Below are 283,952 nucleotides of genomic sequence, written 5' to 3'. Positions count from 1 at the left end.
TTTTCACACCTTTTCATGCTCCTGGTCTTTTTTTTTTTTGCTCCTCGAATTTTTCACACCTTTTCATGCTCCTGGTCTTTTTTTTTTTTTTTTTGCTCCTCGAATTTTTCACACCTTTTCATGCTCCTCGCATTTTTCACACCTCTTCATGCTCCTCGCATTTTTCACAACTTTTCATGCTCGTCGCATTTTTCACACCTTTTCATGCTCCTGGTCTTTCTTTTTTTTTTTTTGCTCCTCGCATTTTTCACACCTTTTCATGCTAATGATCTTTCTTTTTTTTTTTTTGCTCCTCGCATTTTTCACACCTTTTCATGCTCCTGGTCTTTCTTTCTTTCTTTTTTTTTTTTTTTTTTGCTCCTCGTATTTTTCACACATTTTCATGCTCCTGGTCTTTTTTTTTTTTTTTTTTGCTCCTCGAATTTTTCACACCTTTTCATGCTCCTCGCATTTTTCACACCTCTTCATGCTCCTCGCATTTTTCACACCTTTTCATGCTCCTGGTCTTTTTTTTTTTTTTTTTTGCTCCTCGCATTTTTCACACCTTTTCATGCTCCTGGTCTTTTTTTTTTTTGCTCCTCGAATTTTTCACACCTTTTCATGCTCCTGGTCTTTTTTTTTTTTTTTTTTTTTGCTGCTCGAATTTTTCACACCTTTTCATGCTCCTCGCATTTTTCACACCTTTTCATGCTCCTGGTCTTTCTTTTTTTTTTTTTTGCTCCTCGCATTTTTCACACCTTTTCATGCTCCTGGTTTTTTTTTTTTTTTTGCTTCTCAAATTTTTCACACCGTTTCATGCTCCTCACATTTTTCACAACTTTTCATGCTCGTCGCATTTTCACACCTTTTCATGCTCCTGGTCTTTCTTTTTTTTCTTTTGCTCCTCGCATTTTTCACACCTTTTCATGCTCCTGGTCTTTCTTTCTTTCTTTTTTTTTGCTCCTCGAATTTTTCAAACCTTTTCATGCTCCTCGCATTTTTCACACCTCTTCATGCTCCTCGCATTTTTCACACCTTTTCATGCTCCTTGCATTTTTCACACCTTTTCATGCTCCTGGTCTTTTTTTTTTTTTTTTTTTGCTCCTCGCATTTTTCACACATTTTCATGCTCCTGGTCTTTTTTTTTTCTTTTGCTCCTGAAATTTTTCACACCTTTTCATGCTCCTCGCATTTTTCACACCTTTTCATGCTCCTGGTCTTTTTTTTTTCTTTTGCTCCTCGAATTTTTCACACCTTTTCATGCTCCTCGCATTTTTCACACCTCTTCATGCTCCTCGCATTTTTCACACCTTTTCATGCTCCTGGTCTTTCTTTTTTTTTTTTTTGCTCCTCGCATTTTTCACACCTTTTCATGCTCCTGGTTTTTTTTTTTTTTTGCTTCTCAAATTTTTCACACCGTTTCATGCTCCTCGCATTTTTCACAACTTTTCATGCTCGTCGCATTTTCACACCTTTTCATGCTCCTGGTCTTTCTTTTTTTTCTTTTGCTCCTCGCATTTTTCACACCTTTTCATGCTCCTGGTCTTTCTTTCTTTCTTTTTTTTTGCTCCTCGAATTTTTCAAACCTTTTCATGCTCCTCGCATTTTTCACACCTCTTCATGCTCCTCGCATTTTTCACACCTTTTCATGCTCCTGGTCTTTCTTTTTTTTTTTTTGCTCCTCGCATTTTTCACACCTTTTCATGCTCCTGGTCTTTCTTTCTTTCTTTCTTTTTTTTCTTTTGCTCCTCGCATTTTTCACACCTTTTCATGCTCCTGGTCTTTCTTTTTTTTTTTTTTGCTCCTCGCATTTTTCACACCTTTTCATGCTCCTGGTTTTTTTTTTTTTTTTGCTCCTCGCATTTTTCACACCTTTTCATGCTCCTTGCATTTTTCACACCTTTTCATGCTCCTGGTCTTTTTTTTTTTTTTTTTTTGCTCCTCGCATTTTTCACACATTTTCATGCTCCTGGTCTTTTTTTTTTTTTTGCTCCTCGAATTTTTCACACCTTTTCATGCTTCTCGCATTTTTCACACCTCTTCATGCTCCTCGCATTTTTCACAACTTTTCATGCTCGTCGCATTTTTTACACCTTTTCTTGCTCCTGGTCTTTCTTTTTTTTTTTTTTGCTCCCCGCATTTTTCACACCTTTTCATGCTCCTGGTCTTTCTTTTTTTATTTTTTTTTTTTGCTCCTCGAATTTTTCACACCTTTTCATGCTCCTGGTCTTTTTTTTTTTTTGCTCCTCGCATTTTTCACACCTTTTCATGCTCCTGGTCTTTTTTTTTTTTTTTTTGCTCCTCGCTTTTTTCTCCCTTTTTCTTGCTCCTGGTCTCTCTTTTTTTTTTTTTTTTTTTGCTCCTCGCATTTTTCACTCCTTTTCATGCTCCTGGTCTTTTTTTTTTTTTTTTTTGCTCCTCGCATTTTTCACACCTTTTCATGCTCCTGGTCTCTCTTTTTTTTTTTTTTTTTGCTCCTCGCATTTTTCACACCTTTTCATGCTCCTGGTCTTTTTTTTTTTTTTGCTCCTCGCATTTTTCACACCTTTTCATGCTCCTTGCATTTTTCACACCTTTTCATGCTCCTGGTCTTTTTTTTTTTTTTTTTTTGCTCCTCGCATTTTTCACACATTTTCATGCTCCTGGTCTTTTTTTTTTCTTTTGCTCCTGAAATTTTTCACACCTTTTCATGCTCCTCGCATTTTTCACACCTTTTCATGCTCCTGGTCTTTTTTTTTTTTTTTTTTTTTGCTCCTCGAATTTTTCACACCTTTTCATGCTCCTGGTCTTTCTTTCTTTCTTTTTTTTTTTTTTTGCTCCTCGCATTTTTCACACCTTTTCATGCTCCTTGCATTTTTCACACCTTTTCATGCTCCTGGTCTTTCTTTTTTTTTTTTTTTTTTTTTTGCTCCTCGCATTTTTCACACCTTTTCATGCTCCTGGTCTTTCTTTCTTTCTTTTTTTTTTTTTTTTGCTCCTCGCATTTTTCACACCTTTTCATGCTCCTGGTTTTTTTTTTTTTTTTGCTCCTCGCATTTTTCACACCTTTTCATGCTCCTTGCATTTTTCACACCTTTTCATGCTCCTGGTCTTTTTTTTTTTTTTTTTTTTGCTCCTCGCATTTTTCACACATTTTCATGCTCCTGGTCTTTTTTTTTTCTTTTGCTCCTGAAATTTTTCACACCTTTTCATGCTCCTCGCATTTTTCACACCTTTTCATGCTCCTGGTCTTTTTTTTTTCTTTTGCTCCTCGAATTTTTCACACCTTTTCATGCTCCTCGCATTTTTCACACCTCTTCATGCTCCTCGCATTTTTCACACCTTTTCATGCTCCTGGTCTTTCTTTTTTTTTTTTTGATCCTCGCATTTTTCACACCTTTTCGTGCTAATGGTCTTTCTTTTTTTTTTTTTTTTTTTTGCTCCTCGCATTTTTCACACCTTTTCATGCTCCTGGTCTTTCTTTCATCCTTTTTTTTTTTTTTTTGCTCCTCGCATTTTTCACACCTTTTCATGTTCCTGGTCTTTTTTTTTTTTTTTTTTTCCTCCTCGCATTTTTCACACCTTTTCATGCTCCTGGTCTTTTTTTTTTTTGCTCCTCGAATTTTTCACACCTTTTCATGCTCCTGGTCTTTTTTTTTTTTTTTTTTTGCTCCTCGAATTTTTCACACCTTTTCATGCTCCTCGCATTTTTCACACCTCTTCATGCTCCTCGCATTTTTCACAACTTTTCATGCTCGTCGCATTTTTCACACCTTTTCATGCTCCTGGTCTTTCTTTTTTTTTTTTTGGTCCTCGCATTTTTCACACCTTTTCATGCTAATGATCTTTCTTTTTTTTTTTTTGCTCCTCGCATTTTTCACACCTTTTCATGCTCCTGGTCTTTCTTTCTTTCTTTTTTTTTTTTTTTTTTGCTCCTCGTATTTTTCACACATTTTCATGCTCCTGGTCTTTTTTTTTTTTTTTTTTTGCTCCTCGAATTTTTCACACCTTTTCATGCTCCTCGCATTTTTCACACCTCTTCATGCTCCTCGCATTTTTCACAACTTTTCATGCTCGTCGCATTTTTCACACCTTTTCATGCTCCTGGTCTTTCTTTTTTTTTTTTTGCTCCTCGCATTTTTCACACCTTTTCATGCTCCTGGTCTTTTTTTTTTTTTTTTGCTCCTCGCATTTTTCACACCTTTTCATGCTCCTGGTCTTTTTTTTTTTTTTTTTTGCTCCTCGAATTTTTCACACCTTTTCATGCTCCTCGCATTTTTCACACCTCTTCATGCTCCTCGCATTTTTCACAACTTTTCATGCTCGTCGCATTTTTCACACCTTTTCATGCTCCTGCTCTTTCTTTTTTTTTTTTTGCTCCTCGCATTTTTCACACCTTTTCATGCTCCTTGCATTTTTCACACCTTTTCATGCTCCTGGTCTTTCTTTTTTTTTTTTTTTTTTTTTGCTCCTCGCATTTTTCACACCTTTTCATGCTCCTGGTCTTTCTTTCTTTCTTTTTTTTTTTTTTTTGCTCCTCGCATTTTTCACACCTTTTCATGCTCCTGGTCTTTTTTTTTTTTTTTTGCTCCTCGCATTTTTCACACCTTTTCATGCTCCTGGTCTTTTTTTTTTTTTTTTTTTTTTTTGCTCCTCGCATTTTTCACACCTTTTCATATTCCTGGTCTTTTTTTTTTTTTTTTTCTCCTCGCATTTTTCACACCTTTTCATGCTACTGGTCTTTTTTTTTTTTGCTCCTCGAATTTTTCACACCTTTTCATGCTCCTCGCATTTTTCACACCTCTTCATGCTCCTCGCATTTTTCACACCTTTTCATGCTGCTGGTCTTTCTTTTTTTTTTTTTGATCCTCGCATTTTTCACACCTTTTCGTGCTAATGGTCTTTCTTTTTTTTTTTTTTTTTTTGCTCGTCGCATTTTTCACACCTTTTCATGCTCCTGGTCTTTCTTTCTTTCTTTTTTTTTTTTTTTTTGCTCCTCGCATTTTTCACACCTTTTCATGTTCCTGGTCTTTTTTTTTTTTTTTTTTTTTCCTCCTCGCATTTTTCACACCTTTTCATGCTCCTGGTCTTTTTTTTTTTTGCTCCTCGCATTTTTCACACCTTTTCATATTTCTGGTCTTTTTTTTTTTTTTTTTTTTCCTCGCATTTTTCCCACCTTTTCATGCTCCTGGTCTTTTTTTTTTTTTTTGCTCCTCGAATTTTTCACACCTTTTCATGCTCCTCGCATTTTTCACACCTCTTCATGCTCCTCGCATTTTTCACAACTTTTCATGCTCGTCGCATTTTTCACACCTTTTCATGCTCCTGGTCTTTCTTTTTTTTTTTTTGCTCCTCGCATTTTTCACACCTTTTCATGCTCCTGGTCTTTTTTTTTTTTTTTTGCTCCTCGCATTTTTCACACCTTTTCATGCTCCTGGTCTTTTTTTTTTTTTTTTTTGCTCCTCGAATTTTTCACACCTTTTCATGCTCCTCGCATTTTTCACACCTCTTCATGCTCCTCGCATTTTTCACAACTTTTCATGCTCGTCGCATTTTTCACACCTTTTCATGCTCCTGCTCTTTCTTTTTTTTTTTTTGCTCCTCGCATTTTTCACACCTTTTCATGCTCCTGGTCTTTCTTTTTTTTTTTTTTTTTTTTTTTGCTCCTCGCATTTTTCACACCTTTTCATGCTCCTGGTCTTTCTTTCTTTCTTTTTTTTTTTTTTTTGCTCCTCGCATTTTTCACACCTTTTCATATTCCTGGTCTTTTTTTTTTTTTTTTTTCTCCTCGCATTTTTCACACCTTTTCATGCTACTGGTCTTTTTTTTTTTTGCTCCTCGAATTTTTCACACCTTTTCATGCTCCTGGTCTTTTTTTTTTTTTTCTTTTGCTCCTCGAATTTTTCACACCTTTTCATGCTCCTCGCATTTTTCACACCTCTTCATGCTCCTCGCATTTTTCACACCTTTTCATGCTCCTGGTCTTTCTTTTTTTTTTTTTGATCCTCGCATTTTTCACACCTTTTCGTGCTAATGGTCTTTCTTTTTTTTTTTTTTTTTTTTGCTCCTCGCATTTTTCACACCTTTTCATGCTCCTGGTCTTTCTTTCATTCTTTTTTTTTTTTTTTTGCTCCTCGCATTTTTCACACCTTTTCATGTTCCTAGTCTTTTTTTTTTTTTTTTTTTCCTCCTCGCATTTTTCACACCTTTTCATGCTCCTGGTCTTTTTTTTTTTTGCTCCTCGAATTTTTCACACCTTTTCATGCTCCTGGTCTTTTTTTTTTTTTTTTTTGCTCCTCGAATTTTTCACACCTTTTCATGCTCCTCGCATTTTTCACACCTCTTCATGCTCCTCGCATTTTTCACAACTTTTCATGCTCGTCGCATTTTTCACACCTTTTCATGCTCCTGGTCTTTCTTTTTTTTTTTTTGCTCCTCGCATTTTTCACACCTTTTCATGCTAATGATCTTTCTTTTTTTTTTTTTGCTCCTCGCATTTTTCACACCTTTTCATGCTCCTGGTCTTTCTTTCTTTCTTTTTTTTTTTTTTTTTTGCTCCTCGTATTTTTCACACATTTTCATGCTCCTGGTCTTTTTTTTTTTTTTTTTTGCTCCTCGAATTTTTCACACCTTTTCATGCTCCTCGCATTTTTCACACCTCTTCATGCTCCTCGCATTTTTCACACCTTTTCATGCTCCTGGTCTTTTTTTTTTTTTTTTTTTGCTCCTCGCATTTTTCACACCTTTTCATGCTCCTGGTCTTTTTTTTTTTTGCTCCTCGAATTTTTCACACCTTTTCATGCTCCTGGTCTTTTTTTTTTTTTTTTTTTTTTGCTGCTCGAATTTTTCACACCTTTTCATGCTCCTCGCATTTTTCACACCTTTTCATGCTCCTGGTCTTTCTTTTTTTTTTTTTTGCTCCTCGCATTTTTCACACCTTTTCATGCTCCTGGTTTTTTTTTTTTTTTGCTTCTCAAATTTTTCACACCGTTTCATGCTCCTCACATTTTTCACAACTTTTCATGCTCGTCGCATTTTCACACCTTTTCATGCTCCTGGTCTTTCTTTTTTTTCTTTTGCTCCTCGCATTTTTCACACCTTTTCATGCTCCTGGTCTTTCTTTCTTTCTTTTTTTTTGCTCCTCGAATTTTTCAAACCTTTTCATGCTCCTCGCATTTTTCACACCTCTTCATGCTCCTCGCATTTTTCACACCTTTTCATGCTCCTTGCATTTTTCACACCTTTTCATGCTCCTGGTCTTTTTTTTTTTTTTTTTTTGCTCCTCGCATTTTTCACACATTTTCATGCTCCTGGTCTTTTTTTTTTCTTTTGCTCCTGAAATTTTTCACACCTTTTCATGCTCCTCGCATTTTTCACACCTTTTCATGCTCCTGGTCTTTTTTTTTTCTTTTGCTCCTCGAATTTTTCACACCTTTTCATGCTCCTCGCATTTTTCACACCTCTTCATGCTCCTCGCATTTTTCACACCTTTTCATGCTCCTGGTCTTTCTTTTTTTTTTTTTTGCTCCTCGCATTTTTCACACCTTTTCATGCTCCTGGTTTTTTTTTTTTTTTGCTTCTCAAATTTTTCACACCGTTTCATGCTCCTCGCATTTTTCACAACTTTTCATGCTCGTCGCATTTTCACACCTTTTCATGCTCCTGGTCTTTCTTTTTTTTCTTTTGCTCCTCGCATTTTTCACACCTTTTCATGCTCCTGGTCTTTCTTTCTTTCTTTTTTTTTGCTCCTCGAATTTTTCAAACCTTTTCATGCTCCTCGCATTTTTCACACCTCTTCATGCTCCTCGCATTTTTCACACCTTTTCATGCTCCTGGTCTTTCTTTTTTTTTTTTTGCTCCTCGCATTTTTCACACCTTTTCATGCTCCTGGTCTTTCTTTCTTTCTTTCTTTTTTTTCTTTTGCTCCTCGCATTTTTCACACCTTTTCATGCTCCTGGTCTTTCTTTTTTTTTTTTTTGCTCCTCGCATTTTTCACACCTTTTCATGCTCCTGGTTTTTTTTTTTTTTTTGCTCCTCGCATTTTTCACACCTTTTCATGCTCCTTGCATTTTTCACACCTTTTCATGCTCCTGGTCTTTTTTTTTTTTTTTTTTTGCTCCTCGCATTTTTCACACATTTTCATGCTCCTGGTCTTTTTTTTTTTTTTGCTCCTCGAATTTTTCACACCTTTTCATGCTTCTCGCATTTTTCACACCTCTTCATGCTCCTCGCATTTTTCACAACTTTTCATGCTCGTCGCATTTTTTACACCTTTTCTTGCTCCTGGTCTTTCTTTTTTTTTTTTTTGCTCCCCGCATTTTTCACACCTTTTCATGCTCCTGGTCTTTCTTTTTTTATTTTTTTTTTTTGCTCCTCGAATTTTTCACACCTTTTCATGCTCCTGGTCTTTTTTTTTTTTTGCTCCTCGCATTTTTCACACCTTTTCATGCTCCTGGTCTTTTTTTTTTTTTTTTTGCTCCTCGCTTTTTTCTCTCCTTTTCTTGCTCCTGGTCTCTCTTTTTTTTTTTTTTTTTTTGCTCCTCGCATTTTTCACACCTTTTCATGCTCCTGGTCTTTTTTTTTTTTTTTTTTGCTCCTCGCATTTTTCACACCTTTTCATGCTCCTGGTCTCTCTTTTTTTTTTTTTTTTTGCTCCTCGCATTTTTCACACCTTTTCATGCTCCTGGTCTTTTTTTTTTTTTTGCTCCTCGCATTTTTCACACCTTTTCATGCTCCTTGCATTTTTCACCCCTTTTCATGCTCCTGGTCTTTTTTTTTTTTTTTTTTTTGCTCCTCGCATTTTTCACACATTTTCATGCTCCTGGTCTTTTTTTTTTCTTTTGCTCCTGAAATTTTTCACACCTTTTCATGCTCCTCGCATTTTTCACACCTTTTCATGCTCCTGGTCTTTTTTTTTTTTTTTTTTTTTGCTCCTCGAATTTTTCACACCTTTTCATGCTCCTGGTCTTTCTTTCTTTCTTTTTTTTTTTTTTTGCTCCTCGCATTTTTCACACCTTTTCATGCTCCTTGCATTTTTCACACCTTTTCATGCTCCTGGTCTTTCTTTTTTTTTTTTTTTTTTTTTGCTCCTCGCATTTTTCACACCTTTTCATGCTCCTGGTCTTTCTTTCTTTCTTTTTTTTTTTTTTTTTGCTCCTCGCATTTTTCACACCTTTTCATGCTCCTGGTCTTTTTTTTTTTTTTTTGCTCCTCGCATTTTTCACACCTTTTCATGCTCCTGGTCTTTTTTTTTTTTTTTTTTTTTTTTTGCTCCTCGCATTTTTCACACCTTTTCATGCTCCTGGTCTTTTTTTTTTTTTTTTGCTCCTCGCATTTTTCACACCTTTTCATGCTCCTGGTCTTTTTTTTTTTTTTTTGCTCCTCGCATTTTTCACACCTTTTCATATTCCTGGTCTTTTTTTTTTTTTTTTTCTCCTCGCATTTTTCACACCTTTTCATGCTACTGGTCTTTTTTTTTTTTGCTCCTCGAATTTTTCACACCTTTTCATGCTCCTGGTCTTTTTTTTTTTTTTTCTTTTGCTCCTCGAATTTTTCACACCTTTTCATGCTCCTCGCATTTTTCACACCTCTTCATGCTCCTCGCATTTTTCACACCTTTTCATGCTGCTGGTCTTTCTTTTTTTTTTTTTGATCCTCGCATTTTTCACACCTTTTCGTGCTAATGGTCTTTCTTTTTTTTTTTTTTTTTTTTGCTCCTCGCATTTTTCACACCTTTTCATGCTCCTGGTCTTTCTTTCTTTCTTTTTTTTTTTTTTTTGCTCCTCGCATTTTTCACACCTTTTCATGTTCCTGGTCTTTTTTTTTTTTTTTTTTTTCCTCCTCGCATTTTTCACACCTTTTCATGCTCCTGGTCTTTTTTTTTTTTGCTCCTCGCATTTTTCACACCTTTTCATATTTCTGGTCTTTTTTTTTTTTTTTTTTTTCCTCGCATTTTTCACACCTTTTCATGCTCCTGGTCTTTTTTTTTTTTTTTGCTCCTCGAATTTTTCACACCTTTTCATGCTCCTCGCATTTTTCACACCTCTTCATGCTCCTCGCATTTTTCACAACTTTTCATGCTCGTCGCATTTTTCACACCTTTTCATGCTCCTGGTCTTTCTTTTTTTTTTTTTGCTCCTCGCATTTTTCACACCTTTTCATGCTCCTGGTCTTTTTTTTTTTTTTTTGCTCCTCGCATTTTTCACACCTTTTCATGCTCCTGGTCTTTTTTTTTTTTTTTTTTGCTCCTCGAATTTTTCACACCTTTTCATGCTCCTCGCATTTTTCACACCTCTTCATGCTCCTCGCATTTTTCACAACTTTTCATGCTCGTCGCATTTTTCACACCTTTTCATGCTCCTGCTCTTTCTTTTTTTTTTTTTGCTCCTCGCATTTTTCACACCTTTTCATGCTCCTGGTCTTTTTTTTTTTTTTTTTTTGCTCCTCGCATTTTTCACACCTTTTCATGCTAATGGTCTTTCTTTTTTTTTTTTTTTTTTTGCTCCTCGCATTTTTCACACCTTTTCATGCTCCTGGTCTTTCTTTCTTTCTTTTTTTTTTTTTTTTGCTCCTCGCATTTTTCACACCTTTTCATATTCCTGGTCTTTTTTTTTTTTTTTTTCTCCTCGCATTTTTCACACCTTTTCATGCTACTGGTCTTTTTTTTTTTTGCTCCTCGAATTTTTCACACCTTTTCATGCTCCTGGTCTTTTTTTTTTTTTTTCTTTTGCTCCTCGAATTTTTCACACCTTTTCATGCTCCTCGCATTTTTCACACCTCTTCATGCTCCTCGCATTTTTCACACCTTTTCATGCTCCTGGTCTTTCTTTTTTTTTTTTTTGATCCTCGCATTTTTCACACCTTTTCGTGCTAATGGTCTTTCTTTTTTTTTTTTTTTTTTTTGCTCCTCGCATTTTTCACACCTTTTCATGCTCCTGGTCTTTCTTTCATTCTTTTTTTTTTTTTTTTTGCTCCTCGCATTTTTCACACCTTTTCATGTTCCTGGTCTTTTTTTTTTTTTTTTTCCTCCTCGCATTTTTCACACCTTTTCATGCTCCTGGTCTTTTTTTTTTTTGCTCCTCGAATTTTTCACACCTTTTCATGCTCCTGGTCTTTTTTTTTTTTTTTTTTGCTCCTCGAATTTTTCACACCTTTTCATGCTCCTCGCATTTTTCACACCTCTTCATGCTCCTCGCATTTTTCACAACTTTTCATGCTCGTCGCATTTTTCACACCTTTTCATGCTCCTGGTCTTTCTTTTTTTTTTTTTGCTCCTCGCATTTTTCACACCTTTTCATGCTAATGATCTTTCTTTTTTTTTTTTTGCTCCTCGCATTTTTCACACCTTTTCATGCTCCTGGTCTTTCTTTCTTTCTTTTTTTTTTTTTTTTTTGCTCCTCGTATTTTTCACACATTTTCATGCTCCTGGTCTTTTTTTTTTTTTTTTTTTGCTCCTCGAATTTTTCACACCTTTTCATGCTCCTCGCATTTTTCACACCTCTTCATGCTCCTCGCATTTTTCACACCTTTTCATGCTCCTGGTCTTTTTTTTTTTTTTTTTTTGCTCCTCGCATTTTTCACACCTTTTCATGCTCCTGGTCTTTTTTTTTTTTGCTCCTCGAATTTTTCACACCTTTTCATGCTCCTGGTCTTTTTTTTTTTTTTTTTTTTTGCTCCTCGAATTTTTCACACCTTTTCATGCTCCTCGCATTTTTCACACCTTTTCATGCTCCTGGTCTTTCTTTTTTTTTTTTTTGCTCCTCGCATTTTTCACACCTTTTCATGCTCCTGGTTTTTTTTTTTTTTTTGCTTCTCAAATTTTTCACACCGTTTCATGCTCCTCGCATTTTTCACACCTTTTCATGCTCCTCGCATTTTTCACACCTCTTCATGCTCCTCGCATTTTTCACAACTTTTCATGCTCGTCGCATTTTTCACACCTTTTCATGCTCCTGCTCTTTCTTTTTTTTTTTTTTGCTCCTCGCATTTTTCACACCTTTTCATGCTCCTGGTCTTTTTTTTTTTTTTTTTTTGCTCCTCGCATTTTTCACACCTTTTCATGCTAATGGTCTTTCTTTTTTTTTTTTTTTTTTTGCTCCTCGCATTTTTCACACCTTTTCATGCTCCTGGTCTTTCTTTCTTTCTTTTTTTTTTTTTTTTGCTCCTCGCATTTTTCACACCTTTTCATGCTCCTGGTCTTTCTTTCTTTCTTTTTTTTTTTTTTTTTGCTCCTCGCATTTTTCACACCTTTTCATGTTCCTGGTCTTTTTTTTTTTTTTCCTCCTCGCATTTTTCACACCTTTTCATGCTCCTGGTCTTTTTTTTTTTTGCTCCTCGCATTTTTCACACCTTTTCATATTTCTGGTCTTTTTTTTTTTTTTTTTTTTTCCTCGCATTTTTCACACCTTTTCATGCTCCTGGTCTTTTTTTTTTTTTTTGCTCCTCGAATTTTTCACACCTTTTCATGCTCCTCGCATTTTTCACACCTCTTCATGCTCCTCGCATTTTTCACAACTTTTCATGCTCGTCGCATTTTTCACACCTTTTCATGCTCCTGGTCTTTCTTTTTTTTTTTTTGCTCCTCGCATTTTTCACACCTTTTCATGCTCCTGGTCTTTTTTTTTTTTTTTTGCTCCTCGCATTTTTCACACCTTTTCATGCTCCTGGTCTTTTTTTTTTTTTTTTTTGCTCCTCGAATTTTTCACACCTTTTCATGCTCCTCGCATTTTTCACACCTCTTCATGCTCCTCGCATTTTTCACAACTTTTCATGCTCGTCGCATTTTTCACACCTTTTCATGCTCCTGCTCTTTCTTTTTTTTTTTTTGCTCCTCGCATTTTTCACACCTTTTCATGCTCCTGGTCTTTTTTTTTTTTTTTTTTTTTTTTTGCTCCTCGCATTTTTCACACCTTTTCATGCTAATGGTCTTTCTTTTTTTTTTTTTTTTTTTGCTCCTCGCATTTTTCACACCTTTTCATGCTCCTGGTCTTTCTTTCTTTCTTTTTTTTTTTTTTTTGCTCCTCGCATTTTTCACACCTTTTCATATTCCTGGTCTTTTTTTTTTTTTTTTTTCTCCTCGCATTTTTCACACCTTTTCATGCTACTGGTCTTTTTTTTTTTTGCTCCTCGAATTTTTCACACCTTTTCATGCTCCTGGTCTTTTTTTTTTTTTTCTTTTGCTCCTCGAATTTTTCACACCTTTTCATGCTCCTCGCATTTTTCACACCTCTTCATGCTCCTCGCATTTTTCACACCTTTTCATGCTGCTGGTCTTTCTTTTTTTTTTTTTTGATCCTCGCATTTTTCACACCTTTTCGTGCTAATGGTCTTTCTTTTTTTTTTTTTTTTTTTTTGCTCCTCGCATTTTTCACACCTTTTCATGCTCCTGGTCTTTCTTTCATTCTTTTTTTTTTTTTTTTGCTCCTCGCATTTTTCACACCTTTTCATGTTCCTGGTCTTTTTTTTTTTTTTTTTTCCTCCTCGCATTTTTCATACCTTTTCATGCTCCTGGTCTTTTTTTTTTTTGCTCCTCGAATTTTTCACACCTTTTCATGCTCCTGGTCTTTTTTTTTTTTTTTTTTGCTCCTCGAATTTTTCACACCTTTTCATGCTCCTCGCATTTTTCACACCTCTTCATGCTCCTCGCATTTTTCACAACTTTTCATGCTCGTCGCATTTTTCACACCTTTTCATGCTCCTGGTCTTTCTTTTTTTTTTTTTGCTCCTCGCATTTTTCACACCTTTTCATGCTAATGATCTTTCTTTTTTTTTTTTTGCTCCTCGCATTTTTCACACCTTTTCATGCTCCTGGTCTTTCTTTCTTTCTTTTTTTTTTTTTTTTTTTGCTCCTCGTATTTTTCACACATTTTCATGCTCCTGGTCTTTTTTTTTTTTTTTTTTGCTCCTCGAATTTTTCACACCTTTTCATGCTCCTCGCATTTTTCACACCTCTTCATGCTCCTCGCATTTTTCACACCTTTTCATGCTCCTGGTCTTTTTTTTTTTTTTTTTTTCTCCTCGCATTTTTCACACCTTTTCATGCTCCTGGTCTTTTTTTTTTTTGCTCCTCGAATTTTTCACACCTTTTCATGCTCCTGGTCTTTTTTTTTTTTTTTTTTTTTGCTCCTCGAATTTTTCACACCTTTTCATGCTCCTCGCATTTTTCACACCTTTTCATGCTCCTGGTCTTTCTTTTTTTTTTTTTTGCTCCTCGCATTTTTCACACCTTTTCATGCTCCTGGTTTTTTTTTTTTTTTGCTTCTCAAATTTTTCACACCGTTTCATGCTCCTCGCATTTTTCACAACTTTTCATGCTCGTCGCATTTTCACACCTTTTCATGCTCCTGGTCTTTCTTTTTTTTCTTTTGCTCCTCGCATTTTTCACACCTTTTCATGCTCCTGGTCTTTCTTTCTTTCTTTTTTTTTGCTCCTCGAATTTTTCAAACCTTTTCATGCTCCTCGCATTTTTCACACCTCTTCATGCTCCTCGCATTTTTCACACCTTTTCATGCTCCTGGTCTTTCTTTTTTTTTTTTTTTTTGCTCCTCGCATTTTTCACACATTTTCATGCTCCTGGTCTTTTTTTTTTCTTTTGCTCCTGAAATTTTTCACACCTTTTCATGCTCCTGGTCTTTCTTTCTTTCTTTCTTTTTTTTCTTTTGCTCCTCGCATTTTTCACACCTTTTCATGCTCCTGGTCTTTCTTTTTTTTTTTTTTTGCTCCTCGCATTTTTCACACCTTTTCATGCTCCTGGTCTTTTTTTTTTTTTTGCTCCTCGCATTTTTCACACCTTTTCATGCTCCTTGCATTTTTCACACCTTTTCATGCTCCTGGTCTTTTTTTTTTTTTTTTTTTGCTCCTCGCATTTTTCACACATTTTCATGCTCCTGGTCTTTTTTTTTTCTTTTGCTCCTGAAATTTTTCACACCTTTTCATGCTCCTCGCATTTTTCACACCTTTTCATGCTCCTGGTTTTTTTTTTTTTTTTGCTCCTCGAATTTTTCACACCTTTTCATGCTTCTCGCATTTTTCACACCTCTTCATGCTCCTCGCATTTTTCACAACTTTTCATGCTCGTCGCATTTTTTACACCTTTTCTTGCTCCTGGTCTTTCTTTTTTTTTTTTTTTGCTCCCCGCATTTTTCACACCTTTTCATGCTCCTGGTCTTTCTTTTTTTATTTGTTTTTTTTGCTCCTCGAATTTTTCACACCTTTTCATGCTCCTGGTCTTTTTTTTTTTTTTGCTCCCCTCATTTTTCACTCCTTTTCATGCTCCTGGTCTTTTTTTTTTTTTTTTTGCTCCTCGCTTTTTTCACACCTTTTCATGCTCCTGGTCTCTCTTTTTTTTTTTTTTTTTTTGCTCCTCGCATTTTTCACACCTTTTCATGCTCCTGGTCTTTTTTTTTTTTTTTTTGCTCCTCGCATTTTTCACACCTTTTCATGCTCCTGGTCTCTCTCTTTTTTTTTTTTTTTGCTCCTCGCATTTTTCACACCTTTTCATGCTCCTGGTCTTTTTTTTTTTTTTGCTCCTCGCATTTTTCACACCTTTTCATGCTCCTTGCATTTTTCACACCTTTTCATGCTCCTGGTCTTTTTTTTTTTTTTTTTTTTGCTCCTCGCATTTTTCACACATTTTCATGCTCCTGGTCTTTTTTTTTTTCTTTTGCTCCTGAAATTTTTCACACCTTTTCATGCTCCTCGCATTTTTCACACCTTTTCATGCTCCTGGTCTTTTTTTTTTTTTTTTTTTTTTTGCTCCTCGAATTTTTCACACCTTTTCATTCTCCTGGTCTTTTTTTATTTTTGCTCCTCGAATTTTTCACACCTTTTCATGCTTCTCGCATTTTTCACACCTCTTCATGCTCCTCGCATTTTTCACAACTTTTCATGCTCGTCGCATTTTTCACACCTTTTCTTGCTCCTGGTCTTTCTTTTTTTTTTTTTGCTCCTCGAATTTTTCACACCTTTTCATGCTCCTGGTCTTTTTTTTTTTTTTGCTCCTCGCATTTTTCACACCTTTTCATGCTCCTGGTCTTTCTTTCATTCTTTTTTTTTTTTTTTTGCTCCTCGCATTTTTCACACCTTTTCATGTTCCTGGTCTTTTTTTTTTTTTTTTTCCTCCTCGCATTTTTCACACCTTTTCATGCTCCTGGTCTTTTTTTTTTTTGCTCCTCGAATTTTTCACACCTTTTCATGCTCCTGGTCTTTTTTTTTTTTTTTTTTTGCTCCTCGCATTTTTCACACCTTTTCATGCTCCTGGTCTTTTTTTATTTTTGCTCCTCGAATTTTTCACACCTTTTCATGCTTCTCGCATTTTTCACACCTCTTCATGCTCCTCGCATTTTTCACAACTTTTCATGCTCGTCGCATTTTTCACACCTTTTCTTGCTCCTGGTCTTTCTTTTTTTTTTTTTGCTCCTCGAATTTTTCACACCTTTTCATGCTCCTGGTCTTTTTTTTTTTTTTGCTCCTCGCATTTTTCACACCTTTTCATGCTCCTGGTCTTTCTTTCATTCTTTTTTTTTTTTTTTTGCTCCTCGCATTTTTCACACCTTTTCATGTTCCTGGTCTTTTTTTTTTTTTTTTTCCTCCTCGCATTTTTCACACCTTTTCATGCTCCTGGTCTTTTTTTTTTTTGCTCCTCGAATTTTTCACACCTTTTCATGCTCCTGGTCTTTTTTTTTTTTTTTTTTTGCTCCTCGAATTTTTCACACCTTTTCATGCTCCTCGCATTTTTCACACCTCTTCATGCTCCTCGCATTTTTCACAACTTTTCATGCTCGTCGCATTTTTCACACCTTTTCATGCTCCTGGTCTTTCTTTTTTTTTTTTTGCTCCTCGCATTTTTCACACCTTTTCATGCTAATGATCTTTCTTTTTTTTTTTTTGCTCCTCGCATTTTTCACACCTTTTCATGCTCCTGGTCTTTCTTTCTTTCTTTTTTTTTTTTTTTTTTGCTCCTCGTATTTTTCACACATTTTCATGCTCCTGGTCTTTTTTTTTTTTTTTTTTTCTCCTCGAATTTTTCACACCTTTTCATGCTCCTCGCATTTTTCACACCTCTTCATGCTCCTCGCATTTTTCACACCTTTTCATGCTCCTGGTCTTTTTTTTTTTTTTTTTTGCTCCTCGCATTTTTCACACCTTTTCATGCTCCTGGTCTTTTTTTTTTTTGCTCCTCGAATTTTTCACACCTTTTCATGCTCCTGGTCTTTTTTTTTTTTTTTTTTTTTGCTCCTCGAATTTTTCACACCTTTTCATGCTCCTCGCATTTTTCACACCTTTTCATGCTCCTGGTCTTTCTTTTTTTTTTTTTTGCTCCTCGCATTTTTCACACCTTTTCATGCTCCTGGTTTTTTTTTTTTTTTTGCTTCTCAAATTTTTCACACCGTTTCATGCTCCTCGCATTTTTCACACCTTTTCATGCTCCTCGCATTTTTCACACCTCTTCATGCTCCTCGCATTTTTCACAACTTTTCATGCTCGTCGCATTTTTCACACCTTTTCATGCTCCTGCTCTTTCTTTTTTTTTTTTTGCTCCTCGCATTTTTCACACCTTTTCATGCTCCTGGTCTTTTTTTTTTTTTTTTTTTGCTCCTCGCATTTTTCACACCTTTTCATGCTAATGGTCTTTCTTTTTTTTTTTTTTTTTTTGCTCCTCGCATTTTTCACACCTTTTCATGCTCCTGGTCTTTCTTTCTTTCTTTTTTTTTTTTTTTTTGCTCCTCGCATTTTTCACACCTTTTCATGCTCCTGGTCTTTCTTTCTTTCTTTTTTTTTTTTTTTTGCTCCTCGCATTTTTCACACCTTTTCATGTTCCTGGTCTTTTTTTTTTTTTCCTCCTCGCATTTTTCACACCTTTTCATGCTCCTGGTCTTTTTTTTTTTTGCTCCTCGCATTTTTCACACCTTTTCATATTTCTGGTCTTTTTTTTTTTTTTTTTTTTTCCTCGCATTTTTCACACCTTTTCATGCTCCTGGTCTTTTTTTTTTTTTTTGCTCCTCGAATTTTTCACACCTTTTCATGCTCCTCGCATTTTTCACACCTCTTCATGCTCCTCGCATTTTTCACAACTTTTCATGCTCGTCGCATTTTTCACACCTTTTCATGCTCCTGGTCTTTCTTTTTTTTTTTTTGCTCCTCGCATTTTTCACACCTTTTCATGCTCCTGGTCTTTTTTTTTTTTTTTTGCTCCTCGCATTTTTCACACCTTTTCATGCTCCTGGTCTTTTTTTTTTTTTTTTTTGCTCCTCGCATTTTTCACACCTTTTCATGCTCCTCGCATTTTTCACACCTCTTCATGCTCCTCGCATTTTTCACAACTTTTCATGCTCGTCGCATTTTTCACACCTTTTCATGCTCCTGCTCTTTCTTTTTTTTTTTTTGCTCCTCGCATTTTTCACACCTTTTCATGCTCCTGGTCTTTTTTTTTTTTTTTTTTTTTTTTTGCTCCTCGCATTTTTCACACCTTTTCATGCTAATGGTCTTTCTTTTTTTTTTTTTTTTTTTGCTCCTCGCATTTTTCACACCTTTTCATGCTCCTGGTCTTTCTTTCTTTCTTTTTTTTTTTTTTTTGCTCCTCGCATTTTTCACACCTTTTCATATTCCTGGTCTTTTTTTTTTTTTTTTTTCTCCTCGCATTTTTCACACCTTTTCATGCTACTGGTCTTTTTTTTTTTTGCTCCTCGAATTTTTCACACCTTTTCATGCTCCTGGTCTTTTTTTTTTTTTTCTTTTGCTCCTCGAATTTTTCACACCTTTTCATGCTCCTCGCATTTTTCACACCTCTTCATGCTCCTCGCATTTTTCACACCTTTTCATGCTCCTGGTCTTTCTTTTTTTTTTTTTGATCCTCGCATTTTTCACACCTTTTCGTGCTAATGGTCTTTCTTTTTTTTTTTTTTTTTTTTGCTCCTCGCATTTTTCACACCTTTTCATGCTCCTGGTCTTTCTTTCATTCTTTTTTTTTTTTTTTTGCTCCTCGCATTTTTCACACCTTTTCATGTTCCTGGTCTTTTTTTTTTTTTTTTTTCCTCCTCGCATTTTTCATACCTTTTCATGCTCCTGGTCTTTTTTTTTTTTGCTCCTCGAATTTTTCACACCTTTTCATGCTCCTGGTCTTTTTTTTTTTTTTTTTTGCTCCTCGAATTTTTCACACCTTTTCATGCTCCTCGCATTTTTCACACCTCTTCATGCTCCTCGCATTTTTCACAACTTTTCATGCTCGTCGCATTTTTCACACCTTTTCATGCTCCTGGTCTTTCTTTTTTTTTTTTTGCTCCTCGCATTTTTCACACCTTTTCATGCTAATGATCTTTCTTTTTTTTTTTTTGCTCCTCGCATTTTTCACACCTTTTCATGCTCCTGGTCTTTCTTTCTTTCTTTTTTTTTTTTTTTTTTGCTCCTCGTATTTTTCACACATTTTCATGCTCCTGGTCTTTTTTTTTTTTTTTTTTGCTCCTCGAATTTTTCACACCTTTTCATGCTCCTCGCATTTTTCACACCTCTTCATGCTCCTCGCATTTTTCACACCTTTTCATGCTCCTGGTCTTTTTTTTTTTTTTTTTTTCTCCTCGCATTTTTCACACCTTTTCATGCTCCTGGTCTTTTTTTTTTTTTGCTCCTCGAATTTTTCACACCTTTTCATGCTCCTGGTCTTTTTTTTTTTTTTTTTTTTTTGCTCCTCGAATTTTTCACACCTTTTCATGCTCCTCGCATTTTTCACACCTTTTCATGCTCCTGGTCTTTCTTTTTTTTTTTTTTGCTCCTCGCATTTTTCACACCTTTTCATGCTCCTGGTTTTTTTTTTTTTTTTGCTTCTCAAATTTTTCACACCGTTTCATGCTCCTCGCATTTTTCACAACTTTTCATGCTCGTCGCATTTTCACACCTTTTCATGCTCCTGGTCTTTCTTTTTTTTCTTTTGCTCCTCGCATTTTTCACACCTTTTCATGCTCCTGGTCTTTCTTTCTTTCTTTTTTTTTGCTCCTCGAATTTTTCAAACCTTTTCATGCTCCTCGCATTTTTCACACCTCTTCATGCTCCTCGCATTTTTCACACCTTTTCATGCTCCTGGTCTTTCTTTTTTTTTTTTTTTTGCTCCTCGCATTTTTCACACATTTTCATGCTCCTGGTCTTTTTTTTTTCTTTTGCTCCTGAAATTTTTCACACCTTTTCATGCTCCTGGTCTTTCTTTCTTTCTTTCTTTTTTTTCTTTTGCTCCTCGCATTTTTCACACCTTTTCATGCTCCTGGTCTTTCTTTTTTTTTTTTTTGCTCCTCGCATTTTTCACACCTTTTCATGCTCCTGGTCTTTTTTTTTTTTTTGCTCCTCGCATTTTTCACACCTTTTCATGCTCCTTGCATTTTTCACACCTTTTCATGCTCCTGGTCTTTTTTTTTTTTTTTTTTTGCTCCTCGCATTTTTCACACATTTTCATGCTCCTGGTCTTTTTTTTTTCTTTTGCTCCTGAAATTTTTCACACCTTTTCATGCTCCTCGCATTTTTCACACCTTTTCATGCTCCTGGTTTTTTTTTTTTTTTGCTCCTCGAATTTTTCACACCTTTTCATGCTTCTCGCATTTTTCACACCTCTTCATGCTCCTCGCATTTTTCACAACTTTTCATGCTCGTCGCATTTTTTACACCTTTTCTTGCTCCTGGTCTTTCTTTTTTTTTTTTTTTGCTCCCCGCATTTTTCACACCTTTTCATGCTCCTGGTCTTTCTTTTTTTATTTGTTTTTTTTGCTCCTCGAATTTTTCACACCTTTTCATGCTCCTGGTCTTTTTTTTTTTTTTGCTCCCCTCATTTTTCACACCTTTTCATGCTCCTGGTCTTTTTTTTTTTTTTTTTGCTCCTCCCTTTTTTCACCCCTTTTCATGCTCCTGGTCTCTCTTTTTTTTTTTTTTTTTTTGCTCCTCGCATTTTTCACACCTTTTCATGCTCCTGGTCTTTTTTTTTTTTTTTTTGCTCCTCGCATTTTTCACACCTTTTCATGCTCCTGGTCTCTCTCTTTTTTTTTTTTTTTGCTCCTCGCATTTTTCACACCTTTTCATGCTCCTGGTCTTTTTTTTTTTTTTGCTCCTCGCATTTTTCACACCTTTTCATGCTCCTTGCATTTTTCACACCTTTTCATGCTCCTGGTCTTTTTTTTTTTTTTTTTTTGCTCCTCGCATTTTTCACACATTTTCATGCTCCTGGTCTTTTTTTTTTCTTTTGCTCCTGAAATTTTTCACACCTTTTCATGCTCCTCGCATTTTTCACACCTTTTCATGCTCCTGGTCTTTTTTTTTTTTTTTTTTTTTTTGCTCCTCGAATTTTTCACACCTTTTCATGCTCCTGGTCTTTTTTTATTTTTGCTCCTCGAATTTTTCACACCTTTTCATGCTTCTCGCATTTTTCACACCTCTTCATGCTCCTCGCATTTTTCACAACTTTTCATGCTCGTCGCATTTTTCACACCTTTTCTTGCTCCTGGTCTTTCTTTTTTTTTTTTTGCTCCTCGCATTTTTCACACCTTTTCATGCTCCTGGTCTTTTTTTTTTTTTTGCTCCTCGCATTTTTCACACCTTTTCATGCTCCTGGTCTTTTTTTTTTTTTTTTTTGCTCCTCGCATTTTTCACAACTTTTCATACTCCTGGTCTTTCTTTTTTTTTTTTTGCTCCTCGCATTTTTCACACCTTTTCATGCTCCTGGTCTTTCTTTCTTTCTTTTTTTTATTTTTTTTGCTCCTCGCATTTTTCACACTTTTTCATGTTCCTAGTCTTTTTTTTTTTTTTGCTCCTCGCATTTTTCACACCTTTTCATGCACCTCGCATTTTTCACACCTCTTCATGCTCCTCGCATTTTTCACAACTTTTCATGCTCGTCGCCTTTTTCACACCTTTTCATGCTCCTGGTCTTTTTTTTTTTTTTTTTGCTCCTCGCATTTTTCACACCTTTTCATGTTCCTGGTCTTTTTTTTTTTTTTTTTTTGCTCGTCGCATTTTTCACACCTTTTCATGCTCCTGGTCTTTTTTTTTTTTTGCTCCTCCCATTTTTCACACCTTTTCATGCTCCTGGTCTTTTTTTTTTTTTTTGCTCCTCGCATTTTTCACACCTTTTCATGCTCCTGGTCTTTTTTTTTTTTTTGCTCCTCGCATTTTTCACACCTTTTCATGCTCCTGGTCTTTCTTTTTTTTTTTTTTGCTCCTCGCATTTTTCACACCTTTTCATGCTCCTGGTTTTTTTTTTTTTTTTGCTTCTCAAATTTTTCACACCGTTTCATGCTCCTCGCATTTTTCACAACTTTTCATGCTCGTCGCATTTTTCACACCTTTTCATGCTCCTGGTCTTTCTTTTTTTTTTTTGCTCCTCGCATTTTTCACACCTTTTCATGCTCCTGGTCTTTCTTTCTTTCTTTTTTTTTTTTTTTTGCTCCTCGAATTTTTCACACCTTTTCATGCTCCTCGCATTTTTCACACCTCTTCATGCTCCTCGCATTTTTCACACCTTTTCATGCTCCTGGTCTTTCTTTCTTTCTTTTTTTTTTTTCTTTTGCTCCTCGCATTTTTCACACCTTTTCATGCTCCTGGTCTTTTTTTTTTTTTTTTTTTGCTCCTCGCATTTTTCACACCTTTTCATGCTCCTGGTTTTTTTTTTTTTTTTGCTCCTCGCATTTTTCACCCCTTTTCATGCTCCTCGCTTTTTTCACACTTTTTCTTGCTCCTGGTCTTTTTTTTTTTTTTTTTTGCTCCTCGCATTTTTCACACCTTTTCATGCTCCTGGTCTTTTTTTTTTCTTTTGCTCCTGAAATTTTTCACACCTTTTCATGCTCCTCGCATTTTTCACACCTTTTCATGCTCCTGGTCTTTTTTCTTTTCTTTTTTTGCTCCTCGCATTTTTCACACCTTTTCATGCTCCTGGTCCCTTTTTTTTTTTTGCTCCTCGAATTTTTCACACCTTTTCATGCTTCTCGCATTTTTCACACCTCTTCATGCTCCTCGCATTTTTCACAACTTTTCATGCTCGTCGCATTTTTTACACCTTTTCTTGCTCCTGGTGTTTCTTTTTTTTTTTTTTGCTCCCCGCATTTTTCACACCTTTTCATGCTCCTGGTCTTTCTTTTTTTATTTTTTTTTTTTTGCTCCTCGAATTTTTCACACATTTTCATGCTCCTGGTCTTTTTTTTTTTTTTGCTCCTCGCATTTTTCACACCTTTTCATGCTCCTGGTCTTTTTTTTTTTTTTTGCTCCTCGCATTTTTCACACCTTTTCATGCTCCTGGTCTTTTTTTTTTTTTTTTTTTGCTCCTCGAATTTTTCACACCTTTTCATGCTCCTCGCATTTTTCACACCTCTTCATGCTCCTCGCATTTTTCACACCTTTTCATGCTCCTGGTCTTTTTTTCTTTTTTTTTGCTCCTCGCTTTTTTCACACCTTTTCATGCTCCTGGTCTCTCTTTTTTTTTTTTTTTTTTTTGCTCCTCGCATTTTTCACACCTTTTCATGCTCCTTGCATTTTTCACACCTTTTCATGCTCCTGGTCTTTTTTTTTTTTTTTTTTTTTTGCTCCTCGAATTTTTCACACCTTTTCATGCTCCTGATCTTTTTTTATTTTTGCTCCTCGAATTTTTCACACCTCTTCATGCTCCTCGCATTTTTCACAACTTTTCATGCTCGTTGCATTTTTCACACCTTTTCTTGCTCCTGGTCTTTCTTTTTTTTTTTTTGCTCCTCGAATTTTTCACACCTTTTCATGCTCCTGGTCTTTTTTTTTTTTTTGCTCCTCGCATTTTTCACACCTTTTCATGCTCCTGGTCTTTTTTTTTTTTTTTTTGCTCCTCGCATTTTTCACACCTTTTCATGCTCCTGGTTTTTTTTTTTTTTTGCTCCTCGCATTTTTCACACCTTTTCATGCTTCTCGCATTTTTTCACACCTCTTCATGCTCCTCGCATTTTTCACAACTTTTCATGCTCGTCGCATTTTTCACACCTTTTCATGCTCCTGGTCTTTCTTTTTTTATTTTTTTTTTTTTGCTCCTCGCATTTTTCACACCTTTTCATGCTCCTGGTCTTTCTTTTTTTTTTTTTGTTCCTCGCATTTTTCACACCTTTTCATGCTCCTGGTCTTTCTTTTTTTTTTTTTGCTCCTCGCATTTTTCACACCTTTTCATGCTCCTGGTCTTTCATTTTTTTTTTTTGCTCCTCGAATTTTTCACACCTTTTCATGCTCCTGGTCTTTTTTTTTTTTTTCTTTTGCTCCTCGAATTTTTCACACCTTTTCATGCTCCTCGCATTTTTCACACCTCTTCATGCTCCTCGCATTTTTCACACCTTTTCATGCTCCTGGTCTTTCTTTTTTTTTTTTTGATCCTCGCATTTTTCACACCTTTTCGTGCTAATGGTCTTTCTTTTTTTTTTTTTTTTTTTTTGCTCCTCGCATTTTTCACACCTTTTCATGCTCCTGGTCTTTCTTTCATTCTTTTTTTTTTTTTTTTGCTCCTCGCATTTTTCACACCTTTTCATGTTCCTAGTCTTTTTTTTTTTTTTTTTTTCCTCCTCGCATTTTTCACACCTTTTCATGCTCCTGGTCTTTTTTTTTTTTGCTCCTCGAATTTTTCACACCTTTTCATGCTCCTGGTCTTTTTTTTTTTTTTTTTTGCTCCTCGAATTTTTCACACCTTTTCATGCTCCTCGCATTTTTCACACCTCTTCATGCTCCTCGCATTTTTCACAACTTTTCATGCTCGTCGCATTTTTCACACCTTTTCATGCTCCTGGTCTTTCTTTTTTTTTTTTTGCTCCTCGCATTTTTCACACCTTTTCATGCTAATGATCTTTCTTTTTTTTTTTTTGCTCCTCGCATTTTTCACACCTTTTCATGCTCCTGGTCTTTCTTTCTTTCTTTTTTTTTTTTTTTTTTGCTCCTCGTATTTTTCACACATTTTCATGCTCCTGGTCTTTTTTTTTTTTTTTTTTGCTCCTCGAATTTTTCACACCTTTTCATGCTCCTCGCATTTTTCACACCTCTTCATGCTCCTCGCATTTTTCACACCTTTTCATGCTCCTGGTCTTTTTTTTTTTTTTTTTTTGCTCCTCGCATTTTTCACACCTTTTCATGCTCCTGGTCTTTTTTTTTTTTGCTCCTCCAATTTTTCACACCTTTTCATGCTCCTGGTCTTTTTTTTTTTTTTTTTTTTTTGCTGCTCGAATTTTTCACACCTTTTCATGCTCCTCGCATTTTTCACACCTTTTCATGCTCCTGGTCTTTCTTTTTTTTTTTTTTGCTCCTCGCATTTTTCACACCTTTTCATGCTCCTGGTTTTTTTTTTTTTTTGCTTCTCAAATTTTTCACACCGTTTCATGCTCCTCACATTTTTCACAACTTTTCATGCTCGTCGCATTTTCACACCTTTTCATGCTCCTGGTCTTTCTTTTTTTTCTTTTGCTCCTCGCATTTTTCACACCTTTTCATGCTCCTGGTCTTTCTTTCTTTCTTTTTTTTTGCTCCTCGAATTTTTCAAACCTTTTCATGCTCCTCGCATTTTTCACACCTCTTCATGCTCCTCGCATTTTTCACACCTTTTCATGCTCCTTGCATTTTTCACACCTTTTCATGCTCCTGGTCTTTTTTTTTTTTTTTTTTTGCTCCTCGCATTTTTCACACATTTTCATGCTCCTGGTCTTTTTTTTTTCTTTTGCTCCTGAAATTTTTCACACCTTTTCATGCTCCTCGCATTTTTCACACCTTTTCATGCTCCTGGTTTTTTTTTTTTTTTTGCTCCTCGCATTTTTCACACCTTTTCATGCTTCTCGCATTTTTCACACCTCTTCATGCTCCTCGCATTTTTCACAACTTTTCATGCTCGTCGCATTTTTCACACCTTTTCATGCTCCTGGTCTTTCTTTTTTTATTTTTTTTTTTTTTGCTCCTCGCATTTTTCACACCTTTTCATGCTCCTGGTCTTTCTTTTTTTTTTTTTGTTCCTCGCATTTTTCACACCTTTTCATGCTCCTGGTCTTTCTTTTTTTTTTTTTGCTCCTCGCATTTTTCACACCTTTTCATGCTACTGGTCTTTTTTTTTTTTGCTCCTCGAATTTTTCACACCTTTTCATGCTCCTGGTCTTTTTTTTTTTTTTCTTTTGCTCCTCGAATTTTTCACACCTTTTCATGCTCCTCGCATTTTTCACACCTCTTCATGCTCCTCGCATTTTTCACACCTTTTCATGCTCCTGGTCTTTCTTTTTTTTTTTTTGATCCTCGCATTTTTCACACCTTTTCGTGCTAATGGTCTTTCTTTTTTTTTTTTTTTTTTTTGCTCCTCGCATTTTTCACACCTTTTCATGCTCCTGGTCTTTCTTTCATTCTTTTTTTTTTTTTTTGCTCCTCGCATTTTTCACACCTTTTCATGTTCCTAGTCTTTTTTTTTTTTTTTTTTTCCTCCTCGCATTTTTCACACCTTTTCATGCTCCTGGTCTTTTTTTTTTTTGCTCCTCGAATTTTTCACACCTTTTCATGCTCCTGGTCTTTTTTTTTTTTTTTTTTGCTCCTCGAATTTTTCACACCTTTTCATGCTCCTCGCATTTTTCACACCTCTTCATGCTCCTCGCATTTTTCACAACTTTTCATGCTCGTCGCATTTTTCACACCTTTTCATGCTCCTGGTCTTTCTTTTTTTTTTTTTGCTCCTCGCATTTTTCACACCTTTTCATGCTAATGATCTTTCTTTTTTTTTTTTTGCTCCTCGCATTTTTCACACCTTTTCATGCTCCTGGTCTTTCTTTCTTTCTTTTTTTTTTTTTTTTTTGCTCCTCGTATTTTTCACACATTTTCATGCTCCTGGTCTTTTTTTTTTTTTTTTTTGCTCCTCGAATTTTTCACACCTTTTCATGCTCCTCGCATTTTTCACACCTCTTCATGCTCCTGGTCTTTCTTTCTTTCTTTTTTTTTTTTTTTTTTGCTCCTCGTATTTTTCACACATTTTCATGCTCCTGGTCTTTTTTTTTTTTTTTTTTGCTCCTCGAATTTTTCACACCTTTTCATGCTCCTCGCATTTTTCACACCTCTTCATGCTCCTCGCATTTTTCACACCTTTTCATGCTCCTGGTCTTTTTTTTTTTTTTTTTTGCTCCTCGCATTTTTCACACCTTTTCATGCTCCTGGTCTTTTTTTTTTTTGCTCCTCGAATTTTTCACACCTTTTCATGCTCCTGGTCTTTTTTTTTTTTTTTTTTTTTGCTGCTCGAATTTTTCACACCTTTTCATGCTCCTCGCATTTTTCACACCTTTTCATGCTCCTGGTCTTTCTTTTTTTTTTTTTTGCTCCTCGCATTTTTCACACCTTTTCATGCTCCTGGTTTTTTTTTTTTTTTTGCTTCTCAAATTTTTCACACCGTTTCATGCTCCTCACATTTTTCACAACTTTTCATGCTCGTCGCATTTTCACACCTTTTCATGCTCCTGGTCTTTCTTTTTTTTCTTTTGCTCCTCGCATTTTTCACACCTTTTCATGCTCCTGGTCTTTCTTTCTTTCTTTTTTTTTGCTCCTCGAATTTTTCAAACCTTTTCATGCTCCTCGCATTTTTCACACCTCTTCATGCTCCTCGCATTTTTCACACCTTTTCATGCTCCTTGCATTTTTCACACCTTTTCATGCTCCTGGTCTTTTTTTTTTTTTTTTTTTGCTCCTCGCATTTTTCACACATTTTCATGCTCCTGGTCTTTTTTTTTTCTTTTGCTCCTGAAATTTTTCACACCTTTTCATGCTCCTCGCATTTTTCACACCTTTTCATGCTCCTGGTCTTTTTTTTTTCTTTTGCTCCTCGAATTTTTCACACCTTTTCATGCTCCTCGCATTTTTCACACCTCTTCATGCTCCTCGCATTTTTCACACCTTTTCATGCTCCTGGTCTTTCTTTTTTTTTTTTTTGCTCCTCGCATTTTTCACACCTTTTCATGCTCCTGGTTTTTTTTTTTTTTTGCTTCTCAAATTTTTCACACCGTTTCATGCTCCTCGCATTTTTCACAACTTTTCATGCTCGTCGCATTTTCACACCTTTTCATGCTCCTGGTCTTTCTTTTTTTTCTTTTGCTCCTCGCATTTTTCACACCTTTTCATGCTCCTGGTCTTTCTTTCTTTCTTTTTTTTTGCTCCTCGAATTTTTCAAACCTTTTCATGCTCCTCGCATTTTTCACACCTCTTCATGCTCCTCGCATTTTTCACACCTTTTCATGCTCCTGGTCTTTCTTTTTTTTTTTTTGCTCCTCGCATTTTTCACACCTTTTCATGCTCCTGGTCTTTCTTTCTTTCTTTCTTTTTTTTCTTTTGCTCCTCGCATTTTTCACACCTTTTCATGCTCCTGGTCTTTCTTTTTTTTTTTTTTGCTCCTCGCATTTTTCACACCTTTTCATGCTCCTGGTTTTTTTTTTTTTTTTGCTCCTCGCATTTTTCACACCTTTTCATGCTCCTTGCATTTTTCACACCTTTTCATGCTCCTGGTCTTTTTTTTTTTTTTTTTTTGCTCCTCGCATTTTTCACACATTTTCATGCTCCTGGTCTTTTTTTTTTTTTTGCTCCTCGAATTTTTCACACCTTTTCATGCTTCTCGCATTTTTCACACCTCTTCATGCTCCTCGCATTTTTCACAACTTTTCATGCTCGTCGCATTTTTTACACCTTTTCTTGCTCCTGGTCTTTCTTTTTTTTTTTTTTGCTCCCCGCATTTTTCACACCTTTTCATGCTCCTGGTCTTTCTTTTTTTATTTTTTTTTTTTGCTCCTCGAATTTTTCACACCTTTTCATGCTCCTGGTCTTTTTTTTTTTTTGCTCCTCGCATTTTTCACACCTTTTCATGCTCCTGGTCTTTTTTTTTTTTTTTTTGCTCCTCGCTTTTTTCACACCTTTTCATGCTCCTGGTCTCTCTTTTTTTTTTTTTTTTTTTGCTCCTCGCATTTTTCACACCTTTTCATGCTCCTGGTCTTTTTTTTTTTTTTTTTGCTCCTCGCATTTTTCACACCTTTTCATGCTCCTGGTCTCTCTTTTTTTTTTTTTTTTTGCTCCTCGCATTTTTCACACCTTTTCATGCTCCTGGTCTTTTTTTTTTTTTTGCTCCTCGCATTTTTCACACCTTTTCATGCTCCTTGCATTTTTCACACCTTTTCATGCTCCTGGTCTTTTTTTTTTTTTTTTTTTGCTCCTCGCATTTTTCACACATTTTCATGCTCCTGGTCTTTTTTTTTTCTTTTGCTCCTGAAATTTTTCACACCTTTTCATGCTCCTCGCATTTTTCACACCTTTTCATGCTCCTGGTCTTTTTTTTTTTTTTTTTTTTTGCTCCTCGAATTTTTCACACCTTTTCATGCTCCTGGTCTTTCTTTCTTTCTTTTTTTTTTTTTTTGCTCCTCGCATTTTTCACACCTTTTCATGCTCCTTGCATTTTTCACACCTTTTCATGCTCCTGGTCTTTCTTTTTTTTTTTTTTTTTTTTTTGCTCCTCGCTTTTTTCACACCTTTTCATGCTCCTGGTCTTTCTTTCTTTCTTTTTTTTTTTTTTTTTTGCTCCTCGCATTTTTCACACCTTTTCATGCTCCTGGTCTTTTTTTTTTTTTTTTGCTCCTCGCATTTTTCACACCTTTTCATGCTCCTGGGCTTTTTTTTTTTTTTTTTTTTTTTTGCTCCTCGCATTTTTCACACCTTTTCATGCTCCTGGTCTTTTTTTTTTTTTTTTGCTCCTCGCATTTTTCACACCTTTTCTTGCTCCTGGTCTTTTTTTTTTTTTTTTTGCTCCTCGCATTTTTCACACCTTTTCATATTCCTGGTCTTTTTTTTTTTTTTTTTCTCCTCGCATTTTTCACACCTTTTCATGCTACTGGTCTTTTTTTTTTTTGCTCCTCGAATTTTTCACACCTTTTCATGCTCCTGGTCTTTTTTTTTTTTTTTCTTTTGCTCCTCGAATTTTTCACACCTTTTCATGCTCCTCGCATTTTTCACACCTCTTCATGCTCCTCGCATTTTTCACACCTTTTCATGCTGCTGGTCTTTCTTTTTTTTTTTTTGATCCTCGCATTTTTCACACCTTTTCGTGCTAATGGTCTTTCTTTTTTTTTTTTTTTTTTTTGCTCCTCGCATTTTTCACACCTTTTCATGCTCCTGGTCTTTCTTTCTTTCTTTTTTTTTTTTTTTTGCTCCTCGCATTTTTCACACCTTTTCATGTTCCTGGTCTTTTTTTTTTTTTTTTTTTTCCTCCTCGCATTTTTCACACCTTTTCATGCTCCTGGTCTTTTTTTTTTTTGCTCCTCGCATTTTTCACACCTTTTCATATTTCTGGTCTTTTTTTTTTTTTTTTTTTTCCTCGCATTTTTCACACCTTTTCATGCTCCTGGTCTTTTTTTTTTTTTTTGCTCCTCGAATTTTTCACACCTTTTCATGCTCCTGGTCTTTTTTTTTTTTTTTTGCTCCTCGCATTTTTCACACCTTTTCATGCTCCTGGTCTTTTTTTTTTTTTTTTTTGCTCCTCGAATTTTTCACACCTTTTCATGCTCCTCGCATTTTTCACACCTCTTCATGCTCCTCGCATTTTTCACAACTTTTCATGCTCGTCGCATTTTTCACACCTTTTCATGCTCCTGCTCTTTCTTTTTTTTTTTTTGCTCCTCGCATTTTTCACACCTTTTCATGCTCCTGGTCTTTTTTTTTTTTTTTTTTTGCTCCTCGCATTTTTCACACCTTTTCATGCTAATGGTCTTTCTTTTTTTTTTTTTTTTTTTGCTCCTCGCATTTTTCACACCTTTTCATGCTCCTGGTCTTTCTTTCTTTCTTTTTTTTTTTTTTTTGCTCCTCGCATTTTTCACACCTTTTCATATTCCTGGTCTTTTTTTTTTTTTTTTTCTCCTCGCATTTTTCACACCTTTTCATGCTACTGGTCTTTTTTTTTTTTGCTCCTCGAATTTTTCACACCTTTTCATGCTCCTGGTCTTTTTTTTTTTTTTCTTTTGCTCCTCGAATTTTTCACACCTTTTCATGCTCCTCGCATTTTTCACACCTCTTCATGCTCCTCGCATTTTTCACACCTTTTCATGCTCCTGGTCTTTCTTTTTTTTTTTTTTGATCCTCGCATTTTTCACACCTTTTCGTGCTAATGGTCTTTCTTTTTTTTTTTTTTTTTTTTGCTCCTCGCATTTTTCACACCTTTTCATGCTCCTGGTCTTTCTTTCATTCTTTTTTTTTTTTTTTTGCTCCTCGCATTTTTCACACCTTTTCATGTTCCTGGTCTTTTTTTTTTTTTTTTTCCTCCTCGCATTTTTCACACCTTTTCATGCTCCTGGTCTTTTTTTTTTTTGCTCCTCGAATTTTTCACACCTTTTCATGCTCCTGGTCTTTTTTTTTTTTTTTTTTGCTCCTCGAATTTTTCACACCTTTTCATGCTCCTCGCATTTTTCACACCTCTTCATGCTCCTCGCATTTTTCACAACTTTTCATGCTCGTCGCATTTTTCACACCTTTTCATGCTCCTGGTCTTTCTTTTTTTTTTTTTGCTCCTCGCATTTTTCACACCTTTTCATGCTAATGATCTTTCTTTTTTTTTTTTTGCTCCTCGCATTTTTCACACCTTTTCATGCTCCTGGTCTTTCTTTCTTTCTTTTTTTTTTTTTTTTTTGCTCCTCGTATTTTTCACACATTTTCATGCTCCTGGTCTTTTTTTTTTTTTTTTTTGCTCCTCGAATTTTTCACACCTTTTCATGCTCCTCGCATTTTTCACACCTCTTCATGCTCCTCGCATTTTTCACACCTTTTCATGCTCCTGGTCTTTTTTTTTTTTTTTTTTTGCTCCTCGCATTTTTCACACCTTTTCATGCTCCTGGTCTTTTTTTTTTTTGCTCCTCGAATTTTTCACACCTTTTCATGCTCCTGGTCTTTTTTTTTTTTTTTTTTTTTGCTCCTCGAATTTTTCACACCTTTTCATGCTCCTCGCATTTTTCACACCTTTTCATGCTCCTGGTCTTTCTTTTTTTTTTTTTTGCTCCTCGCATTTTTCACACCTTTTCATGCTCCTGGTTTTTTTTTTTTTTTGCTTCTCAAATTTTTCACACCGTTTCATGCTCCTCGCATTTTTCACAACTTTTCATGCTCGTCGCATTTTCACACCTTTTCATGCTCCTGGTCTTTCTTTTTTTTCTTTTGCTCCTCGCATTTTTCACACCTTTTCATGCTCCTGGTCTTTCTTTCTTTCTTTTTTTTTGCTCCTCGAATTTTTCAAACCTTTTCATGCTCCTCGCATTTTTCACACCTCTTCATGCTCCTCGCATTTTTCACACCTTTTCATGCTCCTGGTCTTTCTTTTTTTTTTTTTGCTCCTCGCATTTTTCACACCTTTTCATGCTCCTGGTCTTTCTTTCTTTCTTTCTTTTTTTTCTTTTGCTCCTCGCATTTTTCACACCTTTTCATGCTCCTGGTCTTTCTTTTTTTTTTTTTTGCTCCTCGCATTTTTCACACCTTTTCATGCTCCTGGTTTTTTTTTTTTTTTTGCTCCTCGCATTTTTCACACCTTTTCATGCTCCTTGCATTTTTCACACCTTTTCATGCTCCTGGTCTTTTTTTTTTTTTTTTTTTGGCTCCTCGCATTTTTCACACATTTTCATGCTCCTGGTCTTTTTTTTTTCTTTTGCTCCTGAAATTTTTCACACCTTTTCATGCTCCTCGCATTTTTCACACCTTTTCATGCTCCTGGTCTTTTTTTTTTCTTTTGCTCCTCGAATTTTTCACACCTTTTCATGCTCCTCGCATTTTTCACACCTCTTCATGCTCCTCGCATTTTTCACACCTTTTCATGCTCCTGGTCTTTCTTTTTTTTTTTTTGATCCTCGCATTTTTCACACCTTTTCGTGCTAATGGTCTTTCTTTTTTTTTTTTTTTTTTTTGCTCCTCGCATTTTTCACACCTTTTCATGCTCCTGGTCTTTCTTTCATTCTTTTTTTTTTTTTTTTGCTCCTCGCATTTTTCACACCTTTTCATGCTCCTGGTCTTTCTTTCTTTCTTTTTTTTTTTTTTTTTGCTCCTCGCATTTTTCACACCTTTTCATGCTCCTGGTCTTTCTTTCATTCTTTTTTTTTTTTTTTTGCTCCTCGCATTTTTCACACCTTTTCATGTTCCTGGTCTTTTTTTTTTTTTTTTTTTCCTCCTCGCATTTTTCACACCTTTTCATGCTCCTGGTCTTTTTTTTTTTTGCTCCTCGAATTTTTCACACCTTTTCATGCTCCTGGTCTTTTTTTTTTTTTTTTTGCTCCTCGAATTTTTCACACCTTTTCATGCTCCTCGCATTTTTCACACCTCTTCATGCTCCTCGCATTTTTCACAACTTTTCATGCTCGTCGCATTTTTCACACCTTTTCATGCTCCTGGTCTTTCTTTTTTTTTTTTTGCTCCTCGCATTTTTCACACCTTTTCATGCTAATGATCTTTCTTTTTTTTTTTTTGCTCCTCGCATTTTTCACACCTTTTCATGCTCCTGGTCTTTCTTTCTTTCTTTTTTTTTTTTTTTTTTTGCTCCTCGTATTTTTCACACATTTTCATGCTCCTGGTCTTTTTTTTTTTTTTTTTTGCTCCTCGAATTTTTCACACCTTTTCATGCTCCTCGCATTTTTCACACCTTTTCATGCTCCTGGTCTTTCTTTCTTTCTTTTTTTTTTTTTTTTTTTGCTCCTCGCATTTTTCACACCTTTTCATGCTCCTGGTCTTTTTTTTTTTTGCTCCTCGAATTTTTCACACCTTTTCATGCTCCTGGTCTTTTTTTTTTTTTTTTTTTTTGCTGCTCGAATTTTTCACACCTTTTCATGCTCCTCGCATTTTTCACACCTTTTCATGCTCCTGGTCTTTCTTTTTTTTTTTTTTGCTCCTCGCATTTTTCACACCTTTTCATGCTCCTGGTTTTTTTTTTTTTTTGCTTCTCAAATTTTTCACACCGTTTCATGCTCCTCACATTTTTCACAACTTTTCATGCTCGTCGCATTTTCACACCTTTTCATGCTCCTGGTCTTTCTTTTTTTTCTTTTGCTCCTCGCATTTTTCACACCTTTTCATGCTCCTGGTCTTTCTTTCTTTCTTTTTTTTTGCTCCTCGAATTTTTCAAACCTTTTCATGCTCCTCGCATTTTTCACACCTCTTCATGCTCCTCGCATTTTTCACACCTTTTCATGCTCCTTGCATTTTTCACACCTTTTCATGCTCCTGGTCTTTTTTTTTTTTTTTTTTTGCTCCTCGCATTTTTCACACATTTTCATGCTCCTGGTCTTTTTTTTTTCTTTTGCTCCTGAAATTTTTCACACCTTTTCATGCTCCTCGCATTTTTCACACCTTTTCATGCTCCTGGTCTTTTTTTTTTCTTTTGCTCCTCGAATTTTTCACACCTTTTCATGCTCCTCGCATTTTTCACACCTCTTCATGCTCCTCGCATTTTTCACACCTTTTCATGCTCCTGGTCTTTCTTTTTTTTTTTTTTGCTCCTCGCATTTTTCACACCTTTTCATGCTCCTGGTTTTTTTTTTTTTTTGCTTCTCAAATTTTTCACACCGTTTCATGCTCCTCGCATTTTTCACAACTTTTCATGCTCGTCGCATTTTCACACCTTTTCATGCTCCTGGTCTTTCTTTTTTTTCTTTTGCTCCTCGCATTTTTCACACCTTTTCATGCTCCTGGTCTTTCTTTCTTTCTTTTTTTTTGCTCCTCGAATTTTTCAAACCTTTTCATGCTCCTCGCATTTTTCACACCTCTTCATGCTCCTCGCATTTTTCACACCTTTTCATGCTCCTGGTCTTTCTTTTTTTTTTTTTTGCTCCTCGCATTTTTCACACCTTTTCATGCTCCTGGTCTTTCTTTCTTTCTTTCTTTTTTTTCTTTTGCTCCTCGCATTTTTCACACCTTTTCATGCTCCTGGTCTTTCTTTTTTTTTTTTTTTGCTCCTCGCATTTTTCACACCTTTTCATGCTCCTGGTTTTTTTTTTTTTTTTGCTCCTCGCATTTTTCACACCTTTTCATGCTCCTTGCATTTTTCACACCTTTTCATGCTCCTGGTCTTTTTTTTTTTTTTTTTTTGCTCCTCGCATTTTTCACACATTTTCATGCTCCTGGTCTTTTTTTTTTTTTTGCTCCTCGAATTTTTCACACCTTTTCATGCTTCTCGCATTTTTCACACCTCTTCATGCTCCTCGCATTTTTCACAACTTTTCATGCTCGTCGCATTTTTTACACCTTTTCTTGCTCCTGGTCTTTCTTTTTTTTTTTTTTGCTCCCCGCATTTTTCACACCTTTTCATGCTCCTGGTCTTTCTTTTTTTATTTTTTTTTTTTGCTCCTCGAATTTTTCACACCTTTTCATGCTCCTGGTCTTTTTTTTTTTTTGCTCCTCGCATTTTTCACACCTTTTCATGCTCCTGGTCTTTTTTTTTTTTTTTTTTCTTCTCGCTTTTTTCACACCTTTTCATGCTCCTGGTCTTTCTTTTTTTTTTTTTTTTTTTTGCTCCTCGCATTTTTCACACCTTTTCATGCTCCTGGTCTTTTTTTTTTTTTTTTTGCTCCTCGCATTTTTCACACCTTTTCATGCTCCTGGTCTCTCTTTTTTTTTTTTTTTTTGCTCCTCGCATTTTTCACACCTTTTCATGCTCCTGGTCTTTTTTTTTTTTTTGCTCCTCGCATTTTTCACACCTTTTCATGCTCCTTGCATTTTTCACACCTTTTCATGCTCCTGGTCTTTTTTTTTTTTTTTTTTTGCTCCTCGCATTTTTCACACATTTTCATGCTCCTGGTCTTTTTTTTTTCTTTTGCTCCTGAAATTTTTCACACCTTTTCATGCTCCTCGCATTTTTCACACCTTTTCATGCTCCTGGGCTTTTTTTTTTTTTTTTTTTTTTGCTCCTCGCTTTTTTCACACCTTTTCATGCTCCTGGTCTTTCTTTCTTTCTTTTTTTTTTTTTTTGCTCCTCGCATTTTTCACACCTTTTCATGCTCCTTGCATTTTTCACACCTTTTCATGCTCCTGGTCTTTCTTTTTTTTTTTTTTGCTCCTCGCATTTTTCACACCTTTTCATGCTCCTGGTCTTTCTTTCTTTCTTTTTTTTTTTTTTTTGCTCCTCGCATTTTTCACACCTTTTCATGCTCCTGGTCTTTTTTTTTTTTTTTTGCTCCTCGCATTTTTCACACCTTTTCATGCTCCTGGTCTTTTTTTTTTTTTTTTTTTTTTTTGCTCCTCGCATTTTTCACACCTTTTCATGCTCCTGGTCTTTTTTTTTTTTTTTTGCTCCTCGCATTTTTCACACCTTTTCATGCTCCTGGTCTTTTTTTTTTTTTTTTGCTCCTCGCATTTTTCACACCTTTTCATATTCCTGGTCTTTTTTTTTTTTTTTTTCTCCTCGCATTTTTCACACCTTTTCATGCTACTGGTCTTTTTTTTTTTTGCTCCTCGAATTTTTCACACCTTTTCATGCTCCTGGTCTTTTTTTTTTTTTTTCTTTTGCTCCTCGAATTTTTCACACCTTTTCATGCTCCTCGCATTTTTCACACCTCTTCATGCTCCTCGCATTTTTCACACCTTTTCATGCTGCTGGTCTTTCTTTTTTTTTTTTTGATCCTCGCATTTTTCACACCTTTTCGTGCTAATGGTCTTTCTTTTTTTTTTTTTTTTTTTTGCTCCTCGCATTTTTCACACCTTTTCATGCTCCTGGTCTTTCTTTCTTTCTTTTTTTTTTTTTTTTTGCTCCTCGCATTTTTCACACCTTTTCATGTTCCTGGTCTTTTTTTTTTTTTTTTTTTTCCTCCTCGCATTTTTCACACCTTTTCATGCTCCTGGTCTTTTTTTTTTTTGCTCCTCGCATTTTTCACACCTTTTCATATTTCTGGTCTTTTTTTTTTTTTTTTTTTCCTCGCATTTTTCACACCTTTTCATGCTCCTGGTCTTTTTTTTTTTTTTTGCTCCTCGAATTTTTCACACCTTTTCATGCTCCTCGCATTTTTCACACCTCTTCATGCTCCTCGCATTTTTCACAACTTTTCATGCTCGTCGCATTTTTCACACCTTTTCATGCTCCTGGTCTTTCTTTTTTTTTTTTTGCTCCTCGCATTTTTCACACCTTTTCATGCTCCTGGTCTTTTTTTTTTTTTTTTGCTCCTCGCATTTTTCACACCTTTTCATGCTCCTGGTCTTTTTTTTTTTTTTTTTTGCTCCTCGAATTTTTCACACCTTTTCATGCTCCTCGCATTTTTCACACCTCTTCATGCTCCTCGCATTTTTCACAACTTTTCATGCTCGTCGCATTTTTCACACCTTTTCATGCTCCTGCTCTTTCTTTTTTTTTTTTTGCTCCTCGCATTTTTCACACCTTTTCATGCTCCTGGTCTTTTTTTTTTTTTTTTTTTGCTCCTCGCATTTTTCACACCTTTTCATGCTAATGGTCTTTCTTTTTTTTTTTTTTTTTTTGCTCCTCGCATTTTTCACACCTTTTCATGCTCCTGGTCTTTCTTTCTTTCTTTTTTTTTTTTTTTTGCTCCTCGCATTTTTCACACCTTTTCATATTCCTGGTCTTTTTTTTTTTTTTTTTCTCCTCGCATTTTTCACACCTTTTCATGCTACTGGTCTTTTTTTTTTTTGCTCCTCGAATTTTTCACACCTTTTCATGCTCCTGGTCTTTTTTTTTTTTTTCTTTTGCTCCTCGAATTTTTCACACCTTTTCATGCTCCTCGCATTTTTCACACCTCTTCATGCTCCTCGCATTTTTCACACCTTTTCATGCTCCTGGTCTTTCTTTTTTTTTTTTTTGATCCTCGCATTTTTCACACCTTTTCGTGCTAATGGTCTTTCTTTTTTTTTTTTTTTTTTTTGCTCCTCGCATTTTTCACACCTTTTCATGCTCCTGGTCTTTCTTTCATTCTTTTTTTTTTTTTTTTGCTCCTCGCATTTTTCACACCTTTTCATGTTCCTGGTCTTTTTTTTTTTTTTTTTTTCCTCCTCGCATTTTTCACACCTTTTCATGCTCCTGGTCTTTTTTTTTTTTGCTCCTCGAATTTTTCACACCTTTTCATGCTCCTGGTCTTTTTTTTTTTTTTTTTTGCTCCTCGAATTTTTCACACCTTTTCATGCTCCTCGCATTTTTCACACCTCTTCATGCTCCTCGCATTTTTCACAACTTTTCATGCTCGTCGCATTTTTCACACCTTTTCATGCTCCTGGTCTTTCTTTTTTTTTTTTTGCTCCTCGCATTTTTCACACCTTTTCATGCTCCTGGTCTTTCTTTCTTTCTTTTTTTTTTTTTTTTTGCTCCTCGTATTTTTCACACATTTTCATGCTCCTGGGCTTTTTTTTTTTTTTTTTTGCTCCTCGAATTTTTCACACCTTTTCATGCTCCTCGCATTTTTCACACCTCTTCATGCTCCTCGCATTTTTCACACCTTTTCATGCTCCTGGTCTTTTTTTTTTTTTTTTTTGCTCCTCGCATTTTTCACACCTTTTCATGCTCCTGGTCTTTTTTTTTTTTGCTCCTCGAATTTTTCACACCTTTTCATGCTCCTGGTCTTTTTTTTTTTTTTTTTTTTTGCTGCTCGAATTTTTCACACCTTTTCATGCTCCTCGCATTTTTCACACCTTTTCATGCTCCTGGTCTTTCTTTTTTTTTTTTTTGCTCCTCGCATTTTTCACACCTTTTCATGCTCCTGGTTTTTTTTTTTTTTTGCTTCTCAAATTTTTCACACCGTTTCATGCTCCTCGCATTTTTCACAACTTTTCATGCTCGTCGCATTTTCACACCTTTTCATGCTCCTGGTCTTTCTTTTTTTTCTTTTGCTCCTCGCATTTTTCACACCTTTTCATGCTCCTGGTCTTTCTTTCTTTCTTTTTTTTTGCTCCTCGAATTTTTCAAACCTTTTCATGCTCCTCGCATTTTTCACACCTCTTCATGCTCCTCGCATTTTTCACACCTTTTCATGCTCCTTGCATTTTTCACACCTTTTCATGCTCCTGGTCTTTTTTTTTTTTTTTTTTTGCTCCTCGCATTTTTCACACATTTTCATGCTCCTGGTCTTTTTTTTTTCTTTTGCTCCTGAAATTTTTCACACCTTTTCATGCTCCTCGCATTTTTCACACCTTTTCATGCTCCTGGTCTTTTTTTTTTCTTTTGCTCCTCGAATTTTTCACACCTTTTCATGCTCCTCGCATTTTTCACACCTCTTCATGCTCCTCGCATTTTTCACACCTTTTCATGCTCCTGGTCTTTCTTTTTTTTTTTTTTGCTCCTCGCATTTTTCACACCTTTTCATGCTCCTGGTTTTTTTTTTTTTTTTGCTTCTCAAATTTTTCACACCGTTTCATGCTCCTCGCATTTTTCACAACTTTTCATGCTCGTCGCATTTTCACACCTTTTCATGCTCCTGGTCTTTCTTTTTTTTCTTTTGCTCCTCGCATTTTTCACACCTTTTCATGCTCCTGGTCTTTCTTTCTTTCTTTTTTTTTGCTCCTCGAATTTTTCAAACCTTTTCATGCTCCTCGCATTTTTCACACCTCTTCATGCTCCTCGCATTTTTCACACCTTTTCATGCTCCTGGTCTTTCTTTTTTTTTTTTTGCTCCTCGCATTTTTCACACCTTTTCATGCTCCTGGTCTTTCTTTCTTTCTTTCTTTTTTTTCTTTTGCTCCTCGCATTTTTCACACCTTTTCATGCTCCTGGTCTTTCTTTCTTTCTTTTTTTTGCTCCTCGCATTTTTCACACCTTTTCATGCTCCTGGTTTTTTTTTTTTTTTTGCTCCTCGCATTTTTCACACCTTTTCATGCTCCTTGCATTTTTCACACCTTTTCATGCTCCTGGTCTTTTTTTTTTTTTTTTTTTGCTCCTCGCATTTTTCACACATTTTCATGCTCCTGGTCTTTTTTTTTTCTTTTGCTCCTGAAATTTTTCAAACCTTTTCATGCTCCTCGCATTTTTCACACCTTTTCATGCTCCTGGTCTTTTTTTTTTTTTTGCTCCTCGAATTTTTCACACCTTTTCATGCTTCTCGCATTTTTCACACCTCTTCATGCTCCTCGCATTTTTCACAACTTTTCATGCTCGTCGCATTTTTTACACCTTTTCTTGCTCCTGGTCTTTCTTTTTTTTTTTTTTGCTCCCCGCATTTTTCACACCTTTTCATGCTCCTGGTCTTTCTTTTTTTATTTTTTTTTTTTGCTCCTCGAATTTTTCACACCTTTTCATGCTCCTGGTCTTTTTTTTTTTTTGCTCCTCGCATTTTTCACCCCTTTTCATGCTCCTGGTCTTTTTTTTTTTTTTTTTGCTCCTCGCTTTTTTCACACCTTTTCATGCTCCTGGTCTCTCTTTTTTTTTTTTTTTTTTTGCTCCTCGCATTTTTCACACCTTTTCATGCTCCTGGTCTTTTTTTTTTTTTTTTTGCTCCTCGCATTTTTCACACCTTTTCATGCTCCTGGTCTCTCTTTTTTTTTTTTTTTTTGCTCCTCGCATTTTTCACACCTTTTCATGCTCCTGGTCTTTTTTTTTTTTTTGCTCCTCGCATTTTTCACACCTTTTCATGCTCCTTGCATTTTTCACACCTTTTCATGCTCCTGGTCTTTTTTTTTTTTTTTTTTTGCTCCTCGCATTTTTCACACATTTTCATGCTCCTGGTCTTTTTTTTTTCTTTTGCTCCTGAAATTTTTCACACCTTTTCATGCTCCTCGCATTTTTCACACCTTTTCATGCTCCTGGTCTTTTTTTTTTTTTTTTTTTTTGCTCCTCGAATTTTTCACACCTTTTCATGCTCCTGGTCTTTCTTTCTTTCTTTTTTTTTTTTTTTGCTCCTCGCATTTTTCACACCTTTTCATGCTCCTTGCATTTTTCACACCTTTTCATGCTCCTGGTCTTTCTTTTTTTTTTTTTTTTGCTCCTCGCATTTTTCACACCTTTTCATGCTCCTGGTCTTTCTTTCTTTCTTTTTTTTTTTTTTTTGCTCCTCGCATTTTTCACACCTTTTCATGCTCCTGGTCTTTTTTTTTTTTTTTTGCTCCTCGCATTTTTCACACCTTTTCATGCTCCTGGTCTTTTTTTTTTTTTTTTTTTTTTTTGCTCCTCGCATTTTTCACACCTTTTCATGCTCCTGGTCTTTTTTTTTTTTTTTTGCTCCTCGCATTTTTCACACCTTTTCATGCTCCTGGTCTTTTTTTTTTTTTTTTGCTCCTCGCATTTTTCACACCTTTTCATATTCCTGGTCTTTTTTTTTTTTTTTTCTCCTCGCATTTTTCACACCTTTTCATGCTACTGGTCTTTTTTTTTTTTGCTCCTCGCATTTTTCACACCTTTTCATGCTCCTGGTCTTTTTTTTTTTTTTTTGCTCCTCGAATTTTTCACACCTTTTCATGCTCCTGGTCTTTTTTTTTTTTTTTTTTTTTGCTCCTCGAATTTTTCACACCTTTTCATGCTCCTCGCATTTTTCACACCTTTTCATGCTCCTGGTCTTTCTTTTTTTTTTTTTGATCCTCGCATTTTTCACACCTTTTCGTGCTAATGGTCTTTCTTTTTTTTTTTTTTTTTTTGCTCCTCGCATTTTTCACACCTTTTCATGCTCCTGGTCTTTCTTTCTTTCTTTTTTTTTTTTTTTTTGCTCCTCGCATTTTTCACACCTTTTCATGTTCCTGGTCTTTTTTTTTTTTTTTTTTTTTCCTCCTCGCATTTTTCACACCTTTTCATGCTCCTGGTCTTTTTTTTTTTTGCTCCTCGCATTTTTCACACCTTTTCATATTTCTGGTCTTTTTTTTTTTTTTTTTTTCCTCGCATTTTTCACACCTTTTCATGCTCCTGGTCTTTTTTTTTTTTTTTCTTTTGCTCCTCGAATTTTTCACACCTTTTCATGCTCCTCGCATTTTTCACACCTCTTCATGCTCCTCGCATTTTTCACACCTTTTCATGCTGCTGGTCTTTCTTTTTTTTTTTTTGATCCTCGCATTTTTCACACCTTTTCGTGCTAATGGTCTTTCTTTTTTTTTTTTTTTTTTTGCTCCTCGCATTTTTCACACCTTTTCATGCTCCTGGTCTTTCTTTCTTTCTTTTTTTTTTTTTTTTTTCTCCTCGCATTTTTCACACCTTTTCATGTTCCTGGTCTTTTTTTTTTTTTTTTTTTTTTCCTCCTCGCATTTTTCACACCTTTTCATGCTCCTGGTCTTTTTTTTTTTTGCTCCTCGCATTTTTCACACCTTTTCATATTTCTGGTCTTTTTTTTTTTTTTTTTTCCTCGCATTTTTCACACCTTTTCATGCTCCTGGTCTTTTTTTTTTTTTTTGCTCCTCGAATTTTTCACACCTTTTCATGCTCCTCGCATTTTTCACACCTCTTCATGCTCCTCGCATTTTTCACAACTTTTCATGCTCGTCGCATTTTTCACACCTTTTCATGCTCCTGGTCTTTCTTTTTTTTTTTTTGCTCCTCGCATTTTTCACACCTTTTCATATTCCTGGTCTTTTTTTTTTTTTTTTTCTCCTCGCATTTTTCACACCTTTTCATGCTACTGGTCTTTTTTTTTTTTGCTCCTCGAATTTTTCACACCTTTTCATGCTCCTGGTCTTTTTTTTTTTTTTCTTTTGCTCCTCGAATTTTTCACACCTTTTCATGCTCCTCGCATTTTTCACACCTCTTCATGCTCCTCGCATTTTTCACACCTTTTCATGCTCCTGGTCTTTCTTTTTTTTTTTTTGATCCTCGCATTTTTCACACCTTTTCGTGCTAATGGTCTTTCTTTTTTTTTTTTTTTTTTTTGCTCCTCGCATTTTTCACACCTTTTCATGCTCCTGGTCTTTCTTTCATTCTTTTTTTTTTTTTTTTGCTCCTCGCATTTTTCACACCTTTTCATGTTCCTGGTCTTTTTTTTTTTTTTTTTGCTCCTCGCATTTTTCACACCTTTTCATGCTCCTGGTCTTTCTTTCATTCTTTTTTTTTTTTTTTTGCTCCTCGCATTTTTCACACCTTTTCATGTTCCTGGTCTTTTTTTTTTTTTTTTTTCCTCCTCGCATTTTTCACACCTTTTCATGCTCCTGGTCTTTTTTTTTTTTGCTCCTCGAATTTTTCACACCTTTTCATGCTCCTGGTCTTTTTTTTTTTTTTTTTTGCTCCTCGAATTTTTCACACCTTTTCATGCTCCTCGCATTTTTCACACCTCTTCATGCTCCTCGCATTTTTCACAACTTTTCATGCTCGTCGCATTTTTCACACCTTTTCATGCTCCTGGTCTTTCTTTTTTTTTTTTTGCTCCTCGCATTTTTCACACCTTTTCATGCTAATGATCTTTCTTTTTTTTTTTTTGCTCCTCGCATTTTTCACACCTTTTCATGCTCCTGGTCTTTCTTTCTTTCTTTTTTTTTTTTTTTTTTTGCTCCTCGTATTTTTCACACATTTTCATGCTCCTGGTCTTTTTTTTTTTTTTTTTTGCTCCTCGAATTTTTCACACCTTTTCATGCTCCTCGCATTTTTCACACCTCTTCATGCTCCTCGCATTTTTCACACCTTTTCATGCTCCTGGTCTTTTTTTTTTTTTTTTTTGCTCCTCGCATTTTTCACACCTTTTCATGCTCCTGGTCTTTTTTTTTTTTGCTCCTCGAATTTTTCACACCTTTTCATGCTCCTGGTCTTTTTTTTTTTTTTTTTTTTTGCTCCTCGAATTTTTCACACCTTTTCATGCTCCTCGCATTTTTCACACCTTTTCATGCTCCTGGTCTTTCTTTTTTTTTTTTTTGCTCCTCGCATTTTTCACACCTTTTCATGCTCCTGGTTTTTTTTTTTTTTTGCTTCTCAAATTTTTCACACCGTTTCATGCTCCTCGCATTTTTCACAACTTTTCATGCTCGTCGCATTTTCACACCTTTTCATGCTCCTGGTCTTTCTTTTTTTTCTTTTGCTCCTCGCATTTTTCACACCTTTTCATGCTCCTGGTCTTTCTTTCTTTCTTTTTTTTTGCTCCTCGAATTTTTCAAACCTTTTCATGCTCCTCGCATTTTTCACACCTCTTCATGCTCCTCGCATTTTTCACACCTTTTCATGCTCCTGGTCTTTCTTTTTTTTTTTTTGCTCCTCGCATTTTTCACACCTTTTCATGCTCCTGGTCTTTCTTTCTTTCTTTCTTTTTTTTCTTTTGCTCCTCGCATTTTTCACACCTTTTCATGCTCCTGGTCTTTCTTTTTTTTTTTTTTGCTCCTCGCATTTTTCACACCTTTTCATGCTCCTGGTTTTTTTTTTTTTTTTGCTCCTCGCATTTTTCACACCTTTTCATGCTCCTTGCATTTTTCACACCTTTTCATGCTCCTGGTCTTTTTTTTTTTTTTTTTTGGCTCCTCGCATTTTTCACACATTTTCATGCTCCTGGTCTTTTTTTTTTCTTTTGCTCCTGAAATTTTTCACACCTTTTCATGCTCCTCGCATTTTTCACACCTTTTCATGCTCCTGGTCTTTTTTTTTTCTTTTGCTCCTCGAATTTTTCACACCTTTTCATGCTCCTCGCATTTTTCACACCTCTTCATGCTCCTCGCATTTTTCACACCTTTTCATGCTCCTGGTCTTTCTTTTTTTTTTTTTGATCCTCGCATTTTTCACACCTTTTCGTGCTAATGGTCTTTCTTTTTTTTTTTTTTTTTTTTGCTCCTCGCATTTTTCACACCTTTTCATGCTCCTGGTCTTTCTTTCATTCTTTTTTTTTTTTTTTTGCTCCTCGCATTTTTCACACCTTTTCATGCTCCTGGTCTTTCTTTCTTTCTTTTTTTTTTTTTTTTTGCTCCTCGCATTTTTCACACCTTTTCATGCTCCTGGTCTTTCTTTCATTCTTTTTTTTTTTTTTTTGCTCCTCGCATTTTTCACACCTTTTCATGTTCCTGGTCTTTTTTTTTTTTTTTTTTCCTCCTCGCATTTTTCACACCTTTTCATGCTCCTGGTCTTTTTTTTTTTTGCTCCTCGAATTTTTCACACCTTTTCATGCTCCTGGTCTTTTTTTTTTTTTTTTTGCTCCTCGAATTTTTCACACCTTTTCATGCTCCTCGCATTTTTCACACCTCTTCATGCTCCTCGCATTTTTCACAACTTTTCATGCTCGTCGCATTTTTCACACCTTTTCATGCTCCTGGTCTTTCTTTTTTTTTTTTTGCTCCTCGCATTTTTCACACCTTTTCATGCTAATGATCTTTTTTTTTTTTTTTTTGCTCCTCGCATTTTTCACACCTTTTCATGCTCCTGGTCTTTCTTTCTTTCTTTTTTTTTTTTTTTTTTTGCTCCTCGTATTTTTCACACATTTTCATGCTCCTGGTCTTTTTTTTTTTTTTTTTTGCTCCTCGAATTTTTCACACCTTTTCATGCTCCTCGCATTTTTCACACCTCTTCATGCTCCTCGCATTTTTCACAACTTTTCATGCTCGTCGCATTTTTCACACCTTTTCATGCTCCTGGTCTTTCTTTTTTTTTTTTTGCTCCTCGCATTTTTCACACCTTTTCATGCTCCTGGTCTTTTTTTTTTTTTTTTGCTCCTCGCATTTTTCACACCTTTTCATGCTCCTGGTCTTTTTTTTTTTTTTTTTTGCTCCTCGAATTTTTCACACCTTTTCATGCTCCTCGCATTTTTCACACCTCTTCATGCTCCTCGCATTTTTCACAACTTTTCATGCTCGTCGCATTTTTCACACCTTTTCATGCTCCTGCTCTTTCTTTTTTTTTTTTTGCTCCTCGCATTTTTCACACCTTTTCATGCTCCTTGCATTTTTCACACCTTTTCATGCTCCTGGTCTTTCTTTTTTTTTTTTTTTTTTTTTGCTCCTCGCATTTTTCACACCTTTTCATGCTCCTGGTCTTTCTTTCTTTCTTTTTTTTTTTTTTTTGCTCCTCGCATTTTTCACACCTTTTCATGCTCCTGGTTTTTTTTTTTTTTTTTTGTTCCTCGCTTTTTTCACACCTTTTCATGCTCCTGGTCTTTTTTTTTTTTTTTTTTTTTTTGCTCCTCGCATTTTTCACACCTTTTCATGCTCCTGGTCTTTTTTTTTTTTTTTTTTTTTTTGCTCCTCGCATTTTTCACACCTTTTCATATTCCTGGTCTTTTTTTTTTTTTTTTTCTCCTCGCATTTTTCACACCTTTTCATGCTACTGGTCTTTTTTTTTTTTGCTCCTCGAATTTTTCACACCTTTTCATGCTCCTCGCATTTTTCACACCTCTTCATGCTCCTCGCATTTTTCACACCTTTTCATGCTGCTGGTCTTTCTTTTTTTTTTTTTGATCCTCGCATTTTTCACACCTTTTCGTGCTAATGGTCTTTCTTTTTTTTTTTTTTTTTTTTGCTCCTCGCATTTTTCACACCTTTTCATGCTCCTGGTCTTTCTTTCTTTCTTTTTTTTTTTTTTTTGCTCCTCGCATTTTTCACACCTTTTCATGTTCCTGGTCTTTTTTTTTTTTTTTTTTTTTCCTCCTCGCATTTTTCACACCTTTTCATGCTCCTGTTCTTTTTTTTTTTTGCTCCTCGCATTTTTCACACCTTTTCATATTTCTGGTCTTTTTTTTTTTTTTTTTTTTTCCTCGCATTTTTCCCCCCTTTTCATGCTCCTGGTCTTTTTTTTTTTTTTTGCTCCTCGAATTTTTCACACCTTTTCATGCTCCTCGCATTTTTCACACCTCTTCATGCTCCTCGCATTTTTCACAACTTTTCATGCTCGTCGCATTTTTCACACCTTTTCATGCTCCTGGTCTTTCTTTTTTTTTTTTTGCTCCTCGCATTTTTCACACCTTTTCATGCTCCTGGTCTTTTTTTTTTTTTTTTTGCTCCTCGCATTTTTCACACCTTTTCATGCTCCTGGTCTTTTTTTTTTTTTTTTTTGCTCCTCGAATTTTTCACACCTTTTCATGCTCCTCGCATTTTTCACACCTCTTCATGCTCCTCGCATTTTTCACAACTTTTCATGCTCGTCGCATTTTTCACACCTTTTCATGCTCCTGCTCTTTCTTTTTTTTTTTTTGCTCCTCGCATTTTTCACACCTTTTCATGCTCCTGGTCTTTTTTTTTTTTTTTTTTTTTTTTTTGCTCCTCGCATTTTTCACACCTTTTCATGCTAATGGTCTTTCTTTTTTTTTTTTTTTTTTTGCTCCTCGCATTTTTCACACCTTTTCATGCTCCTGGTCTTTCTTTTTTTTTTTTTTTTTTTTTTTTGCTCCTCGCATTTTTCACACCTTTTCATATTCCTGGTCTTTTTTTTTTTTTTTTTTCTCCTCGCATTTTTCACACCTTTTCATGCTACTGGTCTTTTTTTTTTTTGCTCCTCGAATTTTTCACACCTTTTCATGCTCCTGGTCTTTTTTTTTTTTTTCTTTTGCTCCTCGAATTTTTCACACCTTTTCATGTTCCTCGCATTTTTCACACCTCTTCATGCTCCTCGCATTTTTCACACCTTTTCTTGCTCCTGGTCTTTCTTTTTTTTTTTTGCTCCTCGCTTTTTTCACACCTTTTCGTGCTAATGGTCTTTCTTTTTTTTTTTTTTTTTTTTGCTCCTCGCATTTTTCACACCTTTTCATGCTCCTGGTCTTTCTTTCATTCTTTTTTTTTTTTTTTTGCTCCTCGCATTTTTCACACCTTTTCATGTTCCTGGTCTTTTTTTTTTTTTTTTCCTCCTCGCATTTTTCACACCTTTTCATGCTCCTGGTCTTTTTTTTTTTGCTCCTCGAATTTTTCACACCTTTTCATGCTCCTGGTCTTTTTTTTTTTTTTTTTTGCTCCTCGAATTTTTCACACCTTTTCATGCTCCTCGCATTTTTCACACCTCTTCATGCTCCTCGCATTTTTCACAACTTTTCATGCTCGTCGCATTTTTCACACCTTTTCATGCTCCTGGTCTTTCTTTTTTTTTTTTTGCTCCTCGCATTTTTCACACCTTTTCATGCTCCTGGTCTTTCTTTCTTTTTTTTTTTTTTTTTTTTTTTGCTCCTCGTATTTTTCACACATTTTCATGCTCCTGGTCTTTTTTTTTTTTTTTTTTGCTCCTCGAATTTTTCACACCTTTTCATGCTCCTCGCATTTTTCACACCTCTTCATGCTCCTCGCATTTTTCACACCTTTTCATGCTCCTGGTCTTTTTTTTTTTTTTTTTTGCTCCTCGCATTTTTCACACCTTTTCATGCTCCTGGTCTTTTTTTTTTTTGCTCCTCGAATTTTTCACACCTTTTCATGCTCCTGGTCTTTTTTTTTTTTTTTTTTTTTGCTGCTCGAATTTTTCACACCTTTTCATGCTCCTCGCATTTTTCACACCTTTTCATGCTCCTGGTCTTTCTTTTTTTTTTTTTTGCTCCTCGCATTTTTCACACCTTTTCATGCTCCTGGTTTTTTTTTTTTTTTGCTTCTCAAATTTTTCACACCGTTTCATGCTCCTCGCATTTTTCACAACTTTTCATGCTCGTCGCATTTTCACACCTTTTCATGCTCCTGGTCTTTCTTTTTTTTTTTTTGCTCCTCGCATTTTTCACACCTTTTCATGCTCCTGGTCTTTCTTTCTTTCTTTTTTTTGCTCCTCGAATTTTTCAAACCTTTTCATGCTCCTCGCATTTTTCACACCTCTTCATGCTCCTCGCATTTTTCACACCTTTTCATGCTCCTGGTCTTTCTTTTTTTTTTTTTGCTCCTCGCATTTTTCACACCTTTTCATGCTCCTGGTCTTTCTTTCTTTCTTTCTTTTTTTTCTTTTGCTCCTCGCATTTTTCACACCTTTTCATGCTCCTGGTCTTTCTTTTTTTTTTTTTTGCTCCTCGCATTTTTCACACCTTTTCATGCTCCTGGTTTTTTTTTTTTTTTTGCTCCTCGCATTTTTCACACCTTTTCATGCTCCTTGCATTTTTCACACCTTTTCATGCTCCTGGTCTTTTTTTTTTTTTTTTTTGCTCCTCGCATTTTTCACACATTTTCATGCTCCTGGTCTTTTTTTTTTCTTTTGCTCCTGAAATTTTTCACACCTTTTCATGCTCCTCGCATTTTTCACACCTTTTCATGCTCCTGGTCTTTTTTTTTTCTTTTGCTCCTCGAATTTTTCACACCTTTTCATGCTCCTCGCATTTTTCACACCTCTTCATGCTCCTCGCATTTTTCACACCTTTTCATGCTCCTGGTCTTTCTTTTTTTTTTTTTTGCTCCTCGCATTTTTCACACCTTTTCATGCTCCTGGTTTTTTTTTTTTTTTGCTTCTCAAATTTTTCACACCGTTTCATGCTCCTCGCATTTTTCACAACTTTTCATGCTCGTCGCATTTTCACACCTTTTCATGCTCCTGGTCTTTCTTTTTTTTCTTTTGCTCCTCGCATTTTTCACACCTTTTCATGCTCCTGGTCTTTCTTTCTTTCTTTTTTTTTGCTCCTCGAATTTTTCAAACCTTTTCATGCTCCTCGCATTTTTCACACCTCTTCATGCTCCTCGCATTTTTCACACCTTTTCATGCTCCTGGTCTTTCTTTTTTTTTTTTTGCTCCTCGCATTTTTCACACCTTTTCATGCTCCTGGTCTTTCTTTCTTTCTTTCTTTTTTTTCTTTTGCTCCTCGCATTTTTCACACCTTTTCATGCTCCTGGTCTTTCTTTTTTTTTTTTTGCTCCTCGCATTTTTCACACCTTTTCATGCTCCTTGCATTTTTCACACCTTTTCATGCTCCTGGTCTTTTTTTTTTTTTTTTTTGCTCCTCGCATTTTTCACACATTTTCATGCTCCTGGTCTTTCTTTTTTTATTTTTTTTTTTTGCTCCTCGATTTTTTCACACCTTTTCATGCTCCTGGTCTTTTTTTTTTTTTTGCTCCTCGAATTTTTCACACCTTTTCATGCTTCTCGCATTTTTCACACCTCTTCATGCTCCTCGCATTTTTCACAACTTTTCATGCTCGTCGCATTTTTTACACCTTTTCTTGCTCCTGGTCTTTCTTTCTTTCTTTTTTTTTTTTTTTTGCTCCTCGCATTTTTCACACCTTTTCATGCTCCTGGTCTTTTTTTTTTTTTTTTTTTTTTTTGCTCTTCGCATTTTTCACACCTTTTCATATTCCTGGTCTTTTTTTTTTTTTTGCTCCTCGCATTTTTCACACCTTTTCATGCTCCTGGTTTTTTTTTTTTTTTTGCTCCTCGCATTTTTCACACCTTTTCATGCTCCTTGCATTTTTCACACCTTTTCATGCTCCTGGTCTTTTTTTTTTTTTTTTTTTGCTCCTCGCATTTTTCACACATTTTCATGCTCCTGGTCTTTTTTTTTTCTTTTGCTCCTGAAATTTTTCACACCTTTTCATGCTCCTCGCATTTTTCACACCTTTTCATGCTCCTGGTCTTTTTTTTCTCTTTTGCTCCTCGAATTTTTCACACCTTTTCATGCTCCTCGCATTTTTCACACCTCTTCATGCTCCTCGCATTTTTCACACCTTTTCATGCTCCTGGTCTTTCTTTTTTTTTTTTTTGCTCCTCGCATTTTTCACACCTTTTCATGCTCCTGGTTTTTTTTTTTTTTTGCTTCTCAAATTTTTCACACCGTTTCATGCTCCTCGCATTTTTCACAACTTTTCATGCTCGTCGCATTTTCACACCTTTTCATGCTCCTGGTCTTTCTTTTTTTTCTTTTGCTCCTCGCATTTTTCACACCTTTTCATGCTCCTGGTCTTTCTTTCTTTCTTTTTTTTTGCTCCTCGAATTTTTCAAACCTTTTCATGCTCCTCGCATTTTTCACACCTCTTCATGCTCCTCGCATTTTTCACACCTTTTCATGCTCCTGGTCTTTCTTTTTTTTTTTTTGCTCCTCGCATTTTTCACACCTTTTCATGCTCCTGGTCTTTCTTTCTTTCTTTCTTTTTTTTCTTTTGCTCCTCGCATTTTTCACACCTTTTCATGCTCCTGGTCTTTCTTTTTTTTTTTTTGCTCCTCGCATTTTTCACACCTTTTCATGCTCCTTGCATTTTTCACACCTTTTCATGCTCCTTGTCTTTTTTTTTTTTTTTTTTTGCTCCTCGCATTTTTCACACATTTTCATGCTCCTGGTCTTTTTTTTTTCTTTTGCTCCTGAAATTTTTCACACCTTTTCATGCTCCTCGCATTTTTCACACCTTTTCATGCTCCTGGTCTTTTTTTTTTTTTTGCTCCTCGAATTTTTCACACCTTTTCATGCTCCTCGCATTTTTCACACCTCTTCATGCTCCTCGCATTTTTCACAACTTTTCATGCTCGTCGCATTTTTTACACCTTTTCTTGCTCCTGGTCTTTCTTTTTTTTTTTTTTGCTCCCCGCATTTTTCACACCTTTTCATGCTCCTGGTCTTTCTTTTTTTATTTTTTTTTTTTGCTCCTCGAATTTTTCACACCTTTTCATGCTCCTGGTCTTTTTTTTTTTTTGCTCCTCGCATTTTTCACACCTTTTCATGCTCCTGGTCTTTTTTTTTTTTTTTTTGCTCCTCGCTTTTTTCACACCTTTTCTTGCTCCTGGTCTCTCTTTTTTTTTTTTTTTTTTTGCTCCTCGCATTTTTCACACCTTTTCATGCTCCTGGTCTTTTTTTTTTTTTTTTTGCTCCTCGCATTTTTCACACCTTTTCATGCTCCTGGTCTCTCTCTTTTTTTTTTTTTTTTGCTCCTCGCATTTTTCACACCTTTTCATGCTCCTGGTCTTTTTTTTTTTTTTGCTCCTCGCATTTTTCACACCTTTTCATGCTCCTTGCATTTTTCACACCTTTTCATGCTCCTGGTCTTTTTTTTTTTTTTTTTTTGCTCCTCGCATTTTTCACACATTTTCATGCTCCTGGTCTTTTTTTTTTCTTTTGCTCCTGAAATTTTTCACACCTTTTCATGCTCCTCGCATTTTTCACACCTTTTCATGCTCCTGGTCTTTTTTTTTTTTTTTTTTTTGCTCCTCGAATTTTTCACACCTTTTCATGCTCCTGGTCTTTCTTTCTTTCTTTTTTTTTTTTTTTGCTCCTCGCATTTTTCACACCTTTTCATGCTCCTTGCATTTTTCACACCTTTTCATGCTCCTGGTCTTTCTTTTTTTTTTTTTTTTTTTTTGCTCCTCGCATTTTTCACACCTTTTCATGCTCCTGGTCTTTCTTTCTTTCTTTTTTTTTTTTTTTTGCTCCTCGCATTTTTCACACCTTTTCATTCTCCTGGTCTTTTTTTTTTTTTTTTTTTTTTTTTGCTCTTCGCATTTTTCACACCTTTTCATATTCCTGGTCTTTTTTTTTTTTTTTTCTCCTCGCATTTTTCACACCTTTTCATGCTACTGGTCTTTTTTTTTTTTGCTCCTCGAATTTTTCACACCTTTTCATGCTCCTGGTCTTTTTTTTTTTTTTTCTTTTGCTCCTCGAATTTTTCACACCTTTTCATGCTCCTCGCATTTTTCACACCTCTTCATGCTCCTCGCATTTTTCACACCTTTTCATGCTGCTGGTCTTTCTTTTTTTTTTTTTGATCCTCGCATTTTTCACACCTTTTCGTGCTAATGGTCTTTCTTTTTTTTTTTTTTTTTTTTTGCTCCTCGCTTTTTTCACACCTTTTCTTGCTCCTGGTCTTTCTTTCTTTCTTTTTTTTTTTTTTTTTGCTCCTCGCTTTTTTCACACCTTTTCATGTTCCTGGTCTTTTTTTTTTTTTCCTCCTCGCATTTTTCACACCTTTTCATGCTCCTGGTCTTTTTTTTTTTTGCTCCTCGCATTTTTCACACCTTTTCATATTTCTGGTCTTTTTTTTTTTTTTTTTTTTTCCTCGCATTTTTCACACCTTTTCATGCTCCTGGTCTTTTTTTTTTTTTTTGCTCCTCGAATTTTTCACACCTTTTCATGCTCCTCGCATTTTTCACACCTCTTCATGCTCCTCGCATTTTTCACAACTTTTCATGCTCGTCGCATTTTTCACACCTTTTCATGCTCCTGGTCTTTCTTTTTTTTTTTTTGCTCCTCGCATTTTTCACACCTTTTCATGCTCCTGGTCTTTTTTTTTTTTTTTTGCTCCTCGCATTTTTCACACCTTTTCATGCTCCTGGTCTTTTTTTTTTTTTTTTTTGCTCCTCGAATTTTTCACACCTTTTCATGCTCCTCGCATTTTTCACACCTCTTCATGCTCCTCGCATTTTTCACAACTTTTCATGCTCGTCGCATTTTTCACACCTTTTCTTGCTCCTGCTCTTTCTTTTTTTTTTTTTGCTCCTCGCTTTTTTCACACCTTTTCTTGCTCCTGGTCTTTTTTTTTTTTTTTTTTTTTTTTTTGCTCCTCGCATTTTTCACACCTTTTCATGCTAATGGTCTTTCTTTTTTTTTTTTTTTTTTTGCTCCTCGCATTTTTCACACCTTTTCATGCTCCTGGTCTTTCTTTCTTTCTTTTTTTTTTTTTTTTTGCTCCTCGCTTTTTTCACACCTTTTCATATTCCTGGTCTTTTTTTTTTTTTTTTTTCTCCTCGCATTTTTCACACCTTTTCATGCTACTGGTCTTTTTTTTTTTTGCTCCTCGAATTTTTCACACCTTTTCATGCTCCTGGTCTTTTTTTTTTTTTTTCTTTTGCTCCTCGAATTTTTCACACCTTTTCATGCTCCTCGCATTTTTCACACCTCTTCATGCTCCTCGCATTTTTCACACCTTTTCATGCTCCTGGTCTTTCTTTTTTTTTTTTTGATCCTCGCATTTTTCACACCTTTTCGTGCTAATGGTCTTTCTTTTTTTTTTTTTTTTTTTTGCTCCTCGCATTTTTCACACCTTTTCATGCTCCTGGTCTTTCTTTCATTCTTTTTTTTTTTTTTTTTGCTCCTCGCATTTTTCACACCTTTTCATGTTCCTGGTCTTTTTTTTTTTTTTTTTTTCCTCCTCGCATTTTTCATACCTTTTCATGCTCCTGGTCTTTTTTTTTTTTGCTCCTCGAATTTTTCACACCTTTTCATGCTCCTGGTCTTTTTTTTTTTTTTTTTTGCTCCTCGAATTTTTCACACCTTTTCATGCTCCTCGCATTTTTCACACCTCTTCATGCTCCTCGCATTTTTCACAACTTTTCATGCTCGTCGCATTTTTCACACCTTTTCATGCTCCTGGTCTTTCTTTTTTTTTTTTTGCTCCTCGCATTTTTCACACCTTTTCATGCTAATGATCTTTCTTTTTTTTTTTTTGCTCCTCGCATTTTTCACACCTTTTCATGCTCCTGGTCTTTCTTTCTTTCTTTTTTTTTTTTTTTTTTGCTCCTCGTATTTTTCACACATTTTCATGCTCCTGGTCTTTTTTTTTTTTTTTTTTTGCTCCTCGAATTTTTCACACCTTTTCATGCTCCTCGCATTTTTCACACCTCTTCATGCTCCTCGCATTTTTCACACCTTTTCATGCTCCTGGTCTTTTTTTTTTTTTTTTTTTCTCCTCGCATTTTTCACACCTTTTCATGCTCCTGGTCTTTTTTTTTTTTGCTCCTCGAATTTTTCACACCTTTTCATGCTCCTGGTCTTTTTTTTTTTTTTTTTTTTTTGCTCCTCGAATTTTTCACACCTTTTCATGCTCCTCGCATTTTTCACACCTTTTCATGCTCCTGGTCTTTCTTTTTTTTTTTTTTGCTCCTCGCATTTTTCACACCTTTTCATGCTCCTGGTTTTTTTTTTTTTTTTGCTTCTCAAATTTTTCACACCGTTTCATGCTCCTCGCATTTTTCACAACTTTTCATGCTCGTCGCATTTTCACACCTTTTCATGCTCCTGGTCTTTCTTTTTTTTCTTTTGCTCCTCGCATTTTTCACACCTTTTCATGCTCCTGGTCTTTCTTTCTTTCTTTTTTTTTGCTCCTCGAATTTTTCAAACCTTTTCATGCTCCTCGCATTTTTCACACCTCTTCATGCTCCTCGCATTTTTCACACCTTTTCATGCTCCTGGTCTTTCTTTTTTTTTTTTTTTTCCTCCTCGCATTTTTCACACATTTTCATGCTCCTGGTCTTTTTTTTTTCTTTTGCTCCTGAAATTTTTCACACCTTTTCATGCTCCTGGTCTTTCTTTCTTTCTTTCTTTTTTTTCTTTTGCTCCTCGCATTTTTCACACCTTTTCATGCTCCTGGTCTTTCTTTTTTTTTTTTTTGCTCCTCGCATTTTTCACACCTTTTCATGCTCCTGGTTTTTTTTTTTTTTTTTGCTCCTCGCATTTTTCACACCTTTTCATGCTCCTTGCATTTTTCACACCTTTTCATTCTCCTTGTCTTTTTTTTTTTTTTTTTTTGCTCCTCGCATTTTTCACACATTTTCATGCTCCTGGTCTTTTTTTTTTCTTTTGCTCCTGAAATTTTTCACACCTTTTCATGCTCCTCGCATTTTTCACACCTTTTCATGCTCCTGGTTTTTTTTTTTTTTTTGCTCCTCGAATTTTTCACACCTTTTCATGCTTCTCGCATTTTTCACACCTCTTCATGCTCCTCGCATTTTTCACAACTTTTCATGCTCGTCGCATTTTTTACACCTTTTCTTGCTCCTGGTCTTTCTTTTTTTTTTTTTTTTGCTCCCCGCATTTTTCACACCTTTTCATGCTCCTGGTCTTTCTTTTTTTATTTGTTTTTTTTGCTCCTCGAATTTTTCACACCTTTTCATGCTCCTGGTCTTTTTTTTTTTTTTGCTCCCCTCATTTTTCACACCTTTTCATGCTCCTGGTCTTTTTTTTTTTTTTTTTTGCTCCTCGCTTTTTTCACACCTTTTCATGCTCCTGGTCTCTCTTTTTTTTTTTTTTTTTTTTGCTCCTCGCATTTTTCACACCTTTTCATGCTCCTGGTCTTTTTTTTTTTTTTTTTGCTCCTCGCATTTTTCACACCTTTTCATGCTCCTGGTCTCTCTCTTTTTTTTTTTTTTTTGCTCCTCGCATTTTTCACACCTTTTCATGCTCCTGGTCTTTTTTTTTTTTTTGCTCCTCGCATTTTTCACACCTTTTCATGCTCCTTGCATTTTTCACACCTTTTCATGCTCCTGGTCTTTTTTTTTTTTTTTTTTTGCTCCTCGCATTTTTCACACATTTTCATGCTCCTGGTCTTTTTTTTTTCTTTTGCTCCTGAAATTTTTCACACCTTTTCATGCTCCTCGCATTTTTCACACCTTTTCATGCTCCTGGTCTTTTTTTTTTTTTTTTTTTTTTTGCTCCTCGAATTTTTCACACCTTTTCATGCTCCTGGTCTTTTTTTATTTTTGCTCCTCGAATTTTTCACACCTTTTCATGCTTCTCGCATTTTTCACACCTCTTCATGCTCCTCGCATTTTTCACACCTTTTCATGCTCGTCGCATTTTTCACACCTTTTCTTGCTCCTGGTCTTTCTTTTTTTTTTTTTGCTCCTCGAATTTTTCACACCTTTTCATGCTTCTGGTCTTTTTTTTTTTTTTGCTCCTCGCATTTTTCACACCTTTTCATGCTCCTGGTCTTTTTTTTTTTTTTTTTGCTCCTCGCATTTTTCACAACTTTTCATACTCCTGGTCTTTCTTTTTTTTTTTTTGCTCCTCGCATTTTTCACACCTTTTCATGCTCCTGGTCTTTCTTTCTTTCTTTTTTTTATTTTTTTTGCTCCTCGCATTTTTCACACTTTTTCATGTTCCTAGTCTTTTTTTTTTTTTTGCTCCTCGCATTTTTCACACCTTTTCATGCTCCTCGCATTTTTCACACCTCTTCATGCTCCTCGCATTTTTCACAACTTTTCATGCTCGTCGCCTTTTTCACACCTTTTCCTGCTCCTGGTCTTTTTTTTTTTTTTTTTGCTCCTCGCATTTTTCACACCTTTTCATGTTCCTGGTCTTTTTTTTTTTTTTTTTTTGCTCCTCGCATTTTTCACACCTTTTCATGCTCCTGGTCTTTTTTTTTTTTTGCTCCTCCCATTTTTCACACCTTTTCATGCTCCTGGTCTTTTTTTTTTTTTTTGCTCCTCGCATTTTTCACACCTTTTCATGCTCCTGGTCTTTTTTTTTTTTTTGCTCCTCGCATTTTTCACACCTTTTCATGCTCCTGGTCTTTCTTTTTTTTTTTTTTGCTCCTCGCATTTTTCACACCTTTTCATGCTCCTGGTTTTTTTTTTTTTTTTGCTTCTCAAATTTTTCACACCGTTTCATGCTCCTCGCATTTTTCACAACTTTTCATGCTCGTCGCATTTTTCACACCTTTTCATGCTCCTGGTCTTTCTTTTTTTTTTTTTGCTCCTCGCATTTTTCACACCTTTTCATGCTCCTGGTCTTTCTTTCTTTCTTTTTTTTTTTTTTTTTGCTCCTCGAATTTTTCACACCTTTTCATGCTCCTCGCATTTTTCACACCTCTTCATGCTCCTCGCATTTTTCACACCTTTTCATGCTCCTGGTCTTTCTTTCTTTCTTTTTTTTTTTTCTTTTGCTCCTCGCATTTTTCACACCTTTTCATGCTCCTGGTCTTTCTTTTTTTTTTTTTTGCTCCTCGCATTTTTCACACCTTTTCATGCTCCTGGTTTTTTTTTTTTTTTTGCTCCTCGCATTTTTCACACCTTTTCATGCTCCTTGCATTTTTCACACCTTTTCATGCTCCTGGTCTTTTTTTTTTTTTTTTTTTGCTCCTCGCATTTTTCACACCTTTTCATGCTCCTGGTCTTTTTTTTTTCTTTTGCTCCTGAAATTTTTCACACCTTTTCATGCTCCTCGCATTTTTCACACCTTTTCATGCTCCTGGTCTTTTTTCTTTTCTTTTTTTGCTCCTCGCATTTTTCACACCTTTTCATGCTCCTGGTCCCTTTTTTTTTTTTGCTCCTCGAATTTTTCACACCTTTTCATGCTTCTCGCATTTTTCACACCTCTTCATGCTCCTCGCATTTTTCACAACTTTTCATGCTCGTCGCATTTTTTACACCTTTTCTTGCTCCTGGTGTTTCTTTTTTTTTTTTTTGCTCCCCGCATTTTTCACACCTTTTCATGCTCCTGGTCTTTCTTTTTTTATTTTTTTTTTTTTGCTCCTCGAATTTTTCACACATTTTCATGCTCCTGGTCTTTTTTTTTTTTTGCTCCTCGCATTTTTCACACCTTTTCATGCTCCTGGTCTTTTTTTTTTTTTTGCTCCTCGCATTTTTCACACCTTTTCATGCTCCTGGTCTTTTTTTTTTTTTTTTTTGCTCCTCGAATTTTTCACACCTTTTCATGCTCCTCGCATTTTTCACACCTCTTCATGCTCCTCGCATTTTTCACACCTTTTCATGCTCCTGGTCTTTTTTTCTGTTTTTTTGCTCCTCGCTTTTTTCACACCTTTTCATGCTCCTGGTCTCTCTTTTTTTTTTTTTTTTTTTTGCTCCTCCCATTTTTCACACCTTTTCATGCTCCTCGCATTTTTCACACCTTTTCATGCTCCTGGTCTTTTTTTTTTTTTTTTTTTTTGCTCCTCGAATTTTTCACACCTTTTCATGCTCCTGGTCTTTTTTTATTTTTGCTCCTCGAATTTTTCACACCTCTTCATGCTCCTCGCATTTTTCACAACTTTTCATGCTCGTTGCATTTTTCACACCTTTTCTTGCTCCTGGTCTTTCTTTTTTTTTTTTTGCTCCTCGAATTTTTCACACCTTTTCATGCTCCTGGTCTTTTTTTTTTTTTTGCTCCTCGCATTTTTCACACCTTTTCATGCTCCTGGTCTTTTTTTTTTTTTTTTTTGCTCCTCGCATTTTTCACTCCTTTTCATGCTCCTGGTTTTTTTTTTTTTTTTGCTCCTCGCATTTTTCACACCTTTTCATGCTTCTCGCATTTTTCACACCTCTTCATGCTCCTCGCATTTTTCACAACTTTTCATGCTCGTCGCATTTTTCACACCTTTTCATGCTCCTGGTCTTTCTTTTTTTATTTTTTTTTTTTTGCTCCTCGAATTTTTCACACCTTTTCATGCTCCTGGTCTTTTTTTTTTTTTTTGCTCCTCGCATTTTTCACACCTTTTCATGCTCCTGGTCTTTTTTTTTTTTTTTTTTGCTCCTCGCATTTTTCACACCTTTTCATGCTTCTGGTCTTTTTTTTTTTTTTGCTCCTCGCATTTTTCACACCTTTTCATGCTCCTGGTCTTTCTTTCTTTTTTTTTTTTTTTTGCTCCTCGCATTTTTCACACCTTTTCATGCTCCTGGTCTTTTTTTTTTTTTTTTTGCTCCTCGCATTTTTCACACCTTTTCATGCTCCTGGTCTTTTTTTTTTTTTTTGCTCCTCGCATTTTTCACACCTTTTCATGCTTCTGGTCTTTTTTTTTTTTTTGCTCCTCGCATTTTTCACACCTTTTCATGCTCCTGGTCTTTCTTTCTTTTTTTTTTTTTTTTGCTCCTCGCATTTTTGACACCTTTTCATGTTCCTGGTCTTTTTTTTTTTTTTCTCCTCGCATTTTTCACACCTTTTCATGCTCCTGGTCTTTTTTTTTTTTGCTCCTCGCATTTTTCACACCTTTTCATGCTCCTGGTCTTTTTTTTTTTTTTTTTTTGCTCCTCGAATTTTTCACACCTTTTCATGCTCCTCGCATTTTTCACAGCTCTTCATGCTCCTCGCATTTTTCACACCTTTTCATGCTCCTGGTCTTTTTTTTTTCTTTTACTCCTCGCATTTTTCACACCTTTTCATGCTCCTGGTCTTTTTTCTTTTCTTTTTTTTGCTCCTCGCATTTTTTCACACCTTTTCATGCTCCTTGCATTTTTCACACCTTTTCATGCTCCTGGTCTTTTTTTTTTTTTTTTTTTGCTCCTCGCATTTTTCACACCTTTTCATGTTCCTGGTCTTTTTTTTTTTTTTTTTTGCTCCTCGCATTTTTCACACCTTTTCATGCTCCTGGTCTTTCTTTCTTTCTTTTTTTTATTTTTTTTGCTCCTCGCATTTTTCACACTTTTTCATGTTCCTGGTCTTTTTTTTTTTTTTTGCTCCTCGCATTTTTCACACCTTTTCATGCACCTCGCATTTTTCACACCTCTTCATGCTCCTCGCATTTTTCACACCTTTTCATGCTCGTCGCCTTTTTCACACCTTTTCATGCTCCTGGTCTTTTTTTTTTTTGCTCCTCGAATTTTTCACACCTTTTCATGCTCCTGGTCTTTTTTTTTTTTTTTTTTTTTGCTCCTCGAATTTTTCACACCTTTTCATGCTCCTTGCATTTTTCACACCTCTTCATGCTCCTCGCATTTTTCACACCTTTTCATGCTCCTGGTCTTTTTGTTTTTTTTGCTCGTCGCATTTTTCACACCTTTTCATGCTCCTCGCATTTTTCACACCTCTTCATGCTCCTCGCATTTTTCACAACTTTTCATGCTCGTCGCATTTTTCACACCTTTTCATGCTCCTGGTCTTTCTTTTTTTTTTTTTGCTCCTCGCATTTTTCACACCTTTTCATGCTCCTGGTCTTTTTTTTTTTTTTTTTTTTTTTTGCTCCTCGCATTTTTCACACCTTTTCTTATTCCTGGTCTTTTTTTTTTTTTTTTTTCTCCTCGCATTTTTCACACCTTTTCATGCTACTGGTCTTTTTTTTTTGCTCCTCGAATTTTTCACACCTTTTCATGCTCCTGGTCTTTTTTTTTTTTTTTTTCTTTTGCTCCTCGAATTTTTCACACCTTTTCATGCTCCTCGCATTTTTCACACCTCTTCATGCTCCTCGCATTTTTCACACCTTTTCATGCTGCTGGTCTTTCTTTTTTTTTTTTTGATCCTCGCATTTTTCACACCTTTTCGTGCTAATGGTCTTTCTTTTTTTTTTTTTTTTTTTTGCTCCTCGCATTTTTCACACCTTTTCATGCTCCTGGTCTTTCTTTCTTTCTTTTTTTTTTTTTTTTGCTCCTCGCATTTTTCACACCTTTTCATGTTCCTGGTCTTTTTTTTTTTTTTTTTTTTTCCTCCTCGCATTTTTCACACCTTTTCATGCTCCTGGTCTTTTTTTTTTTTGCTCCTCGAATTTTTCACACCTTTTCATGCTCCTGGTCTTTTTTTTTTTTTTTTTTTTGCTCCTCGAATTTTTCACACCTTTTCATGCTCCTTGCATTTTTCACACCTCTTCATGCTCCTCGCATTTTTCACACCTTTTCATGCTCCTGGTCTTTCTTTTTTTTTTTTTTGTTCCTCGCATTTTTCTCACCTCTTCATGCTCCTCGCATTTTTCACAACTTTTCATGCTCGTCGCATTTTTCACACCTTTTCATGCTCCTGGTCTTTCTTTTTTTTTTTTTGCTCCTCGCATTTTTCACACCTTTTCATGCTCCTGGTCTTTTTTTTTTTTTTTTTGCTCCTCGAATTTTTCACACCTTTTCATGCTCCTGGTCTTTTTTTTTTTTTTTTTTTGCTCCTCGAATTTTTCACACCTTTTCATGCTCCTCGCATTTTTCACACCTTTTCATGCTCCTCGCATTTTTCACACCTTTTCATGCTCCTGGTCTTTCTTTTTTTTTTTTTTGTTCCTCGCATTTTTCACACCTTTTCATGCTCCTCGCATTTTTCACAACTTTTCATGCTCGTCGCATTTTTCACACCTTTTCATGCTCCTGGTCTTTTTTTTTTTTTGCTCCTCGAATTTTTCACACCTTTTCATGCTCCTGGTCTTTCTTTCTTTCTTTTTTTTTTTTTTTTGCTCCTCGCATTTTTCACACCTTTTCATGCTCCTTGCATTTTTCACACCTTTTCATGCTCCTGGTCTTTCTTTTTTTTTTTTGCTCCTCGCATTGTTCACACCTTTTCATGTTCCTGGTCTTTGCTCCTCGCATTTTTCACACTTTTTCATGCTCCTGGTATATCTTTTTTTTTTTTTTCTCCTCGCATTTTTCACACCTTTTCATGCTCCTGGTCTTTTTTTTTTTTTTTTTTTGCTCCTCGCATTTTTCACACATTTTCATGCTCCTGGTCTTTCTTTCTTTCTTTTTTTTTTTTTTTTGCTCCTCGCATTTTTCACACCTTTTCATGCTCCTGGTCTTTCTTTCTTTCTTTCTTTTTTTTTTTTGCTCCTCGCATTTTTCACACCTTTTCATATTCCTGGTCTTTTTTTTTTTTTTTTTTTTTCCTTGCATTTTTTCCCCCTTTTCTTGCTCCTGGTCTTTTTTTTTTTTTTTTGCTCCTCGAATTTTTCACACCTTTTCATGCTCCTCGCATTTTTCACACCTTTGCATGCTCCTGGTGTTTTTTTTTTTTTTTTGCTCCTCGCATTTTTCACACCTTTTCATGCTCCTGGTCTTTTTTTTTTTTTTTTTTTGCTCCTCGAATTTTTCACACCTTTTCATGCTCCTCGCATTTTTCACACCTCTTCATGCTCCTCGCATTTTTCACAACTTTTCATGCTCGTCGCATTTTTCACACCTTTGCATGCTCCTGGTCTTTTTTTTTTTTTTTTTTTTTTTTGCTCCTCGCATTTTTCACACCTTTTCATATTCCTGGTCTTTTTTTTTTTTTTTTTTTCTCCTCGCATTTTTCACACCTTTTCATGCTACTGGTCTTTTTTTTTTTTGCTCCTCGAATTTTTCACACCTTTTCATGCTCCTGGTCTTTTTTTTTTTTTTTCTTTTGCTCCTCGAATTTTTCACACCTTTTCATGCTCCTCGCATTTTTCACACCTCTTCATGCTCCTCGCATTTTTCACACCTTTTCATGCTGCTGGTCTTTCTTTTTTTTTTTTTGATCCTCGCATTTTTCACACCTTTTCGTGCTAATGGTCTTTCTTTTTTTTTTTTTTTTTTTTGCTCCTCGCATTTTTCACACCTTTTCATGCTCCTGGTCTTTCTTTCTTTCTTTTTTTTTTTTTTTTTGCTCCTCGCATTTTTCACACCTTTTCTTGTTCCTGGTCTTTTTTTTTTTTTTTTTTTTCCTCCTCGTTTTTTTCACACCTTTTCTTGCTCCTGGTTTTTTTTTTTTTTTTTTTTTTTGCTCCTCGAATTTTTCACACCTTTTCATGCTCCTTGCATTTTTCACACCTCTTCATGCTCCTCGCATTTTTCACACCTTTTCATGCTCCTGGTCTTTCTTTTTTTTTTTTTTGTTCCTCGCATTTTTCTCACCTCTTCATGCTCCTCGCATTTTTCACAACTTTTCATGCTCGTCGCATTTTTCACACCTTTTCATGCTCCTGGTCTTTCTTTTTTTTTTTTTGCTCCTCGCATTTTTCACACCTTTTCATGCTCCTGGTCTTTTTTTTTTTTTTTTTGCTCCTCGAATTTTTCACACCTTTTCATGCTCCTGGTCTTTTTTTTTTTTTTTTTTTGCTCCTCGAATTTTTCACACCTTTTCATGCTCCTCGCATTTTTCACACCTCTTCATGCTCCTCGCATTTTTCACACCTTTTCATGCTCCTGGTCTTTCTTTTTTTTTTTTTTGTTCCTCGCATTTTTCACACCTTTTCATGCTCCTCGCATTTTTCACAACTTTTCATGCTCGTCGCATTTTTCACACCTTTTCATGCTCCTGGTCTTTTTTTTTTTTTGCTCCTCGAATTTTTCACACCTTTTCATGCTCCTGGTCTTTCTTTCTTTCTTTTTTTTTTTTTTTTGCTCCTCGCATTTTTCACACCTTTTCATGCTCCTTGCATTTTTCACACCTTTTCATGCTCCTGGTCTTTCTTTTTTTTTTTTGCTCCTCGCATTGTTCACACCTTTTCATGTTCCTGGTCTTTGCTCCTCGCATTTTTCACACTTTTTCATGCTCCTGGTATATCTTTTTTTTTTTTTGCTCCTCGCATTTTTCACACCTTTTCATGTTCCTGGTCTTTTTTTTTTTTTTTTTTTTTCCTCGCATTTTTCACATCTTTTCATGCTCCAGGTCTTTTTTTTTTTTTTCTCCTCGCATTTTTCACACCTTTTCATGCTCCTGGTCTTTTTTTTTTTTTTTTTTGCTCCTCGCATTTTTCACACCTTTTCATGCTCCTGGTCTTTCTTTCTTTCTTTTTTTTTTTTTTTGCTCCTCGCATTTTTCACACCTTTTCATGCTCCTGGTCTTTCTTTCTTTCTTTCTTTTTTTTTTTTGCTCCTCGCATTTTTCACACCTTTTCATATTCCTGGTTTTTTTTTTTTTTTTTTTTTTTTCCTTGCATTTTTCACACCTTTTCATGCTCCTGGTCTTTTTTTTTTTTTTTGCTCCTCGAATTTTTCACACCTTTTCATGCTCCTCGCATTTTTCACACCTTTGCATGCTCCTGGTGTTTTTTTTTTTTTTTTGCTCCTCGCATTTTTCACACCTTTTCATGCTCCTGGTCTTTTTTTTTTTTTTTTTTTGCTCCTCGAATTTTTCACACCTTTTCATGCTCCTCGCATTTTTCACACCTCTTCAAGCTCCTCGCATTTTTCACAACTTTTCATGCTCGTCGCATTTTTCACACCTTTTCATGCTCCTGGTCTTTCTTTTTTTTTTTTTGCTCCTCGCATTTTTCACACCTTTTCATGCTCCTGGTCTTTTTTTTTTTTTTTTTTTTTTTTGCTCTTCGCATTTTTCACACCTTTTCATATTCCTGGTCTTTTTTTTTTTTTTTTTTTCTCCTCGCATTTTTCACACCTTTTCATGCTACTGGTCTTTTTTTTTTTTGCTCCTCGAATTTTTCACACCTTTTCATGCTCCTGGTCTTTTTTTTTTTTTTTCTTTTGCTCCTCGAATTTTTCACACCTTTTCATGCTCCTCGCATTTTTCACACCTCTTCATGCTCCTCGCATTTTTCACACCTTTTCATGCTGCTGGTCTTTCTTTTTTTTTTTTTGATCCTCGCATTTTTCACACCTTTTCGTGCTAATGGTCTTTCTTTTTTTTTTTTTTTTTTTTTGCTCCTCGCATTTTTTACACCTTTTCATGTTCCTGGTCTTTTTTTTTTTTTTTTTTTTTTCCTCCTCGCATTTTTCACACCTTTTCATGCTCCTGGTCTTTTTTTTTTTTGCTCCTCGAATTTTTCACACCTTTTCATGCTCCTGGTCTTTTTTTTTTTTTTTTTTTTGCTCCTCGAATTTTTCACACCTTTTCATGCTCCTTGCATTTTTCACACCTCTTCATGCTCCTCGCATTTTTCACACCTTTTCATGCTCCTGGTCTTTCTTTTTTTTTTTTTTGTTCCTCGCATTTTTCACACCTTTTCATGCTCCTCGCACTTTTCACAACTTTTCATGCTCGTCGCATTTTTCACACCTTTTCATGCTCCTGGTCTTTCTTTTTTTTTTTTTGCTCCTCGCATTTTTCAAACCTTTTCATGTTCCTGGTTTTTTTTTTTTTTTTTTTTTTTTGCTCCTCGCATTTTTCACACCTTTTCATGCTAATGGTCTTTCTTTTTTTTTTTTTGCTCCTCGCATTTTTCACACCTTTTCATGCTCCTGGTCTTTCTTTTTTTTTTTTTTTTCTCCTCGCATTTTTCACACCTTTTCATGCTCCTGGTCTTTCTTTCTTTCTTTTTTTTTTTTTTTTTGCTCCTCGTATTTTTCACACCTTTTCATGCTCCTGGTCTTTTTTTTTTTTTTTTTTGCTCCTCGAATTTTTCACACCTTTTCATGCTCCTCGCATTTTTCACACCTCTTCATGCTCCTCACATTTTTCACAAATTTTCATGCTCCTCGCATTTTTCACACCTTTTCATGCTCCTCGCATTTTTCACACCTTTTCATGCTCCTGGTCTTTCTTTCTTTCTTTCTTTTTTTTTTTTGCTCCTCGCATTTTTCACACCTTTTCATATTTCTGGTCTTTTTTTTTTTTTTTTTTTTTTCCTCGCTTTTTTCACCCCTTTTCATGCTCCTGGTCTTTTTTTTTTTTTTTTGCTCCTCGAATTTTTCACACCTTTTCATGCTCCTCGCATTTTTCACACCTCTTCATGCTCCTCGCATTTTTCACAACTTTTCATGCTCGTCGCATTTTTCACACCTTTTCATGCTCCTGGTCTTTCTTTTTTTTTTTTTGCTCCTCGCATTTTTCACACCTTTTCATGCTCCTGGTCTTTTTTTTTTTTTTTTTCTCCTCGCATTTTTCACACCTTTTCATGCTCCTGGTCTTTTTTTTTTTTTTTTTTGCTCCTCGAATTTTTCACACCTTTTCATGCTCCTCGCATTTTTCACACCTCTTCATGCTCCTCGCATTTTTCACAACTTTTCATGCTCGTCGCATTTTTCACACCTTTTCATGCTCCTGCTCTTTCTTTTTTTTTTTTTGCTCCTCGCATTTTTCACACCTTTTCATGCTCCTGGTCTTTTTTTTTTTTTTTTTTTTTTTTTGCTCCTCGCATTTTTCACACCTTTTCATGCTAATGGTCTTTCTTTTTTTTTTTTTTTTTTTTGCTCCTCGCATTTTTCACACCTTTTCATGCTCCTGGTCTTTCTTTCTTTCTTTTTTTTTTTTTTTTTGCTCCTCGCATTTTTCACACCTTTTCATATTCCTGGTCTTTTTTTTTTTTTTTTTCTCCTCGCATTTTTCACACCTTTTCATGCTACTGGTCTTTTTTTTTTTTGCTCCTCGAATTTTTCACACCTTTTCATGCTCCTGGTCTTTTTTTTTTTTTTCTTTTGCTAATCGAATTTTTCACACCTTTTCATGCTCCTCGCATTTTTCACACCTCTTCATGCTCCTCGCATTTTTCACACCTTTTCATGTTCCTGGTCTTTTTTTTTTTTCCTCCTCGCATTTTTCACACCTTTTCATGCTCCTGGTCTTTTTTTTTTTTGCTCCTCGAATTTTTCACACCTTTTCATGCTCCTGGTCTTTTTTTTTTTTTTTTGCTCCTCGAATTTTTCACACCTTTTCATGCTCCTGGTCTTTTTTTTTTTTTTTTTTTTGCTCCTCGAATTTTTCACACCTTTTCATGCTCCTCGCATTTTTCACACCTCTTCATGCTCCTCGCATTTTTCACACCTTTTCATGCTCCTGGTCTTTCTTTTTTTTTTTTTTGTTCCTCGCATTTTTCACACCTTTTCATGCTCCTCGCATTTTTCACAACTTTTCATGCTCGTCGCATTTTTCACACCTTTTCATGCTCCTGGTCTTTTTTTTTTTTTGCTCCTCGAATTTTTCACACCTTTTCATGCTCCTGGTCTTTCTTTCTTTCTTTTTTTTTTTTTTTTGCTCCTCGCATTTTTCACACCTTTTCATGCTCCTTGCATTTTTCACACCTTTTCATGCTCCTGGTCTTTCTTTTTTTTTTTTGCTCCTCGCATTGTTCACACCTTTTCATGTTCCTGGTCTTTGCTCCTCGCATTTTTCACACTTTTTCATGCTCCTGGTATATCTTTTTTTTTTTTTGCTCCTCGCATTTTTCCCCCCTTTTCTTGTTCCTGGTTTTTTTTTTTTTTTTTTTTTTCCTCGCATTTTTCACATCTTTTCATGCTCCAGGTCTTTTTTTTTTTTTTCTCCTCGCATTTTTCACACCTTTTCATGCTCCTTGTCTTTTTTTTTTTTTTTTTTGCTCCTCGCTTTTTTCACACCTTTTCATGCTCCTGGTCTTTCTTTCTTTCTTTTTTTTTTTTTTTGCTCCTCGCATTTTTCACACCTTTTCATGCTCCTGGTCTTTCTTTCTTTCTTTCTTTTTTTTTTTTGCTCCTCGCATTTTTCACACCTTTTCATATTCCTGGTCTTTTTTTTTTTTTTTTTTTTTTCCTTGCTTTTTTCACTCCTTTTCATGCTCCTGGTTTTTTTTTTTTTTTTTTGCTCCTCGCATTTTTCACACCTTTTCATGCTCCTCGCATTTTTCACACCTTTGCATGCTCCTGGTTTTTTTTTTTTTTTTTTGCTCCTCGCATTTTTCACACCTTTTCATGCTCCTGGTCTTTTTTTTTTTTTTTTTTTGCTCCTCGAATTTTTCACACCTTTTCATGCTCCTCGCATTTTTCACACCTCTTCATGCTCCTCGCATTTTTCACAACTTTTCATGCTCGTCGCATTTTTCACACCTTTTCATGCTCCTGGTCTTTCTTTTTTTTTTTTTGCTCCTCGCATTTTTCACACCTTTTCATGCTCCTGGTCTTTTTTTTTTTTTTTTTTTTTTTTGCTCCTCGCATTTTTCACACCTTTTCATATTCCTGGTCTTTTTTTTTTTTTTTTTTTCTCCTCGCATTTTTCACACCTTTTCATGCTACTGGTCTTTTTTTTTTTTGCTCCTCGAATTTTTCACACCTTTTCATGCTCCTGGTCTTTTTTTTTTTTTTTCTTTTGCTCCTCGAATTTTTCACACCTTTTCATGCTCCTCGCATTTTTCACACCTCTTCATGCTCCTCGCATTTTTCACACCTTTTCATGCTGCTGGTCTTTCTTTTTTTTTTTTTGATCCTCGCATTTTTCACACCTTTTCGTGCTAATGGTCTTTCTTTTTTTTTTTTTTTTTTTTGCTCCTCGCATTTTTCCCCCCTTTTCATTTTCCTGGTCTTTTTTTTTTTTTTTTTTTTTCCTCCTCGCATTTTTCACACCTTTTCATGCTCCTGGTCTTTTTTTTTTTTGCTCCTCGAATTTTTCACACCTTTTCATGCTCCTGGTCTTTTTTTTTTTTTTTTTTTTGCTCCTCGAATTTTTCACACCTTTTCATGCTCCTTGCATTTTTCACACCTCTTCATGCTCCTCGCATTTTTCACACCTTTTCATGCTCCTGGTCTTTCTTTTTTTTTTTTTTGTTCCTCGCATTTTTCACACCTTTTCATGCTCCTCGCACTTTTCACAACTTTTCATGCTCGTCGCATTTTTCACACCTTTTCATGCTCCTGGTCTTTCTTTTTTTTTTTTGCTCCTCGCATTTTTCAAACCTTTTCATGTTCCTGGTTTTTTTTTTTTTTTTTTTTTTTTGCTCCTCGCATTTTTCACACCTTTTCATGCTAATGGTCTTTCTTTTTTTTTTTTTGCTCCTCGCATTTTTCACACCTTTTCATGCTCCTGGTCTTTCTTTTTTTTTTTTTTTTCTCCTCGCATTTTTCACACCTTTTCATGCTCCTGGTCTTTCTTTCTTTCTTTTTTTTTTTTTTTTTGCTCCTCGTATTTTTCACACCTTTTCATGCTCCTGGTCTTTTTTTTTTTTTTTTTTGCTCCTCGAATTTTTCACACCTTTTCATGCTCCTCGCATTTTTCACACCTCTTCATGCTCCTCACATTTTTCACAAATTTTCATGCTCCTCGCATTTTTCACACCTTTTCATGCTCCTCGCATTTTTCACACCTTTTCATGCTCCTGGTCTTTCTTTCTTTCTTTCTTTTTTTTTTTTGCTCCTCGCATTTTTCACACCTTTTCATTTTTCTGGTCTTTTTTTTTTTTTTTTTTTTTCCTCGCATTTTTCACACCTTTTCATGCTCCTGGTCTTTTTTTTTTTTTTTGCTCCTCGAATTTTTCACACCTTTTCATGCTCCTCGCATTTTTCACACCTCTTCATGCTCCTCGCATTTTTCACAACTTTTCATGCTCGTCGCATTTTTCACACCTTTTCATGCTCCTGGTCTTTCTTTTTTTTTTTTTGCTCCTCGCATTTTTCACACCTTTTCATGCTCCTGGTCTTTTTTTTTTTTTTTTGCTCCTCGCATTTTTCACAACTTTTCATGCTCCTGGTCTTTTTTTTTTTTTTTTTTGCTCCTCGAATTTTTCACACCTTTTCATGCTCCTCGCATTTTTCACACCTCTTCATGCTCCTCGCATTTTTCACAACTTTTCATGCTCGTCGCATTTTTCACACCTTTTCATGCTCCTGCTCTTTCTTTTTTTTTTTTTGCTCCTCGCATTTTTCACACCTTTTCATGCTCCTGGTCTTTTTTTTTTTTTTTTTTTTTTTTGCTCCTCGCATTTTTCACACCTTTTCATGCTAATGGTCTTTCTTTTTTTTTTTTTTTTTTTTTGCTCCTCGCATTTTTCACACCTTTTCATGCTCCTGGTCTTTCTTTCTTTCTTTTTTTTTTTTTTTTTGCTCCTCGCATTTTTCACACCTTTTCATATTCCTGGTCTTTTTTTTTTTTTTTTTCTCCTCGCATTTTTCACACCTTTTCATGCTACTGGTTTTTTTTTTTTTTGCTCCTCGAATTTTTCACACCTTTTCATGCTCCTGGTCTTTTTTTTTTTTTTCTTTTGCTAATCGAATTTTTCACACCTTTTCATGCTCCTCGCATTTTTCACACCTCCTCATGCTCCTCGCATTTTTCACACCTTTTCATGCTCCTGGTCTTTCTTTTTTTTTTTTTGATCCTCGCATTTTTCACACCTTTTCGTGCTAATGGTCTTTCTTTTTTTTTTTCTTTTTTTGCTCCTCGCATTTTTCACACCTTTTCATGCTCCTGGTCTTTCTTTCTTTCTTTTTTTTTTTTTTTTGCTCCTCGCATTTTTCACACCTTTTCATGTTCCTGGTCTTTTTTTTTTTTCCTCCTCGCATTTTTCACACCTTTTCATGCTCCTGGTCTTTTTTTTTTTTGCTCCTCGAATTTTTCACACCTTTTCATGCTCCTGGTCTTTTTTTTTTTTTTTTTGCTCCTCGAATTTTTCACACCTTTTCATGCTCCTCGCATTTTTCACACCTCTTCATGCTCCTCGCATTTTTCACAACTTTTCATGCTCGTCGCATTTTTCACACCTTTTCATGCTCCTGGTCTTTCTTTTTTTTTTTTTGCTCCTCGCATTTTTCACAGCTTTTCATGCTCCTGGTCTTTTTTTTTTTTTTTTGCTCCTCGCATTTTTCACACCTTTTCATGCTAATGATCTTTCTTTTTTTTTTTTTGCTCCTCGCATTTTTCACACCTTTTCATGCTCCTGGTCTTTCTTTCTTTCTTTTTTTTTTTTTTTTTTGCTCCTCGTTTTTTTCACACATTTTCATGCTCCTGGTCTTTTTTTTTTTTTTTTTTTGCTCCTCGAATTTTTCACACCTTTTCATGCTCCTCGCATTTTTCACACCTCTTCATGCTCCTCGCATTTTTCACACCTTTTCATGCTCCTGGTCTTTTTTTTTTTTTTTTTTTGCTCCTCGCATTTTTCACACCTTTTCATGCTCCTGGTCTTTTTTTTTTTTTGCTCGTCGCATTTTTCACACCTTTTCATGCTCCTCGCATTTTTCTCACCTCTTCATGCTCCTCGCATTTTTCACAACTTTTCATGCTCGTCGCTTTTTTCCCCCCTTTTCTTGCTCCTGGTCTTTCTTTTTTTTTTTTTGCTCCTCGCATTTTTCACACCTTTTCATGCTCCTGGTCTTTTTTTTTTTTTTTTTGCTCCTCGAATTTTTCACACCTTTTCATGCTCCTGGTCTTTTTTTTTTTTTTTTTTTGCTCCTCGAATTTTTCACACCTTTTCATGCTCCTCGCATTTTTCACACCTCTTCATGCTCCTCGCATTTTTCACACCTTTTCATGCTCCTGGTCTTTCTTTTTTTTTTTTTTGTTCCTCGCATTTTTCACACCTTTTCATGCTCCTCGCATTTTTCACAACTTTTCATGCTCGTCGCATTTTTCACACCTTTTCATGCTCCTGGTCTTTCTTTTTTTTTTTTTTGCTCCTCGCATTTTTCACACCTTTTCATGCTCCTGGTCTTTTTTTTTTTTTTTTTTTGCTCCTCGAATTTTTCACACCTTTTCATGCTCCTGGTCTTTCTTTCTTTCTTTTTTTTTTTTTTTTGCTCCTCGCATTTTTCACACCTTTTCATGCTCCTTGCATTTTTCACACCTTTTCATGCTCCTGGTCTTTCTTTTTTTTTTTTTTTTTTTTTGCTCCTCGCATTTTTCACACCTTTTCATGCTCCTGGTCTTTCTTTCTTTCTTTTTTTTTTTTTTTTGCTCCTCGCATTTTTCACACCTTTTCATGCTCCTGGTCTTTTTTTTTTTTTTTTGCTCCTCGCATTTTTCACACCTTTTCATGCTCCTGGTCTTTTTTTTTTTTTTTTGCTCCTCGCATTTTTCACACCTTTTCATGCTCCTGGTCTTTTTTTTTTTTTTTTTTTTTTTTGCTCCTCGCATTTTTCACACCTTTTTTTATTCCTGGTTTTTTTTTTTTTTTTTTTTTCCTCGCATTTTTCACACCTTTTCATGCTACTGGTCTTTTTTTTTTTTGCTCCTCGAATTTTTCACACCTTTTCATGCTCCTGGTCTTTTTTTTTTTTTTTCTTTTGCTCCTCGAATTTTTCACACCTTTTCATGCTCCTCGCATTTTTCACACCTCTTCATGCTCCTCGCATTTTTCACACCTTTTCATGCTGCTGGTCTTTCTTTTTTTTTTTTTGATCCTCGCATTTTTCACACCTTTTCGTGCTAATGGTCTTTCTTTTTTTTTTTTTTTGCTCCTCGCATTTTTCACACCTTTTCATGCTCCTGGTCTTTCTTTCTTTCTTTTTTTTTTTTGCTCCTCCCTTTTTTCACACCTTTTCATGTTCCTGGTCTTTTTTTTTTTTTTTTTTTTCCTCCTCGCATTTTTCACACCTTTTCATTATCCTGGTCTTTTTTTTTTTTGCTCCTCGCATTTTTCACACCTTTTCATATTTCTGGTCTTTTTTTTTTTTTTTTTTTTCCTCGCATTTTTCACACCTTTTCATGCTCCTGGTCTTTTTTTTTTTTTTTTGCTCCTCGAATTTTTCACACCTTTTCATGCTCCTCGCATTTTTCACACCTCTTCATGCTCCTCGCATTTTTCACAACTTTTCATGCTCGTCGCATTTTTCACACCTTTTCATGCTCCTGGTCTTTCTTTTTTTTTTTTTGCTCCTCGCATTTTTCACACCTTTTCATGCTCCTGGTCTTTTTTTTTTTTTTTTGCTCCTCGCATTTTTCACACCTTTTCATGCTCCTGGTCTTTTTTTTTTTTTTTTTTTGCTCCTCGAATTTTTCACACCTTTTCATGCTCCTCGCATTTTTCACACCTCTTCATGCTCCTCGCATTTTTCACAACTTTTCATGCTCGTCGCATTTTTCACACCTTTTCATGCTCCTGGTCTTTCTTTTTTTTTTTTTGCTCCTCGCATTTTTCACACCTTTTCATGCTAATGATCTTTCTTTTTTTTTTTTTGCTCCTCGCATTTTTCACACCTTTTCATGCTCCTGGTCTTTCTTTCTTTCTTTTTTTTTTTTTTTTTTGCTCCTCGTATTTTTCACACATTTTCATGCTCCTGGTCTTTTTTTTTTTTTTTTTTGCTCCTCGAATTTTTCACACCTTTTCATGCTCCTCGCATTTTTCACACCTCTTCATGCTCCTCGCATTTTTCACACCTTTTCATGCTCCTGGTCTTTTTTTTTTTTTTTTTTTGCTCCTCGCATTTTTCACACCTTTTCATGCTCCTGGTCTTTTTTTTTTTTGCTCCTCGAATTTTTCACACCTTTTCATGCTCCTGGTCTTTTTTTTTTTTTTTTTTTTTGCTCCTCGAATTTTTCACACCTTTTCATGCTCCTCGCATTTTTCACACCTTTTCATGCTCCTGGTCTTTCTTTTTTTTTTTTTTGTTCCTCGCATTTTTCACACCTTTTCATGCTCCTCGCATTTTTCACAGCTTTTCATGCTCCTGGTCTTTTTTTTTTTTTTTTTTTTTTTTTTGCTCCTCGCATTTTTCACACCTTTTCATGCTCCTGGTCTTTCTTTCTTTCTTTTTTTTTTTTTTTGCTCCTCGCATTTTTCACACCTTTTCATGCTCCTGGTCTTTTTTTTTTTTTTTCCTCCTCGCATTTTTCACACCTTTTCATGCTCCTGGTCTTTTTTTTTTTTTTTTTTTTTGCTCCTCGAATTTTCACACCTTTTCATGCTCCTGGTCTTTCTTTTTTTTTTTTTTTTTTTGTTCCTCGAATTTTTCACACCTTTTCATGCTCCTCGCATTTTTCACACATCTTCATGCTCCTCGCATTTTTCACAACTTTTCATGCTCGTCGCATTTTTCACACCTTTTCATGCTCCTGGTCTTTCTTTTTTTTTTTTTGCTCCCCGCATTTTTCACACCTTATCATGCTCCTGGTCTTTCTTTTTTTTTTTTTTTTTTTTTGCTCCTCGCATTTTTCACACCTCTTCATGCTCCTTGCATTTTTCACAACTTTTCATGCTCGTCGCATTTTTCACACCTTTTCATGCTCCTGGTCTTTCTTTTTTTTTTTTTTGCTCCCCACATTTTTCACACCTTTTCATGCTCCTGGTCTTTCTTTTTTTTTTTTTTTTTTGCTCCTCGCATTTTTCACACCTTTTCATGCTCCTGGTCTTTTTTTTTTTTTTTGCTCCTCGCATTTTTCACACCTTTTCATGCTCCTGGTCTTTTTTTTCTCTTTTGCTCCTCGCATTTTTCACACCTTTTCATGCTCCTGGTCTTTCTTTTTATTTTTTTGCTCCTCGCATTTTTCACACCTTTTCATGCTCCTGGTCTTTTTTTTCTCTTTTGCTCCTCGCATTTTTCACACCTTTTCATGCTCCTGGTCTTTCTTTTTTTTTTTTTGCTCCTCGCATTTTTCACACCTTTTTCATGCTCCTGGTCTTTTTTTTTTTTTTTTTGCTCCTCGCTTTTTTCACACCTTTTCTTTTTCCTGGTCTTTTTTTTTTTTTTTTTCTCCTCGCATTTTTCACACCTTTTCATGCTCCTGGTCTTTTTTTTTTTTTGCTCCTCGAATTTTCACACCTTTTCATGCTCCTGGTCTTTTTTTTTTTTTTTTTCTTTTGCTCCTCGAATTTTCACACCTTTTCATGCTCCTCGCATTTTTCACACCTCTTCATGCTCCTCGCATTTTTCACACCTTTTCATGCTGCTGGTCTTTCTTTTTTTTTTTTTGATCCTCGCATTTTTCACACCTTTTCGTGCTAATGGTCTTTCTTTTTTTTTTTTTTTGCTCCTCGCATTTTTCACACCTTTTCATGCTCCTGGTCTTTCTTTCTTTCTTTTTTTTTTTTGCTCCTCGCATTTTTCACACCTTTTCATGTTCCTGGTCTTTTTTTTTTTTTTTTTTTTCCTCTTCGCCTTTTTCACACCTTTTCTTGCTCCTGGTTTTTTTTTTTTTTGCTCCTCGCATTTTTCACACCTTTTCATATTTCTGGTCTTTTTTTTTTTTTTTTTTTTTCCTCGCATTTTTCACACCTTTTCATGCTCCTGGTCTTTTTTTTTTTTTTTGCTCCTCGAATTTTTCACACCTTTTCATGCTCCTCGCATTTTTCACACCTCTTCATGCTCCTCGCATTTTTCACAACTTTTCATGCTCGTCGCATTTTTCACACCTTTTCATGCTCCTGGTCTTTCTTTTTTTTTTTTTGCTCCTCGCATTTTCACACCTTTTCATGCTCCTGGTCTTTTTTTTTTTTTTTTGCTCCTCGCATTTTTCACACCTTTTCATGCTCCTGGTCTTTTTTTTTTTTTTTTTTTGCTCCTCGAATTTTTCACACCTTTTCATGCTCCTCGCATTTTTCACACCTCTTCATGCTCCTCGCATTTTTCACAACTTTTCATGCTCGTCGCATTTTTCACACCTTTTCATGCTCCTGGTCTTTCTTTTTTTTTTTTTGCTCCTCGCATTTTTCACACCTTTTCATGCTCCTGGTCTTTTTTTTTTTTTTTTTTTTTTTTTTTGCTCCTCGCTTTTTTCACACCTTTTCTTGCTATTGGTCTTTCTTTTTTTTTTTTTTTTTTGCTCCTCGCATTTTTCACACCTTTTCGTGCTAATGGTCTTTCTTTTTTTTTTTTTTTTTTTTGCTCCTCGCATTTTTCACACCTTTTCCATGCTCCTGGTCTTTCTTTCATTCTTTTTTTTTTTTTTTTGCTCCTCGCATTTTTCACACCTTTTCATGTTCCTGGTCTTTTTTTTTTTTTTTTTTTTCCTCCTCGCATTTTTCACACCTTTTCATGCTCCTGGTCTTTTTTTTTTTTGCTCCTCGAATTTTTCACACCTCTTCATGCTCCTGGTCTTTTTTTTTTTTTTTTTTGCTCCTCGAATTTTTCACACCTTTTCATGCTCCTCGCATTTTTCACACCTCTTCATGCTCCTCGCATTTTTCACAACTTTTCATGCTCGTCGCATTTTTCACACCTTTTCATGCTCCTGGTCTTTCTTTTTTTTTTTTGCTCCTCGCATTTTTCACACCTTTTCATGCTAATGATCTTTCTTTTTTTTTTTTTGCTCCTCGCATTTTTCACACCTTTTCATGCTCCTGGTCTTTCTTTCTTTCTTTTTTTTTTTTTTTTTTGCTCCTCGTATTTTTCACACATTTTCATGCTCCTGGTCTTTTTTTTTTTTTTTTTGCTCCTCGAATTTTTCACACTCTTTCATGCTCCTCGCATTTTTCACACCTCTTCATGCTCCTCGCATTTTTCACACCTTTTCATGCTCCTGGTCTTTTTTTTTTTTTTTTTTGCTCCTCGCATTTTTCACACCTTTTCATGCTCCTGGTCTTTTTTTTTTTTTGCTCCTCGAATTTTTCACACCTTTTCATGCTCCTGGTCTTTTTTTTTTTTTTTTTTTTTTGCTCCTCGAATTTTTCACACCTTTTCATGCTCCTCGCATTTTTCACACCTTTTCATGCTCCTGTCTTTCTTTTTTTTTTTTTTGCTCCTCGCAATTTTCACACCTTTTCATGCTCCTGGTCTTTTTTTTTTTTTTTTTTGCTCCTCGAATTTTTCACACCTTTTCATGCTCCTGGTCTTTCTTTCTTTCTTTTTTTTTTTTTTTTGCTCCTCGCATTTTTCACACCTTTTCATGCTCCTCGTCTTTTTTTTTTTTTTTTTGCTCCTCCTATTTTTCACACCTTTTCATGCTCCTGTTCTTTCTTTTTTTTTTTTTGCTCCTCTCATTTTTCACACCTTTTCATGCTCCTCGCATTTTTCACACCTTTTCATGCACCTCGCATTTTTCACAGCTTTTCATGCTCCTGGTCTTTCTTTTTTTTTTTTTTTTTTTTTTTGCTCCTCGCATTTTTCACACCTTTTCATGCTCCTGGTCTTTCTTTCTTTCTTTTTTTTTTTTTTTTGCTCCTCGCATTTTTCACACCTTTTCATGCTCCTGGTCTTTTTTTTTTTTTTTTGCTCCTCGCATTTTTCACACCTTTTCATGCTCCTGGTCTTTTTTTTTTTTTTTTTTTTTTGCTCCTCGAATTTTCACACCTTTTCATGCTCCTGGTCTTTTTTTTTTTTTTTTTTTTTTTTTGTTCCTCGAATTTTTCACACCTTTTCATGCTCCTCGCATTTTTCACACATCTTCATGCTCCTCGCATTTTTCACAACTTTTCATGCTCGTCGCATTTTTCACACCTTTTCATGCTCCTGGTCTTTCTTTTTTTTTTTTTGCTCCCCGCATTTTTCACACCTTATCATGCTCCTGGTCTTTCTTTTTTTTTTTTTTGCTCCCCACATTTTTCACACCTTTTCATGCTCCTGGTCTTTCTTTTTTTTTTTTTTTTTTTGCTCCTCGCATTTTTCACACCTTTTCATGCTCCTGGTCTTTTTTTTTTTTTTTTGCTCCTCGCATTTTTCACACCTTTTCATGCTCCTGGTCTCTTTTTTTTTTTTTTTTTTTTTTTGCTCCTCGCATTTTTCACACATTTTCATGCTCCAGGTCTTTTTTTTTTTTTTTTGCTCCTCGCATTTTTCACACCTTTTCATGCTCCAGGTCTCTTTTTTTTTTTTTTTTTTTTTTTGCTCCTCGCATTTTTCACACCTTTTCATGCTCCTCGCATTTTTCACACCTCTTCATGCTCCTCGCATTTTTCACAACTTTTCATGCTCCTCGCATTTTTCACACCTTTTCATGCTCCTCGCATTTTTCACACCTCTTCATGCTCCTCGCATTTTTCACAACTTTTCATGCTCGTTGCATTTTTCACACCTTTTCATGCTCCTGGTCTTTCTTTTTTTTTTTTTGCTCCCCGCATTTTTCACACCTTTTCATGCTCCTGGTCTTTCTTTTTTTTTTTTTTTGCTCCTCGCATTTTTTACACCTTTTCATGCTCCTGGTCTTTTTTTTCTCTTTTGCTCCTCGCATTTTTCACACCTTTTCATGCTCCTGGTCTTTCTTTTTTTTTTTTTGCTCCTCGCATTTTTCACACCTTTTCATGCTCCTGGTCTTTCTTTTTTTTTTTTTTGCTCCTCGCATTTTTCACACCTTTTCATGCTCCTGGTCTTTCTTTTTTTTTTTTTGCTCCTCGCATTTTTCACACCTTTTCATGCTCCTGGTCTTTCTTTTTTTTTTTTTGCTCCTCGCATTTTTCACACCTTTTCATGCTCCTGGTCTTTTTTTTTTTTTTTTTGCTCCTCGCATTTTTCACACCTTTTCATGCTCCTGGTTTTTTTTTTTTTTTTGCTCCTCGCATTTTTCACACCTTTTCATGCTTCTCGCATTTTTCACACCTCTTCATGCTCCTCGCATTTTTCACAACTTTTCATGCTCGTCGCATTTTTCACACCTTTTCATGCTCCTGGTCTTTCTTTTTTTATTTTTTTTTTTTTGCTCCTCGAATTTTTCACACCTTTTCATGCTCCTGGTCTTTTTTTTTTTTTTTGCTCCTCGCATTTTTCACACCTTTTCATGCTCCTGGTCTTTTTTTTTTTTTTTTTGCTCCTCGCATTTTTCACACCTTTTCATGCTTCTGGTCTTTTTTTTTTTTTTGCTCCTCGCATTTTTCACACCTTTTCATGCTCCTGGTCTTTCTTTCTTTTTTTTTTTTTTTTGCTCCTCGCATTTTTCACACCTTTTCATGCTCCTGGTCTTTTTTTTTTTTTTTTTGCTCCTCGCATTTTTCACACCTTTTCATGCTCCTGGTCTTTTTTTTTTTTTGCTCCTCGCATTTTTCACACCTTTTCATGCTCCTGGTCTTTCTTTCTTTTTTTTTTTTTTTTGCTCCTCGCATTTTTGACACCTTTTCATGTTCCTGGTCTTTTTTTTTTTTTTCTCCTCGCATTTTTCACACCTTTTCATGCTCCTGGTCTTTTTTTTTTTTGCTCCTCGCATTTTTCACACCTTTTCATGCTCCTGGTCTTTTTTTTTTTTTTTTTTTGCTCCTCGAATTTTTCACACCTTTTCATGCTCCTCGCATTTTTCACAGCTCTTCATGCTCCTCGCATTTTTCACACCTTTTCATGCTCCTGGTCTTTTTTTTTTCTTTTACTCCTCGCATTTTTCACACCTTTTCATGCTCCTGGTCTTTTTTTTTTTTTTTTTTTGCTCCTCGCTTTTTTCACCCCTTTTCATGCTCCTTGCATTTTTCACACCTTTTCATGCTCCTGGTCTTTTTTTTTTTTTTTTTTTGCTCCTCGCATTTTTCACACCTTTTCATGTTCCTGGTCTTTTTTTTTTTTTTTTTGCTCCTCGCATTTTTCACACCTTTTCATGCTCCTGGTCTTTCTTTCTTTCTTTTTTTTATTTTTTTTGCTCCTCGCATTTTTCACACTTTTTCATGTTCCTGGTCTTTTTTTTTTTTTTGCTCCTCGCATTTTTCACACCTTTTCATGCACCTCGCATTTTTCACACCTCTTCATGCTCCTCGCATTTTTCACAACTTTTCATGCTCGTCGCCTTTTTCACACCTTTTCATGCTCCTGGTCTTTTTTTTTTTTGCTCCTCGAATTTTTCACACCTTTTCATGCTCCTGGTCTTTTTTTTTTTTTTTTTTTTGCTCCTCGAATTTTTCACACCTTTTCATGCTCCTTGCATTTTTCACTCCTCTTCATGCTCCTCGCATTTTTCACACCTTTTCATGCTCCTGGTCTTTTTGTTTTTTTTGCTCGTCGCATTTTTCACACCTTTTCATGCTCCTCGCATTTTTCACACCTCTTCATGCTCCTCGCATTTTTCACAACTTTTCATGCTCGTCGCATTTTTCACACCTTTTCATGCTCCTGGTCTTTCTTTTTTTTTTTTTGCTCCTCGCATTTTTCACACCTTTTCATGCTCCTGGTCTTTTTTTTTTTTTTTTTTTTTTTGCTCCTCGCATTTTTCACACCTTTTCATATTCCTGGTCTTTTTTTTTTTTTTTTTTTCTCCTCGCATTTTTCACACCTTTTCATGCTACTGGTCTTTTTTTTTTTTGCTCCTCGAATTTTTCACACCTTTTCATGCTCCTGGTCTTTTTTTTTTTTTTCTTTTGCTCCTCGAATTTTTCACACCTTTTCATGCTCCTCGCATTTTTCACACCTCTTCATGCTCCTCGCATTTTTCACACCTTTTCATGCTGCTGGTCTTTCTTTTTTTTTTTTTGATCCTCGCATTTTTCACACCTTTTCGTGCTAATGGTCTTTCTTTTTTTTTTTTTTTTTTTTTGCTCCTCGCATTTTTCACACCTTTTCATGCTCCTGGTCTTTCTTTCTTTCTTTTTTTTTTTTTTTTTGCTCCTCGCATTTTTCCCACCTTTTCATGTTCCTGGTCTTTTTTTTTTTTTTTTTTTTCCTCCTCGCATTTTTCACACCTTTTCATGCTCCTGGTCTTTTTTTTTTTTGCTCCTCGAATTTTTCACACCTTTTCATGCTCCTGGTCTTTTTTTTTTTTTTTTTTTTGCTCCTCGAATTTTTCACACCTTTTCATGCTCCTTGCATTTTTCACACCTCTTCATGCTCCTCGCATTTTTCACACCTTTTCATGCTCCTGGTCTTTCTTTTTTTTTTTTTTGTTCCTCGCATTTTTCTCACCTCTTCATGCTCCTCGCATTTTTCACAACTTTTCATGCTCGTCGCATTTTTCACACCTTTTCATGCTCCTGGTCTTTCTTTTTTTTTTTTTGCTCCTCGCATTTTTCACACCTTTTCATGCTCCTGGTCTTTTTTTTTTTTTTTTTGCTCCTCGAATTTTTCACACCTTTTCATGCTCCTGGTCTTTTTTTTTTTTTTTTTTTGCTCCTCGAATTTTTCACACCTTTTCATGCTCCTCGCATTTTTCACACCTTTTCATGCTCCTCGCATTTTTCACACCTTTTCATGCTCCTGGTCTTTCTTTTTTTTTTTTTTGTTCCTCGCATTTTTCACACCTTTTCATGCTCCTCGCATTTTTCACAACTTTTCATGCTCGTCGCATTTTTCACACCTTTTCATGCTCCTGGTCTTTTTTTTTTTTTGCTCCTCGAATTTTTCACACCTTTTCATGCTCCTGGTCTTTCTTTCTTTCTTTTTTTTTTTTTTTTGCTCCTCGCATTTTTCACACCTTTTCATGCTCCTTGCATTTTTCACACCTTTTCATGCTCCTGGTCTTTCTTTTTTTTTTTTGCTCCTCGCATTTTTCACACCTTTTCATGTTCCTGGTCTTTGCTCCTCGCATTTTTCACACTTTTTCATGCTCCTGGTATATCTTTTTTTTTTTTTTCTCCTCGCATTTTTCCCCCCTTTTCATGCTCCTGGTCTTTTTTTTTTTTTTTTTTTGCTCCTCGCATTTTTCACACCTTTTCATGCTCCTGGTCTTTCTTTCTTTCTTTTTTTTTTTTTTTGCTCCTCGCATTTTTCACACCTTTTCATGCTCCTGGTCTTTCTTTCTTTCTTTTTTTTTTTTTTTTGCTCCTCGCATTTTTCACACCTTTTCATATTCCTGGTCTTTTTTTTTTTTTTTTTTTTTCCTTGCATTTTTCACACCTTTTCATGCTCCTGGTCTTTTTTTTTTTTTTTTGCTCCTCGAATTTTTCACACCTTTTCATGCTCCTCGCATTTTTCACACCTTTGCATGCTCCTGGTGTTTTTTTTTTTTTTTTGCTCCTCGCATTTTTCACACCTTTTCATGCTCCTGGTCTTTTTTTTTTTTTTTTTTTGCTCCTCGAATTTTTCACACCTTTTCATGCTCCTCGCATTTTTCACACCTCTTCATGCTCCTCGCATTTTTCACAACTTTTCATGCTCGTCGCATTTTTCACACCTTTGCATGCTCCTGGTCTTTTTTTTTTTTTTTTTTTTTTTTGCTCCTCGCATTTTTCACACCTTTTCATATTCCTGGTCTTTTTTTTTTTTTTTTTTCTCCTCGCATTTTTCACACCTTTTCATGCTACTGTTCTTTTTTTTTTTTGCTCCTCGAATTTTTCACACCTTTTCATGCTCCTGGTCTTTTTTTTTTTTTTTTCTTTTGCTCCTCGAATTTTTCACACCTTTTCATGCTCCTCGCATTTTTCACACCTCTTCATGCTCCTCGCATTTTTCACACCTTTTCATGCTGCTGGTCTTTCTTTTTTTTTTTTTGATCCTCGCATTTTTCACACCTTTTCGTGCTAATGGTCTTTCTTTTTTTTTTTTTTTTTTTTGCTCCTCGCATTTTTCACACCTTTTCATGCTCCTGGTCTTTCTTTCTTTCTTTTTTTTTTTTTTTTTGCTCCTCGCATTTTTCACACCTTTTCATGTTCCTGGTCTTTTTTTTTTTTTTTTTTTTCCTCCTCGAATTTTTCACACCTTTTCATGCTCCTGGTCTTTTTTTTTTTTTTTTTTTTGCTCCTCGAATTTTTCACACCTTTTCATGCTCCTTGCATTTTTCACACCTTTTCATGCTCCTCGCATTTTTCACACCTTTTCATGCTCCTGGTCTTTCTTTTTTTTTTTTTTGTTCTTCGCATTTTTCTCACCTCTTCTTGCTCCTCGCATTTTTCTCAACTTTTCTTGCTCGTCGCATTTTTCACACCTTTTCATGCTCCTGGTCTTTCTTTTTTTTTTTTTGCTCCTCGCATTTTTCACACCTTTTCATGCTCCTGGTCTTTTTTTTTTTTTTTTTGCTCCTCGAATTTTTCACACCTTTTCATGCTCCTGGTCTTTTTTTTTTTTTTTTTTTGCTCCTCGAATTTTTCACACCTTTTCATGCTCCTCGCATTTTTCACACCTCTTCATGCTCCTCGCATTTTTCACACCTTTTCATGCTCCTGGTCTTTCTTTTTTTTTTTTTTGTTCCTCGCATTTTTCACACCTTTTCATGCTCCTCGCATTTTTCACAACTTTTCATGCTCGTCGCATTTTTCACACCTTTTCATGCTCCTGGTCTTTTTTTTTTTTTGCTCCTCGAATTTTTCACACCTTTTCATGCTCCTGGTCTTTCTTTCTTTCTTTTTTTTTTTTTTTTGCTCCTCGCATTTTTCACACCTTTTCATGCTCCTTGCATTTTTCACACCTTTTCATGCTCCTGGTCTTTCTTTTTTTTTTTTGCTCCTCGCATTGTTCACACCTTTTCATGTTCCTGGTCTTTGCTCCTCGCATTTTTCACACTTTTTCATGCTCCTGGTATATCTTTTTTTTTTTTTGCTCCTCGCATTTTTCACACCTTTTCATGTTCCTGGTCTTTTTTTTTTTTTTTTTTTTCCTCGCATTTTTCACATCTTTTCATGCTCCAGGTCTTTTTTTTTTTTTTCTCCTCGCATTTTTCACACCTTTTCATGCTCCTGGTCTTTTTTTTTTTTTTTTTTGCTCCTCGCATTTTTCACACCTTTTCATGCTCCTGGTCTTTCTTTCTTTCTTTTTTTTTTTTTTGCTCCTCGCATTTTTCACACCTTTTCATGCAACTGGTCTTTCTTTCTTTCTTTTTTTTTTTTTTTTGCTCCTCGCATTTTTCACACCTTTTCATTTTCCTGGTCTTTTTTTTTTTTTTTTTTTTTCCTTGCATTTTTCACACCTTTTCATGCTCCTGGTCTTTTTTTTTTTTTTTGCTCCTCGAATTTTTCACACCTTTTCATGCTCCTCGCTTTTTTCACACCTTTGCATGCTCCTGGTTTTTTTTTTTTTTTTGCTCCTCGCATTTTTCACACCTTTTCATGCTCCTGGTCTTTTTTTTTTTTTTTTTTTTGCTCCTCGAATTTTTCACACCTTTTCATGCTCCTCGCATTTTTCACACCTCTTCATGCTCCTCGCATTTTTCACAACTTTTCATGCTCGTCGCATTTTTCACACCTTTTCATGCTCCTGGTCTTTCTTTTTTTTTTTTTGCTCCTCGCATTTTTCACACCTTTTCATGCTCCTGGTCTTTTTTTTTTTTTTTTTTTTTTTTGCTCCTCGCATTTTTCACACCTTTTCATATTCCTGGTCTTTTTTTTTTTTTTTTTTTCTCCTCGCATTTTTCACACCTTTTCATGCTACTGGTCTTTTTTTTTTTTGCTCCTCGAATTTTTCACACCTTTTCATGCTCCTGGTCTTTTTTTTTTTTTTTCTTTTGCTCCTCGAATTTTTCACACCTTTTCATGCTCCTCGCATTTTTCACACCTCTTCATGCTCCTCGCATTTTTCACACCTTTTCATGCTGCTGGTCTTTCTTTTTTTTTTTTTGATCCTCGCATTTTTCACACCTTTTCGTGCTAATGGTCTTTCTTTTTTTTTTTTTTTTTTTTTCTCCTCGCCTTTTTTCCCCCTTTTTTTTTTCCTGGTCTTTTTTTTTTTTTTTTTTTTTCCTCCTCGCATTTTTCACACCTTTTCATGCTCCTGGTCTTTTTTTTTTTTGCTCCTCGAATTTTTCACACCTTTTCATGCTCCTGGTCTTTTTTTTTTTTTTTTTTTTGCTCCTCGAATTTTTCACACCTTTTCATGCTCCTTGCATTTTTCACACCTCTTCATGCTCCTCGCATTTTTCACACCTTTTCATGCTCCTGGTCTTTCTTTTTTTTTTTTTTGTTCCTCGCATTTTTCACACCTTTTCATGCTCCTCGCACTTTTCACAACTTTTCATGCTCGTCGCATTTTTCACACCTTTTCATGCTCCTGGTCTTTCTTTTTTTTTTTTTGCTCCTCGCATTTTTCAAACCTTTTCATGTTCCTGGTTTTTTTTTTTTTTTTTTTTTTTGCTCCTCGCATTTTTCACACCTTTTCATGCTAATGGTCTTTCTTTTTTTTTTTTTGCTCCTCGCATTTTTCACACCTTTTCATGCTCCTGGTCTTTCTTTTTTTTTTTTTTTTCTCCTCGCTTTTTTCACCCCTTTTTATGCTCCTGGTTTTTTTTTCTTTCTTTTTTTTTTTTTTTTTGCTCCTCGTATTTTTCACACCTTTTCATGCTCCTGGTCTTTTTTTTTTTTTTTTTTGCTCCTCGAATTTTTCACACCTTTTCATGCTCCTCGCATTTTTCACACCTCTTCATGCTCCTCACATTTTTCACAAATTTTCATGCTCCTCGCATTTTTCACACCTTTTCATGCTCCTCGCATTTTTCACACCTTTTCATGCTCCTGGTCTTTCTTTCTTTCTTTCTTTTTTTTTTTTGCTCCTCGCATTTTTCACACCTTTTCATTTTTCTGGTCTTTTTTTTTTTTTTTTTTTTCCTCGCATTTTTCACACCTTTTCATGCTCCTGGTCTTTTTTTTTTTTTTTGCTCCTCGAATTTTTCACACCTTTTCATGCTCCTCGCATTTTTCACACCTCTTCATGCTCCTCGCATTTTTCACAACTTTTCATGCTCGTCGCATTTTTCACACCTTTTCATGCTCCTGGTCTTTCTTTTTTTTTTTTTGCTCCTCGCATTTTTCACACCTTTTCATGCTCCTGGTCTTTTTTTTTTTTTTTTGCTCCTCGCATTTTTCACACCTTTTCATGCTCCTGGTCTTTTTTTTTTTTTTTTTTGCTCCTCGAATTTTTCACACCTTTTCATGCTCCTCGCATTTTTCACACCTCTTCATGCTCCTCGCATTTTTCACAACTTTTCATGCTCGTCGCATTTTTCACACCTTTTCATGCTCCTGCTCTTTCTTTTTTTTTTTTTGCTCCTCGCATTTTTCACACCTTTTCATGCTCCTGGTCTTTTTTTTTTTTTTTTTTTTTTTTGCTCCTCGCATTTTTCACACCTTTTCATGCTAATGGTCTTTCTTTTTTTTTTTTTTTTTTTTTGCTCCTCGCATTTTTCACACCTTTTCATGCTCCTGGTCTTTCTTTCTTTCTTTTTTTTTTTTTTTTTGCTCCTCGCATTTTTCACACCTTTTCATATTCCTGGTCTTTTTTTTTTTTTTTTTCTCCTCGCATTTTTCACACCTTTTCATGCTACTGGTCTTTTTTTTTTTTGCTCCTCGAATTTTTCACACCTTTTCATGCTCCTGGTCTTTTTTTTTTTTTTCTTTTGCTAATCGAATTTTTCACACCTTTTCATGCTCCTCGCATTTTTCACACCTCTTCATGCTCCTCGCATTTTTCACACCTTTTCATGCTCCTGGTCTTTCTTTTTTTTTTTTTGATCCTCGCATTTTTCACACCTTTTCGTGCTAATGGTCTTTCTTTTTTTTTTTCTTTTTTTGCTCCTCGCATTTTTCACACCTTTTCATGCTCCTGGTCTTTCTTTCTTTCTTTTTTTTTTTTTTTTGCTCCTCGCATTTTTCACACCTTTTCATGTTCCTGGTCTTTTTTTTTTTTCCTCCTCGCATTTTTCACACCTTTTCATGCTCCTGGTCTTTTTTTTTTTTGCTCCTCGAATTTTTCACACCTTTTCATGCTCCTGGTCTTTTTTTTTTTTTTTTTGCTCCTCGAATTTTTCACACCTTTTCATGCTCCTCGCATTTTTCACACCTCTTCATGCTCCTCGCATTTTTCACAACTTTTCATGCTCGTCGCATTTTTCACACCTTTTCATGCTCCTGGTCTTTCTTTTTTTTTTTTTGCTCCTCGCATTTTTCACAGCTTTTCATGCTCCTGGTCTTTTTTTTTTTTTTTTGCTCCTCGCATTTTTCACACCTTTTCATGCTAATGATCTTTCTTTTTTTTTTTTTGCTCCTCGCATTTTTCACACCTTTTCATGCTCCTGGTCTTTCTTTCTTTCTTTTTTTTTTTTTTTTTTGCTCCTCGTATTTTTCACACATTTTCATGCTCCTGGTCTTTTTTTTTTTTTTTTTTGCTCCTCGAATTTTTCACACCTTTTCATGCTCCTCGCATTTTTCACACCTCTTCATGCTCCTCGCATTTTTCACACCTTTTCATGCTCCTGGTCTTTTTTTTTTTTTTTTTTGCTCCTCGCATTTTTCACACCTTTTCATGCTCCTGGTCTTTTTTTTTTTTTGCTCGTCGCATTTTTCACACCTCTTCATGCTCCTCGCATTTTTCACACCTTTTCATGCTCCTGGTCTTTCTTTTTTTTTTTTTTGCTCCTCGAATTTTTCACACCTTTTCATGCTCCTCGCATTTTTCACACCTCTTCATGCTCCTCGCATTTTTCACAACTTTTCATGCTCGTCGCATTTTTCACACCTTTTCATGCTCCTGGTCTTTCTTTTTTTTTTTTTGCTCCTCGCATTTTTCACACCTTTTCATGCTCCTGGTCTTTTTTTTTTTTTTTTGCTCCTCGCATTTTTCACTCCTTTTCATGCTCCTGGTCTTTTTTTTTTTTTTTTTTGCTCCTCGAATTTTTCACACCTTTTCATGCTCCTCGCATTTTTCACACCTCTTCATGCTCCTCGCATTTTTCACAACTTTTCATGCTCGTCGCATTTTTCACACCTTTTCATGCTCCTGCTCTTTCTTTTTTTTTTTTTGCTCCTCGCATTTTTCACACCTTTTCATGCTCCTGGTCTTTTTTTTTTTTTTTTTTTTTTTTGCTCCTCGCTTTTTTCACACCTTTTCATGCTAATGGTCTTTCTTTTTTTTTTTTTTTTTTTTGCTCCTCGCATTTTTCACACCTTTTCATGCTCCTGGTCTTTCTTTCTTTCTTTTTTTTTTTTTTTTTTGCTCCTCGCATTTTTCACACCTTTTCATATTCCTGGTCTTTTTTTTTTTTTTTTTCTCCTCGCATTTTTCACACCTTTTCATGCTACTGGTCTTTTTTTTTTTTGCTCCTCGAATTTTTCACACCTTTTCATGCTCCTGGTCTTTTTTTTTTTTTTCTTTTGCTAATCGAATTTTTCACACCTTTTCATGCTCCTCGCATTTTTCACACCTCTTCATGCTCCTCGCATTTTTCACACCTTTTCATGCTCCTGGTCTTTCTTTTTTTTTTTTTTATCCTCGCATTTTTCACACCTTTTCGTGCTAATGGTCTTTCTTTTTTTTTTTCTTTTTTTGCTCCTCGCATTTTTCACACCTTTTCATGCTCCTGGTCTTTCTTTCTTTCTTTTTTTTTTTTTTTTGCTCCTCGCATTTTTCACACCTTTTCATGTTCCTGGTCTTTTTTTTTTTTCCTCCTCGCATTTTTCACACCTTTTCATGCTCCTGGTCTTTTTTTTTTTTTGCTCCTCGAATTTTTCACACCTTTTCATGCTCCTGGTCTTTTTTTTTTTTTTTTTGCTCCTCGAATTTTTCACACCTTTTCATGCTCCTCGCATTTTTCACACCTCTTCATGCTCCTCGCATTTTTCACAACTTTTCATGCTCGTCGCATTTTTCACACCTTTTCATGCTCCTGGTCTTTCTTTTTTTTTTTTTGCTCCTCGCATTTTTCACAGCTTTTCATGCTCCTGGTCTTTTTTTTTTTTTTTTGCTCCTCGCATTTTTCACACCTTTTCATGCTAATGATCTTTCTTTTTTTTTTTTTGCTCCTCGCATTTTTCACACCTTTTCATGCTCCTGGTCTTTCTTTCTTTCTTTTTTTTTTTTTTTTTTGCTCCTCGTATTTTTCACACATTTTCATGCTCCTGGTCTTTTTTTTTTTTTTTTTTGCTCCTCGAATTTTTCACACCTTTTCATGCTCCTCGCATTTTTCACACCTCTTCATGCTCCTCGCATTTTTCACACCTTTTCATGCTCCTGGTCTTTTTTTTTTTTTTTTTTGCTCCTCGCATTTTTCACACCTTTTCATGCTCCTGGTCTTTTTTTTTTTTTGCTCGTCGCATTTTTCTCACCTTTTCATGCTCCTCGCATTTTTCTCCCCTCTTCATGCTCCTCGCATTTTTCACAACTTTTCATGCTCGTCGCATTTTTCACACCTTTTCATGCTCCTGGTCTTTCTTTTTTTTTTTTTGCTCCTCGCATTTTTCACCCCTTTTCATGCTCCTGGTCTTTTTTTTTTTTTTTTTGCTCCTCGAATTTTTCACACCTTTTCATGCTCCTGGTCTTTTTTTTTTTTTTTTTTTGCTCCTCGAATTTTTCACACCTTTTCATGCTCCTCGCATTTTTCACACCTCTTCATGCTCCTCGCATTTTTCACACCTTTTCATGCTCCTGGTCTTTCTTTTTTTTTTTTTTGTTCCTCGCATTTTTCACACCTTTTCATGCTCCTCGCATTTTTCACAACTTTTCATGCTCGTCGCATTTTTCACACCTTTTCATGCTCCTGGTCTTTCTTTTTTTTTTTTTTTGCTCCTCGCATTTTTCACACCTTTTCATGCTCCTGGTCTTTTTTTTTTTTTTTTTTTGCTCCTCGAATTTTTCACACCTTTTCATGCTCCTGGTCTTTCTTTCTTTCTTTTTTTTTTTTTTTTGCTCCTCGCATTTTTCACACCTTTTCATGCTCCTTGCATTTTTCACACCTTTTCATGCTCCTGGTCTTTCTTTTTTTTTTTTTTTTTTTTTGCTCCTCGCATTTTTCACACCTTTTCATGCTCCTGGTCTTTCTTTCTTTCTTTTTTTTTTTTTTTTGCTCCTCGCATTTTTCACACCTTTTCATGCTCCTGGTCTTTTTTTTTTTTTTTTGCTCCTCGCATTTTTCACACCTTTTCTTGCTCCTGGTCTTTTTTTTTTTTTTTTTTTTTTTTTCTCCTCTCTTTTTTCACACCTTTTCTTGCTCCTGGTCTTTTTTTTTTTTTTTTTTTTTTTTGCTCCTCGCATTTTTCACACCTTTTCATATTCCTGGTCTTTTTTTTTTTTTTTTTTTCCTCGCATTTTTCACACCTTTTCATGCTACTGGTCTTTTTTTTTTTTGCTCCTCGAATTTTTCACACCTTTTCATGCTCCTGGTCTTTTTTTTTTTTTTTCTTTTGCTCCTCGAATTTTTCCACCTTTTCATGCTCCTCGCATTTTTCACACCTCTTCATGCTCCTCGCATTTTTCACACCTTTTCATGCTGCTGGTCTTTCTTTTTTTTTTTTTGATCCTCGCATTTTTCACACCTTTTCGTGCTAATGGTCTTTCTTTTTTTTTTTTTTTGCTCCTCGCATTTTTCACACCTTTTCATGCTCCTGGTCTTTCTTTCTTTCTTTTTTTTTTTTGCTCCTCGCATTTTTCACACCTTTTCTTGTTCCTGGTCTTTTTTTTTTTTTTTTTTTTCCTCCTCGCATTTTTCACACCTTTTCATTATCCTGGTCTTTTTTTTTTTTGCTCCTCGCATTTTTCACACCTTTTCATATTTCTGGTCTTTTTTTTTTTTTTTTTTTTCCTCGCATTTTTCACACCTTTTCATGCTCCTGGTCTTTTTTATTTTTTTTGCTCCTCGAATTTTTCACACCTTTTCATGCTCCTCGCATTTTTCACACCTCTTCATGCTCCTCGCATTTTTCACAACTTTTCATGCTCGTCGCATTTTTCACACCTTTTCATGCTCCTGGTCTTTCTTTTTTTTTTTTTGCTCCTCGCGTTTTTCACACCTTTTCATGCTCCTGGTCTTTTTTTTTTTTTTTTGCTCCTCGCATTTTTCACACCTTTTCATGCTCCTGGTCTTTTTTTTTTTTTTTTTTGCTCCTCGAATTTTTCACACCTTTTCATGCTCCTCGCATTTTTCACACCTCTTCATGCTCCTCGCATTTTTCACAACTTTTCATGCTCGTCGCATTTTTCACACCTTTTCATGCTCCTGGTCTTTCTTTTTTTTTTTTTGCTCCTCGCATTTTTCACACCTTTTCATGCTCCTGGTCTTTTTTTTTTTTTTTTTTTTTTTTTGCTCCTCGCATTTTTCACACCTTTTCATGCTCCTGGTCTTTCTTTCATTCTTTTTTTTTTTTTTTTGCTCCTCGCATTTTTCACACCTTTTCATGTTCCTGGTCTTTTTTTTTTTTTTTTTTCCCTCCTCGCATTTTTCACACCTTTTCATGCTCCTGGTCTTTTTTTTTTTTGCTCCTCGAATTTTTCACACCTTTTCATGCTCCTGGTCTTTTTTTTTTTTTTTTTTGCTCCTCGAATTTTTCACACCTTTTCATGCTCCTCGCATTTTTCACACCTCTTCATGCTCCTCGCATTTTTCACAACTTTTCATGCTCGTCGCATTTTTCACACCTTTTCATGCTCCTGGTCTTTCTTTTTTTTTTTTTGCTCCTCGCATTTTTCACACCTTTTCATGCTAATGATCTTTCTTTTTTTTTTTTTGCTCCTCGCATTTTTCACACCTTTTCATGCTCCTGGCCTTTCTTTCTTTCTTTTTTTTTTTTTTTTTTGCTCCTCGTATTTTTCACACATTTTCATGCTCCTGGTCTTTTTTTTTTTTTTTTTTGCTCCTCGAATTTTTCACACCTTTTCATGCTCCTCGCATTTTTCACACCTCTTCATGCTCCTCGCATTTTTCACACCTTTTCATGCTCCTGGTCTTTTTTTTTTTTTTTTTTGCTCCTCGCATTTTTCACACCTTTTCATGCTCCTGGTCTTTTTTTTTTTTTTGCTCCTCGCATTTTTCACACCTTTTCATGCTCCTCGCATTTTTCTCACCTCTTCATGCTCCTCGCATTTTTCACAACTTTTCATGCTCGTCGCATTTTTCACACCTTTTCATGCTCCTGGTCTTTCTTTTTTTTTTTTTGCTCCTCGCATTTTTCACACCTTTTCATGCTCCTGGTCTTTTTTTTTTTTTTTTTGCTCCTCGAATTTTTCACACCTTTTCATGCTCCTGGTCTTTTTTTTTTTTTTTTTTTGCTCCTCGAATTTTTCACACCTTTTCATGCTCCTCGCATTTTTCACACCTCTTCATGCTCCTCGCATTTTTCACACCTTTTCATGCTCCTGGTCTTTCTTTTTTTTTTTTTTGTTCCTCGCATTTTTCACACCTTTTCATGCTCCTCGCATTTTTCACAACTTTTCATGCTCGTCGCATTTTTCACACCTTTTCATGCTCCTGGTCTTTCTTTTTTTTTTTTTTGCTCCTCGCATTTTTCACACCTTTTCATGCTCCTGGTCTTTTTTTTTTTTTTTTTTTGCTCCTCGAATTTTTCACACCTTTTCATGCTCCTGGTCTTTCTTTCTTTCTTTTTTTTTTTTTTTTGCTCCTCGCATTTTTCACACCTTTTCATGCTCCTTGCATTTTTCACACCTTTTCATGCTCCTGGTCTTTCTTTTTTTTTTTTTTTTTTTTTTGCTCCTCGCATTTTTCACACCTTTTCATGCTCCTGGTCTTTCTTTCTTTCTTTTTTTTTTTTTTTTGCTCCTCGCATTTTTCACACCTTTTCATGCTCCTGGTCTTTTTTTTTTTTTTTTGCTCCTCGCATTTTTCACACCTTTTCATGCTCCTGGTTTTTTTTTTTTTTTTTTTTTTTTTTCTCCTCGCATTTTTCACACCTTTTCATGCTCCTGGTCTTTTTTTTTTTTTTTTTTTTTTTTGCTCCTCGCATTTTTCACACCTTTTCATATTCCTGGTCTTTTTTTTTTTTTTTTTTCCTCGCATTTTTCACACCTTTTCATGCTACTGGTCTTTTTTTTTTTTGCTCCTCGAATTTTTCACACCTTTTCATGCTCCTGGTCTTTTTTTTTTTTTTTTCTTTTGCCCCTCGAATTTTTCACACCTTTTCATGCTCCTCGCATTTTTCACACCTCTTCATGCTCCTCGCATTTTTCACACCTTTTCATGCTGCTGGTCTTTCTTTTTTTTTTTTTGATCCTCGCATTTTTCACACCTTTTCGTGCTAATGGTCTTTCTTTTTTTTTTTTTTTGCTCCTCGCATTTTTCACACCTTTTCATGCTCCTGGTCTTTCTTTCTTTCTTTTTTTTTTTTGCTCCTCGCATTTTTCACACCTTTTCATGTTCCTGTTCTTTTTTTTTTTTTTTTTTTTCCTCCTCGCATTTTTCACACCTTTTCATTATCCTGGTCTTTTTTTTTTTTGCTCCTCGCATTTTTCACACCTTTTCATATTTCTGGTCTTTTTTTTTTTTTTTTTTTTCCTCGCATTTTTCACACCTTTTCATGCTCCTGGTCTTTTTTATTTTTTTTGCTCCTCGAATTTTTCACACCTTTTCATGCTCCTCGCATTTTTCACACCTCTTCATGCTCCTCGCATTTTTCACAACTTTTCATGCTCGTCGCATTTTTCACACCTTTTCATGCTCCTGGTCTTTCTTTTTTTTTTTTTTGCTCCTCGCGTTTTTCACACCTTTTCATGCTCCTGGTCTTTTTTTTTTTTTTTTGCTCCTCGCATTTTTCACACCTTTTCATGCTCCTGGTCTTTTTTTTTTTTTTTTTTTGCTCCTCGAATTTTTCACACCTTTTCATGCTCCTCGCATTTTTCACACCTCTTCATGCTCCTCGCATTTTTCACAACTTTTCATGCTCGTCGCATTTTTCACACCTTTTCATGCTCCTGGTCTTTCTTTTTTTTTTTTTGCTCCTCGCATTTTTCACACCTTTTCATGCTCCTGGTCTTTTTTTTTTTTTTTTTTTTTTTTTTGCTCCTCTCTTTTTTCCCCCCTTTTCATGCTCCTGGTCTTTCTTTCTTTTTTTTTTTTTTTTTTTTGCTCCTCGCATTTTTCACACCTTTTCATGTTCCTGGTCTTTTTTTTTTTTTTTTTTCCCTCCTCGCATTTTTCACACCTTTTCATGCTCCTGGTCTTTTTTTTTTTTGCTCCTCGAATTTTTCACACCTTTTCATGCTCCTGGTCTTTTTTTTTTTTTTTTTTGCTCCTCGAATTTTTCACACCTTTTCATGCTCCTCGCATTTTTCACACCTCTTCATGCTCCTCGCATTTTTCACAACTTTTCATGCTCGTCGCATTTTTCACACCTTTTCATGCTCCTGGTCTTTCTTTTTTTTTTTTTGCTCCTCGCATTTTTCACACCTTTTCATGCTAATGATCTTTCTTTTTTTTTTTTTGCTCCTCGCATTTTTCACACCTTTTCATGCTCCTGGTCTTTCTTTCTTTCTTTTTTTTTTTTTTTTTTGCTCCTCGTATTTTTCACACATTTTCATGCTCCTGGTCTTTTTTTTTTTTTTTTTTGCTCCTCGAATTTTTCACACCTTTTCATGCTCCTCGCATTTTTCACACCTCTTCATGCTCCTCGCATTTTTCACACCTTTTCATGCTCCTGGTCTTTTTTTTTTTTTTTTTTTGCTCCTCGCATTTTTCACACCTTTTCATGCTCCTGGTCTTTTTTTTTTTTTGCTCCTCGAATTTTTCACACCTTTTCATGCTCCTGGTCTTTTTTTTTTTTTTTTTTTTTGCTCCTCGAATTTTTCACACCTTTTCATGCTCCTCGCATTTTTCACACCTTTTCATGCTCCTGGTCTTTCTTTTTTTTTTTTTTGCTCCTCGCATTTTTCACACCTTTTCATGCTCCTCGCATTTTTCACAGCTTTTCATGCTCCTGGTCTTTCTTTTTTTTTTTTTTTTTTTTTGCTCCTCGCATTTTTCACACCTTTTCATGCTCCTGGTCTTTCTTTCTTTCTTTTTTTTTTTTTTTGCTCCTCGCATTTTTCACACCTTTTCATGCTCCTGGTCTTTTTTTTTTTTTTTCCTCCTCGCATTTTCACACCTTTTCATGCTCCTGGTCTTTTTTTTTTTTTTTTTTTTTTGCTCCTCGAATTTTCACACCTTTTCATGCTCCTGGTCTTTCTTTTTTTTTTTTTTTTTTTGTTCCTCGAATTTTTCACACCTTTTCATGCTCCTCGCATTTTTCACACATCTTCATGCTCCTCGCATTTTTCACAACTTTTCATGCTCGTCGCATTTTTCACACCTTTTCATGCTCCTGGTCTTTCTTTTTTTTTTTTTGCTCCCCGCATTTTTCACACCTTATCATGCTCCTGGTCTTTCTTTTTTTTTTTTTTTTTTTTTGCTCCTCGCATTTTTCACACCTCTTCATGCTCCTTGCATTTTTCACAACTTTTCATGCTCGTCGCATTTTTCACACCTTTTCATGCTCCTGGTCTTTCTTTTTTTTTTTTTTGCTCCCCACATTTTTCACACCTTTTCATGCTCCTGGTCTTTCTTTTTTTTTTTTTTTTTTTGCTCCTCGCATTTTTCACTCCTTTTCATGCTCCTTTTTTTTTTTTTTTTTTTTTGCTCCTCGCATTTTTCACACCTTTTCATGCTCCTGGTCTTTTTTTTCTCTTTTGCTCCTCGCATTTTTCACACCTTTTCATGCTCCTGGTCTTTCTTTTTATTTTTTTGCTCCTCGCATTTTTCACACCTTTTCATGCTCCTGGTCTTTTTTTTCTCTTTTGCTCCTCGCATTTTTCACACCTTTTCATGCTCCTGGTCTTTCTTTTTTTTTTTTTTGCTCCTCGCATTTTTCACACCTTTTCATGCTCCTGGTCTTTTTTTTTTTTTTTTTGCTCCTCGCTTTTTTCACACCTTTTCCTATTCCTGGTCTTTTTTTTTTTTTTTTTTCTCCTCGCATTTTTCACACCTTTTCATGCTACTGGTCTTTTTTTTTTTTGCTCCTCGAATTTTTCACACCTTTTCATGCTCCTGGTCTTTTTTTTTTTTTTTCTTTTGCTCCTCGAATTTTTCACACCTTTTCTTGCTCCTCGCATTTTTCACACCTCTTCATGCTCCTCGCATTTTTCACACCTTTTCATGCTGCTGGTCTTTCTTTTTTTTTTTTTGATCCTCGCATTTTTCACACCTTTTCGTGCTAATGGTCTTTCTTTTTTTTTTTTTTTGCTCCTCGCATTTTTCACACCTTTTCATGCTCCTGGTCTTTCTTTCTTTCTTTTTTTTTTTTTGCTCCTCGCATTTTTCACACCTTTTCATGTTCCTGGTCTTTTTTTTTTTTTTTTTTTTTCCTCTTCGCATTTTTCACACCTTTTCATGCTCCTGGTCTTTTTTTTTTTTGCTCCTCGCATTTTTCACACCTTTTCATATTTCTGGTCTTTTTTTTTTTTTTTTTTTTTCCTCGCATTTTTCACACCTTTTCATGCTCCTGGTCTTTTTTTTTTTTTTTTGCTCCTCGAATTTTTCACACCTTTTCATGCTCCTCGCATTTTTCACACCTCTTCATGCTCCTCGCATTTTTCACAACTTTTCATGCTCGTCGCATTTTTCACACCTTTTCATGCTCCTGGTCTTTCTTTTTTTTTTTTTGCTCCTCGCATTTTTCACACCTTTTCATGCTCCTGGTCTTTTTTTTTTTTTTTTTGCTCCTCGCATTTTTCACACCTTTTCATGCTCCTGGTCTTTTTTTTTTTTTTTTTTTGCTCCTCGAATTTTTCACACCTTTTCATGCTCCTCGCATTTTTCACACCTCTTCATGCTCCTCGCATTTTTCACAACTTTTCATGCTCGTCGCATTTTTCACACCTTTTCATGCTCCTGGTCTTTCTTTTTTTTTTTTTGCTCCTCGCATTTTTCACACCTTTTCATGCTCCTGGTCTTTTTTTTTTTTTTTTTTTTTTTTTTTTGCTCCTCGCATTTTTCACACCTTTTCATGCTAATGGTCTTTCTTTTTTTTTTTTTTTTTTGCTCCTCGCATTTTTTCACACCTTTTCGTGCTAATGGTCTTTCTTTTTTTTTTTTTTTTTTTTGCTCCTCGCATTTTTCACACCTTTTCATGCTCCTGGTCTTTCTTTCATTCTTTTTTTTTTTTTTTTTGCTCCTCGCATTTTTCACACCTTTTCATGTTCCTGGTCTTTTTTTTTTTTTTTTTTTTCCTCCTCGCATTTTTCACACCTTTTCATGCTCCTGGTCTTTTTTTTTTTTGCTCCTCGAATTTTTCACACCTCTTCATGCTCCTGGTCTTTTTTTTTTTTTTTTTTGCTCCTCGAATTTTTCACACCTTTTCATGCTCCTCGCATTTTTCACACCTCTTCATGCTCCTCGCATTTTTCACAACTTTTCATGCTCGTCGCATTTTTCACACCTTTTCATGCTCCTGGTCTTTCTTTTTTTTTTTTTGCTCCTCGCATTTTTCACACCTTTTCATGCTAATGATCTTTCTTTTTTTTTTTTTGCTCCTCGCATTTTTCACACCTTTTCATGCTCCTGGTCTTTCTTTCTTTCTTTTTTTTTTTTTTTTTTGCTCCTCGTATTTTTCACACATTTTCATGCTCCTGGTCTTTTTTTTTTTTTTTTTTGCTCCTCGAATTTTTCACACCTTTTCATGCTCCTCGCATTTTTCACACCTCTTCATGCTCCTCGCATTTTTCACACCTTTTCATGCTCCTGGTCTTTTTTTTTTTTTTTTTTTGCTCCTCGCATTTTTCACACCTTTTCATGCTCCTGGTCTTTTTTTTTTTTTGCTCCTCGAATTTTTCACACCTTTTCATGCTCCTGGTCTTTTTTTTTTTTTTTTTTTTTTTGCTCCTCGAATTTTTCACACCTTTTCATGCTCCTCGCATTTTTCACACCTTTTCATGCTCCTGGTCTTTCTTTTTTTTTTTTTTGCTCCTCGCATTTTTCACACCTTTTCATGCTCCTGGTCTTTTTTTTTTTTTTTTTTGCTCCTCGAATTTTTCACACCTTTTCTTGCTCCTGGTCTTTCTTTCTTTCTTTTTTTTTTTTTTTTTGCTCCTCGCATTTTTCACACCTTTTCATGCTCCTCGTCTTTTTTTTTTTTTTTTGCTCCTCCTATTTTTCACACCTTTTCATGCTCCTGGTCTTTCTTTTTTTTTTTTTGCTCCTCTCATTTTTCACACCTTTTCATGCTCCTCGCATTTTTCACACCTTTTCATGCTCCTCGCATTTTTCACAGCTTTTCATGCTCCTGGTCTTTCTTTTTTTTTTTTTTTTTTTTTTGCTCCTCGCATTTTTCACACCTTTTCATGCTCCTGGTCTTTCTTTCTTTCTTTTTTTTTTTTTTTGCTCCTCGCATTTTTCACACCTTTTCATGCTCCTGGTCTTTTTTTTTTTTTTTTCCTCCTCGCATTTTTCACACCTTTTCATGCTCCTGGTCTTTTTTTTTTTTTTTTTTTTTTGCTCCTCGAATTTTCACACCTTTTCATGCTCCTGGTCTTTTTTTTTTTTTTTTTTTTTTTGTTCCTCGAATTTTTCACACCTTTTCATGCTCCTCGCATTTTTCACACATCTTCATGCTCCTCGCATTTTTCACAACTTTTCATGCTCGTCGCATTTTTCACACCTTTTCATGCTCCTGGTCTTTCTTTTTTTTTTTTTGCTCCCCGCATTTTTCACACCTTATCATGCTCCTGGTCTTTCTTTTTTTTTTTTTTTGCTCCCCACATTTTTCACACCTTTTCATGCTCCTGGTCTTTTTTTTTTTTTTTTTTTTTTGCTCCTCGCATTTTTCACACCTTTTCATGCTCCTGGTCTTTTTTTTTTTTTTTGCTCCTCGCATTTTTCACACCTTTTCATGCTCCTGGTCTTTTTTTTCTCTTTTGCTCCTCGCATTTTTCACACCTTTTCATGCTCCTGGTCTTTCTTTTTATTTTTTTGCTCCTCGCATTTTTCACACCTTTTCATGCTCCTGGTCTTTTTTTTCTCTTTTGCTCCTCGCATTTTTCACACCTTTTCATGCTCCTGGTCTTTCTTTTTTTTTTTTTGCTCCTCGCATTTTTCACACCTTTTCATGCTCCTGGTCTTTCTTTTTTTTTTTTTGCTCCTCGCATTTTTCACACCTTTTCATGCTCCTGGTCTTTTTTTTCTCTTTTGCTCCTCGCATTTGTCACACCTTTTCATGCTCCTGGTCTTTCTTTTTTTTTTTTTTTTTTGCTCCTCGCATTTTTCACACCTTTTCATGTTCCTGGTCTCTTTTTTTTTTTTTTTTTTTTTTTGCTCCTCGCATTTTTCACACATTTTCATGCTCCAGGTCTTTTTTTTTTTTTTTTGCTCCTCGCATTTTTCACACCTTTTCATGCTCCAGGTCTCTTTTTTTTTTTTTTTTTTTTTTTTGCTCCTCGCATTTTTCACACCTTTTCATGCTCCTCGCATTTTTCACACCTCTTCATGCTCCTCGCATTTTTCACAACTTTTCATGCTCCTCGCATTTTTCACACCTTTTCATGCTCCTCGCATTTTTCACACCTCTTCATGCTCCTCGCATTTTTCACAACTTTTCATGCTCGTTGCATTTTTCACACCTTTTCATGCTCCTGGTCTTTCTTTTTTTTTTTTTGCTCCCCGCATTTTTCACACCTTTTCATGCTCCTGGTCTTTCTTTTTTTTTTTTTTGCTCCTCGCATTTTTTACACCTTTTCATGCTCCTGGTCTTTTTTTTCTCTTTTGCTCCTCGCATTTTTCACACCTTTTCATGCTCCTGGTCTTTCTTTTTTTTTTTTTGCTCCTCGCATTTTTCACACCTTTTCATGCTCCTGGTCTTTCTTTTTTTTTTTTTGCTCCTCGCATTTTTCACACCTTTTCATGCTCCTGGTCTTTCTTTTTTTTTTTTTGCTCCCCGCATTTTTCACACCTTTTCATGCTCCTGGTCTTTCTTTTTTTTTTTTTTTTTTTGCTCCTCGCAATTTTCACACCTTTTCATGCTCCTGGTCTTTTTTTTTTTTTTGCTCCTCGCATTTTTCACACCTTTTCATTCTCCTGGTCTTTCTTTTTTTTTTTTTTGCTCCTCGCATTTTTCACACCTTTTCATGCTCCTGGTCTTTTTTTTTTTTTTGCTCCTCGCATTTTTCACACCTTTTCATGCTCCTCGCATTTTTCACACCTCTTCATGCTCCTCGCATTTTTCACAACTTTTCATGCTCGTCGCATTTTTCACACCTTTTCATGCTCCTGGTCTTTCTTTTTTTTTTTTTTGCTCCTCGCGTTTTTCACACCTTTTCATGCTCCTGGTCTTTCTTTCTTTCTTTCTTTCTTTTTTTTGCTCCTCGCATTTTTCACACCTTTTCATGCTCCTTGCATTTTTCACACCTTTTCATGCTCCTTGCATTTTTCACACCTTTTCATGCTCCTGGTCTTTTTTTTTTTTTTTTTTTGCTCCTCGCATTTTTCACACCTTTTCATGCTCCTGGTTTTTCTTTCTTTCTTTCTTTTTTTTTTTTGCTCCTCGCATTTTTTACACATTTTCATGCTCCTGGTCTTTCTTTCTTTCTTTCTTTTTTTTTTTTGCTCCTCGCATTTTTCACACCATTTCATGCTCCTTGCATTTTTCACACCTTTTCATGCTCCTTGCATTTTTCACAGCTTTTCATGCTCCTGGTCTTTCTTTCTTTCTTTCTTTTTTTTTTTTGCTCCTCCTATTTTTCACACCTTTTCATGCTCCTGGTCTTTCTTTTTTTTTTTTTGCTCCTCTCATTTTTCACACCTTTTCATGCTCCTCGCATTTTTCACACCTTTTCATGCTCCTCACATTTTTCACAGCTTTTCATGCTCCTGGTCTTTCTTTTTTTTTTTTTTTTTTTTTTGCTCCTCGCATTTTTCACACCTTTTCATGCTCCTGGTCTTTCTTTCTTTTTTTTTTTTTTTTTTTTGCTCCTCGCATTTTTCACACCTTTTCATGCTCCTGGTCTTTTTTTTTTTTTTTGCTCCTCGCATTTTTCACACCTTTTCATGCTCCTGGTCTCTTTTTTTTTTTTTTTTTTTTTGCTCCTCGCATTTTTCACACCTTTTCATGCTCCTCGCATTTTTCACACCTCTTCATGCTCCTCGCATTTTTCACAACTTTTCATGCTCCTCGCATTTTTCACACCTTTTCATGCTCCTCGCATTTTTCACACCTCTTCATGCTCCTCGCATTTTTCACAACTTTTCATGCTCGTTGCATTTTTCACACCTTTTCATGTTCCTCGTCTTTTTTTTTTTTTTTTTTTGCTCCTCGCATTTTTCACACCTTTTCATGCTCCTGGTCTTTCTTTCTTTCTTTTTTTTTTTTTTTTGCTCCTCGCATTTTTCACACCTTTTCATGCTCCTTGCATTTTTCACAGCTTTTCATGCTCCTGGTCTTTCTTTTTTTTTTTTTGCTCCCCGCATTTTTCACACCTTTTCATGCTCCTGGTCTTTTTTTTTTTTTTTGCTCCTCGAATTTTTCACACCTTTTCATGCTCCTCGCATTTTTCACACCTCTTCATGCTCCTCGCATTTTTCACAACTTTTCATGCTCGTCGCATTTTTCACACCTTTTCATGCTCCTGGTCTTTCTTTTTTTTTTTTTGCTCCCCGCATTTTTCACACCTTATCATGCTCCTGGTCTTTCTTTTTTTTTTTTTTTTTTTTTGCTCCTCGCATTTTTCACACCTTTTCATGCTCCTGGTCTTTTTTTTTTTTTTTTTTTTTTGCTCCTCGAATTTTCACACCTTTTCATGCTCCTGGTCTTTCTTTTTTTTTTTTTTTTTTTGTTCCTCGAATTTTTCACACCTTTTCATGCTCCTCGCATTTTTCACACATCTTCATGCTCCTCGCATTTTTCACAACTTTTCATGCTCGTCGCATTTTTCACACCTTTTCATGCTCCTGGTCTTTCTTTTTTTTTTTTTGCTCCCCGCATTTTTCACACCTTATCATGCTCCTGGTCTTTCTTTTTTTTTTTTTTTTTTTTGCTCCTCGCATTTTTCACACCTCTTCATGCTCCTTGCATTTTTCACAACTTTTCATGCTCGTCGCATTTTTCACACCTTTTCATTCTCCTGGTCTTTCTTTTTTTTTTTTTGCTCCTCGCATTTTTCACACCTTTTCATGCTCCTGGTCTTTTTTTTCTCTTTTGCTCCTCGCATTTTTCACACCTTTTCATGCTCCTGGTCTTTCTTTTTTTTTTTTTGCTCCTCGCATTTTTCACACCTTTTCATGCTCCTGGTCTTTCTTTTTTTTTTTTTGCTCCTCGCATTTTTCACACCTTTTCATGCTCCTGGTCTTTTTTTTCTCTTTTGTTCCTCGCATTTGTCACACCTTTTCATGCTCCTGGTCTTTCTTTTTTTTTTTTTTTTTTGCTCCTCGCATTTTTCACACCTTTTCATGTTCCTGGTCTCTTTTTTTTTTTTTTTTTTTTTTTTGCTCCTCGCATTTTTCACACATTTTCATGCTCCAGGTCTTTTTTTTTTTTTTTTGCTCCTCGCATTTTTCACACCTTTTCATGCTCCTGGTCTCTTTTTTTTTTTTTTTTTTTTTGCTCCTCGCATTTTTCACACCTTTTCATGCTCCTCGCATTTTTCACACCTCTTCATGCTCCTCGCATTTTTCACAACTTTTCATGCTCCTCGCATTTTTCACACCTTTTCATGCTCCTCGCATTTTTCACACCTCTTCATGCTCCTCGCATTTTTCACAACTTTTCATGCTCGTTGCATTTTTCACACCTTTTCATGTTCCTCGTCTTTTTTTTTTTTTTTTTTTTGCTCCTCGCATTTTTCACACCTTTTCATGCTCCTGGTCTTTCTTTTTTTTTTTTTGCTCCTCGCAGTTTTCACACCTTTTCATGCTCCTCGTCTTTTTTTTTTTTTTTGCTCCTCGCATTTTTCACACCTTTTCATGCTCCTGGTCTTTCTTTTTTTTTTTTTGCTCCTCTCATTTTTCACACCTTTTCATGCTCCTCGCATTTTTCACACCTTTTCATGCTCCTCGCATTTTTCACAGCTTTTCATGCTCCTGGTCTTTCTTTTTTTTTTTTTTTTTTTTTTGCTCCTCGCATTTTTCACACCTTTTCATGCTCCTGGTCTTTCTTTCTTTCTTTTTTTTTTTTTTTGCTCCTCGCATTTTTCACACCTTTTCATGCTCCTGGTCTTTTTTTTTTTTTTTCCTCCTCGCATTTTTCACACCTTTTCATGCTCCTGGTCTTTTTTTTTTTTTTTTTTTTGCTCCTCGCATTTTTCACACCTTTTCATGCTCCTCGCATTTTTCACACCTCTTCATGCTCCTCGCATTTTTCACAACTTTTCATGCTCGTCGCATTTTTCACACCTTTTCATGCTCCTGGTCTTTCTTTTTTTTTTTTTTGCTCCTCGCGTTTTTCACACCTTTTCATGCTCCTGGTCTTTCTTTCTTTCTTTCTTTCTTTTTTTTGCTCCTCGCATTTTTCACACCTTTTCATGCTCCTTGCATTTTTCACACCTTTTCATGCTCCTTGCATTTTTCACACCTTTTCATGCTCCTGGTCTTTTTTTTTTTTTTTTTTTTGCTCCTCGCATTTTTCACACCTTTTCATGCTCCTGGTTTTTCTTTCTTTCTTTCTTTTTTTTTTTTGCTCCTCGCATTTTTCACACATTTTCATGCTCCTGGTCTTTCTTTCTTTCTTTCTTTTTTTTTTTTGCTCCTCGCATTTTTCACACCATTTCATGCTCCTTGCATTTTTCACACCTTTTCATGCTCCTTGCATTTTTCACAGCTTTTCATGCTCCTGGTCTTTCTTTCTTTCTTTCTTTTTTTTTTTTGCTCCTCCTATTTTTCACACCTTTTCATGCTCCTGGTCTTTCTTTTTTTTTTTTTGCTCCTCTCATTTTTCACACCTTTTCATGCTCCTCGCATTTTTCACACCTTTTCATGCTCCTCACATTTTTCACAGCTTTTCATGCTCCTGGTCTTTCTTTCTTTCTTTTTTTTTTTTTTTTGCTCCTCGCATTTTTCACACCTTTTCATGCTCCTGGTCTTTCTTTCTTTCTTTTTTTTTTTTTTTTGCTCCTCGCATTTTTCACACCTTTTCATGCTCCTGGTCTTTTTTTTTTTTTTTCCTCCTCGCATTTTTCACACCTTTTCATGCTCCTGGTCTTTTTTTTTTTTTTTTTTTTTGCTCCTCGAATTTTCACACCTTTTCATGCTCCTGGTCTTTCTTTTTTTTTTTTTTTTTTTGTTCCTCGATTTTTTCACACCTTTTCATGCTCCTCGCATTTTTCACACATCTTCATGCTCCTCGCATTTTTCACAACTTTTCATGCTCGTCGCATTTTTCACACCTTTTCATGCTCCTGGTCTTTCTTTTTTTTTTTTTGCTCCCCGCATTTTTCACACCTTATCATGCTCCTGGTCTTTCTTTTTTTTTTTTTTTTTTTTGCTCCTCGCATTTTTCACACCTCTTCATGCTCCTTGCATTTTTCACAACTTTTCATGCTCGTCGCATTTTTCACACCTTTTCATTCTCCTGGTCTTTCTTTTTATTTTTTTGCTCCTCGCATTTTTCACACCTTTTCATGCTCCTGGTCTTTTTTTTCTCTTTTGCTCCTCGCATTTTTCACACCTTTTCATGCTCCTGGTCTTTCTTTTTTTTTTTTTTGCTCCTCGCATTTTTCACACCTTTTCATGCTCCTGGTCTTTCTTTTTTTTTTTTTTGCTCCTCGCATTTTTCACACCTTTTCATGCTCCTGGTCTTTTTTTTCTCTTTTGTTCCTCGCATTTGTCACACCTTTTCATGCTCCTGGTCTTTCTTTTTTTTTTTTTTTTTTTGCTCCTCGCATTTTTCACACCTTTTCATGTTCCTGGTCTCTTTTTTTTTTTTTTTTTTTTTTTGCTCCTCGCATTTTTCACACATTTTCATGCTCCAGGTCTTTTTTTTTTTTTTTTGCTCCTCGCATTTTTCACACCTTTTCATGCTCCTGGTCTCTTTTTTTTTTTTTTTTTTTTTGCTCCTCGCATTTTTCACACCTTTTCATGCTCCTCGCATTTTTCACACCTCTTCATGCTCCTCGCATTTTTCACAACTTTTCATGCTCCTCGCATTTTTCACACCTTTTCATGCTCCTCGCATTTTTCACACCTCTTCATGCTCCTCGCATTTTTCACAACTTTTCATGCTCGTTGCATTTTTCACACCTTTTCATGTTCCTCGTCTTTTTTTTTTTTTTTTTTTTGCTCCTCGCATTTTTCACACCTTTTCATGCTCCTGGTCTTTCTTTTTTTTTTTTCTCCTCGCAGTTTTCACACCTTTTCATGCTCCTGGTCTTTCTTTTTTTTTTTTTGCTCCTCGCATTTTTCACACCTTTTCATGCTCCTCGTCTTTTTTTTTTTTTTTGCTCCTCGCATTTTTCACACCTTTTCATGCTCCTGGTCTTTCTTTTTTTTTTTTTGCTCCTCTCATTTTTCACACCTTTTCATGCTCCTCGCATTTTTCACACCTTTTCATGCTCCTCGCATTTTTCACAGCTTTTCATGCTCCTGGTCTTTCTTTTTTTTTTTTTTTTTTTTTTGCTCCTCGCATTTTTCACACCTTTTCATGCTCCTGGTCTTTCTTTCTTTCTTTTTTTTTTTTTTTGCTCCTCGCATTTTTCACCCCTTTTCATGCTCCTGGTCTTTTTTTTTTTTTTTCCTCCTCGCATTTTTCACACCTTTTCATGCTCCTGGTCTTTTTTTTTTTTTTTTTTTTTTTGCTCCTCGAATTTTCACACCTTTTCATGCTCCTGGTCTTTCTTTTTTTTTTTTTTTTTTTGTTCCTCGAATTTTTCACACCTTTTCATGCTCCTCGCATTTTTCACACATCTTCATGCTCCTCGCATTTTTCACAACTTTTCATGCTCGTCGCATTTTTCACACCTTTTCATGCTCCTGGTCTTTCTTTTTTTTTTTTTGCTCCCCGCATTTTTCACACCTTATCATGCTCCTGGTCTTTCTTTTTTTTTTTTTTTTTTTTGCTCCTCGCATTTTTCACACCTCTTCATGCTCCTTGCATTTTTCACAACTTTTCATGCTCGTCGCATTTTTCACACCTTTTCATGCTCCTGGTCTTTCTTTTTTTTTTTTTTGCTCCCCACATTTTTCACACCTTTTCATGCTCCTGGTCTTTCTTTTTTTTTTTTTTTTTTGCTCCTCGCATTTTTCACACCTTTTCATGCTCCTGGTCTTTTTTTTTTTTTTTTGCTCCTCGCATTTTTCACACCTTTTCATGCTCCTGGTCTTTTTTTTCTCTTTTGCTCCTCGCATTTTTCACACCTTTTCATGCTCCTGGTCTTTCTTTTTATTTTTTTGCTCCTCGCATTTTTCACACCTTTTCATGCTCCTGGTCTTTCTTTCTTTCTTTTTTTTTTTTTTTTTGCTCCTCGCATTTTTCACACCTTTTCATGCTCCTTGCATTTTTCACAACTTTTCATGCTCCTCGCATTTTTCACACCTTTTCATGCTCCTTGCATTTTTCACAGCTTTTCATGCTCCTGGTCTTTCTTTTTTTTTTTTTGCTCCTCCCATTTTTCACACCTTTTCATGCTCCTGGTCTTTTTTTTTTTTTTTTTTTGCTCCTCGAATTTTTCACATCTTTTCATGCTCCTGGTCTTTTTTTTTTTTTTTTGCTCCTCGAATTTTTCACACCTTTTCATGCTCCTCGCATTTTTCACACCTCTTCATGCTCCTCGCATTTTTCACAACTTTTCATGCTCCTCGAATTTTTCAAACATTTTCATGCTCCTGGTCTTTTTTTTTTTTTTGCTCCTCGCATTTTTCACACCTTTTCATGCTCCTGGTCTTTTTTTTTTTTTTGCTCCTCACATTTTTCACACCTTTTCATGCTCCTGGTCTTTCTTTTTTTTTTTTTTTTTTTACTCCTCGCATTTTTCACACCTTTTCATGCTCCTGGTCTTTCTTTCTTTCTTTTTTTTTTTTTTTGCTCCTCGCATTTTTCACCCCTTTTCATGCTCCTGGTCTTTTTTTTTTTTTTTTTTTCCTCCTCGAATTTTTCACACCTTTTCACGCTCCTGGTCTTTTTTTTTTTTTTTGCTCCTCGAATTTTTCACACCTTATCATGCTCCTCGCATTTTTCACACCTCTTCATGCTCCTCGCATTTTTCACAACTTTTCATGCTCGTCGCATTTTTCACACCTTTTCATGCTCCTGGTCTTTCTTTTTTTTTTTTGCTCCTCGCATTTTTCACACCTTTTCATGTTCCTTGTCTTTTTTTTTTTTTTTTTTTGCTCCTCGCTTTTTTCACACCTTTTCATGCTCCTGGTCTTTCTTTCTTTCTTTTTTTTTTTTTTTTTGCTCCTCGCATTTTTCACACCTTTTCATGCTCCTTGCATTTTTCACAACTTTTCATGCTCCTCGCATTTTTCACACCTTTTCATGCTCCTTGCATTTTTCACAGCTTTTCATGCTCCTGGTCTTTCTTTTTTTTTTTTTGCTCCTCCCATTTTTCACATCTTTTCATGCTCCTGGTCTTTTTTTTTTTTTTTTTGCTCCTCGAATTTTTCACATCTTTTCATGATCCTGGTCTTTCTTTTTTTTTTTTGCTCCTCGCATTTTTCACACCTTTTCATGCTACTTGCATTTTTCACACCTTTTCATGCTCCTGGCCTTTTTTTTTTTTTTTCCCTCGCATTTTTCCCCCCTTTTCATGCTCCTGGTCTTTTTTTTTTTTTTTTGCTCCTCGCATTTTTCACACCTTTTCATGCTCCTCGCATTTTTCACACCTCTTCATGCTCCTCGCATTTTTCACAACTTTTCATGCTCGTCGCATTTTTCACACCTTTTCATGCTCCTGGTCTTTTTTTTTTTTTTCGCTCCTCGAATTTTTCACACCTTTTCATGCTCCTTGCATTTTTCACACTTCTTCATGCTCCTCGCATTTTTCACACCTTTTCATGCTCCTTGCATTTTTCACATCTTTTCATGCTACTGGTCTTTTTTTTTTTTTTTTTTTTTGCTCCTCGCATTTCTCACACCTTTTCATGCTCCTGGTCTTTTTTTTTTTTTTTTTGCTCCTCACATTTTTCACACCTTTTCATGCTCCTCGCATTTTTCACACCTTTTCATGCTCCTCGTCTTTTTTTTTTTTTTTTTTTTTTGCTCCTCGCATTTTTCACACCTTTTCATGCTCCTGGTCTTTCTTTTTTTTTGCTCCTCGCATTTTTCACACCTTTTCATGTTCCTCGTCTTTTTTTTTTTTTTTTTTTGCTCCTCGCATTTTTCACACCTTTTCATGCTCCTGGTCTTTCTTTCTTTCTTTTTTTTTTTTTTTTGCTCCTCGCATTTTTCACACCTTTTCATGCTCCTGGTCTTTTTTTTTTTTTTGCTCCCCGCATTTTTTACACCTTTTCATGCTCCTGGTCTTTTTTTTTTTTTGCTCCTCGCATTTTTCACACCTTTTCATGCTCCTGGTCTTTTTTTTTTTTTTTGCTCCTCGAATTTTTCACACCTTTTCATGCTCCTCGCATTTTTCACACCTCTTCATGCTCCTCGCATTTTTCACAACTTTTCATGCTCGTCGCATTTTTCACACCTTTTCATGCTCCTGGTCTTTTTTTTTTTTTTCGCTCCTCGAATTTTTCACACCTTTTCATGCTCCTCGCATTTTTCACACTTCTTCATGCTCCTCGCATTTTTCACAACTTTTCATGCTCCTCGCAATTTTCACACCTTTTCATGCTCCTGGTCTTTTTTTTTTTTTTGCTCCTCGCATTTTTCACACCTTTTCATGCTCCTGGTCTTTCTTTTTTTTTTTTTTGCTCCTCGCATTTTTCACACCTTTTCATGCTCCTGGTCTTTTTTTTTTTTTTTTTTTTTTGCTCCTCGCATTTTTCACACCTTTTCATGCTCCTCGCATTTTTCACACCTCTTCATGCTCCTCGCATTTTTCACAACTTTTCATGCTCGTCGCATTTTTCACACCTTTTCATGCTCCTGGTCTTTCTTTTTTTTTTTTTTGCTCCTCGCGTTTTTCACACCTTTTCATGCTCCTGGTCTTTCTTTCTTTCTTTCTTTCTTTTTTTTGCTCCTCGCATTTTTCACACCTTTTCATGCTCCTTGCATTTTTCACACCTTTTCATGCTCTTCGCATTTTTCACACCTTTTCATGCTCCTGGTCTTTTTTTTTTTTTTTTTTTTTTTGCTCCTCGCATTTTTCACACCTTTTCATGCTCCTGGTCTTTCTTTTTTTTTTTTTGCTCCTCGAATTTTTCACACCTTTTCATGCTCCTGGTCTTTTTTTTTTTTTTTTTTTTTGCTCCTCGCATTTTTCACACCTTTTCATGCTCCTGGTTTTTCTTTCTTTCTTTCTTTTTTTTTTTTGCTCCTCGCATTTTTCACACCTTTTCATGCTCCTGGTCTTTCTTTCTTTCTTTCTTTTTTTTTTTTGCTCCTCGCATTTTTCACACCTTTTCATGCTCCTTGCATTTTTCACACCTTTTCATGCTCCTTGCATTTTTCACAACTTTTCATGCTCCTCGCATTTTTCACACCTTTTCATGCTCCTGGTCTTTTTTTTTTTTTTTTTTTGCTCCTCGAATTTTTCACACCTTTTCATGCTCCTCGCATTTTTCACACCTCTTCATGCTCCTCGCATTTTTCACAACTTTTCATGCTCGTCGCATTTTTCACACCTTTTCATGCTTATGGTCTTTCTTTTTTTTTTTTTGCTCTTCGCATTTTTCACACCTTTTCATGCTCCTGGTCTTTTTTTTTTTTTTTTTGCTCCTCGCATTTTTCACACCTTTTCATGCTCCTGGTCTTTCTTTTTTATTTTTTGATCCTCGCATTTTTCACACCTTTTCATGCTAATGGTCTTTCTTTTTTTTTTTTTTTTTTTTGCTCCTCGCATTTTTCACACCTTTTCATGCTCCTGGTCTTTTTTTTTTTTTTTTTTTGCTCCTCGAATTTTTCACACCTTTTCATGCTCCTCGCATTTTTCACATATCTTCATGCTTCTCGCATTTTTCACAACTTTTCATGCTCGTCGCATTTTTCACACCTTTTCATGCTCCTGGTCTTTCTTTTTTTTTTTTTGCTCCCCGCATTTTTCACACCTTTTCATGCTCCTGGTCTTTCTTTTTTTTTTTTTTGCTCCTCGCATTTTTTACACCTTTTCATGCTCCTGGTCTTTTTTTTCTCTTTTGCTCCTCGCATTTTTCACACCTTTTCATGCTCCTGGTCTTTCTTTTTTTTTTTTTGCTCCTCGCATTTTTCACACCTTTTCATGCTCCTGGTCTTTCTTTTTTTTTTTTTGCTCCTCGCATTTTTCACACCTTTTCATGCTCCTGGTCTTTTTTTTCTCTTTTGCTCCTCGCATTTTTCACACCTTTTCATGCTCCTGGTCTTTCTTTTTTTTTTTTTGCTCCTCGCATTTTTCACACCTTTTCATGCTCCTGGTCTTTCTTTCTTTCTTTCTTTTTTTTTTTTGCTCCTCGCATTTTTCACACCTTTTCATGCTCCTTGCATTTTTCACACCTTTTCATGCTCCTTGCATTTTTCACACCTTTTCATGCTCCTGGTCTTTTTTTTTTTTTTTTTTTGCTCCTCGAATTTTTCACACCTTTTCATGCTCCTGGTCTTTTTTTTTTTTTTTTTTTTTGCTCCTCGCATTTTTCACACCTTTTCATGCTCCTGGTTTTTCTTTCTTTCTTTCTTTTTTTTTTTTGCTCCTCGCATTTTTCACACCTTTTCATGCTCCTGGTCTTTCTTTCTTTCTTTCTTTTTTTTTTTTGCTCCTCGCATTTTTCACACCTTTTCATGCTCCTTGCATTTTTCACACCTTTTCATGCTCCTTGCATTTTTCACAACTTTTCATGCTCCTCGCATTTTTCACACCTTTTCATGCTCCTTGCATTTTTCACATCTTTTCATGCTACTGGTCTTTTTTTTTTTTTTTTTTTTTGCTCCTCGCATTTCTCACACCTTTTCATGCTCCTGGTCTTTTTTTTTTTTTTTTGCTCCTCACATTTTTCACACCTTTTCATGCTCCTCGCATTTTTCACACCTTTTCATGCTCCTCGTCTTTTTTTTTTTTTTTTTTTTTGCTCCTCCCATTTTTCACACCTTTTCATGCTCCTGGTCTTTCTTTTTTTTTGCTCCTCGCATTTTTCACGCCTTTTCATGTTCCTCGTCTTTTTTTTTTTTTTTTTTTGCTCCTCGCATTTTTCACACCTTTTCATGCTCCTGGTCTTTCTTTCTTTCTTTTTTTTTTTTTTTTGCTCCTCGCATTTTTCACACCTTTTCATGCTCCTGGTCTTTTTTTTTTTTTTGCTCCCCGCATTTTTTACACCTTTTCATGCTCCTGGTCTTTTTTTTTTTTTGCTCCTCGCATTTTTCACACCTTTTCATGCTCCTGGTCTTTTTTTTTTTTTTTGCTCCTCGAATTTTTCACACCTTTTCATGCTCCTCGCATTTTTCACACTTCTTCATGCTCCTCGCATTTTTCACAACTTTTCATGCTCCTCGCAATTTTCACACCTTTTCATGCTCCTGGTCTTTTTTTTTTTTTTGCTCCTCGCATTTTTCACACCTTTTCATGCTCCTGGTCTTTCTTTTTTTTTTTTTTGCTCCTCGCATTTTTCACACCTCTTTTCATGCTCCTGGTCTTTTTTTTTTTTTTTTTTTTTTTGCTCCTCGCATTTTTCACACCTTTTCATGCTCCTCGCATTTTTCACACCTCTTCATGCTCCTCGCATTTTTCACAACTTTTCATGCTCGTCGCATTTTTCACACCTTTTCATGCTCCTGGTCTTTCTTTTTTTTTTTTTTGCTCCTCGCGTTTTTCACACCTTTTCATGCTCCTGGTCTTTCTTTCTTTCTTTCTTTCTTTTTTTTGCTCCTCGCATTTTTCACACCTTTTCATGCTCCTTGCATTTTTCACACCTTTTCATGCTCTTCGCATTTTTCACACCTTTTCATGCTCCTGGTCTTTTTTTTTTTTTTTTTTTTTTTTGCTCCTCGCATTTTTCACACCTTTTCATGCTCCTGGTCTTTCTTTTTTTTTTTTTGCTCCTCGAATTTTTCACACCTTTTCATGCTCCTGGTCTTTTTTTTTTTTTTTTTTTTTGCTCCTCGCATTTTTCACACCTTTTCATGCTCCTGGTTTTTCTTTCTTTCTTTCTTTTTTTTTTTTTGCTCCTCGCATTTTTCACACCTTTTCATGCTCCTGGTCTTTCTTTCTTTCTTTCTTTTTTTTTTTTGCTCCTCGCATTTTTCACACCTTTTCATGCTCCTTGCATTTTTCACACCTTTTCATGCTCCTTGCATTTTTCACAACTTTTCATGCTCCTCGCATTTTTCACACCTTTTCATGCTCCTCGCATTTTTCACACCTTTTCATGCTCCTGGTCTTTTTTTTTTTTTTTTCCTCCTCGTTTTTTTCACACCTTTTCTTGTTCCTGGTCTTTTTTTTTTTTTTTTTTTTGCTCCTCGAATTTTTCACACCTTTTCATGCTCCTCGCATTTTTCACACCTCTTCATGCTCCTCGCATTTTTCACAACTTTTCATGCTCGTCGCATTTTTCACACCTTTTCATGCTTATGGTCTTTCTTTTTTTTTTTTTGCTCTTCGCATTTTTCACACCTTTTCATGCTCCTGGTCTTTTTTTTTTTTTTTTTTTTTTTTGCTCCTCGCATTTTTCACACCTTTTCATGCTCCTGGTCTTTCTTTTTTATTTTTTGATCCTCGCATTTTTCACACCTTTTCATGCTAATGGTCTTTCTTTTTTTTTTTTTTTTTTTTTGCTCCTCGCATTTTTCACACCTTTTCATGCTCCTGGTCTTTTTTTTTTTTTTTTTTTGCTCCTCGAATTTTTCACACCTTTTCATGCTCCTCGCATTTTTCACATATCTTCATGCTTCTCGCATTTTTCACAACTTTTCATGCTCGTCGCATTTTTCACACCTTTTCATGCTCCTGGTCTTTCTTTTTTTTTTTTTGCTCCCCGCATTTTTCACACCTTTTCATGCTCCTGGTCTTTCTTTTTTTTTTTTTTGCTCCTCGCATTTTTTACACCTTTTCATGCTCCTGGTCTTTTTTTTCTCTTTTGCTCCTCGCATTTTTCACACCTTTTCATGCTCCTGGTCTTTCTTTTTTTTTTTTTGCTCCTCGCATTTTTCACACCTTTTCATGCTCCTGGTCTTTCTTTTTTTTTTTTTGCTCCTCGCATTTTTCACACCTTTTCATGCTCCTGGTCTTTTTTTTCTCTTTTGCTCCTCGCATTTTTCACACCTTTTCATGCTCCTGGTCTTTCTTTTTTTTTTTTTGCTCCTCGCATTTTTCACACCTTTTCATGCTCCTGGTCTTTCTTTTTTTTTTTTTGCTCCTCGCATTTTTCACACCTTTTCATGCTCCTGGTCTTTTTTTTCTCTTTTGCTCCTCGCATTTGTCACACCTTTTCATGCTCCTGGTCTTTCTTTTTTTTTTTTTTTTTTGCTCCTCGCATTTTTCACACCTTTTCATGTTCCTGGTCTCTTTTTTTTTTTTTTTTTTTTTTTGCTCCTCGCATTTTTCACACCTTTTCATGCTCCTGGTCTTTTTTTTTTTTTTTTGCTCCTCGCATTTTTCACACCTTTTCATGCTCCTGGTCTCTTTTTTTTTTTTTTTTTTTTGCTCCTCGCATTTTTCACTCCTTTTCATGTTCCTCGCCTTTTTTTTTTTTTTTTTTTTGGTCCTCGCATTTTTCACACCTTTTCATGCTCCTGGTCTTTCTTTCTTTCTTTTTTTTTTTTTTTTGCTCCTCGCATTTTTCACACCTTTTCATGCTCCTTGCATTTTTCACAACTTTTCATGCTCCTCGCATTTTTCTCACCTTTTCATGCTCCTTGCATTTTTCACAGCTTTTCATGCTCCTGGTCTTTCTTTTTTTTTTTTTGCTCCTCCCATTTTTCACACCTTTTCATGCTCCTGGTCTCTTTTTTTTTTTTTTTTTTTGCTCCTCGAATTTTTCACATCTTTTCATGCTCCTGGTCTTTTTTTTTTTTTTTTTGCTCCTCGAATTTTTCACACCTTTTCATGCTCCTCGCATTTTTCACACCTCTTCATGCTCCTCGCATTTTTCACAACTTTTCATGCTCGTCGCATTTTTCACACCTTTTCATGCTCCTGGTCTTTCTTTTTTTTTTTTTTGCTCCTCGCGTTTTTCACACCTTTTCATGCTCCTGGTCTTTCTTTCTTTCTTTCTTTCTTTTTTTTGCTCCTCGCATTTTTCACACCTTTTCATGCTCCTTGCATTTTTCACACCTTTTCATGCTCTTCGCATTTTTCACACCTTTTCATGCTCCTGGTCTTTTTTTTTTTTTTTTTTTTTTTGCTCCTCGCATTTTTCACACCTTTTCATGCTCCTGGTCTTTCTTTTTTTTTTTTTGCTCCTCGAATTTTTCACACCTTTTCATGCTCCTGGTCTTTTTTTTTTTTTTTTTTTTGCTCCTCGCATTTTTCACACCTTTTCATGCTCCTGGTTTTTCTTTCTTTCTTTCTTTTTTTTTTTTGCTCCTCGCATTTTTCACACCTTTTCATGCTCCTGGTCTTTCTTTCTTTCTTTCTTTTTTTTTTTTGCTCCTCGCATTTTTCACACCTTTTCATGCTCCTTGCATTTTTCACACCTTTTCATGCTCCTTGCATTTTTCACAACTTTTCATGCTCCTCGCATTTTTCACACCTTTTCATGCTCCTGGTCTTTTTTTTTTTTTTTTTTTGCTCCTCGAATTTTTCACACCTTTTCATGCTCCTCGCATTTTTCACACCTCTTCATGCTCCTCGCATTTTTCACAACTTTTCATGCTCCTCGCATTTTTCATAACTTTTCATGCTCGTCGCATTTTTCACACCTTTTCATGCTCCTGCTCTTTCTTTTTTTTTTTTTGCTCCTCGCATTTTTCACACCTTTTCATGCTCCTGGTTTTTTTTTTTTTTTGCTTCTCAAATTTTTCACACCGTTTCATGCTCCTCGCATTTTTCACAACTTTTCATGCTCGTCGCATTTTCACACCTTTTCATGCTCCTGGTCTTTCTTTTTTTTCTTTTGCTCCTCGCATTTTTCACACCTTTTCATGCTCCTGGTCTTTCTTTCTTTCTTTTTTTTTTTTTTTTTGCTCCTCGCATTTTTCACACCTTTTCATGCTCCTTGCATTTTTCACAACTTTTCATGCTCTTCGTAGTTTTCACACCTCTTCATGCTCCTTGCATTTTTCACACCTTTTCATGCTCCTGGTCTTTCTTTTTTTTTTTTTGCTCCTCCCATTTTTCACATCTTTTCATGCTCCTGGTCTTTTTTTTTTTTTTTTTTGCTCCTCGAATTTTTCACATCTTTTCATGATCCTGGTCTTTCTTTTTTTTTTTTGCTCCTCGCATTTTTCACACCTTTTCATGCTACTTGCATTTTTCACACCTTTTCATGCTCCTGGCCTTTTTTTTTTTTTTTCCCTCGCATTTTTCACACCTTTTCATGCTCCTGGTCTTTTTTTTTTTTTTTTGCTCCTCGCATTTTTAACACCTTTTCATGCTCCTCGCATTTTTCACACCTCTTCATGCTCCTCGCATTTTTCACAACTTTTCATGCTCGTCGCATTTTTCACACCTTTTCATGCTCCTGGTCTTTTTTTTTTTTTTTGCTCCTCGAATTTTTCACACCTTTTCATGCTCCTTGCATTTTTCACACTTCTTCATGCTCCTCGCATTTTTCACACCTTTTCATGCTCCTTGCATTTTTCACATCTTTTCATGCTACTGGTCTTTTTTTTTTTTTTTTTTTTTTGCTCCTCGCATTTCTCACACCTTTTCATGCTCCTGGTCTTTTTTTTTTTTTTTTTTCTCCTCACATTTTTCACACCTTTTCATGCTCCTCGCATTTTTCACACCTTTTCATGCTCCTCGTCTTTTTTTTTTTTTTTTTTTTTGCTCCTCGCATTTTTCACACCTTTTCATGCTCCTGGTCTTTCTTTTTTTTTGCTCCTCGCATTTTTCACACCTTTTCATGTTCCTCGTCTTTTTTTTTTTTTTTTTTTGCTCCTCGCATTTTTCACACCTTTTCATGCTCCTGGTCTTTCTTTCTTTCTTTTTTTTTTTTTTTTGCTCCTCGCATTTTTCACACCTTTTCATGCTCCTGGTCTTTTTTTTTTTTTTGCTCCCCGCATTTTTTACACCTTTTCATGCTCCTGGTCTTTTTTTTTTTTTGCTCCTCGCATTTTTCACACCTTTTCATGCTCTTGGTCTTTTTTTTTTTTTTTGCTCCTCGAATTTTTCACACCTTTTCATGCTCCTCGCATTTTTCACACCTCTTCATGCTCCTCGCATTTTTCACAACTTTTCATGCTCGTCGCATTTTTCACACCTTTTCATGCTCCTGGTCTTTTTTTTTTTTTTCGCTCCTCGAATTTTTCACACCTTTTCATGCTCCTCGCATTTTTCACACTTCTTCATGCTCCTCGCATTTTTCACAACTTTTCATGCTCCTCGCAATTTTCACACCTTTTCATGCTCCTGGTCTTTTTTTTTTTTTTGCTCCTCGCATTTTTCACACCTTTTCATGCTCCTGGTCTTTCTTTTTTTTTTTTTTGCTCCTCGCATTTTTCACACCTTTTCATGCTCCTGGTCTTTTTTTTTTTTTTTTTTTTTTGCTCCTCGCATTTTTCACACCTTTTCATGCTCCTCGCATTTTTCACATATCTTCATGCTTCTCGCATTTTTCACAACTTTTCATGCTCGTCGCATTTTTCACACCTTTTCATGCTCCTGGTCTTTCTTTTTTTTTTTTTTGCTCCTCGCGTTTTTCACACCTTTTCATGCTCCTGGTCTTTCTTTCTTTCTTTCTTTCTTTTTTTTGCTCCTCGCATTTTTCACACCTTTTCATGCTCCTTGCATTTTTCACACCTTTTCATGCTCTTCGCATTTTTCACACCTTTTCATGCTCCTGGTCTTTTTTTTTTTTTTTTTTTTTTTGCTCCTCGCATTTTTCACACCTTTTCATGCTCCTGGTCTTTCTTTTTTTTTTTTTGCTCCTCGAATTTTTCACACCTTTTCATGCTCCTGGTCTTTTTTTTTTTTTTTTTTTTTGCTCCTCGCATTTTTCACACCTTTTCATGCTCCTGGTTTTTCTTTCTTTCTTTCTTTTTTTTTTTTGCTCCTCGCATTTTTCACACCTTTTCATGCTCCTGGTCTTTCTTTCTTTCTTTCTTTTTTTTTTTTGCTCCTCGCATTTTTCACACCTTTTCATGCTCCTTGCATTTTTCACACCTTTTCATGCTCCTTGCATTTTTCACAACTTTTCATGCTCCTCGCATTTTTCACACCTTTTCATGCTCCTGGTCTTTTTTTTTTTTTTTTTTTGCTCCTCGAATTTTTCACACCTTTTCATGCTCCTCGCATTTTTCACACCTCTTCATGCTCCTCGCATTTTTCACAACTTTTCATGCTCGTCGCATTTTTCACACCTTTTCATGCTTATGGTCTTTCTTTTTTTTTTTTTGCTCTTCGCATTTTTCACACCTTTTCATGCTCCTGGTCTTTTTTTTTTTTTTTTGCTCCTCGCATTTTTCACACCTTTTCATGCTCCTGGTCTTTCTTTTTTATTTTTTGATCCTCGCATTTTTCACACCTTTTCATGCTAATGGTCTTTCTTTTTTTTTTTTTTTTTTTTGCTCCTCGCATTTTTCACACCTTTTCATGCTCCTGGTCTTTTTTTTTTTTTTTTTTTTGCTCCTCGAATTTTTCACACCTTTTCATGCTCCTCGCATTTTTCACATATCTTCATGCTTCTCGCATTTTTCACAACTTTTCATGCTCGTCGCATTTTTCACACCTTTTCATGCTCCTGGTCTTTCTTTTTTTTTTTTTGCTCCCCGCATTTTTCACACCTTTTCATGCTCCTGGTCTTTCTTTTTTTTTTTTTTGCTCCTCGCATTTTTTACACCTTTTCATGCTCCTGGTCTTTTTTTTCTCTTTTGCTCCTCGCATTTTTCACACCTTTTCATGCTCCTGGTCTTTCTTTTTTTTTTTTTGCTCCTCGCATTTTTCACACCTTTTCATGCTCCTGGTCTTTCTTTTTTTTTTTTTGCTCCTCGCATTTTTCACACCTTTTCATGCTCCTGGTCTTTTTTTTCTCTTTTGCTCCTCGCATTTTTCACACCTTTTCATGCTCCTGGTCTTTCTTTTTTTTTTTTTGCTCCTCGCATTTTTCACACCTTTTCATGCTCCTGGTCTTTCTTTCTTTCTTTCTTTTTTTTTTTTGCTCCTCGCATTTTTCACACCTTTTCATGCTCCTTGCATTTTTCACACCTTTTCATGCTCCTTGCATTTTTCACACCTTTTCATGCTCCTGGTCTTTTTTTTTTTTTTTTTTTGCTCCTCGAATTTTTCACACCTTTTCATGCTCCTGGTCTTTTTTTTTTTTTTTTTTTTGCTCCTCGCATTTTTCACACCTTTTCATGCTCCTGGTTTTTCTTTCTTTCTTTCTTTTTTTTTTTTTGCTCCTCGCATTTTTCACACCTTTTCATGCTCCTGGTCTTTCTTTCTTTCTTTCTTTTTTTTTTTTGCTCCTCGCATTTTTCACACCTTTTCATGCTCCTTGCATTTTTCACACCTTTTCATGCTCCTTGCATTTTTCACAACTTTTCATGCTCCTCGCATTTTTCACACCTTTTCATGCTCCTTGCATTTTTCACATCTTTTCATGCTACTGGTCTTTTTTTTTTTTTTTTTTTTTTGCTCCTCGCATTTCTCACACCTTTTCATGCTCCTGGTCTTTTTTTTTTTTTTTTGCTCCTCACATTTTTCACACCTTTTCATGCTCCTCGCATTTTTCACACCTTTTCATGCTCCTCGTCTTTTTTTTTTTTTTTTTTTTTTTCTCCTCCCATTTTTCACACCTTTTCATGCTCCTGGTCTTTCTTTTTTTTTGCTCCTCGCATTTTTCACGCCTTTTCATGTTCCTCGTCTTTTTTTTTTTTTTTTTTTGCTCCTCGCATTTTTCACACCTTTTCATGCTCCTGGTCTTTCTTTCTTTCTTTTTTTTTTTTTTTTGCTCCTCGCATTTTTCACACCTTTTCATGCTCCTGGTCTTTTTTTTTTTTTGCTCCCCGCATTTTTTACACCTTTTCATGCTCCTGGTCTTTTTTTTTTTTTGCTCCTCGCATTTTTCACACCTTTTCATGCTCCTGGTCTTTTTTTTTTTTTTTGCTCCTCGAATTTTTCACACCTTTTCATGCTCCTCGCATTTTTCACACTTCTTCATGCTCCTCGCATTTTTCACAACTTTTCATGCTCCTCGCAATTTTCACACCTTTTCATGCTCCTGGTCTTTTTTTTTTTTTTGCTCCTCGCATTTTTCACACCTTTTCATGCTCCTGGTCTTTCTTTTTTTTTTTTTTGCTCCTCGCATTTTTCACACCTTTTCATGCTCCTGGTCTTTTTTTTTTTTTTTTTTTTTTGCTCCTCGCATTTTTCACACCTTTTCATGCTCCTCGCATTTTTCACACCTCTTCATGCTCCTCGCATTTTTCACAACTTTTCATGCTCGTCGCATTTTTCACACCTTTTCATGCTCCTGGTCTTTCTTTTTTTTTTTTTTGCTCCTCGCGTTTTTCACACCTTTTCATGCTCCTGGTCTTTCTTTCTTTCTTTCTTTCTTTTTTTTGCTCCTCGCATTTTTCACACCTTTTCATGCTCCTTGCATTTTTCACACCTTTTCATGCTCTTCGCTTTTTTCACCCCTTTTCATGCTCCTGGTCTTTTTTTTTTTTTTTTTTTTTTTTGCTCCTCGCATTTTTCACACCTTTTCATGCTCCTGGTCTTTCTTTTTTTTTTTTTGCTCCTCGAATTTTTCACACCTTTTCATGCTCCTGGTCTTTTTTTTTTTTTTTTTTTTGCTCCTCGCATTTTTCACACCTTTTCATGCTCCTGGTTTTTCTTTCTTTCTTTCTTTTTTTTTTTTTGCTCCTCGCATTTTTCACACCTTTTCATGCTCCTGGTCTTTCTTTCTTTCTTTCTTTTTTTTTTTTGCTCCTCGCATTTTTCACACCTTTTCATGCTCCTTGCATTTTTCACACCTTTTCATGCTCCTTGCATTTTTCACAACTTTTCATGCTCCTCGCATTTTTCACACCTTTTCATGCTCCTCGCATTTTTCACACCTTTTCATGCTCCTGGTCTTTTTTTTTTTTTTTTTCCTCCTCGCATTTTTCACACCTTTTCATGCTCCTGGTCTTTTTTTTTTTTTTTTTTTTGCTCCTCGAATTTTTCACACCTTTTCATGCTCCTCGCATTTTTCACACCTCTTCATGCTCCTCGCATTTTTCACACCTTTTCATGTTCCTCGCCTTTTTTTTTTTTTTTTTTTTGCTCCTCGCATTTTTCACACCTTTTCATGCTCCTGGTCTCTTTTTTTTTTTTTTTTTTTTGCTCCTCGCATTTTTTACACCTTTTCATGTTCCTCGCCTTTTTTTTTTTTTTTTTTTGGTCCTCGCATTTTTCACACCTTTTCATGCTCCTGGTCTTTCTTTCTTTCTTTTTTTTTTTTTTTTGCTCCTCGCATTTTTCACACCTTTTCATGCTCCTTGCATTTTTCACAACTTTTCATGCTCCTCGCATTTTTCACACCTTTTCATGCTCCTTGCATTTTTCACAGCTTTTCATGCTCCTGGTCTTTCTTTTTTTTTTTTTGCTCCTCCCATTTTTCACACCTTTTCATGCTCCTGGTCTCTTTTTTTTTTTTTTTTTTGCTCCTCGAATTTTTCACATCTTTTCATGCTCCTGGTCTTTTTTTTTTTTTTTTTTGCTCCTCGAATTTTTCACACCTTTTCATGCTCCTCGCATTTTTCACACCTCTTCATGCTCCTCGCATTTTTCACAACTTTTCATGCTCGTCGCATTTTTCACACCTTTTCATGCTCCTGGTCTTTCTTTTTTTTTTTTTTGCTCCTCGCGTTTTTCACACCTTTTCATGCTCCTGGTCTTTCTTTCTTTCTTTCTTTCTTTTTTTTGCTCCTCGCATTTTTCACACCTTTTCATGCTCCTTGCATTTTTCACACCTTTTCATGCTCTTCGCATTTTTCACACCTTTTCATGCTCCTGGTCTTTTTTTTTTTTTTTTTTTTTTTGCTCCTCGCATTTTTCACACCTTTTCATGCTCCTGGTCTTTCTTTTTTTTTTTTTGCTCCTCGAATTTTTCACACCTTTTCATGCTCCTGGTCTTTTTTTTTTTTTTTTTTTTTGCTCCTCGCATTTTTCACACCTTTTCATGCTCCTGGTTTTTCTTTCTTTCTTTCTTTTTTTTTTTTGCTCCTCGCATTTTTCACACCTTTTCATGCTCCTGGTCTTTCTTTCTTTCTTTCTTTTTTTTTTTTGCTCCTCGCATTTTTCACACCTTTTCATGCTCCTTGCATTTTTCACACCTTTTCATGCTCCTTGCATTTTTCACAACTTTTCATGCTCCTCGCATTTTTCACACCTTTTCATGCTCCTGGTCTTTTTTTTTTTTTTTTTTGCTCCTCAAATTTTTCACACCTTTTCATGCTCCTCGCATTTTTCACACCTCTTCATGCTCCTCGCATTTTTCACAACTTTTCATGCTCGTCGCATTTTTCACACCTTTTCATGCTTATGGTCTTTCTTTTTTTTTTTTTGCTCTTCGCATTTTTCACACCTTTTCATGCTCCTGGTCTTTTTTTTTTTTTTTTGCTCCTCGCATTTTTCACACCTTTTCATGCTCCTGGTCTTTCTTTTTTATTTTTTGATCCTCGCATTTTTCACACCTTTTCATGCTAATGGTCTTTCTTTTTTTTTTTTTTTTTTTGCTCCTCGCATTTTTCACACCTTTTCATGCTCCTGGTCTTTTTTTTTTTTTTTTTTTGCTCCTCGAATTTTTCACACCTTTTCATGCTCCTCGCATTTTTCACATATCTTCATGCTTCTCGCATTTTTCACAACTTTTCATGCTCGTCGCATTTTTCACACCTTTTCATGCTCCTGGTCTTTCTTTTTTTTTTTTTGCTCCCCGCATTTTTCACACCTTTTCATGCTCCTGGTCTTTCTTTTTTTTTTTTTTGCTCCTCGCATTTTTTACACCTTTTCATGCTCCTGGTCTTTTTTTTCTCTTTTGCTCCTCGCATTTTTCAGACCTTTTCATGCTCCTGGTCTTTCTTTTTTTTTTTTTTGCTCCTCGCTTTTTTCACACCTTTTCATGCTCCTGGTCTTTCTTTTTTTTTTTTTGCTCCTCGCATTTTTCACACCTTTTCATGCTCCTGGTCTTTTTTTTCTCTTTTGCTCCTCGCATTTTTCACACCTTTTCATGCTCCGTGTCTTTCTTTTTTTTTTTTTGCTCCTCGCATTTTTCACACCTTTTCATGCTCCTGGTCTTTCTTTCTTTCTTTCTTTTTTTTTTTTTGCTCCTCGCATTTTTCACACCTTTTCATGCTCCTTGCATTTTTCACACCTTTTCATGCTCCTTGCATTTTTCACACCTTTTCATGCTCCTGGTCTTTTTTTTTTTTTTTTTTTGCTCCTCGAATTTTTCACACCTTTTCATGCTCCTGGTCTTTTTTTTTTTTTTTTTTTTGCTCCTCGCATTTTTCACACCTTTTCATGCTCCTGGTTTTTCTTTCTTTCTTTCTTTTTTTTTTTTGCTCCTCGCATTTTTCACACCTTTTCATGCTCCTGGTCTTTCTTTCTTTCTTTCTTTTTTTTTTTTGCTCCTCGCATTTTTCACACCTTTTCATGCTCCTTGCATTTTTCACACCTTTTCATGCTCGTTGCATTTTTCACAACTTTTCATGCTCCTCGCATTTTTCACACCTTTTCATGCTCCTTGCATTTTTCACATCTTTTCATGCTACTGGTCTTTTTTTTTTTTTTTTTTTTTGCTCCTCGCATTTCTCACACCTTTTCATGCTCCTGGTCTTTTTTTTTTTTTTTTGCTCCTCACATTTTTCACACCTTTTCATGCTCCTCGCATTTTTCACACCTTTTCATGCTCCTCGTCTTTTTTTTTTTTTTTTTTTTTGCTCCTCCCATTTTTCACACCTTTTCATGCTCCTGGTCTTTCTTTTTTTTTGCTCCTCGCATTTTTCACGCCTTTTCATGTTCCTCGTCTTTTTTTTTTTTTTTTTTTGCTCCTCGCATTTTTCACACCTTTTCATGCTCCTGGTCTTTCTTTCTTTCTTTTTTTTTTTTTTTTGCTCCTCGCATTTTTCACACCTTTTCATGCTCCTGGTCTTTTTTTTTTTTTTGCTCCCCGCATTTTTTACACCTTTTCATGCTCCTGGTCTTTTTTTTTTTTTGCTCCTCGCATTTTTCACACCTTTTCATGCTCCTGGTCTTTTTTTTTTTTTTTGCTCCTCGAATTTTTCACACCTTTTCATGCTCCTCGCATTTTTCACACTTCTTCATGCTCCTCGCATTTTTCACAACTTTTCATGCTCCTCGCAATTTTCACACCTTTTCATGCTCCTGGTCTTTTTTTTTTTTTTGCTCCTCGCATTTTTCACACCTTTTCATGCTCCTGGTCTTTCTTTTTTTTTTTTTTGCTCCTCGCATTTTTCACACCTTTTCATGCTCCTGGTCTTTTTTTTTTTTTTTTTTTTTTTGCTCCTCGCATTTTTCACACCTTTTCATGCTCCTCGCATTTTTCACACCTCTTCATGCTCCTCGCATTTTTCACAACTTTTCATGCTCGTCGCATTTTTCACACCTTTTCATGCTCCTGGTCTTTCTTTTTTTTTTTTTTGCTCCTCGCGTTTTTCACACCTTTTCATGCTCCTGGTCTTTCTTTCTTTCTTTCTTTCTTTTTTTTGCTCCTCGCATTTTTCACACCTTTTCATGCTCCTCGCATTTTTCACACCTTTTCATGCTCTTCGCATTTTTCACACCTTTTCATGCTCCTGGTCTTTTTTTTTTTTTTTTTGCTCCTCGCATTTTTCACACCTTTTCATGCTCCTGGTCTTTCTTTTTTTTTTTTTGCTCCTCGAATTTTTCACACCTTTTCATGCTCCTGGTCTTTTTTTTTTTTTTTTTTTTGCTCCTCGCATTTTTCACACCTTTTCATGCTCCTGGTTTTTCTTTCTTTCTTTCTTTTTTTTTTTTTGCTCCTCGCATTTTTCACACCTTTTCATTCTCCTGGTCTTTCTTTCTTTCTTTTTTTTTTTTTTTTGCTCCTCGCATTTTTCACACCTTTTCATGCTCCTGGTCTTTTTTTTTTTTTTTTTTGCTCCTCGAATTTTTCACACCTTTTCATGCTCCTTGCATTTTTCACACCTTTTCATGCTCCTTGCATTTTTCACAACTTTTCATGCTCCTCGCATTTTTCACACCTTTTCATGCTCCTCGCATTTTTCACACCTTTTCATGCTCCTGGTTTTTTTTTTTTTTTTTTCCTCCTCGCATTTTTCACCCCTTTTCATGCTCCTGGTCTTTTTTTTTTTTTTTTTTTGCTCCTCGAATTTTTCACACCTTTTCATGCTCCTCGCATTTTTCACACCTTTTCATGCTCCTCGCATTTTTCACACCTTTTCATGTTCCTCGCCTTTTTTTTTTTTTTTTTTTGCTCCTCGCATTTTTCACACCTTTTCATGCTCCTGGTCTCTTTTTTTTTTTTTTTTTTTTGCTCCTCGCATTTTTCACACCTTTTCATGTTCCTCGCCTTTTTTTTTTTTTTTTTTTGGTCCTCGCATTTTTCACACCTTTTCATGCTCCTGGTCTTTCTTTCTTTCTTTTTTTTTTTTTTTTGCTCCTCGCATTTTTCACACCTTTTCATGCTCCTTGCATTTTTCACAACTTTTCATGCTCCTCGCATTTTTCACACCTTTTCATGCTCCTTGCATTTTTCACAGCTTTTCATGCTCCTGGTCTTTCTTTTTTTTTTTTTGCTCCTCCCATTTTTCACACCTTTTCATGCTCCTGGTCTCTTTTTTTTTTTTTTTTTTGCTCCTCGAATTTTTCACATCTTTTCATGCTCCTGGTCTTTTTTTTTTTTTTTTTGCTCCTCGAATTTTTCACACCTTTTCATGCTCCTCGCATTTTTCACACCTCTTCATGCTCCTCGCATTTTTCACAACTTTTCATGCTCGTCGCATTTTTCACACCTTTTCATGCTCCTGGTCTTTCTTTTTTTTTTTTTTGCTCCTCGCGTTTTTCACACCTTTTCATGCTCCTGGTCTTTCTTTCTTTCTTTCTTTCTTTTTTTTGCTCCTCGCATTTTTCACACCTTTTCATGCTCCTTGCATTTTTCACACCTTTTCATGCTCTTCGCATTTTTCACACCTTTTCATGCTCCTGGTCTTTTTTTTTTTTTTTTTTTTTTTGCTCCTCGCATTTTTCACACCTTTTCATGCTCCTGGTCTTTCTTTTTTTTTTTTTGCTCCTCGAATTTTTCACACCTTTTCATGCTCCTGGTCTTTTTTTTTTTTTTTTTTTTGCTCCTCGCATTTTTCACACCTTTTCATGCTCCTGGTTTTTCTTTCTTTCTTTCTTTTTTTTTTTTGCTCCTCGCATTTTTCACACCTTTTCATGCTCCTGGTCTTTCTTTCTTTCTTTCTTTTTTTTTTTTGCTCCTCGCATTTTTCACACCTTTTCATGCTCCTTGCATTTTTCACACCTTTTCATGCTCCTTGCATTTTTCACAACTTTTCATGCTCCTCGCATTTTTCACACCTTTTCATGCTCCTGGTCTTTTTTTTTTTTTTTTTTGCTCCTCGAATTTTTCACACCTTTTCATGCTCCTCGCATTTTTCACACCTCTTCATGCTCCTCGCATTTTTCACAACTTTTCATGCTCGTCGCATTTTTCACACCTTTTCATGCTTATGGTCTTTCTTTTTTTTTTTTTGCTCTTCGCATTTTTCACACCTTTTCATGCTCCTGGTCTTTTTTTTTTTTTTTGCTCCTCGCATTTTTCACACCTTTTCATGCTCCTGGTCTTTCTTTTTTATTTTTTGATCCTCGCATTTTTCACACCTTTTCATGCTAATGGTCTTTCTTTTTTTTTTTTTTTTTTTTGCTCCTCGCTTTTTTCACACCTTTTCATGCTCCTGGTCTTTTTTTTTTTTTTTTTTTGCTCCTCGAATTTTTCACACCTTTTCATGCTCCTCGCATTTTTCACATATCTTCATGCTTCTCGCATTTTTCACAACTTTTCATGCTCGTCGCATTTTTCACACCTTTTCATGCTCCTGGTCTTTCTTTTTTTTTTTTTGCTCCCCGCATTTTTCACACCTTTTCATGCTCCTGGTCTTTCTTTTTTTTTTTTTTGCTCCTCGCATTTTTTACACCTTTTCATGCTCCTGGTCTTTTTTTTCTCTTTTGCTCCTCGCATTTTTCACACCTTTTCATGCTCCTGGTCTTTCTTTTTTTTTTTTTGCTCCTCGAATTTTTCACACCTTTTCATGCTCCTGGTCTTTCTTTTTTTTTTTTTGCTCCTCGCATTTTTCACACCTTTTCATGCTCCTGGTCTTTTTTTTCTCTTTTGCTCCTCGCATTTTTCACACCTTTTCATGCTCCTGGTCTTTCTTTTTTTTTTTTTGCTCCTCGCATTTTTCACACCTTTTCATGCTCCTGGTCTTTCTTTCTTTCTTTCTTTTTTTTTTTTGCTCCTCGCATTTTTCACACCTTTTCATTCTCCTTGCATTTTTCACACCTTTTCATGCTCCTTGCATTTTTCACACCTTTTCATGCTCCTGGTCTTTTTTTTTTTTTTTTTTTGCTCCTCGAATTTTTCACACCTTTTCATGCTCCTGGTCTTTTTTTTTTTTTTTTTTTTGCTCCTCGCATTTTTCACACCTTTTCATGCTCCTGGTTTTTCTTTCTTTCTTTCTTTTTTTTTTTTGCTCCTCGCATTTTTCACACCTTTTCATGCTCCTGGTCTTTCTTTCTTTCTTTCTTTTTTTTTTTTGCTCCTCGCATTTTTCACACCTTTTCATGCTCCTTGCATTTTTCACACCTTTTCATGCTCCTTGCATTTTTCACAACTTTTCATGCTCCTCGCATTTTTCACACCTTTTCATGCTCCTTGCATTTTTCACATCTTTTCATGCTACTGGTCTTTTTTTTTTTTTTTTTTTTTGCTCCTCGCATTTCTCACACCTTTTCATGCTCCTGGTCTTTTTTTTTTTTTTTTGCTCCTCACATTTTTCACACCTTTTCATGCTCCTCGCATTTTTCACACCTTTTCATGCTCCTCGTCTTTTTTTTTTTTTTTTTTTTGCTCCTCCCATTTTTCACACCTTTTCATGCTCCTGGTCTTTCTTTTTTTTTGCTCCTCGCATTTTTCACGCCTTTTCATGTTCCTCGTCTTTTTTTTTTTTTTTTTTTGCTCCTCGCATTTTTCACACCTTTTCATGCTCCTGGTCTTTCTTTCTTTCTTTTTTTTTTTTTTTTGCTCCTCGCATTTTTCACACCTTTTCATGCTCCTGGTCTTTTTTTTTTTTTTGCTCCCCGCATTTTTTACCCCTTTTCATGCTCCTGGTCTTTTTTTTTTTTTGCTCCTCGCATTTTTCACACCTTTTCATGCTCCTGGTCTTTTTTTTTTTTTTTGCTCCTCGAATTTTTCACACCTTTTCATGCTCCTCGCATTTTTCACACTTCTTCATGCTCCTCGCATTTTTCACAACTTTTCATGCTCCTCGCAATTTTCACACCTTTTCATGCTCCTGGTCTTTTTTTTTTTTTTGCTCCTCGCATTTTTCACACCTTTTCATGCTCCTGGTCTTTCTTTTTTTTTTTTTTGCTCCTCGCATTTTTCACACCTTTTCATGCTCCTGGTGTTTTTTTTTTTTTTTTTTTTTTGCTCCTCGCATTTTTCACACCTTTTCATGCTCCTCGCATTTTTCACACCTCTTCATGCTCCTCGCATTTTTCACAACTTTTCATGCTCGTCGCATTTTTCACACCTTTTCATGCTCCTGGTCTTTCTTTTTTTTTTTTTTGCTCCTCGCGTTTTTCACACCTTTTCATGCTCCTGGTCTTTCTTTCTTTCTTTCTTTCTTTTTTTTGCTCCTCGCATTTTTCACACCTTTTCATGCTCCTTGCTTTTTTCACACCTTTTCTTGCTCCTTGCTTTTTTCACCCCTTTTCTTGCTCCTGGTCTTTTTTTTTTTTTTTTTTTTTTTTGCTCCTCGCATTTTTCACACCTTTTCATGCTCCTGGTCTTTCTTTTTTTTTTTTTGCTCCTCGAATTTTTCACACCTTTTCATGCTCCTGGTCTTTTTTTTTTTTTTTTTTTTGCTCCTCGCATTTTTCACACCTTTTCATGCTCCTGGTTTTTCTTTCTTTCTTTCTTTTTTTTTTTTTGCTCCTCGCATTTTTCACACCTTTTCATGCTCCTGGTCTTTCTTTCTTTCTTTCTTTTTTTTTTTTGCTCCTCGCATTTTTCACACCTTTTCATGCTCCTTGCATTTTTCACACCTTTTCATGCTCCTTGCATTTTTCACAACTTTTCATGCTCCTCGCATTTTTCACACCTTTTCATGCTCCTCGCATTTTTCACACCTTTTCATGCTCCTGGTCTTTTTTTTTTTTTTTTCCTCCTCGCTTTTTTCACACCTTTTCATTCTCCTGGTCTTTTTTTTTTTTTTTTTTTGCTCCTCGAATTTTTCACACCTTTTCATGCTCCTCGCATTTTTCACACCTCTTCATGCTCCTCGCATTTTTCACAACTTTTCATGCTCGTCGCATTTTTCACACCTTTTCATGCTTATGGTCTTTCTTTTTTTTTTTTTGCTCTTCGCATTTTTCACACCTTTTCATGCTCCTGGTCTTTTTTTTTTTTTTTTTTTTTTGCTCCTCGCATTTTTCACACCTTTTCATGCTCCTGGTCTTTCTTTTTTATTTTTTGATCCTCGCATTTTTCACACCTTTTCATGCTAATGGTCTTTCTTTTTTTTTTTTTTTTTTTTGCTCCTCGCATTTTTCACACCTTTTCTTGCTCCTGGTCTTTTTTTTTTTTTTTTTTGCTCCTCGAATTTTTCACACCTTTTCATGCTCCTCGCATTTTTCACATATCTTCATGCTTCTCGCATTTTTCACAACTTTTCATGCTCGTCGCATTTTTCACACCTTTTCATGCTCCTGGTCTTTCTTTTTTTTTTTTTGCTCCCCGCATTTTTCACACCTTTTCATGCTCCTGGTCTTTCTTTTTTTTTTTTTTGCTCCTCGCATTTTTTACACCTTTTCATGCTCCTGGTCTTTTTTTTCTCTTTTGCTCCTCGCATTTTTCACACCTTTTCATGCTCCTGGTCTTTCTTTTTTTTTTTTTGCTCCTCGCATTTTTCACACCTTTTCATGCTCCTGGTCTTTCTTTTTTTTTTTTTGCTCCTCGCATTTTTCACACCTTTTCATGCTCCTGGTCTTTTTTTTCTCTTTTGCTCCTCGCATTTTTCACACCTTTTCATGCTCCTGGTCTTTCTTTTTTTTTTTTTGCTCCTCGCATTTTTCACACCTTTTCATGCTCCTGGTCTTTCTTTTTTTTTTTTTGCTCCTCGCATTTTTCACACCTTTTCATGCTCCTGGTCTTTTTTTTCTCTTTTGCTCCTCGCATTTGTCACACCTTTTCATGCTCCTGGTCTTTCTTTTTTTTTTTTTTTTTTGCTCCTCGCATTTTTCACACCTTTTCATGTTCCTGGTCTCTTTTTTTTTTTTTTTTTTTTTTGCTCCTCGCATTTTTCACACCTTTTCATGCTCCTGGTCTTTTTTTTTTTTTTTTGCTCCTCGCATTTTTCACACCTTTTCATGCTCCTGGTCTTTTTTTTTTTTTTTTTTTTTTTTGCTCCTCGCATTTTTCACCCCTTTTCATGTTCCTCGCCTTTTTTTTTTTTTTTTTTTGGTCCTCGCATTTTTCACACCTTTTCATGCTCCTGGTCTTTCTTTCTTTCTTTTTTTTTTTTTTTTGCTCCTCGCATTTTTCACACCTTTTCATGCTCCTTGCATTTTTCACAACTTTTCATGCTCCTCGCATTTTTCACACCTTTTCATGCTCCTTGCATTTTTCACAGCTTTTCATGCTCCTGGTCTTTCTTTTTTTTTTTTTGCTCCTCCCATTTTTCACCCCTTTTCATGCTCCTGGTCTCTTTTTTTTTTTTTTTTTTGCTCCTCGAATTTTTCACATCTTTTCATGCTCCTGGTCTTTTTTTTTTTTTTTTTGCTCCTCGAATTTTTCACACCTTTTCATGCTCCTCGCATTTTTCACACCTCTTCATGCTCCTCGCATTTTTCACAACTTTTCATGCTCCTCGAATTTTTCACACCTTTTCATGCTCCTGGTCTTTTTTTTTTTTTTGCTCCTCGCATTTTTCACACCTTTTCATGCTCCTGGTCTTTTTTTTTTTTTTTTTTTTGCTCCTCGAATTTTTCACACCTTTTCATGCTCCTGGTCTTTTTTTTTTTTTTTTTTTTGCTCCTCGAATTTTTCACACCTTTTCATGCTCCTCGCATTTTTCACACATCTTCATGCTTCTCGCATTTTTCACAACTTTTCATGCTCCTCGCATTTTTCACACCTTTTCATGCTCCTGGTCTTTTTTTTTTTTTTGCTTCTCGCATTTTTCACACCTTTTCATGCTCCTGGTCTTTCTTTTTTTTTTTTTTTTTTTTTTTGCTCCTCGCATTTTTCACACCTTTTCATGTTCCTGGTCTTTCTTTTTTTTTTTTTTCTCCTCGCATTTTTCACACCTTTTCATGCTCCTGGTCTTTCTTTTTTTTTTTTTGCTCCTCGCATTTTTCACACCTTTTCATGCTCCTCGTCTTTTTTTTTTTTTTTTTGCTCCTCGCATTTTTCACACCTTTTCATGCTCCTGGTTTTTTTTTTTTTTTTTTTGCTCCTCGAATTTTTCACACATTTTCATGCTCCTCGCATTTTTCACACCTCTTCATGCTCCACGCATTTTTCACAACGTTTCATGCTCGTCGCATTTTTCACACCTTTTCATGCTCCTGGTCTTTCTTTTTTTTTTTTTTGCTCCTCGCATTTTTCACACCTTTTCATGCTCCTCGTCTTTTTTTTTTTTTTCTCCTCGCATTTTTCACACCTTTTTATGCTCCTGGTCTTTCTTTTTTTTTTTTTTTTTTTTGCTCCTCGCATTTTTCACACCTTTTCATGTTCCTGGTCTTTCTTTTTTTTTTTTCTCCTCGCATTTTTCACACCTTTTCATGCTCCTGGTCTTTCTTTTTTTTTTTTTGCTCCTCGCATTTTTCACACCTTTTCATGCTCCTCGTCTTTTTTTTTTTTTTTGCTCCTCGCATTTTTCACACCTTTTCATGCTCCTGGTCTTCCTTTTTTTTTTTTTGCTCCTCTCATTTTTCACACCTTTTCATGCTCCTCGCATTTTTCACACCTTTTCATGCTCCTCGCATTTTTCACAGCTTTTCATGCTCCTGGTCTTTCTTTTTTTTTTTTTTTTTTTTTTTGCTCCTCGCATTTTTCACACCTTTTCATGCTCCTGGTCTCTCTTTTTTTTTTTTTTTTTGCTCCTCGCATTTTTCACACCTTTTCATGTTCCTCGCCTTTTTTTTTTTTTTTTTTGGTCCTCGCATTTTTCACACCTTTTCATGCTCCTGGTCTTTCTTTCTTTCTTTTTTTTTTTTTTTTGCTCCTCGCATTTTTCACACCTTTTCATGCTCCTTGCATTTTTCACAACTTTTCATGCTCCTCGCATTTTTCACACCTTTTCATGCTCCTTGCATTTTTCACAGCTTTTCATGCTCCTGGTCTTTCTTTTTTTTTTTTTGCTCCTCCCATTTTTCACACCTTTTCATGCTCCTGGTCTCTTTTTTTTTTTTTTTTTTGCTCCTCGAATTTTTCACATCTTTTCATGCTCCTGGTCTTTTTTTTTTTTTTTTGCTCCTCGAATTTTTCACACCTTTTCATGCTCCTCGCATTTTTCACACCTCTTCATGCTCCTCGCATTTTTCACAACTTTTCATGCTCCTCGAATTTTTCACACCTTTTCATGCTCCTGGTCTTTTTTTTTTTTTTGCTCCTCGCATTTTTCACCCCTTTTCATGCTCCTGGTCTTTTTTTTTTTTTTTTTTTGCTCCTCGAATTTTTCACCCCTTTTCATGCTCCTGGTCTTTTTTTTTTTTTTTTTTTTTGCTCCTCGAATTTTTCACACCTTTTCATGCTCCTCGCATTTTTCACACATCTTCATGCTTCTCGCATTTTTCACAACTTTTCATGCTCCTCGCATTTTTCACACCTTTTCATGCTCCTGGTCTTTTTTTTTTTTTTTCTTCTCCCATTTTTCACACCTTTTCATGCTCCTGGTCTTTCTTTTTTTTTTTTTTTTTTTTTTTGCTCCTCGCATTTTTCACACCTTTTCATGCTCCTTGCATTTTTCACACCTTTTCATGCTCCTTGCATTTTTCACAACTTTTCATGCTCCTCGCATTTTTCACACCTTTTCATGCTCCTCGCATTTTTCACACCTTTTCATGCTCCTGGTCTTTTTTTTTTTTTTTTCCTCCTCGCATTTTTCACCCCTTTTCATGCTCCTGGTCTTTTTTTTTTTTTTTTTTTGCTCCTCGAATTTTTCACACCTTTTCATGCTCGTCGCATTTTTCACACCTTTTCATGCTTATGGTCTTTCTTTTTTTTTTTTTGCTCTTCGCATTTTTCACCCCTTTTCATGCTCCTGGTCTTTCTTTTTTTTTTTTTTTTTTTTGCTCCTCGCATTTTTCACACCTTTTCATGCTCCTGGTCTTTCTTTTTTATTTTTTGATCCTCGCATTTTTCACACCTTTTCATGCTAATGGTCTTTCTTTTTTTTTTTTTTTTTTTTTGCTCCTCGCATTTTTCACACCTTTTCATGCTCCTGGTCTTTTTTTTTTTTTTTTTTTGCTCCTCGAATTTTTCACACCTTTTCATGCTCCTCGCATTTTTCACATATCTTCATGCTTCTCGCATTTTTCACAACTTTTCATGCTCGTCGCATTTTTCACACCTTTTCATGCTCCTGGTCTTTCTTTTTTTTTTTTTGCTCCCCGCATTTTTCACACCTTTTCATGCTCCTGGTCTTTCTTTTTTTTTTTTTTGCTCCTCGCATTTTTTACACCTTTTCATGCTCCTGGTCTTTTTTTTCTCTTTTGCTCCTCGCATTTTTCACACCTTTTCATGCTCCTGGTCTTTCTTTTTTTTTTTTTGCTCCTCGCATTTTTCACACCTTTTCATGCTCCTGGTCTTTCTTTTTTTTTTTTTGCTCCTCGCATTTTTCACACCTTTTCATGCTCCTGGACTTTTTTTTCTCTTTTGCTCCTCGCATTTTTCACACCTTTTCATGCTCCTGGTCTTTCTTTTTTTTTTTTTGCTCCTCGCATTTTTCACACCTTTTCATGCTCCTGGTCTTTCTTTTTTTTTTTTTGCTCCTCGCATTTTTCACACCTTTTCATGCTCCTGGTCTTTTTTTTCTCTTTTGCTCCTCGCATTTGTCACACCTTTTCATGCTCCTGGTCTTTCTTTTTTTTTTTTTTTTTTGCTCCTCGCATTTTTCACACCTTTTCATGTTCCTGGTCTCTTTTTTTTTTTTTTTTTTTTTTTTGCTCCTCGCATTTTTCACACCTTTTCATGTTCCTCGCCTTTTTTTTTTTTTTTTTTTTGGTCCTCGCATTTTTCACACCTTTTCATGCTCCTGGTCTTTCTTTCTTTCTTTTTTTTTTTTTTTTGCTCCTCGCATTTTTCACACCTTTTCATGCTCCTTGCATTTTTCACAACTTTTCATGCTCCTCGCATTTTTCACACCTTTTCATGCTCCTTGCATTTTTCACAGCTTTTCATGCTCCTGGTCTTTCTTTTTTTTTTTTTGCTCCTCCCATTTTTCACACCTTTTCATGCTCCTGGTCTCTTTTTTTTTTTTTTTTTTGCTCCTCGAATTTTTCACATCTTTTCATGCTCCTGGTCTTTTTTTTTTTTTTTTGCTCCTCGAATTTTTCACACCTTTTCATGCTCCTCGCATTTTTCACACCTCTTCATGCTCCTCGCATTTTTCACAACTTTTCATGCTCCTCGAATTTTTCACACCTTTTCATGCTCCTGGTCTTTTTTTTTTTTTTGCTCCTCGCATTTTTCACACCTTTTCATGCTCCTGGTCTTTTTTTTTTTTTTTTTTTGCTCCTCGAATTTTTCACACCTTTTCATGCTCCTGGTCTTTTTTTTTTTTTTTTTTTTGCTCCTCGAATTTTTCACACCTTTTCATGCTCCTCGCATTTTTCACACATCTTCATGCTTCTCGCATTTTTCACAACTTTTCATGCTCCTCGCATTTTTCACACCTTTTCATGCTCCTGGCCTTTTTTTTTTTTTTTCTTCTCGCATTTTTCACACCTTTTCATGCTCCTGGTCTTTCTTTTTTTTTTTTTTTTTTTTTTTGCTCCTCGCATTTTTCACACCTTTTCATGTTCCTGGTCTTTCTTTTTTTTTTTTTTCTCCTCGCATTTTTCACACCTTTTCATGCTCCTGGTCTTTCTTTTTTTTTTTTTGCTCCTCGCTTTTTTCACACCTTTTCATGCTCCTCGTCTTTTTTTTTTTTTTTTTGCTCCTCGCATTTTTCACACCTTTTCATGCTCCTGGTTTTTTTTTTTTTTTTTTTGCTCCTCGAATTTTTCACACATTTTCATGCTCCTCGCATTTTTCACACCTCTTCATGCTCCACGCATTTTTCACAACGTTTCATGCCTGTCGCATTTTTCACACCTTTTCATGCTCCTGGTCTTTCTTTTTTTTTTTTTTTGCTCCTCGCATTTTTCACACCTTTTCATGCTCCTCGTCTTTTTTTTTTTTTTCTCCTCGCATTTTTCACACCTTTTTATGCTCCTGGTCTTTCTTTTTTTTTTTTTTTTTTTGCTCCTCGCATTTTTCACACCTTTTCATGTTCCTGGTCTTTCTTTTTTTTTTTTTCTCCTCGCATTTTTCACACCTTTTCATGCTCCTGGTCTTTCTTTTTTTTTTTTTGCTCCTCGCATTTTTCACACCTTTTCATGCTCCTCGTCTTTTTTTTTTTTTTTGCTCCTCGCATTTTTCACACCTTTTCATGCTCCTGGTCTTCCTTTTTTTTTTTTTGCTCCTCTCATTTTTCACACCTTTTCATGCTCCTCGCATTTTTCACACCTTTTCATGCTCCTCGCATTTTTCACAGCTTTTCATGCTCCTGGTCTTTCTTTTTTTTTTTTTTTTTTTTTTGCTCCTCGCATTTTTCACACCTTTTCATGCTCCTGGTCTTTCTTTCTTTCTTTTTTTTTTTTTTTTGCTCCTCGCATTTTTCACACCTTTTCATGCTCCTGGTCTTTCTTTTTTTTTTTTGCTCCTCGCATTTTTCACACCTTTTCATGCTCCTGGTCTTTCTTTCTTTCTTTTTTTTTTTTTTTGCTCCTCGCATTTTTCACACCTTTTCATGCTCCTGGTCTTTCTTTTTTTTTTTTGCTCCTCGCATTTTTCACACCTTTTCATGCTCCTCGCATTTTTCACACATCTTCATGCTCCTCGCATTTTTCACAACTTTTCATGCTCGTCGCATTTTTCACACCTTTTCATGCTCCTGGTCTTTTTTTTTTTTTTTTTGCTCCTCGCATTTTTCACACCTTTTCATGCTCCTGGTTTTTTTTTTTTTTTTGCTCCTCAAATTTTTCACACCTTTTCATGTTCCTGGTCTTTTTTTTTTTTTTTTCTCCTCGCATTTTTCACACCTTTTCATGCTCCTGGTCTTTTTTTTTTTTTTGTGCTCCTCGAATTTTTCACACCTTTTCATGCTCCTCGCATTTTTCACACCTCTTCATGCTCCTCGCATTTTTCACACCTCTTCATGCTCCTCGCATTTTTCACACCTCTTCATGCTCCTCGCATTTTTCACAACTTTTCATGCTCGTCGCATTTTTCACACCTTTTCATGTTCCTGGTCTCTTTTTTTTTTTTTTTTTTTCCTCTCATTTTTCACACCTTTTCATGCTCCTGGTCTTTTTTTTTTTTTTTTTGCTCCTCGAATTTTTCACACCTTTTCATGCTCCTCGCATTTTTCACACCTCTTCATGCTCCTCGCATTTTTCACAACTTTTCATGCTCCTCGAATTTTTCACACCTTTTCATGCTCCTGGTTTTTTTTTTTTTTTTTTTTTTTGCTCCTCGCATTTTTCACACCTTTTCATGCTCCTGGTCTTTTTTTTTTTTTTTTTTTGCTCCTCGAATTTTTCACACCTTTTCATGCTCCTGGTCTTTTTTTGTTTTTTTTTTGCTCCTCGAATTTTTCACACCTTTTCATGCTCCTCGCATTTTTCACACATCTTCATGCTTCTCGCATTTTTCACAACTTTTCATGCTCCTCGCATTTTTCACACCTTTTCATGCTCCTGGTCTTTTTTTTTTTTTTGCTCCTCGCATTTTTCACACCTTTTCATGCTCCTGGTCTTTTTTTTTTTTTTTTTTTTTTTTTTGCTCCTCGCATTTTTCACACCTTTTCATGTTCCTGGTCTTTCTTTTTTTTTTTTTCTCCTCGCATTTTTCACACCTTTTCATGCTCCTGGTCTTTCTTTTTTTTTTTTTGCTCCTCGCATTTTTCACACCTTTTCATGCTCCTCGTCTTTTTTTTTTTTTTTTTTTGCTCCTCGAATTTTTCACACCTTTTCATGCTCCTCGCATTTTTCACACATCTTCATGCTTCTCGCATTTTTCACAACTTTTCATGCTCCTCGCATTTTTCACACCTTTTCATGCTCCTGGTCTTTTTTTTTTTTTTGCTCCTCGCATATTTCACACCTTTTCATGCTCCTGGTCTTTCTTTTTTTTTTTTTTTTTTTTTTTGCTCCTCGCATTTTTCACACCTTTTCATGTTCCTGGTCTTTCTTTTTTTTTTTTTCTCCTCGCATTTTTCACACCTTTTCATGCTCCTGGTCTTTCTTTTTTTTTTTTTGCTCCTCGCATTTTTCACACCTTTTCTTGCTCCTGTTTTTTTTTTTTTTTTTTGGCTCCTCGCATTTTTCACACCTTTTCATGCTCCTGGTCTTTCTTTTTTTTTTTTTGCTCCTCTCATTTTTCACACCTTTTCATGCTCCTCGCATTTTTCACACCTTTTCATGCTCCTCGCATTTTTCACAGCTTTTCATGCTCCTGGTCTTTCTTTTTTTTTTTTTTTTTTTTTTGCTCCTCGCATTTTTCACACCTTTTCATGCTCCTGGTCTTTCTTTCTTTCTTTTTTTTTTTTTTTGCTCCTCGCATTTTTCACACCTTTTCATGCTCCTCGCATTTTTCACACCTCTTCATGCTCCTCGCATTTTTCACAACTTTTCATGCTCGTCGCATTTTTCACACCTTTTCATGCTCCTGGTCTTTCTTTTTTTTTTTTTTGCTCCCCGCATTTTTCACACCTTTTCATGCTCCTGGTCTTTCTTTTTTTTTTTTTTGCTCCTCGCATTTTTCACACCTTTTCATGCTCCTGGTGTTTTTTTTTTTTTTTTTTTGCTCCTCGAATTTTTCACACCTTTTCATGCTCCTCGCATTTTTCACATATCTTCATGCTTCTCGCATTTTTCACAACTTTTCATGCTCGTCGCATTTTTCACACCTTTTCATGCTCCTGGTCTTTCTTTTTTTTTTTTTGCTCCCCGCATTTTTCACACCTTTTCATGCTCCTGGTCTTTCTTTTTTTTTTTTTTGCTCCTCGCATTTTTTACACCTTTTCATGCTCCTGGTCTTTTTTTTCTCTTTTGCTCCTCGCATTTTTCACACCTTTTCATGCTCCTGGTCTTTCTTTTTTTTTTTTTGCTCCTCGCATTTTTCACACCTTTTCATGCTCCTGGTCTTTCTTTTTTTTTTTTTGCTCCTCGCATTTTTCACACCTTTTCATGTTCCTGGTCTCTTTTTTTTTTTTTTTTTTTTTTTGCTCCTCGCATTTTTCACACCTTTTCATGCTCCTGGTCTTTTTTTTTTTTTTTTGCTCCTCGCATTTTTCACACCTTTTCATGCTCCTGGTCTCTTTTTTTTTTTTTTTTTTTTGCTCTTCGAATTTTTCACACCTTTTCATGTTCCTCGCCTTTTTTTTTTTTTTTTTTTGGTCCTCGCATTTTTCACACCTTTTCATGCTCCTGGTCTTTCTTTCTTTCTTTTTTTTTTTTTTTTGCTCCTCGCATTTTTCACACCTTTTCATGCTCCTTGCATTTTTCACAACTTTTCATGCTCCTCGCATTTTTCACACCTTTTCATGCTCCTTGCATTTTTCACAGCTTTTCATGCTCCTGGTCTTTCTTTTTTTTTTTTTGCTCCTCCCATTTTTCACATCTTTTCATGCTCCTGGTCTCTTTTTTTTTTTTTTTTTTGCTCCTCGAATTTTTCACATCTTTTCATGCTCCTGGTCTTTTTTTTTTTTTTTTGCTCCTCGAATTTTTCACACCTTTTCATGCTCCTCGCATTTTTCACACCTCTTCATGCTCCTCGCATTTTTCACAACTTTTCATGCTCCTCGAATTTTTCACACCTTTTCATGCTCCTGGTCTTTTTTTTTTTTTGCTCCTCGCATTTTTCACACCTTTTCATGCTCCTGGTCTTTTTTTTTTTTTTTTTTTTGCTCCTCGAATTTTTCACACCTTTTCATGCTCCTGGTCTTTTTTTTTTTTTTTTTTTTGCTCCTCGAATTTTTCACACCTTTTCATGCTCCTCGCATTTTTCACACATCTTCATGCTTCTCGCATTTTTCACAACTTTTCATGCTCCTCGCATTTTTCACACCTTTTCATGCTCCTGGTCTTTTTTTTTTTTTTTGCTTCTCGCATTTTTCACACCTTTTCATGCTCCTGGTCTTTCTTTTTTTTTTTTTTTTTTTTTTTTCTCCTCGCATTTTTCACACCTTTTCATGTTCCTGGTCTTTCTTTTTTTTTTTTTCTCCTCGCATTTTTCACACCTTTTCATGCTCCTGGTCTTTCTTTTTTTTTTTTTGCTCCTCGCATTTTTCACACCTTTTCATGCTCCTCGTCTTTTTTTTTTTTTTTTTGCTCCTCGCATTTTTCACACCTTTTCATGCTCCTGGTTTTTTTTTTTTTTTTTTTGCTCCCCGAATTTTTCACACATTTTCATGCTCCTCGCATTTTTCACACCTCTTCATGCTCCACGCATTTTTCACAACGTTTCATGCTCGTCGCATTTTTCACACCTTTTCATGCTCCTGGTCTTTCTTTTTTTTTTTTTTGCTCCTCGCATTTTTCACACCTTTTCATGCTCCTCGTCTTTTTTTTTTTTTTCTCCTCGCATTTTTCACACCTTTTTATGCTCCTGGTCTTTCTTTTTTTTTTTTTTTTTTTTGCTCCTCGCATTTTTCACACCTTTTCATGTTCCTGGTCTTTCTTTTTTTTTTTTTCTCCTCGCATTTTTCACACCTTTTCATGCTCCTGGTCTTTCTTTTTTTTTTTTTGCTCCTCGCATTTTTCACACCTTTTCATGCTCCTCGTCTTTTTTTTTTTTTTTTGCTCCTCGCATTTTTCACACCTTTTCATGCTCCTGGTCTTCCTTTTTTTTTTTTTGCTCCTCTCATTTTTCACACCTTTTCATGCTCCTCGCATTTTTCACACCTTTTCATGCTCCTCGCATTTTTCACAGCTTTTCATGCTCCTGGTCTTTCTTTTTTTTTTTTTTTTTTTTTTTGCTCCTCGCATTTTTCACACCTTTTCATGCTCCTGGTCTTTCTTTCTTTCTTTTTTTTTTTTTTTTGCTCCTCGCATTTTTCACACCTTTTCATGCTCCTGGTCTTTCTTTTTTTTTTTTGCTCCTCGCATTTTTCACACCTTTTCATGCTCCTGGTCTTTCTTTCTTTCTTTTTTTTTTTTTTTGCTCCTCGCATTTTTCACACCTTTTCATGCTCCTGGTCTTTCTTTTTTTTTTTTTCTCCTCGCATTTTTCACACCTTTTCATGCTCCTCGCATTTTTCACACATCTTCATGCTCCTCGCATTTTTCACAACTTTTCATGCTCGTCGCATTTTTCACACCTTTTCATGCTCCTGGTCTTTTTTTTTTTTTTTTTGCTCCTCGCATTTTTCACACCTTTTCATGCTCCTGGTTTTTTTTTTTTTTTTGCTCCTCAAATTTTTCACACCTTTTCATGTTCCTGGTCTTTTTTTTTTTTTTTTCTCCTCGCATTTTTCACACCTTTTCATGCTCCTGGTCTTTTTTTTTTTTTTGTGCTCCTCGAATTTTTCACACCTTTTCATGCTCCTCGCATTTTTCACACCTCTTCATGCTCCTCGCATTTTTCACACCTCTTCATGCTCCTCGCATTTTTCACACCTCTTCATGCTCCTCGCATTTTTCACAACTTTTCATGCTCGTCGCATTTTTCACACCTTTTCATGTTCCTGGTCTCTTTTTTTTTTTTTTTTTTTCCTCGCATTTTTCACACCTTTTCATGCTCCTGGTCTTTTTTTTTTTTTTTTGCTCCTCGAATTTTTCACACCTTTTCATGCTCCTCGCATTTTTCACACCTCTTCATGCTCCTCGCATTTTTCACAACTTTTCATGCTCCTCGAATTTTTCACACCTTTTCATGCTCCTGGTCTTTTTTTTTTTTTTTTTTTTGCTCCTCGCATTTTTCACACCTTTTCATGCTCCTGGTCTTTTTTTTTTTTTTTTTTTGCTCCTCGAATTTTTCACACCTTTTCATGCTCCTGGTCTTTTTTTGTTTTTTTTTTGCTCCTCGAATTTTTCACACCTTTTCATGCTCCTCGCATTTTTCACACATCTTCATGCTTCTCGCATTTTTCACAACTTTTCATGCTCCTCGCATTTTTCACACCTTTTCATGCTCCTGGTCTTTTTTTTTTTTTTGCTCCTCGCATTTTTCACACCTTTTCATGCTCCTGGTCTTTCTTTTTTTTTTTTTTTTTTTTTTGCTCCTCGCATTTTTCACACCTTTTCATGTTCCTGGTCTTTCTTTTTTTTTTTTTCTCCTCGCATTTTTCACACCTTTTCATGCTCCTGGTCTTTCTTTTTTTTTTTTTGCTCCTCGCATTTTTCACACCTTTTCATGCTCCTCGTCTTTTTTTTTTTTTTTTTTTTGCTCCTCGAATTTTTCACACCTTTTCATGCTCCTCGCATTTTTCACACATCTTCATGCTTCTCGCATTTTTCACAACTTTTCATGCTCCTCGCATTTTTCACACCTTTTCATGCTCCTGGTCTTTTTTTTTTTTTTGCTCCTCGCATTTTTCACACCTTTTCATGCTCCTGGTCTTTCTTTTTTTTTTTTTTTTTTTTTTTGCTCCTCGCATTTTTCACACCTTTTAATGTTCCTGGTCTTTTTTTTTTTTTTTTTCTCCTCGCATTTTTCACACCTTTTCATGCTCCTGGTCTTTCTTTTTTTTTTTTTGCTCCTCGCATTTTTCACACCTTTTCATGCTCCTCGTCTTTTTTTTTTTTTTTTGCTCCTCGCATTTTTCACACCTTTTCATGCTCCTGGTCTTTCTTTTTTTTTTTTTGCTCCTCTCATTTTTCACACCTTTTCATGCTCCTCGCATTTTTCACACCTTTTCATGCTCCTTGCATTTTTCACAGCTTTTCATGCTCCTGGTCTTTCTTTTTTTTTTTTTTTTTTTTTTGCTCCTCGCATTTTTCACACCTTTTCATGCTCCTCGCATTTTTCACACCTCTTCATGCTCCTCGCATTTTTCACAACTTTTCATGCTCGTCGCATTTTTCACACCTTTTCATGCTCCTGGTCTTTCTTTTTTTTTTTTTTGCTCCCCGCATTTTTCACACCTTTTCATGCTCCTGGTCTTTCTTTTTTTTTTTTTTGCTCCTCGCATTTTTCACACCTTTTCATGCTCCTGGTGTTTTTTTTTTTTTTTTTTTGCTCCTCGAATTTTTCACACCTTTTCATGCTCCTCGCATTTTTCACATATCTTCATGCTTCTCGCATTTTTCACAACTTTTCATGCTCGTCGCATTTTTCACACCTTTTCATGCTCCTGGTCTTTCTTTTTTTTTTTTTGCTCCCCGCATTTTTCACACCTTTTCATGCTCCTGGTCTTTCTTTTTTTTTTTTTTTGCTCCTCGCATTTTTTACACCTTTTCATGCTCCTGGTCTTTTTTTTCTCTTTTGCTCCTCGCATTTTTCACACCTTTTCATGCTCCTGGTCTTTCTTTTTTTTTTTTTGCTCCTCGCATTTTTCACACCTTTTCATGCTCCTGGTCTTTCTTTTTTTTTTTTTGCTCCTCGCATTTTTCACACCTTTTCATGTTCCTGGTCTCTTTTTTTTTTTTTTTTTTTTTGCTCCTCGCATTTTTCACACCTTTTCATGCTCCTGGTCTTTTTTTTTTTTTTTTGCTCCTCGCATTTTTCACACCTTTTCATGCTCCTGGTCTTTTTTTTTTTTTTTTTTTTTTTGCTCCTCGCATTTTTCCCACCTTTTCATCTTCCTCGCCTTTTTTTTTTTTTTTTTTTGGTCCTCGCATTTTTCACACCTTTTCATGCTCCTGGTCTTTCTTTCTTTCTTTTTTTTTTTTTTTTGCTCCTCGCATTTTTCACACCTTTTCATGCTCCTTGCATTTTTCACAACTTTTCATGCTCCTCGCATTTTTCACACCTTTTCATGCTCCTTGCATTTTTCACAGCTTTTCATGCTCCTGGTCTTTCTTTTTTTTTTTTTGCTCCTCCCATTTTTCACACCTTTTCATGCTCCTGGTCTCTTTTTTTTTTTTTTTTTTGCTCCTCGAATTTTTCACATCTTTTCATGCTCCTGGTCTTTTTTTTTTTTTTTTGCTCCTCGAATTTTTCACACCTTTTCATGCTCCTCGCATTTTTCACACCTCTTCATGCTCCTCGCATTTTTCACAACTTTTCATGCTCCTCGAATTTTTCACACCTTTTCATGCTCCTGGTCTTTTTTTTTTTTTTGCTCCTCGCATTTTTCACACCTTTTCATGCTCCTGGTCTTTTTTTTTTTTTTTTTTTGCTCCTCGAATTTTTCACACCTTTTCATGCTCCTGGTCTTTTTTTTTTTTTTTTTTTTGCTCCTCGAATTTTTCACACCTTTTCATGCTCCTCGCATTTTTCACACATCTTCATGCTTCTCGCATTTTTCACAACTTTTCATGCTCCTCGCATTTTTCACACCTTTTCATGCTCCTGGTCTTTTTTTTTTTTTTGCTTCTCGCATTTTTCACACCTTTTCATGCTCCTGGTCTTTTTTTTTTTTTTTTTTTTTTTTTTTTGCTCCTCGCATTTTTCACACCTTTTCATGTTCCTGGTCTTTCTTTTTTTTTTTTTTCTCCTCGCATTTTTCACACCTTTTCATGCTCCTGGTCTTTCTTTTTTTTTTTTTGCTCCTCGCATTTTTCACACCTTTTCATGCTCCTCGTCTTTTTTTTTTTTTTTTTTGCTCCTCGCATTTTTCACACCTTTTCATGCTCCTGGTTTTTTTTTTTTTTTTTTTTGCTCCTCGAATTTTTCACACATTTTCATGCTCCTCGCATTTTTCACACCTCTTCATGCTCCACGCATTTTTCACAACGTTTCATGCTCGTCGCATTTTTCACACCTTTTCATGCTCCTGGTCTTTCTTTTTTTTTTTTTTGCTCCTCGCATTTTTCACACCTTTTCATGCTCCTCGTCTTTTTTTTTTTTTTCTCCTCGCATTTTTCACACCTTTTTATGCTCCTGGTCTTTCTTTTTTTTTTTTTTTTTTTTCTCCTCGCTTTTTTCACACCTTTTCATGTTCCTGGTCTTTCTTTTTTTTTTTTTCTCCTCGCATTTTTCACACCTTTTCATGCTCCTGGTCTTTCTTTTTTTTTTTTTGCTCCTCGAATTTTTCACACCTTTTCATGCTCCTCGCATTTTTCACACCTCTTCATGCTCCTCGCATTTTTCACAACTTTTCATGCTCCTCGAATTTTTCACACCTTTTCATGCTCCTGGTCTTTTTTTTTTTTTTTTTTTTGCTCCTCGCATTTTTCACACCTTTTCATGCTCCTGGTCTTTTTTTTTTTTTTTTTTTGCTCCTCGAATTTTTCACACCTTTTCATGCTCCTGGTCTTTCTTTTTTTTTTTTTGCTCCTCGCATTTTTCACACCTTTTCATGCTCCTCGTCTTTTTTTTTTTTTTTTTGCTCCTCGCATTTTTCACACCTTTTCATGCTCCTGGTTTTTTTTTTTTTTTTTTTTGCTCCTCGAATTTTTCACACATTTTCATGCTCCTCGCATTTTTCACACCTCTTCATGATCCACGCATTTTTCACAACGTTTCATGCTCGTCGCATTTTTCACACCTTTTCATGCTCCTGGTCTTTCTTTTTTTTTTTTTTGCTCCTCGCATTTTTCACACCTTTTCATGCTCCTCGTCTTTTTTTTTTTTTTCTCCTCGCATTTTTCACACCTTTTTATGCTCCTGGTCTTTCTTTTTTTTTTTTTTTTTTTTGCTCCTCGCATTTTTCACACCTTTTCATGTTCCTGGTCTTTCTTTTTTTTTTTTTCTCCTCGCATTTTTCACACCTTTTCATGCTCCTGGTCTTTCTTTTTTTTTTTTTGCTCCTCGCATTTTTCACACCTTTTCATGCTCCTCGTCTTTTTTTTTTTTTTTGCTCCTCGCATTTTTCACACCTTTTCATGCTCCTGGTCTTCCTTTTTTTTTTTTTGCTCCTCTCATTTTTCACACCTTTTCATGCTCCTCGCATTTTTCACACCTTTTCATGCTCCTCGCATTTTTCACAGCTTTTCATGCTCCTGGTCTTTCTTTTTTTTTTTTTTTGCTCCTCGCATTTTTCACACCTTTTCATGCTCCTGGTCTTTCTTTCTTTCTTTTTTTTTTTTTTTGCTCCTCGCATTTTTCACACCTTTTCATGCTCCTGGTCTTTCTTTTTTTTTTTTGCTCCTCGCATTTTTCACACCTTTTCATGCTCCTGGTCTTTCTTTCTTTCTTTTTTTTTTTTTTTGCTCCTCGCATTTTTCACACCTTTTCATGCTCCTGGTCTTTCTTTTTTTTTTTTGCTCCTCGCATTTTTCACACCTTTTCATGCTCCTCGCATTTTTCACACATCTTCATGCTCCTCGCATTTTTCACAACTTTTCATGCTCGTCGCATTTTTCACACCTTTTCATGCTCCTGGTCTTTTTTTTTTTTTTTTTGCTCCTCGCATTTTTCACACCTTTTCATGCTCCTGGTTTTTTTTTTTTTTTGCTCCTCAAATTTTTCACACCTTTTCATGTTCCTGGTCTTTTTTTTTTTTTTTCTCCTCGCATTTTTCACACCTTTTCATGCTCCTGGTCTTTTTTTTTTTTTTTGTGCTCCTCGAATTTTTCACACCTTTTCATGCTCCTCGCATTTTTCACACCTCTTCATGCTCCTCGCATTTTTCACACCTCTTCATGCTCCTCGCATTTTTCACACCTCTTCATGCTCCTCGCATTTTTCACAACTTTTCATGCTCGTCGCATTTTTCACACCTTTTCATGTTCCTGGTCTCTTTTTTTTTTTTTTTTTTTTCCTCGCATTTTTCACACCTTTTCATGCTCCTGGTCTTTTTTTTTTTTTTTTGCTCCTCGAATTTTTCACACCTTTTCATGCTCCTCGCATTTTTCACACCTCTTCATGCTCCTCGCATTTTTCACAACTTTTCATGCTCCTCGAATTTTTCACACCTTTTCATGCTCCTGGTCTTTTTTTTTTTTTTTTTTTTTTTGCTCCTCGCATTTTTCACACCTTTTCATGCTCCTGGTCTTTTTTTTTTTTTTTTTTTGCTCCTCGAATTTTTCACACCTTTTCATGCTCCTGGTCTTTTTTTTTTTTTTTTTTTGCTCCTCGAATTTTTCACACCTTTTCATGCTCCTCGCATTTTTCACACATCTTCAGGCTTCTCGCATTTTTCACAACTTTTCATGCTCCTCGCATTTTTCACACCTTTTCATGCTCCTGGTCTTTTTTTTTTTTTGCTCCTCGCATTTTTCACACCTTTTCATGCTCCTGGTCTTTCTTTTTTTTTTTTTTTTTTTTTTGCTCCTCGCATTTTTCACACCTTTTCATGTTCCTGGTCTTTCTTTTTTTTTTTTTCTCCTCGCATTTTTCACACCTTTTCATGCTCCTGGTCTTTCTTTTTTTTTTTTTGCTCCTCGCATTTTTCACACCTTTTCATGCTCCTCGTCTTTTTTTTTTTTTTTTTTTGCTCCTCGAATTTTTCACACCTTTTCATGCTCCTCGCATTTTTCACACATCTTCATGCTTCTCGCATTTTTCACAACTTTTCATGCTCCTCGCATTTTTCACACCTTTTCATGCTCCTGGTCTTTTTTTTTTTTTTGCTCCTCGCATTTTTCACACCTTTTCATGCTCCTGGTCTTTCTTTTTTTTTTTTTTTTTTTTTTGCTCCTCGCATTTTTCACACCTTTTCATGTTCCTGGTCTTTCTTTTTTTTTTTTTCTCCTCGCATTTTTCACACCTTTTCATGCTCCTGGTCTTTCTTTTTTTTTTTTTGCTCCTCGCATTTTTCACACCTTTTCATGCTCCTCGTCTTTTTTTTTTTTTTTTGCTCCTCGCATTTTTCACACCTTTTCATGCTCCTGGTCTTTCTTTTTTTTTTTTTGCTCCTCTCATTTTTCACACCTTTTCATGCTCCTCGCATTTTTCACACCTTTTCATGCTCCTCGCATTTTTCACAGCTTTTCATGCTCCTGGTCTTTCTTTTTTTTTTTTTTTTTTTTTTGCTCCTCGCATTTTTCACACCTTTTCATGCTCCTGGTCTTTCTTTCTTTCTTTTTTTTTTTTTTTGCTCCTCGCATTTTTCACACCTTTTCATGCTCCTCGCATTTTTCACACCTCTTCATGCTCCTCGCATTTTTCACAACTTTTCATGCTCGTCGCATTTTTCACACCTTTTCATGCTCCTGGTCTTTCTTTTTTTTTTTTTTGCTCCCCGCATTTTTCACACCTTTTCATGCTCCTGGTCTTTCTTTTTTTTTTTTTTCCTCCCCGCATTTTTCACACCTTTTTATGCTCCTGGTGGTTTTTTTTTTTTTTTTTTGCTCCTCGAATTTTTCACACCTTTTCATGCTCCTCGCATTTTTCACATATCTTCATGCTTCTCGCATTTTTCACAACTTTTCATGCTCGTCGCATTTTTCACACCTTTTCATGCTCCTGGTCTTTCTTTTTTTTTTTTTGCTCCCCGCATTTTTCACACCTTTTCATGCTCCTGGTCTTTCTTTTTTTTTTTTTTGCTCCTCGCATTTTTTACACCTTTTCATGCTCCTGGTCTTTTTTTTCTCTTTTGCTCCTCGCATTTTTCACACCTTTTCATGCTCCTGGTCTTTCTTTTTTTTTTTTTGCTCCTCGCATTTTTCACACCTTTTCATGCTCCTGGTCTTTCTTTTTTTTTTTTTGCTCCTCGCATTTTTCACACCTTTTCATGCTCCTGGTCTTTTTTTTCTCTTTTGCTCCTCGCATTTTTCACACCTTTTCATGCTCCTGGTCTTTCTTTTTTTTTTTTTGCTCCTCGCATTTTTCACACCTTTTCATGCTCCTGGTCTTTCTTTTTTTTTTTTTGCTCCTCGCATTTTTCACACCTTTTCATGCTCCTGGTCTTTTTTTTCTCTTTTGCTCCTCGCATTTGTCACACCTTTTCATGCTCCTGGTCTTTCTTTTTTTTTTTTTTTTTTTGCTCCTCGCATTTTTCACACCTTTTCATGTTCCTGGTCTCTTTTTTTTTTTTTTTTTTTTTTTGCTCCTCGCATTTTTCACACCTTTTCATGCTCCTGGTCTTTTTTTTTTTTTTTGCTCCTCGCATTTTTCACACCTTTTCATGCTCCTGGTCTCTTTTTTTTTTTTTTTTTTTTTGCTCCTCGCATTTTTCACACCTTTTCATGCTCCTCGCATTTTTCACACCTCTTCATGCTCCTCGCATTTTTCACAACTTTTCATGCTCCTCGCATTTTTCACACCTTTTCATGCTCCTCGCATTTTTCACACCTCTTCATGCTCCTCGCATTTTTCACAACTTTTCATGCTCGTTGCATTTTTCACACCTTTTCATGTTCCTCGTCTTTTTTTTTTTTTTTTTTGCTCCTCGCATTTTTCACACCTTTTCATGCTCCTGGTCTTTCTTTCTTTCTTTTTTTTTTTTTTTTGCTCCTCGCATTTTTCACACCTTTTCATGCTCCTTGCATTTTTCACAGCTTTTCATGCTCCTGGTCTTTCTTTTTTTTTTTTTGCTCCCCGCATTTTTCACACCTTTTCATGCTCCTGGTCTTTTTTTTTTTTTTTGCTCCTCGAATTTTTCACACCTTTTCATGCTCCTCGCATTTTTCACACCTCTTCATGCTCCTCGCATTTTTCACAACTTTTCATGCTCGTCGCATTTTTCACACCTTTTCATGCTCCTGGTCTTTTTTTTTTTTTTCGCTCCTCGAATTTTTCACACCTTTTCATGCTCCTCGCATTTTTCACACTTCTTCATGCTCCTCGCATTTTTCACAACTTTTCATGCTCGTCGCTTTTTTCACACCTTTTCATGCTCCTGGTCTTTTTTTTTTTTTTTTTTGCTCCCCGCATTTTTCACACCTTTTCATGCTCCTGGTCTTTTTTTTTTTTTTTTTTTTTTTTTTGCTCCTCGCATTTTTCACACCTTTTCATGCTCGTCGCATTTTTCACACCTTTTATGCTTATGGTCTTTCTTTTTTTTTTTTTGCTCTTCGCATTTTTCACACCTTTTCATGCTCCTGGTCTTTTTTTTTTTTTTTTTTTTTTTGCTCCTCGCATTTTTCACACCTTTTCATGCTCCTGGTCTTTCTTTTTTATTTTTTGATCCTCGCATTTTTCACACCTTTTCATGCTAATGGTCTTTCTTTTTTTTTTTTTTTTTTTTTGCTCCTCGCATTTTTCACACCTTTTCATGCTCCTGGTCTTTTTTTTTTTTTTTTTTTGCTCCTCGAATTTTTCACACCTTTTCATGCTCCTCGCATTTTTCACATATCTTCATGCTTCTCGCATTTTTCACAACTTTTCATGCTCGTCGCATTTTTCACACCTTTTCATGCTCCTGGTCTTTCTTTTTTTTTTTTTGCTCCTCGCATTTTTCACACCTTTTCATGCTCCTGGTCTTTCTTTTTTTTTTTTTGCTCCTCGCATTTTTCACACCTTTTCATGCTCCTGGTCTTTTTTTTCTCTTTTGCTCCTCGCATTTTTCACACCTTTTCATGCTCCTGGTCTTTCTTTTTTTTTTTTTGCTCCTCGCATTTTTCACACCTTTTCTTTCTCCTGGTCTTTCTTTTTTTTTTTTTTTTTTTTTGCTCCTCGCATTTTTCACACCTTTTCATGCTCCTGGTCTTCCTTTTTTTTTTTTTTTGCTCCTCGCATTTTTCACACCTTTTCATGCTCCTGGTTTTTTTTTTTTTTTTTTTGCTCCTCGAATTTTTCACACATTTTCATGCTCCTCGCATTTTTCACACCTCTTCATGCTCCACGCATTTTTCACAACGTTTCATGCTCGTCGCATTTTTCACACCTTTTCATGCTCCTGGTCTTTCTTTTTTTTTTTTTTGCTCCTCGCATTTTTCACACCTTTTCATGCTCCTCGTCTTTTTTTTTTTTTTCTCCTCGCATTTTTCACACCTTTTTATGCTCCTGGTCTTTCTTTTTTTTTTTTTTTTTTTGCTCCTCGCATTTTTCACACCTTTTCATGTTCCTGGTCTTTCTTTTTTTTTTTTTTCTCCTCGCATTTTTCACACCTTTTCATGCTCCTGGTCTTTCTTTTTTTTTTTTTGCTCCTCGCATTTTTCACACCTTTTCATGCTCCTCGTCTTTTTTTTTTTTTTTGCTCCTCGCATTTTTCACACCTTTTCATGCTCCTGGTCTTCCTTTTTTTTTTTTTGCTCCTCTCATTTTTCACACCTTTTCATGCTCCTCGCATTTTTCACACCTTTTCATGCTCCTCGCATTTTTCACAGCTTTTCATGCTCCTGGTCTTTCTTTTTTTTTTTTTTTTTTTTTTGCTCCTCGCATTTTTCACACCTTTTCATGCTCCTGGTCTTTCTTTCTTTCTTTTTTTTTTTTTTTGCTCCTCGCATTTTTCACACCTTTTCATGCTCCTGGTCTTTCTTTTTTTTTTTTGCTCCTCGCATTTTTCACACCTTTTCATGCTCCTGGTCTTTCTTTCTTTCTTTTTTTTTTTTTTTGCTCCTCGCATTTTTCACACCTTTTCATGCTCCTGGTCTTTCTTTTTTTTTTTTGCTCCTCGCATTTTTCACACCTTTTCATGCTCCTCGCATTTTTCACACATCTTCATGCTCCTCGCATTTTTCACAACTTTTCATGCTCGTCGCATTTTTCACACCTTTTCATGCTCCTGGTCTTTTTTTTTTTTTTTTTTTCTCCTCGCATTTTTCACACCTTTTCATGCTCCTGGTTTTTTTTTTTTTTTGCTCCTCAAATTTTTCACACCTTTTCATGTTCCTGGTCTTTTTTTTTTTTTTTTCTCCTCGCATTTTTCACACCTTTTCATGCTCCTGGTCTTTTTTTTTTTTTTTGTGCTCCTCGAATTTTTCACACCTTTTCATGCTCCTCGCATTTTTCACACCTCTTCATGCTCCTCGCATTTTTCACACCTCTTCATGCTCCTCGCATTTTTCACACCTCTTCATGCTCCTCGCATTTTTCACAACTTTTCATGCTCGTCGCATTTTTCACACCTTTTCATGTTCCTGGTCTCTTTTTTTTTTTTTTTTTTTTTTCCTCGCATTTTTCACACCTTTTCATGCTCCTGGTCTTTTTTTTTTTTTTTTGCTCCTCGAATTTTTCACACCTTTTCATGCTCCTCGCATTTTTCACACCTCTTCATGCTCCTCGCATTTTTCACAACTTTTCATGCTCCTCGAATTTTTCACACCTTTTCATGCTCCTGGTATTTTTTTTTTTTTTTTTTTTTGCTCCTCGCATTTTTCACACCTTTTCATGCTCCTGGTTTTTTTTTTTTTTTTTTTTTGCTCCTCGAATTTTTCACACCTTTTCATGCTCCTGGTCTTTTTTTTTTTTTTTTTTTGCTCCTCGAATTTTTCACACCTTTTCATGCTCCTCGCATTTTTCACACATCTTCATGCTTCTCGCATTTTTCACAACTTTTCATGCTCCTCGCATTTTTCACACCTTTTCATGCTCCTGGTCTTTTTTTTTTTTTGCTCCTCGCATTTTTCCCACCTTTTCATGCTCCTGGTCTTTCTTTTTTTTTTTTTTTTTTTTTGCTCCTCGCATTTTTCACACCTTTTCATGTTCCTGGTCTTTCTTTTTTTTTTTTTCTCCTCGCATTTTTCACACCTTTTCATGCTCCTGGTCTTTCTTTTTTTTTTTTTGCTCCTCGCATTTTTCACACCTTTTCATGCTCCTCGTCTTTTTTTTTTTTTTTTTTTTGCTCCTCGAATTTTTCACACCTTTTCATGCTCCTCGCATTTTTCACACATCTTCATGCTTCTCGCATTTTTCACAACTTTTCATGCTCCTCGCATTTTTCACACCTTTTCATGCTCCTGGTCTTTTTTTTTTTTTTGCTCCTCGCATTTTTCACACCTTTTCATGCTCCTGGTCTTTCTTTTTTTTTTTTTTTTTTTTTTGCTCCTCGCATTTTTCACACCTTTTCATGTTCCTGGTCTTTCTTTTTTTTTTTTTCTCCTCGCATTTTTCACACCTTTTCATGCTCCTGGTCTTTCTTTTTTTTTTTTTGCTCCTCGCATTTTTCACACCTTTTCATGCTCCTCGTCTTTTTTTTTTTTTTTTGCTCCTCGCATTTTTCACACCTTTTCATGCTCCTGGTCTTTCTTTTTTTTTTTTTGCTCCTCTCATTTTTCACACCTTTTCATGCTCCTCGCATTTTTCACACCTTTTCATGCTCCTCGCATTTTTCACAGCTTTTCATGCTCCTGGTCTTTCTTTTTTTTTTTTTTTTTTTTTTGCTCCTCGCATTTTTCACACCTTTTCATGCTCCTGGTCTTTCTTTCTTTCTTTTTTTTTTTTTTTGCTCCTCGCATTTTTCACACCTTTTCATGCTCCTCGCATTTTTCACACCTCTTCATGCTCCTCGCATTTTTCACAACTTTTCATGCTCGTCGCATTTTTCACACCTTTTCATGCTCCTGGTCTTTCTTTTTTTTTTTTTTGCTCCCCGCATTTTTCACACCTTTTCATGCTCCTGGTCTTTCTTTTTTTTTTTTTTGCTCCTCGCATTTTTCACACCTTTTCATGCTCCTGGTGTTTTTTTTTTTTTTTTTTTGCTCCTCGAATTTTTCACACCTTTTCATGCTCCTCGCATTTTTCACATATCTTCATGCTTCTCGCATTTTTCACAACTTTTCATGCTCGTCGCATTTTTCACACCTTTTCATGCTCCTGGTCTTTCTTTTTTTTTTTTTGCTCCCCGCATTTTTCACACCTTTTCATGCTCCTGGTCTTTCTTTTTTTTTTTTTTGCTCCTCGCATTTTTTACACCTTTTCATGCTCCTGGTCTTTTTTTTCTCTTTTGCTCCTCGCATTTTTCACACCTTTTCATGCTCCTGGTCTTTCTTTTTTTTTTTTTGCTCCTCGCATTTTTCACACCTTTTCATGCTCCTGGTCTTTCTTTTTTTTTTTTTGCTCCTCGCATTTTTCACACCTTTTCATGCTCCTGGTCTTTTTTTTCTCTTTTGCTCCTCGCATTTTTCACACCTTTTCATGCTCCTGGTCTTTCTTTTTTTTTTTTTGCTCCTCGCATTTTTCACACCTTTTCATGCTCCTGGTCTTTCTTTTTTTTTTTTTGCTCCTCGCATTTTTCACACCTTTTCATGCTCCTGGTCTTTTTTTTCTCTTTTGCTCCTCGCATTTGTCACACCTTTTCATGCTCCTGGTCTTTCTTTTTTTTTTTTTTTTTTTTCTCCTCGCATTTTTCACACCTTTTCATTTTTCTGGTCTCTTTTTTTTTTTTTTTTTTTTTTTTGCTCCTCGCATTTTTCACCCCTTTTCATGCTCCTGGTCTTTTTTTTTTTTTTTTGCTCCTCGCATTTTTCACACCTTTTCATGCTCCTGGTCTCTTTTTTTTTTTTTTTTTTTTTTGCTCCTCGCATTTTTCACACCTTTTCATGCTCCTCGCATTTTTCACACCTCTTCATGCTCCTCGCATTTTTCACAACTTTTCATGCTCCTCGCATTTTTCACACCTTTTCATGCTCCTCGCATTTTTCACACCTCTTCATGCTCCTCGCATTTTTCACAACTTTTCATGCTCGTTGCATTTTTCACACCTTTTCATGTTCCTCGTCTTTTTTTTTTTTTTTTTTTGCTCCTCGCATTTTTCACACCTTTTCATGCTCCTGGTCTTTCTTTCTTTCTTTTTTTTTTTTTTTTGCTCCTCGCATTTTTCACACCTTTTCATGCTCCTTGCATTTTTCACAGCTTTTCATGCTCCTGGTCTTTCTTTTTTTTTTTTTGCTCCCCGCATTTTTCACACCTTTTCATGCTCCTGGTCTTTTTTTTTTTTTTTGCTCCTCGAATTTTTCACACCTTTTCATGCTCCTCGCATTTTTCACACCTCTTCATGCTCCTCGCATTTTTCACAACTTTTCATGCTCGTCGCATTTTTCACACCTTTTCATGCTCCTGGTCTTTTTTTTTTTTTTCGCTCCTCGAATTTTTCACACCTTTTCATGCTCCTCGCATTTTTCACACTTCTTCATGCTCCTCGCATTTTTCACAACTTTTCATGCTCGTCGCTTTTTTCCCCCCTTTTCCTGCTCCTGGTCTTTTTTTTTTTTTTTTTTTGCTCCCCGCATTTTTCACACCTTTTCATGCTCCTGGTCTTTCTTTTTTTTTTTTTTTTTTTTTGCTCCTCGCATTTTTCACACCTTTTCATGCTCGTCGCATTTTTCACACCTTTTATGCTTATGGTCTTTCTTTTTTTTTTTTTGCTCTTTGCATTTTTCACACCTTTTCATGCTCCTGGTCTTTTTTTTTTTTTTTTTTTTTTGCTCCTCGCATTTTTCACACCTTTTCATGCTCCTGGTCTTTCTTTTTTATTTTTTGATCCTCGCATTTTTCACACCTTTTCATGCTAATGGTCTTTCTTTTTTTTTTTTTTTTTTTTTGCTCCTCGCATTTTTCACACCTTTTCATGCTCCTGGTCTTTTTTTTTTTTTTTTTTTTGCTCCTCGAATTTTTCACACCTTTTCATGCTCCTCGCATTTTTCACATATCTTCATGCTTCTCGCATTTTTCACAACTTTTCATGCTCGTCGCATTTTTCACACCTTTTCATGCTCCTGGTCTTTCTTTTTTTTTTTTTGCTACCCGCATTTTTCACACCTTTTCATGCTCCTGGTCTTTCTTTTTTTTTTTTTTGCTCCTCGCATTTTTTACACCTTTTCATGCTCCTGGTCTTTTTTTTCTCTTTTGCTCCTCGCATTTTTCACACCTTTTCATGCTCCTGGTCTTTCTTTTTTTTTTTTTGCTCCTCGCATTTTTCACACCTTTTCATGCTCCTGGTCTTTCTTTTTTTTTTTTTGCTCCTCGCATTTTTCACACCTTTTCATGCTCCTGGTCTTTTTTTTCTCTTTTGCTCCTCGCATTTTTCACACCTTTTCATGCTCCTGGTCTTTCTTTTTTTTTTTTTGCTCCTCGCATTTTTCACACCTTTTCATGCTCCTGGTCTTTCTTTTTTTTTTTTTGCTCCTCGCATTTTTCACACCTTTTCATGCTCCTGGTCTTTTTTTTTTTTTTTTGCTCCTCGCATTTTTCACACCTTTTCATGCTCCTGGTCTTTTTTTTGTCTTTTGCTCCTCGCATTTGTCACACCTTTTCATGCTCCTGGTCTTTCTTTTTTTTTTTTTTTTTTGCTCCTCGCATTTTTCACACCTTTTCATGCTCCTGGTCTTTTTTTTTTTTTTTTGCTCCTCGCATTTTTCACACCTTTTCATGCTCCTGGTCTCTTTTTTTTTTTTTTTTTTTTTTTGCTCCTCGCATTTTTCACACCTTTTCATGCTCCTCGCATTTTTCACACCTCTTCATGCTCCTCGCATTTTTCACAACTTTTCATGCTCCTCGCATTTTTCACACCTTTTCATGCTCCTCGCATTTTTCACACCTCTTCATGCTCCTCGCATTTTTCACAACTTTTCATGCTCGTTGCATTTTTCACACCTTTTCATGTTCCTCGTCTTTTTTTTTTTTTTTTTTGGTCCTCGCATTTTTCACACCTTTTCATGCTCCTGGTCTTTCTTTCTTTCTTTTTTTTTTTTTTTTGCTCCTCGCATTTTTCACACCTTTTCATGCTCCTTGCATTTTTCACAACTTTTCATGCTCCTCGCATTTTTCACACCTTTTCATGCTCCTTGCATTTTTCACAGCTTTTCATGCTCCTGGTCTTTCTTTTTTTTTTTTTGCTCCTCCCATTTTTCACACCTTTTCATGCTCCTGGTCTCTTTTTTTTTTTTTTTTTGCTCCTCGAATTTTTCACATCTTTTCATGCTCCTGGTCTTTTTTTTTTTTTTTTGCTCCTCGAATTTTTCACACCTTTTCATGCTCCTCGCATTTTTCACACCTCTTCATGCTCCTCGCATTTTTCACAACTTTTCATGCTCCTCGAATTTTTCACACCTTTTCATGCTCCTGGTCTTTTTTTTTTTTTTGCTCCTCGCATTTTTCACACCTTTTCATGCTCCTGGTCTTTTTTTTTTTTTTTTTTTGCTCCTCGAATTTTTCACACCTTTTCATGCTCCTGGTCTTTTTTTTTTTTTTTTTTTTGCTCCTCGAATTTTTCACACCTTTTCATGCTCCTCGCATTTTTCACACCTCTTCATGCTTCTCGCATTTTTCACAATTTTTCATGCTCCTCGCATTTTTCACACCTTTTCATGCTCCTGGTCTTTTTTTTTTTTTTGCTCCTCGAATTTTTCACACCTTTTCATGCTCCTGGTCTTTTTTTTTTTTTTTTTTTTTGCTCCTCGAATTTTTCACACCTTTTCATGCTCCTCGCATTTTTCACACATCTTCATGCTTCTCGCATTTTTCACAACTTTTCATGCTCGTCGCATTTTTCACACCTTTTCATGCTCCTGGTCTTTCTTTTTTTTTTTTTGCTCCCCGCATTTTTCACACCTTTTCATGTTCCTGGTCTTTCTTTTTTTTTTTTTTCTCCTCGCATTTTTCACACCTTTTCATGCTCCTGGTCTTTCTTTTTTTTTTTTTGCTCCTCGCATTTTTCACACCTTTTCATGCTCCTCGTCTTTTTTTTTTTTTTTTTGCTCCTCGCATTTTTCACACCTTTTCATGCTCCTGGTTTTTTTTTTTTTTTTTTTGCTCCTCGAATTTTTCACACATTTTCATGCTCCTCGCATTTTTCACACCTCTTCATGCTCCACGCATTTTTCACAACGTTTCATGCTCGTCGCATTTTTCACACCTTTTCATGCTCCTGGTCTTTCTTTTTTTTTTTTTTGCTCCTCGCATTTTTCACACCTTTTCATGCTCCTCGTCTTTTTTTTTTTTTTTCTCCTCGCATTTTTCACACCTTTTTATGCTCCTGGTCTTTCTTTTTTTTTTTTTTTTTTTTGCTCCTCGCATTTTTCACACCTTTTCATGTTCCTGGTCTTTCTTTTTTTTTTTTTCTCCTCGCATTTTTCACACCTTTTCATGCTCCTGGTCTTTCTTTTTTTTTTTTTGCTCCTCGCATTTTTCACACCTTTTCATGCTCCTCGTCTTTTTTTTTTTTTTTGCTCCTCGCATTTTTCACACCTTTTCATGCTCCTGGTCTTCCTTTTTTTTTTTTTGCTCCTCTCATTTTTCACACCTTTTCATGCTCCTCGCATTTTTCACACCTTTTCATGCTCCTCGCATTTTTCACAGCTTTTCATGCTCCTGGTCTTTCTTTTTTTTTTTTTTTTTTTTTTGCTCCTCGCATTTTTCACACCTTTTCATGCTCCTGGTCTTTCTTTCTTTCTTTTTTTTTTTTTTTGCTCCTCGCATTTTTCACACCTTTTCATGCTCCTGGTCTTTCTTTTTTTTTTTTGCTCCTCGCATTTTTCACACCTTTTCATGCTCCTGGTCTTTCTTTCTTTCTTTTTTTTTTTTTTTTTGCTCCTCGCATTTTTCACACCTTTTCATGCTCCTGGTCTTTCTTTCTTTCTTTTTTTTTTTTTTTTGCTCCTCGCATTTTTCACACCTTTTCATGCTCCTGGTCTTTTTTTTTTTTTTTTTGCTCCTCGCATTTTTCACACCTTTTCATGGTCCTGGTTTTTTTTTTTTTTTGCTCCTCAAATTTTTCACACCTTTTCATGTTCCTGGTCTTTTTTTTTTTTTTTTTCTCCTCGCATTTTTCACACCTTTTCATGCTCCTGGTCTTTTTTTTTTTTTTTGTGCTCCTCGAATTTTTCACACCTTTTCATGCTCCTCGCATTTTTCACACCTCTTCATGCTCCTCGCATTTTTCACACCTCTTCATGCTCCTCGCATTTTTCACACCTCTTCATGCTCCTCGCATTTTTCACAACTTTTCATGCTCGTCGCATTTTTCACACCTTTTCATGTTCCTGGTCTCTTTTTTTTTTTTTTTTTTTCCTCGCATTTTTCACACCTTTTCATGCTCCTGGTCTTTTTTTTTTTTTTTTGCTCCTCGAATTTTTCACTCCTTTTCATGCTCCTCGCATTTTTCACACCTCTTCATGCTCCTCGCATTTTTCACAACTTTTCATGCTCCTCGAATTTTTCACACCTTTTCATGCTCCTGGTCTTTTTTTTTTTTTTTTTTTTGCTCCTCGCATTTTTCACACCTTTTCATGCTCCTGGTCTTTTTTTTTTTTTTTTTTTGCTCCTCGAATTTTTCACACCTTTTCATGCTCCTGGTCTTTTTTTTTTTTTTTTTTTGCTCCTGGAATTTTTCAAACCTTTTCATGCTCCTCGCATTTTTCACACATTTTCATGCTTCTCGCATTTTTCACAACTTTTCATGCTCCTCGCATTTTTCACACCTTTTCATGCTCCTGGTCTTTTTTTTTTTTTTGCTCCTCGCATTTTTCACACCTTTTCATGCTCCTGGTCTTTCTTTTTTTTTTTTTTTTTTTTTTGCTCCTCGCATTTTTCACACCTTTTCATGTTCCTGGTCTTTCTTTTTTTTTTTTTCTCCTCGCATTTTTCACACCTTTTCATGCTCCTGGTCTTTCTTTTTTTTTTTTTGCTCCTCGCATTTTTCACACCTTTACATGCTCCTCGTCTTTTTTTTTTTTTTTTTTTCTCCTCGCATTTTTCCCACCTTTTCTTCCTCCTGGTTTTTTTTTTTTTTTTTTTTTTTGCTCCTCGAATTTTTCACACATTTTCATGCTCCTCGCATTTTTCACACCTCTTCATGCTCCACGCATTTTTCACAACTTTTCATGCTCGTCGCATTTTTCACACCTTTTCATGCTCCTGGTCTTTCTTTTTTTTTTTTTTGCTCCTCGCATTTTTCACACCTTTTCATGCTCCTCGTCTTTTTTTTTTTTTTTCTCCTCGCATTTTTCACACCTTTTTATGCTCCTGGTCTTTCTTTTTTTTTTTTTTTTTTTTGCTCCTCGCTTTTTTCACACCTTTTCATGTTCCTGGTCTTTCTTTTTTTTTTTTTCTCCTCGCATTTTTCACACCTTTTCATGCTCCTGGTCTTTCTTTTTTTTTTTTGCTCCTCGCATTTTTCACACCTTTTCATGCTCCTGGTCTTTTTTTTTTTTTTTTTGCTCCTCGCATTTTTCACACCTTTTCATGCTCCTGGTCTCTTTTTTTTTTTTTTTTTTTTTGCTCCTCGCATTTTTCACACCTTTTCATGCTCCTCGCATTTTTCACACCTCTTCATGCTCCTCGCATTTTTCACAACTTTTCATGCTCCTCGCTTTTTTCACACCTTTTCATGCTCCTCGCATTTTTCACACCTCTTCATGCTCCTCGCATTTTTCACAACTTTTCATGCTCGTTGCATTTTTCACACCTTTTCATGTTCCTCGTCTTTTTTTTTTTTTTTTTTTTGCTCCTCGCATTTTTCACACCTTTTCATGCTCCTGTTCTTTCTTTCTTTCTTTTTTTTTTTTTTTGCTCCTCGCATTTTTCACACCTTTTCATGCTCCTGGTCTTTCTTTTTTTTTTTTTGCTCCCCGCATTTTTCACACCTTTTCATGCTCCTGGTCTTTTTTTTTTTTTTTTGCTCCTCGAATTTTTCACACCTTTTCATGCTCCTCGCATTTTTCACACCTCTTCATGCTCCTCGCATTTTTCACAACTTTTCATGCTCGTCGCATTTTTCACACCTTTTCATGCTCCTGGTCTTTTTTTTTTTTTTCGCTCCTCGAATTTTTCACACCTTTTCATGCTCCTCGCATTTTTCACATATCTTCATGCTTCTCGCATTTTTCACACCTTTTCATGCTCCTTGCATTTTTCACAGCTTTTCATGCTCCTGGTCTTTCTTTTTTTTTTTTTTGCTCCTCCCTTTTTTCACACCTTTTCTTGCTCCTGGTGTTTTTTTTTTTTTTTTTTTGCTCCTCGAATTTTTCACACCTTTTCATGCTCCTCGCATTTTTCACATATCTTCATGCTTCTCGCATTTTTCACAACTTTTCATGCTCGTCGCATTTTTCACACCTTTTCATGCTCCTGGTCTTTCTTTTTTTTTTTTTGCTCCCCGCATTTTTCACACCTTTTCATGCTCCTGGTCTTTCTTTTTTTTTTTTTTGCTCCTCGCATTTTTTACACCTTTTCATGCTCCTGGTCTTTTTTTTCTCTTTTGCTCCTCGCATTTTTCACACCTTTTCATGCTCCTGGTCTTTCTTTTTTTTTTTTTGCTCCTCGCATTTTTCACACCTTTTCATGCTCCTGGTCTTTCTTTTTTTTTTTTTGCTCCTCGCATTTTTCACACCTTTTCATGCTCCTGGTCTTTTTTTTCTCTTTTGCTCCTCGCATTTTTCACACCTTTTCATGCTCCTGGTCTTTCTTTTTTTTTTTTTGCTCCTCGCATTTTTCACACCTTTTCATGCTCCTGGTCTTTCTTTTTTTTTTTTTGCTCCTCGCATTTTTCACACCTTTTCATGCTCCTGGTCTTTTTTTTCTCTTTTGCTCCTCGCATTTGTCACACCTTTTCATGCTCCTGGTCTTTCTTTTTTTTTTTTTTTTTTTTTGCTCCTCGCATTTTTCACACCTTTTCATGTTCCTGGTCTCTTTTTTTTTTTTTTTTTTTTTTGCTCCTCGCATTTTTCACACCTTTTCATGCTCCTGGTCTTTTTTTTTTTTTTTGCTCCTCGCATTTTTCACACCTTTTCATGCTCCTGGTCTCTTTTTTTTTTTTTTTTTTTTTGCTCCTCGCATTTTTCACACCTTTTCATGCTCCTCGCATTTTTCACACCTCTTCATGCTCCTCGCATTTTTCACAACTTTTCATGCTCCTCGCATTTTTCACACCTTTTCATGCTCCTCGCATTTTTCACACCTCTTCATGCTCCTCGCATTTTTCACAACTTTTCATGCTCGTTGCATTTTTCACACCTTTTCATGTTCCTCGTCTTTTTTTTTTTTTTTTTTGCTCCTCGCATTTTTCACACCTTTTCATGCTCCTGGTCTTTCTTTCTTTCTTTTTTTTTTTTTTTTGCTCCTCGCATTTTTCACACCTTTTCATGCTCCTTGCATTTTTCACAGCTTTTCATGCTCCTGGTCTTTCTTTTTTTTTTTTTGCTCCCCGCATTTTTCACACCTTTTCATGCTCCTGGTCTTTTTTTTTTTTTTTGCTCCTCGAATTTTTCACACCTTTTCATGCTCCTCGCATTTTTCACACCTCTTCATGCTCCTCGCATTTTTCACAACTTTTCATGCTCGTCGCATTTTTCACACCTTTTCATGCTCCTGGTCTTTTTTTTTTTTTTCGCTCCTCGAATTTTTCACACCTTTTCATGCTCCTCGCATTTTTCACACTTCTTCATGCTCCTCGCATTTTTCACAACTTTTCATGCTCGTCGCATTTTTCACACCTTTTCATGCTCCTGGTCTTTTTTTTTTTTTTTTTTGCTCCCCGCATTTTTCACACCTTTTCATGCTCCTGGTCTTTCTTTTTTTTTTTTTTTTTTTTTTGCTCCTCGCATTTTTCACACCTTTTCATGCTCGTCGCATTTTTCACACCTTTTATGCTTATGGTCTTTCTTTTTTTTTTTTTGCTCTTCGCATTTTTCACACCTTTTCATGCTCCTGGTCTTTTTTTTTTTTTTTTTTTTTTTTGCTCCTCGCATTTTTCACACCTTTTCATGCTCCTGGTCTTTCTTTTTTATTTTTTGATCCTCGCATTTTTCACACCTTTTCATGCTAATGGTCTTTCTTTTTTTTTTTTTTTTTTTTTTGCTCCTCGCATTTTTCACACCTTTTCATGCTCCTGGTCTTTTTTTTTTTTTTTTTTTGCTCCTCGAATTTTTCACACCTTTTCATGCTCCTCGCATTTTTCACATATCTTCATGCTTCTCGCATTTTTCACAACTTTTCATGCTCGTCGCATTTTTCACACCTTTTCATGCTCCTGGTCTTTCTTTTTTTTTTTTTGCTACCCGCATTTTTCACACCTTTTCATGCTCCTGGTCTTTCTTTTTTTTTTTTTTGCTCCTCGCATTTTTTACACCTTTTCATGCTCCTGGTCTTTTTTTTCTCTTTTTCTCCTCGCATTTTTCACACCTTTTCATGCTCCTGGTCTTTCTTTTTTTTTTTTTGCTCCTCGCATTTTTCACACCTTTTCATGCTCCTGGTCTTTCTTTTTTTTTTTTTGCTCCTCGCATTTTTCACACCTTTTCATGCTCCTGGTCTTTTTTTTCTCTTTTGCTCCTCGCATTTTTCACACCTTTTCATGCTCCTGGTCTTTCTTTTTTTTTTTTTGCTCCTCGCATTTTTCACACCTTTTCATGCTCCTGGTCTTTCTTTTTTTTTTTTTTTTTTTTGCTCCTCGCATTTTTCACACCTTTTCATGCTCCTGGTCTTCCTTTTTTTTTTTTTTTTGCTCCTCGCATTTTTCACACCTTTTCTTGCTCCTGGTTTTTTTTTTTTTTTTTTTGCTCCTCGAATTTTTCACACATTTTCATGCTCCTCGCATTTTTCACACCTCTTCATGCTCCACGCATTTTTCACAACGTTTCATGCTCGTCGCATTTTTCACACCTTTTCATGCTCCTGGTCTTTCTTTTTTTTTTTTTTGCTCCTCGCATTTTTCACACCTTTTCATGCTCCTCGTCTTTTTTTTTTTTTTCTCCTCGCATTTTTCACACCTTTTTATGCTCCTGGTCTTTCTTTTTTTTTTTTTTTTTTTGCTCCTCGCATTTTTCACACCTTTTCATGTTCCTGGTCTTTCTTTTTTTTTTTTTTCTCCTCGCATTTTTCACACCTTTTCATGCTCCTGGTCTTTCTTTTTTTTTTTTTGCTCCTCGCATTTTTCACACCTTTTCATGCTCCTCGTCTTTTTTTTTTTTTTTGCTCCTCGCATTTTTCACACCTTTTCATGCTCCTGGTCTTCCTTTTTTTTTTTTTGCTCCTCTCATTTTTCACACCTTTTCATGCTCCTCGCATTTTTCACACCTTTTCATGCTCCTCGCATTTTTCACAGCTTTTCATGCTCCTGGTCTTTCTTTTTTTTTTTTTTTTTGCTCCTCGCATTTTTCACACCTTTTCATGCTCCTGGTCTTTCTTTCTTTCTTTTTTTTTTTTTTTGCTCCTCGCATTTTTCACACCTTTTCATGCTCCTGGTCTTTCTTTTTTTTTTTTGCTCCTCGCATTTTTCACACCTTTTCATGCTCCTGGTCTTTCTTTCTTTCTTTTTTTTTTTTTTTGCTCCTCGCATTTTTCACACCTTTTCATGCTCCTGGTCTTTCTTTTTTTTTTTTGCTCCTCGCATTTTTCACACCTTTTCATGCTCCTCGCATTTTTCACACATCTTCATGCTCCTCGCATTTTTCACAACTTTTCATGCTCGTCGCATTTTTCACACCTTTTCATGCTCCTGGTCTTTTTTTTTTTTTTTTTGCTCCTCGCATTTTTCACACCTTTTCATGCTCCTGGTTTTTTTTTTTTTTTGCTCCTCAAATTTTTCACACCTTTTCATGTTCCTGGTCTTTTTTTTTTTTTTTTCTCCTCGCATTTTTCACACCTTTTCATGCTCCTGGTCTTTTTTTTTTTTTTTGTGCTCCTCGAATTTTTCACACCTTTTCATGCTCCTCGCATTTTTCACACCTCTTCATGCTCCTCGCATTTTTCACACCTCTTCATGCTCCTCGCATTTTTCACACCTCTTCATGCTCCTCGCATTTTTCACAACTTTTCATGCTCGTCGCATTTTTCACACCTTTTCATGTTCCTGGTCTCTTTTTTTTTTTTTTTTTTTTCCTCGCATTTTTCACACCTTTTCATGCTCCTGGTCTTTTTTTTTTTTTTTTGCTCCTCGAATTTTTCACACCTTTTCATGCTCCTCGCATTTTTCACACCTCTTCATGCTCCTCGCATTTTTCACAACTTTTCATGCTCCTCGAATTTTTCACACCTTTTCATGCTCCTGGTCTTTTTTTTTTTTTTTTTTTTTGCTCCTCGCATTTTTCACACCTTTTCATGCTCCTGGTCTTTTTTTTTTTTTTTTTTTGCTCCTCGAATTTTTCACACCTTTTCATGCTCCTGGTCTTTTTTTTTTTTTTTTTTTGCTCCTCGAATTTTTCACACCTTTTCATGCTCCTCGCATTTTTCACACATCTTCATGCTTCTCGCATTTTTCACAACTTTTCATGCTCCTCGCATTTTTCACACCTTTTCATGCTCCTGGTCTTTTTTTTTTTTTGCTCCTCGCATTTTTCACCCCTTTTCTTGCTCCTGGTCTTTCTTTTTTTTTTTTTTTTTTTTTTGCTCCTCGCATTTTTCACACCTTTTCATGTTCCTGGTCTTTCTTTTTTTTTTTTTCTCCTCGCATTTTTCACACCTTTTCATGCTCCTGGTCTTTCTTTTTTTTTTTTTGCTCCTCGCATTTTTCACACCTTTTCATGCTCCTCGTCTTTTTTTTTTTTTTTTTTTGCTCCTCGAATTTTTCACACCTTTTCATGCTCCTCGCATTTTTCACACATCTTCATGCTTCTCGCATTTTTCACAACTTTTCATGCTCCTCGCATTTTTCACACCTTTTCATGCTCCTGGTCTTTTTTTTTTTTTTGCTCCTCGCATTTTTCACACCTTTTCATGCTCCTGGTCTTTCTTTTTTTTTTTTTTTTTTTTTTTGCTCCTCGCATTTTTCACACCTTTTCATGTTCCTGGTCTTTCTTTTTTTTTTTTTTCTCCTCGCATTTTTCACACCTTTTCATGCTCCTGGTCTTTCTTTTTTTTTTTTTGCTCCTCGCATTTTTCACACCTTTTCATGCTCCTCGTTTTTTTTTTTTTTTTTTGCTCCTCGCATTTTTCACACCTTTTCATGCTCCTGGTCTTTCTTTTTTTTTTTTTGCTCCTCTCATTTTTCACACCTTTTCATGCTCCTCGCATTTTTCACACCTTTTCATGCTCCTCGCATTTTTCACAGCTTTTCATGCTCCTGGTCTTTCTTTTTTTTTTTTTTTTTTTTTTGCTCCTCGCATTTTTCACACCTTTTCATGCTCCTGGTCTTTCTTTCTTTCTTTTTTTTTTTTTTTGCTCCTCGCATTTTTCACACCTTTTCATGCTCCTCGCATTTTTCACACCTCTTCATGCTCCTCGCATTTTTCACAACTTTTCATGCTCGTCGCATTTTTCACACCTTTTCATGCTCCTGGTCTTTCTTTTTTTTTTTTTTGCTCCCCGCATTTTTCACACCTTTTCATGCTCCTGGTCTTTCTTTTTTTTTTTTTTGCTCCTCGCATTTTTCACACCTTTTCATGCTCCTGGTGTTTTTTTTTTTTTTTTTTTGCTCCTCGAATTTTTCACACCTTTTCATGCTCCTCGCATTTTTCACATATCTTCATGCTTCTCGCATTTTTCACAACTTTTCATGCTCGTCGCATTTTTCACACCTTTTCATGCTCCTGGTCTTTCTTTTTTTTTTTTTGCTCCCCGCATTTTTCACACCTTTTCATGCTCCTGGTCTTTCTTTTTTTTTTTTTTGCTCCTCGCATTTTTTACACCTTTTCATGCTCCTGGTCTTTTTTTTCTCTTTTGCTCCTCGCATTTTTCACACCTTTTCATGCTCCTGGTCTTTCTTTTTTTTTTTTTGCTCCTCGCATTTTTCACACCTTTTCATGCTCCTGGTCTTTCTTTTTTTTTTTTTGCTCCTCGCATTTTTCACACCTTTTCATGCTCCTGGTCTTTTTTTTCTCTTTTGCTCCTCGCATTTTTCACACCTTTTCATGCTCCTGGTCTTTCTTTTTTTTTTTTTGCTCCTCGCATTTTTCACACCTTTTCATGCTCCTGGTCTTTCTTTTTTTTTTTTTGCTCCTCGCATTTTTCACACCTTTTCATGCTCCTGGTCTTTTTTTTCTCTTTTGCTCCTCGCATTTGTCACACCTTTTCATGCTCCTGGTCTTTCTTTTTTTTTTTTTTTTTTTGCTCCTCGCATTTTTCACACCTTTTCATGTTCCTGGTCTCTTTTTTTTTTTTTTTTTTTTTTGCTCCTCGCATTTTTCACACCTTTTCATGCTCCTGGTCTTTTTTTTTTTTTTTTGCTCCTCGCATTTTTCACACCTTTTCATGCTCCTGGTCTCTTTTTTTTTTTTTTTTTTTTTGCTCCTCGCATTTTTCACACCTTTTCATGCTCCTCGCATTTTTCACACCTCTTCATGCTCCTCGCATTTTTCACAACTTTTCATGCTCCTCGCATTTTTCACACCTTTTCATGCTCCTCGCATTTTTCACACCTCTTCATGCTCCTCGCATTTTTCACAACTTTTCATGCTCGTTGCATTTTTCACACCTTTTCATGTTCCTCGTCTTTTTTTTTTTTTTTTTTGCTCCTCGCATTTTTCACACCTTTTCATGCTCCTGGTCTTTCTTTCTTTCTTTTTTTTTTTTTTTTGCTCCTCGCATTTTTCACACCTTTTCATGCTCCTTGCATTTTTCACAGCTTTTCATGCTCCTGGTCTTTCTTTTTTTTTTTTTGCTCCCCGCATTTTTCACACCTTTTCATGCTCCTGGTCTTTTTTTTTTTTTTTGCTCCTCGAATTTTTCACACCTTTTCATGCTCCTCGCATTTTTCACACCTCTTCATGCTCCTCGCATTTTTCACAACTTTTCATGCTCGTCGCATTTTTCACACCTTTTCATGCTCCTGGTCTTTTTTTTTTTTTTCGCTCCTCGAATTGTTCACACCTTTTCATGCTCCTCGCATTTTTCACACTTCTTCATGCTCCTCGCATTTTTCACAACTTTTCATGCTCGTCGCATTTTTCTCCCCTTTTCTTGCTCCTGGTCTTTTTTTTTTTTTTTTTTGCTCCCCGCATTTTTCACACCTTTTCATGCTCCTGGTCTTTCTTTTTTTTTTTTTTTTTTTTGCTCCTCGCATTTTTCACACCTTTTCATGCTCGTCGCATTTTTCACACCTTTTATGCTTATGGTCTTTCTTTTTTTTTTTTTGCTCTTCGCATTTTTCACACCTTTTCATGCTCCTGGTCTTTTTTTTTTTTTTTTTTTTTTTGCTCCTCGCATTTTTCACACCTTTTCATGCTCCTGGTCTTTCTTTTTTATTTTTTGATCCTCGCATTTTTCACACCTTTTCATGCTAATGGTCTTTCTTTTTTTTTTTTTTTTTTTTTGCTCCTCGCATTTTTCACACCTTTTCATGCTCCTGGTCTTTTTTTTTTTTTTTTTTTGCTCCTCGAATTTTTCACACCTTTTCATGCTCCTCGCATTTTTCACATATCTTCATGCTTCTCGCATTTTTCACAACTTTTCATGCTCGTCGCATTTTTCACACCTTTTCATGCTCCTGGTCTTTCTTTTTTTTTTTTTGCTACCCGCATTTTTCACACCTTTTCATGCTCCTGGTCTTTCTTTTTTTTTTTTTTTCTCCTCGCATTTTTTACACCTTTTCATGCTCCTGGTCTTTTTTTTCTCTTTTGCTCCTCGCATTTTTCACACCTTTTCATGCTCCTGGTCTTTCTTTTTTTTTTTTTGCTCCTCGCATTTTTCACACCTTTTCATGCTCCTGGTCTTTCTTTTTTTTTTTTTGCTCCTCGCATTTTTCACACCTTTTCATGCTCCTGGTCTTTTTTTTCTCTTTTGCTCCTCGCATTTTTCACACCTTTTCATGCTCCTGGTCTTTCTTTTTTTTTTTTTGCTCCTCGCATTTTTCACACCTTTTCATGCTCCTGGTCTTTCTTTTTTTTTTTTTTTTTTTTGCTCCTCGCATTTTTCACACCTTTTCATGCTCCTGGTCTTCCTTTTTTTTTTTTTTTGCTCCTCGCATTTTTCACACCTTTTCATGCTCCTGGTTTTTTTTTTTTTTTTTTTGCTCCTCGAATTTTTCACACATTTTCATGCTCCTCGCATTTTTCACACCTCTTCATGCTCCACGCATTTTTCACAACGTTTCATGCTCGTCGCATTTTTCACACCTTTTCATGCTCCTGGTCTTTCTTTTTTTTTTTTTTGCTCCTCGCATTTTTCACACCTTTTCATGCTCCTCGTCTTTTTTTTTTTTTCTCCTCGCATTTTTCACACCTTTTTATGCTCCTGGTCTTTCTTTTTTTTTTTTTTTTTTTGCTCCTCGCATTTTTCACACCTTTTCATGTTCCTGGTCTTTCTTTTTTTTTTTTTCTCCTCGCATTTTTCACACCTTTTCATGCTCCTGGTCTTTCTTTTTTTTTTTTTGCTCCTCGCATTTTTCACACCTTTTCATGCTCCTCGTCTTTTTTTTTTTTTTTGCTCCTCGCATTTTTCACACCTTTTCATGCTCCTGGTCTTCCTTTTTTTTTTTTTGCTCCTCTCATTTTTCACACCTTTTCATGCTCCTCGCATTTTTCACACCTTTTCATGCTCCTCGCATTTTTCACAGCTTTTCATGCTCCTGGTCTTTCTTTTTTTTTTTTTTTTTTTTTTGCTCCTCGCATTTTTCACACCTTTTCATGCTCCTGGTCTTTCTTTCTTTCTTTTTTTTTTTTTTTGCTCCTCGCATTTTTCACACCTTTTCATGCTCCTGGTCTTTCTTTTTTTTTTTTGCTCCTCGCATTTTTCACACCTTTTCATGCTCCTGGTCTTTCTTTCTTTCTTTTTTTTTTTTTTTGCTCCTCGCATTTTTCACACCTTTTCATGCTCCTGGTCTTTCTTTTTTTTTTTTGCTCCTCGCATTTTTCACACCTTTTCATGCTCCTCGCATTTTTCACACATCTTCATGCTCCTCGCATTTTTCACAACTTTTCATGCTCGTCGCTTTTTTCACACCTTTTCATGCTCCTGGTCTTTTTTTTTTTTTTTTTTGCTCCTCGCATTTTTCACACCTTTTCATGCTCCTGGTTTTTTTTTTTTTTTGCTCCTCAAATTTTTCACACCTTTTCATGTTCCTGGTCTTTTTTTTTTTTTTTTCTCCTCGCATTTTTCACACCTTTTCATGCTCCTGGTCTTTTTTTTTTTTTTTGTGCTCCTCGAATTTTTCACACCTTTTCATGCTCCTCGCATTTTTCACACCTCTTCATGCTCCTCGCATTTTTCACACCTCTTCATGCTCCTCGCATTTTTCACACCTCTTCATGCTCCTCGCATTTTTCACAACTTTTCATGCTCGTCGCATTTTTCACACCTTTTCATGTTCCTGGTCTCTTTTTTTTTTTTTTTTTTTTCCTCGCATTTTTCACACCTTTTCATGCTCCTGGTCTTTTTTTTTTTTTTTTGCTCCTCGAATTTTTCACACCTTTTCATGCTCCTCGCATTTTTCACACCTCTTCATGCTCCTCGCATTTTTCACAACTTTTCATGCTCCTCGAATTTTTCACACCTTTTCATGCTCCTGGTCTTTTTTTTTTTTTTTTTTTTTTTCTCCTCGCATTTTTCACACCTTTTCATGCTCCTGGTCTTTTTTTTTTTTTTTTTTTGCTCCTCGAATTTTTCACACCTTTTCATGCTCCTGGTCTTTTTTTTTTTTTTTTTTTTGCTCCTCGAATTTTTCACACCTTTTCATGCTCCTCGCATTTTTCACACATCTTCATGCTTCTCGCATTTTTCACAACTTTTCATGCTCCTCGCATTTTTCACACCTTTTCATGCTCCTGGTCTTTTTTTTTTTTTGCTCCTCGCATTTTTCACACCTTTTCATGCTCCTGGTCTTTCTTTTTTTTTTTTTTTTTTTTTTGCTCCTCGCATTTTTCACACCTTTTCATGTTCCTGGTCTTTCTTTTTTTTTTTTTTCTCCTCGCATTTTTCACACCTTTTCATGCTCCTGGTCTTTCTTTTTTTTTTTTTGCTCCTCGCATTTTTCACACCTTTTCATGCTCCTCGTCTTTTTTTTTTTTTTTTTTTGCTCCTCGAATTTTTCACACCTTTTCATGCTCCTCGCATTTTTCACACATCTTCATGCTTCTCGCATTTTTCACAACTTTTCATGCTCCTCGCATTTTTCACACCTTTTCATGCTCCTGGTCTTTTTTTTTTTTTTGCTCCTCGCATTTTTCACACCTTTTCATGCTCCTGGTCTTTCTTTTTTTTTTTTTTTTTTTTTTGCTCCTCGCATTTTTCACACCTTTTCATGTTCCTGGTCTTTCTTTTTTTTTTTTTTCTCCTCGCATTTTTCACACCTTTTCATGCTCCTGGTCTTTCTTTTTTTTTTTTTGCTCCTCGCATTTTTCACACATTTTCATGCTCCTCGTCTTTTTTTTTTTTTTTTGCTCCTCGCATTTTTCACACCTTTTCATGCTCCTGGTCTTTCTTTTTTTTTTTTTGCTCCTCTCATTTTTCACACCTTTTCATGCTCCTCGCATTTTTCACACCTTTTCATGCTCCTCGCATTTTTCACAGCTTTTCATGCTCCTGGTCTTTCTTTTTTTTTTTTTTTTTTTTTTGCTCCTCGCATTTTTCACACCTTTTCATGCTCCTGGTCTTTCTTTCTTTCTTTTTTTTTTTTTTTGCTCCTCGCATTTTTCACACCTTTTCATGCTCCTCGCATTTTTCACACCTCTTCATGCTCCTCGCATTTTTCACAACTTTTCATGCTCGTCGCATTTTTCACACCTTTTCATGCTCCTGGTCTTTCTTTTTTTTTTTTTTGCTCCCCGCATTTTTCACACCTTTTCATGCTCCTGGTCTTTCTTTTTTTTTTTTTTGCTCCTCGCATTTTTCACACCTTTTCATGCTCCTGGTGTTTTTTTTTTTTTTTTTTTTGCTCCTCGAATTTTTCACACCTTTTCATGCTCCTCGCATTTTTCACATATCTTCATGCTTCTCGCATTTTTCACAACTTTTCATGCTCGTCGCATTTTTCACACCTTTTCATGCTCCTGGTCTTTCTTTTTTTTTTTTTGCTCCCCGCATTTTTCACACCTTTTCATGCTCCTGGTCTTTCTTTTTTTTTTTTTTGCTCCTCGCATTTTTTACACCTTTTCATGCTCCTGGTCTTTTTTTTCTCTTTTGCTCCTCGCATTTTTCACACCTTTTCATGCTCCTGGTCTTTCTTTTTTTTTTTTTGCTCCTCGCATTTTTCACACCTTTTCATGCTCCTGGTCTTTCTTTTTTTTTTTTTGCTCCTCGCATTTTTCACACCTTTTCATGCTCCTGGTCTTTTTTTTCTCTTTTGCTCCTCGCATTTTTCACACCTTTTCATGCTCCTGGTCTTTCTTTTTTTTTTTTTGCTCCTCGCATTTTTCACACCTTTTCATGCTCCTGGTCTTTCTTTTTTTTTTTTTGCTCCTCGCATTTTTCACACCTTTTCATGCTCCTGGTCTTTTTTTTCTCTTTTGCTCCTCGCATTTGTCACACCTTTTCATGCTCCTGGTCTTTCTTTTTTTTTTTTTTTTTTTGCTCCTCGCATTTTTCACACCTTTTCATGTTCCTGGTCTCTTTTTTTTTTTTTTTTTTTTTTGCTCCTCGCATTTTTCACACCTTTTCATGCTCCTGGTCTTTTTTTTTTTTTTTTGCTCCTCGCATTTTTCACACCTTTTCATGCTCCTGGTCTCTTTTTTTTTTTTTTTTTTTTTGCTCCTCGCATTTTTCACACCTTTTCATGCTCCTCGCATTTTTCACACCTCTTCATGCTCCTCGCATTTTTCACAACTTTTCATGCTCCTCGCATTTTTCACACCTTTTCATGCTCCTCGCATTTTTCACACCTCTTCATGCTCCTCGCATTTTTCACAACTTTTCATGCTCGTTGCATTTTTCACACCTTTTCATGTTCCTCGTCTTTTTTTTTTTTTTTTTTTGCTCCTCGCATTTTTCACACCTTTTCATGCTCCTGGTCTTTCTTTCTTTCTTTTTTTTTTTTTTTTTGCTCCTCGCATTTTTCACACATTTTCATGCTCCTTGCATTTTTCACAGCTTTTCATGCTCCTGGTCTTTCTTTTTTTTTTTTTGCTCCCCGCATTTTTCACACCTTTTCATGCTCCTGGTCTTTTTTTTCTTTTTTGCTCCTCGAATTTTTCACACCTTTTCATGCTCCTCGCATTTTTCACACCTCTTCATGCTCCTCGCATTTTTCACAACTTTTCATGCTCGTCGCATTTTTCACACCTTTTCATGCTCCTGGTCTTTTTTTTTTTTTTCGCTCCTCGAATTTTTCACACCTTTTCATGCTCCTCGCATTTTTCACACTTCTTCATGCTCCTCGCATTTTTCACAACTTTTCATGCTCGTCGCATTTTTCACACCTTTTCATGCTCCTGGTCTTTTTTTTTTTTTTTTTTTGCTCCCCGCATTTTTCACACCTTTTCATTCTCCTGGTCTTTTTTTTTTTTTTTTTTTTTTTTTGCTCCTCGCATTTTTCACACCTTTTCATGCTCGTCGCATTTTTCACACCTTTTATGCTTATGGTCTTTCTTTTTTTTTTTTTGCTCTTCGCATTTTTCACACCTTTTCATGCTCCTGGTCTTTTTTTTTTTTTTTTTTTTTTTTGCTCCTCGCATTTTTCACACCTTTTCATGCTCCTGGTCTTTCTTTTTTATTTTTTGATCCTCGCATTTTTCACACCTTTTCATGCTAATGGTCTTTCTTTTTTTTTTTTTTTTTTTTTGCTCCTCGCATTTTTCACACCTTTTCATGTTCCTGGTCTTTTTTTTTTTTTTTTTTTGCTCCTCGAATTTTTCACACCTTTTCATGCTCCTCGCATTTTTCACATATCTTCATGCTTCTCGCATTTTTCACAACTTTTCATGCTCGTCGCATTTTTCACACCTTTTCATGCTCCTGGTCTTTCTTTTTTTTTTTTTGCTACCCGCATTTTTCACACCTTTTCATGCTCCTGGTCTTTCTTTTTTTTTTTTTTGCTCCTCGCATTTTTTACACCTTTTCCTGCTCCTGGTCTTTTTTTTCTCTTTTGCTCCTCGCATTTTTCACACCTTTTCATGCTCCTGGTCTTTCTTTTTTTTTTTTTGCTCCTCGCATTTTTCACACCTTTTCATGCTCCTGGTCTTTCTTTTTTTTTTTTTGCTCCTCGCATTTTTCACACCTTTTCATGCTCCTGGTCTTTTTTTTCTCTTTTGCTCCTCGCATTTTTCACACCTTTTCATGCTCCTGGTCTTTCTTTTTTTTTTTTTGCTCCTCGCATTTTTCACACCTTTTCATGCTCCTGGTCTTTCTTTTTTTTTTTTTGCTCCTCGCATTTTTCACACCTTTTCATGCTCCTGGTCTTTTTTTTTTTTTTTGCTCCTCGCATTTTTCACACCTTTTCATGCTCCTGGTCTTTTTTTTGTCTTTTGCTCCTCGCATTTGTCACACCTTTTCATGCTCCTGGTCTTTCTTTTTTTTTTTTTTTTTTGCTCCTCGCATTTTTCACACCTTTTCATGCTCCTGGTCTTTTTTTTTTTTTTTTGCTCCTCGCATTTTTCACACCTTTTCATGCTCCTGGTCTCTTTTTTTTTTTTTTTGCTCCTCGCATTTTTCACACCTTTTCATGCTCCTCGCATTTTTCACACCTCTTCATGCTCCTCGCATTTTTCACAACTTTTCATGCTCCTCGCATTTTTCACACCTTTTCATGCTCCTCGCATTTTTCACACCTCTTCATGCTCCTCGCATTTTTCACAACTTTTCATGCTCGTTGCATTTTTCACACCTTTTCATGTTCCTCGTCTTTTTTTTTTTTTTTTTTTGGTCCTCGCATTTTTCACACCTTTTCATGCTCCTGGTCTTTCTTTCTTTCTTTTTTTTTTTTTTTTGCTCCTCGCATTTTTCACACCTTTTCATGCTCCTTGCATTTTTCACAACTTTTCATGCTCCTCGCATTTTTCACACCTTTTCATGCTCCTTGCATTTTTCACAGCTTTTCATGCTCCTGGTCTTTCTTTTTTTTTTTTTGCTCCTCCCATTTTTCACACCTTTTCATGCTCCTGGTCTCTTTTTTTTTTTTTTTTTTGCTCCTCGAATTTTTCACATCTTTTCATGCTCCTCGTCTTTTTTTTTTTTTTTCTCCTCGCATTTTTCACACCTTTTTATGCTCCTGGTCTTTCTTTTTTTTTTTTTTTTTTTTGCTCCTCGCATTTTTCACACCTTTTCATGTTCCTGGTCTTTCTTTTTTTTTTTTTCTCCTCGCATTTTTCACACCTTTTCATGCTCCTGGTCTTTCTTTTTTTTTTTTTGCTCCTCGCATTTTTCACACCTTTTCATGCTCCTCGTCTTTTTTTTTTTTTTTGCTCCTCGCATTTTTCACACCTTTTCATGCTCCTGGTCTTCCTTTTTTTTTTTTTGCTCCTCTCATTTTTCACACCTTTTCATGCTCCTCGCATTTTTCACACCTTTTCATGCTCCTCGCATTTTTCACAGCTTTTCATGCTCCTGGTCTTTCTTTTTTTTTTTTTTTTTTTTTTGCTCCTCGCATTTTTCACACCTTTTCATGCTCCTGGTCTTTCTTTCTTTCTTTTTTTTTTTTTTTGCTCCTCGCATTTTTCACACCTTTTCATGCTCCTGGTCTTTCTTTTTTTTTTTTGCTCCTCGCATTTTTCACACCTTTTCATGCTCCTGGTCTTTCTTTCTTTCTTTTTTTTTTTTTTTTGCTCCTCGCATTTTTCACACCTTTTCATGCTCCTGGTCTTTCTTTCTTTCTTTTTTTTTTTTTTTTGCTCCTCGCATTTTTCACACCTTTTCATGCTCCTGGTCTTTTTTTTTTTTTTTTTGCTCCTCGCATTTTTCACACCTTTTCATGCTCCTGGTTTTTTTTTTTTTTTGCTCCTCAAATTTTTCACACCTTTTCATGTTCCTGGTCTTTTTTTTTTTTTTTTCTCCTCGCATTTTTCACACCTTTTCATGCTCCTGGTCTTTTTTTTTTTTTTTGTGCTCCTCGAATTTTTCACACCTTTTCATGCTCCTCGCATTTTTCACACCTCTTCATGCTCCTCGCATTTTTCACACCTCTTCATGCTCCTCGCATTTTTCACACCTCTTCATGCTCCTCGCATTTTTCACAACTTTTCATGCTCGTCGCATTTTTCACACCTTTTCATGTTCCTGGTCTCTTTTTTTTTTTTTTTTTTTTCCTCGCATTTTTCACACCTTTTCATGCTCCTGGTCTTTTTTTTTTTTTTTTGCTCCTCGAATTTTTCACTCCTTTTCATGCTCCTCGCATTTTTCACACCTCTTCATGCTCCTCGCATTTTTCACAACTTTTCATGCTCCTCGAATTTTTCACACCTTTTCATGCTCCTGGTCTTTTTTTTTTTTTTTTTTTTGCTCCTCGCATTTTTCACACCTTTTCATGCTCCTGGTCTTTTTTTTTTTTTTTTTTTGCTCCTCGAATTTTTCACACCTTTTCATGCTCCTGGTCTTTTTTTTTTTTTTTTTTTGCTCCTGGAATTTTTCAAACCTTTTCATGCTCCTCGCATTTTTCACACATTTTCATGCTTCTCGCATTTTTCACAACTTTTCATGCTCCTCGCATTTTTCACACCTTTTCATGCTCCTGGTCTTTTTTTTTTTTTTGCTCCTCGCATTTTTCACACCTTTTCATGCTCCTGGTCTTTCTTTTTTTTTTTTTTTTTTTTTTGCTCCTCGCATTTTTCACACCTTTTCATGTTCCTGGTCTTTCTTTTTTTTTTTTTCTCCTCGCATTTTTCACACCTTTTCATGCTCCTGGTCTTTCTTTTTTTTTTTTTGCTCCTCGCATTTTTCACACCTTTACATGCTCCTCGTCTTTTTTTTTTTTTTTTTGCTCCTCGCATTTTTCACACCTTTTCATCCTCCTGGTTTTTTTTTTTTTTTTTTTTTTTTGCTCCTCGAATTTTTCACACATTTTCATGCTCCTCGCATTTTTCACACCTCTTCATGCTCCACGCATTTTTCACAACTTTTCATGCTCGTCGCATTTTTCACACCTTTTCATGCTCCTGGTCTTTCTTTTTTTTTTTTTGCTCCTCGCATTTTTCACACCTTTTCATGCTCCTCGTCTTTTTTTTTTTTTTCTCCTCGCATTTTTCACACCTTTTTATGCTCCTGGTCTTTCTTTTTTTTTTTTTTTTTTTTTTGCTCCTCGCATTTTTCACACCTTTTCATGTTCCTGGTCTTTCTTTTTTTTTTTTTCTCCTCGCATTTTTCACACCTTTTCATGCTCCTGGTCTTTCTTTTTTTTTTTTTGCTCCTCGCATTTTTCACACCTTTTCATGCTCCTGGTCTTTTTTTTTTTTTTTTGCTCCTCGCATTTTTCACACCTTTTCATGCTCCTGGTCTCTTTTTTTTTTTTTTTTTTTTTGCTCCTCGCATTTTTCACACCTTTTCATGCTCCTCGCATTTTTCACACCTCTTCATGCTCCTCGCATTTTTCACAACTTTTCATGCTCCTCGCATTTTTCACACCTTTTCATGCTCCTCGCATTTTTCACACCTCTTCATGCTCCTCGCATTTTTCACAACTTTTCATGCTCGTTGCATTTTTCACACCTTTTCATGTTCCTCGTCTTTTTTTTTTTTTTTTTTTGCTCCTCGCATTTTTCACACCTTTTCATGCTCCTGGTCTTTCTTTCTTTCTTTTTTTTTTTTTTTTGCTCCTCGCATTTTTCACACCTTTTCATGCTCCTTGCATTTTTCACAGCTTTTCATGCTCCTGGTCTTTCTTTTTTTTTTTTTGCTCCCCGCATTTTTCACACCTTTTCATGCTCCTGGTCTTTTTTTTTTTTTTTGCTCCTCGAATTTTTCACACCTTTTCATGCTCCTCGCATTTTTCACACCTCTTCATGCTCCTCGCATTTTTCACAACTTTTCATGCTCGTCGCATTTTTCACACCTTTTCATGCTCCTGGTCTTTTTTTTTTTTTTCGCTCCTCGAATTTTTCACACCTTTTCATGCTCCTCGCATTTTTCACACTTCTTCATGCTCCTCGCATTTTTCACAACTTTTCATGCTCGTCGCATTTTTCACACCTTTTCATGCTCCTGGTCTTTTTTTTTTTTTTTTTTGCTCCCCGCATTTTTCACACCTTTTCATGCTCCTGGTCTTTCTTTTTTTTTTTTTTTGCTCCTCGCATTTTTCACACCTTTTCATGCTCCTGGTCTTTTTTTTTTTTTTTCCTCCTCGCATTTTTCACACCTTTTCATGCTCCTGGTCTTTTTTTTTTTTTTTTTTTTGCTCCTCGAATTTTTCACACCTTTTCATGCTCCTCGCATTTTTCACACCTCTTCACGCTCCTCGCATTTTTCACAACTTTTCATGCTCGTCGCATTTTTCACACCTTTTCATGCTTATGGTCTTTCTTTTTTTTTTTTTGCTCTTCGCATTTTTCACACCTTTTCATGCTCCTGGTCTTTTTTTTTTTTTTTTTTTTTTTTGCTCCTCGCATTTTTCACACCTTTTCATGCTCCTGGTCTTTCTTTTTTATTTTTTGATCCTCGCATTTTTCACACCTTTTCATGCTAATGGTCTTTCTTTTTTTTTTTTTTTTTTTTCGCTCCTCGCATTTTTCACACCTTTTCATGCTCCTGGTCTTTTTTTTTTTTTTTTTTTGCTCCTCGAATTTTTCACACCTTTTCATGCTCCTCGCATTTTTCACATATCTTCATGCTTCTCGCATTTTTCACAACTTTTCATGCTCGTCGCATTTTTCACACCTTTTCATGCTCCTGGTCTTTCTTTTTTTTTTTTTGCTCCCCGCATTTTTCACACCTTTTCATGCTCCTGGTCTTTCTTTTTTTTTTTTTTGCTCCTCGCATTTTTTACACCTTTTCATGCTCCTGGTCTTTTTTTTCTCTTTTGCTCCTCGCATTTTTCACACCTTTTCATGCTCCTGGTCTTTCTTTTTTTTTTTTTGCTCCTCGCATTTTTCACACCTTTTCATGCTCCTGGTCTTTCTTTTTTTTTTTTTGCTCCTCGCATTTTTCACACCTTTTCATGCTCCTGGTCTTTTTTTTCTCTTTTGCTCCTCGCATTTTTCACACCTTTTCATGCTCCTGGTCTTTCTTTTTTTTTTTTTGCTCCTCGCATTTTTCACACCTTTTCATGCTCCTGGTCTTTCTTTTTTTTTTTTTGCTCCTCGCATTTTTCACACCTTTTCATGCTCCTGGTCTTTTTTTTTTTTTTTGCTCCTCGCATTTTTCACACCTTTTCATGCTCCTGGTCTTTTTTTTGTCTTTTGCTCCTCGCATTTGTCACACCTTTTCATGCTCCTGGTCTTTCTTTTTTTTTTTTTTTTTTGCTCCTCGCATTTTTCACACCTTTTCATGCTCCTGGTCTTTTTTTTTTTTTTTTGCTCCTCGCATTTTTCACACCTTTTTATGCTCCTGGTCTTTTTTTTTTTTTTTTTTTTTTTTGCTCCTCGCATTTTTCACACCTTTTCATGCTCCTGGTCTTTCTTTTTTATTTTTTGATCCTCGCATTTTTCACACCTTTTCATGCTAATGGTCTTTCTTTTTTTTTTTTTTTTTTTTTGCTCCTCGCATTTTTCACACCTTTTCATGCTCCTGGTCTTTTTTTTTTTTTTTTTTTGCTCCTCGAATTTTTCACACCTTTTCATGCTCCTCGCATTTTTCACATATCTTCATGCTTCTCGCATTTTTCACAACTTTTCATGCTCGTCGCATTTTTCACACCTTTTCATGCTCCTGGTCTTTCTTTTTTTTTTTTTTGCTCCCCGCATTTTTCACACCTTTTCATGCTCCTGGTCTTTCTTTTTTTTTTTTTTTGCTCCTCGCATTTTTTACACCTTTTCATGCTCCTGGTCTTTTTTTTCTCTTTTGCTCCTCGCATTTTTCACACCTTTTCATGCTCCTGGTCTTTCTTTTTTTTTTTTTGCTCCTCGCATTTTTCACACCTTTTCATGCTCCTGGTCTTTCTTTTTTTTTTTTTGCTCCTCGCATTTTTCACACCTTTTCATGCTCCTGGTCTTTTTTTTCTCTTTTGCTCCTCGCATTTTTCACACCTTTTCATGCTCCTGGTCTTTCTTTTTTTTTTTTTGCTCCTCGCATTTTTCACACCTTTTCATGCTCCTGGTCTTTCTTTTTTTTTTTTTGCTCCTCGCATTTTTCACACCTTTTCATGCTCCTGGTCTTTTTTTTTTTTTTTGCTCCTCGCATTTTTCACACCTTTTCATGCTCCTGGTCTTTTTTTTGTCTTTTGCTCCTCGCATTTGTCACACCTTTTCATGCTCCTGGTCTTTCTTTTTTTTTTTTTTTTTTGCTCCTCGCATTTTTCACACCTTTTCATGCTCCTGGTCTTTTTTTTTTTTTTTTGCTCCTCGCATTTTTCACACCTTTTCATGCTCCTGGTCTCTTTTTTTTTTTTTTTGCTCCTCGCATTTTTCACACCTTTTCATGCTCCTCGCATTTTTCACACCTCTTCATGCTCCTCGCATTTTTCACAACTTTTCATGCTCCTCGCATTTTTCACACCTTTTCATGCTCCTCGCATTTTTCACACCTCTTCATGCTCCTCGCATTTTTCACAACTTTTCATGCTCGTTGCATTTTTCACACCTTTTCATGTTCCTCGTCTTTTTTTTTTTTTTTTTTTGGTCCTCGCATTTTTCACACCTTTTCATGCTCCTGGTCTTTCTTTCTTTCTTTTTTTTTTTTTTTTGCTCCTCGCATTTTTCACACCTTTTCATGCTCCTTGCATTTTTCACAACTTTTCATGCTCCTCGCATTTTTCACACCTTTTCATGCTCCTTGCATTTTTCACAGCTTTTCATGCTCCTGGTCTTTCTTTTTTTTTTTTTGCTCCTCCCATTTTTCACACCTTTTCATGCTCCTGGTCTCTTTTTTTTTTTTTTTTTTGCTCCTCGAATTTTTCACATCTTTTCATGCTCCTCGTCTTTTTTTTTTTTTTTCTCCTCGCATTTTTCACACCTTTTTATGCTCCTGGTCTTTCTTTTTTTTTTTTTTTTTTTGCTCCTCGCATTTTTCACACCTTTTCATGTTCCTGGTCTTTCTTTTTTTTTTTTTTCTCCTCGCATTTTTCACACCTTTTCATGCTCCTGGTCTTTCTTTTTTTTTTTTTGCTCCTCGCATTTTTCACACCTTTTCATGCTCCTCGTCTTTTTTTTTTTTTTTGCTCCTCGCATTTTTCACACCTTTTCATGCTCCTGGTCTTCCTTTTTTTTTTTTTGCTCCTCTCATTTTTCACACCTTTTCATGCTCCTCGCATTTTTCACACCTTTTCATGCTCCTCGCATTTTTCACAGCTTTTCATGCTCCTGGTCTTTCTTTTTTTTTTTTTTTTTTTTTTGCTCCTCGCATTTTTCACACCTTTTCATGCTCCTGGTCTTTCTTTCTTTCTTTTTTTTTTTTTTTGCTCCTCGCATTTTTCACACCTTTTCATGCTCCTGGTCTTTCTTTTTTTTTTTTGCTCCTCGCATTTTTCACACCTTTTCATGCTCCTGGTCTTTCTTTCTTTCTTTTTTTTTTTTTTTTGCTCCTCGCATTTTTCACACCTTTTCATGCTCCTGGTCTTTCTTTCTTTCTTTTTTTTTTTTTTTTGCTCCTCGCATTTTTCACACCTTTTCATGCTCCTGGTCTTTTTTTTTTTTTTTTTGCTCCTCGCATTTTTCACACCTTTTCATGCTCCTGGTTTTTTTTTTTTTTTGCTCCTCAAATTTTTCACACCTTTTCATGTTCCTGGTCTTTTTTTTTTTTTTTTCTCCTCGCATTTTTCACACCTTTTCATGCTCCTGGTCTTTTTTTTTTTTTTTGTGCTCCTCGAATTTTTCACACCTTTTCATGCTCCTCGCATTTTTCACACCTCTTCATGCTCCTCGCATTTTTCACACCTCTTCATGCTCCTCGCATTTTTCACACCTCTTCATGCTCCTCGCATTTTTCACAACTTTTCATGCTCGTCGCATTTTTCACACCTTTTCATGTTCCTGGTCTCTTTTTTTTTTTTTTTTTTTTCCTCGCATTTTTCACACCTTTTCATGCTCCTGGTCTTTTTTTTTTTTTTTTGCTCCTCGAATTTTTCACTCCTTTTCATGCTCCTCGCATTTTTCACACCTCTTCATGCTCCTCGCATTTTTCACAACTTTTCATGCTCCTCGAATTTTTCACACCTTTTCATGCTCCTGGTCTTTTTTTTTTTTTTTTTTTTGCTCCTCGCATTTTTCACACCTTTTCATGCTCCTGGTCTTTTTTTTTTTTTTTTTTTGCTCCTCGAATTTTTCACACCTTTTCATGCTCCTGGTCTTTTTTTTTTTTTTTTTTTGCTCCTGGAATTTTTCAAACCTTTTCATGCTCCTCGCATTTTTCACACATTTTCATGCTTCTCGCATTTTTCACAACTTTTCATGCTCCTCGCATTTTTCACACCTTTTCATGCTCCTGGTCTTTTTTTTTTTTTTGCTCCTCGCATTTTTCACACCTTTTCATGCTCCTGGTCTTTCTTTTTTTTTTTTTTTTTTTTTTGCTCCTCGCATTTTTCACACCTTTTCATGTTCCTGGTCTTTCTTTTTTTTTTTTTCTCCTCGCATTTTTCACACCTTTTCATGCTCCTGGTCTTTCTTTTTTTTTTTTTGCTCCTCGCATTTTTCACACCTTTACATGCTCCTCGTCTTTTTTTTTTTTTTTTTGCTCCTCGCATTTTTCACACCTTTTCATCCTCCTGGTTTTTTTTTTTTTTTTTTTTTTTTGCTCCTCGAATTTTTCACACATTTTCATGCTCCTCGCATTTTTCACACCTCTTCATGCTCCACGCATTTTTCACAACTTTTCATGCTCGTCGCATTTTTCACACCTTTTCATGCTCCTGGTCTTTCTTTTTTTTTTTTTGCTCCTCGCATTTTTCACACCTTTTCATGCTCCTCGTCTTTTTTTTTTTTTTTCTCCTCGCATTTTTCACACCTTTTTATGCTCCTGGTCTTTCTTTTTTTTTTTTTTTTTTTTTGCTCCTCGCATTTTTCACACCTTTTCATGTTCCTGGTCTTTCTTTTTTTTTTTTTCTCCTCGCATTTTTCACACCTTTTCATGCTCCTGGTCTTTCTTTTTTTTTTTTTGCTCCTCGCATTTTTCACACCTTTTCATGCTCCTGGTCTTTTTTTTTTTTTTTTGCTCCTCGCATTTTTCACACCTTTTCATGCTCCTGGTCTCTTTTTTTTTTTTTTTTTTTTTGCTCCTCGCATTTTTCACACCTTTTCATGCTCCTCGCATTTTTCACACCTCTTCATGCTCCTCGCATTTTTCACAACTTTTCATGCTCCTCGCATTTTTCACACCTTTTCATGCTCCTCGCATTTTTCACACCTCTTCATGCTCCTCGCATTTTTCACAACTTTTCATGCTCGTTGCATTTTTCACACCTTTTCATGTTCCTCGTCTTTTTTTTTTTTTTTTTTTGCTCCTCGCATTTTTCACACCTTTTCATGCTCCTGGTCTTTCTTTCTTTCTTTTTTTTTTTTTTTTGCTCCTCGCATTTTTCACACCTTTTCATGCTCCTTGCATTTTTCACAGCTTTTCATGCTCCTGGTCTTTCTTTTTTTTTTTTTGCTCCCCGCATTTTTCACACCTTTTCATGCTCCTGGTCTTTTTTTTTTTTTTTGCTCCTCGAATTTTTCACACCTTTTCATGCTCCTCGCATTTTTCACACCTCTTCATGCTCCTCGCATTTTTCACAACTTTTCATGCTCGTCGCATTTTTCACACCTTTTCATGCTCCTGGTCTTTTTTTTTTTTTTCGCTCCTCGAATTTTTCACACCTTTTCATGCTCCTCGCATTTTTCACACTTCTTCATGCTCCTCGCATTTTTCACAACTTTTCATGCTCGTCGCATTTTTCACACCTTTTCATGCTCCTGGTCTTTTTTTTTTTTTTTTTTGCTCCCCGCATTTTTCACACCTTTTCATGCTCCTGGTCTTTCTTTTTTTTTTTTTTTGCTCCTCGCATTTTTCACACCTTTTCATGCTCCTGGTCTTTTTTTTTTTTTTTCCTCCTCGCATTTTTCACACCTTTTCATGCTCCTGGTCTTTTTTTTTTTTTTTTTTTGCTCCTCGAATTTTTCACACCTTTTCATGCTCCTCGCATTTTTCACACCTCTTCACGCTCCTCGCATTTTTCACAACTTTTCATGCTCGTCGCATTTTTCACACCTTTTCATGCTTATGGTCTTTCTTTTTTTTTTTTTGCTCTTCGCATTTTTCACACCTTTTCATGCTCCTGGTCTTTTTTTTTTTTTTTTTTTTTTTTGCTCCTCGCATTTTTCACACCTTTTCATGCTCCTGGTCTTTCTTTTTTATTTTTTGATCCTCGCATTTTTCACACCTTTTCATGCTAATGGTCTTTCTTTTTTTTTTTTTTTTTTTTCGCTCCTCGCATTTTTCACACCTTTTCATGCTCCTGGTCTTTTTTTTTTTTTTTTTTTGCTCCTCGAATTTTTCACACCTTTTCATGCTCCTCGCATTTTTCACATATCTTCATGCTTCTCGCATTTTTCACAACTTTTCATGCTCGTCGCATTTTTCACACCTTTTCATGCTCCTGGTCTTTCTTTTTTTTTTTTTGCTCCCCGCATTTTTCACACCTTTTCATGCTCCTGGTCTTTCTTTTTTTTTTTTTTGCTCCTCGCATTTTTTACACCTTTTCATGCTCCTGGTCTTTTTTTTCTCTTTTGCTCCTCGCATTTTTCACACCTTTTCATGCTCCTGGTCTTTCTTTTTTTTTTTTTGCTCCTCGCATTTTTCACACCTTTTCATGCTCCTGGTCTTTCTTTTTTTTTTTTTGCTCCTCGCATTTTTCACACCTTTTCATGCTCCTGGTCTTTTTTTTCTCTTTTGCTCCTCGCATTTTTCACACCTTTTCATGCTCCTGGTCTTTCTTTTTTTTTTTTTGCTCCTCGCATTTTTCACACCTTTTCATGCTCCTGGTCTTTCTTTTTTTTTTTTTGCTCCTCGCATTTTTCACACCTTTTCATGCTCCTGGTCTTTTTTTTTTTTTTTGCTCCTCGCATTTTTCACACCTTTTCATGCTCCTGGTCTTTTTTTTGTCTTTTGCTCCTCGCATTTGTCACACCTTTTCATGCTCCTGGTCTTTCTTTTTTTTTTTTTTTTTTGCTCCTCGCATTTTTCACACCTTTTCATGCTCCTGGTCTTTTTTTTTTTTTTTTGCTCCTCGCATTTTTCACACCTTTTCATGCTCCTGGTCTCTTTTTTTTTTTTTTTTTTTTTGCTCCTCGCATTTTTCACACCTTTTCATGCTCCTCGCATTTTTCACACCTCTTCATGCTCCTCGCATTTTTCACAACTTTTCATGCTCCTCGCATTTTTCACACCTTTTCATGCTCCTCGCATTTTTCACACCTCTTCATGCTCCTCGCATTTTTCACAACTTTTCATGCTCGTTGCATTTTTCACACCTTTTCATGTTCCTCGTCTTTTTTTTTTTTTTTTTTTGGTCCTCGCATTTTTCACACCTTTTCATGCTCCTGGTCTTTCTTTCTTTCTTTTTTTTTTTTTTTTGCTCCTCGCATTTTTCACACCTTTTCATGCTCCTTGCATTTTTCACAACTTTTCATGCTCCTCGCATTTTTCACACCTTTTCATGCTCCTTGCATTTTTCACAGCTTTTCATGCTCCTGGTCTTTCTTTTTTTTTTTTTGCTCCTCCCATTTTTCACACCTTTTCATGCTCCTGGTCTCTTTTTTTTTTTTTTTTTTGCTCCTCGAATTTTTCACATCTTTTCATGCTCCTGGTCTTTTTTTTTTTTTTTTGCTCCTCGAATTTTTCACACCTTTTCATGCTCCTCGCATTTTTCACACCTCTTCATGCTCCTCGCATTTTTCACAACTTTTCATGCTCCTCGAATTTTTCACACCTTTTCATGCTCCTGGTCTTTTTTTTTTTTTTGCTCCTCGCATTTTTCACACCTTTTCATGCTCCTGGTCTTTTTTTTTTTTTTTTTTTGCTCCTCGAATTTTTCACACCTTTTCATGCTCCTGGTCTTTTTTTTTTTTTTTTTTTTGCTCCTCGAATTTTTCACACCTTTTCATGCTCCTCGCATTTTTCACACATCTTCATGCTTCTCGCATTTTTCACAACTTTTCATGCTCCTCGCATTTTTCACACCTTTTCATGCTCCTGGTCTTTTTTTTTTTTTTGCTCCTCGCATTTTTCACACCTTTTCATGCTCCTGGTCTTTTTTTTTTTTTTGCTCCTCGCATTTTTCACACCTTTTCATGTTCCTGGTCTTTCTTTTTTTTTTTTTTCTCCTCGCATTTTTCACACCTTTTCATGCTCCTGGTCTTTCTTTTTTTTTTTTTGCTCCTCGCATTTTTCACACCTTTTCATGCTCCTCGTCTTTTTTTTTTTTTTTTTTGCTACTCGCATTTTTCACACCTTTTCATGCTCCTGGTTTTTTTTTTTTTTTTTTTGCTCCTCGAATTTTTCACACATTTTCATGCTCCTCGCATTTTTCACACCTCTTCATGCTCCACGCATTTTTCACAACGTTTCATGCTCGTCGCATTTTTCACACCTTTTCATGCTCCCGGTCTTTCTTTTTTTTTTTTTTGCTCCTCGCATTTTTCACACCTTTTCATGCTCCTCGTCTTTTTTTTTTTTTTTCTCCTCGCATTTTTCACACCTTTTTATGCTCCTGGTCTTTCTTTTTTTTTTTTTTTTTTTGCTCCTCGCATTTTTCACACCTTTTCATGTTCCTGGTCTTTCTTTTTTTTTTTTCTCCTCGCATTTTTCACACCTTTTCATGCTCCTGGTCTTTCTTTTTTTTTTTTTGCTCCTCGCATTTTTCACACCTTTTCATGCTCCTCGTCTTTTTTTTTTTTTTTTGCTCCTCGCATTTTTCACACCTTTTCATGCTCCTGGTCTTCCTTTTTTTTTTTTTGCTCCTCTCATTTTTCACACCTTTTCATGCTCCTCGCATTTTTCACACCTTTTCATGCTCCTCGCATTTTTCACAATTTTTCATGCTCCTGGTCTTTCTTTCTTTCTTTTTTTTTTTTTTTGCTCCTCGCATTTTTCACACCTTTTCATGCTCCTGGTCTTTCTTTTTTTTTTTTGCTCCTCGCATTTTTCACACCTTTTCATGCTCCTCGCATTTTTCACACATCTTCATGCTCCTCGCATTTTTCACAACTTTTCATGCTCGTCGCATTTTTCACACCTTTTCATTGTCCTGGTCTTTTTTTTTTTTTTTTTTGCTCCTCGCATTTTTCACACCTTTTCATGCTCCTGGTTTTTTTTTTTTTTTGCTCCTCAAATTTTTCACACCTTTTCATGTTCCTGGTCTTTTTTTTTTTTTTTTCTCCTCGCATTTTTCACACCTTTTCATGCTCCTGGTCTTTTTTTTTTTTTTTTGTGCTCCTCGAATTTTTCACACCTTTTCATGCTCCTCGCATTTTTCACACCTCTTCATGCTCCTCGCATTTTTCACACCTCTTCATGCTCCTCGCATTTTTCACACCTCTTCATGCTCCTCGCATTTTTCACAACTTTTCATGCTCGTCGCATTTTTCACACCTTTTCATGTTCCTGGTCTCTTTTTTTTTTTTTTTTTTTTCCTCGCATTTTTCACACCTTTTCATGCTCCTGGTCTTTTTTTTTTTTTTTTGCTCCTCGAATTTTTCACACCTTTTCATGCTCCTCGCATTTTTCACACCTTTTCATGCTCCTCGCATTTTTCACAACTTTTCATGCTCCTCGAATTTTTCACACCTTTTCATGCTCCTGGTCTTTTTTTTTTTTTTTTTTTTTGCTCCTCGCATTTTTCACACCTTTTCATGCTCCTGGTCTTTTTTTTTTTTTTTTTTTGCTCCTCGAATTTTTCACACCTTTTCATGCTCCTGGTCTTTTTTTTTTTTTTTTTTTGCTCCTCGAATTTTTCACACTTTTTCATGCTCCTCGCATTTTTCACACATTTTCATGCTTCTCGCATTTTTCACAGCTTTTCATGCTCCTCGCATTTTTCACACCTTTTCATGCTCCTGGTCTTTTTTTTTTTTTTGCTCCTCGCATTTTTCACACCTTTTCATGCTCCTGGTCTTTCTTTTTTTTTTTTTTTTTTTTTTGCTCCTCGCATTTTTCACAGCTTTTCATGCTCCTGGTCTTTCTTTTTTTTTTTTTTTTTTTTTGCTCCTCGCATTTTTCACACCTTTTCATGCTCCTGGTCTTTTTTTTTTTTTTTTTTTTTTTTTTTTCGCTCCTCGCATTTTTCACACCTTTTCATGTTCCTGGTCTTTTTTTTTTTTTTTTTTCTCCTCGCATTTTTCACACCTTTTCATGCTCCTGGTCTTTCTTTTTTTTTTTTTGCTCCTCGCATTTTTCACACCTTTTCATGCTCCTCGTCTTTTTTTTTTTTTTTTTGCTCCTCGCATTTTTCACACCTTTTCATGCTCCTGGTTTTTTTTTTTTTTTTTGCTCCTCGAATTTTTCACACATTTTCATGCTCCTCGCATTTTTCACACCTCTTCATGCTCCACGCATTTTTCACAACGTTTCATGCTCGTCGCATTTTTCACACCTTTTCATGCTCCTGGTCTTTCTTTTTTTTTTTTTTGCTCCTCGCATTTTTCACACCTTTTCATGCTCCTCGTCTTTTTTTTTTTTTTTCTCCTCGCATTTTTCACACCTTTTTATGCTCCTGGTCTTTCTTTTTTTTTTTTTTTTTTTGCTCCTCGCATTTTTCACACCTTTTCATGTTCCTGGTCTTTCTTTTTTTTTTTTTCTCCTCGCATTTTTCACACCTTTTCATGCTCCTGGTCTTTCTTTTTTTTTTTTTGCTCCTCGCATTTTTCACACCTTTTCATGCTCCTCGTCTTTTTTTTTTTTTTTGCTCCTCGCATTTTTCACACCTTTTCATGCTCCTGGTCTTCCTTTTTTTTTTTTTGCTCCTCTCATTTTTCACACCTTTTCATGCTCCTCGCATTTTTCACACCTTTTGATGCTCCTCGCATTTTTCACAGCTTTTCATGCTCCTGGTCTTTCTTTTTTTTTTTTTTTTTTTTTTTTGCTCCTCGCATTTTTCACACCTTTTCATGCTCCTGGTCTTTCTTTCTTTCTTTTTTTTTTTTTTTGCTCCTCGCATTTTTCACACCTTTTCATGCTCCTGGTCTTTCTTTTTTTTTTTTGCTCCTCGCATTTTTCACACCTTTTCATGCTCCTGGTCTTTCTTTCTTTCTTTTTTTTTTTTTTTTGCTCCTCGCATTTTTCACACCTTTTCATGCTCCTGGTCTTTCTTTTTTTTTTTTGCTCCTCGCATTTTTCACACCTTTTCATGCTCCTCGCATTTTTCACACATCTTCATGCTCCTCGCATTTTTCACAACTTTTCATGCTCGTCGCATTTTTCACACCTTTTCATGCTCCTGGTCTTTTTTTTTTTTTTTTTGCTCCTCGCATTTTTCACACCTTTTCATGCTCCTGGTTTTTTTTTTTTTTTGCTCCTCAAATTTTTCACACCTTTTCATGTTCCTGGTCTTTTTTTTTTTTTTTTCTCCTCGCATTTTTCACACCTTTTCATGCTCCTGGTCTTTTTTTTTTTTTTTGTGCTCCTCGAATTTTTCACACCTTTTCATGCTCCTCGCATTTTTCACACCTCTTCATGCTCCTCGCATTTTTCACACCTCTTCATGCTCCTCGCATTTTTCACACCTCTTCATGCTCCTCGCATTTTTCACAACTTTTCATGCTCGTCGCATTTTTCACACCTTTTCATGTTCCTGGTCTCTTTTTTTTTTTTTTTTTTTTCCTCGCATTTTTCACACCTTTTCATGCTCCTGGTCTTTTTTTTTTTTTTTTGCTCCTCGCATTTTTCACACCTTTTCATGCTCCTCGTCTTTTTTTTTTTTTTTCTCCTCGCATTTTTCACACCTTTTTATGCTCCTGGTCTTTCTTTTTTTTTTTTTTTTTTTGCTCCTCGCATTTTTCACACCTTTTCATGTTCCTGGTCTTTCTTTTTTTTTTTTTCTCCTCGCATTTTTCACACCTTTTCATGCTCCTGGTCTTTCTTTTTTTTTTTTTGCTCCTCGCATTTTTCACACCTTTTCATGCTCCTCGTCTTTTTTTTTTTTTTTGCTCCTCGCATTTTTCACACCTTTTCATGCTCCTGGTCTTCCTTTTTTTTTTTTTGCTCCTCTCATTTTTCACACCTTTTCATGCTCCTCGCATTTTTCACACCTTTTCATGCTCCTCGCATTTTTCACATCTTTTCATGCTCCTGGTCTTTCTTTTTTTTTTTTTTTTTTTTTTTGCTCCTCGCATTTTTCACACCTTTTCATGCTCCTGGTCTTTCTTTCTTTCTTTTTTTTTTTTTTTGCTCCTCGCATTTTTCACACCTTTTCATGCTCCTGGTCTTTCTTTTTTTTTTTTGCTCCTCGCATTTTTCACACCTTTTCATGCTCCTGGTCTTTCTTTCTTTCTTTTTTTTTTTTTTTTGCTCCTCGCATTTTTCACACCTTTTCATGCTCCTGGTCTTTCTTTCTTTCTTTTTTTTTTTTTTTTGCTCCTCGCATTTTTCACACCTTTTCATGCTCCTGGTCTTTTTTTTTTTTTTTTTGCTCCTCGCATTTTTCACACCTTTTCATGCTCCTGGTTTTTTTTTTTTTTTGCTCCTCAAATTTTTCACACCTTTTCATGTTCCTGGTCTTTTTTTTTTTTTTTTCTCCTCGCATTTTTCACACCTTTTCATGCTCCTGGTCTTTTTTTTTTTTTTTGTGCTCCTCGAATTTTTCACACCTTTTCATGCTCCTCGCATTTTTCACACCTCTTCATGCTCCTCGCATTTTTACACCTCTTCATGCTCCTCGCATTTTTCACACCTCTTCATGCTCCTCGCATTTATCACAACTTTTCATGCTCGTCGCATTTTTCACACCTTTTCATGTTCCTGGTCTCTTTTTTTTTTTTTTTTTTTTCCTCGCATTTTTCACACCTTTTCATGCTCCTGGTCTTTTTTTTTTTTTTTTGCTCCTCGAATTTTTCACTCCTTTTCATGCTCCTCGCATTTTTCACACCTCTTCATGCTCCTCGCATTTTTCACAACTTTTCATGCTCCTCGAATTTTTCACACCTTTTCATGCTCCTGGTCTTTTTTTTTTTTTTTTTTTTGCTCCTCGCATTTTTCACACCTTTTCATGCTCCTGGTCTTTTTTTTTTTTTTTTTTTGCTCCTCGAATTTTTCACACCTTTTCATGCTCCTGGTCTTTTTTTTTTTTTTTTTTTGCTCCTGGAATTTTTCAAACCTTTTCATGCTCCTCGCATTTTTCACACATTTTCATGCTTCTCGCATTTTTCACAACTTTTCATGCTCCTCGCATTTTTCACACCTTTTCATGCTCCTGGTCTTTTTTTTTTTTTTTGCTCCTCGCATTTTTCACACCTTTTCATGCTCCTGGTCTTTCTTTTTTTTTTTTTTTTTTTTTTGCTCCTCGCATTTTTCACACCTTTTCATGTTCCTGGTCTTTCTTTTTTTTTTTTTTCTCCTCGCATTTTTCACACCTTTTCTTGCTCCTGGTCTTTCTTTTTTTTTTTTTGCTCCTCGCATTTTTCACACCTTTACATGCTCCTCGTCTTTTTTTTTTTTTTTTTGCTCCTCGCATTTTTCACACCTTTTCATCCTCCTGGTTTTTTTTTTTTTTTTTTTTTTTTGCTCCTCGAATTTTTCACACATTTTCATGCTCCTCGCATTTTTCACACCTCTTCATGCTCCACGCATTTTTCACAACTTTTCATGCTCGTCGCATTTTTCACACCTTTTCATGCTCCTGGTCTTTCTTTTTTTTTTTTTTGCTCCTCGCATTTTTCACACCTTTTCATGCTCCTCGTCTTTTTTTTTTTTTTTCTCCTCGCATTTTTCACACCTTTTTATGCTCCTGGTCTTTCTTTTTTTTTTTTTTTTTTTTTGCTCCTCGCATTTTTCACACCTTTTCATGTTCCTGGTCTTTCTTTTTTTTTTTTTCTCCTCGCATTTTTCACACCTTTTCATGCTCCTGGTCTTTCTTTTTTTTTTTTTGCTCCTCGCATTTTTCACACCTTTTCATGCTCCTGGTCTTTTTTTTTTTTTTTTGCTCCTCGCATTTTTCACACCTTTTCATGCTCCTGGTCTCTTTTTTTTTTTTTTTTTTTTTGCTCCTCGCATTTTTCACACCTTTTCATGCTCCTCGTCTTTTTTTTTTTTTTTCTCCTCGCATTTTTCACACCTTTTTATGCTCCTGGTCTTTCTTTTTTTTTTTTTTTTTTTTTGCTCCTCGCATTTTTCACACCTTTTCATGCTCCTGGTCTTTCTTTCTTTCTTTTTTTTTTTTTTTTGCTCCTCGCATTTTTCACACCTTTTCATGCTCCTTGCATTTTTCACAGCTTTTCATGCTCCTGGTCTTTCTTTTTTTTTTTTTGCTCCCCGCATTTTTCACACCTTTTCATGCTCCTGGTCTTTTTTTTTTTTTTTGCTCCTCGAATTTTTCACACCTTTTCATGCTCCTCGCATTTTTCACACCTCTTCATGCTCCTCGCATTTTTCACAACTTTTCATGCTCGTCGCATTTTTCACACCTTTTCATGCTCCTGGTCTTTTTTTTTTTTTTCGCTCCTCGAATTTTTCACACCTTTTCATGCTCCTCGCATTTTTCACACTTCTTCATGCTCCTCGCATTTTTCACAACTTTTCATGCTCGTCGCATTTTTCACACCTTTTCATGCTCCTGGTCTTTTTTTTTTTTTTTTTTGCTCCCCGCATTTTTCACACCTTTTCATGCTCCTGGTCTTTCTTTTTTTTTTTTTTTGCTCCTCGCATTTTTCACACCTTTTCATGCTCCTGGTCTTTTTTTTTTTTTTTCCTCCTCGCATTTTTCACACCTTTTCATGCTCCTGGTCTTTTTTTTTTTTTTTTTTTGCTCCTCGAATTTTTCACACCTTTTCATGCTCCTCGCATTTTTCACACCTCTTCACGCTCCTCGCATTTTTCACAACTTTTCATGCTCGTCGCATTTTTCACACCTTTTCATGCTTATGGTCTTTCTTTTTTTTTTTTTGCTCTTCGCATTTTTCACACCTTTTCATGCTCCTGGTCTTTTTTTTTTTTTTTTTTTTTTTGCTCCTCGCATTTTTCACACCTTTTCATGCTCCTGGTCTTTCTTTTTTATTTTTTGATCCTCGCATTTTTCACACCTTTTCATGCTAATGGTCTTTCTTTTTTTTTTTTTTTTTTTTCGCTCCTCGCATTTTTCACACCTTTTCATGCTCCTGGTCTTTTTTTTTTTTTTTTTTTGCTCCTCGAATTTTTCACACCTTTTCATGCTCCTCGCATTTTTCACATATCTTCATGCTTCTCGCATTTTTCACAACTTTTCATGCTCGTCGCATTTTTCACACCTTTTCATGCTCCTGGTCTTTCTTTTTTTTTTTTTGCTCCCCGCATTTTTCACACCTTTTCATGCTCCTGGTCTTTCTTTTTTTTTTTTTTGCTCCTCGCATTTTTTACACCTTTTCATGCTCCTGGTCTTTTTTTTCTCTTTTGCTCCTCGCATTTTTCACACCTTTTCATGCTCCTGGTCTTTCTTTTTTTTTTTTTGCTCCTCGCATTTTTCACACCTTTTCATGCTCCTGGTCTTTCTTTTTTTTTTTTTGCTCCTCGCATTTTTCACACCTTTTCATGCTCCTGGTCTTTTTTTTCTCTTTTGCTCCTCGCATTTTTCACACCTTTTCATGCTCCTGGTCTTTCTTTTTTTTTTTTTGCTCCTCGCATTTTTCACACCTTTTCATGCTCCTGGTCTTTCTTTTTTTTTTTTTGCTCCTCGCATTTTTCACACCTTTTCATGCTCCTGGTCTTTTTTTTTTTTTTTGCTCCTCGCATTTTTCACACCTTTTCATGCTCCTGGTCTTTTTTTTGTCTTTTGCTCCTCGCATTTGTCACACCTTTTCATGCTCCTGGTCTTTCTTTTTTTTTTTTTTTTTTGCTCCTCGCATTTTTCACACCTTTTCATGCTCCTCGCATTTTTCACACCTCTTCATGCTCCTCGCATTTTTCACAACTTTTCATGCTCCTCGCATTTTTCACACCTTTTCATGCTCCTCGCATTTTTCACACCTCTTCATGCTCCTCGCATTTTTCACAACTTTTCATGCTCGTTGCATTTTTCACACCTTTTCATGTTCCTCGTCTTTTTTTTTTTTTTTTTTTGGTCCTCGCATTTTTCACACCTTTTCATGCTCCTGGTCTTTCTTTCTTTCTTTTTTTTTTTTTTTTGCTCCTCGCATTTTTCACACCTTTTCATGCTCCTTGCATTTTTCACAACTTTTCATGCTCCTCGCATTTTTCACACCTTTTCATGCTCCTTGCATTTTTCACAGCTTTTCATGCTCCTGGTCTTTCTTTTTTTTTTTTTGCTCCTCCCATTTTTCACACCTTTTCATGCTCCTGGTCTCTTTTTTTTTTTTTTTTTTGCTCCTCGAATTTTTCACATCTTTTCATGCTCCTGGTCTTTTTTTTTTTTTTTTGCTCCTCGAATTTTTCACACCTTTTCATGCTCCTCGCATTTTTCACACCTCTTCATGCTCCTCGCATTTTTCACAACTTTTCATGCTCCTCGAATTTTTCACACCTTTTCATGCTCCTGGTCTTTTTTTTTTTTTTGCTCCTCGCATTTTTCACACCTTTTCATGCTCCTGGTCTTTTTTTTTTTTTTTTTTTGCTCCTCGAATTTTTCACACCTTTTCATGCTCCTGGTCTTTTTTTTTTTTTTTTTTTTGCTCCTCGAATTTTTCACACCTTTTCATGCTCCTCGCATTTTTCACACATCTTCATGCTTCTCGCATTTTTCACAACTTTTCATGCTCCTCGCATTTTTCACACCTTTTCATGCTCCTGGTCTTTTTTTTTTTTTTGCTCCTCGCATTTTTCACACCTTTTCATGCTCCTGGTCTTTTTTTTTTTTTTGCTCCTCGCATTTTTCACACCTTTTCATGTTCCTGGTCTTTCTTTTTTTTTTTTTTCTCCTCGCATTTTTCACACCTTTTCATGCTCCTGGTCTTTCTTTTTTTTTTTTTGCTCCTCGCATTTTTCACACCTTTTCATGCTCCTCGTCTTTTTTTTTTTTTTTTGCTCCTCGCATTTTTCACACCTTTTCATGCTCCTGGTTTTTTTTTTTTTTTTTTTGCTCCTCGAATTTTTCACACATTTTCATGCTCCTCGCATTTTTCACACCTCTTCATGCTCCACGCATTTTTCACAACGTTTCATGCTCGTCGCATTTTTCACACCTTTTCATGCTCCTGGTCTTTCTTTTTTTTTTTTTTGCTCCTCGCATTTTTCACACCTTTTCATGCTCCTCGTCTTTTTTTTTTTTTTTCTCCTCGCATTTTTCACACCTTTTTATGCTCCTGGTCTTACTTTTTTTTTTTTTTTTTTTGCTCCTCGCATTTTTCACACCTTTTCATGTTCCTGGTCTTTCTTTTTTTTTTTTCTCCTCGCATTTTTCACACCTTTTCATGCTCCTGGTCTTTCTTTTTTTTTTTTTGCTCCTCGCATTTTTCACACCTTTTCATGCTCCTCGTCTTTTTTTTTTTTTTTGCTCCTCGCATTTTTCACACCTTTTCATGCTCCTGGTCTTCCTTTTTTTTTTTTTGCTCCTCTCATTTTTCACACCTTTTCATGCTCCTCGCATTTTTCACACCTTTTCATGCTCCTCGCATTTTTCACAATTTTTCATGCTCCTGGTCTTTCTTTCTTTCTTTTTTTTTTTTTTTGCTCCTCGCATTTTTCACACCTTTTCATGCTCCTGGTCTTTCTTTTTTTTTTTTGCTCCTCGCATTTTTCACACCTTTTCATGCTCCTCGCATTTTTCACACATCTTCATGCTCCTCGCATTTTTCACAACTTTTCATGCTCGTCGCATTTTTCACACCTTTTCATTGTCCTGGTCTTTTTTTTTTTTTTTTTGCTCCTCGCATTTTTCACACCTTTTCATGCTCCTGGTTTTTTTTTTTTTTTGCTCCTCAAATTTTTCACACCTTTTCATGTTCCTGGTCTTTTTTTTTTTTTTTTCTCCTCGCATTTTTCACACCTTTTCATGCTCCTGGTCTTTTTTTTTTTTTTTTGTGCTCCTCGAATTTTTCACACCTTTTCATGCTCCTCGCATTTTTCACACCTCTTCATGCTCCTCGCATTTTTCACACCTCTTCATGCTCCTCGCATTTTTCACACCTCTTCATGCTCCTCGCATTTTTCACAACTTTTCATGCTCGTCGCATTTTTCACACCTTTTCATGTTCCTGGTCTCTTTTTTTTTTTTTTTTTTTTCCTCGCATTTTTCACACCTTTTCATGCTCCTGGTCTTTTTTTTTTTTTTTTGCTCCTCGAATTTTTCACACCTTTTCATGCTCCTCGCATTTTTCACACCTTTTCATGCTCCTCGCATTTTTCACAACTTTTCATGCTCCTCGAATTTTTCACACCTTTTCATGCTCCTGGTCTTTTTTTTTTTTTTTTTTTTGCTCCTCGCATTTTTCACACCTTTTCATGCTCCTGGTCTTTTTTTTTTTTTTTTTTTGCTCCTCGAATTTTTCACACCTTTTCATGCTCCTGGTCTTTTTTTTTTTTTTTTTTTGCTCCTCGAATTTTTCACACTTTTTCATGCTCCTCGCATTTTTCACACATTTTCATGCTTCTCGCATTTTTCACAGCTTTTCATGCTCCTCGCATTTTTCACACCTTTTCATGCTCCTGGTCTTTTTTTTTTTTTTGCTCCTCGCATTTTTCACACCTTTTCATGCTCCTGGTCTTTCTTTTTTTTTTTTTTTTTTTTTTGCTCCTCGCATTTTTCACAGCTTTTCATGCTCCTGGTCTTTCTTTTTTTTTTTTTTTTTTTTTGCTCCTCGCATTTTTCACACCTTTTCATGCTCCTGGTCTTTCTTTTTTTTTTTTTTTTTTTTTTTTCCCTCCTCGCATTTTTCTCCCCTTTTCTTGTTCCTGGTTTTTTTTTTTTTTTTTTTTCTCCTCGCATTTTTCACACCTTTTCATGCTCCTGGTCTTTCTTTTTTTTTTTTTGCTCCTCGCATTTTTCACACCTTTTCATGCTCCTCGTCTTTTTTTTTTTTTTTTTGCTCCTCGCATTTTTCACACCTTTTCATGCTCCTGGTTTTTTTTTTTTTTTTTTTGCTCCTCGAATTTTTCACACATTTTCATGCTCCTCGCATTTTTCACACCTCTTCATGCTCCACGCATTTTTCACAACGTTTCATGCTCGTCGCATTTTTCACACCTTTTCATGCTCCTGGTCTTTCTTTTTTTTTTTTTTGCTCCTCGCATTTTTCACACCTTTTCATGCTCCTCGTCTTTTTTTTTTTTTTTCTCCTCGCATTTTTCACACCTTTTTATGCTCCTGGTCTTTCTTTTTTTTTTTTTTTTTTTGCTCCTCGCATTTTTCACACCTTTTCATGTTCCTGGTCTTTCTTTTTTTTTTTTTCTCCTCGCATTTTTCACACCTTTTCATGCTCCTGGTCTTTCTTTTTTTTTTTTTGCTCCTCGCATTTTTCACACCTTTTCATGCTCCTCGTCTTTTTTTTTTTTTTTGCTCCTCGCATTTTTCACACCTTTTCATGCTCCTGGTCTTTCTTTTTTTTTTTTGCTCCTCTCATTTTTCACACCTTTTCATGCTCCTCGCATTTTTCACACCTTTTCATGCTCCTCGCATTTTTCACAGCTTTTCATGCTCCTGGTCTTTCTTTTTTTTTTTTTTTTTTTTTTTTGCTCCTCGCATTTTTCACACCTTTTCATGCTCCTGGTCTTTCTTTCTTTCTTTTTTTTTTTTTTTGCTCCTCGCATTTTTCACACCTTTTCATGCTCCTGGTCTTTCTTTTTTTTTTTTGCTCCTCGCATTTTTCACACCTTTTCATGCTCCTGGTCTTTCTTTCTTTCTTTTTTTTTTTTTTTTGCTCCTCGCATTTTTCACACCTTTTCATGCTCCTGGTCTTTCTTTTTTTTTTTTGCTCCTCGCATTTTTCACACCTTTTCATGCTCCTCGCATTTTTCACACATCTTCATGCTCCTCGCATTTTTCACAACTTTTCATGCTCGTCGCATTTTTCACACCTTTTCATGCTCCTGGTCTTTTTTTTTTTTTTTTTGCTCCTCGCATTTTTCACACCTTTTCATGCTCCTGGTTTTTTTTTTTTTTTGCTCCTCAAATTTTTCACACCTTTTCATGTTCCTGGTCTTTTTTTTTTTTTTTCTCCTCGCATTTTTCACACCTTTTCATGCTCCTGGTCTTTTTTTTTTTTTTTGTGCTCCTCGAATTTTTCACACCTTTTCATGCTCCTCGCATTTTTCACACCTCTTCATGCTCCTCGCATTTTTCACACCTCTTCATGCTCCTCGCATTTTTCACACCTCTTCATGCTCCTCGCATTTTTCACAACTTTTCATGCTCGTCGCATTTTTCACACCTTTTCATGTTCCTGGTCTCTTTTTTTTTTTTTTTTTTTTCCTCGCATTTTTCACACCTTTTCATGCTCCTGGTCTTTTTTTTTTTTTTTTGCTCCTCGAATTTTTCACTCCTTTTCATGCTCCTCGCATTTTTCACACCTCTTCATGCTCCTCGCATTTTTCACAACTTTTCATGCTCCTCGAATTTTTCACACCTTTTCATGCTCCTGGTCTTTTTTTTTTTTTTTTTTTTGCTCCTCGCATTTTTCACACCTTTTCATGCTCCTGGTCTTTTTTTTTTTTTTTTTTTGCTCCTCGAATTTTTCACACCTTTTCATGCTCCTGGTCTTTTTTTTTTTTTTTTTTTGCTCCTCGAATTTTTCAAACCTTTTCATGCTCCTCGCATTTTTCACACATTTTCATGCTTCTCGCATTTTTCACAACTTTTCATGCTCCTCGCATTTTTCACACCTTTTCATGCTCCTGGTCTTTTTTTTTTTTTTGCTCCTCGCATTTTTCACACCTTTTCATGCTCCTGGTCTTTCTTTTTTTTTTTTTTTTTTTTTTTGCTCCTCGCATTTTTCACACCTTTTCATGTTCCTGGTCTTTCTTTTTTTTTTTTTCTCCTCGCATTTTTCACACCTTTTCATGCTCCTGGTCTTTCTTTTTTTTTTTTTGCTCCTCGCATTTTTCACACCTTTACATGCTCCTCGTCTTTTTTTTTTTTTTTTTGCTCCTCGCATTTTTCACACCTTTTCATCCTCCTGGTTTTTTTTTTTTTTTTTTTTTTTTTGCTCCTCGAATTTTTCACACATTTTCATGCTCCTCGCATTTTTCACACCTCTTCATGCTCCACGCATTTTTCACAACTTTTCATGCTCGTCGCATTTTTCACACCTTTTCATGCTCCTGGTCTTTCTTTTTTTTTTTTTGCTCCTCGCATTTTTCACACCTTTTCATGCTCCTCGTCTTTTTTTTTTTTTTTCTCCTCGCATTTTTCACACCTTTTTATGCTCCTGGTCTTTCTTTTTTTTTTTTTTTTTTTTGCTCCTCGCATTTTTCACACCTTTTCATGTTCCTGGTCTTTCTTTTTTTTTTTTTCTCCTCGCATTTTTCACACCTTTTCATGCTCCTGGTCTTTCTTTTTTTTTTTTTGCTCCTCGCATTTTTCACACCTTTTCATGCTCCTGGTCTTTTTTTTTTTTTTTTGCTCCTCGCATTTTTCACACCTTTTCATGCTCCTGGTCTCTTTTTTTTTTTTTTTTTTTTTGCTCCTCGCATTTTTCACACCTCTTCATGCTCCTCGCATTTTTCACAACTTTTCATGCTCCTCGCATTTTTCACACCTTTTCATGCTCCTCGCATTTTTCACACCTCTTCATGCTCCTCGCATTTTTCACAACTTTTCATGCTCGTTGCATTTTTCACACCTTTTCATGTTCCTCGTCTTTTTTTTTTTTTTTTTTTGCTCCTCGCATTTTTCACACCTTTTCATGCTCCTGGTCTTTCTTTCTTTCTTTTTTTTTTTTTTTTGCTCCTCGCATTTTTCACACCTTTTCATGCTCCTTGCATTTTTCACAGCTTTTCATGCTCCTGGTCTTTCTTTTTTTTTTTTTGCTCCCCGCATTTTTCACACCTTTTCATGCTCCTGGTCTTTTTTTTTTTTTTGCTCCTCGAATTTTTCACACCTTTTCATGCTCCTCGCATTTTTCACACCTCTTCATGCTCCTCGCATTTTTCACAACTTTTCATGCTCGTCGCATTTTTCACACCTTTTCATGCTCCTGGTCTTTTTTTTTTTTTTTTTTTGCTCCTCGAATTTTTCAAACCTTTTCATGCTCCTCGCATTTTTCACACATTTTCATGCTTCTCGCATTTTTCACAACTTTTCATGCTCCTCGCATTTTTCACACCTTTTCATGCTCCTGGTCTTTTTTTTTTTTTTGCTCCTCGCATTTTTCACACCTTTTCATGCTCCTGGTCTTTCTTTTTTTTTTTTTTTTTTTTTTGCTCCTCGCATTTTTCACACCTTTTCATGTTCCTGGTCTTTCTTTTTTTTTTTTTCTCCTCGCATTTTTCACACCTTTTCATGCTCCTGGTCTTTCTTTTTTTTTTTTTGCTCCTCGCATTTTTCACACCTTTACATGCTCCTCGTCTTTTTTTTTTTTTTTTTGCTCCTCGCATTTTTCACACCTTTTCATCCTCCTGGTTTTTTTTTTTTTTTTTTTTTTTTTGCTCCTCGAATTTTTCACACATTTTCATGCTCCTCGCATTTTTCACACCTCTTCATGCTCCACGCATTTTTCACAACTTTTCATGCTCGTCGCATTTTTCACACCTTTTCATGCTCCTGGTCTTTCTTTTTTTTTTTTTGCTCCTCGCATTTTTCACACCTTTTCATGCTCCTCGTCTTTTTTTTTTTTTTTCTCCTCGCATTTTTCACACCTTTTTATGCTCCTGGTCTTTCTTTTTTTTTTTTTTTTTTTTGCTCCTCGCATTTTTCACACCTTTTCATGTTCCTGGTCTTTCTTTTTTTTTTTTTCTCCTCGCATTTTTCACACCTTTTCATGCTCCTGGTCTTTCTTTTTTTTTTTTTGCTCCTCGCATTTTTCACACCTTTTCATGCTCCTGGTCTTTTTTTTTTTTTTTTGCTCCTCGCATTTTTCACACCTTTTCATGCTCCTGGTCTCTTTTTTTTTTTTTTTTTTTTTTGCTCCTCGCATTTTTCACACCTTTTCATGCTCCTCGCATTTTTCACACCTCTTCATGCTCCTCGCATTTTTCACAACTTTTCATGCTCCTCGCATTTTTCACACCTTTTCATGCTCCTCGCATTTTTCACACCTCTTCATGCTCCTCGCATTTTTCACAACTTTTCATGCTCGTTGCATTTTTCACACCTTTTCATGTTCCTCGTCTTTTTTTTTTTTTTTTTTTGCTCCTCGCATTTTTCACACCTTTTCATGCTCCTGGTCTTTCTTTTTTTTTTTTGCTCCTCGCATTTTTCACACCTTTTCATGCTCCTGGTCTTTCTTTCTTTCTTTTTTTTTTTTTTTTGCTCCTCGCATTTTTCACACCTTTTCATGCTCCTGGTCTTTCTTTTTTTTTTTTGCTCCTCGCATTTTTCACACCTTTTCATGCTCCTCGCATTTTTCACACATCTTCATGCTCCTCGCATTTTTCACAACTTTTCATGCTCGTCGCATTTTTCACACCTTTTCATGCTCCTGGTCTTTTTTTTTTTTTTTTTGCTCCTCGCATTTTTCACACCTTTTCATGCTCCTGGTTTTTTTTTTTTTTTGCTCCTCAAATTTTTCACACCTTTTCATGTTCCTGGTCTTTTTTTTTTTTTTTTCTCCTCGCATTTTTCACACCTTTTCATGCTCCTGGTCTTTTTTTTTTTTTTTGTGCTCCTCGAATTTTTCACACCTTTTCATGCTCCTCGCATTTTTCACACCTCTTCATGCTCCTCGCATTTTTCACACCTCTTCATGCTCCTCGCATTTTTCACACCTCTTCATGCTCCTCGCATTTTTCACAACTTTTCATGCTCGTCGCATTTTTCACACCTTTTCATGTTCCTGGTCTCTTTTTTTTTTTTTTTTTTTTCCTCGCATTTTTCACACCTTTTCATGCTCCTGGTCTTTTTTTTTTTTTTTTGCTCCTCGCATTTTTCACACCTTTTCATGCTCCTCGTCTTTTTTTTTTTTTTTCTCCTCGCATTTTTCACACCTTTTTATGCTCCTGGTCTTTCTTTTTTTTTTTTTTTTTTTGCTCCTCGCATTTTTCACACCTTTTCATGTTCCTGGTCTTTCTTTTTTTTTTTTTCTCCTCGCATTTTTCACACCTTTTCATGCTCCTGGTCTTTCTTTTTTTTTTTTTGCTCCTCGCATTTTTCACACCTTTTCATGCTCCTCGTCTTTTTTTTTTTTTTTGCTCCTCGCATTTTTCACACCTTTTCATGCTCCTGGTCTTCCTTTTTTTTTTTTTGCTCCTCTCATTTTTCACACCTTTTCATGCTCCTCGCATTTTTCACACCTTTTCATGCTCCTCGCATTTTTCACAGCTTTTCATGCTCCTGGTCTTTCTTTTTTTTTTTTTTTTTTTTTTGCTCCTCGCATTTTTCACACCTTTTCATGCTCCTGGTCTTTCTTTCTTTCTTTTTTTTTTTTTTTGCTCCTCGCATTTTTCACACCTTTTCATGCTCCTGGTCTTTCTTTTTTTTTTTTGCTCCTCGCATTTTTCACACCTTTTCATGCTCCTGGTCTTTCTTTCTTTCTTTTTTTTTTTTTTTGCTCCTCGCATTTTTCACACCTTTTCATGCTCCTGGTCTTTCTTTCTTTCTTTTTTTTTTTTTTTTGCTCCTCGCATTTTTCACACCTTTTCATGCTCCTGGTCTTTTTTTTTTTTTTTTTGCTCCTCGCATTTTTCACACCTTTTCATGCTCCTGGTTTTTTTTTTTTTTTGCTCCTCAAATTTTTCACACCTTTTCATGTTCCTGGTCTTTTTTTTTTTTTTTCTCCTCGAATTTTTCACACCTTTTCATGCTCCTGGTCTTTTTTTTTTTTTTTGTGCTCCTCGAATTTTTCACACCTTTTCATGCTCCTCGCATTTTTCACACCTCTTCATGCTCCTCGCATTTTTCACACCTCTTCATGCTCCTCGCATTTTTCACACCTCTTCATGCTCCTCGCATTTATCACAACTTTTCATGCTCGTCGCATTTTTCACACCTTTTCATGTTCCTGGTCTCTTTTTTTTTTTTTTTTTTTTCCTCGCATTTTTCACACCTTTTCATGCTCCTGGTCTTTTTTTTTTTTTTTTGCTCCTCGAATTTTTCACTCCTTTTCATGCTCCTCGCATTTTTCACACCTCTTCATGCTCCTCGCATTTTTCACAACTTTTCATGCTCCTCGAATTTTTCACACCTTTTCATGCTCCTGGTCTTTTTTTTTTTTTTTTTTTTGCTCCTCGCATTTTTCACACCTTTTCATGCTCCTGGTCTTTTTTTTTTTTTTTTTTTGCTCCTCGAATTTTTCACACCTTTTCATGCTCCTGGTCTTTTTTTTTTTTTTTTTTTGCTCCTGGAATTTTTCAAACCTTTTCATGCTCCTCGCATTTTTCACACATTTTCATGCTTCTCGCATTTTTCACAACTTTTCATGCTCCTCGCATTTTTCACACCTTTTCATGCTCCTGGTCTTTTTTTTTTTTTTGCTCCTCGCATTTTTCACACCTTTTCATGCTCCTGGTCTTTCTTTTTTTTTTTTTTTTTTTTTTTGCTCCTCGCATTTTTCACACCTTTTCATGTTCCTGGTCTTTCTTTTTTTTTTTTTCTCCTCGCATTTTTCACACCTTTTCATGCTCCTGGTCTTTCTTTTTTTTTTTTTGCTCCTCGCATTTTTCACACCTTTACATGCTCCTCGTCTTTTTTTTTTTTTTTTTGCTCCTCGCATTTTTCACACCTTTTCATCCTCCTGGTTTTTTTTTTTTTTTTTTTTTTTTGCTCCTCGAATTTTTCACACATTTTCATGCTCCTCGCATTTTTCACACCTCTTCATGCTCCACGCATTTTTCACAACTTTTCATGCTCGTCGCATTTTTCACACCTTTTCATGCTCCTGGTCTTTCTTTTTTTTTTTTTGCTCCTCGCATTTTTCACACCTTTTCATGCTCCTCGTCTTTTTTTTTTTTTTTCTCCTCGCATTTTTCACACCTTTTTATGCTCCTGGTCTTTCTTTTTTTTTTTTTTTTTTTTTGCTCCTCGCATTTTTCACACCTTTTCATGTTCCTGGTCTTTCTTTTTTTTTTTTTCTCCTCGCATTTTTCACACCTTTTCATGCTCCTGGTCTTTCTTTTTTTTTTTTTGCTCCTCGCATTTTTCACACCTTTTCATGCTCCTGGTCTTTTTTTTTTTTTTTTGCTCCTCGCATTTTTCACACCTTTTCATGCTCCTGGTCTCTTTTTTTTTTTTTTTTTTTTTGCTCCTCGCATTTTTCACACCTTTTCATGCTCCTCGCATTTTTCACACCTCTTCATGCTCCTCGCATTTTTCACAACTTTTCATGCTCCTCGCATTTTTCACACCTTTTCATGCTCCTCGCATTTTTCACACCTCTTCATGCTCCTCGCATTTTTCACAACTTTTCATGCTCGTTGCATTTTTCACACCTTTTCATGTTCCTCGTCTTTTTTTTTTTTTTTTTTTGCTCCTCGCATTTTTCACACCTTTTCATGCTCCTGGTCTTTCTTTCTTTCTTTTTTTTTTTTTTTTGCTCCTCGCATTTTTCACACCTTTTCATGCTCCTTGCATTTTTCACAGCTTTTCATGCTCCTGGTCTTTCTTTTTTTTTTTTTGCTCCCCGCATTTTTCACACCTTTTCATGCTCCTGGTCTTTTTTTTTTTTTTTGCTCCTCGAATTTTTCACACCTTTTCATGCTCCTCGCATTTTTCACACCTCTTCATGCTCCTCGCATTTTTCACAACTTTTCATGCTCGTCGCATTTTTCACACCTTTTCATGCTCCTGGTCTTTTTTTTTTTTTTCGCTCCTCGAATTTTTCACACCTTTTCATGCTCCTCGCATTTTTCACACTTCTTCATGCTCCTCGCATTTTTCACAACTTTTCATGCTCGTCGCATTTTTCACACCTTTTCATGCTCCTGGTCTTTTTTTTTTTTTTTTTTTGCTCCCCGCATTTTTCACACCTTTTCATGCTCCTGGTCTTTCTTTTTTTTTTTTTTTGCTCCTCGCATTTTTCACACCTTTTCATGCTCCTGGTCTTTTTTTTTTTTTTTCCTCCTCGCATTTTTCACACCTTTTCATGCTCCTGGTCTTTTTTTTTTTTTTTTTTTGCTCCTCGAATTTTTCACACCTTTTCATGCTCCTCGCATTTTTCACACCTCTTCACGCTCCTCGCATTTTTCACAACTTTTCATGCTCGTCGCATTTTTCACACCTTTTCATGCTTATGGTCTTTCTTTTTTTTTTTTTGCTCTTCGCATTTTTCACACCTTTTCATGCTCCTGGTCTTTTTTTTTTTTTTTTTTTTTTTGCTCCTCGCATTTTTCACACCTTTTCATGCTCCTGGTCTTTCTTTTTTATTTTTTGATCCTCGCATTTTTCACACCTTTTCATGCTAATGGTCTTTCTTTTTTTTTTTTTTTTTTTTCGCTCCTCGCATTTTTCACACCTTTTCATGCTCCTGGTCTTTTTTTTTTTTTTTTTTTGCTCCTCGAATTTTTCACACCTTTTCATGCTCCTCGCATTTTTCACATATCTTCATGCTTCTCGCATTTTTCACAACTTTTCATGCTCGTCGCATTTTTCACACCTTTTCATGCTCCTGGTCTTTCTTTTTTTTTTTTTGCTCCCCGCATTTTTCACACCTTTTCATGCTCCTGGTCTTTCTTTTTTTTTTTTTTGCTCCTCGCATTTTTTACACCTTTTCATGCTCCTGGTCTTTTTTTTCTCTTTTGCTCCTCGCATTTTTCACACCTTTTCATGCTCCTGGTCTTTCTTTTTTTTTTTTTGCTCCTCGCATTTTTCACACCTTTTCATGCTCCTGGTCTTTCTTTTTTTTTTTTTGCTCCTCGCATTTTTCACACCTTTTCATGCTCCTGGTCTTTTTTTTCTCTTTTGCTCCTCGCATTTTTCACACCTTTTCATGCTCCTGGTCTTTCTTTTTTTTTTTTTGCTCCTCGCATTTTTCACACCTTTTCATGCTCCTGGTCTTTCTTTTTTTTTTTTTGCTCCTCGCATTTTTCACACCTTTTCATGCTCCTGGTCTTTTTTTTTTTTTTTGCTCCTCGCATTTTTCACACCTTTTCATGCTCCTGGTCTTTTTTTTGTCTTTTGCTCCTCGCATTTGTCACACCTTTTCATGCTCCTGGTCTTTCTTTTTTTTTTTTTTTTTTGCTCCTCGCATTTTTCACACCTTTTCATGCTCCTGGTCTTTTTTTTTTTTTTTTCTCCTCGCATTTTTTCCCCCTTTTCATGCTCCTTGTCTCTTTTTTTTTTTTTTTTTTTTTTGCTCCTCGCATTTTTCACACCTTTTCATGCTCCTCGCATTTTTCACACCTCTTCATGCTCCTCGCATTTTTCACAACTTTTCATGCTCCTCGCATTTTTCACACCTTTTCATGCTCCTCGCATTTTTCACACCTTTTCATGCTCCTTGCATTTTTCACAGCTTTTCATGCTCCTGGTCTTTCTTTTTTTTTTTTTGCTCCTCCCATTTTTCACACCTTTTCATGCTCCTGGTCTCTTTTTTTTTTTTTTTTTTGCTCCTCGAATTTTTCACATCTTTTCATGCTCCTGGTCTTTTTTTTTTTTTTTTGCTCCTCGAATTTTTCACACCTTTTCATGCTCCTCGCATTTTTCACACCTCTTCATGCTCCTCGCATTTTTCACAACTTTTCATGCTCCTCGAATTTTTCACACCTTTTCATGCTCCTGGTCTTTTTTTTTTTTTTGCTCCTCGCATTTTTCACACCTTTTCATGCTCCTGGTCTTTTTTTTTTTTTTTTTTTGCTCCTCGAATTTTTCACACCTTTTCATGCTCCTGGTCTTTTTTTTTTTTTTTTTTTTGCTCCTCGAATTTTTCACACCTTTTCATGCTCCTCGCATTTTTCACACATCTTCATGCTTCTCGCATTTTTCACAACTTTTCATGCTCCCTCGCATTTTTCACACCTTTTCATGCTCCTGGTCTTTTTTTTTTTTTTGCTCCTCGCATTTTTCACACCTTTTCATGCTCCTGGTCTTTTTTTTTTTTTTTGCTCCTCGCATTTTTCACACCTTTTCATGTTCCTGGTCTTTCTTTTTTTTTTTTTTCTCCTCGCATTTTTCACACCTTTTCATGCTCCTGGTCTTTCTTTTTTTTTTTTTGCTCCTCGCATTTTTCACACCTTTTCATGCTCCTCGTCTTTTTTTTTTTTTTTTGCTCCTCGCATTTTTCACACCTTTTCATGCTCCTGGTTTTTTTTTTTTTTTTTTGCTCCTCGAAATTTTCACACATTTTCATGCTCCTCGCATTTTTCACACCTCTTCATGCTCCACGCATTTTTCACAACGTTTCATGCTCGTCGCATTTTTCACACCTTTTCATGCTCCTGGTCTTTCTTTTTTTTTTTTTTGCTCCTCGCATTTTTCACACCTTTTCATGCTCCTCGTCTTTTTTTTTTTTTTTCTCCTCGCATTTTTCACACCTTTTTATGCTCCTGGTCTTACTTTTTTTTTTTTTTTTTTTGCTCCTCGCATTTTTCACACCTTTTCATGTTCCTGGTCTTTCTTTTTTTTTTTTCTCCTCGCATTTTTCACACCTTTTCATGCTCCTGGTCTTTCTTTTTTTTTTTTTGCTCCTCGCATTTTTCACACCTTTTCATGCTCCTCGTCTTTTTTTTTTTTTTTGCTCCTCGCATTTTTCACACCTTTTCATGCTCCTGGTCTTCCTTTTTTTTTTTTTGCTCCTCTCATTTTTCACACCTTTTCATGCTCCTCGCATTTTTCACACCTTTTCATGCTCCTCGCATTTTTCACAATTTTTCATGCTCCTGGTCTTTCTTTCTTTCTTTTTTTTTTTTTTTGCTCCTCGCATTTTTCACACCTTTTCATGCTCCTGGTCTTTCTTTTTTTTTTTTGCTCCTCGCATTTTTCACACCTTTTCATGCTCCTCGCATTTTTCACACATCTTCATGCTCCTCGCATTTTTCACAACTTTTCATGCTCGTCGCATTTTTCACACCTTTTCATTGTCCTGGTCTTTTTTTTTTTTTTTTTGCTCCTCGCATTTTTCACACCTTTTCATGCTCCTGGTTTTTTTTTTTTTTTGCTCCTCAAATTTTTCACACCTTTTCATGTTCCTGGTCTTTTTTTTTTTTTTTTCTCCTCGCATTTTTCACACCTTTTCATGCTCCTGGTCTTTTTTTTTTTTTTTTGTGCTCCTCGAATTTTTCACACCTTTTCATGCTCCTCGCATTTTTCACACCTCTTCATGCTCCTCGCATTTTTCACACCTCTTCATGCTCCTCGCATTTTTCACACCTCTTCATGCTCCTCGCATTTTTCACAACTTTTCATGCTCGTCGCATTTTTCACACCTTTTCATGTTCCTGGTCTCTTTTTTTTTTTTTTTTTTTTCCTCGCATTTTTCACACCTTTTCATGCTCCTGGTCTTTTTTTTTTTTTTTTGCTCCTCGAATTTTTCACACCTTTTCATGCTCCTCGCATTTTTCACACCTTTTCATGCTCCTCGCATTTTTCACAACTTTTCATGCTCCTCGATTTTTTCACACCTTTTCATGCTCCTGGTCTTTTTTTTTTTTTTTTTTTTTGCTCCTCGCATTTTTCACACCTTTTCATGCTCCTGGTCTTTTTTTTTTTTTTTTTTTTGCTCCTCGAATTTTTCACACCTTTTCATGCTCCTGGTCTTTTTTTTTTTTTTTTTTTGCTCCTCGAATTTTTCACACTTTTTCATGCTCCTCGCATTTTTCACACATTTTCATGCTTCTCGCATTTTTCACAGCTTTTCATGCTCCTCGCATTTTTCACACCTTTTCATGCTCCTGGTCTTTTTTTTTTTTTTGCTCCTCGCATTTTTCACACCTTTTCATGCTCCTGGTCTTTCTTTTTTTTTTTTTTTTTTTTTTGCTCCTCGCATTTTTCACAGCTTTTCATGCTCCTGGTCTTTCTTTTTTTTTTTTTTTTTTTTTGCTCCTCGCATTTTTCACACCTTTTCATGCTCCTGGTCTTTCTTTTTTTTTTTTTTTTTTTTTTTCGCTCCTCGCATTTTTCACACCTTTTCATGTTCCTGGTCTTTCTTTTTTTTTTTTTTCTCCTCGCATTTTTCACACCTTTTCATGCTCCTGGTCTTTCTTTTTTTTTTTTTGCTCCTCGCATTTTTCACACCTTTTCATGCTCCTCGTCTTTTTTTTTTTTTTTTTGCTCCTCGCATTTTTCACACCTTTTCATGCTCCTGGTTTTTTTTTTTTTTTTTTGCTCCTCGAATTTTTCACACATTTTCATGCTCCTCGCATTTTTCACACCTCTTCATGCTCCACGCATTTTTCACAACGTTTCATGCTCGTCGCATTTTTCACACCTTTTCATGCTCCTGGTCTTTCTTTTTTTTTTTTTTGCTCCTCGCATTTTTCACACCTTTTCATGCTCCTCGTCTTTTTTTTTTTTTTTCTCCTCGCATTTTTCACACCTTTTTATGCTCCTGGTCTTTCTTTTTTTTTTTTTTTTTTTGCTCCTCGCATTTTTCACACCTTTTCATGTTCCTGGTCTTTCTTTTTTTTTTTTTCTCCTCGCATTTTTCACACCTTTTCATGCTCCTGGTCTTTCTTTTTTTTTTTTTGCTCCTCGCATTTTTCACACCTTTTCATGCTCCTCGTCTTTTTTTTTTTTTTTGCTCCTCGCATTTTTCACACCTTTTCATGCTCCTGGTCTTCCTTTTTTTTTTTTTGCTCCTCTCATTTTTCACACCTTTTCATGCTCCTCGCATTTTTCACACCTTTTCATGCTCCTCGCATTTTTCACAGCTTTTCATGCTCCTGGTCTTTCTTTTTTTTTTTTTTTTTTTTTTTTGCTCCTCGCATTTTTCACACCTTTTCATGCTCCTGGTCTTTCTTTCTTTCTTTTTTTTTTTTTTTGCTCCTCGCATTTTTCACACCTTTTCATGCTCCTGGTCTTTCTTTTTTTTTTTTGCTCCTCGCATTTTTCACACCTTTTCATGCTCCTGGTCTTTCTTTCTTTCTTTTTTTTTTTTTTTTGCTCCTCGCATTTTTCACACCTTTTCATGCTCCTGGTCTTTCTTTTTTTTTTTTGCTCCTCGCATTTTTCACACCTTTTCATGCTCCTCGCATTTTTCACACATCTTCATGCTCCTCGCATTTTTCACAACTTTTCATGCTCGTCGCATTTTTCACACCTTTTCATGCTCCTGGTCTTTTTTTTTTTTTTTTTGCTCCTCGCATTTTTCACACCTTTTCATGCTCCTGGTTTTTTTTTTTTTTTGCTCCTCAAATTTTTCACACCTTTTCATGTTCCTGGTCTTTTTTTTTTTTTTTCTCCTCGCATTTTTCACACCTTTTCATGCTCCTGGTCTTTTTTTTTTTTTTTGTGCTCCTCGAATTTTTCACACCTTTTCATGCTCCTCGCATTTTTCACACCTCTTCATGCTCCTCGCATTTTTCACACCTCTTCATGCTCCTCGCATTTTTCACACCTCTTCATGCTCCTCGCATTTTTCACAACTTTTCATGCTCGTCGCATTTTTCACACCTTTTCATGTTCCTGGTCTCTTTTTTTTTTTTTTTTTTTTCCTCGCATTTTTCACACCTTTTCATGCTCCTGGTCTTTTTTTTTTTTTTTTGCTCCTCGAATTTTTCACTCCTTTTCATGCTCCTCGCATTTTTCACACCTCTTCATGCTCCTCGCATTTTTCACAACTTTTCATGCTCCTCGAATTTTTCACACCTTTTCATGCTCCTGGTCTTTTTTTTTTTTTTTTTTTTGCTCCTCGCATTTTTCACACCTTTTCATGCTCCTGGTCTTTTTTTTTTTTTTTTTTTGCTCCTCGAATTTTTCACACCTTTTCATGCTCCTGGTCTTTTTTTTTTTTTTTTTTTGCTCCTCGAATTTTTCAAACCTTTTCATGCTCCTCGCATTTTTCACACATTTTCATGCTTCTCGCATTTTTCACAACTTTTCATGCTCCTCGCATTTTTCACACCTTTTCATGCTCCTGGTCTTTTTTTTTTTTTTGCTCCTCGCATTTTTCACACCTTTTCATGCTCCTGGTCTTTCTTTTTTTTTTTTTTTTTTTTTTGCTCCTCGCATTTTTCACACCTTTTCATGTTCCTGGTCTTTCTTTTTTTTTTTTTCTCCTCGCATTTTTCACACCTTTTCATGCTCCTGGTCTTTCTTTTTTTTTTTTTGCTCCTCGCATTTTTCACACCTTTACATGCTCCTCGTCTTTTTTTTTTTTTTTTTGCTCCTCGCATTTTTCACACCTTTTCATCCTCCTGGTTTTTTTTTTTTTTTTTTTTTTTTTGCTCCTCGAATTTTTCACGCATTTTCATGCTCCTCGCATTTTTCACACCTCTTCATGCTCCACGCATTTTTCACAACTTTTCATGCTCGTCGCATTTTTCACACCTTTTCATGCTCCTGGTCTTTCTTTTTTTTTTTTTGCTCCTCGCATTTTTCACACCTTTTCATGCTCCTCGTCTTTTTTTTTTTTTTTCTCCTCGCATTTTTCACACCTTTTTATGCTCCTGGTCTTTCTTTTTTTTTTTTTTTTTTTTGCTCCTCGCATTTTTCACACCTTTTCATGTTCCTGGTCTTTCTTTTTTTTTTTTTCTCCTCGCATTTTTCACACCTTTTCATGCTCCTGGTCTTTCTTTTTTTTTTTTTGCTCCTCGCATTTTTCACACCTTTTCATGCTCCTGGTCTTTTTTTTTTTTTTTTGCTCCTCGCATTTTTCACACCTTTTCATGCTCCTGGTCTCTTTTTTTTTTTTTTTTTTTTTGCTCCTCGCATTTTTCACACCTCTTCATGCTCCTCGCATTTTTCACAACTTTTCATGCTCCTCGCATTTTTCACACCTTTTCATGCTCCTCGCATTTTTCACACCTCTTCATGCTCCTCGCATTTTTCACAACTTTTCATGCTCGTTGCATTTTTCACACCTTTTCATGTTCCTCGTCTTTTTTTTTTTTTTTTTTTGCTCCTCGCATTTTTCACACCTTTTCATGCTCCTGGTCTTTCTTTCTTTCTTTTTTTTTTTTTTTTGCTCCTCGCATTTTTCACACCTTTTCATGCTCCTTGCATTTTTCACAGCTTTTCATGCTCCTGGTCTTTCTTTTTTTTTTTTTGCTCCCCGCATTTTTCACACCTTTTCATGCTCCTGGTCTTTTTTTTTTTTTTGCTCCTCGAATTTTTCACACCTTTTCATGCTCCTCGCATTTTTCACACCTCTTCATGCTCCTCGCATTTTTCACAACTTTTCATGCTCGTCGCATTTTTCACACCTTTTCATGCTCCTGGTCTTTTTTTTTTTTTTTTTTTGCTCCTCGAATTTTTCAAACCTTTTCATGCTCCTCGCATTTTTCACACATTTTCATGCTTCTCGCATTTTTCACAACTTTTCATGCTCCTCGCATTTTTCACACCTTTTCATGCTCCTGGTCTTTTTTTTTTTTTTGCTCCTCGCATTTTTCACACCTTTTCATGCTCCTGGTCTTTCTTTTTTTTTTTTTTTTTTTTTTGCTCCTCGCATTTTTCACACCTTTTCATGTTCCTGGTCTTTCTTTTTTTTTTTTTCTCCTCGCATTTTTCACACCTTTTCATGCTCCTGGTCTTTCTTTTTTTTTTTTTGCTCCTCGCATTTTTCACACCTTTACATGCTCCTCGTCTTTTTTTTTTTTTTTTTGCTCCTCGCATTTTTCACACCTTTTCATCCTCCTGGTTTTTTTTTTTTTTTTTTTTTTTTTGCTCCTCGAATTTTTCACACATTTTCATGCTCCTCGCATTTTTCACACCTCTTCATGCTCCACGCATTTTTCACAACTTTTCATGCTCGTCGCATTTTTCACACCTTTTCATGCTCCTGGTCTTTCTTTTTTTTTTTTTGCTCCTCGCATTTTTCACACCTTTTCATGCTCCTCGTCTTTTTTTTTTTTTTTCTCCTCGCATTTTTCACACCTTTTTATGCTCCTGGTCTTTCTTTTTTTTTTTTTTTTTTTTGCTCCTCGCATTTTTCACACCTTTTCATGTTCCTGGTCTTTCTTTTTTTTTTTTTCTCCTCGCATTTTTCACACCTTTTCATGCTCCTGGTCTTTCTTTTTTTTTTTTTGCTCCTCGCATTTTTCACACCTTTTCATGCTCCTGGTCTTTTTTTTTTTTTTTTGCTCCTCGCATTTTTCACACCTTTTCATGCTCCTGGTCTCTTTTTTTTTTTTTTTTTTTTTGCTCCTCGCATTTTTCACACCTTTTCATGCTCCTCGCATTTTTCACACCTCTTCATGCTCCTCGCATTTTTCACAACTTTTCATGCTCCTCGCATTTTTCACACCTTTTCATGCTCCTCGCATTTTTCACACCTCTTCATGCTCCTCGCATTTTTCACAACTTTTCATGCTCGTTGCATTTTTCACACCTTTTCATGTTCCTCGTCTTTTTTTTTTTTTTTTTTTTGCTCCTCGCATTTTTCACACCTTTTCATGCTCCTGGTCTTTCTTTCTTTCTTTTTTTTTTTTTTTTGCTCCTCGCATTTTTCACACCTTTTCATGCTCCTTGCATTTTTCACAGCTTTTCATGCTCCTGGTCTTTCTTTTTTTTTTTTTGCTCCCCGCATTTTTCACACCTTTTCATGCTCCTGGTCTTTTTTTTTTTTTTGCTCCTCGAATTTTTCACACCTTTTCATGCTCCTCGCATTTTTCACACCTCTTCATGCTCCTCGCATTTTTCACAACTTTTCATGCTCGTCGCATTTTTCACACCTTTTCATGCTCCTGGTCTTTTTTTTTTTTTTCGCTCCTCGAATTTTTCACACCTTTTCATGCTCCTCGCATTTTTCACACTTCTTCATGCTCCTCGCATTTTTCACAACTTTTCATGCTCGTCGCATTTTTCACACCTTTTCATGCTCCTGGTCTTTTTTTTTTTTTTTTTTGCTCCCCGCATTTTTCACACCTTTTCATGCTCCTGGTCTTTCTTTTTTTTTTTTTTTGCTCCTCGCATTTTTCACACCTTTTCATGCTCCTGGTCTTTTTTTTTTTTTTTTCCTCCTCGCATTTTTCACACCTTTTCATGCTCCTGGTCTTTTTTTTTTTTTTTTTTTGCTCCTCGAATTTTTCACACCTTTTCATGCTCCTCGCATTTTTCACACCTCTTCACGCTCCTCGCATTTTTCACAACTTTTCATGCTCGTCGCATTTTTCACACCTTTTCATGCTTATGGTCTTTCTTTTTTTTTTTTTGCTCTTCGCATTTTTCCCACCTTTTCATGCTCCTGGTCTTTTTTTTTTTTTTTTTTTTTTTTTGCTCCTCGCATTTTTCACACCTTTTCATGCTCCTGGTCTTTCTTTTTTATTTTTTGATCCTCGCATTTTTCACACCTTTTCATGCTAATGGTCTTTCTTTTTTTTTTTTTTTTTTTTTGCTCCTCGCATTTTTCACACCTTTTCATGCTCCTGGTCTTTTTTTTTTTTTTTTTTTGCTCCTCGAATTTTTCACACCTTTTCATGCTCCTCGCATTTTTCACATATCTTCATGCTTCTCGCATTTTTCACAACTTTTCATGCTCGTCGCATTTTTCACACCTTTTCATGCTCCTGGTCTTTCTTTTTTTTTTTTTGCTCCCCGCATTTTTCACACCTTTTCATGCTCCTGGTCTTTCTTTTTTTTTTTTTTGCTCCTCGCATTTTTTACACCTTTTCATGCTCCTGGTCTTTTTTTTCTCTTTTGCTCCTCGCATTTTTCACACCTTTTCATGCTCCTGGTCTTTCTTTTTTTTTTTTTGCTCCTCGCATTTTTCACACCTTTTCATGCTCCTGGTCTTTCTTTTTTTTTTTTTGCTCCTCGCATTTTTCACACCTTTTCATGCTCCTGGTCTTTTTTTTCTCTTTTGCTCCTCGCATTTTTCACACCTTTTCATGCTCCTGGTCTTTCTTTTTTTTTTTTTTGCTCCTCGCATTTTTCACACCTTTTCATGCTCCTGGTCTTTCTTTTTTTTTTTTTGCTCCTCGCATTTTTCACACCTTTTCATGCTCCTGGTCTTTTTTTTTTTTTTTGCTCCTCGCATTTTTCACACCTTTTCATGCTCCTGGTCTTTTTTTTGTCTTTTGCTCCTCGCATTTGTCACACCTTTTCATGCTCCTGGTCTTTCTTTTTTTTTTTTTTTTTTGCTCCTCGCATTTTTCACACCTTTTCATGCTCCTGGTCTTTTTTTTTTTTTTTTGCTCCTCGCATTTTTCACACCTTTTCATGCTCCTGGTCTCTTTTTTTTTTTTTTTTTTTTTGCTCCTCGCATTTTTCACACCTTTTCATGCTCCTCGCATTTTTCACACCTCTTCATGCTCCTCGCATTTTTCACAACTTTTCATGCTCCTCGCATTTTTCACACCTTTTCATGCTCCTCGCATTTTTCACACCTCTTCATGCTCCTCGCATTTTTCACAACTTTTCATGCTCGTTGCATTTTTCACACCTTTTCATGTTCCTCATCTTTTTTTTTTTTTTTTTTGGTCCTCGCATTTTTCACACCTTTTCATGCTCCTGGTCTTTCTTTCTTTCTTTTTTTTTTTTTTTTGCTCCTCGCATTTTTCACACCTTTTCATGCTCCTTGCATTTTTCACAACTTTTCATGCTCCTCGCATTTTTCACACCTTTTCATGCTCCTTGCATTTTTCACAGCTTTTCATGCTCCTGGTCTTTCTATTTTTTTTTTTTGCTCCTCCCATTTTTCACACCTTTTCATGCTCCTGGTCTCTTTTTTTTTTTTTTTTTTGCTCCTCGAATTTTTCACATCTTTTCATGCTCCTGGTCTTTTTTTTTTTTTTTTGCTCCTCGAATTTTTCACACCTTTTCATGCTCCTCGCATTTTTCACACCTCTTCATGCTCCTCGCATTTTTCACAACTTTTCATGCTCCTCGAATTTTTCACACCTTTTCATGCTCCTGGTCTTTTTTTTTTTTTTGCTCCTCGCATTTTTCACACCTTTTCATGCTCCTGGTCTTTTTTTTTTTTTTTTTTTTGCTCCTCGAATTTTTCACACCTTTTCATGCTCCTGGTCTTTTTTTTTTTTTTTTTTTTGCTCCTCGAATTTTTCACACCTTTTCATGCTCCTCGCATTTTTCACACATCTTCATGCTTCTCGCATTTTTCACAACTTTTCATGCTCCTCGCATTTTTCACACCTTTCCATGCTCCTGGTCTTTTTTTTTTTTTTGCTCCTCGCCTTTTTCACACCTTTTCATGCTCCTTGTCTTTCTTTTTTTTTTTTTTTTTTTTTTTGCTCCTCGCATTTTTCACACCTTTTCATGTTCCTGGTCTTTCTTTTTTTTTTTTTTCTCCTCGCATTTTTCACACCTTTTCATGCTCCTGGTCTTTCTTTTTTTTTTTTTGCTCCTCGCATTTTTCACACCTTTTCATGCTCCTCGTCTTTTTTTTTTTTTTTCTCCTCGCATTTTTCACACCTTTTTATGCTCCTGGTCTTTCTTTTTTTTTTTTTTTTTTTGCTCCTCGCATTTTTCACACCTTTTCATGTTCCTGGTCTTTCTTTTTTTTTTTTCTCCTCGCATTTTTCACACCTTTTCATGCTCCTGGTCTTTCTTTTTTTTTTTTTGCTCCTCGCATTTTTCACACCTTTTCATGCTCCTCGTCTTTTTTTTTTTTTTTGCTCCTCGCATTTTTCACACCTTTTCATGCTCCTGGTCTTCCTTTTTTTTTTTTTTGCTCCTCTCATTTTTCACACCTTTTCATGCTCCTCGCATTTTTCACACCTTTTCATGCTCCTCGCATTTTTCACAGCTTTTCATGCTCCTGGTCTTTCTTTTTTTTTTTTTTTTTTTTTTTGCTCCTCGCATTTTTCACACCTTTTCATGCTCCTGGTCTTTCTTTCTTTCTTTTTTTTTTTTTTTGCTCCTCGCATTTTTCACACCTTTTCATGCTCCTGGTCTTTCTTTTTTTTTTTTGCTCCTCGCATTTTTCACACCTTTTCATGCTCCTGGTCTTTCTTTCTTTCTTTTTTTTTTTTTTTTTGCTCCTCGCATTTTTCACACCTTTTCATGCTCCTGGTCTTTCTTTTTTTTTTTTGCTCCTCGCATTTTTCACACCTTTTCATGCTCCTCGCATTTTTCACACATCTTCATGCTCCTCGCATTTTTCACAACTTTTCATGCTCGTCGCATTTTTCACACCTTTTCATGCTCCTGGTCTTTTTTTTTTTTTTTTTGCTCCTCGCATTTTTCACACCTTTTCATGCTCCTGGTTTTTTTTTTTTTTTTGCTCCTCAAATTTTTCACACCTTTTCATGTTCCTGGTCTTTTTTTTTTTTTTTCTCCTCGCATTTTTCACACCTTTTCATGCTCCTGGTCTTTTTTTTTTTTTTTGTGCTCCTCGAATTTTTCACACCTTTTCATGCTCCTCGCATTTTTCACACCTCTTCATGCTCCTCGCATTTTTCACACCTCTTCATGCTCCTCGCATTTTTCACACCTCTTCATGCTCCTCGCATTTTTCACAACTTTTCATGCTCGTCGCATTTTTCACACCTTTTCATGTTCCTGGTCTCTTTTTTTTTTTTTTTTTTTTCCTCGCATTTTTCACACCTTTTCATGCTCCTGGTCTTTTTTTTTTTTTTTTGCTCCTCGAATTTTTCACACCTTTTCATGCTCCTCGCATTTTTCACACCTTTTCATGCTCCTCGCATTTTTCACAACTTTTCATGCTCCTCGAATTTTTCACACCTTTTCATGCTCCTGGTCTTTTTTTTTTTTTTTTTTTTTGCTCCTCGCATTTTTCACACCTTTTCATGCTCCTGGTCTTTTTTTTTTTTTTTTTTTGCTCCTCGAATTTTTCACACCTTTTCATGCTCCTGGTCTTTTTTTTTTTTTTTTTTTGCTCCTCGAATTTTTCACACTTTTTCATGCTCCTCGCATTTTTCACACATTTTCATGCTTCTCGCATTTTTCACAGCTTTTCATGCTCCTCGCATTTTTCACACCTTTTCATGCTCCTGGTCTTTTTTTTTTTTTTGCTCCTCGCATTTTTCACACCTTTTCATGCTCCTGGTCTTTCTTTTTTTTTTTTTTTTTTTTTTGCTCCTCGCATTTTTCACAGCTTTTCATGCTCCTGGTCTTTCTTTTTTTTTTTTTTTTTTTTTGCTCCTCGCATTTTTCACACCTTTTCATGCTCCTGGTCTTTCTTTTTTTTTTTTTTTTTTTTTTTCGCTCCTCGCATTTTTCACACCTTTTCATGTTCCTGGTCTTTCTTTTTTTTTTTTTTCTCCTCGCATTTTTCACACCTTTTCATGCTCCTGGTCTTTCTTTTTTTTTTTTTGCTCCTCGCATTTTTCACACCTTTTCATGCTCCTCGTCTTTTTTTTTTTTTTTTTGCTCCTCGCATTTTTCACACCTTTTCATGCTCCTGGTTTTTTTTTTTTTTTTTGCTCCTCGAATTTTTCACACATTTTCATGCTCCTCGCATTTTTCACACCTCTTCATGCTCCACGCATTTTTCACAACGTTTCATGCTCGTCGCATTTTTCACACCTTTTCATGCTCCTGGTCTTTCTTTTTTTTTTTTTTGCTCCTCGCATTTTTCACACCTTTTCATGCTCCTCGTCTTTTTTTTTTTTTTTCTCCTCGCATTTTTCACACCTTTTTATGCTCCTGGTCTTTCTTTTTTTTTTTTTTTTTTTTGCTCCTCGCATTTTTCACACCTTTTCATGTTCCTGGTCTTTCTTTTTTTTTTTTTCTCCTCGCATTTTTCACACCTTTTCATGCTCCTGGTCTTTCTTTTTTTTTTTTTGCTCCTCGCATTTTTCACACCTTTTCATGCTCCTCGTCTTTTTTTTTTTTTTTGCTCCTCGCATTTTTCACACCTTTTCATGCTCCTGGTCTTCCTTTTTTTTTTTTTGCTCCTCTCATTTTTCACACCTTTTCATGCTCCTCGCATTTTTCACACCTTTTCATGCTCCTCGCATTTTTCACAGCTTTTCATGCTCCTGGTCTTTCTTTTTTTTTTTTTTTTTTTTTTTTGCTCCTCGCATTTTTCACACCTTTTCATGCTCCTGGTCTTTCTTTCTTTCTTTTTTTTTTTTTTTGCTCCTCGCATTTTTCACACCTTTTCATGCTCCTGGTCTTTCTTTTTTTTTTTTGCTCCTCGCATTTTTCACACCTTTTCATGCTCCTGGTCTTTCTTTCTTTCTTTTTTTTTTTTTTTTGCTCCTCGCATTTTTCACACCTTTTCATGCTCCTGGTCTTTCTTTTTTTTTTTTGCTCCTCGCATTTTTCACACCTTTTCATGCTCCTCGCATTTTTCACACATCTTCATGCTCCTCGCATTTTTCACAACTTTTCATGCTCGTCGCATTTTTCACACCTTTTCATGCTCCTGGTCTTTTTTTTTTTTTTTTTGCTCCTCGCATTTTTCACACCTTTTCATGCTCCTGGTTTTTTTTTTTTTTTGCTCCTCAAATTTTTCACACCTTTTCATGTTCCTGGTCTTTTTTTTTTTTTTTTCTCCTCGCATTTTTCACACCTTTTCATGCTCCTGGTCTTTTTTTTTTTTTTTGTGCTCCTCGAATTTTTCACACCTTTTCATGCTCCTCGCATTTTTCACACCTCTTCATGCTCCTCGCATTTTTCACACCTCTTCATGCTCCTCGCATTTTTCACACCTCTTCATGCTCCTCGCATTTTTCACAACTTTTCATGCTCGTCGCATTTTTCACACCTTTTCATGTTCCTGGTCTCTTTTTTTTTTTTTTTTTTTTCCTCGCATTTTTCACACCTTTTCATGCTCCTGGTCTTTTTTTTTTTTTTTTGCTCCTCGCATTTTTCACACCTTTTCATGCTCCTCGTCTTTTTTTTTTTTTTTCTCCTCGCATTTTTCACACCTTTTTATGCTCTTGGTCTTTCTTTTTTTTTTTTTTTTTTTGCTCCTCGCATTTTTCACACCTTTTCATGTTCCTGGTCTTTCTTTTTTTTTTTTTCTCCTCGCATTTTTCACACCTTTTCATGCTCCTGGTCTTTCTTTTTTTTTTTTTGCTCCTCGCATTTTTCACACCTTTTCATGCTCCTCGTCTTTTTTTTTTTTTTTGCTCCTCGCATTTTTCACACCTTTTCATGCTCCTGGTCTTCCTTTTTTTTTTTTTGCTCCTCTCATTTTTCACACCTTTTCATGCTCCTCGCATTTTTCACACCTTTTCATGCTCCTCGCATTTTTCACAGCTTTTCATGCTCCTGGTCTTTCTTTTTTTTTTTTTTTTTTTTTTGCTCCTCGCATTTTTCACACCTTTTCATGCTCCTGGTCTTTCTTTCTTTCTTTTTTTTTTTTTTTGCTCCTCGCATTTTTCACACCTTTTCATGCTCCTGGTCTTTCTTTTTTTTTTTTGCTCCTCGCATTTTTCACACCTTTTCATGCTCCTGGTCTTTCTTTCTTTCTTTTTTTTTTTTTTTTGCTCCTCGCATTTTTCACACCTTTTCATGCTCCTGGTCTTTCTTTCTTTCTTTTTTTTTTTTTTTTGCTCCTCGCATTTTTCACACCTTTTCATGCTCCTGGTCTTTTTTTTTTTTTTTTTGCTCCTCGCATTTTTCACACCTTTTCATGCTCCTGGTTTTTTTTTTTTTTTGCTCCTCAAATTTTTCACACCTTTTCATGTTCCTGGTCTTTTTTTTTTTTTTTTCTCCTCGCATTTTTCACACCTTTTCATGCTCCTGGTCTTTTTTTTTTTTTTTGTGCTCCTCGAATTTTTCACACCTTTTCATGCTCCTCGCATTTTTCACACCTCTTCATGCTCCTCGCATTTTTCACACCTCTTCATGCTCCTCGCATTTTTCACACCTCTTCATGCTCCTCGCATTTATCACAACTTTTCATGCTCGTCGCATTTTTCACACCTTTTCATGTTCCTGGTCTCTTTTTTTTTTTTTTTTTTTTCCTCGCATTTTTCACACCTTTTCATGCTCCTGGTCTTTTTTTTTTTTTTTTGCTCCTCGAATTTTTCACTCCTTTTCATGCTCCTCGCATTTTTCACACCTCTTCATGCTCCTCGCATTTTTCACAACTTTTCATGCTCCTCGAATTTTTCACACCTTTTCATGCTCCTGGTCTTTTTTTTTTTTTTTTTTTTGCTCCTCGCATTTTTCACACCTTTTCATGCTCCTGGTCTTTTTTTTTTTTTTTTTTTGCTCCTCGAATTTTTCACACCTTTTCATGCTCCTGGTCTTTTTTTTTTTTTTTTTTTGCTCCTGGAATTTTTCAAACCTTTTCATGCTCCTCGCATTTTTCACACATTTTCATGCTTCTCGCATTTTTCACAACTTTTCATGCTCCTCGCATTTTTCACACCTTTTCATGCTCCTGGTCTTTTTTTTTTTTTTGCTCCTCGCATTTTTCACACCTTTTCATGCTCCTGGTCTTTCTTTTTTTTTTTTTTTTTTTTTTGCTCCTCGCATTTTTCACACCTTTTCATGTTCCTGGTCTTTCTTTTTTTTTTTTTCTCCTCGCATTTTTCACACCTTTTCATGCTCCTGGTCTTTCTTTTTTTTTTTTTGCTCCTCGCATTTTTCACACCTTTACATGCTCCTCGTCTTTTTTTTTTTTTTTTTGCTCCTCGCATTTTTCCCACCTTTTCCTCCTCCTGGTTTTTTTTTTTTTTTTTTTTTTTTCTCCTCGAATTTTTCACACATTTTCATGCTCCTCGCATTTTTCACACCTCTTCATGCTCCACGCATTTTTCACAACTTTTCATGCTCGTCGCATTTTTCACACCTTTTCATGCTCCTGGTCTTTCTTTTTTTTTTTTTGCTCCTCGCATTTTTCACACCTTTTCATGCTCCTCGTCTTTTTTTTTTTTTTTCTCCTCGCATTTTTCACACCTTTTTATGCTCCTGGTCTTTCTTTTTTTTTTTTTTTTTTTTTGCTCCTCGCATTTTTCACACCTTTTCATGTTCCTGGTCTTTCTTTTTTTTTTTTTCTCCTCGCATTTTTCACACCTTTTCATGCTCCTGGTCTTTCTTTTTTTTTTTTTGCTCCTCGCATTTTTCACACCTTTTCATGCTCCTGGTCTTTTTTTTTTTTTTTTGCTCCTCGCATTTTTCACACCTTTTCATGCTCCTGGTCTCTTTTTTTTTTTTTTTTTTTTTGCTCCTCGCATTTTTCACACCTTTTCATGCTCCTCGCATTTTTCACACCTCTTCATGCTCCTCGCATTTTTCACAACTTTTCATGCTCCTCGCATTTTTCACACCTTTTCATGCTCCTCGCATTTTTCACACCTCTTCATGCTCCTCGCATTTTTCACAACTTTTCATGCTCGTTGCATTTTTCACACCTTTTCATGTTCCTCGTCTTTTTTTTTTTTTTTTTTTGCTCCTCGCATTTTTCACACCTTTTCATGCTCCTGGTCTTTCTTTCTTTCTTTTTTTTTTTTTTTTGCTCCTCGCATTTTTCACACCTTTTCATGCTCCTTGCATTTTTCACAGCTTTTCATGCTCCTGGTCTTTCTTTTTTTTTTTTTGCTCCCCGCATTTTTCACACCTTTTCATGCTCCTGGTCTTTTTTTTTTTTTTTGCTCCTCGAATTTTTCACACCTTTTCATGCTCCTCGCATTTTTCACACCTCTTCATGCTCCTCGCATTTTTCACAACTTTTCATGCTCGTCGCATTTTTCACACCTTTTCATGCTCCTGGTCTTTTTTTTTTTTTTCGCTCCTCGAATTTTTCACACCTTTTCATGCTCCTCGCATTTTTCACACTTCTTCATGCTCCTCGCATTTTTCACAACTTTTCATGCTCGTCGCATTTTTCACACCTTTTCATGCTCCTGGTCTTTTTTTTTTTTTTTTTTGCTCCCCGCATTTTTCACACCTTTTCATGCTCCTGGTCTTTCTTTTTTTTTTTTTTTGCTCCTCGCATTTTTCACACCTTTTCATGCTCCTGGTCTTTTTTTTTTTTTTTCCTCCTCGCATTTTTCACACCTTTTCATGCTCCTGGTCTTTTTTTTTTTTTTTTTTTGCTCCTCGAATTTTTCACACCTTTTCATGCTCCTCGCATTTTTCACACCTCTTCACGCTCCTCGCATTTTTCACAACTTTTCATGCTCGTCGCATTTTTCACACCTTTTCATGCTTATGGTCTTTCTTTTTTTTTTTTTGCTCTTCGCATTTTTCACACCTTTTCATGCTCCTGGTCTTTTTTTTTTTTTTTTTTTTTTGCTCCTCGCATTTTTCACACCTTTTCATGCTCCTGGTCTTTCTTTTTTATTTTTTGATCCTCGCATTTTTCACACCTTTTCATGCTAATGGTCTTTCTTTTTTTTTTTTTTTTTTTTCGCTCCTCGCATTTTTCACACCTTTTCATGCTCCTGGTCTTTTTTTTTTTTTTTTTTTGCTCCTCGAATTTTTCACACCTTTTCATGCTCCTCGCATTTTTCACATATCTTCATGCTTCTCGCATTTTTCACAACTTTTCATGCTCGTCGCATTTTTCACACCTTTTCATGCTCCTGGTCTTTCTTTTTTTTTTTTTGCTCCCCGCATTTTTCACACCTTTTCATGCTCCTGGTCTTTCTTTTTTTTTTTTTTGCTCCTCGCATTTTTTACACCTTTTCATGCTCCTGGTCTTTTTTTTCTCTTTTGCTCCTCGCATTTTTCACACCTTTTCATGCTCCTGGTCTTTCTTTTTTTTTTTTTGCTCCTCGCATTTTTCACACCTTTTCATGCTCCTGGTCTTTCTTTTTTTTTTTTTGCTCCTCGCATTTTTCACACCTTTTCATGCTCCTGGTCTTTTTTTTCTCTTTTGCTCCTCGCATTTTTCACACCTTTTCATGCTCCTGGTCTTTCTTTTTTTTTTTTTGCTCCTCGCATTTTTCACACCTTTTCATGCTCCTGGTCTTTCTTTTTTTTTTTTTGCTCCTCGCATTTTTCACACCTTTTCATGCTCCTGGTCTTTTTTTTTTTTTTTGCTCCTCGCATTTTTCACACCTTTTCATGCTCCTGGTCTTTTTTTTGTCTTTTGCTCCTCGCATTTGTCACACCTTTTCATGCTCCTGGTCTTTCTTTTTTTTTTTTTTTTTTGCTCCTCGCATTTTTCACACCTTTTCATGCTCCTCGCATTTTTCACACCTCTTCATGCTCCTCGCATTTTTCACAACTTTTCATGCTCCTCGCATTTTTCACACCTTTTCATGCTCCTCGCATTTTTCACACCTCTTCATGCTCCTCGCATTTTTCACAACTTTTCATGCTCGTTGCATTTTTCACACCTTTTCATGTTCCTCGTCTTTTTTTTTTTTTTTTTTTGGTCCTCGCATTTTTCACACCTTTTCATGCTCCTGGTCTTTCTTTCTTTCTTTTTTTTTTTTTTTTGCTCCTCGCATTTTTCACACCTTTTCATGCTCCTTGCATTTTTCACAACTTTTCATGCTCCTCGCATTTTTCACACCTTTTCATGCTCCTTGCATTTTTCACAGCTTTTCATGCTCCTGGTCTTTCTTTTTTTTTTTTTGCTCCTCCCATTTTTCACACCTTTTCATGCTCCTGGTCTCTTTTTTTTTTTTTTTTTTGCTCCTCGAATTTTTCACATCTTTTCATGCTCCTGGTCTTTTTTTTTTTTTTTTGCTCCTCGAATTTTTCACACCTTTTCATGCTCCTCGCATTTTTCACACCTCTTCATGCTCCTCGCATTTTTCACAACTTTTCATGCTCCTCGAATTTTTCACACCTTTTCATGCTCCTGGTCTTTTTTTTTTTTTTGCTCCTCGCATTTTTCACACCTTTTCATGCTCCTGGTCTTTTTTTTTTTTTTTTTTTGCTCCTCGAATTTTTCACACCTTTTCATGCTCCTGGTCTTTTTTTTTTTTTTTTTTTTGCTCCTCGAATTTTTCACACCTTTTCATGCTCCTCGCATTTTTCACACATCTTCATGCTTCTCGCATTTTTCACAACTTTTCATGCTCCTCGCATTTTTCACACCTTTTCATGCTCCTGGTCTTTTTTTTTTTTTTGCTCCTCGCATTTTTCACACCTTTTCATGCTCCTGGTCTTTTTTTTTTTTTTGCTCCTCGCATTTTTCACACCTTTTCATGTTCCTGGTCTTTCTTTTTTTTTTTTTTCTCCTCGCATTTTTCACACCTTTTCATGCTCCTGGTCTTTCTTTTTTTTTTTTTGCTCCTCGCATTTTTCACACCTTTTCATGCTCCTCGTCTTTTTTTTTTTTTTTTTGCTCCTCGCATTTTTCACACCTTTTCATGCTCCTGGTTTTTTTTTTTTTTTTTTTGCTCCTCGAATTTTTCACACATTTTCATGCTCCTCGCATTTTTCACACCTCTTCATGCTCCACGCATTTTTCACAACGTTTCATGCTCGTCGCATTTTTCACACCTTTTCATGCTCCTGGTCTTTCTTTTTTTTTTTTTTGCTCCTCGCATTTTTCACACCTTTTCATGCTCCTCGTCTTTTTTTTTTTTTTTCTCCTCGCATTTTTCACACCTTTTTATGCTCCTGGTCTTACTTTTTTTTTTTTTTTTTTTGCTCCTCGCATTTTTCACACCTTTTCATGTTCCTGGTCTTTCTTTTTTTTTTTTCTCCTCGCATTTTTCACACCTTTTCATGCTCCTGGTCTTTCTTTTTTTTTTTTTGCTCCTCGCATTTTTCACACCTTTTCATGCTCCTCGTCTTTTTTTTTTTTTTTGCTCCTCGCATTTTTCACACCTTTTCATGCTCCTGGTCTTCCTTTTTTTTTTTTTGCTCCTCTCATTTTTCACACCTTTTCATGCTCCTCGCATTTTTCACACCTTTTCATGCTCCTCGCATTTTTCACAATTTTTCATGCTCCTGGTCTTTCTTTCTTTCTTTTTTTTTTTTTTTTGCTCCTCGCATTTTTCACACCTTTTCATGCTCCTGGTCTTTCTTTTTTTTTTTTGCTCCTCGCATTTTTCACACCTTTTCATGCTCCTCGCATTTTTCACACATCTTCATGCTCCTCGCATTTTTCACAACTTTTCATGCTCGTCGCATTTTTCACACCTTTTCATTGTCCTGGTCTTTTTTTTTTTTTTTTTGCTCCTCGCATTTTTCACACCTTTTCATGCTCCTGGTTTTTTTTTTTTTTTGCTCCTCAAATTTTTCACACCTTTTCATGTTCCTGGTCTTTTTTTTTTTTTTTTCTCCTCGCATTTTTCACACCTTTTCATGCTCCTGGTCTTTTTTTTTTTTTTTTGTGCTCCTCGAATTTTTCACACCTTTTCATGCTCCTCGCATTTTTCACACCTCTTCATGCTCCTCGCATTTTTCACACCTCTTCATGCTCCTCGCATTTTTCACACCTCTTCATGCTCCTCGCATTTTTCACAACTTTTCATGCTCGTCGCATTTTTCACACCTTTTCATGTTCCTGGTCTCTTTTTTTTTTTTTTTTTTTTCCTCGCATTTTTCACACCTTTTCATGCTCCTGGTCTTTTTTTTTTTTTTTTGCTCCTCGAATTTTTCACACCTTTTCATGCTCCTCGCATTTTTCACACCTTTTCATGCTCCTCGCCTTTTTCACAACTTTTCATGCTCCTCGAATTTTTCACACCTTTTCATGCTCCTGGTCTTTTTTTTTTTTTTTTTTTTGCTCCTCGCATTTTTCACACCTTTTCATGCTCCTGGTCTTTTTTTTTTTTTTTTTTTGCTCCTCGAATTTTTCACACCTTTTCATGCTCCTGGTCTTTTTTTTTTTTTTTTTTTGCTCCTCGAATTTTTCACACTTTTTCATGCTCCTCGCATTTTTCACACATTTTCATGCTTCTCGCATTTTTCACAGCTTTTCATGCTCCTCGCATTTTTCACACCTTTTCATGCTCCTGGTCTTTTTTTTTTTTTTGCTCCTCGCATTTTTCACACCTTTTCATGCTCCTGGTCTTTCTTTTTTTTTTTTTTTTTTTTTTGCTCCTCGCATTTTTCACAGCTTTTCATGCTCCTGGTCTTTCTTTTTTTTTTTTTTTTTTTTTGCTCCTCGCATTTTTCACACCTTTTCATGCTCCTGGTCTTTCTTTTTTTTTTTTTTTTTTTTTTTCGCTCCTCGCATTTTTCACACCTTTTCATGTTCCTGGTCTTTCTTTTTTTTTTTTTTCTCCTCGCATTTTTCACACCTTTTCATGCTCCTGGTCTTTCTTTTTTTTTTTTTGCTCCTCGCATTTTTCACACCTTTTCATGCTCCTCGTCTTTTTTTTTTTTTTTTTGCTCCTCGCATTTTTCACACCTTTTCATGCTCCTGGTTTTTTTTTTTTTTTTTTGCTCCTCGAATTTTTCACACATTTTCATGCTCCTCGCATTTTTCACACCTCTTCATGCTCCACGCATTTTTCACAACGTTTCATGCTCGTCGCATTTTTCACACCTTTTCATGCTCCTGGTCTTTCTTTTTTTTTTTTTTGCTCCTCGCATTTTTCACACCTTTTCATGCTCCTCGTCTTTTTTTTTTTTTTTCTCCTCGCATTTTTCACACCTTTTTATGCTCCTGGTCTTTCTTTTTTTTTTTTTTTTTTTGCTCCTCGCATTTTTCACACCTTTTCATGTTCCTGGTCTTTCTTTTTTTTTTTTTCTCCTCGCATTTTTCACACCTTTTCATGCTCCTGGTCTTTCTTTTTTTTTTTTTGCTCCTCGCATTTTTCACACCTTTTCATGCTCCTCGTCTTTTTTTTTTTTTTTGCTCCTCGCATTTTTCACACCTTTTCATGCTCCTGGTCTTCCTTTTTTTTTTTTGCTCCTCTCATTTTTCACACCTTTTCATGCTCCTCGCATTTTTCACACCTTTTCATGCTCCTCGCATTTTTCACAGCTTTTCATGCTCCTGGTCTTTCTTTTTTTTTTTTTTTTTTTTTTTTGCTCCTCGCATTTTTCACACCTTTTCATGCTCCTGGTCTTTCTTTCTTTCTTTTTTTTTTTTTTTGCTCCTCGCATTTTTCACACCTTTTCATGCTCCTGGTCTTTCTTTTTTTTTTTTGCTCCTCGCATTTTTCCCACCTTTTCATGCTCCTGGTCTTTCTTTCTTTCTTTTTTTTTTTTTTTTGCTCCTCGCTTTTTTCACACCTTTTCATGCTCCTGGTCTTTCTTTTTTTTTTTTGCTCCTCGCATTTTTCACACCTTTTCATGCTCCTCGCATTTTTCACACATCTTCATGCTCCTCGCATTTTTCACAACTTTTCATGCTCGTCGCATTTTTCACACCTTTTCATGCTCCTGGTCTTTTTTTTTTTTTTTTTGCTCCTCGCATTTTTCACACCTTTTCATGCTCCTGGTTTTTTTTTTTTTTTGCTCCTCAAATTTTTCACACCTTTTCATGTTCCTGGTCTTTTTTTTTTTTTTTCTCCTCGCATTTTTCACACCTTTTCATGCTCCTGGTCTTTTTTTTTTTTTTTGTGCTCCTCGAATTTTTCACACCTTTTCATGCTCCTCGCATTTTTCACACCTCTTCATGCTCCTCGCATTTTTCACACCTCTTCATGCTCCTCGCATTTTTCACACCTCTTCATGCTCCTCGCATTTTTCACAACTTTTCATGCTCGTCGCATTTTTCACACCTTTTCATGTTCCTGGTCTCTTTTTTTTTTTTTTTTTTTTCCTCGCATTTTTCACACCTTTTCATGCTCCTGGTCTTTTTTTTTTTTTTTTGCTCCTCGAATTTTTCACTCCTTTTCATGCTCCTCGCATTTTTCACACCTCTTCATGCTCCTCGCATTTTTCACAACTTTTCATGCTCCTCGAATTTTTCACACCTTTTCATGCTCCTGGTCTTTTTTTTTTTTTTTTTTTTGCTCCTCGCATTTTTCACACCTTTTCATGCTCCTGGTCTTTTTTTTTTTTTTTTTTTGCTCCTCGAATTTTTCACACCTTTTCATGCTCCTGGTCTTTTTTTTTTTTTTTTTTTGCTCCTCGAATTTTTCAAACCTTTTCATGCTCCTCGCATTTTTCACACATTTTCATGCTTCTCGCATTTTTCACAACTTTTCATGCTCCTCGCATTTTTCACACCTTTTCATGCTCCTGGTCTTTTTTTTTTTTTTGCTCCTCGCATTTTTCACACCTTTTCATGCTCCTGGTCTTTCTTTTTTTTTTTTTTTTTTTTTTTGCTCCTCGCATTTTTCACACCTTTTCATGTTCCTGGTCTTTCTTTTTTTTTTTTTCTCCTCGCATTTTTCACACCTTTTCATGCTCCTGGTCTTTCTTTTTTTTTTTTTGCTCCTCGCATTTTTCACACCTTTACATGCTCCTCGTCTTTTTTTTTTTTTTTTTGCTCCTCGCATTTTTCACACCTTTTCATCCTCCTGGTTTTTTTTTTTTTTTTTTTTTTTTTGCTCCTCGAATTTTTCACACATTTTCATGCTCCTCGCATTTTTCACACCTCTTCATGCTCCACGCATTTTTCACAACTTTTCATGCTCGTCGCATTTTTCACACCTTTTCATGCTCCTGGTCTTTCTTTTTTTTTTTTTGCTCCTCGCATTTTTCACACCTTTTCATGCTCCTCGTCTTTTTTTTTTTTTTTCTCCTCGCATTTTTCACACCTTTTTATGCTCCTGGTCTTTCTTTTTTTTTTTTTTTTTTTTGCTCCTCGCATTTTTCACACCTTTTCATGTTCCTGGTCTTTCTTTTTTTTTTTTTCTCCTCGCATTTTTCACACCTTTTCATGCTCCTGGTCTTTCTTTTTTTTTTTTTGCTCCTCGCATTTTTCACACCTTTTCATGCTCCTGGTCTTTTTTTTTTTTTTTTGCTCCTCGCATTTTTCACACCTTTTCATGCTCCTGGTCTCTTTTTTTTTTTTTTTTTTTTTGCTCCTCGCATTTTTCACACCTCTTCATGCTCCTCGCATTTTTCACAACTTTTCATGCTCCTCGCATTTTTCACACCTTTTCATGCTCCTCGCATTTTTCACACCTCTTCATGCTCCTCGCATTTTTCACAACTTTTCATGCTCGTTGCATTTTTCACACCTTTTCATGTTCCTCGTCTTTTTTTTTTTTTTTTTTTGCTCCTCGCATTTTTCACACCTTTTCATGCTCCTGGTCTTTCTTTCTTTCTTTTTTTTTTTTTTTTGCTCCTCGCATTTTTCACACCTTTTCATGCTCCTTGCATTTTTCACAGCTTTTCATGCTCCTGGTCTTTCTTTTTTTTTTTTTGCTCCCCGCATTTTTCACACCTTTTCATGCTCCTGGTCTTTTTTTTTTTTTTGCTCCTCGAATTTTTCACACCTTTTCATGCTCCTCGCATTTTTCACACCTCTTCATGCTCCTCGCATTTTTCACAACTTTTCATGCTCGTCGCATTTTTCACACCTTTTCATGCTCCTGGTCTTTTTTTTTTTTTTTTTTTGCTCCTCGAATTTTTCAAACCTTTTCATGCTCCTCGCATTTTTCACACATTTTCATGCTTCTCGCATTTTTCACAACTTTTCATGCTCCTCGCATTTTTCACACCTTTTCATGCTCCTGGTCTTTTTTTTTTTTTTGCTCCTCGCATTTTTCACACCTTTTCATGCTCCTGGTCTTTCTTTTTTTTTTTTTTTTTTTTTTGCTCCTCGCATTTTTCACACCTTTTCATGTTCCTGGTCTTTCTTTTTTTTTTTTTCTCCTCGCATTTTTCACACCTTTTCATGCTCCTGGTCTTTCTTTTTTTTTTTTTGCTCCTCGCATTTTTCACACCTTTACATGCTCCTCGTCTTTTTTTTTTTTTTTTTGCTCCTCGCATTTTTCACACCTTTTCATCCTCCTGGTTTTTTTTTTTTTTTTTTTTTTTTTGCTCCTCGAATTTTTCACACATTTTCATGCTCCTCGCATTTTTCACACCTCTTCATGCTCCACGCATTTTTCACAACTTTTCATGCTCGTCGCATTTTTCACACCTTTTCATGCTCCTGGTCTTTCTTTTTTTTTTTTTGCTCCTCGCATTTTTCACACCTTTTCATGCTCCTCGTCTTTTTTTTTTTTTTTCTCCTCGCATTTTTCACACCTTTTTATGCTCCTGGTCTTTCTTTTTTTTTTTTTTTTTTTTGCTCCTCGCATTTTTCACACCTTTTCATGTTCCTGGTCTTTCTTTTTTTTTTTTTCTCCTCGCATTTTTCACACCTTTTCATGCTCCTGGTCTTTCTTTTTTTTTTTTTGCTCCTCGCATTTTTCACACCTTTTCATGCTCCTGGTCTTTTTTTTTTTTTTTTGCTCCTCGCATTTTTCACACCTTTTCATGCTCCTGGTCTCTTTTTTTTTTTTTTTTTTTTTTGCTCCTCGCATTTTTCACACCTTTTCATGCTCCTCGCATTTTTCACACCTCTTCATGCTCCTCGCATTTTTCACAACTTTTCATGCTCCTCGCATTTTTCACACCTTTTCATGCTCCTCGCATTTTTCACACCTCTTCATGCTCCTCGCATTTTTCACAACTTTTCATGCTCGTTGCATTTTTCACACCTTTTCATGTTCCTCGTCTTTTTTTTTTTTTTTTTTTGCTCCTCGCATTTTTCACACCTTTTCATGCTCCTGGTCTTTCTTTTTTTTTTTTGCTCCTCGCATTTTTCACACCTTTTCATGCTCCTGGTCTTTCTTTCTTTCTTTTTTTTTTTTTTTTGCTCCTCGCATTTTTCACACCTTTTCATGCTCCTGGTCTTTCTTTTTTTTTTTTGCTCCTCGCATTTTTCACACCTTTTCATGCTCCTCGCATTTTTCACACATCTTCATGCTCCTCGCATTTTTCACAACTTTTCATGCTCGTCGCATTTTTCACACCTTTTCATGCTCCTGGTCTTTTTTTTTTTTTTTTTGCTCCTCGCATTTTTCACACCTTTTCATGCTCCTGGTTTTTTTTTTTTTTTGCTCCTCAAATTTTTCACACCTTTTCATGTTCCTGGTCTTTTTTTTTTTTTTTTCTCCTCGCATTTTTCACACCTTTTCATGCTCCTGGTCTTTTTTTTTTTTTTTGTGCTCCTCGAATTTTTCACACCTTTTCATGCTCCTCGCATTTTTCACACCTCTTCATGCTCCTCGCATTTTTCACACCTCTTCATGCTCCTCGCATTTTTCACACCTCTTCATGCTCCTCGCATTTTTCACAACTTTTCATGCTCGTCGCATTTTTCACACCTTTTCATGTTCCTGGTCTCTTTTTTTTTTTTTTTTTTTTCCTCGCATTTTTCACACCTTTTCATGCTCCTGGTCTTTTTTTTTTTTTTTTGCTCCTCGCATTTTTCACACCTTTTCATGCTCCTCGTCTTTTTTTTTTTTTTTCTCCTCGCATTTTTCACACCTTTTTATGCTCCTGGTCTTTCTTTTTTTTTTTTTTTTTTTGCTCCTCGCATTTTTCACACCTTTTCATGTTCCTGGTCTTTCTTTTTTTTTTTTTCTCCTCGCATTTTTCACACCTTTTCATGCTCCTGGTCTTTCTTTTTTTTTTTTTGCTCCTCGCATTTTTCACACCTTTTCATGCTCCTCGTCTTTTTTTTTTTTTTTGCTCCTCGCATTTTTCACACCTTTTCATGCTCCTGGTCTTCCTTTTTTTTTTTTTGCTCCTCTCATTTTTCACACCTTTTCATGCTCCTCGCATTTTTCACACCTTTTCATGCTCCTCGCATTTTTCACAGCTTTTCATGCTCCTGGTCTTTCTTTTTTTTTTTTTTTTTTTTTTGCTCCTCGCATTTTTCACACCTTTTCATGCTCCTGGTCTTTCTTTCTTTCTTTTTTTTTTTTTTTGCTCCTCGCATTTTTCACACCTTTTCATGCTCCTGGTCTTTTTTTCTTTCTTTTTTTTTTTTTTTTGCTCCTCGCATTTTTCACACCTTTTCATGCTCCTGGTCTTTTTTTTTTTTTTTTTGCTCCTCGCATTTTTCACACCTTTTCATGCTCCTGGTTTTTTTTTTTTTTTGCTCCTCAAATTTTTCACACCTTTTCATGTTCCTGGTCTTTTTTTTTTTTTTTTCTCCTCGAATTTTTCACACCTTTTCATGCTCCTGGTCTTTTTTTTTTTTTTTGTGCTCCTCGAATTTTTCACACCTTTTCATGCTCCTCGCATTTTTCACACCTCTTCATGCTCCTCGCATTTTTCACACCTCTTCATGCTCCTCGCATTTTTCACACCTCTTCATGCTCCTCGCATTTATCACAACTTTTCATGCTCGTCGCATTTTTCACACCTTTTCATGTTCCTGGTCTCTTTTTTTTTTTTTTTTTTTTCCTCGCATTTTTCACACCTTTTCATGCTCCTGGTCTTTTTTTTTTTTTTTTGCTCCTCGAATTTTTCACTCCTTTTCATGCTCCTCGCATTTTTCACACCTCTTCATGCTCCTCGCATTTTTCACAACTTTTCATGCTCCTCGAATTTTTCACACCTTTTCATGCTCCTGGTCTTTTTTTTTTTTTTTTTTTTGCTCCTCGCATTTTTCACACCTTTTCATGCTCCTGGTCTTTTTTTTTTTTTTTTTTTGCTCCTCGAATTTTTCACACCTTTTCATGCTCCTGGTCTTTTTTTTTTTTTTTTTTTGCTCCTGGAATTTTTCAAACCTTTTCATGCTCCTCGCATTTTTCACACATTTTCATGCTTCTCGCATTTTTCACAACTTTTCATGCTCCTCGCATTTTTCACACCTTTTCATGCTCCTGGTCTTTTTTTTTTTTTTGCTCCTCGCATTTTTCACACCTTTTCATGCTCCTGGTCTTTCTTTTTTTTTTTTTTTTTTTTTTTGCTCCTCGCATTTTTCACACCTTTTCATGTTCCTGGTCTTTCTTTTTTTTTTTTTCTCCTCGCATTTTTCACACCTTTTCATGCTCCTGGTCTTTCTTTTTTTTTTTTTGCTCCTCGCATTTTTCACACCTTTACATGCTCCTCGTCTTTTTTTTTTTTTTTTTGCTCCTCGCATTTTTCACACCTTTTCATCCTCCTGGTTTTTTTTTTTTTTTTTTTTTTTTGCTCCTCGAATTTTTCACACATTTTCATGCTCCTCGCATTTTTCACACCTCTTCATGCTCCACGCATTTTTCACAACTTTTCATGCTCGTCGCATTTTTCACACCTTTTCATGCTCCTGGTCTTTCTTTTTTTTTTTTTGCTCCTCGCATTTTTCACACCTTTTCATGCTCCTCGTCTTTTTTTTTTTTTTTCTCCTCGCATTTTTCACACCTTTTTATGCTCCTGGTCTTTCTTTTTTTTTTTTTTTTTTTTTGCTCCTCGCATTTTTCACACCTTTTCATGTTCCTGGTCTTTCTTTTTTTTTTTTTCTCCTCGCATTTTTCACACCTTTTCATGCTCCTGGTCTTTCTTTTTTTTTTTTTGCTCCTCGCATTTTTCACACCTTTTCATGCTCCTGGTCTTTTTTTTTTTTTTTTGCTCCTCGCATTTTTCACACCTTTTCATGCTCCTGGTCTCTTTTTTTTTTTTTTTTTTTTTGCTCCTCGCATTTTTCACACCTTTTCATGCTCCTCGCATTTTTCACACCTCTTCATGCTCCTCGCATTTTTCACAACTTTTCATGCTCCTCGCATTTTTCACACCTTTTCATGCTCCTCGCATTTTTCACACCTCTTCATGCTCCTCGCATTTTTCACAACTTTTCATGCTCGTTGCATTTTTCACACCTTTTCATGTTCCTCGTCTTTTTTTTTTTTTTTTTTTGCTCCTCGCATTTTTCACCCCTTTTCCTGCTCCTGGTCTTTCTTTCTTTCTTTTTTTTTTTTTTTTTGCTCCTCGCATTTTTCACACCTTTTCATGCTCCTTGCATTTTTCACAGCTTTTCATGCTCCTGGTCTTTCTTTTTTTTTTTTTGCTCCCCGCATTTTTCACACCTTTTCATGCTCCTGGTCTTTTTTTTTTTTTTTGCTCCTCGAATTTTTCACACCTTTTCATGCTCCTCGCATTTTTCACACCTCTTCATGCTCCTCGCATTTTTCACAACTTTTCATGCTCGTCGCATTTTTCACACCTTTTCATGCTCCTGGTCTTTTTTTTTTTTTTCGCTCCTCGAATTTTTCACACCTTTTCATGCTCCTCGCATTTTTCACACTTCTTCATGCTCCTCGCATTTTTCACAACTTTTCATGCTCGTCGCATTTTTCACACCTTTTCATGCTCCTGGTCTTTTTTTTTTTTTTTTTTGCTCCCCGCATTTTTCACACCTTTTCATGCTCCTGGTCTTTCTTTTTTTTTTTTTTTGCTCCTCGCATTTTTCACACCTTTTCATGCTCCTGGTCTTTTTTTTTTTTTTTCCTCCTCGCATTTTTCACACCTTTTCATGCTCCTGGTCTTTTTTTTTTTTTTTTTTTGCTCCTCGAATTTTTCACACCTTTTCATGCTCCTCGCATTTTTCACACCTCTTCACGCTCCTCGCATTTTTCACAACTTTTCATGCTCGTCGCATTTTTCACACCTTTTCATGCTTATGGTCTTTCTTTTTTTTTTTTTGCTCTTCGCATTTTTCACACCTTTTCATGCTCCTGGTCTTTTTTTTTTTTTTTTTTTTTTTTGCTCCTCGCATTTTTCACACCTTTTCATGCTCCTGGTCTTTCTTTTTTATTTTTTGATCCTCGCATTTTTCACACCTTTTCATGCTAATGGTCTTTCTTTTTTTTTTTTTTTTTTTTCGCTCCTCGCATTTTTCACACCTTTTCATGCTCCTGGTCTTTTTTTTTTTTTTTTTTTGCTCCTCGAATTTTTCACACCTTTTCATGCTCCTCGCATTTTTCACATATCTTCATGCTTCTCGCATTTTTCACAACTTTTCATGCTCGTCGCATTTTTCACACCTTTTCATGCTCCTGGTCTTTCTTTTTTTTTTTTTGCTCCCCGCATTTTTCACACCTTTTCATGCTCCTGGTCTTTCTTTTTTTTTTTTTTGCTCCTCGCATTTTTTACACCTTTTCATGCTCCTGGTCTTTTTTTTCTCTTTTGCTCCTCGCATTTTTCACACCTTTTCATGCTCCTGGTCTTTCTTTTTTTTTTTTTGCTCCTCGCATTTTTCACACCTTTTCATGCTCCTGGTCTTTCTTTTTTTTTTTTTGCTCCTCGCATTTTTCACACCTTTTCATGCTCCTGGTCTTTTTTTTCTCTTTTGCTCCTCGCATTTTTCACACCTTTTCATGCTCCTGGTCTTTCTTTTTTTTTTTTTGCTCCTCGCATTTTTCACACCTTTTCATGCTCCTGGTCTTTCTTTTTTTTTTTTTGCTCCTCGCATTTTTCACACCTTTTCATGCTCCTGGTCTTTTTTTTTTTTTTTTGCTCCTCGCATTTTTCACACCTTTTCATGCTCCTGGTCTTTTTTTTGTCTTTTGCTCCTCGCATTTGTCACACCTTTTCATGCTCCTGGTCTTTCTTTTTTTTTTTTTTTTTTGCTCCTCGCATTTTTCACACCTTTTCATGCTCCTGGTCTTTTTTTTTTTTTTTTCTCCTCGCATTTTTCACACCTTTTCATGCTCCTTGTCTCTTTTTTTTTTTTTTTTTTTTTTGCTCCTCGCATTTTTCACACCTTTTCATGCTCCTCGCATTTTTCACACCTCTTCATGCTCCTCGCATTTTTCACAACTTTTCATGCTCCTCGCATTTTTCACACCTTTTCATGCTCCTCGCATTTTTCACACCTTTTCATGCTCCTTGCATTTTTCACAGCTTTTCATGCTCCTGGTCTTTCTTTTTTTTTTTTTGCTCCTCCCATTTTTCACACCTTTTCATGCTCCTGGTCTCTTTTTTTTTTTTTTTTTTGCTCCTCGAATTTTTCACATCTTTTCATGCTCCTGGTCTTTTTTTTTTTTTTTTGCTCCTCGAATTTTTCACACCTTTTCATGCTCCTCGCATTTTTCACACCTCTTCATGCTCCTCGCATTTTTCACAACTTTTCATGCTCCTCGAATTTTTCACACCTTTTCATGCTCCTGGTCTTTTTTTTTTTTTTGCTCCTCGCATTTTTCACACCTTTTCATGCTCCTGGTCTTTTTTTTTTTTTTTTTTTGCTCCTCGAATTTTTCACACCTTTTCATGCTCCTGGTCTTTTTTTTTTTTTTTTTTTTGCTCCTCGAATTTTTCACACCTTTTCATGCTCCTCGCATTTTTCACACATCTTCATGCTTCTCGCATTTTTCACAACTTTTCATGCTCCTCGCATTTTTCACACCTTTTCATGCTCCTGGTCTTTTTTTTTTTTTTGCTCCTCGCATTTTTCACACCTTTTCATGCTCCTGGTCTTTTTTTTTTTTTTGCTCCTCGCATTTTTCACACCTTTTCATGTTCCTGGTCTTTCTTTTTTTTTTTTTTCTCCTCGCATTTTTCACACCTTTTCATGCTCCTGGTCTTTCTTTTTTTTTTTTTGCTCCTCGCATTTTTCACACCTTTTCATGCTCCTCGTCTTTTTTTTTTTTTTTTGCTCCTCGCATTTTTCACACCTTTTCATGCTCCTGGTTTTTTTTTTTTTTTTTTTGCTCCTCGAAATTTTCACACATTTTCATGCTCCTCGCATTTTTCACACCTCTTCATGCTCCACGCATTTTTCACAACGTTTCATGCTCGTCGCATTTTTCACACCTTTTCATGCTCCTGGTCTTTCTTTTTTTTTTTTTTGCTCCTCGCATTTTTCACACCTTTTCATGCTCCTCGTCTTTTTTTTTTTTTTTCTCCTCGCATTTTTCACACCTTTTTATGCTCCTGGTCTTACTTTTTTTTTTTTTTTTTTTGCTCCTCGCATTTTTCACACCTTTTCATGTTCCTGGTCTTTCTTTTTTTTTTTTCTCCTCGCATTTTTCACACCTTTTCATGCTCCTGGTCTTTCTTTTTTTTTTTTTGCTCCTCGCATTTTTCACACCTTTTCATGCTCCTCGTCTTTTTTTTTTTTTTTGCTCCTCGCATTTTTCACACCTTTTCATGCTCCTGGTCTTCCTTTTTTTTTTTTTGCTCCTCTCATTTTTCACACCTTTTCATGCTCCTCGCATTTTTCACACCTTTTCATGCTCCTCGCATTTTTCACAATTTTTCATGCTCCTGGTCTTTCTTTCTTTCTTTTTTTTTTTTTTTGCTCCTCGCATTTTTCACACCTTTTCATGCTCCTGGTCTTTCTTTTTTTTTTTTGCTCCTCGCATTTTTCACACCTTTTCATGCTCCTCGCATTTTTCACACATCTTCATGCTCCTCGCATTTTTCACAACTTTTCATGCTCGTCGCATTTTTCACACCTTTTCATTGTCTTGGTCTTTTTTTTTTTTTTTTTGCTCCTCGCATTTTTCACACCTTTTCATGCTCCTGGTTTTTTTTTTTTTTTGCTCCTCAAATTTTTCACACCTTTTCATGTTCCTGGTCTTTTTTTTTTTTTTTTCTCCTCGCATTTTTCACACCTTTTCATGCTCCTGGTCTTTTTTTTTTTTTTTTGTGCTCCTCGAATTTTTCACACCTTTTCATGCTCCTCGCATTTTTCACACCTCTTCATGCTCCTCGCATTTTTCACACCTCTTCATGCTCCTCGCATTTTTCACACCTCTTCATGCTCCTCGCATTTTTCACAACTTTTCATGCTCGTCGCATTTTTCACACCTTTTCATGTTCCTGGTCTCTTTTTTTTTTTTTTTTTTTTCCTCGCATTTTTCACACCTTTTCATGCTCCTGGTCTTTTTTTTTTTTTTTTGCTCCTCGAATTTTTCACACCTTTTCATGCTCCTCGCATTTTTCACACCTTTTCATGCTCCTCGCATTTTTCACAACTTTTCATGCTCCTCGAATTTTTCACACCTTTTCATGCTCCTGGTCTTTTTTTTTTTTTTTTTTTTTGCTCCTCGCATTTTTCACACCTTTTCATGCTCCTGGTCTTTTTTTTTTTTTTTTTTTGCTCCTCGAATTTTTCACACCTTTTCATGCTCCTGGTCTTTTTTTTTTTTTTTTTTTGCTCCTCGAATTTTTCACACTTTTTCATGCTCCTCGCATTTTTCACACATTTTCATGCTTCTCGCATTTTTCACAGCTTTTCATGCTCCTCGCATTTTTCACACCTTTTCATGCTCCTGGTCTTTTTTTTTTTTTTGCTCCTCGCTTTTTTCACACCTTTTCATGCTCCTGGTCTTTCTTTTTTTTTTTTTTTTTTTTTTTGCTCCTCGCATTTTTCACAGCTTTTCATGCTCCTGGTCTTTCTTTTTTTTTTTTTTTTTTTTTGCTCCTCGCATTTTTCACACCTTTTCATGCTCCTGGTCTTTCTTTTTTTTTTTTTTTTTTTTTTTCGCTCCTCGCATTTTTCACACCTTTTCATGTTCCTGGTCTTTCTTTTTTTTTTTTTTCTCCTCGCATTTTTCACACCTTTTCATGCTCCTGGTCTTTCTTTTTTTTTTTTTGCTCCTCGCATTTTTCACACCTTTTCATGCTCCTCGTCTTTTTTTTTTTTTTTTTGCTCCTCGCATTTTTCACACCTTTTCATGCTCCTGGTTTTTTTTTTTTTTTTTTTGCTCCTCGAATTTTTCACACATTTTCATGCTCCTCGCATTTTTCACACCTCTTCATGCTCCACGCATTTTTCACAACGTTTCATGCTCGTCGCATTTTTCACACCTTTTCATGCTCCTGGTCTTTCTTTTTTTTTTTTTTGCTCCTCGCATTTTTCACACCTTTTCATGCTCCTCGTCTTTTTTTTTTTTTTTCTCCTCGCATTTTTCACACCTTTTTATGCTCCTGGTCTTTCTTTTTTTTTTTTTTTTTTTGCTCCTCGCATTTTTCACACCTTTTCATGTTCCTGGTCTTTCTTTTTTTTTTTTTCTCCTCGCATTTTTCACACCTTTTCATGCTCCTGGTCTTTCTTTTTTTTTTTTTGCTCCTCGCATTTTTCACACCTTTTCATGCTCCTCGTCTTTTTTTTTTTTTTTGCTCCTCGCATTTTTCACACCTTTTCATGCTCCTGGTCTTCCTTTTTTTTTTTTTGCTCCTCTCATTTTTCACACCTTTTCATGCTCCTCGCATTTTTCACACCTTTTCATGCTCCTCGCATTTTTCACAGCTTTTCATGCTCCTGGTCTTTCTTTTTTTTTTTTTTTTTTTTTTTTGCTCCTCGCATTTTTCACACCTTTTCATGCTCCTGGTCTTTCTTTCTTTCTTTTTTTTTTTTTTTGCTCCTCGCATTTTTCACACCTTTTCATGCTCCTGGTCTTTCTTTTTTTTTTTTGCTCCTCGCATTTTTCACACCTTTTCATGCTCCTGGTCTTTCTTTCTTTCTTTTTTTTTTTTTTTTGCTCCTCGCATTTTTCACACCTTTTCATGCTCCTGGTCTTTCTTTTTTTTTTTTGCTCCTCGCATTTTTCACACCTTTTCATGCTCCTCGCATTTTTCACACATCTTCATGCTCCTCGCATTTTTCACAACTTTTCATGCTCGTCGCATTTTTCACACCTTTTCATGCTCCTGGTCTTTTTTTTTTTTTTTTTGCTCCTCGCATTTTTCACACCTTTTCATGCTCCTGGTTTTTTTTTTTTTTTGCTCCTCAAATTTTTCACACCTTTTCATGTTCCTGGTCTTTTTTTTTTTTTTTCTCCTCGCATTTTTCACACCTTTTCATGCTCCTGGTCTTTTTTTTTTTTTTTGTGCTCCTCGAATTTTTCACACCTTTTCATGCTCCTCGCATTTTTCACACCTCTTCATGCTCCTCGCATTTTTCACACCTCTTCATGCTCCTCGCATTTTTCACACCTCTTCATGCTCCTCGCATTTTTCACAACTTTTCATGCTCGTCGCATTTTTCACACCTTTTCATGTTCCTGGTCTCTTTTTTTTTTTTTTTTTTTTCCTCGCATTTTTCACACCTTTTCATGCTCCTGGTCTTTTTTTTTTTTTTTTGCTCCTCGAATTTTTCACTCCTTTTCATGCTCCTCGCATTTTTCACACCTCTTCATGCTCCTCGCATTTTTCACAACTTTTCATGCTCCTCGAATTTTTCACACCTTTTCATGCTCCTGGTCTTTTTTTTTTTTTTTTTTTTGCTCCTCGCATTTTTCACACCTTTTCATGCTCCTGGTCTTTTTTTTTTTTTTTTTTTGCTCCTCGAATTTTTCACACCTTTTCATGCTCCTGGTCTTTTTTTTTTTTTTTTTTTGCTCCTCGAATTTTTCAAACCTTTTCATGCTCCTCGCATTTTTCACACATTTTCATGCTTCTCGCATTTTTCACAACTTTTCATGCTCCTCGCATTTTTCACACCTTTTCATGCTCCTGGTCTTTTTTTTTTTTTTGCTCCTCGCATTTTTCACACCTTTTCATGCTCCTGGTCTTTCTTTTTTTTTTTTTTTTTTTTTTGCTCCTCGCATTTTTCACACCTTTTCATGTTCCTGGTCTTTCTTTTTTTTTTTTTCTCCTCGCATTTTTCACACCTTTTCATGCTCCTGGTCTTTCTTTTTTTTTTTTTGCTCCTCGCATTTTTCACACCTTTACATGCTCCTCGTCTTTTTTTTTTTTTTTTTGCTCCTCGCATTTTTCACACCTTTTCATCCTCCTGGTTTTTTTTTTTTTTTTTTTTTTTTTGCTCCTCGAATTTTTCACGCATTTTCATGCTCCTCGCATTTTTCACACCTCTTCATGCTCCACGCATTTTTCACAACTTTTCATGCTCGTCGCATTTTTCACACCTTTTCATGCTCCTGGTCTTTCTTTTTTTTTTTTTTGCTCCTCGCATTTTTCACACCTTTTCATGCTCCTCGTCTTTTTTTTTTTTTTTCTCCTCGCATTTTTCACACCTTTTTATGCTCCTGGTCTTTCTTTTTTTTTTTTTTTTTTTTGCTCCTCGCATTTTTCACACCTTTTCATGTTCCTGGTCTTTCTTTTTTTTTTTTTTCTCCTCGCATTTTTCACACCTTTTCATGCTCCTGGTCTTTCTTTTTTTTTTTTTGCTCCTCGCATTTTTCACACCTTTTCATGCTCCTGGTCTTTTTTTTTTTTTTTTGCTCCTCGCATTTTTCACACCTTTTCATGCTCCTGGTCTCTTTTTTTTTTTTTTTTTTTTTGCTCCTCGCATTTTTCACACCTCTTCATGCTCCTCGCATTTTTCACAACTTTTCATGCTCCTCGCATTTTTCACACCTTTTCATGCTCCTCGCATTTTTCACACCTCTTCATGCTCCTCGCATTTTTCACAACTTTTCATGCTCGTTGCATTTTTCACACCTTTTCATGTTCCTCGTCTTTTTTTTTTTTTTTTTTTGCTCCTCGCATTTTTCACACCTTTTCATGCTCCTGGTCTTTCTTTCTTTCTTTTTTTTTTTTTTTTGCTCCTCGCATTTTTCACACCTTTTCATGCTCCTTGCATTTTTCACAGCTTTTCATGCTCCTGGTCTTTCTTTTTTTTTTTTTGCTCCCCGCATTTTTCACACCTTTTCATGCTCCTGGTCTTTTTTTTTTTTTTGCTCCTCGAATTTTTCACACCTTTTCATGCTCCTCGCATTTTTCACACCTCTTCATGCTCCTCGCATTTTTCACATCTTTTCATGCTCGTCGCATTTTTCACACCTTTTCATGCTCCTGGTCTTTTTTTTTTTTTTTTTTTGCTCCTCGAATTTTTCAAACCTTTTCATGCTCCTCGCATTTTTCACACATTTTCATGCTTCTCGCATTTTTCACAACTTTTCATGCTCCTCGCATTTTTCACACCTTTTCATGCTCCTGGTCTTTTTTTTTTTTTTGCTCCTCGCATTTTTCACACCTTTTCATGCTCCTGGTCTTTCTTTTTTTTTTTTTTTTTTTTTTTGCTCCTCGCATTTTTCACACCTTTTCATGTTCCTGGTCTTTCTTTTTTTTTTTTTCTCCTCGCATTTTTCACACCTTTTCATGCTCCTGGTCTTTCTTTTTTTTTTTTTGCTCCTCGCATTTTTCACACCTTTACATGCTCCTCGTCTTTTTTTTTTTTTTTTTGCTCCTCGCATTTTTCACACCTTTTCATCCTCCTGGTTTTTTTTTTTTTTTTTTTTTTTTGCTCCTCGAATTTTTCACACATTTTCATGCTCCTCGCATTTTTCACACCTCTTCATGCTCCACGCATTTTTCACAACTTTTCATGCTCGTCGCATTTTTCACACCTTTTCATGCTCCTGGTCTTTCTTTTTTTTTTTTTGCTCCTCGCATTTTTCACACCTTTTCATGCTCCTCGTCTTTTTTTTTTTTTTTCTCCTCGCATTTTTCACACCTTTTTATGCTCCTGGTCTTTCTTTTTTTTTTTTTTTTTTTTGCTCCTCGCATTTTTCACACCTTTTCATGTTCCTGGTCTTTCTTTTTTTTTTTTTCTCCTCGCAGTTTTCACACCTTTTCATGCTCCTGGTCTTTCTTTTTTTTTTTTTGCTCCTCGCATTTTTCACACCTTTTCATGCTCCTGGTCTTTTTTTTTTTTTTTTGCTCCTCGCATTTTTCACACCTTTTCATGCTCCTGGTCTCTTTTTTTTTTTTTTTTTTTTTGCTCCTCGCATTTTTCACACCTTTTCATGCTCCTCGCATTTTTCACACCTCTTCATGCTCCTCGCATTTTTCACAACTTTTCATGCTCCTCGCATTTTTCACACCTTTTCATGCTCCTCGCATTTTTCACACCTCTTCATGCTCCTCGCATTTTTCACAACTTTTCATGCTCGTTGCATTTTTCACACCTTTTCATGTTCCTCGTCTTTTTTTTTTTTTTTTTTTTGCTCCTCGCATTTTTCACACCTTTTCATGCTCCTGGTCTTTCTTTCTTTCTTTTTTTTTTTTTTTTGCTCCTCGCATTTTTCACACCTTTTCATGCTCCTTGCATTTTTCACAGCTTTTCATGCTCCTGGTCTTTTTTTTTTTTTTTTTGCTCCCCGCATTTTTCACACCTTTTCATGCTCCTGGTCTTTTTTTTTTTTTTGCTCCTCGAATTTTTCACACCTTTTCATGCTCCTCGCATTTTTCACACCTCTTCATGCTCCTCGCATTTTTCACAACTTTTCATGCTCGTCGCATTTTTCACACCTTTTCATGCTCCTGGTCTTTTTTTTTTTTTTCGCTCCTCGAATTTTTCACACCTTTTCATGCTCCTCGCATTTTTCACACTTCTTCATGCTCCTCGCATTTTTCACAACTTTTCATGCTCGTCGCATTTTTCACACCTTTTCATGCTCCTGGTCTTTTTTTTTTTTTTTTTTGCTCCCCGCTTTTTTCCCACCTTTTCTTTCTCCTGGTCTTTCTTTTTTTTTTTTTTTGCTCCTCGCATTTTTCACACCTTTTCATGCTCCTGGTCTTTTTTTTTTTTTTCCTCCTCGCATTTTTCACACCTTTTCATGCTCCTCGTCTTTTTTTTTTTTTTTTTTTGCTCCTCGAATTTTTCACACCTTTTCATGCTCCTCGCATTTTTCACACCTCTTCACGCTCCTCGCATTTTTCACAACTTTTCATGCTCGTCGCATTTTTCACACCTTTTCATGCTTATGGTCTTTCTTTTTTTTTTTTTGCTCTTCGCATTTTTCACACCTTTTCATGCTCCTGGTCTTTTTTTTTTTTTTTTTTTTTTTTGCTCCTCGCATTTTTCACACCTTTTCATGCTCCTGGTCTTTCTTTTTTATTTTTTGATCCTCGCATTTTTCACACCTTTTCATGCTAATGGTCTTTCTTTTTTTTTTTTTTTTTTTTTGCTCCTCGCATTTTTCACACCTTTTCATGCTCCTGGTCTTTTTTTTTTTTTTTTTTTGCTCCTCGAATTTTTCACACCTTTTCATGCTCCTCGCATTTTTCACATATCTTCATGCTTCTCGCATTTTTCACAACTTTTCATGCTCGTCGCATTTTTCACACCTTTTCATGCTCCTGGTCTTTCTTTTTTTTTTTTTGCTGCCCGCATTTTTCCCCCCTTTTCATGCTCCTGGTCTTTCTTTTTTTTTTTTTTGCTCCTCGCATTTTTTACACCTTTTCATGCTCCTGGTCTTTTTTTTCTCTTTTGCTCCTCGCATTTTTCACACCTTTTCATGCTCCTGGTCTTTCTTTTTTTTTTTTTGCTCCTCGCATTTTTCACACCTTTTCATGCTCCTGGTCTTTCTTTTTTTTTTTTTGCTCCTCGCATTTTTCACACCTTTTCATGCTCCTGGTCTTTTTTTTCTCTTTTGCTCCTCGCATTTTTCACACCTTTTCATGCTCCTGGTCTTTCTTTTTTTTTTTTTTGCTCCTCGCATTTTTCACACCTTTTCATGCTCCTGGTCTTTCTTTTTTTTTTTTTGCTCCTCGCATTTTTCACACCTTTTCATGCTCCTGGTCTTTTTTTTTTTTTTTGCTCCTCGCATTTTTCACACCTTTTCATGCTCCTGGTCTTTTTTTTGTCTTTTGCTCCTCGCATTTGTCACACCTTTTCATGCTCCTGGTCTTTCTTTTTTTTTTTTTTTTTTGCTCCTCGCATTTTTCACACCTTTTCATGCTCCTGGTCTTTTTTTTTTTTTTTTGCTCCTCGCATTTTTCACACCTTTTCATGCTCCTGGTCTCTTTTTTTTTTTTTTTTTTTTTTGCTCCTCGCATTTTTCACACCTTTTCATGCTCCTCGCATTTTTCACACCTCTTCATGCTCCTCGCATTTTTCACAACTTTTCATGCTCCTCGCATTTTTCACACCTTTTCATGCTCCTCGCATTTTTCACACCTCTTCATGCTCCTCGCATTTTTCACAACTTTTCATGCTCGTTGCATTTTTCACACCTTTTCATGTTCCTCGTCTTTTTTTTTTTTTTTTTTGGTCCTCGCATTTTTCACACCTTTTCATGCTCCTGGTCTTTCTTTCTTTCTTTTTTTTTTTTTTTTGCTCCTCGCATTTTTCACACCTTTTCATGCTCCTTGCATTTTTCACAACTTTTCATGCTCCTCGCATTTTTCACACCTTTTCATGCTCCTTGCATTTTTCACAGCTTTTCATGCTCCTGGTCTTTCTATTTTTTTTTTTTGCTCCTCCCATTTTTCACACCTTTTCATGCTCCTGGTCTCTTTTTTTTTTTTTTTTTTGCTCCTCGAATTTTTCACATCTTTTCATGCTCCTGGTCTTTTTTTTTTTTTTTTGCTCCTCGAATTTTTCACACCTTTTCATGCTCCTCGCATTTTTCACACCTCTTCATGCTCCTCGCATTTTTCACAACTTTTCATGCTCCTCGAATTTTTCACACCTTTTCATGCTCCTGGTCTTTTTTTTTTTTTTGCTCCTCGCATTTTTCACACCTTTTCATGCTCCTGGTCTTTTTTTTTTTTTTTTTTTGCTCCTCGAATTTTTCACACCTTTTCATGCTCCTGGTCTTTTTTTTTTTTTTTTTTTTGCTCCTCGAATTTTTCACACCTTTTCATGCTCCTCGCATTTTTCACACATCTTCATGCTTCTCGCATTTTTCACAACTTTTCATGCTCCTCGCATTTTTCACACCTTTCCATGCTCCTGGTCTTTTTTTTTTTTTTTGCTCCTCGCATTTTTCACACCTTTTCATGCTCCTGGTCTTTCTTTTTTTTTTTTTTTTTTTTTTTTGCTCCTCGCATTTTTCACACCTTTTCCTGTTCCTGGTCTTTCTTTTTTTTTTTTTTCTCCTCGCATTTTTCACACCTTTTCATGCTCCTGGTCTTTCTTTTTTTTTTTTTGCTCCTCGCATTTTTCACACCTTTTCATGCTCCTCGTCTTTTTTTTTTTTTTTCTCCTCGCATTTTTCACACCTTTTTATGCTCCTGGTCTTTCTTTTTTTTTTTTTTTTTTTGCTCCTCGCATTTTTCACACGTTTTCATGTTCCTGGTCTTTCTTTTTTTTTTTTCTCCTCGCATTTTTCACACCTTTTCATGCTCCTGGTCTTTCTTTTTTTTTTTTTGCTCCTCGCATTTTTCACACCTTTTCATGCTCCTCGTCTTTTTTTTTTTTTTTTCTCCTCGCATTTTTCACACCTTTTCATGCTCCTGGTCTTCCTTTTTTTTTTTTTTGCTCCTCTCATTTTTCACACCTTTTCATGCTCCTCGCATTTTTCACACCTTTTCATGCTCCTCGCTTTTTTCACACCTTTTCATGCTCCTGGTCTTTCTTTTTTTTTTTTTTTTTTTTTTTGCTCCTCGCATTTTTCACACCTTTTCATGCTCCTGGTCTTTCTTTCTTTCTTTTTTTTTTTTTTTGCTCCTCGCATTTTTCACACCTTTTCATGCTCCTGGTCTTTCTTTTTTTTTTTTGCTCCTCGCATTTTTCACACCTTTTCATGCTCCTGGTCTTTCTTTCTTTCTTTTTTTTTTTTTTTTGCTCCTCGCATTTTTCACACCTTTTCATGCTCCTGGTCTTTCTTTTTTTTTTTTGCTCCTCGCATTTTTCACACCTTTTCATGCTCCTCGCATTTTTCACACATCTTCATGCTCCTCGCATTTTTCACAACTTTTCATGCTCGTCGCATTTTTCACACCTTTTCATGCTCCTGGTCTTTTTTTTTTTTTTTTTGCTCCTCGCATTTTTCACACCTTTTCATGCTCCTGGTTTTTTTTTTTTTTTGCTCCTCAAATTTTTCACACCTTTTCATGTTCCTGGTCTTTTTTTTTTTTTTTCTCCTCGCATTTTTCACACCTTTTCATGCTCCTGGTCTTTTTTTTTTTTTTTGTGCTCCTCGAATTTTTCACACCTTTTCATGCTCCTCGCATTTTTCACACCTCTTCATGCTCCTCGCATTTTTCACACCTCTTCATGCTCCTCGCATTTTTCACACCTCTTCATGCTCCTCGCATTTTTCACAACTTTTCATGCTCGTCGCATTTTTCACACCTTTTCATGTTCCTGGTCTCTTTTTTTTTTTTTTTTTTTCCTCGCATTTTTCACACCTTTTCATGCTCCTGGTCTTTTTTTTTTTTTTTTGCTCCTCGAATTTTTCACTCCTTTTCATGCTCCTCGCATTTTTCACACCTCTTCATGCTCCTCGCATTTTTCACAACTTTTCATGCTCCTCGAATTTTTCACACCTTTTCATGCTCCTGGTCTTTTTTTTTTTTTTTTTTTTGCTCCTCGCATTTTTCACACCTTTTCATGCTCCTGGTCTTTTTTTTTTTTTTTTTTTGCTCCTCGAATTTTTCACACCTTTTCATGCTCCTGGTCTTTTTTTTTTTTTTTTTTTGCTCCTCGAATTTTTCACACCTTTTCATGCTCCTCGCATTTTTCACACATTTTCATGCTTCTCGCATTTTTCACAACTTTTCATGCTCCTCGCATTTTTCACACCTTTTCATGCTCCTGGTCTTTTTTTTTTTTTTGCTCCTCGCATTTTTCACACCTTTTCATGCTCCTGGTCTTTCTTTTTTTTTTTTTTTTTTTTTTTTGCTCCTCGCATTTTTCACACCTTTTCATGTTCCTGGTCTTTCTTTTTTTTTTTTTCTCCTCGCATTTTTCACACCTTTTCATGCTCCTGGTCTTTCTTTTTTTTTTTTTGCTCCTCGAATTATTCACACCTTTACATGCTCCTCGTCTTTTTTTTTTTTTTTTTTGCTCCTCGCATTTTTCACACCTTTTCATCCTCCTGGTTTTTTTTTTTTTTTTTTTTTTTTGCTCCTCGAATTTTTCACACATTTTCATGCTCCTCGCATTTTTCACACCTCTTCATGCTCCACGCATTTTTCACAACTTTTCATGCTCGTCGCATTTTTCACACCTTTTCATGCTCCTGGTCTTTCTTTTTTTTTTTTTGCTCCTCGCATTTTTCACACCTTTTCATGCTCCTCGTCTTTTTTTTTTTTTTTCTCCTCGCATTTTTCACACCTTTTTATGCTCCTGGTCTTTCTTTTTTTTTTTTTTTTTTTTGCTCCTCGCATTTTTCACACCTTTTCATGTTCCTGGTCTTTCTTTTTTTTTTTTTCTCCTCGCATTTTTCACACCTTTTCATGCTCCTGGTCTTTCTTTTTTTTTTTTTGCTCCTCGCATTTTTCACACCTTTTCATGCTCCTGGTCTTTTTTTTTTTTTTTTGCTCCTCGCATTTTTCACACCTTTTCATGCTCCTGGTCTCTTTTTTTTTTTTTTTTTTTTTTGCTCCTCGCATTTTTCACACCTTTTCATGCTCCTCGCATTTTTCACACCTCTTCATGCTCCTCGCATTTTTCACAACTTTTCATGCTCCTCGCATTTTTCACACCTTTTCATGCTCCTCGCATTTTTCACACCTCTTCATGCTCCTCGCATTTTTCACAACTTTTCATGCTCGTTGCATTTTTCACACCTTTTCATGTTCCTCGTCTTTTTTTTTTTTTTTTTTTGCTCCTCGCATTTTTCACACCTTTTCATGCTCCTGGTCTTTCTTTCTTTCTTTTTTTTTTTTTTTTGCTCCTCGCATTTTTCACACCTTTTCATGCTCCTTGCATTTTTCACAGCTTTTCATGCTCCTGGTCTTTCTTTTTTTTTTTTTGCTCCCCGCATTTTTCACACCTTTTCATGCTCCTGGTCTTTTTTTTTTTTTTGCTCCTCGAATTTTTCACACCTTTTCATGCTCCTCGCATTTTTCACACCTCTTCAGGCTCCTCGCATTTTTCACAACTTTTCATGCTCGTCGCATTTTTCACACCTTTTCATGCTCCTGGTCTTTTTTTTTTTTTCGCTCCTCGAATTTTTCACACCTTTTCATGCTCCTCGCATTTTTCACACTTCTTCATGCTCCTCGCATTTTTCACAACTTTTCATGCTCGTCGCATTTTTCACACCTTTTCATGCTCCTGGTCTTTTTTTTTTTTTTTTTTGCTCCCCGCATTTTTCACACCTTTTCATGCTCCTGGTCTTTCTTTTTTTTTTTTTTTGCTCCTCGCATTTTTCACACCTTTTCATGCTCCTGGTCTTTTTTTTTTTTTTTTCCTCCTCGCATTTTTCACACCTTTTCATGCTCCTGGTCTTTTTTTTTTTTTTTTTTTTGCTCCTCGCATTTTTCACACCTTTTCATGCTCCTCGCATTTTTCACACCTCTTCACGCTCCTCGCATTTTTCACAACTTTTCATGCTCGTCGCATTTTTCACACCTTTTCATGCTTATGGTCTTTCTTTTTTTTTTTTTGCTCTTCGCATTTTTCACACCTTTTCATGCTCCTGGTCTTTTTTTTTTTTTTTTTTTTTTTGCTCCTCGCATTTTTCACACCTTTTCATGCTCCTGGTCTTTCTTTTTTATTTTTTGATCCTCGCATTTTTCACACCTTTTCATGCTAATGGTCTTTCTTTTTTTTTTTTTTTTTTTTTGCTCCTCGCATTTTTCACACCTTTTCTTGCTCCTGGTCTTTTTTTTTTTTTTTTTTTGCTCCTCGAATTTTTCACACCTTTTCATGCTCCTCGCATTTTTCACATATCTTCATGCTTCTCGCATTTTTCACAACTTTTCATGCTCGTCGCATTTTTCACACCTTTTCATGCTCCTGGTCTTTCTTTTTTTTTTTTTGCTCCCCGCATTTTTCACACCTTTTCATGCTCCTGGTCTTTCTTTTTTTTTTTTTTGCTCCTCGCATTTTTTACACCTTTTCATGCTCCTGGTCTTTTTTTTCTCTTTTGCTCCTCGCATTTTTCACACCTTTTCATGCTCCTGGTCTTTCTTTTTTTTTTTTTGCTCCTCGCATTTTTCACACCTTTTCATGCTCCTGGTCTTTCTTTTTTTTTTTTTGCTCCTCGCATTTTTCACACCTTTTCATGCTCCTGGTCTTTTTTTTCTCTTTTGCTCCTCGCATTTTTCACACCTTTTCATGCTCCTGGTCTTTCTTTTTTTTTTTTTGCTCCTCGCATTTTTCACACCTTTTCATGCTCCTGGTCTTTCTTTTTTTTTTTTTGCTCCTCGCATTTTTCACACCTTTTCATGCTCCTGGTCTTTTTTTTTTTTTTTGCTCCTCGCATTTTTCACACCTTTTCATGCTCCTGGTCTTTTTTTTGTCTTTTGTTCCTCGCATTTGTCACACCTTTTCATGCTCCTGGTCTTTCTTTTTTTTTTTTTTTTTTGCTCCTCGCATTTTTCACACCTTTTCATGCTCCTGGTCTTTTTTTTTTTTTTTTGCTCCTCGCATTTTTCACACCTTTTCATGCTCCTGGTCTCTTTTTTTTTTTTTTTTTTTTTGCTCCTCGCATTTTTCACACCTTTTCATGCTCCTCGCATTTTTCACACCTCTTCATGCTCCTCGCATTTTTCACAACTTTTCATGCTCCTCGCATTTTTCACACCTTTTCATGCTCCTCGCATTTTTCACACCTCTTCATGCTCCTCGCATTTTTCACAACTTTTCATGCTCGTTGCATTTTTCACACCTTTTCATGTTCCTCGTCTTTTTTTTTTTTTTTTTTGGTCCTCGCATTTTTCACACCTTTTCATGCTCCTGGTCTTTCTTTCTTTCTTTTTTTTTTTTTTTTGCTCCTCGCATTTTTCACACCTTTTCATGCTCCTTGCATTTTTCACAACTTTTCATGCTCCTCGCATTTTTCACACCTTTTCATGCTCCTTGCATTTTTCACAGCTTTTCATGCTCCTGGTCTTTCTATTTTTTTTTTTGCTCCTCCCATTTTTCACACCTTTTCATGCTCCTGGTCTCTTTTTTTTTTTTTTTTTTGCTCCTCGAATTTTTCACATCTTTTCATGCTCCTGGTCTTTTTTTTTTTTTTTTGCTCCTCGAATTTTTCACACCTTTTCATGCTCCTCGCATTTTTCACACCTCTTCATGCTCCTCGCATTTTTCACAACTTTTCATGCTCCTCGAATTTTTCACACCTTTTCATGCTCCTGGTCTTTTTTTTTTTTTTGCTCCTCGCATTTTTCACACCTTTTCATGCTCCTGGTCTTTTTTTTTTTTTTTTTTTGCTCCTCGAATTTTTCACACCTTTTCATGCTCCTGGTCTTTTTTTTTTTTTTTTTTTTGCTCCTCGAATTTTTCACACCTTTTCATGCTCCTCGCATTTTTCACACATCTTCATGCTTCTCGCATTTTTCACAACTTTTCATGCTCCTCGCATTTTTCACACCTTTCCATGCTCCTGGTCTTTTTTTTTTTTTTTGCTCCTCGCATTTTTCACACCTTTTCATGCTCCTGGTCTTTCTTTTTTTTTTTTTTTTTTTTTTTGCTCCTCGCATTTTTCACACCTTTTCATGTTCCTGGTCTTTCTTTTTTTTTTTTTTCTCCTCGCATTTTTCACACCTTTTCATGCTCCTGGTCTTTCTTTTTTTTTTTTTGCTCCTCGCATTTTTCACACCTTTTCATGCTCCTCGTCTTTTTTTTTTTTTTTCTCCTCGCATGTTTCACACCTTTTTATGCTCCTGGTCTTTCTTTTTTTTTTTTTTTTTTTTGCTCCTCGCATTTTTCCCACCTTTTCATGTTCCTGGTCTTTCTTTTTTTTTTTTCTCCTCGCATTTTTCACACCTTTTCATGCTCCTGGTCTTTCTTTTTTTTTTTTTTGCTCCTCGCATTTTTCACACCTTTTCATGCTCCTCGTCTTTTTTTTTTTTTTTGCTCCTCGCATTTTTCACACCTTTTCATGCTCCTGGTCTTCCTTTTTTTTTTTTTGCTCCTCTCATTTTTCACACCTTTTCATGCTCCTCGCATTTTTCACACCTTTTCATGCTCCTCGCATTTTTCACAGCTTTTCATGCTCCTGGTCTTTCTTTTTTTTTTTTTTTTTTTTTTGCTCCTCGCATTTTTCACAATTTTTCATGCTCCTGGTCTTTCTTTCTTTCTTTTTTTTTTTTTTTGCTCCTCGCATTTTTCACACCTTTTCATGCTCCTGGTTTTTCTTTTTTTTTTTTGCTCCTCGCATTTTTCACACCTTTTCATGCTCCTGGTCTTTTTTTTTTTTTTTTGCTCCTCGAATTTTTCACACCTTTTCATGCTCCTCGCATTTTTCACACCTCTTCATGCTCCTCGCATTTTTCACAACTTTTCATGCTCCTCGAATTTTTCACACCTTTTCATGCTCCTGGTCTTTTTTTTTTTTTTTTTTTTGCTCCTCGCATTTTTCACACCTTTTCATGCTCCTGGTCTTTTTTTTTTTTTTTTTTTGCTCCTCGATTTTTTCACACCTTTTCATGCTCCTGGTCTTTTTTTTTTTTTTTTTTTGCTCCTCGAATTTTTCACACCTTTTCATGCTCCTCGCATTTTTCACACATTTTCATGCTTCTCGCATTTTTCACAGCTTTTCATGCTCCTCGCATTTTTCACACCTTTTCATGCTCCTGGTCTTTTTTTTTTTTTTTGCTCCTCGCATTTTTCACACCTTTTCATGCTCCTGGTCTTTCTTTTTTTTTTTTTTTTTTTTGCTCCTCGCATTTTTCACACCTTTTCATGTTCCTGGTCTTTCTTTTTTTTTTTTTCTCCTCGCATTTTTCACACCTTTTCATGCTCCTGGTCTTTCTTTTTTTTTTTTTGCTCCTCGCATTTTTCACACCTTTACATGCTCCTCGTCTTTTTTTTTTTTTTTTTGCTCCTCGCATTTTTCACACCTTTTCATCCTCCTGGTTTTTTTTTTTTTTTTTTGCTCCTCGAATTTTTCACACATTTTCATGCTCCTCGCATTTTTCACACCTCTTCATGCTCCACGCATTTTTCACAACTTTTCATGCTCGTCGCATTTTTCACACCTTTTCATGCTCCTGGTCTTTCTTTTTTTTTTTTTGCTCCTCGCATTTTTCACACCTTTTCATGCTCCTCGTCTTTTTTTTTTTTTTCTCCTCGCATTTTTCACACCTTTTCATGCTCCTCGCCTTTTTCACACCTTTTCATGCTCCTCGCATTTTTCACACCTTTTCATGCTCCTTGCATTTTTTACAGCTTTTCATGCTCCTGGTCTTTCTTTTTTTTTTTTTGCTCCTCCCATTTTTCACACCTTTTCATGCTCCTGGTCTTTTTTTTTTTTTTTTTTTGCTCCTCGAATTTTTCACATCTTTTCATGCTCCTGGTCTTTTTTTTTTTTTTTTTGCTCCTCGAATTTTTCACATCTTTTCATGATCCTGGTCTTTCTTTTTTTTTTTTTTCTCCTCGCATTTTTCACACCTTTTCATGCTACTTGCATTTTTCACACCTTTTCATGCTCCTGGCCTTTTTTTTTTTTTTCCCTCGCATTTTTCACACCTTTTCATGCTCCTGGTCTTTTTTTTTTTTTTTTGCTCCTCGAATTTTTCACACCTTTTCATGCTCCTCGCATTTTTCACACCTCTTCATGCTCCTCGCATTTTTCACAACTTTTCATGCTCGTCGCATTTTTCACACCTTTTCATGCTCCTGGTCTTTTTTTTTTTTTTCGCTCCTCGAATTTTTCACACCTTTTCATGCTCCTTGCATTTTTCACACTTCTTCATGCTCCTCGCATTTTTCACAACTTTTCATGCTCGTCGCATTTTTCACACCTTTTCATGCTCCTGGTCTTTCTTTTTTTTTTTTTTGCTCCCCGCATTTTTCACACCTTTTCATGCTCCTGGTCTTTCTTTTTTTTTTTTTTTGCTCCTCGCTTTTTTCACACCTTTTCATGCTCCTGGTCTTTTTTTTTTTTTTTTGCTCCTCGCATTTTTCACACCTTTTCATGCTCCTGGTCTTTTTTTTTTTTTTTTTTTTTTGCTCCTCGAATTTTTCACACCTTTTCATGCTCCTGGTCTTTCTTTTTTTTTTTTTGCTCTTCGCATTTTTCACACCTTTTCATGCTCCTGGTCTTTTTTTTTTTTTTTTTTTTTTGCTCCTCGCATTTTTCACACCTTTTCATGCTCCTGGTCTTTCTTTTTTATTTTTTGATCCTCGCATTTTTCACACCTTTTCATGCTAATGGTCTTTCTTTTTTTTTTTTTTTTTTGCTCCTCGCATTTTACACACCTTTTCATGCTCCTGGTCTTTTTTTTTTTTTTTTTTTTGCTCCTCGAATTTTTCACACCTTTTCATGCTCCTCGCATTTTTCACACATCTTCATGCTCCTCGCATTTTTCACAACTTTTCATGCTCGTCGCATTTTTCACACCTTTTCATGCTCCTGGTCTTTCTTTTTTTTTTTTTGCTCCCCGCATTTTTCACACCTTTTCATGCTCCTGGTCTTTCTTTTTTTTTTTTTTTTTTTTTGCTCCTCGCATTTTTCACACCTTTTCATGCTCCTGGTCTTTTTTTTCTCTTTTGCTCCTCGCATTTTTCACACCTTTTCATGCTCCTGGTCTTTTTTTTTTTTTTTGCTCCTCGCATTTTTCACACCTTTTCATGCTCCTGGTCTTTTTTTTCTCTTTTGCTCCTCGCATTTTTCACACCTTTTCATGCTCCTGGTCTTTCTTTTTTTTTTTTTGCTCCTCGCATTTTTCACACCTTTTCATGCTCCTGGTCTTTCTTTCTTTCTTTTTTTTTTTTTTTTGCTCCTCGCATTTTTCACACCTTTTCATGCTCCTTGCATTTTTCACAACTTTTCATGCTCCTCGCATTTTTCACACCTTTTCATGCTCCTTGCATTTTTCACAGCTTTTCATGCTCCTGGTCTTTCTTTTTTTTTTTTTGCTCCTCCCATTTTTCACACCTTTTCATGCTCCTGGTCTCTTTTTTTTTTTTTTTTTTGCTCCTCGAATTTTTCACATCTTTTCATGCTCCTGGTCTTTTTTTTTTTTTTTTGCTCCTCGAATTTTTCACACCTTTTCATGCTCCTCGCATTTTTCACACCTCTTCATGCTCCTCGCATTTTTCACAACTTTTCATGCTCCTCGAATTTTTCACACCTTTTCATGCTCCTGGTCTTTTTTTTTTTTTTTGCTCCTCGCATTTTTCACACCTTTTCATGCTCCTGGTCTTTTTTTTTTTTTTTTTTTGCTCCTCGAATTTTTCACACCTTTTCATGCTCCTGGTCTTTTTTTTTTTTTTTTTTTTGCTCCTCGAATTTTTCACACCTTTTCATGCTCCTCGCATTTTTCACACATCTTCATGCTTCTCGCATTTTTCACAACTTTTCATGCTCCTCGCATTTTTCACACCTTTCCATGCTCCTGGTCTTTTTTTTTTTTTTGCTCCTCGCATTTTTCACACCTTTTCATGCTCCTGGTCTTTCTTTTTTTTTTTTTTTTTTTGCTCCTCGCATTTTTCACACCTTTTCATGTTCCTGGTCTTTCTTTTTTTTTTTTTTCTCCTCGCATTTTTCACACCTTTTCATGCTCCTGGTCTTTCTTTTTTTTTTTTTGCTCCTCGCATTTTTCACACCTTTTCATGCTCCTCGTCTTTTTTTTTTTTTTTCTCCTCGCATTTTTCACACCTTTTTATGCTCCTGGTCTTTCTTTTTTTTTTTTTTTTTTTTGCTCCTCGCATTTTTCACACCTTTTCATGTTCCTGGTCTTTCTTTTTTTTTTTTCTCCTCGCATTTTTCACACCTTTTCATGCTCCTGGTCTTTCTTTTTTTTTTTTTGCTCCTCGCATTTTTCACACCTTTTCATGCTCCTCGTCTTTTTTTTTTTTTTTGCTCCTCGCATTTTTCACACCTTTTCATGCTCCTGGTCTTCCTTTTTTTTTTTTTGCTCCTCTCATTTTTCACACCTTTTCATGCTCCTCGCATTTTTCACACCTTTTCATGCTCCTCGCATTTTTCACAGCTTTTCATGCTCCTGGTCTTTCTTTTTTTTTTTTTTTTTTTTTTGTTCCTCGCATTTTTCACAATTTTTCATGCTCCTGGTCTTTCTTTCTTTCTTTTTTTTTTTTTTTGCTCCTCGCATTTTTCACACCTTTTCATGCTCCTGGTCTTTCTTTTTTTTTTTTGCTCCTCGCATTTTTCACACCTTTTCATGCTCCTGGTCTTTCTTTCTTTCTTTTTTTTTTTTTTTTGCTCCTCGCATTTTTCACACCTTTTCATGCTCCTGGTCTTTCTTTTTTTTTTTTGCTCCTCGCATTTTTCACACCTTTTCATGCTCCTCGCATTTTTCACACATCTTCATGCTCCTCGCATTTTTCACAACTTTTCATGCTCGTCGCATTTTTCACACCTTTTCATTGTCCTGGTCTTTTTTTTTTTTTTTTTGCTCCTCGCATTTTTCACACCTTTTCATGCTCCTGGTTTTTTTTTTTTTTTGCTCCTCAAATTTTTCACACCTTTTCATGTTCCTGGTCTTTTTTTTTTTTTTTCTCCTCGCATTTTTCACACCTTTTCATGCTCCTGGTCTTTTTTTTTTTTTTTGTGCTCCTCGAATTTTTCACACCTTTTCATGCTCCTCGCATTTTTCACACCTCTTCATGCTCCTCGCATTTTTCACACCTCTTCATGCTCCTCGCATTTTTCACACCTCTTCATGCTCCTCGCATTTTTCACAACTTTTCATGCTCGTCGCATTTTTCACACCTTTTCATGTTCCTGGTCTCTTTTTTTTTTTTTTTTTTTTCCTCGCATTTTTCACACCTTTTCATGCTCCTGGTCTTTTTTTTTTTTTTTTGCTCCTCGAATTTTTCACACCTTTTCATGCTCCTCGCATTTTTCACACCTCTTCATGCTCCTCGCATTTTTCACAACTTTTCATGCTCCTCGAATTTTTCACACCTTTTCATGCTCCTGGTCTTTTTTTTTTTTTTTTTTTTGCTCCTCGCATTTTTCACACCTTTTCATGCTCCTGGTCTTTTTTTTTTTTTTTTTTTGCTCCTCGAATTTTTCACACCTTTTCATGCTCCTGGTCTTTTTTTTTTTTTTTTTTTGCTCCTCGAATTTTTCACACCTTTTCATGCTCCTCGCATTTTTCACACATTTTCATGCTTCTCGCATTTTTCACAGCTTTTCATGCTCCTCGCATTTTTCACACCTTTTCATGCTCCTGGTCTTTTTTTTTTTTTTGCTCCTCGCATTTTTCACACCTTTTCATGCTCCTGGTCTTTCTTTTTTTTTTTTTTTTTTTTTGCTCCTCGCATTTTTCACACCTTTTCATGTTCCTGGTCTTTCTTTTTTTTTTTTTCTCCTCGCATTTTTCACACCTTTTCATGCTCCTGGTCTTTCTTTTTTTTTTTTTGCTCCTCGCATTTTTCACACCTTTACATGCTCCTCGTCTTTTTTTTTTTTTTTTTGCTCCTCGCATTTTTCACACCTTTTCATCCTCCTGGTTTTTTTTTTTTTTTTTTGCTCCTCGAATTTTTCACACATTTTCATGCTCCTCGCATTTTTCACACCTCTTCATGCTCCACGCATTTTTCACAACTTTTCATGCTCGTCGCATTTTTCACACCTTTTCATGCTCCTGGTCTTTCTTTTTTTTTTTTTGCTCCTCGCATTTTTCACACCTTTTCATGCTCCTCGTCTTTTTTTTTTTTTTCTCCTCGCATTTTTCACACCTTTTCATGCTCCTCGCATTTTTCACAACTTTTCATGCTCCTCGCATTTTTCACACCTTTTCATGCTCCTTGCATTTTTCACAGCTTTTCATGCTCCTGGTCTTTCTTTTTTTTTTTTTGCTCCTCCCATTTTTCACACCTTTTCATGCTCCTGGTCTTTTTTTTTTTTTTTTTTTTGCTCCTCGAATTTTTCACATCTTTTCATGCTCCTGGTCTTTTTTTTTTTTTTTTTGCTCCTCGAATTTTTCACATCTTTTCATGATCCTGGTCTTTCTTTTTTTTTTTTTGCTCCTCGCATTTTTCACACCTTTTCATGCTACTTGCATTTTTCACACCTTTTCATGCTCCTGGCCTTTTTTTTTTTTTTTCCCTCGCATTTTTCACACCTTTTCATGCTCCTGGTCTTTTTTTTTTTTTTTTGCTCCTCGAATTTTTCACACCTTTTCATGCTCCTCGCATTTTTCACACCTCTTCATGCTCCTCGCATTTTTCACAACTTTTCATGCTCGTCGCATTTTTCACACCTTTTCATGCTCCTGGTCTTTTTTTTTTTTTTCGCTCCTCGAATTTTTCACACCTTTTCATGCTCCTTGCATTTTTCACACTTCTTCATGCTCCTCGCATTTTTCACAACTTTTCATGCTCGTCGCATTTTTCACACCTTTTCATGCTCCTGGTCTTTCTTTTTTTTTTTTTTGCTCCCCGCATTTTTCACACCTTTTCATGCTCCTGGTCTTTCTTTTTTTTTTTTTTTGCTCCTCGCATTTTTCACACCTTTTCATGCTCCTGGTCTTTTTTTTTTTTTTTTCCTCCTCGCATTTTTCACACCTTTTCATGCTCCTGGTCTTTTTTTTTTTTTTTTTTTTTGCTCCTCGAATTTTTCACACCTTTTCATGCTCCTGGTCTTTCTTTTTTTTTTTTTGCTCTTCGCATTTTTCACACCTTTTCATGCTCCTGGTCTTTTTTTTTTTTTTTTTTTTTTGCTCCTCGCATTTTTCACACCTTTTCATGCTCCTGGTCTTTCTTTTTTATTTTTTGATCCTCGCATTTTTCACACCTTTTCATGCTAATGGTCTTTCTTTTTTTTTTTTTTTTTGCTCCTCGCATTTTACACACCTTTTCATGCTCCTGGTCTTTTTTTTTTTTTTTTTTTTGCTCCTCGAATTTTTCACACCTTTTCATGCTCCTCGCATTTTTCACACATCTTCATGCTCCTCGCATTTTTCACAACTTTTCATGCTCGTCGCATTTTTCACACCTTTTCATGCTCCTGGTCTTTCTTTTTTTTTTTTTGCTCCCCGCATTTTTCACACCTTTTCATGCTCCTGGTCTTTCTTTTTTTTTTTTTTTTTTTTTGCTCCTCGCATTTTTCACACCTTTTCATGCTCCTGGTCTTTTTTTTCTCTTTTGCTCCTCGCATTTTTCACACCTTTTCATGCTCCTGGTCTTTTTTTTTTTTTTTGCTCCTCGCATTTTTCACACCTTTTCATGCTCCTGGTCTTTTTTTTCTCTTTTGCTCCTCGCATTTTTCACACCTTTTCATGCTCCTGGTCTTTCTTTTTTTTTTTTTGCTCCTCGCATTTTTCACACCTTTTCATGCTCCTGGTCTTTCTTTCTTTCTTTTTTTTTTTTTTTTGCTCCTCGCATTTTTCACACCTTTTCATGCTCCTTGCATTTTTCACAACTTTTCATGCTCCTCGCATTTTTCACACCTTTTCATGCTCCTTGCATTTTTCACAGCTTTTCATGCTCCTGGTCTTTCTTTTTTTTTTTTTGCTCCTCCCATTTTTCACACCTTTTCATGCTCCTGGTCTTTTTTTTTTTTTTTCTTTGCTCCTCGAATTTTTCACATCTTTTCATGCTCCTGGTCTTTTTTTTTTTTTTTTTGCTCCTCGAATTTTTCACACCTTTTCATGCTCCTCGCATTTTTCACACCTCTTCATGCTCCTCGCATTTTTCACAACTTTTCATGCTCCTCGAATTTTTCACACCTTTTCATGCTCCTGGTCTTTTTTTTTTTTTTGCTCCTCGCATTTTTCACACCTTTTCATGCTCCTGGTCTTTTTTTTTTTTTTTTTTTGCTCCTCGAATTTTTCACACCTTTTCATGCTCCTGGTCTTTTTTTTTTTTTTTTTTTGCTCCTCGAATTTTTCACACCTTTTCATGCTCCTCGCATTTTTCACACATCTTCATGCTTCTCGCATTTTTCACAACTTTTCATGCTCCTCGCATTTTTCACACCTTTTCATGCTCCTGGTCTTTTTTTTTTTTTTGCTCCTCGCTTTTTTCACCCCTTTTCTTGCTCCTGTTCTTTCTTTTTTTTTTTTTTTTTTTTGCTCCTCGCATTTTTCACACCTCTTCATGCTCCTTGCATTTTTCACAACTTTTCATGCTCGTCGCATTTTTCACACCTTTTCATGCTCCTGGTCTTTCTTTTTTTTTTTTTTGCTCCCCACATTTTTCACACCTTTTCATGCTCCTGGTCTTTCTTTTTTTTTTTTTTTTTTGCTCCTCGCATTTTTCACACCTTTTCATGCTCCTGGTCTTTTTTTTTTTTTTTGCTCCTCGCATTTTTCACACCTTTTCATGCTCCTGGTCTTTTTTTTCTCTTTTGCTCCTCGCATTTTTCACACCTTTTCATGCTCCTGGTCTTTCTTTTTATTTTTTTGCTCCTCGCATTTTTCACACCTTTTCATGCTCCTGGTCTTTCTTTCTTTCTTTTTTTTTTTTTTTTGCTCCTCGCATTTTTCACACCTTTTCATGCTCCTTGCATTTTTCACAACTTTTCATGCTCCTCGCATTTTTCACACCTTTTCATGCTCCTTGCATTTTTCACAGCTTTTCATGCTCCTGGTCTTTCTTTTTTTTTTTTTGCTCCTCCCATTTTTCACACCTTTTCATGCTCCTGGTCTTTTTTTTTTTTTTTTTTTTGCTCCTCGAATTTTTCACATCTTTTCATGCTCCTGGTCTTTTTTTTTTTTTTTTGCTCCTCGAATTTTTCACACCTTTTCATGCTCCTCGCATTTTTCACACCTCTTCATGCTCCTCGCATTTTTCACAACTTTTCATGCTCCTCGAATTTTTCAAACCTTTTCATGCTCCTGGTCTTTTTTTTTTTTTTGCTCCTCGCATTTTTCACACCTTTTCATGCTCCTGGTCTTTTTTTTTTTTTTTCCTCCTCGCATTTTTCACACCTTTTCATGCTCCTGGTTTTTTTTTTTTTTTTTTTTTTTTGCTCCTCGAATTTTTCACACCTTTTCATGCTCCTGGTCTTTCTTTTTTTTTTTTTTTTTTTGTTCCTCGAATTTTTCACACCTTTTCATGCTCCTCGCATTTTTCACACATCTTCATGCTCCTCGCATTTTTCACAACTTTTCATGCTCGTCGCATTTTTCACACCTTTTCATGCTCCTGGTCTTTCTTTTTTTTTTTTTGCTCCCCGCATTTTTCACACCTTATCATGCTCCTGGTCTTTCTTTTTTTTTTTTTTTTTTTTTGCTCCTCGCATTTTTCACACCTCTTCATGCTCCTTGCATTTTTCACAACTTTTCATGCTCGTCGCATTTTTCACACCTTTTCATGCTCCTGGTCTTTCTTTTTTTTTTTTTTGCTCCCCACATTTTTCACACCTTTTCATGCTCCTGGTCTTTCTTTTTTTTTTTTTTTTTTGCTCCTCGCATTTTTCACACCTTTTCATGCTCCTGGTCTTTTTTTTTTTTTTTGCTCCTCGCATTTTTCACACCTTTTCATGCTCCTGGTCTTTCTTTCTTTCTTTTTTTTTTTTTTTTTGCTCCTCGCATTTTTCACACCTTTTCATGCTCCTTGCATTTTTCACAACTTTTCATGCTCCTCGCATTTTTCACACCTTTTCATGCTCCTTGCATTTTTCACAGCTTTTCATGCTCCTGGTCTTTCTTTTTTTTTTTTTGCTCCTCCCATTTTTCACACCTTTTCATGCTCCTGGTCTTTTTTTTTTTTTTTTTTTGCTCCTCGAATTTTTCACATCTTTTCATGCTCCTGGTCTTTTTTTTTTTTTTTTGCTCCTCGAATTTTTCACACCTTTTCATGCTCCTCGCATTTTTCACACCTCTTCATGCTCCTCGCATTTTTCACAACTTTTCATGCTCCTCGAATTTTTCAAACCTTTTCATGCTCCTGGTCTTTTTTTTTTTTTTTGCTCCTCGCATTTTTCACACCTTTTCATGCTCCTGGTCTTTTTTTTTTTTTTTTTTTGCTCCTCGAATTTTTCACACCTTTTCATGCTCCTGGTCTTTTTTTTTTTTTTTTTTTGCTCCTCGAATTTTTCACACCTTTTCATGCTCCTCGCATTTTTCACACATCTTCATGCTTCTCGCATTTTTCACAACTTTTCATGCTCCTCGCATTTTTCACACCTTTTCATGCTCCTGGTCTTTTTTTTTTTTTTTGCTCCTCACATTTTTCACACCTTTTCATGCTCCTGGTCTTTCTTTTTTTTTTTTTTTTTTTGCTCCTCGCATTTTTCACACCTTTTCATGCTCCTGGTCTTTCTTTCTTTCTTTTTTTTTTTTTTTGCTCCTCGCATTTTTCACACCTTTTCATGCTCCTCGTCTTTTTTTTTTTTTTTGCTCCTCGAATTTTTCACACCTTATCATGCTCCTCGCATTTTTCACACCTCTTCATGCTCCTCGCATTTTTCACAACTTTTCATGCTCGTCGCATTTTTCACACCTTTTCATGCTCCTGGTCTTTCTTTTTTTTTTTTGCTCCTCGCATTTTTCACACCTTTTCATGTTCCTCGTCTTTTTTTTTTTTTTTTTTTTGCTCCTCGCATTTTTCACACCTTTTCATGCTCCTGGTCTTTCTTTCTTTCTTTTTTTTTTTTTTTTGCTCCTCGCATTTTTCACACCTTTTCATGCTCCTTGCATTTTTCACAACTTTTCATGCTCCTCGCATTTTTCACACCTTTTCATGCTCCTTGCATTTTTCACAGCTTTTCATGCTCCTGGTCTTTCTTTTTTTTTTTTTGCTCCTCCCATTTTTCACACCTTTTCATGCTCCTGGTCTTTTTTTTTTTTTTTTTTTTGCTCCTCGAATTTTTCACATCTTTTCATGCTCCTGGTCTTTTTTTTTTTTTTTTTGCTCCTCGAATTTTTCACATCTTTTCATGATCCTGGTCTTTCTTTTTTTTTTTTTGCTCCTCGCATTTTTCACACCTTTTCATGCTACTTGCATTTTTCACACCTTTTCATGCTCCTGGCCTTTTTTTTTTTTTCCCTCGCATTTTTCACACCTTTTCATGCTCCTGGTCTTTTTTTTTTTTTTTTGCTCCTCGAATTTTTCACACCTTTTCATGCTCCTCGCATTTTTCACACCTCTTCATGCTCCTCGCATTTTTCACAACTTTTCATGCTCGTCGCATTTTTCACACCTTTTCATGCTCCTGGTCTTTTTTTTTTTTTTCGCTCCTCGAATTTTTCACACCTTTTCATGCTCCTTGCATTTTTCACACTTCTTCATGCTCCTCGCATTTTTCACAACTTTTCATGCTCGTCGCATTTTTCACACCTTTTCATGCTCCTGGTCTTTCTTTTTTTTTTTTTTGCTCCCCGCATTTTTCACACCTTTTCATGCTCCTGGTCTTTCTTTTTTTTTTTTTTTGCTCCTCGCATTTTTCACACCTTTTCATGCTCCTGGTCTTTTTTTTTTTTTTTTCCTCCTCGCATTTTTCACACCTTTTCATGCTCCTGGTCTTTTTTTTTTTTTTTTTTTTTTGCTCCTCGAATTTTTCACACCTTTTCATGCTCCTGGTCTTTCTTTTTTTTTTTTTGCTCTTCGCATTTTTCACACCTTTTCATGCTCCTGGTCTTTTTTTTTTTTTTTTTTTTTTTGCTCCTCGCATTTTTCACACCTTTTCATGCTCCTGGTCTTTCTTTTTTATTTTTTGATCCTCGCATTTTTCACACCTTTTCTTGCTAATGGTCTTTCTTTTTTTTTTTTTTTTTTGCTCCTCGCATTTTACACACCTTTTCATGCTCCTGGTCTTTTTTTTTTTTTTTTTTTTGCTCCTCGAATTTTTCACACCTTTTCATGCTCCTCGCATTTTTCACACATCTTCATGCTCCTCGCATTTTTCACAACTTTTCATGCTCGTCGCATTTTTCACACCTTTTCATGCTCCTGGTCTTTCTTTTTTTTTTTTTGCTCCCCGCATTTTTCACACCTTTTCATGCTCCTGGTCTTTCTTTTTTTTTTTTTTTTTTTTGCTCCTCGCATTTTTCACACCTTTTCATGCTCCTGGTCTTTTTTTTCTCTTTTGCTCCTCGCATTTTTCACACCTTTTCATGCTCCTGGTCTTTTTTTTTTTTTTTGCTCCTCGAATTTTTCACATCTTTTCATGCTCCTGGTCTTTTTTTTTTTTTTTTTGCTCCTCGAATTTTTCACATCTTTTCATGATCCTGGTCTTTTTTTTTTTTTTTTTGCTCCTCGCATTTTTCACACCTTTTCATGCTACTTGCATTTTTCACACCTTTTCATGCTCCTGGCCTTTTTTTTTTTTTCCCTCGCATTTTTCACACCTTTTCATGCTCCTGGTCTTTTTTTTTTTTTTTTGCTCCTCGAATTTTTCACACCTTTTCATGCTCCTCGCATTTTTCACACCTCTTCATGCTCCTCGCATTTTTCACAACTTTTCATGCTCGTCGCATTTTTCACACCTTTTCATGCTCCTGGTCTTTTTTTTTTTTTTCGCTCCTCGAATTTTTCACACCTTTTCATGCTCCTTGCATTTTTCACACTTCTTCATGCTCCTCGCATTTTTCACAACTTTTCATGCTCGTCGCATTTTTCACACCTTTTCATGCTCCTGGTCTTTCTTTTTTTTTTTTTTGCTCCCCGCATTTTTCACACCTTTTCATGCTCCTGGTCTTTCTTTTTTTTTTTTTTTGCTCCTCGCATTTTTCACACCTTTTCATGCTCCTGGTCTTTTTTTTTTTTTTTTCCTCCTCGCATTTTTCACACCTTTTCATGCTCCTGGTCTTTTTTTTTTTTTTTTTTTTTGCTCCTCGAATTTTTCACACCTTTTCATGCTCCTGGTCTTTCTTTTTTTTTTTTTGCTCTTCGCATTTTTCACACCTTTTCATGCTCCTGGTCTTTTTTTTTTTTTTTTTTTTTTGCTCCTCGCATTTTTCACACCTTTTCATGCTCCTGGTCTTTCTTTTTTATTTTTTGATCCTCGCATTTTTCACACCTTTTCATGCTAATGGTCTTTCTTTTTTTTTTTTTTTTTTGCTCCTCGCATTTTACACACCTTTTCATGCTCCTGGTCTTTTTTTTTTTTTTTTTTTTGCTCCTCGAATTTTTCACACCTTTTCATGCTCCTCGCATTTTTCACACATCTTCATGCTCCTCGCATTTTTCACAACTCTTCATGCTCGTCGCATTTTTCACACCTTTTCATGCTCCTGGTCTTTCTTTTTTTTTTTTTGCTCCCCGCATTTTTCACACCTTTTCATGCTCCTGGTCTTTCTTTTTTTTTTTTTTTTTTTTGCTCCTCGCATTTTTCACACCTTTTCATGCTCCTGGTCTTTTTTTTCTCTTTTGCTCCTCGCATTTTTCACACCTTTTCATGCTCCTGGTCTTTTTTTTTTTTTTTGCTCCTCGCATTTTTCACACCTTTTCATGCTCCTGGTCTTTTTTTTCTCTTTTGCTCCTCGCATTTTTCACACCTTTTCATGCTCCTGGTCTTTCTTTTTTTTTTTTTGCTCCTCGCATTTTTCACACCTTTTCTTGCTCCTGGTCTTTCTTTCTTTCTTTTTTTTTTTTTTTTGCTCCTCGCATTTTTCATACCTTTTCATGCTCCTTGCATTTTTCACAACTTTTCATGCTCCTCGCATTTTTCACACCTTTTCATGCTCCTTGCATTTTTCACAGCTTTTCATGCTCCTGGTCTTTCTTTTTTTTTTTTTGCTCCTCCCATTTTTCACACCTTTTCATGCTCCTGGTCTTTTTTTTTTTTTTTTTTTGCTCCTCGAATTTTTCACATCTTTTCATGCTCCTGGTCTTTTTTTTTTTTTTTTTGCTCCTCGAATTTTTCACACCTTTTCATGCTCCTCGCATTTTTCACACCTCTTCATGCTCCTCGCATTTTTCACAACTTTTCATGCTCCTCGAATTTTTCAAACCTTTTCATGCTCCTGGTCTTTTTTTTTTTTTTGCTCCTCGCATTTTTCACACCTTTTCATGCTCCTGGTCTTTCTTTTTTTTTTTTTTGCTCCTCGCATTTTTCACACCTTTTCATGCTCCTGGTCTTTTTTTTTTTTTTTCCTCCTCGCATTTTTCACACCTTTTCATGCTCCTGGTTTTTTTTTTTTTTTTTTTTTTTTTGCTCCTCGAATTTTTCACACCTTTTCATGCTCCTGGTCTTTCTTTTTTTTTTTTTTTTTTTGTTCCTCGAATTTTTCACACCTTTTCATGCTCCTCGCATTTTTCACACATCTTCATGCTCCTCGCATTTTTCACAACTTTTCATGCTCGTCGCATTTTTCACACCTTTTCATGCTCCTGGTCTTTCTTTTTTTTTTTTTGCTCCCCGCATTTTTCACACCTTATCATGCTCCTGGTCTTTCTTTTTTTTTTTTTTTTTTTTTGCTCCTCGCATTTTTCACACCTCTTCATGCTCCTTGCATTTTTCACAACTTTTCATGCTCGTCGCATTTTTCACACCTTTTCATGCTCCTGGTCTTTCTTTTTTTTTTTTTTGCTCCCCACATTTTTCACACCTTTTCATGCTCCTGGTCTTTCTTTTTTTTTTTTTTTTTTGCTCCTCGCATTTTTCACACCTTTTCATGCTCCTGGTCTTTTTTTTTTTTTTTTGCTCCTCGCATTTTTCACACCTTTTCATTCTCCTGGTCTTTCTTTCTTTTTTTTTTTTTTTTTTTTTGCTCCTCGCATTTTTCACACCTTTTCATGCTCCTTGCATTTTTCACAACTTTTCATGCTCCTCGCATTTTTCACACCTTTTCATGCTCCTTGCATTTTTCACAGCTTTTCATGCTCCTGGTCTTTCTTTTTTTTTTTTTGCTCCTCCCATTTTTCACACCTTTTCATGCTCCTGGTCTTTTTTTTTTTTTTTTTTTGCTCCTCGAATTTTTCACATCTTTTCATGCTCCTGGTCTTTTTTTTTTTTTTTTGCTCCTCGAATTTTTCACACCTTTTCATGCTCCTCGCATTTTTCACACCTCTTCATGCTCCTCGCATTTTTCACAACTTTTCATGCTCCTCGAATTTTTCAAACCTTTTCATGCTCCTGGTCTTTTTTTTTTTTTTTGCTCCTCGCATTTTTCACACCTTTTCATGCTCCTGGTCTTTTTTTTTTTTTTTTTTTGCTCCTCGAATTTTTCACACCTTTTCATGCTCCTGGTCTTTTTTTTTTTTTTTTTTTTGCTCCTCGAATTTTTCACACCTTTTCATGCTCCTCGCATTTTTCACACATCTTCATGCTTCTCGCATTTTTCACAACTTTTCATGCTCCTCGCATTTTTCACACCTTTTCATGCTCCTGGTCTTTTTTTTTTTTTTTGCTCCTCACATTTTTCACACCTTTTCATGCTCCTGGTCTTTCTTTTTTTTTTTTTTTTTTTGCTCCTCGCATTTTTCACACCTTTTCATGCTCCTGGTCTTTCTTTCTTTCTTTTTTTTTTTTTTCGCTCCTCGAATTTTTCACACCTTTTCATGCTCCTTGCATTTTTCACACTTCTTCATGCTCCTCGCATTTTTCACAACTTTTCATGCTCGTCGCATTTTTCACACCTTTTCATGCTCCTGGTCTTTCTTTTTTTTTTTTTTGCTCCCCGCATTTTTCACACCTTTTCATGCTCCTGGTCTTTCTTTTTTTTTTTTTTTTGCTCCTCGCATTTTTCACACCTTTTCATGCTCCTGGTCTTTTTTTTTTTTTTTTCCTCCTCGCATTTTTCACACCTTTTCATGCTCCTGGTCTTTTTTTTTTTTTTTTTTTTTGCTCCTCGCATTTTTCACACCTTTTCATGCTCCTGGTCTTTTTTTTTTTTTTTTTTTCCTCCTCGAATTTTTCACACCTTTTCACGCTCCTGGTCTTTTTTTTTTTTTTTTGCTCCTCGAATTTTTCACACCTTATCATGCTCCTCGCATTTTTCACACCTCTTCATGCTCCTCGCATTTTTCACAACTTTTCATGCTCGTCGCATTTTTCACACCTTTTCATGCTCCTGGTCTTTCTTTTTTTTTTTTGCTCCTCGCATTTTTCACACCTTTTCATGTTCCTTGTCTTTTTTTTTTTTTTTTTTTGCTCCTCGCATTTTTTACACCTTTTCATGCTCTTGGTCTTTTTTTTCTCTTTTGCTCCTCGCATTTTTCACACCTTTTCATGCTCCTGGTCTTTCTTTTTTTTTTTTTGCTCCTCGCATTTTTCACACCTTTTCATGCTCCTGGTCTTTCTTTTTTTTTTTTGCTCCTCGCATTTTTCACACCTTTTCATGCTCCTGGTCTTTTTTTTCTCTTTTGCTCCTCGCATTTGTCACACCTTTTCATGCTCCTGGTCTTTCTTTTTTTTTTTTTTTTTTTGCTCCTCGCATTTTTCACAGCTTTTCATGTTCCTGGTCTCTTTTTTTTTTTTTTTTTTTTTGCTCCTCGCATTTTTCACACCTTTTCATGCTCCTGGTCTTTTTTTTTTTTTTTTTTGCTCCTCGCATTTTTCACACCTTTTCATGCTCCTGGTCTCTTTTTTTTTTTTTTTTTTTTTGCTCCTCGCATTTTTCACACCTTTTCATGCTCCTCGCATTTTTCACACCTCTTCATGCTCCTCGCATTTTTCACAACTTTTCATGCTCCTCGCATTTTTCACACCTTTTCATGCTCCTCGCATTTTTCACACCTTTTCATGCTCCTCGCATTTTTCACACCTCTTCATGCTCCTCGCATTTTTCACAACTTTTCATGCTCGTCGCATTTTTCACACCTTTTCATGTTCCTCGTCTTTTTTTTTTTTTTTTTTTTGCTCCTCGCATTTTTCACACCTTTTCATGCTCCTGGTCTTTCTTTCTTTCTTTTTTTTTTTTTTTTTTGCTCCTCGCATTTTTCACACCTTTTCATGCTCCTTGCATTTTTCACAACTTTTCATGCTCCTCGCATTTTTCACACCTTTTCATGCTCCTTGCATTTTTCACACCTTTTCATGCTCCTGGTCTTTCTTTTTTTTTTTTTTCTCCTCCCATTTTTCACACCTTTTCATGCTCCTGGTCTTTTTTTTTTTTTTTTTTCCTCCTCGAATTTTTCACACCTTTTCACGCTCCTGGTCTTTTTTTTTTTTTTTTGCTCCTCGAATTTTTCACACCTTATCATGCTCCTCGCATTTTTCACACCTCTTCATGCTCCTCGCATTTTTCACAACTTTTCATGCTCGTCGCATTTTTCACACCTTTTCATGCTCCTGGTCTTTCTTTTTTTTTTTTGCTCCTCGCATTTTTCACACCTTTTCATGTTCCTTGTCTTTTTTTTTTTTTTTTTTTGCTCCTCGAATTATTCACACCTTTTCATGCTCCTCGCATTTTTCACACCTCTTCATGCTCCTCGCATTTTTCACAACTTTTCATGCTCGTCGCATTTTTCACACCTTTTCATGCTCCTGGTCTTTCTTTTTTTTTTTTGCTCCTCGCATTTTTCACACCTTTTCATGTTCCTTGTCTTTTTTTTTTTTTTTTTTTGCTCCTCGCATTTTTCACACCTTTTCATGCTCCTGGTCTTTCTTTCTTTCTTTTTTTTTTTTTTTTTTGCTCCTCGCATTTTTCACACCTTTTCATGTTCCTCGTCTTTTTTTTTTTTTTTTTTTTGCTCCTCGCATTTTTCACACCTTTTCATGCTCCTGGTCTTTCTTTCTTTCTTTTTTTTTTTTTTTTGCTCCTCGCATTTTTCACACCTTTTCATGCTCCTTGCATTTTTCACAACTTTTCATGCTCCTCGCATTTTTCACACCTTTTCATGCTCCTTGCATTTTTCACAGCTTTTCATGCTCCTGGTCTTTCTTTTTTTTTTTTTTGCTCCTCCCATTTTTCACACCTTTTCATGCTCCTGGTCTTTTTTTTTTTTTTTCTTTGCTCCTCGAATTTTTCACATCTTTTCATGCTCCTGGTCTTTTTTTTTTTTTTTGCTCCTCGAATTTTTCACACCTTTTCATGCTCCTCGCATTTTTCACACCACTTCATGCTCCTCGCATTTTTCACAACTTTTCATGCTCCTCGAATTTTTCACACCTTTTCATGCTCCTGGTCTTTTTTTTTTTTTTGCTCCTCGCATTTTTCACACCTTTTCATGCTCCTGGTCTTTTTTTTTTTTTTTTTTTGCTCCTCGAATTTTTCACACCTTTTCATGCTCCTGGTCTTTTTTTTTTTTTTTTTTTTGCTCCTCGAATTTTTCACACCTTTTCATGCTCCTCGCATTTTTCACACATCTTCATGCTTCTCGCATTTTTCACAACTTTTCATGCTCCTCGCATTTTTCACACCTTTTCATGCTCCTGGTCTTTTTTTTTTTTTTTGCTCCTCGCATTTTTCACACCTTTTCATGCTCCTGGTCTTTCTTTTTTTTTTTTTTTTTTTTGCTCCTCGCATTTTTCACACCTTTTCATGCTCCTGGTCTTTCTTTCTTTCTTTTTTTTTTTTTTTTGCTCCTCGCATTTTTCACACCTTTTCATGCTCCTGGTCTTTTTTTTTTTTTTTTTTCCTCCTCGAATTTTTCACACCTTTTCACGCTCCTGGTCTTTTTTTTTTTTTTTGCTCCTCGAATTTTTCACACCTTATCATGCTCCTCGCATTTTTGACACCTCTTCATGCTCCTCGCATTTTTCACAACTTTTCATGCTCGTCGCATTTTTCACACCTTTTCTTTCTCCTTGTCTTTTTTTTTTTTTTTTGCTCCTCGCATTTTTCCCACCTTTTCATGTTCCTTGTCTTTTTTTTTTTTTTTTTTTGCTCCTCGCATTTTTCACACCTTTTCATGCTCTTGGTCTTTTTTTTCTCTTTTGCTCCTCGCATTTTTCACACCTTTTCATGCTCTTGGTCTTTTTTTTCTCTTTTGCTCCTCGCATTTTTCACACCTTTTCATGCTCCTGGTCTTTCTTTTTTTTTTTTTGCTCCTCGCATTTTTCACACCTTTTCATGCTCCTGGTCTTTCTTTTTTTTTTTTTGCTCCTCGCATTTTTCACACCTTTTCATGCTCCTGGTCTTTCTTTCTTTCTTTTTTTTTTTTTTTTTTTCCTCGCTTTTTTCACACCTTTTCATTTTTCTTGTCTTTTTTTTTTTTTTTTTTTGCTCCTCGCATTTTTCACACCTTTTCATGCTCCTGGTCTTTCTTTCTTTCTTTTTTTTTTTTTTTGCTCCTCGCATTTTTCACACCTTTTCATGCTCCTTGCATTTTTCACAACTTTTCATGCTCCTCGCATTTTTCACACCTTTTCATGCTCCTTGCATTTTTCACAGCTTTTCATGCTCCTGGTCTTTCTTTTTTTTTTTTTGCTCCTCCCATTTTTCACACCTTTTCATGCTCCTGGTCTTTTTTTTTTTTTTTTTTTTGCTCCTCGAATTTTTCACATCTTTTCTTGCTCCTGGTCTTTTTTTTTTTTTTTTTTGCTCCTCGAATTTTTCACATCTTTTCATGATCCTGGTCTTTCTTTTTTTTTTTTTTGCTCCTCGCATTTTTCACACCTTTTCATTCTACTTGCATTTTTCACACCTTTTCATGCTCCTGGTCTTTTTTTTTTTTTTTCCTCCCATTTTTCACACCTTTTCATGCTCCTGGTCTTTTTTTTTTTTTTTTGCTCCTCGAATTTTTCACACCTTTTCATGCTCCTCGCATTTTTCACACCTCTTCATGCTCCTCGCATTTTTCACAACTTTTCATGCTCGTCGCATTTTTCACACCTTTTCATGCTCCTGGTCTTTTTTTTTTTTTTTCGCTCCTCGAATTTTTCACACCTTTTCATGCTCCTTGCATTTTTCACACTTCTTCATGCTCCTCGCATTTTTCACAACTTTTCATGCTCGTCGCATTTTTCACACCTTTTCATGCTCCTGGTCTTTCTTTTTTTTTTTTTTGCTCCCCGCATTTTTCACACCTTTTCATGCTCCTGGTCTTTCTTTTTTTTTTTTTTTTTGCTCCTCGCATTTTTCACACCTTTTCATGCTCCTGGTCTTTTTTTTTTTTTTTTCCTCCTCGCATTTTTCACACCTTTTCATGCTCCTGGTCTTTTTTTTTTTTTTTTTTTTTTGCTCCTCGCATTTTTCACACCTTTTCATGCTCCTGGTCTTTCTTTTTTTTTTTTTTTTTTTGTTCCTCGAATTTTTCACACCTTTTCATGCTCCTCGCATTTTTCACACATCTTCATGCTCCTCGCATTTTTCACAACTTTTCATGCTCGTCGCATTTTTCACACCTTTTCATGCTCCTGGTCTTTCTTTTTTTTTTTTTTGCTCCCCACATTTTTCACACCTTTTCATGCTCCTGGTCTTTCTTTTTTTTTTTTTTTTTTGCTCCTCGCATTTTTCACACCTTTTCATGCTCCTGGTCTTTTTTTTTTTTTTTGCTCCTCGCATTTTTCACACCTTTTCATGCTCCTCGCATTTTTCACACCTTTTCATGCTCCTTGCATTTTTCACAGCTTTTCATGCTCCTGGTCTTTCTTTTTTTTTTTTTGCTCCTCCCAGTTTTCACACCTTTTCATGCTCCTGGTCTTTTTTTTTTTTTTTTTTTGCTCCTCGAATTTTTCACATCTTTTCATGCTCCTGGTCTTTTTTTTTTTTTTTTGCTCCTCGAATTTTTTACACCTTTTCATGCTCCTCGCATTTTTCACACCTCTTCATGCTCCTCGCATTTTTCCCAACTTTTCATGCTCCTCGATTTTTTCAAACCTTTTCTTGCTCCTGGTTTTTTTTTTTTTTTTGCTCCTCGCATTTTTCACACCTTTTCATGCTCCTGGTCTTTTTTTTTTTTTTTTTTTGCTCCTCGAATTTTTCACACCTTTTCATGCTCCTGGTCTTTTTTTTTTTTTTTTTTTGCTCCTCGAATTATTCACACCTTTTCATGCTCCTCGCATTTTTCACACATCTTCATGCTTCTCGCATTTTTCACAACTTTTCATGCTCCTCGCATTTTTCACACCTTTTCATGCTCCTGGTCTTTTTTTTTTTTTTGCTCCTCACATTTTTCACACCTTTTCATGCTTCTGGTCTTTCTTTTTTTTTTTTTTTTTTTGATCCTCGCATTTTTCACACCTTTTCATGCTCCTGGTCTTTCTTTCTTTCTTTTTTTTTTTTTTTGCTCCTCGCATTTTTCACACCTTTTCATGCTCCTGGTCTTTTTTTTTTTTTTTTTCCTCCTCGAATTTTTCACACCTTTTCACGCTCCTGGTCTTTTTTTTTTTTTTTGCTCCTCGAATTTTTCACACCTTATCATGCTCCTCGCATTTTTCACACCTCTTCATGCTCCTCGCATTTTTCACAACTTTTCATGCTCGTCGCATTTTTCACACCTTTTCATGCTCCTGGTCTTTCTTTTTTTTTTTTGCTCCTCGCATTTTTCACACCTTTTCATGTTCCTTGTCTTTTTTTTTTTTTTTTTTTGCTCCTCGCATTTTAACACCTTTTCATGCTCCTGGTCTTTCTTTCTTTCTTTTTTTTTTTTTTTTTGCTCCTCGCATTTTTCACACCTTTTCATGTTCCTCGTCTTTTTTTTTTTTTTTTTTTTTTGCTCCTCGCATTTTTCACACCTTTTCTTGCTCCTGGTCTTTCTTTCTTTCTTTTTTTTTTTTTTTTTTGCTCCTCGCATTTTTCACACCTTTTCATGCTCCTTGCATTTTTCACAACTTTTCATGCTCCTCGCATTTTTCACACCTTTTCATGCTCCTTGCATTTTTCACAGCTTTTCATGCTCCTGGTCTTTCTTTTTTTTTTTTTGCTCCTCCCATTTTTCACACCTTTTCATGCTCCTGGTCTTTTTTTTTTTTTTTTTTTTGCTCCTCGAATTTTTCACATCTTTTCATGCTCCTGGTCTTTTTTTTTTTTTTTTTGCTCCTCGAATTTTTCACATCTTTTCATGATCCTGGTCTTTCTTTTTTTTTTTTTGCTCCTCGCATTTTTCACACCTTTTCATGCTACTTGCATTTTTCACACCTTTTCATGCTCCTGGCCTTTTTTTTTTTTTTCCCTCGCATTTTTCACACCTTTTCATGCTCCTGGTCTTTTTTTTTTTTTTTTGCTCCTCGAATTTTTCACACCTTTTCATGCTCCTCGCATTTTTCACACCTTTTCATGCTCCTCGCATTTTTCACAACTTTTCATGCTCGTCGCATTTTTCACACCTTTTCATGCTCCTGGTCTTTTTTTTTTTTTTCGCTCCTCGAATTTTTCACACCTTTTCATGCTCCTTGCATTTTTCACACTTCTTCATGCTCCTCGCATTTTTCACAACTTTTCATGCTCGTCGCATTTTTCACACCTTTTCATGCTCCTGGTCTTTCTTTTTTTTTTTTTGCTCCCCGCATTTTTCACACCTTTTCATGCTCCTGGTCTTTCTTTTTTTTTTTTTTTTGCTCCTCGCATTTTTCACACCTTTTCATGCTCCTGGTCTTTTTTTTTTTTTTTCCTCCTCGCATTTTTCACACCTTTTCATGCTCCTGGTCTTTTTTTTTTTTTTTTTTTTGCTCCTCGAATTTTTCACACCTTTTCATGCTCCTGGTCTTTCTTTTTTTTTTTTTGCTCTTCGCATTTTTCACACCTTTTCATGCTCCTGGTCTTTTTTTTTTTTTTTTTTTTTGCTCCTCGAATTTTTCACACATTTTCATGCTCCTCGCATTTTTCACACCTCTTCATGCTCCACGCATTTTTCACAATTTTTCATGCTCGTCGCATTTTTCACACCTTTTCATGCTCCTGGTCTTTCTTTTTTTTTTTTTGCTCCTCGCATTTTTCACACCTTTTCATGCTCCTCGTCTTTTTTTTTTTTTCTCCTCGCATTTTTCACACCTTTTTATGCTCCTGGTCTTTCTTTTTTTTTTTTTTTTTTTTTTGCTCCTCGCATTTTTCACACCTTTTCATGTTCCTGGTCTTTCTTTTTTGTTTTTTCTCCTCGCATTTTTCACACCTTTTCATGCTCCTGGTCTTTCTTTTTTTTTTTTTGCTCCTCGCATTTTTCACACCTTTTCATGCTCCTCGTCTTTTTTTTTTTTTTTGCTCCTCGCATTTTTCACACCTTTTCATGCTCCTGGTCTTTCTTTTTTTTTTTTTGCTCCTCTCATTTTTCACACCTTTTCATGCTCCTCGCATTTTTCACACCTTTTCATGCTCCTCGCATTTTTCACAGCTTTTCATGCTCCTGGTCTTTCTTTTTTTTTTTTTTTTTTTTTGCTCCTCGCATTTTTCACACCTTTTCATGCTCCTGGTCTTTCTTTCTTTCTTTTTTTTTTTTTTTGCTCCTCGCATTTTTCACAACTTTTCATGCTCGTCGCATTTTTCACACCTTTTCATGCTCCTGGTCTTTCTTTTTTTTTTTTTTGCTCCTCGCGTTTTTCACACCTTTTCATGCTCCTGGTCTTTCTTTTTTTTTTTTTTGCTCCCCGCATTTTTCACACCTTTTCATGCTCCTGGTCTTTCTTTTTTTTTTTTTTTTGCTCCTCGCATTTTTCACACCTTTTCATGCTCCTGGTCTTTTTTTTTTTTTTGCTCCTCGAATTTTTCACACCTTTTCATGCTCCTCGCATTTTTCACACCTCTTCATGCTCCTCGCATTTTTCACAACTTTTCATGCTCCTCGAATTTTTCACACCTTTTCATGCTCCTGGTCTTTTTTTTTTTTTTTGCTCCTCGCATTTTTCACACCTTTTCATGCTCCTGGTCTTTTTTTTTTTTTTTTTTGCTCCTCGAATTTTTCACACCTTTTCATGCTCCTGGTCTTTTTTTTTTTTTTTTTTTGCTCCTTGAATTTTTCACACCTTTTCATGCTCCTCGCATTTTTCACACATCTTCATGCTTCTCGCATTTTTCACAACTTTTCATGCTCCTCGCATTTTTCACACCTTTTCATGCTCCTGGTCTTTTTTTTTTTTTTGCTCCTCGCATTTTTCACACCTTTTCATGCTCCTGGTCTTTCTTTTTTTTTTTTTTTTTTTGCTCCTCGCATTTTTCACACCTTTTCATGCTCCTGGTCTTTCTTTCTTTCTTTTTTTTTTTTTTTTTGCTCCTCGCATTTTTCACACCTTTTCATGCTCCTGGTCTTTTTTTTTTTTTTTTTTCCTCCTCGAATTTTTCACACCTTTTCACGCTCCTGGTCTTTTTTTTTTTTTTTGCTCCTCGAATTTTTCACACCTTATCATGCTCCTCGCATTTTTGACACCTCTTCATGCTCCTCGCATTTTTCCCAACTTTTCATGCTCGTCGCATTTTTCACACCTTTTCTTGCTCCTGGTCTTTCTTTTTTTTTTTTGCTCCTCGCATTTTTCACACCTTTTCATGTTCCTGGTCTTTTTTTTTTTTTTTTTTTTCTCCTCGCATTTTTCACACCTTTTCATGCTCTTGGTCTTTTTTTTCTCTTTTGCTCCTCGCATTTTTCACACCTTTTCATGCTCCTGGTCTTTCTTTTTTTTTTTTTGCTCCTCGCATTTTTCACACCTTTTCATGCTCCTGGTCTTTCTTTTTTTTTTTTTGCTCCTCGCATTTTTCACACCTTTTCATGCTCCTGGTCTTTCTTTCTTTCTTTTTTTTTTTTTTTTTTGCTCCTCGCATTTTTCACACCTTTTCATGTTCCTCGTCTTTTTTTTTTTTTTTTTTTGCTCCTCGCATTTTTCACACCTTTTCATGCTCCTGGTCTTTCTTTCTTTCTTTTTTTTTTTTTTTGCTCCTCGCATTTTTCACACCTTTTCATGCTCCTTGCATTTTTCACAACTTTTCATGCTCCTCGCATTTTTCACACCTTTTCATGCTCCTTGCATTTTTCACAGCTTTTCATGCTCCTGGTCTTTCTTTTTTTTTTTTTTGCTCCTCCCATTTTTCACACCTTTTCATGCTCCTGGTCTTTTTTTTTTTTTTTTTTTTTGCTCCTCGAATTTTTCACATCTTTTCTTGCTCCTGGTTTTTTTTTTTTTTTTTTTTGCTCCTCGAATTTTTCACATCTTTTCATGATCCTGGTCTTTTTTTTTTTTTTTTTTGCTCCTCGCATTTTTCACACCTTTTCATGCTACTTGCATTTTTCACACCTTTTCATGCTCCTGGTCTTTTTTTTTTTTTTCCCTCGCATTTTTCACACCTTTTCATGCTCCTGGTCTTTTTTTTTTTTTTTTGCTCCTCGAATTTTTCACACCTTTTCATGCTCCTTGCATTTTTCACACTTCTTCATGCTCCTCGCATTTTTCACAACTTTTCATGCTCCTCGCATTTTTCACAACTTTTCATGCTCGTCGCATTTTTCACACCTTTTCATGCTCCTGGTCTTTTTTTTTTTTTTTCGCTCCTCGAATTTTTCACACCTTTTCATGCTCCTTGCATTTTTCACACTTCTTCATGCTCCTCGCATTTTTCACAACTTTTCATGCTCGTCGCATTTTTCACACCTTTTCATGCTCCTGGTCTTTCTTTTTTTTTTTTTTTGCTCCCCGCATTTTTCACACCTTTTCATGCTCCTGGTCTTTCTTTTTTTTTTTTTTTGCTCCTCGCATTTTTCACACCTTTTCATGCTCGTGGTCTTTTTTTTTTTTTTTTCCTCCTCGCATTTTTCCAACCTTTTCTTGCTCCTGGTCTTTTTTTTTTTTTTTTTTTTGCTCCTCGCATTTTTCACACCTTTTCATGCTCCTGGTCTTTCTTTTTTTTTTTTTTTTTTGTTCCTCGAATTTTTCACACCTTTTCATGCTCCTCGCATTTTTCACACATCTTCATGCTCCTCGCATTTTTCACAACTTTTCATGCTCGTCGCATTTTTCACACCTTTTCATGCTCCTGGTCTTTCTTTTTTTTTTTTTGCTCCCCGCATTTTTCACACCTTATCATGCTCCTGGTCTTTCTTTTTTTTTTTTTTTTTTTTGCTCCTCGCATTTTTCACACCTCTTCATGCTCCTTGCATTTTTCACAACTTTTCATGCTCGTCGCATTTTTCACACCTTTTCATGCTCCTGGTCTTTCTTTTTTTTTTTTTTGCTCCCCACATTTTTCACACCTTTTCATGCTCCTGGTCTTTCTTTTTTTTTTTTTTTTTTGCTCCTCGCATTTTTCACACCTTTTCATGCTCCTGGTCTTTTTTTTTTTTTTTTGCTCCTCGCATTTTTCACACCTTTTCATGCTCCTGGTCTTTTTTTTCTCTTTTGCTCCTCGCATTTTTCACACCTTTTCATGCTCCTGGTCTTTCTTTTTATTTTTTTGCTCCTCGCATTTTTCACACCTTTTCATGCTCCTGGTCTTTCTTTCTTTCTTTTTTTTTTTTTTTTTGCTCCTCGCATTTTTCACAACTTTTCATGCTCCTTGCATTTTTCACAACTTTTCATGCTCCTCGCATTTTTCACACCTTTTCATGCTCCTTGCATTTTTCACAGCTTTTCATGCTCCTGGTCTTTCTTTTTTTTTTTTTGCTCCTCCCAGTTTTCACACCTTTTCATGCTCCTGGTCTTTTTTTTTTTTTTTTTTTGCTCCTCGAATTTTTCACATCTTTTCATGCTCCTGGTCTTTTTTTTTTTTTTTTGCTCCTCGAATTTTTTACACCTTTTCATGCTCCTCGCATTTTTCACACCTCTTCATGCTCCTCGCATTTTTCACAACTTTTCATGCTCCTCGAATTTTTCAAACCTTTTCATGCTCCTGGTTTTTTTTTTTTTTTGCTCCTCGCATTTTTCACACCTTTTCATGCTCCTGGTCTTTTTTTTTTTTTTTTTTTGCTCCTCGAATTTTTCACACCTTTTCATGCTCCTGGTCTTTTTTTTTTTTTTTTTTTTGCTCCTCGAATTATTCACACCTTTTCATGCTCCTCGCATTTTTCACACATCTTCATGCTTCTCGCATTTTTCACAACTTTTCATGCTCCTCGCATTTTTCACACCTTTTCATGCTCCTGGTCTTTTTTTTTTTTTTTGCTCCTCACATTTTTCACACCTTTTCATGCTCCTGGTCTTTCTTTTTTTTTTTTTTTTTTTGATCCTCGCATTTTTCACACCTTTTCATGCTCCTGGTCTTTCTTTCTTTCTTTTTTTTTTTTTTTGCTCCTCGCATTTTTCACACCTTTTCATGCTCCTGGTCTTTTTTTTTTTTTTTTTTCCTCCTCGAATTTTTCACACCTTTTCACGCTCCTGGTCTTTTTTTTTTTTTTTTGCTCCTCGAATTTTTCACCCTTATCATGCTCCTCGCATTTTTCACACCTCTTCATGCTCCTCGCATTTTTCACAACTTTTCATGCTCGTCGCATTTTTCACACCTTTTCATGCTCCTGGTCTTTCTTTTTTTTTTTTGCTCCTCGCATTTTTCACACCTTTTCATGTTCCTTGTCTTTTTTTTTTTTTTTTTTTTGCTCCTCGCATTTTTCACACCTTTTCATGTTCCTGGTCTTTCTTTCTTTCTTTTTTTTTTTTTTTTTGCTCCTCGCATTTTTCACACCTTTTCATGTTCCTCGTCTTTTTTTTTTTTTTTTTTTTGCTCCTCGCATTTTTCACACCTTTTCATGCTCCTGGTCTTTCTTTCTTTCTTTTTTTTTTTTTTTTTGCTCCTCGCATTTTTCACACCTTTTCATGCTCCTTGCATTTTTCACAACTTTTCATGCTCCTCGCATTTTTCACACCTTTTCATGCTCCTTGCATTTTTCACAGCTTTTCATGCTCCTGGTCTTTCTTTTTTTTTTTTTGCTCCTCCAATTTTTCACACCTTTTCATGCTCCTGTTCTTTTTTTTTTTTTTTTTTTTTTGCTCCTCGAATTTTTCACATCTTTTCATGCTCCTGGTCTTTTTTTTTTTTTTTTTGCTCCTCGAATTTTTCACATCTTTTCATGATCCTGGTCTTTCTTTTTTTTTTTTTGCTCCTCGCATTTTTCACACCTTTTCATGCTACTTGCATTTTTCACACCTTTTCATGCTCCTGGCCTTTTTTTTTTTTTTCCCTCGCATTTTTCACACCTTTTCATGCTCCTGGTCTTTTTTTTTTTTTTTTGCTCCTCGAATTTTTCACACCTTTTCATGCTCCTCGCATTTTTCACACCTTTTCATGCTCCTCGCATTTTTCACAACTTTTCATGCTCGTCGCATTTTTCACACCTTTTCATGCTCCTGGTCTTTTTTTTTTTTTTCGCTCCTCGAATTTTTCACACCTTTTCATGCTCCTTGCATTTTTCACACTTCTTCATGCTCCTCGCATTTTTCACAACTTTTCATGCTCGTCGCATTTTTCACACCTTTTCATGCTCCTGGTCTTTCTTTTTTTTTTTTTTGCTCCCCGCATTTTTCACACCTTTTCATGCTCCTGGTCTTTCTTTTTTTTTTTTTTTTGCTCCTCGCATTTTTCACACCTTTTCATGCTCCTGGTTTTTTTTTTTTTTTTTCCTCCTCGCATTTTTCACACCTTTTCATGCTCCTGGTCTTTTTTTTTTTTTTTTTTTGCTCCTCGAATTTTTCACACCTTTTCATGCTCCTGGTCTTTCTTTTTTTTTTTTTGCTCTTCGCATTTTTCACACCTTTTCATGCTCCTGGTCTTTTTTTTTTTTTTTTTTTTTGCTCCTCGAATTTTTCACACATTTTCATGCTCCTCGCATTTTTCACACCTCTTCATGCTCCACGCATTTTTCAAAATTTTTCATGCTCGTCGCATTTTTCACACCTTTTCATGCTCCTGGTCTTTCTTTTTTTTTTTTTGCTCCTCGCATTTTTCACACCTTTTCATGCTCCTCGTCTTTTTTTTTTTTTTCTCCTCGCATTTTTCACACCTTTTTATGCTCCTGGTCTTTCTTTTTTTTTTTTTTTTTTTTTTGCTCCTCGCATTTTTCACACCTTTTCATGCTCCTGGTCTTTCTTTTTTTTTTTTTGCTCCTCGCATTTTTCACACCTTTTCATGTTCCTCGTCTTTTTTTTTTTTTTTTTTTTTTTGCTCCTCGCATTTTTCACACCTTTTCATGCTCCTGGTCTTTCTTTCTTTCTTTTTTTTTTTTTTTTTGCTCCTCGCATTTTTCACACCTTTTCATGCTCCTTGCATTTTTCACAACTTTTCATGCTCCTCGCATTTTTCACACCTTTTCATGCTCCTTGCATTTTTCACAGCTTTTCATGCTCCTGGTCTTTCTTTTTTTTTTTTTGCTCCTCCCATTTTTCACACCTTTTCATGCTCCTTGTCTTTTTTTTTTTTTTTTTTTTTGCTCCTCGAATTTTTCACATCTTTTCATGCTCCTGGTCTTTTTTTTTTTTTTTTTGCTCCTCGAATTTTTCACATCTTTTCATGATCCTGGTCTTTCTTTTTTTTTTTTTGCTCCTCGCATTTTTCACACCTTTTCATGCTACTTGCATTTTTCACACCTTTTCATGCTCCTGGCCTTTTTTTTTTTTTTCCCTCGCATTTTTCACACCTTTTCATGCTCCTGGTCTTTTTTTTTTTTTTTTGCTCCTCGAATTTTTCACACCTTTTCATGCTCCTCGCATTTTTCACACCTTTTCATGCTCCTCGCTTTTTTCACATCTTTTCATGCTCGTCGCTTTTTTCACACCTTTTCATGCTCCTGGTCTTTTTTTTTTTTTCGCTCCTCGAATTTTTCACACCTTTTCATGCTCCTTGCATTTTTCACACTTCTTCATGCTCCTCGCATTTTTCACAACTTTTCATGCTCGTCGCATTTTTCACACCTTTTCATGCTCCTGGTCTTTCTTTTTTTTTTTTTTGCTCCCCGCATTTTTCACACCTTTTCATGCTCCTGGTCTTTCTTTTTTTTTTTTTTTTTGCTCCTCGCATTTTTCACACCTTTTCATGCTCCTGGTCTTTTTTTTTTTTTTTCCTCCTCGCATTTTTCACACCTTTTCATGCTCCTGGTCTTTTTTTTTTTTTTTTTTTTTGCTCCTCGAATTTTTCACACCTTTTCATGCTCCTGGTCTTTCTTTTTTTTTTTTTGCTCTTCGCATTTTTCACACCTTTTCATGCTCCTGGTCTTTTTTTTTTTTTTTTTTTTTGCTCCTCGAATTTTTCACACATTTTCATGCTCCTCGCATTTTTCACACCTCTTCATGCTCCACGCATTTTTCACAATTTTTCATGCTCGTCGCATTTTTCACACCTTTTCATGCTCCTGGTCTTTCTTTTTTTTTTTTTGCTCCTCGCATTTTTCACACCTTTTCATGCTCCTCGTCTTTTTTTTTTTTTTCTCCTCGCATTTTTCACACCTTTTTATGCTCCTGGTCTTTCTTTTTTTTTTTTTTTTTTTTTTGCTCCTCGCATTTTTCACACCTTTTCATGTTCCTGGTCTTTCTTTTTTGTTTTTTCTCCTCGCATTTTTCACACCTTTTCATGCTCCTGGTCTTTCTTTTTTTTTTTTTGCTCCTCGCATTTTTCACACCTTTTCATGCTCCTCGTCTTTTTTTTTTTTTTTTGCTCCTCGCATTTTTCACACCTTTTCATGCTCCTGGTCTTTCTTTTTTTTTTTTTGCTCCTCTCATTTTTCACACCTTTTCATGCTCCTCGCATTTTTCACACCTTTTCATGCTCCTCGCATTTTTCACAGCTTTTCATGCTCCTGGTCTTTCTTTTTTTTTTTTTTTTTTTTTGCTCCTCGCATTTTTCACACCTTTTCATGCTCCTGGTCTTTCTTTCTTTCTTTTTTTTTTTTTTTGCTCCTCGCATTTTTCACAACTTTTCATGCTCGTCGCATTTTTCACACCTTTTCATGCTCCTGGTCTTTCTTTTTTTTTTTTTTGCTCCCCGCATTTTTCACACCTTTTCATGCTCCTGGTCTTTCTTTTTTTTTTTTTTTGCTCCTCGCATTTTTCACACCTTTTCATGCTCCTGGTCTTTTTTTTTTTTTTTTTTTGCTCCTCGAATTTTTCACACCTTTTCATGCTCCTGGTCTTTCTTTTTTTTTTTTTGCTCTTCGCATTTTTCACACCTTTTCATGCTCCTGGTCTTTTTTTTTTTTTTTTTTTTGCTCCTCGAATTTTTCACACATTTTCATGCTCCTCGCATTTTTCACACCTCTTCATGCTCCACGCATTTTTCACAATTTTTCATGCTCGTCGCATTTTTCACACCTTTTCATGCTCCTGGTCTTTCTTTTTTTTTTTTTGCTCCTCGCATTTTTCACACCTTTTCATGCTCCTCGTCTTTTTTTTTTTTTTCTCCTCGCATTTTTCACACCTTTTTATGCTCCTGGTCTTTCTTTTTTTTTTTTTTTTTTTTTGCTCCTCGCATTTTTCACACCTTTTCATGTTCCTGGTCTTTCTTTTTTTTTTTTTCTCCTCGCATTTTTCCCACCTTTCCATGCTCCTGGTCTTTCTTTTTTTTTTTTTTGCTCCTCGCATTTTTCACACCTTTTCATGCTCCTCGTCTTTTTTTTTTTTTTTTGCTCCTCGCATTTTTCACACCTTTTCATGCTCCTGGTCTTTCTTTTTTTTTTTTTGCTCCTCTCATTTTTCACACCTTTTCATGCTCCTCGCATTTTTCACACCTTTTCATGCTCCTCGCATTTTTCACAGCTTTTCATTCTCCTGGTCTTTCTTTTTTTTTTTTTTTTTTTTTTGCTCCTCGCATTTTTCACACCTTTTCATGCTCCTGGTCTTTCTTTCTTTCTTTTTTTTTTTTTTTTGCTCCTCGCATTTTTCACACCTTTTCATGCTCCTCGCATTTTTCACACCTCTTCATGCTCCTCGCATTTTTCACAACTTTTCATGCTCGTCGCATTTTTCACACCTTTTCATGCTCCTGGTCTTTCTTTTTTTTTTTTTGCTCCTCGCATTTTTCACACCTTTTCATGCTCCTCGTCTTTTTTTTTTTTTTTGCTCCTCGCATTTTTCACACCTTTTCATGCTCCTGGTCTTTCTTTTTTTTTTTTTGCTCCTCTCCTTTTTCACCCCTTTTCATGCTCCTCGCATTTTTCACACCTTTTCATGCTCCTCGCATTTTTCACAGCTTTTCATGCTCCTGGTCTTTCTTTTTTTTTTTTTTTTTTTTTTTGCTCCTCGCATTTTTCACACCTTTTCATGCTCCTGGTCTTTCTTTTTTTTTTTTTGCTCCTCGCATTTTTCACACCTTTTCATGCTCCTGGTCTTTCTTTCTTTCTTTTTTTTTTTTTTTTTTGCTCCCCGCATTTTTCACACCTTTTCATTTTCCTCGTCTTTTTTTTTTTTTTTTTTTTGCTCCTCGCATTTTTCACACCTTTTCATGCTCCTGGTCTTTCTTTCTTTCTTTTTTTTTTTTTTTTGCTCCTCGCATTTTTCACACCTTTTCATGCTCCTTGCATTTTTCACAACTTTTCATGCTCCTCGCATTTTTCACACCTTTTCATGCTCCTTGCATTTTTCACAGCTTTTCATGCTCCTGGTCTTTCTTTTTTTTTTTTTTGCTCCTCGCATTTTTCTCACCTTTTCATGCTCCTGGTCTTTTTTTTTTTTTTTTTTTTGCTCCTCGAATTTTTCACATCTTTTCATGCTCCTGGTCTTTTTTTTTTTTTTTTTTGCTCCTCGAATTTTTCACATCTTTTCATGATCCTGGTCTTTCTTTTTTTTTTTTTTGCTCCTCGCATTTTTCACACCTTTTCATGCTACTTGCATTTTTCACACCTTTTCATGCTCCTGGTCTTTTTTTTTTTTTTCCCTCGCATTTTTCACACCTTTTCATGCTCCTGGTCTTTTTTTTTTTTTTTTTGCTCCTCGAATTTTTCACACCTTTTCATGCTCCTTGCATTTTTCACACTTCTTCATGCTCCTCGCATTTTTCACAACTTTTCATGCTCCTCGCATTTTTCACAACTTTTCATGCTCGTCGCATTTTTCACACCTTTTCATGCTCCTGGTCTTTTTTTTTTTTTTTCGCTCCTCGAATTTTTCACACCTTTTCATGCTCCTTGCATTTTTCACACTTCTTCATGCTCCTCGCATTTTTCACAACTTTTCATGCTCGTCGCATTTTTCACACCTTTTCATGCTCCTGGTCTTTCTTTTTTTTTTTTTTGCTCCCCGCATTTTTCACACCTTTTCATGCTCCTGGTCTTTCTTTTTTTTTTTTTTTGCTCCTCGCATTTTTCACACCTTTTCATGCTCCTGGTCTTTTTTTTTTTTTTTTTCCTCCTCGCATTTTTCACACCTTTTCATGCTCCTGGTCTTTTTTTTTTTTTTTTTTTTTGCTCCTCGCATTTTTCACACCTTTTCATGCTCCTGGTCTTTCTTTTTTTTTTTTTTTTTTTGTTCCTCGAATTTTTCACACCTTTTCATGCTCCTTGCATTTTTCACACTTCTTCATGCTCCTCACATTTTTCACAACTTTTCATGCTCGTCGCATTTTTCACACCTTTTCATGCTCCTGGTCTTTCTTTTTTTTTTTTTTGCTCCCCGCATTTTTCACACCTTTTCATGCTCCTGGTCTTTCTTTTTTTTTTTTTTTGCTCCTCGCATTTTTCACACCTTTTCATGCTCCTGGTCTTTTTTTTTTTTTTTTTCCTCTCCGCATTTTTCTCACCTTTTCATGCTCCTGGTCTTTTTTTTTTTTTTTTTTTTTGCTCCTCGCATTTTTCACACCTTTTCATGCTCCTGGTCTTTCTTTTTTTTTTTTTTTTTTTGTTCCTCGAATTTTTCACACCTTTTCATGCTCCTCGCATTTTTCACACATCTTCATGCTCCTCGCATTTTTCACAACTTTTCATGCTCGTCGCATTTTTCACACCTTTTCATGCTCCTGGTCTTTCTTTTTTTTTTTTTGCTCCCCGCATTTTTCACACCTTATCATGCTCCTGGTCTTTCTTTTTTTTTTTTTTTTTTTTTGCTCCTCGCATTTTTCACACCTCTTCATGCTCCTTGCATTTTTCACAACTTTTCATGCTCGTCGCATTTTTCACACCTTTTCATGCTCCTGGTCTTTCTTTTTTTTTTTTTTGCTCCCCACATTTTTCACACCTTTTC

The sequence above is a fragment of the Cervus elaphus genome, unplaced genomic scaffold (assembly GCF_910594005.1).
Source record: "Cervus elaphus unplaced genomic scaffold, mCerEla1.1, whole genome shotgun sequence".
Classification (NCBI taxonomy): Eukaryota; Metazoa; Chordata; class Mammalia; order Artiodactyla; family Cervidae; genus Cervus; species Cervus elaphus.
Note: the sequence above shows the minus strand (reverse complement) of the source record.